At 39.8% G+C, this 243,793-nt stretch overlaps 1 protein-coding gene across 1 annotated transcript; it reads right to left on the bottom strand.

Moving 5' to 3' along the window:
* Positions 1 to 1,704: 1,704 nt before the first annotated feature.
* LOC124158946 (uncharacterized protein DDB_G0283357-like) lies at positions 1,705 to 185,326 on the bottom strand. Its single transcript, XM_046534384.1, has 7 exons — positions 185,042 to 185,326; positions 141,248 to 141,320; positions 82,498 to 82,552; positions 6,922 to 7,010; positions 6,159 to 6,340; positions 5,389 to 5,559; positions 1,705 to 4,539 (listed from the first exon to the last, which is right to left on the bottom strand). The coding sequence occupies exons 4-7, from the start codon at positions 6,941 to 6,943 to the stop codon at positions 2,602 to 2,604; spliced, it is 2,313 nt and encodes a 770-aa protein (XP_046390340.1). The 5' UTR covers positions 6,944 to 7,010; positions 82,498 to 82,552; positions 141,248 to 141,320; positions 185,042 to 185,326; the 3' UTR covers positions 1,705 to 2,601.
* Between the last annotated feature and the right edge of the window lie 58,467 nt (positions 185,327 to 243,793).

Genomic DNA, 243,793 nt, shown 5'->3' with positions numbered 1-243,793 from the left:
AGCTTCCCATTGACTGAACTTCCTTACATCGCGGTCGATTGGAGTAATTGCTGATCTTCTCACTCGTTCCTTCTAGAAATCTGCTTCTTGGGGACAATATGGGAATTGCGTTACTTCCGGGTTATATCGTTCACGGGATTTCGTGATGCCAATGTCAAATCAATATATGAGTGAAAGTCGACGTCAAAGTAAGTCGAGGAAATCACGTCGATATATCCGACGATATTCCTCTTTACCGTTTACCTAAAAAAAAACAATATCTAAAGAATGTGTGCCTGTGTAATAGTTCCTATTTACAGTCACATATTCCGTCAGCGCTGGAGTTGCCGCTCTTCATTCTTCGCTATCTTTTCACATATAGTAGCACATAAGCATTTATTTTCATGAGATGTATCCTGAGTGTCCCTCACTCCTTCCCTCAAAAATATACAATATAGCTAATACCTTTATAATATATTACGGTATATCCCGTAACCTCTCCGCTGAACCTTTATAAGCATTCTCTGCTGAAGCACGCAATTAAAATGTTATTTCACCTTTCTTAATAGTTTTTTCTCTGGATTCGCACGGACGCTTCTGACTCATTCCTTTGTTCATTTGGCGATTCAGGCAAGAGCAGCTTTCAAGCAATCTGTTTGCTCTTTGTTTTGTTTGTGGTCTTTTATTTTACGTTTTCCCTATAAAATCTATTTTCGATATTAATTTTGAAGAATTGTTCGAATGCCCAAGTTTTGTATTTCCCTCTCTGACTGCGGTGAATATTAAACTTTCACGTAGAGTGAGAGGTGAAATCAGTATTAAGTGCTGTAAATACCATCGTCGATTACCTTATGTCTATCCAGATTCTGTAGATTCATGCATGAGGAAGGATTGCCTTGCTATTACGGAATTTTGGTGAAATATTTTCTTTTTCCGGCGCAGAGAATTTAAAATCCATTTACTCAAGAATATCATTTTTTACATTATATCATGCCCTGGCAATCGTAGGTGGGGTGGACAAGCCGAGTCAAGAAAAACAACCCTTTTATGATTAAATCTTGGGAAAAATAAATTGGTTGTCACTTTCTGGGTGAAATAACAATTTGGATACCTTACGTGTCTGAATTCAAGTACAAAAATTAATTGCTATATGCTGACTTCTTGTGACGTAACCCAATTCACTCGAGGTACATAACGTGACTTATCAGAATAATACAATATCCTATAAGTTTTACCATTTACGTAACATTTTTTGCGATGATCAAAGTAAAACCAGTGCCGCCTTTGATTCAAATGAGAGGCAATTTGACAGCAAAAATGACAAACAATCTCATATCCCCATGCCTTTTCCTCATAGGCAATAAGTGAGCTATTAGCATATCAAAAGTCAGTCCGTTGCCCCGAAAAACAATCTCTTATGCGCAAAAGAAACTATACTACGGACGATTTAAAAAATACATATTTAGATAGCTTGGGATATTATTGGCGAATGAAAATCATTAATGTATTCGTATATAATCCGGCTACATGAAGCATAACACATTCTCCATATTTTTCCTATGATATAGCAAGGATATATGTATTGACCTGATAATACCATTTACGATTATTATTGAAGTCATGGTTCTGTGAAAGAAGCCTATTTCAAGCAGAATAATTTTTTTTTAAATTAATCATGGAGAATAAGGAAGTTTTAGTTTTAATTGAAACAAAAGACACAATAGATAATGGTTGGTGACAAATATTTATTAAAAAATGTAAAAAAAACAAATGTTACACCAGCATATGTACATGTTGTAGACTACTTGCTGTTAAGCACACATATAGCGGTACTCTGACAATCACAATGTGTGCCGCCAGACAACTAATAATAACCAACAAAGTTGCCTGGATAATTGTAAAAGAAATCATGAAACACATTCGATAGGATATGCCGAAAATAGTTGAATTTTCATAAATTAAATCAATCACAAATTCAAACATGTCATTGAATTACTTGGTTCTCGTTAGCTCGAAAAGCCACGACGGCATAAATTTTGAGCAATTTTATTTACAAATCAGTTCTTTTATTACTTTCGATAGGTTGCACATGATTGAACTATCAAGAACATTTTCACTGATCTATGACCATCAAAAACATGAATTCTCAGCTGATCACGGTGAATGATAGATCACCGCAATTAAACATATTTTGATATCGAAATCTGATACCTCGGGGTCGAAAGAGATTATTTTTCTGACGCATCAACTCCTAAACTTCAGCGTATAAGATGTTCCAAACAACATTGAATTTGGCACAATTTGGTGTACACAAAGTTGGCATCTCCGAACGTGAAGCATGATCTAATTGGGAAATCCAATAGAGAATTTATCTCCGAACCTGAGGGGAATGCTTGGAATACTCGCTCAACTCACTCCACGTCACTCAATTGAATGTAATTTTGATTAGTGGTACATTATAAGCATGAATAGAGTATGAGATGGGGGAGGGGAAGATGTATTTTTCACTAAACACATTCTCGTTCAACGTAGAGAGGAACCCGACTGCGGTTCCGATCATCGCACATAAGATGAATATGATTCAAAGTCAATCAATCAAGTCTTTTCATTAGATCTCGGCGTTCAATTCCTCTGACCTGACGGTGTCACCTTAGATGCCTTGTTCGTCTTCCCGAAGTGAGTCTCGGCCTCTGCTTCGAAGCCTTCGTAATCGAAATTCTCTCCATCATCGTAGTATGCGTAGTCATAATCGCCTCCCTTCTGTTGCTGTTCGTTCTGCGGGGCCGGAATTTCTGGCTGCTGTTGCTGGTTGTTGTTCCTGGTCGGTGCGTTCGCAACGTTTCCATTGTTCTGCGGCCTGGGAGTGGTCACTGGGATACGGTTAGCGAAACCATTGTTTGACCTGGTGCTAGCTCCTCCTTGTGTTCCGGAGTTGCTGGGGATGGGGTTGGAATAAGTGTTGCCGGATTGATAATTGTTGTTTCCTCTCGTCGTGGGTGGGACTGCAGTGCTGGCGGAGAATCCAGAGTTCGTCTTGTCATTCTGAGGGAACCTGAATGGGGCTCTCGTCGTGATAGGTACTGTGGTCTCGGTGCTCACTTGTGCCCTGTTGTTTCCCCTGTCGATCGTCTGGTAGGATACCGGTGCCTGTGTTGAGCTGACGTAGGTCTTGGTGTAGTTTACCTGAGCCTTGGTGTTGAAGCGACGGAATGAGTTGCCGTTCTGGTACTCGTCGCTGGATCCAAAGTTGGCGCTCTGGGCGGTGTTCAAAGACTCCTTGTCATCATCGGCAGATGCTTGGTACGGGGAGGGAGTCTGGAATGTTCTCCTGTTGTTGAATGGCTGCCTCCTACTGGTGGGGGCGAAAGCTGTGGACTGGAAGGATCTCGGTTCAGCTGTGGTCGAGGGAAAGTTGTTATAGTTGTTGCGCTGATAGTTGTTGGTGCGGAAGGAGTTGAAGTCTGAGCCGGTCTGTGGTGCCAGGGTGGTTGTGCTCGGAGAGTTGTAGTTGTTGTTGAAGTTTGCCGTGTATGGGTTGTAGTTGGTTGACTTAGAAGTGACTGGGGAGTAGGTCGTGGGCACTACATTTCCGTTGTTATTGTAGTTGTTGCTGGCAAAGGAGTTATAGTTGTTGGCCTTTTGGGTGGGTGGGGAGTACGTTGTAGGTGCTGGGTTTCCATTGTCATAGTTTTTGTTGCCGTTCCTGTTGTTGTAGTTATAATTGTTGAAGTTTGTCTGGCCTGCGGGGGAGTAAGTCGTGGGGAGTGGGCCTCTCTCATCTCCACCGAATGTGTTCTGGGGTGCTGCGGTGGAGGACACGATGGGCCTGCTGGGAGTTTTCTGGTAATTCTGGAAGTTCCCTGGTGCTGCGGTGGTGGATGGGTTGTAACTGTAAGTGGTCACAGCTGCGGCGGTGGAGGGACTCTTGTAATCTCTCTGCTGTTGGAAGTTGTAGTTCCCTGGCTGTTGCGTCTGACCGGTTCCCCTGTAGTCGTTGCTAAACTTCTTGATGTTGGCCGTAGGCTCAGGAGCGGCGACCGTGGTGGAAACGTAGTTGTTCCTATTTCCTCCGTTTCTGGAAAACCCGTCGTAATTGTTGGACCCACGGAAGTTGTTGTTGTAGTTGTTCCTGTAGTTTGAGGTTGCAGTGGTGGCCTCGGGCGTGGGGGCGGGAGTGGTGGAGCTAAAGTAGAGCCGGCTGGTGCTGTAGTTGTTCTCGCCCTTAGTCGAGGATCCGCTGTAGGCGTCGTCCTTTCCGCGGTTGCGCTGGAACTTACGGAGCGCAACCTTCTTCTGGTTGTTTCGCCTCTTGGGAACGTCCTCGTAGCTTTCCTGCTCGGTCTCTGGCTCGATGGTCTGGGCGTTGGCGAGCCGGCGGTCTCCAGTGGCGCTGCGGACGAGTGCTTCGTCGTCGGCGGCGTTATTCGTCTCGAAGTTGTTTCTGGGGCCATTCCTTCGGTTGGAGTAGTATCCAGTGCCGGCGGTGCGTGGCTTGTTTGCCAGAGGAGCTCGGGGTGTCGACGGCCCAAGGGCTATGATGGGAGATGGCGACGCTACGATCTGCAATGGACATGAAAGGCGATGTTTATAATCCGTAGTTGAAACAGTTATAGGCGGGAGCGTTATCACAAGAATGAAACGTTAATATGATAGTGTAAATCATCGTGCTCAGTATTGGCATAAGAAAGTTTTCGAAAACAAGGCTGTCATTCATCCGGCTGTCGGATGTTATATTTCCTGAGACTGTGTTATTCTACTTAAACTGTATAAATGTGCACAAAAACAATCACATATAAATTATACGAAATTGATTAGGAACTCAAGATAACAAGTAAAATTAAGTATTAAGTACTACTCTCTTGTACTTAGTGCTGACATTAAGAACTTTCTAGAAGTTTGCTCCTTTCACAAAATGTAATACTCTTCCTTAATATGATCTAGCCTACAAATGAAAGGCACATCTAAATTAACCCTATTTGATTTTGAAAATAAAGATTATTAAAGTAAAACTCTTCCTAACGAACAATGAGGGCTAACATTCAATATTATGCTATGCAATATATCTAAATTTATTGTGGTAAACTAAACCCAAATTATACTTAGTAACAACAAATATCAAACATAGTTCATCAATTTGGTATTTATAATTTATTCGGGGATTCATATTTACCATGTAGCCTAAATATGGCCACTATATTATAATAGTTTCTGTTACTACTGAAGAAATATAATTATCTGCAATATTTGAATTTAAAGCGGTAAATGTTTTATGATTTCTCTCATCATTCAAATATGATTTGGGACACTACTACCATTCCTTCCATTGGAGTAAATGCATCTTGTTTTTAATAGTGAGTATCACCTTTTGATAGGAAACATTCTGTCACACACCGCATAAGTATATCTTACCTCAGTGAGTCTCTGATCGACGTTGCCCGAGCTTCCAATTCTGTAGAGGTCGAAAGAATTTCCGTAATACACGGCGGCTGCCTCACAGTCAATATCGAACCAATTGGCACAAATTCTGTTCTCCTGATCAAACATGGTGTCGTTGGGGCAGAGGAAACGGTAATCTTGAACCTGTAGAGGACAAAAAATAACCATCTGATTATTATCGGTAAAATCAGTTAAAAAATAGTTTTTGTTGCGATAAAAGGGAATTTTTTAACTATCACCACATTATTACATAGATGTAGATATTTTATCGTGAAAAAAATTAATTGCATATAATTTTGAAGCAATATGTATTTCAATTTATTTCTATATGTATCAAAATTTGGGTGAAAAATGCGGAAATACTAAATAAACACAATTCAGGTTTAAGATAATTTTTTAAATACGGTAGAATATAAGTGCCAAGAATGATACTTATCTCTATAGTACTTCAGTTCTAATTCAGATATGTTAGAATTTTGACATTCAATAGGAGGGATGAGGAAAGAAACATCTGTAGCATTCGGCTACAAAGGTAGCTGTTAAGACACAATATTGACGGACGATTGTAAAAATTCCGTATAACATTCCGCATCACCTCTGGATCAATATGTTTAAGGGCCTCATTGTTTTCTTCCAAATCACCTCCATTTGTAAAGACACCCAACTTAAACTCATTTTTATCCTGCAGGTAGTTCATTAAAACACTGAAACACACTGGTCTCGCTGCTGAATAAACCACTTACGTCATTTCCTGGCATTCGCACGCAAACGTGGAACATCTGGCAATCGGCCTCTGGATCAGCATAGTATCCCCCAACTATTTTGTCGCTGCAATCGAAACTGGTCTCCGGCATGTCATCGAGGCTGTAATTTGGAGGCCGTCGCTGAGCTGCCGCGTGGTGGACGAAGAGGACCACTAGGGCAACTGCTGAGAAAAAATTACGAATTACCTTCAAAGATCAGCTTATTTTCACGAGTCTGTTTTTCTTATTTTCTTAATCCCATGGCTTAGAAATAGTTAATTTTTTGGTTCAAGTATTGTATAAATATTAAAAATTCAATAGAGTATTTCGGGTGATTTTAACCATTTTCATTTACAATGGACATATACTCATTTTACGAATTTCCTCAAAACTTTTTTCTATTGGCCCGAGGCTAGACAATTTGAGAGTCAAGGCAAGTGATCGAAATCCATGATATTACAAATTCAATTTCAGTATAACGTTAGTGTGACTACAAATCCAAATGAGTGAAATATAGTTTTTCCAAATCAATGCTGAGATTATGATGAGCACCCTTTTTCGTTTTTGGAAAAAATCAATGTATAGATGTATAATAGAAGAGAATGTGAATAAGAGTGATAACAATAAAAGTAATGGAAAAAAAATTATCCACGTCTTATGTAGCATGCATACTTAGGCTTTAGGAAAATTTTAATCTCGCATAGTGGTCGAGAGTCATGAGAGAAATGCACAGCTTAGAAGAACAGGGTTTAGGAAAACTCACCTAAAAGTTTTGCAGAGGACATGATCAATCCTCGAGAAGGTCTCTTATCTCAGCAAGACTGTCAGTGTTGTAAGTTCGCTGGAACGAACCTGGAAAGATAAAAACAAAAACATTTTTAGAAATTTTAATTTCTAGAAAAATATACCGATTGATTTATTGAATTCACATGTTTGCTACTAAATATTTTTGTCGCTATGTATAAAATTACTGTAAGATAGAGCAAAAAATGGTGAAATGATTGTGAACTGGACAGTTGAGAGTTAACTATAAGACAACATATAAATAAATTATTTTTATCAGCCCTTCAACCCAATTCTCACCATTCCAAAATGACTTTTGGATGGTTAACTTGAAGATAGGGGAATCAATTATATACAGCAAAAACGAGGTAGCTTAATGCATAATACTATAAGAATTTGGTATGTAGCTATGAGTTCAAGTTATTTTTGTTCTTCAAATGAAATTTTATGGAAATTAAGATGCTTAAAACATAGCAATAATAAATTTCTCATAATAGTGGAAATGATGGAAATAACTCGAATTTTAATTTTTTTCAACGCGATAGCCATCGCTTTTGTGAATGCATTTTTTGTTTTGTTAATTCTTTGGGTATCCGTGATGTTATGTTGTGAAAAGGTCTCGTCTCCCATATCTGAATATTATTTTTTCAACTTCATCGATTAAGTTTTATTTTAGATTCAGGGCTAACGAGACTCAGGAGCAAGTAATTTTAAACTGATTAATTTAATTTTACGATTAACTATCTTGTAATTTTTAGTGGAGAATTATCTTTACATGTTTTGCCGCCTTTTAAGTTTGGGAACCACAATTTATTTCCTGTCAACCAACGAGATGCTGCAGCAGAGAAACTAAATAAAAATTTCTCAGCCTTTTAGAGGAGTCAAATATTTAGGAAATTCATATCCATCACCCATGGAATCAACAGCTAGTGCCACGAACACGAAAGTGAAACTTTCCTCGGAGAAAGAGTGAGGTAACCATCCTTCTTCTGGGGATGTATTGACAACGGCACCACGTTCAGCGCTTTTATATCACGGGGAAATGCAGGGCTTTTAGTGAAGATGATAAAACGTTGGAAGATGTTAATCAATGCCACGCGGCGAGAGCCTCGGGGTCAAGACGTTAGAAAATCCAGCACGAGTTAACATACTCGCTGTAGCCGTGACGGGGAGGGTAGAATGAGGACGAGGCAATGAACTGGGAGCAAAAAAGGACGCAGGTATTCAATTTGGGGAAAAAGGACTTCCAGTGATCGCAGTATGTGTACAGTAAATACTTGGCTCACCTTTTTTTATAAAATTTCGAATGTAATAGAGTATAAAAATAAATGGGTGATTTTGATGTCTTTCGAAAAGTTTTTTTACCGCCTGAGCTACTAGCGGCGAAAAATGGACAGCCTTAATCTTTTCGTAAGCAAGTTGTTGACGCCACGAACTCTTCCCCTCTTCACTCCTACTTGATCCTATGCATCGCTCTTACGAGGTTTTATGCTCTTTTTCCGCTTGAGATTAAAATCCGACTGTAGAAAAAATAGCAACTAATCACAGAGAAATGTAATAGAAATCTGATTGACGGAGCGTGTTGCGTGAGATTTCAGTACGTAGACGTCAATGACAGTGTTCATGGAATAAATAGCGACTAGCCTGGTGAAATCAGCGCAAAAGTTGGCGAGGGGTCGATAAATCCCGACTAAAAAAAATTATCGTCGATTGTGAATGAAAGGGAAAATTTGCGTGCAACTTTAGAATGCGCAGTACCGTATTAAATTTTTTCATGGGCTTGGCAACCGCGTTTAGTTAATTATAATCGTGAATGGTGGAAGAAAACCCTTCGGAATGGAAAGCAACGTCGATACAATACGTAATTGAGAAATAAACTCATAGAATGAATCCGAGACAGCTCAACTCAACTCCAATACCTAACATGCGGCAGTTTGCTGCTCTAGTTCAGCAGAAGAATGCTAGATGACAATCAATCCACGCAAATGTTTTTGTACGAACGCCCAGTGGTTTCATGGCGCCGTAACGTTCGGAACGCCGTTCTATTTTAAACTAAAGAGAAAATGGCCGAATGGGGAAAGATTACTTTTTCGCAGTTCCCTTCCTCCTACTGAATTCTTTTGATGAGTTGCGATTTAGGTTTTGAACGAACCGATAAGAGAAAAATCATGAATTTTAAGATTCCTGGGAAGAAAATTTAGTATTTACAGATTAATTGCGTGTCTTTCCGTTATGAAGGGCCCCTAAATGAGAAAATGTTTAGCAGGTAAAGGCGTAAATCGCACGAACGCAATGTGGCATTTTAACCCCTCTGTAAGGGCCTATTCGGAATCATTTCAATAGTTTTCATCACGATTTCATGAAGTTGGCTAGTCCATCAGGCCTTGGTGTGCTTGAAATTTTTTTTCCAACGATGAGGCAAACCTTCGCAATAAGTCAGCAATGCGGTAAAGTCTACACTATATAAAGTTTGCGCGCTCAATTGTGAGATAAATGCAGTTTGAAGCTTTGTGATTTCATGCCTGAGCAGCGGTTGCCAAACTTTTTTCTTTCCGCAACCCATTTTAGCCCATAAGTTTTAGCCGCGACCCCCTAAAAATGGTTGTCTAAGTTTTAGTACATAGATCACAGTATTATTTGTATACATCTCGCGACCCCCAGTTCGGGAACCGCTGGCCTAGAGTAAACCGGCCACAATAGAGTGGTTCTTTATGGTATCCAGAGTCCTCGTTTTACCAAATAATTGCTACGAAGTAATAATTGAGAAAGTAGTTTAAGTGAGCAATAAGCAGACTGTCCCATAGATCGTGTCATTTTTGACCTCTAATTTTAATAACTTCCCATCAAGATATATTCACGAAGATTGGCATACTTATGTGGAAAGGTCCTAAGTTTTGTTTAGTGTAAGCAAAATTTCTTTCCTTACAAAAAAGCCTTTCCCCACAAGTATGCCAATTTTCATGAATATTGCTCTATGCGAAGTTACTAAAATTAGGGGTCAAAAATGACACATGACCTGTAGGACAGTATTTAGATGACTCCGATCTGAATAGTTTAGCATTGGCACGTTATCCATTGAAAACGCTCGGTTTCAATGCATTGACTTTTTTAGCATCGACAAAAACTTTTTCCCTTGGATATAGGGGTGGTGGAATTTTCCCTCTCTCTCCCTCTACATACGCCGCGCCGCTGGGACGAGGAGGAGGTCCTGTGTGAAGATCACTAGACACGAGCGCACCTCTGCGTACGTTGGGAGAGAGTGCCATCTCGCGAGTGGGCCGAGAAGGAGGACCGAGCCGCAAAACAACAATAACAGCTCATCCCACCGTTAAAGGTTCCACCCCACCCTCCCCCCTTCTCTATCCACGCTTCCCCGTCACGTCGCGTCGTCAGTTGCCTAGGTAACCGTGGGGTGGCCCTCCCTCCCGATTTTCCACCCATCCCTATCAAGCCGTCATTTATTGTCGTGCTCTACACTCCCCCTCCTCCTACTCCACCCTCCCAACCCCCAGCGACTTTCTCTTCAGACAACAGCGCACGAGCACCTTAAAGAGGTTTTACAAGGGAGGATGGGGAAGACTAAAAGTTATGTGGAAGGTGAACTAGAACGATGATCCCGTAGGTTCGTTTCCGGAACCTATGGCTGAGAAACACTTGTCATTTTCATCTGGAATGTATGAACTACGTTGGATTTCATGTTTTCTCGGGTTTATGGCTTTCAATTTTTCTCTAATGTCTTCATCTGCATATACATTTTCATGGCCTGGTTATGCATCGTTCTCCGAGAAATGGATGGGATTCCACAGACATATAATGTTGACGTTGCTGAGGAGGCGTCCAAGTTTGAGTTTGTGTAACCATCAGAGTGATCGCATTCATCGAGAAAGATACATGAATCGTACCTAGAAACGCTAGCGGAGATGAATGAACGTGAGTCTGAGAACAGTTCACCCTACTCATTTATCTTCACATTAGATATGTGTCCAGTATCTGTAACAGCTATAAACGAATCGGTACTAGTCTTATGTTTGTAGGCAGATACACGTAGGTATTTCCAAGCTAAAGTATCGAGTACAAATTATTCGAGATAACCGGCTGTATCCTGCCTCTAAGTGAAAAAAAAATTGTGTAAAGCAATCGCTACTCAATATTTCATACTGTAATGCCTCAGTCGCAATTGACACAAGAAGTTAATCTTGTAATTTACCTCTACTTTACGTAGTTCTCATCCTTCTCACCTCACTCTGTTTCAAAATCACGAATAAATAAATGCTAACCGCAAAATTAGTTTTCTAGCAGACAAAGGATTCCAGCCTGATAAACATAGCCGAGTTTTATAGAGCTGGGGCCGAAAAGCTATAATGTATTTCACAGAGAATCTATAGTGACACTCAAGAAAAATTAAATGAAGAAATTGCTGAAAGACCAATGCCGTAGAAGCACCTAAATGCAAAAAGTGACTGAGAATTACTTTGAAGACGAATCATGATGAGAACCCGTGCCGCCAACTGGGTGCAGCTCTTGCTGTAGAAAGGGAAAGCGCCATAAAGAGCATGCTTAGGGACTCATCTTCTCGGCGACCCATCTGCGCGCTTGCCATTTCGACGGAGAGTGCACGCTTCTCGCGCGAGGGACCAACTATCTAAATCCGGACGGTCCTCGAGGCCTCCCCGCGTGGATGAATTTCTGCGGATCTCTCCATCAGCGTCCCTCAAGAGTCCATTCAAGACGGATATACCCTTCTCGATATCCCAGTCAGTTTATTTTGGCATTGCCTTTCTGATGCATTGCCATCCGAATTGTATTTTTAAGCGATTGCGTGCATTCGTGGGTTACTTAGAGATTGTAAACGGTACATGCGTTTGTGGGTCAAAATACCGCTCCCTACATCAACTCTTTCCTGAGGAGTCACGAGCAGCTTCCTCTGGACCACTAGCGTCACAACTCACATTCACATCCACAATTTGAAACAACTAGATAAAAACCATGCCTTGAATAGGAGTGCGTTAGGGCGATTTCACTATCGAGTTTCACGCAGTGATCATTAAAATCCTTGATTTTGTTAGGAAAAAAAAACGAATTCCTAAACCTATCCATTCGCCTGAATATCTCTCTTATTTTCTTATCTTATCGTTTTCCTCGGATCTGCTAGTATTGTGGAGGTCTATGGTGTTGTTCTCCCTTTCAATCTGAAAGGTGTATGTTATTTATATCTGAATTAAGGTAAGGCTACCATTCCGAGTCTTTACCAGCTACCAGTCTAGTTCCTTTAAAAGCTGTATATTGTACTCCATATTTCCCGTAGCAGCTTTAGACGAATAAAGCGGATTTCCTTCGTATTTTCTTTAGGTCACGGATTAAAACCTGACTGGATCCCTAGTGCCTGCCGAATATTAGTAGCTACTCTCATTCATTTTTTCATGCGGAAACCTTCCCGCAAAATACCTGTACAATCAAAGCTTCTTAGGAACTACCAGAAATAGTTCTTATATATGTTCCCCACCACTGGTTTGAAGGTATCGTAACTCTGTCTTTGCCTGTCACTCACTCAGCATTTCAACCTGAAGGTTAGGGCAGAACTCACCTGGAACTAAGCCACAGGCGCATGATTTCACATATTCAGGGGAGGGCAGTTCCTTGATAGGCACCCTCGCATTTTTAGGTTTTCATTAGTGGTTATCGGAAGATTTAACTCAGGATACAATTTGAAATAGAATTGTATTGGCTGTACCATTGTAAAGTTTGTTAGAAAAAGTAAAATAAAGCCTCAATCAATATGGAAAATTTTGCAGTCTTATGAAGCAAGCGCGTGACTGAAAAATCGGCGTGGATGTGGCCCCACCATCTTCCCTCCATTCCAAGCCCATTCCTCCCGCCGGAGACGCCTGCATGTTTTCGGTCTGGCACGAGGACGTTGATGGGACCCATCATCTTGTCCCCATTATGTCCCTAATAAATGTTGATACACCTTTCTGGAGGCCCCTCTACACGCACTCTCTCTCACTCACACTCTGTTCTCGAGACGAGAGGAAATGAGCCCGAGGAAGATGATTTGCGTTGACGAGAGACTGGGGGAGGAGGGGCATGAGGATGTCTCAAGAGACTCGAGGAGTAAAAGTAACTGAGGCTGGTTAAATGCAGAGGAGTGACATCCTGATTTAATATTACTATTTTTTCCTTTTCTTGACCATATATTATATATCCTGATTTAATAAAAAAGAGGGATGGCTATGTTTCAACAAATTTATTTGATAATGTACTATGCGTTTCGACCGTCTGGTCATGTTCAAATACTCATTGTCGTTTTCAACTACTCATTGTCATTTTCAAGTATTCATCGACATTATCAAGTACTCATTATAATCTGTGATAAAAAAGAAAGGGAAGCCGCTCAATTCATCTAAAACTGTTAGGTTCGAATAGAGTACATTAGACATCTTTTTAATGAACTAGGCTGGAAGCTGGTGGAGACTAGGAGTACTGGGCTTAGATTACTTGAGTACTCATTGTACTTGAAAATGGCCCGACGAAACACGTCGTACATAATTAAATGAAAAGGAAAAATTGCCATCTCTCTATTTCATTCAAATTCGTGGAGTAAGTAGGATGTTACTCTTAGCGATATGGTCACAAATCGTCGAAAATAACTGGCTGAATGAACTGTATTGAATCGCGAAATACGAATTGATACGAAAAAAAATGAATAAAGACTGGGTACTTGCATTCGACGATTTATTTGTTTACACCGACCATTTATGTCAATGATTAATTCCAGCAATGCTTTTTGCCCATCATAAGAAATAGTAGACTCAGTTTACATGATCAAACTCTACGCATTGAATGTTCAACTCACGTAAGACCGAGGAAATTTGTCCCTTACCGTTCTCGTGATGAACCTAGAATACCTGCTGTTCTTACAGCTACGGTTTTCCGTCGACCGTGAGTTTTACCTTTAGGTTTGGCTACTGCTCAGATGCTTGAGTTTGGTTGAATACCTAAATGTGCATAGTAATAAATTTGGAAACCTACGGCAGTGTTTTGAGGATTCAGCCTCAATTTGATGCAATGTCGTTACATTCCGTCATAAAATTATTATTGAAATTCGGCAACTTTTGGCAAATTGGCCTCTTTCTATTTTTGTAAGTTTATATCGAATCAGCACTTTGTAATAAAATGCCACACCATTAATTATTATGGATTATGAATACAGTATAAATCTACGCGTTGAAACGCGTTACACCGCAAGTTTTATTTAAGCTTCTAATTCAAGTTTGATAATAAATACCTAATCTCTCAATGAATGCGCTAAGTTATGTCCATGTCAATCTATTCTTTAACGTTTTAAATCTACTCCTCTCTAAAAAAAAATGCACATTCTCGCTATTTTGAAAGTTGTTGGAAGCGAAGAAAATTTTCCTTGGATTTAAATAAAAAATAAGGCACTCAATGGACGGTCAACCAACGTAACCCTTCTGATCACAAAGCAACCCACACACCCCTTGAGAACATAACGCTTTTCTCCATTGATTTTTGTCTCCCATTTCTCTGATTAAAATTTCTATCATCCGCGTTGAAATTTCCGTGGGTGGGGTGCATCATTTATGCTCCGAAAACAAATCCCTCCGCGTGGGAAGCGACGTGCTTTTCCCACATTCCCTGTCGTCGCATCTCGCCGTTATTGATAGTAACAAAGAATGGACGATGCGAGAGGAATATCTTTGTGAACAAATTGAAGCCCCAAAGAGAGCTTGGAGCTATTGGAGACAATACAATCAGATGTGGATCTCCGCACATCATTAAGCGATTAGCTGAAACTTTACCGTGCCTTCTCAATATTGCAGATGGAGTTAATATTTTTATAAAATAATCTTCCTACTCATCATGCACTTGGACAATGGGAGTAGCTCACCAGAAAAGACTTGAAGCCCTCAAGACCTGGTACTGGTGGTGAATATTGAGGATCATATGGATGGATGCATGGGCGTACCCAGAACTAAAACTGGGGAGGGGGAGCAAAATTAGCTGTGGCATTAAAGTTGTAACTTTTTTGCACTGAAAGGGTTAATGAAACCAACATTTTAAGGAAATTATTTAAATATATTTTAGGAAATACAGCAATTTATTAGTTTTTATAACTATTTGCTTGAAGAAATAATGATTTTTATTTTAGTTACATGTCTTGTATTAATATCATTTTCCTTCAAAAGGAAAATTTGTTCATAACTTTTGTTTTGAACTAATTTTTATTTTCGCCCCCCCTCCCCGTCCCCCCCCCCCCCGGCTGGGTACGCCCATAGATGGGTGGTGTGAGAAACGAGGTTTACCGAGGATGAGCTGAAAGGGAATTGTGGAGAAAGCCAGAAATGCTAGAGAAAGACCCAGAGGATAGGTCATGTCACAAGACAAGGCAACGACGAGAGGAATATAATCAAGGGAAAAATTTAAAAAGAAATCTGCGGACAATGGCCCAGAGATAAGTTCTTGGTACAGATAAAGAAGGGCATAAGGAAAAAGAACATCAGTTAACTGGTACTAGCTTTGATAAGGCAGGAATAAAGTGCTGCAGTAGGCCAGCATTATGATTGTATTACAATGCATGTATGTAAGACTATCTTAGAGCATGCATACAGATGATGAGTTGTAGGGCAAAATATTGAATATCATCATCCAAAAGTTTACATGAGGAGACATGAGGAACTTGCCTTGGACAACGTACGTACGTAACATGCCTCGCAAGTATGACTCGAAACGGTTAGCTGAGAAACATGCCATGCATGCCTTTCGATTGAAAATTTAAACAATATGACGTCAGTGTTCCGGGTTGGCACTAACTGTCTTAATGATGAAGCGTATAAAGGGGCATACCTGTTAATGCATAGGATCGAAGAGGGAAATGCGAATATCTGCAGATTTCTCAGAATTTGTTATGGAACCCAGCCATTGATTATCTACATCGTAATCCAATCCAAATTATATTATCCAAGGAAACAAATTTTAGAGTGCCTTTCACTCATTTTTACTTGAAGCGGATTACTCAAAGGTCCTTGCAAGTATTTCTGGATGTGAAACTTCCTATCCTCACTCAATGAGTCGAGTACTCTGTCGGAATCAGGTATCTGCTTGCAGATTTCGTTCTGTATATCGATGTATCGCGCGGCATGGCATCAAGAATAAACCTTTTTGCACAGTTCGAGCAAGAACCATCGCAACTTCATCTCTCGAAGATGCTTTCGTAGGTGATTCGTGAAATTCCCAAAAATCTTATATCTATTCGCAGGGCTGGGGAAATGGTTGATTGTGTGAGCGCACAATAAGATGCGTGGAAAAATAAAATCCGATCGCGAGAAAGAGAACCGCAAATCTCTTTCTTCTTTGGGAAGAGTGGCGCGGAAACCAGGAAAGGGAATGGGAGAAAATAGACTTCCACTTCGCTGATTCCTCCTCGCTTCTCTCAAATCCTCTACCCTGAATCGAAAATCACTTTTCTTGATTTATTCATCACCAAGGTTTTTTTCACATTTTCCTGGTAATTAATTCAAAATATTTTCGATTTTTTCTAAAAAAAGTTCATTTCCTTGCTGAATAGAGTTTTAAATCCGCAGAGTAAAGATCTTGATAGCTGTTAATTTGTGGCTGTAGGTTTGGATTAGCCTCATCAGGAGTGTGATTCAAAGTTATGAAAAAAAAGAGTTAAGTACATATCGCTCTATTTTTATTTTAATATTTTTTTACTAGATCATCAGAAATGCTAAAGCCTTGATAGAAAATTGCGGCCACTGACGTCAGTCATGAGTCGAATCCACCAATGAACTCAGAGGTTCTAATTGAAGTAGAAGGAAGTGGTGGTGGATTGACTTTATAGTGGAATGGGGTACGTGCGAAGATATAGGAGAAGCGTTTTTCATACCACTATAGAAAATATGAAGGCCGGATATCGGTCAGGAAAGGGGAAGAGTGCCAAAGTTAAATATAACAGTGAGAGATAACTGGAGCCATTGCCTAAATAATGCAACTGTCCCTACCCAGACACGCATGTCCATTATTTACGTGACATACTCATCACTATAGGTCGGCATGGAATAGACGTTAAATTTATTTTATTGCCCTCCTTACGCCTATTCCTTGTCTAAAACTCCACACTTTACCGGTCGAACGAAAAATGGGGCACTCAAAATTAAACGCGAAACGTCGTAAATTTCGTCCCTCGAGTTTGTAGGCACCTCCCCTGCACTCCGGCAACTCCTGTGTTCACATCATTTCACCGGGGCGGCGCAAAACACACAAGAAACAGGTGTTCCCTCATAAGTAATCGTTTCCAATTTGGAGGTTTGACAAAAACGACTGTCACTGCCAAACCTCGCCTCCAATAGCTCTCCTTCTTCCCTCCTTCTCCCGCTTCCTTCGTCCAAGGCAAGGGAGCTGGGGGTGCACCGGAGTTTCCGGGCCTCTCTCCTCGCCCGGAGGAAATGACAGGCGGGGGGAGGATTTCGGCAGTCGGGGGTGAGAACAAAGAAAATGGTTCGATTCGGGCCCACTTCAAACACGCAAACCCATAATATACCTCGGGGGGGAAGGCCACCTCTGCGGATCGAAAGGCTCTTGCACGTCACAACTTTGTCTAGGGCAGAATTGACGTAGTGCGGTGAACCGATAGTGTTTCCGTGGAGGTCAGCGCGAGTACGAAACTCTTCAGTATTGATTACCGAAGTGTACACCTGTCCTTCTTCTACCATCCTTTGGGTTTCGCTCTCTCCAAGACTTATTTGTCGCCTTAGCAATACCTCCGCTACTCAAGGTGAATTTATTCCAGAGTATCCAGAAAAGACATTATGAATACTATAAAATTTGTTCATATTAAAACTATCCCATCCCAAAACCATTTGAAAGTAAGTACTTTCTCTACAAAAATATGTTCCTAGAGCTATCGATAAAATTTCGAGACTTTTTACCCGTTGCAATCTTCGTGCTTCTATTTTTCGGCTTAGCGAAAGCATTTCGTCCGCAACTCAGGGTGAATTTATGCAAGAGTTTTCGTGGTACCTAAACAATAAACTGGTGATGAAATTGAAATCCACGTTTTCAATATTACGAAGAAAAATGGGAAAAATTCGTAAATTAAGTAATTGTAAATAGATATTATTAAAATACTGATTTTTCCAGAACTTTGTGAGTATTAAAGTGAATGGAACAAAAGTTCTAAATGAAATTAACAGCATATGAACAAATAGTCTAAATCAAGCAATCAGACCCATCATGCCTAGTGCGTAATCTTGGATATTACCGATTAATATTTGGTCACATGAACGGAAGCCGAAGTCGTTCTTAAAGTCAACTATCTTAGGAGAGATGTCCTGGAACATAACTGATGATATTTATAAACGAATATATCGTATTGTTCACAATTTATTAACCGAGTACTACACGTGTTACGATTGTTATACAATCATCCTCAGGTACGAATAGAAACTGCATATTTCTAAAAAAAAAGTGTCTGCAAGTACATGAGGATGATTTTCAAACTCGAATTACCTGATATCCAGGTCTAGGTAGTGCGCTGTAGTTCGCTCCTAATTTGATGATTGTAGTTCGTCAGTTGGTATATTGACGCTTTAATTACTGTACCGACTTATGGAGGACATAATTAAATATCTTAGAATAATACTATTCCCATACCAACCAAAACGCTCCTTATACAACTTTATGTAGCACAAACTAATGCGATAACGTAATCTTCACCTGAATCACACAGCATCATTCTCATTCATGAATCCCCAAGTTTCTCAGGAAGAAACCTAATTTTGCATAGTTTAAATGATTTTCCTGGCCTTAAATTATGGCACTTGTGACCTCAGTGTGAGTTTATCATTGCCAGCCGCACAATAAATCACCTTTCGTTTCGACGAATGACTTGAATTCAAGAGTACACTGGATTTTTTTAAAAATTCTAATTCCTATCAGTTCCCTTTAACTTTGCTCGACTCGAACAATAAATTACCTTACCCGTTCGGATGTGAATGAGAAATGAATATGAAACGGGTGCTACACGGCGAGTGCCTCTCCGGTTGGAATTTTACGCGATGGAAATTCCTCCCTTAGCATGACTCAAAAGTTGACGGAAGATCCGGAAAATTGAATTACTACACTCCCTTATCGCGAACGTTTCTCAGGAGAATGGGGTTGATGTTCAGAATGTCACACACGGTTATCCGCGATTGATGTGACGCAGCGCATGTTAAAAATAAAAGATGAGAGGGGCAAAGGAGGAATAATACAAAAAAAGAGATGAAAAAATAGGTGGAAGGTGAAAAAATTGCTCGGTGAAAGTCATTTATGACCTAAGATTAGAAAGGTTCCGTCGATGCGTGCTCCGCATACGAGGGGAAGTGAGGAAGAGAAAGCACAAGAAGAGTATTGCGCGCGCGGTGGAAAAAAATAAAGTCTTCGCGCCAAAAATAAAAAAGATGACGGGCGAAATAATAAAATAGGCGGGAGAGGGAAATAATATGGCAGCATCCGTCGATCAGAAAGGAAGGAGAGTCATCGGTAGCGGCATCGTCTCACAGCCTTCCGGCGTCATCGCCGTTAAAATTGCCGTCAAAACGACCGGGTTCATCCCGATTAGGTAAGCCTCGCCGCGGCTCCGCAAATGAAAGCCATAAAATGTGCGTTCGAGAGAGAGAAAGCAGAAGCCTCTATGGAATTAGTGGATGGATGAGGACGTAGCATTAGGAAGCCGAGGGTACTCAAGAGTAGGGAAGCCAATGCAACTTCGTAATCGGCTCTATTTTGTCGACCATTTACGCGATCGATACAAATAAAATGAAGAGATCATCCACCTGGTTGAGGAAAGGCAAAAAGAGTCATACTCGGAGAAATTAATTTTTTACCAAAGATTAATTGTCCTTTTTTCTCCAGCTCTTCCATTATTACTCAAATGTTAGTAATATTTTAACGATGAAACAACTTTCGTTTATTAGCACTGGATCAAAGAGGTAGAATTTAGACTATGAAGAAGAAAGTATGAATAGCTTCGAAATTGGTTCGTCTTTCCTTGGAAAATTGAGTCTTTGGAATTGGTATCAACACTTCCGTCCGTCATTAGCAAATTTGAGAGCACTGATCTGAGTAATTCGGGTCGGTGCGTATTACGGTAATATTAAAACAGATTCGGCATCTCTTGAACATAGACTCTGGCTTGTGAAGCGGCATTCACGATTTGTGAATAGCGTTGCAAAAATGTATGCTAGACAGTGAACATTTTCTGCGTGATTAGGAAGCCAGGAACAACGATATTTTTTAGTCTGCGTAATATAAAGCTACCTCATTTAAAGTAACCTAACACTGCAGAAAATAACAAGGAATTTTTGTCTCTTCCCTCACTGAGCCGACGGACTTCAAACCTAATTTATGGGTGGACACGTTTAGAGCGCTCGTCCCTCACGTTGGTCGGGTCACATTGCGCAATAATGGAGGCTTCACATTCGGCTTCGGAGGACACTCCAGCCTCACTCAATCTATGACGGTCGAGAGAGCTGGACTTTTAGAGTGCTGAGCAAACACACGAAGAGCCAGCCCTACCAGTGCATGGGACGTCGCGTCTCAAGACCACATCTGATGGGCAATCCGGGTCTGCTCTTCGTTTTATTTCTTTCAGCATTCCTGCCCCCCTAATTCTTTCCGCTAGGTATCAGGATTCGTGAGCGAGGGTGGCGTCCGGCAGTCTTTTTGTCCTCCTCGTCCTTTTTTTTAGCCTCCCTCGCTCATAATCTTTCTCCTGCCTCACAGGATTCTCCGCGCTGGGACCCGATCTGATACCTTGACCACCTCCGGTCCCTTTCGAGGCAACGGAAGGCCTTAAACGCCTTGAAGACAATCTCTTTTTTGATCTAAGTGTGACAGGACGAGGGAAATTGGGGAGTGGGGAGGTGGGGGTGGGGGAAGGGAGGATTATTGGCAGGATAATGGAGAGAGTTCGTAAAGCAAAAGTTGCAGATATAGTAGGTGATAAGGAACGTAAAAAAACCACAAGATAATGCATTGACGGATATAAGTGTCATGTATTGGGGCGCGTGATCAGTTTTTAGGTTAGGTTTTTGTTATTCGCATTATGCTTAAAAGAAATTTCAAGGAAAAATTACGTAATTACGCTCGGAAAATTATATTGGAAGTACTATGATTCCTTTAGGCGGTGAACTAATTTCGATTATGGTACCTACTCGATTTTTTTCATATTTTCCTCATTACGTTGGGTGGAGGTGATAGGTCTCCTCTGCCTATATTATCCATTGTGCTAACATCACTACGCTAGTTAATGAGGAAACGATTGAAAAGGTGAATGAATTTGATTATGTGGGAAGAAAAATCACTCAACACGGGCGGAGAAAAGGGGAGATGAAAAATAGATTTGAGAAAGCAAATACAGCTCTTAGCTTGAAAATTTACCAGCTGGCTGGTCAAAATATTTGGTTAGGTAAGAGGAAGAGATAATTAAAAGTGTGCGTAAGGAATGGTGTCCTATAAGGTGTGAAATTCGAGACAATGGGGAGAGAAGAGGATTGAAGGATTGAGCCGTTAGAATACTGGTGCCACAGTAGATTCCTCAAGATCACTCAACAAGATGAAATGGCAAATGAAGAAGCTGATTGGAAAATAAGAGAAAATTCCATTTTAGGAATAGCATTTGGAGGAGGAGAATAGAACAAGTGAGACAAAATAAAAGATACGAGAACCTGACAAAGATATAAGAAGTAATTTTGCAGGCTTCTACAGCGCCTGGTGTTATACTTATAGTCTGTTTGACGGATATCCCGATGCGTAATGTTGGCTAGGGAGACAACAGTTACATCCCAAAGACAGTGGACGAAACTATTCTCATGGTAAAGGTACGTGACGAGACACCCGTAAACTAGAATCTCAAGGATGTATGGCAGATGATCAACTTGACTTGATAACGTTTAGCAGTCATTTGTGGTTGTGAACTGCACTGGTCACCATATTTGCTGGAAACGAGAGTAGATAAGAAATTATACTGTGATACTACCGCAGATCAATCTTTAGATCAAGTAACCAAGAAGGATGGAGTAGGGATATAGAGTCCATCGACGTCACCTCACCCCAGGGAACAAACGAGCATCGTGAACCGCACCCATCGTTCGGAATGCCGTCAGTGGTGTGGTGTCTTCTCTCTCTCACTCCTCCGTACCATTTCCCCAGTTCCACCACCACGAGACCTTTCTGTGATGTTCCCAGCCCTTTTATACGAGTGTCGCCATCACCGGGGAGGGCCCGTATCCCATCGGCCCCCACTCCCGCCATAGAGGGAGCCCGCAGCGTCTGTCGCCCACGCGACGCCTTTGTTCTTAGGGTGGGCTCACGAACCTCCCGCGCTGCACCATAGTCGTCGTTCCTTTGTTTCAAGGCGGGAGTGGGAGGGAACCATCCTCGGTCGCGGGACACCCCCAACGTCATTCGAAACTCCCACGTGGCATGGCGCACCACGAGATCACGACTTACGTTTGTCCCTACAGACGGCCCTGAATGTCCCATCCCCAAGGGAGAGCCGTAAGACGCCAATTAACTGGAAGTATGGATGGTTAGAATAATACTTTCAGGAAACTCACGATTCGCAGAATGCTCCATAAAAATTGTCACTTGATAGACACAAAATTCATTTGCATAAAGGGTAAACTGTGTTTTTATCATCATCCAAGTGATTTTTATTAATTCTGGCGGTGTTTTCAGACTTACATGAGGTGTTAAAGTGGTTTTCTCCTTGGCCAACCACATAAATGAACAACAAATTACGATCAACTACCCCAGGCGAGGGCAATTTGTTTCTTTGGGTGGGAGTGTTTAGGCTAAAATGGCATTAAAACGCGTGTTTAACCATCATGTAATACATTGATGTAAATAGTACTAGCTAAGATGAAATCTGACATTATTTTCTCAGATTGGGTGGATTAGGTCTGAATTATATTTTCTACAACAGAAATTTTTCCTATTTATTGTGTATGGAGTCTAGGTATTTGTCTAGATACAGACGAGCCTTGATTAGCTGTCGATGGATACCCTGCGATAGCTTATTTGAATCATTATACAGAATGTATACAGAATATATATATTTAGAAGCAGCTCACGGTCCTGCATTTTACAGTCTTTTTGCGTTTTTCGACAAATAGACAGAAAGAAGATATATATAATCTAGTCAGACTAAGTTCACAAGTCGCGGTCGGCCCATTAAATCTAGCGGAATTGAGTGTTGTAATTCACAATCATCAGCAGCAATTCACAATTGCTGCGTTTTTACTATATCCCTCCAATAAATTAAACTTAAATTGATGAATACTAGCGCTTTGATGTATTTTCGAGCAGAAATGTATCCGCCGAAAAAAAAATTACACCGTCACACACCCAAATTCATCGAATTAGCTGCTAAAAATGTTGACCCGCTTTTTAACGACGATTTCGAAAATGTCACCGCACTGATATGTGAAGAGTGCCTCTATTGGAGACAATTTTTCTCAACGTAACCCAAAACTCGGGAACCTAGTGCCGCAAACGAACTAACCCAAACCCACCCTCAAACGAAAAAAGGGCGCCCGAACCTTTATCCTTTTATCCCAATACTCCCCTCAATGGGAGACAACCTTCTCCCAGGTGACATTCGGCGTCGGAAAACGGTCTTACCTTCCCCGTGGTTTCCCTTTTCCCACCACCAACCCTTTCTCTATCGCCAACCACACCCGAAGAACTTTCCACCCCTATTCTCCGACACGCGAAATGTATTCTTTCCTCCAAAGGGAAGGGTGGGGATCAAAAAAAGGGGCGAGTTCTATTTTTCTCACGGTGACAATCCACGCTGAGGGAGGATTATGGTGTGAGGCGGAGGGGGAGAGAGAAAGAGCGACGTGTTTCCATGGAGTTAGTGTGTGGTTTCGCAATAGGGTGGCGTTTAATCCATCACGCGATGGGCCGCTCTGTCCCGATAGCCTCCCTTGGAGCAACCTCTCCTCTCCTCCATCACTTCCAGGGTTCTCCTACGTCTACGATGGGGAAATGGTAATTGAAATATAAAAAATTGAGAAGTGTCGATATTTCTTGGCGATGGCGATGAGAATGAATGACGGAGGCATCGATTTAGTACGAGTTCTTGGGAGTTCGCCTTTGAAAAGAAATGTTCTTGCTCGAGTTTTGGAAGACACTTGGGCCTATGCGGTATTTCACGTACGGCACACCTGATATCTTTCCTTTTGATTTATCATCATTTTTTCAACGGTAAAATATTAAAAACAATCAATTTTAGTCAATATTCTTACTACACAGATCTTTGTCTGGACCTAAATTCAACTGGGGAAATGTTAATTGAAAAATAAAATATCGAAAAGTGTCGATATTTCTCGGCGATGGATGAAAATGAAAGACTGATGCATCGATTCAGATCTAGGGAGAGTTCCTGGGAGTTCGCTTTTGAAAAGAAATATTCTTGCCAGAGTTTTGTAAGACACTTGGGCCTTTGCATTATTTCACGTAAGGCACCTATGATATCTTTTCTTTTGATTTACCATTTTGTCACCTCTATTTTGTTAAAAACAATCATTTTTTTATTTGCCTCTTTTCTCTCTTTACTCTTAAATAGCTCTTGGGTTGGGCCGAAAATCAACTCATTCTAGTATAACATATTAATATTAGTACAGGTAACACTCTTGCAATAGTAGATTTACACGGAGAATTTTATTTGTCACCCTGATCTGTAGAATTTTTATTTGTATGGAAATTTTGTGCATATTTTTCATTAAGTTCAATTACCGTCGAATGTCCCATGCATGTATTTATGGAGGGCACTAAGTTTCCTTCAAATACAAGCCTTTTAGAATGAAGTGTCTTTATTTTGCTTTAGTGGAGTAAATTACGAATTTAAATCACGCTATATAGACCAACAACATTCTATCATGGTGAATTCGTCATAAATCAATATAAGCACTGTGCTTTCTCTCGTACACAGACAATGCTACGCTGAATTAAATTATAAAATATAAAATTATTACAACGCATGCAATAATCCATTTAGTTGAATTTCCATTTTCCACGGACGACTCTCCTTGATAAATATTTTGGTAACGTTTATTACTCTGAAACTTCAAGAATAATTTTTTAACTTGCGCCATGTGACAGAAAATGGGAAGTGCCATAATTCACCAGGTATTTCTACAAATTTTCCCCGAGAAATCTCAAATAATTATAGACTAGCAATTTATGACAGCGGAATTCCTCACGAAGCAGAAATTCCGGTTCTCCAACATCCGGAGGTTCAATGCGTTGCGAGCGGGTCTTCTCCGAATTTTTATTTTATTTTATGGCCCGTTTCCCGAAGGAGGAGCGTCTTTCTCTCCGCGATCCCACTATCTAACCCTCACATCGGCCGCCGAAAACACGAGAGGAGAAAATCTGCGGAGCAAATTATTGTTGCGGCAGAAAGTGTGAACCAGCCTATACCGCCAGCAAGTGTCATTCGAGAAAGTCTTCTGACACATCATTTTGGTTAGTCTTTCAACTTTTTTTCCGATGAGCTATCTCGGCAATTTCGATTTCTTCCACTCCTTTCCCTCGATACTCGCAGCTTTTCCATTCTTTTGTTCCCATTTCAAACGTTCAACCCCGTGAACCTTCTTATTCTTTTTAAGGGCAAGGGTTATGCCCAAATATCACTCTGGCCAAAATCTTTCGTGCTTTTCACAGTTCATCCCCCTTTCCCGATTGTGTGTCGCCCTCCTTTTCATTTTGGTCGCATTGAACATAATCTCGTGCAGTCTAGGAAAAAGGTGATAATAAAGAATGAATGGTTATTAACCTCAATTCACTATCTGGTTGTGGAAGGAAATACGGCAGCTATGGTCACGCGACTTCGCTGTCCCTATAAGCGCCCCAAGAAATAAAATCGAGTGTTGTGAATGAACGGTGGTGGTCAGTGGTGTTTTTTCATTCCTCCTGCCGCTGAATTTTTATTTCGGTTCACAATCAGTGGAGGGAGAAGGGGTCTGCATTGATGGATTCTCTGTATGGTTGGAGATCCTTATCTGTCAGCTCCCAAGTTAAAGCAAAAGGGTTTTTTTTGTCATTGTTAGTGATTGAATATAGAAAAGATTGTGGACTCAAGAAACATACATTTACATTATTCTTCACATGAATATTTGAAGGATTTCCTGATTATAGCAAATGTTTAGAGATGAATATCCACATTTTAGTTGAGAGTTAAGTGTCTGCCCAGCTGAAGGTCGCGAAGTCGAAGCTTGCATATTAGGTCAATTCTGTGTGTGTTTTTGTGATCGTTATTATTGCTAACCCCGATGTATAGAGCATGAAGTGCTGTTTTCGTGGTACTTGGAAATAATTAAAATATTATTAATCCTTGCTGAAGTAATATTTTTGCCCCATAGTTTACAAAGTATATGCCTATTTGTTATTGAATTACCTAGACACTCAACTTTGGAAAATCTATGGGGTTGGCTGAGGATAAGAGGAGCCTAATTGAAGCTGTTACTTTTTGAACAAATTTTGATTGTAGTATTTGGTAATTGAGTCGATTGATGAGAAATGATGGAAGGTTTAGGGATCCTGGCTTAATTTTTATCTCAATAATGGAGATATTTTCTCGGAATAGATTTGTTATAACCTGGATAAATCCCTTTAACGCGTGTAATATTGTCGTTCGAGCAAAGAGTAATCGGCGAATACGACATAGAAAACAGGGAAATCATCCACACATCGTGGGGTAGTTACATGCATCATTCATCGCTTCAGGAGTTGAAGGCGGCAGAGAAGGCATTGATGAAAAATCACAAAATAGCGAAAGATCTTGTTTCGGTTGGGGATGCCTCTGGTCAATCAAATGAACTTTTATCAATCAAATAAAAACAATTGTTAAATTTCAATTACTACAAGGTTAAAAAATTCACAACATATTGATCAAACTTCAGTCACTGACTAATTCCTCTCCACAGTTATTATCAATTATTTACGCATTTTGGAGATTGCTTGTGTCCATCTGTACGCTAATTCCCAGAATTATTGATGTGAGATCCAATCCCTTCGGGGTCATTTCAGATGTTGAAAGTTATCACACCGGAACGGTGAAACAAATTGTCCCAGTGTACATCCTCTGTATCCTCTGATTAAATGATTATTTCATCTAACCAATTAATTAATTAATAGAATAGATGCATTTAATGACTTTTAGAGACGAAATAAATTGAACGAAATCAAAATTTTAATAATTTTAGCAATCTTAAGATTGGTTGGACGCAGTTCTCCACAACCCTTTTCATGGTGCCGTATTTCCTCCCATTTATATCTTTCATAGCCAATCCTATTTTACACATTCCAGGCTGTCATTCCTCCTGTCCCTTGGCGGTTGTTTTCATCAGGCCAACATGTCTCTTGATTTCCTTTGATTACTAAGTTTTTCCGTCTTCTCCAGAGAGTTTTAAGAAGACTTCTTTTTTTCTTCACCCCTCTCAGCACTTCCTCGTTACTTATTCCATCGATCGATTTAATGTCATCATTCTTCGGTAGTAAAACATTTCGAATGAAAGGAGGCATAATAAAAGAAACACTGTTGCATGATTCACAGAAATTTACTTAACTGTTAAGTAAATATCTGTGGAACATACAATAGTGTATCTTTGATTATGTTTCCTGTCACCAAGCATCGCCTTATCGCCAGCCTTAAGTTGGAATGAATGCAATATCTCTTTTAAATTGCTATTGAGTCCTATCGTGTCAATTATGCAGACATTATGTCGATGGGAAAAGAGGAAACTCCGAAAATCTTGGTCACTTTCAGGAAAAGGAGCTCTTACTCCCAGGTTGGATGGTGAATACTCTTCGCCGCCACACTAACCCTGTTCCCTATCGATCAAGGGATCGACGGGGGAAAAATCGAAAGGACGCGGACACGGTGGGCTCACCGTCGAATCCGATAACCGCCCAGGCTGTGAGGCATTCGGGTTTTGCTTCCTTGGGGTGGGAAGGAGGGGAGGCTTGGATAAGATCTCCGACACGTTGTAAGTGCCATTCGCCACGGACAAATCGACGGCGAGGCGTGAGAGACTCCCCGGAAAGATATCGAGGTCGGAGCACTGCATCGTGGTTTTACGGCAGAGGCGAGTAACTCGATTAAAGAGGCGGATTGGTGCTTTCTTTGGGGCGGTCCAGAGAAATTGTGCGTCGTGCGGCGGAGGATATGCTTTGTCGGAAAAATATCTCATTGTTATTTGGAGGGGAGAAGGTAATAATAAAAAGAGATTCTGCGGAAGAGAAATTTTGGTTCTCAAGCGACACGAATTAAAACAATATTTACAATACTTATAAGCTTTACTGAAACTTATTTTGTCGTCCATGATCAACACTTATTAAATATGTCATCCCTTGCATTTAAAAGCAACATTTAGCCGGTTAGTCGATGAATGAATGTACCTTTAAATCCAGTATAATTTTGTTTATTTTTTATTTGAATAAGGAATTTTGACTTATGATCACGATATTATTTTTCCAATAGATGAGAAAGTAGGCCAATAATGTGACTAAGCTTGAATGCATCGTAAATATTAGATTCGTTTAGTATTAATTGTATCTTTTTCATGATGATTAAACTATTTTACTGTAATTCACATTCATTCCACGCGTGCCAATCCAATTACCTATATGACTGCAGAAATGCTGCTTTTTTAAAATAAATATTTCAAATAAAGGAAAGTCCAATTATTTTGTACTTTAGTCCGTGGAGCATAAGTTGGAAAAGTCCTGAAAACGTGGAAGCAACGCATCGACGGAAGTCAGGGGAACGAAACGTGAATAAGAGGAGATCTCTTATTATAAGCGGATGAATTCTTTGTTGTGCCATGTACAGCTGCTAGAGGAGTTGAAGTGGAGATGAGGAAAGGACTGAAGCGCCTTCTTGTTCCCTCCTTGTCACTGGGACTTCAGTGGGTATTCTATTTTTTCCCTTTTTCAGTTTCCCGGTCACATACACAGGGGATGCAATTGACCACCTCATGTGCCAAAATGAGCACATAGAAGCACGCGAAATTGTATCTCCACACAGTTAATCTCTACTGAGATCACAGGTCATCCTTCTCTTCGATAATCAACGCTACAGATACCATGCTACCGCCAAGGCCCTTCTACCTACTGGACCTTGTTTTTTACATCAGGCAACTTCTGTGACGTCAACCAGCTATTTTTCATATTTGAGGCACCAGTTTGCCGCTAGAATTCTGTTTGCGGGATAAACTGGACATAGCAAAATGGGACCTTTATTTCTTTTTCGTATTCAATACATTATTCGTCTAAACATTTCATGAGCGTTATAAGTTGATGTAGAATATCCTTCAAAAATATTTTCTTTTTCTTATATGCCGATCCTCCGATGGTCACCGCCTGGATTATTCACCTATATGTGCGACCCTTTTATCACCGAGATATTAGCTGATATCATACGTAAACAGGTTGTGTGATGTAAATTGACCAAGGGAACAACTTATTAATCGACTGAGATATTTGACCATTGATTTCTTTTAGCCACGTAAGATAAACTCATTCGATTTGCTAAACTGATGAAGCCGGGCGTCATCTTGTAGAGTTAAGTTACACAAACCATGTTGATGTATAACTTTAAACACTTCCACGATTTTTATTTCGCAATTTCAATCGATTACAATGATACAACTAGCGTTACACCCCTTGAAAATCATGACATATCGCTATCAACGATTGAGATCGCGGAAGAAAAGAGTGTTGAAGTGTACAAAGCTATTAATTAACGTGGTTATCTTTCAGTTAGCCTAGACTAGAACCAACACCTAGAGTCGTTCTTTCGGCTACGCCAGTTGGTGATGTACTATCTGTATCTATATCTTTCGTCTTCCTCCTAATAGCCCCTGTTAGCATTAATCTCCACGTCCTCACTTTCACTTTCGTACGGCAGTCATCATCATCTGTTCCCTTCTCTCCTCCCTTCGTCATTATCTGCCCCTCTCACGGACCGATGCCTCTCTCTCTCTCCCTCCCTCTTTCGCGAGAACAATTATCCTCACCCATCCAACTCCTCCCTCCCCCTCCCCCCCAATCTGCCCGAAGAGCCTCAGAACTAGCCGCCCTCACTTCCCTTCCTTATCCACGCATCCGTGGTTCCTGTGTCCCACATTGCAGACACCGCCCCCTCCCACCACGTAGGTGTACAGGGAGCGAAGAGAGGATTGTCCTTCGCAGCTCTCGTATTACTATCTGGGAATAAATTCGAATTTGCCAAATATTTTAGGGAGATATTCGAGGGAATAATTGCAGACTCCCTAGAGACGCAGTGAATATACGGAGCCACCCACAATCCAGGGATGCCGACTTACAAAAAAATATTGGGGGGGCCCTAACCGGGGATCTTGCCCCGGGAAATTTTATAAGTAGTGAGTTTTAAGTTTTTTAAGCATTTTATGAAACTCATTTGATCAACATTAGAACCCTTATAACTTGAATCTCGATATCTGGACACCTAGGGGAAAATCGACCTGCCTGACACATTTTTTCCTCACACCCATAACGAATTTTTGAGGGAGCTCGGCCCCCCTCAGGCCCCATGGAGTCGGCGCCACCGCCACAATGCACGAATATTCCGCAGGTGAATAATCATTCTCCCATCCTCGCGATTTGAACCCGGAATTCCCAAAATTCCGGGTGACTTGATTTTTAGGTGTATTAATTACTTGGATACCACCCTTAAGAAAACCTCCCTCCATTTCTTTCTTTGCGGACCGTTTTGGAGAAAGGCCTAATGTGTGTGAAATTTTCAGTTTGTCCTAAATGATAAAACTCAGGTATTGAAATGAGTCAAAATAAAATATAAAATAAAATGGGAGCAACCAACCCATTCTTTCAACCATTTCGATCCAACCTGCATGAATACAATTGACTTTATTCACAGAGAGCAAAAATTGAGGAGTAACTTACATGCGTACTCAAATTGATCGAGAAACTTCTGCATTAGAGACCATAAATAATAATATTGTGATAACTTTCAGTCACAGGTTAGTACTGAAAAACCGAGAAGCCCGTTGCGGAGTTGCTCGTTCTCGAATGTTGGTGATATTTGATAGGATGTGGAATTCAAACGGATATGCTCACTTCATAGATTAGCCGTTGGTTGGAAGAATAATGAAAATATCACTGGATCAAGGAGTAATGGAGCATAAATTATTTCATAGCTTCGACGTCCATATTCTTAGCCTCGTGAACGCTGGTTTGGTGGAATGGAGGGAGGGGAGTGGCATAAGGAATTGAGAAGTGGGGGAGTTTATAAGATTTTAGTGGGTGAGGTCACATGTCTCGAGTGGTTTTCCATCGGCACGCGACACTTGTCGTGTTTGAGGCTATCTCGCTGCTGCTACTGAGCTGGTTCGGACGATAGATTGACTTAAAGAGGGCAAGTGCTATCTCTCCCCTTCACGTGGTGAAGAAGGGGGTGAAAAAACGGGGATAAAATGGTCGGGAAGTGGAAGTGGAAGAAATAACCTCTGGTGTGCCTTGCATTCCCAAGTATAAAAGAAATATTTTAAGAGGGAAAAATATTCACCTCGATATGAACTCGAAAGAGAAACTATTTCATTTGACAAGAAGAAGGACGCCTTCAGGCCTTTATTGATTCGTGAATACCTCTCAATAAGTATAAACAAGAAAAATGGCTTGCTTCTGCTCATGGCAACAACATTAAGATATAAGTATCGAGATCACTTGATTTGTCTGATTGGCCTGGCGTTTGCGAACGATTTTATGTTATTTATATTGATTATAATTTTTATTTCCATTAAATTTACAATTCATGGAAATGGGATGTGGTATTAGGATAATAATTGGCTTTTTTTTAGTACTGTATTGGATAACTTGGCAACATGTTCACTTTAACCTAGGAGTCTTTCCTCTTCGACCCATTCTCTTCTTTCCTTGTCATCATTTCCATCCAACTCATATATCCTACCGTTATGAATCCTAGAAACTTCCTTACCTAAAAAAAAAGTGATATTTTTTTCTCTTAATGTGATCCCCTAGTATCAATTAGGGCGAAACGCGGTTGAATAGGAACATCCAGAAGAGATCGTTATGAAACGACGTGCATTTTCCGTGCGGGTTTTCAGCGCAAGAAAATAATTCATTTCCGTTAATCAGGTAGGAGTAAGAAACATGAAAATCGATTCCCTCTGTAACTCGATTAAAACATTTTATCGCTAAAGGTAAAAATCGAACTGCATGCTAATCCGGTGAACACCTCCCTCGTAATTATTCCTCTCCAGCACTGCTGAGAATGTTTTCGTGAACGTGAGTGAAAAACGAGCGAGGTAAATATTTTTCACATTAGTCCGAGTCTCAGACATTGGCGTCGAGGAAATACGCAAAAATTTCTAAAATTTTGACAATACGACGTAGCGATGCTATAAATAACCAATCGAGTAGGAGCAAAAATTGATTCCAATATGAAATAGAAAGCGGAAATGCGTCAGAATAACGCGAATTTTCTATGCCTAATTTGAAGTCAGTTTGTTGATCTTCTTCAATGAAAGATTTTTCAACAGGACGGAAAAGCAATCAATATGGGTTGATAAATTGTTTCAAAAGTTGATTCACTTTAGGTTGTAAGAATTAGCACGTCCATCGCTGAAAATATTTGTAACCTGCTTCTAAGCCAATGGTGAAGTAATTAAACAAGTCATTAAGAGAAGAATGGTTGAAAGTAACCAACCATTTTGTATTAAAATGCATTCAACCAAGATAGAGTAATTGACTGTTATAAGTAGTTATACCGAAACAAATTCTGGCAATAAACGTAATGAATAATTTTACGCCTGATATCATACTCGGAAACAGAAAATTAACAGATAGAAACTCATCTTTGGAAATCGTGAGTCAGCACTCTCCTAATCCGCAATATTTGTTTGTTTCCATACTCCGAGATGAAAGTACTGAAGGGACGTGTGATGTTTTTCGCTGCTCGACAACAGTCCTCCTAAAATATCACCACATGCTATTTTCACTAAAATGGAGAATGTCCTGGTGTGTCTCTCCCTTTCCTCGAGGGAGAAAAAAACCTTGCTCCACCGTCCCAGGCCCTATCCTTCTTTTCTGTTACCCTGAAATTCCCCTTGGGCGCGTTGTTTTTCTCTCCTAGGGTCGATCCTCACTTCCTCTACCCCCTGCCCTTCACCATTTCCCCTTTGTCATAATTTTCTTCATAGGAGGAGCTGTGTTTCAAGCGGGGCGATGTCTTACTCGCAGCCGACCCGGGGCCCGGGCGATGTATGGCCCTTCGCGTAATTGGGTTGCAGCGCCTTCTATCATTCTTCTATTTTTTTTTCATTTTTTTTTTCGGTCTCCAAGCGAGAGTGGTGGGTTTTGTTAAGGGCTGGTTTCACCTCCTTCCTTTTCGTCGCCTTCATATTTTTCGGACGCCCGGCCTGTCCCATCTCTTTCTCCCGGCAAACAGCCTTTCACCTCACCGCTGCTCATCCCTCACTCTCCGCCGCCCTCTCCTTTGTCCATCCTCTATTTCTCTCTTGAATCCTCTTTTTTATCTCTCCCCTTTCCTCGAGGCTGGCCCTTTCTCCGAGAGTGCTTGCTTGCTCTCGCCTAAAAACAATATCCTTTGTGCACATGACCGCGAGAATGCATTCGACGGGGCCAATTAAGAGCTCGGCTGTAGGCTCGTATTATTCAATGCGAAATAAAAGGCGTGAGAGATACTGAAGGGACGTACGTTTAGTGGGAATTCTGGGTCTTTTTTGGGCCAAAGGGTCAATCTTTTGGCATGCAATGCAAGCGTGAAAACCGATGATGACCAACGAATCACTCCAAAATGATGCTTGAAGAGTCGCAAAGTTTTTTATCATAACCTTTTCTATAAAAGCAAATGGGCGTGAAAATGGTCAATTATAATTATTAAAAAATAATAGTAATCTATGATATTGGCAGCTTTGTTTAGAGCACCATCATTCCTCAACGTAATTAAAGGACTCCAGACATGCTTCTTTTACTTCTTCAAACCCTATTGTATTCTTCCCTATTCTACGGCTGAATGTCATAACCATCTGTCCATCACGATTGCCAACAGCAATTATGCCTTTGATGTGCTCTTTATCCGCACCCGCTACCTCCACGTAAATTCTCCCAGAATTTTTATTCCATCACCTACCATGTCAAGCTTTTCCTCAATATATTTTCCACTTCCTCTATTTCAACATCAGTCTTACGCCACAACCTCGCTTCAAACGCTTGAAGTAAGATTAAATTTTCAGCAAAAGTATAGTCTTAAAAATATATTTCAGAATAATTCAATTCGTTTTGTCAAAGAAACTCTATTTTTTATTCTACGTTGATATATTATATTACTTTATTATTTCCCTGATGGGACCACTTAGCAAGGGCTCAAAATGTTGCGGGAACCTTATGTTTATCTACAATAATGATCTAATAGGAGCGCCAATACCTCAGAAATTTCTAAGAAAACCGTCTTAAGAACTGATATTCCTGGAAGTTGAGATGCCACGCTCGCGTAATTTTCAAGGCAGCACCACTTAAAATTGCTGAATTCCATCCCTCTCATACGTTTCTGAGAAAAAAAGTCGAATTTAATGAGCTACGGGTAAACATGGGAACGTAACAAAAATCGCTCAAGTTATTACAAAACCTTGAATGTCTTTGTGGAGATTGGAAAAAGAGAGGGAAAATAATTAATGAAGAAGCATCACAAACGTGTACATGGAAATCGTGAGGTGAATTCTCGTCAAAAACCTACGCGTACGTTTCACTTTTATTCGCGATAAAAAAATATCGCAAAGCTCTTCACTAGCACGTGCGGCGACGAGGTCAAATGTGTTTCCGCGTGCACTTTCGTCGGCGCATGCGCACACGCTCCGTGACCGACCTCCATTCCTTGAAGCGCATCTTTTTGCCTCCCCCGCCAACAATCCTCCTGAGTAGCTTTCCCTATAGCCGCGGACATACCACCACACACGCGGCGGCCGTTCTCTCCTTATTTTTCTCCACTTCCCTCTCCTTGCATCCCGAAAACACCGCAAAACCCTTTTCGTCGTCCTTACTGGAAAACCAACCCTCTCTCTCCACCCACATCTCGTTCTCTCCCTCTTATCCCGTATCTCACTCAGCCGGGAGCCGCCTCCCAATAACTAACTCCCTTCCCGACACGCTCTCTTCCTCCTTCTCCCACTCTGAAAATTGCAACTCCCGCCAACGGAACCCGCCAGACTCAAACCCAAGGGAAGAATGGTCGTGTTCCTTCCGCTTCTCTTTCAAGACTCAGTACTCTAAATGATTCCGTATCAATTGGCTTCCCCAACCATAGAGGTATTCCCCAACATTCCTAGATACGCTATGGCAACCAGTCACTTTCCCGCGTGTACTTGTTTTTTAATATTTAATGCACTGTCAAATTGGATAATGCTTGCACTCACAAATTTTGGTACGACTTTTGTGTCGGTTCACTGCAACCCTCCCTTTCTTTCTATCCAATGTAAGTTCTACTTCTCTGCAGATCCTTGTAACCGGTTTACTTGACCCAATTATGATTAAATAGAAAACGCAAATATTCGCATTTATCAATTTTTGATCCAATTCTGTCTTTATTACAAATTATTGATGAGGAAATACTGGAGTTATGGGTCATTCAGGGTAGAGAAAATGAAATGGAGTGCTGTTGCAAACTTTTCACGTAAAATAAAAATGTGTGTAGCGCCGTATTCCCTTAATTTTCAGGCGAATAAATCGAGCACTCTATGAAATGACGTGTAGAACTTTTTAGAGTGGACGAGCCTTTGTTGGCAAGGGTATAAAACCATTAGGAATTTCATTTGCCACACGTTATCCTTGAAAATATGAATGAAACAGGAGAAAGCCTAAAAAAACATGGCTTGCCCGGGAAAAATCGTATCATGAGGGCTTAGATCATATGGGCCATGGCCCCTATAAAAATTGTTTTTCCTACAAAATTTATCCTTTAAAAGTCTTTTAACTCCTATTTTACGATGCCGAGAGGTAGCCCTGATTTAAAATAACTATCTCCCACGCTGAAAAAGATCACCCTCGCAAAATCTGTATGAAATCAATTCCCTCCCTAAAACAATGCGGTATGAAACGGTCTTTCTAACTCGAGGTAGTGAATTTCCTTGTAAATATAGTCATGTTTGCTTAACCACAGCAGAATGAGGGAATATTTTCCACCTTGCCGCAGAGTTAAGGAATATCATCGCCCTATTTAATCCAGTAATAAGTAACAATGGACTCGAAGATGATTTTGAGACGATTCCCTCCTTAAGGCCTGTTTACACGTTACATTGACATGTACGGGTTAATGTCAGAATGTGTGAAGGCGAGAATGAACGCCAAAATGCGCCGAGTAACCACCCAACTTGTGCGAATGCATGCACAGAAAATAGAACCTGTTCTAATTTGGTTCATGCATTCGTACATGTTCCGTTCAGCTTCACAAAAATAATTCATGCAAACAGACATTAAACCGTACGGGTTAATGTATCGTGTAAACAGGCCTTGAGAAACCGTGTCCGTATCGTGTTTCGCCACTGGAAGTGATCCCTGCTGGACTGGAAATGAATTTTTACTCGAATTTGATTGGGAAGGGATGCGTGCGATGAGCTGCTCGGAATGAAGCGATCGCTATCGCAAACTGCGGGCGAGAGATGTAAAACGATTTCACCACGATCCATCCCCTAACCACTGGCAGACACATCATCAAAACCACCCACGCTATCCCACGCCGCATATCTAATAAACCACCTTTCTCCTCCCGCGCCACTCGGGCGACCCCCGAAGAATTCCTCCCTCGGCACCAACGCTTGCATTCCAACCTTCTCTTGTTTTTTTAAATTTTATTTCGCTCGTCACTTTTTTCCATCCGCCGCTTTTTTTTACATCCACTCCCCGTCGTGTCTTTTCTGCAGTAGTTCTTCTTCCACTCACATCGTGAGGATGGGGTGTTTTTTAGGCCCATGTAAGTGTGGGAGATAGAGAGAGAGGGACGGCTTCGCTTGCCTGCTTGGGTGGGTGGAAGAAAATTCAATGCTGGCGTAGTTCATGATGACGACGCCGCTGGGAGGCGCGCGAAGGGGTAACCGTGGGAATTCGTTTCACATGTTCTGCTTCTATTTCTTTATTTTTTCCCACCCTACCTCCATCGTTCCCGCCATCCCGTGTTTTTCCTTGGAGAACGGACTAAATATTATTATTGCGCTCCCTTGACGTCAGTCTGAACGCTCGATTCTCATGCCGGGACCGTAATACGATCAACCCATTCAGCAATTTGTTGGCCGCCTCGTGTCGAAATCACTGTCCGACTCCCTAATGGCCTCTTCTTTTTTTATTGGCTGCATGAAGACTCAAATGGCGCCCTTATGAATCCTATCCCATCTCCTCGTTCTTATTTTTTGTCGAATTTTCTCAGAGGGAGTGATTTCGCCATGGTGCAAAGTCAGCGGAAAAGTAAAAAAAAATATCCATCCGTTCCTTTACCAGCAATTAAAAAATATATCTTTTGAGGGCTAATTATTCAAGATAAAAATAATATTTTCTTCATTAAAATATACAAATACTTACATGCATTCAATTTAAAACTAGCACAATTGATTATCAGGGGTAAACATATCCATTGTTTTTTTTAAACTAATGAAAAGGCGCGATTGAAAACTTATGGCCATTTTACGACTACAAATATTTTGAAATATTTTGCACCAAGAACCTCTGTTGTTTAATCATCTGAATCGCGTTCCTTGAAATCTCGCCGCGATCAGTTACTTTTAAACACAACATTTATTTTCTATTCTCGTTTTTAAATATAATTTTCCTTCAAAACTTTGATAGTCGCCTTATTTTTAATAATCAAAAAACGATAAGATATAATGAGAGGTATGGTGATCAAATAATAAATCGATCTGATCACTTTTATTGGAAGCTTATTAGGTATCAGTGGCTGTCGCTACAATTATTTTAATAACTGCAGTCTATTCTGAGATGAATAACATTACCTGCATTTTTTTATACATATGTATAGTTCGTGGATTTTAGTGCCAAATATGACATTATTTTCGTGCTATCCGATTATTTCGAATTGTAATTACTTATATTTTAGACTCTGGAGTTTTCAATTTTAATTCTCAAGGTTTTAGGTGATTTTGGAATAAGAACACTCTTGTGTAACAAAGATTTGTTCCCCGAAGGAAAAGCAGCAAAGTATTTCTCTCAAACTCATCTCATCTCCCTTCTCAACTCCTTCATTTTCCCTCATCAACCGTGAGGCAGAAGGCGAAAGGCGGTCCTGTCTACTGAGGCGCACAGTTTCTTTGACTTACGTCTCACGAATTATCCCAACGGGTGGTGACTTAGGATGTGTGCGTGCGTGTGAATATATGACGTCAAATGTGCCGAAAGTTTAAATATCGTCTCCCTCCATTACAAGGTAGCTAATGGAAGGGGGGTCGCGTACAGAAATTCCAGGGGTTCGCATATCACTCTCTCGCTCCCCCACACCCCTTCCATTCATTGCCAGACGGTGATTGGTGGAAAATCGATCCCGCGCCTTTCCGAAAACCTCTCCTCTTGACTTCCGGCCCCTATCTGACGGCAGGAGATTGGTTGTTATTAAATCCGGGGCCACCTGTGATTTACTATCCTCGCACCCCTATCATCCGTCTCTCTCTCTCTCTCCATACAGACTCGAATCCTTCCCACATCCAACGCTCTCCGTCTTCCTGGAAAAATCCAAGATTCTTCTTTCGCCGTGTTTGGGAACCCAGGCGCATTGAATTACAGAGTAAGAACAAAGCCAGAGATTTTTGACGACTTCTCATGCAAGTTGATTACGTGGCTTTAGTTGATGAAATACGTAGGTGCTGTCACTAAATTTGATGTGCAAGTTACTTATTAATTGCTAAAGGACCTGTATTAAAATCCTGGCGAGGGCGGTATTTCTTTTGGAATTAATCCTGCCCATGCTAGGGTTTAATAAGTTACATTATCTAAGATATCAAGCCTAGGGTCGAAAAAATTAAATTGAGCTAAATGATCAATTAGTAAAATATTGATAGAGCCTCATTCATGGGTTTCGGCGCGATATAGTAGAAATATTGGTTATTGCTTAAATCAGATTGCAAGTAATTTCCACTGAATTTACTTGCGACGCGATTTATTGTGCTTCATTTTACAATTACGAATACTTAGCAATGCTGTGAAAGCGCAACAGATATCGCGCGTGAAACTAATTCAGTGACTGTAATTACAATGCCTTGATGTAACAAATTAATTGAGCCGTTTACGCCTTTGAGTTAAACGTAATCAGCTCATACTTCACGTGACCACAATGAATGTGACCGATGCCTGCCCTCTCCCCTCTTTGACCTCTATCGCATGCTTATTCTGCGCTCTGGTGGCGGAAAAGGGCACGAAAATGTGTGTATCCTGTTGAATAGCACCCGTCGCTGCCAATTTCTCAGGCCCTAACCTTTTCCTTGCACCTCGGTCGTTCCACTAATGCCTGCTCAAAATTTCTCTCCCCAACCAGTCGTCGCAACTGCTAATCTTCTGCGCGAAGGAGCAAAAGGGTAAGGAGAAGTTTCGCGCGGCAGTAATGAACATCCTCTATTATCGTTCATCAAGGAGCAGGAGAGAGAGAGAGAGAAAGTCATAAGTATACGTTGCACGGAGCAGGTGAGTTCGGTTTTGAAATGAAGGATCGAATGAGCTTTGGCAGGTCTGTCAAACTTCGAAATGGGTGAAGATGATTCTTCAAAGGTCAAATGTTTCATCTGATTAAGATTTAATGGCCTGATTGGGATTTTGACAGTCTGGTCGCTTATCTCTCTCGCTAATGATAGAGTGTAATTTCAAAATATTAGCACGGTGAAGGTCATCATTGCGTTCGATTCCTGTAGGAGTATTCGCAATGTTATAATCGCTGGGGATGGGTAGTTGTCGAAACATGCGTCTGTAAATCATGCCTCTTCTTTCCTTTTAACAACTGTTAATTTTGATGGGGGGTCACATATTTTATGGCATGAGAGAGAAAGAAAATATTATCATAAGTAATCTCTAATGTCTTCGGCTCAACTTTGTGGAAGTTTATTCTAACAAATGAAAAGAAAACTATGTATTTATCCACCAATTTATTCTCGCGGTACAACTAGTTTCGACGCAGCGGCATTATCATCAGGTAAGTACATAGTTTTCATTTGTTACTATCATAAGTATTCAAGGTACTTTTCCGCAAGTACGTTGATCTAAAATAAGCATTTTTTAAATTTACAACAATACATGCTTTCTAAGGAAAAGAAAATCAGCGCATCTCATTGTAGACGAATACCGGTTCATTGTTAGGGACCCTTGGCAATTTTACTAGAGGTTGATGGGATTATTTAGGTAGTTATCAGAAGTAACTGAGCAAATAGGTTGATTATTTTTTCGCTGAAATGATACATCAACGCGATACTATTGCAAATACAAGAGCAATAAATAGTCTTTAGCCAGGATTGTCATGATCTGCAGAGTCAGTGCGGGGAAATGGACAATGCCTTTCGTCGGACTTAACCTCTTTATATCCTTCAAACAGTGCTATTTAAGCGTGGTAGTCTCTCGACATTTTTATATGAGATGAGTTATTGCCTTCAACAAACCACCTCAACCATTTGGATGGTACTCTATAACATATCCGCGCTTCTGATGTCGCAATTGTCTCATTACTGTGGCTATAAAATGTCGCTGCCTTACCATAAGCTCAAAATCAGTTTTTCACGGTTCGTGGTCCTCAACAGGATTTATTCACTTAGCAGGAAAATTGAATTTGAAACGATTACAGAAGGAATTATGAGGATGCCAAGTCCTGTGAGGTAAAAATAATTCTTCAGCAACATCCATTTCTTGCAGTGACATTTCCCATACTAACTCCTTTGACCACAAGTTTGTTTTCACTCGATGACCATCAACATTTAATCGAAAAGTCCTCTTCTCTCCCATGCGAGAGTGCATATTTTTTTTGGGGTGGAGGGGGTCTTCGCGTTACTCAACATTCAAAGCACGGCGCACCACCATCGCCGCCACGAGAGGCCGCCTTCGGCGTTTTTCCTTTTTCCCTCAAGATAGCGGTCAGATTGCACCCGCACCAGGGACTTCCTCGGAGATAAACGGCTCCGTCGCCCTCCACTGGCCACCCTCCTCTCTTCCATTAAAACGAGAACTTCCTGCACTCGGGCCAACGAGAAAGGCGCCCTCTTCCCTCCCTTCCAAAGGTCCGCGCCTCACCTCGAGCGTGAAGAGAGTGAGTGACTTGTGTGTGACTCGCGGCCCCGTGCCGAGTGACGAATGTGAGCACTCTGTAATGGACCCCGGGATCTTTCCGTGAAAACCCGCGCGACGCGACTGCGGGCATTAATAAATTCCCTCCGCGTGTGTCGAGGCGCGACTTAACGGTCCGTCCATGCGGGGAAGCGGTGGACGCGTTTACAATATTGTCATGCCGCGTCGCAAGCATGTTTGGAAACGTTTATGCCGAGATGCTTCAACGCCAAGATTTATGGCTTCCCTTTTGAGTAACGTCGGTATTTCAAAGTGACGGAGAAAGTAAAAAAAGCGTGTGGTATTTGGGGAAAACGGCGAGTGGAAATCGCCACGCAGGCTTCCGTGGATGCACTCCTTAATAATTAATTTTTTCGGAATCGATTCCGCTTCTCACAGGCGAATTTGCGAAGGTTTTTTGGAGTAACTCGGTCCGGATTACCTGAGCAAGTCTATGGAAACGCAAGAAAATATTTCTTTTTATTTTAAGAACGTATCACAACTGCTCCACTGGTCGTTTTTGTATTTTTCCGATATATATTTCGTGTTTGAAACTCAAACCACCAGATAGATATTTTTCGGAAGATATGATAAACATCAAACAATTTCCCTCTATCTCTAATGTAAATATTTCACATCTACGAAAATATCTATCACGAGGCGATTGTTTCAAATACGAAATACAGGAAAATGCTGAAAAGAGTCAACGCCATTCACCCCGAAAATTTCAAGATGGTAGCTTAAGTTGTAAACGAGTGTGTTGTACGTCACGGAATATATACCGGCAGTGTAGGAGTGACGCGTTTTATTAATTAAACACTCGTTATGGATCCTGAAAAGAGAATTATGAAAGTTCAAAGTTGGGATTAAGTTCATTCCATGTTTTAGTCCGTACGCGAGTCTAGCTTAATTATTGCTGCAAAATTATCCCTGAAACAGTTTTATTGCGCACGTTATTCAAAGTTCATGGCGTGAATAATCTTGGGCCTGTACACCTTTTGGGTCCTTTTTAAAGCTACTTGTTCATGGTTTTGACAGGAGGTGCGTAACTTTGAAAAGAGGCAAGTCCCCTGCCGTGTGAATAAATAGGCAAAGTGTCACGAGAGCTATGTAGTGTTGTGGTTCTGTCGAAGGTGCTAGTTTGCTATGTGCTCCACGTTCGAGCGAAGAGGACGTGTGAAGTGCATAATAACTCAACTCAGCCATAACTGATGCTGTTCATGAAGTTTTTGCTACACTTACTATTGTATTTATCATGAAAATATTTTTTTCGCAATTTTATTTCTGAATCGTCTACTATGAATTAATGCATTGCTAACTTCGCGGAATTATTTCATGTGAATTCAGAAAGAAGCATCAATTGGCAATATTTGCTAATACTACGTCTAATCCACCTGATCTGTCATTGATGGTATTGATAAAATCACGGTTATTTTTAATAAACATTTCCCCTTGCTGATAACTCCCAAGTTTACCACCGCTGGCTCGAAGTAATGGTTTAAGAAATCGGTAATCAGCGAAACCAAGGATGACAATGTCAGAAAATTGTATGTTTGGTGCGTTATGACTCCAACCTATTTTATACGAAGCCATTTTGAAGGGATACTCGCTGTACTAATTAACGCAACACCGGAGTCCCTCCTCACTAAACGATAGCGTCAATAACCTGTTTCCCAACTAAAAATTCTTGCTTCCCAGTTGCCTCGTTAGTGGAATGATGCCAGTCGCTTATATGCAGCAGATTCCTCTCTACCATCACTCTGCTGCATGTTTCTTACCTGTTGTCTTATTTTTTCGTGATCCTTTCCTTTCGAGCTCATCGTTTCATTGAAATCGATTTCTTGTCGCTGTCTCTTCCCTCTACTTTATCTTTCGATCGTTTACGCCGCGAGCTGTTCCGTATACGGCGAGAACTAGAATACGGGACACGGCGTTCGACTCTCCCACCCGCTTTGCGCCGCCTTACAAGTCTCCTCAGCAACCCCATCCCGCGTCAATCCGTAACGATTTCCCTTCTCCTCCAACCCTCTGCTGCCTCATATTTATAAATCACTCGAAAACTCTTTTACTCCCCGAATGATTTATCTTCTTTCGCCGGTGCATCCTTTTCCATCCATTGTGGTTCCCATCTCTGGCTTGCATCCTCAGTGATTTTTCGTGTTCCCTTTACTTACTCTGCCATACTCTTTTCCTCATCCTTCATTTCTTTTTTCTTTAAAAAATGTTCGCCCCATTCAGGTGAAGTCGCGTCTCTCCAGATTGAATCTCTGGGGCTTTTAAAAAGGGAACTTTTTTTTATTTTTAAAGAGAACATCGAAGTTGCCGGGGAAAACAGCACTCCTGCTCAACAAACACTTGGAGAGCACTTATAAAGGGGGCGGTTGGGAGTCGTGCGCGGAACGAGGTCGATGCCAGCGCCGCGGTGGACGCGAGGCGAATATCCTTAGCGAAGGAGTCGTCTCCGCGGAGTGTAGGTTGCGGGAGGAAGTGGACGGAAGTGAAAACGAAAGGGGAATCCGGTACATTGCATAGCAGAGTGTCTGTCAGTGATGACAATAGTTGGTGGAACGATGAGAAAAAAGAAAGATCGGGAGCGCAGAAATGGAAAACTTGGATGAGGAACGAAGTACCAATCAACGAGGAAGCTGTTTGGAAAACGGAGAGGATGATCTTCGCATTGAGATACATTTAACGGGTCTCGCGGAATATTCGCTTCATTTAATTTAATGTTTTAATGAAGTTATGATTTGTTTTACGTTTTTCTGAATTTATATATTGAAAGCTTTTCTCCACCTTGGAGGTGAATTTAATGTGAATTCACTCCAAACGCTTTCGTGGATTCTCGGCCCAAATTTTGGAATTTTCGATTTTTATTTATATTTTAGATTATGTATCAAGTGATTTGGAATATTTTCTGGCTTGATTTTCTGATTATAAATTGATTGGACTTTCCTATAGACTTAAAATATGGTTATGGTATTTGGTGCAATTTTTCAGTGATTACTCAGTCACCTTTTTTGTAAGTTCTGCTGGATTCGTTTTCAAATAGTAATGTAAAGCATTACATTTTTGATTCAATTCAGTTCTTTATTTATAATGTCAATACCAATTTGAGACATTTCATTCTGTAATTAATTAATTTTTTCAAATGATGCGTTGGTTTGCGAAGGTTTAACTTAGCTGACGAGAATTTTGCTTAGGTAAGGATTTATTGGCGAATTTGACTTATATTTAATTCAAAAAACATTTTATTGAATAATTCCATTTCAAGTCTCAATTTCTTTTACAAAGATTCAGTTGAGTTCGATTCAAATGATAAGTAATACCTGATTCGTAGGGCACTGCTTCCTCGATTCGAATGGCACATAATACTTCAATTTTTGGTCGTATCCCGGAAGACCAACTCAGTTGGGACATGGTAGAGATTTGATGGGAGAAATTGAATTCTCTCGTCCGACGTAAGCTTTCCAATCTAGGAGCAGGCGGAAAAAAATCGTTCACCGGGATGAAAAAATTCTATCGGAGGAAGAGAGGGAGACGGTGGTAGAGTAACCGTCTGTTTTTTTCTCCAACGCTGCATTGCCACCGGACTACAAAGAGGAGGTCCCAGTCCGTCCCGAGTAAGCGTGTTTTATGCTACTAATTCGCTCGTATTTTAACCAATTTTCCAAATTGTCCTCTCTTCAGGGCAATCCACTTATCCACGTATGTTTTCTATAATGGCTAACTCAACCTTCAATCTGTTTTAACTCCTAATATCCACTCATAACGTGTTCCCAATTTTGATCCTTTTATCATCCCTTATCTATCTATCTCGCACCATCTATTTCGTAATTTGCCCCCCTTTTCCTCGCTCCACCCCATAAATACTAGCGTTCTCTGTTCCTTATTAGATAATACTGTTGAATAGTATTTTGTTCGTTGTTGTTTACAATTTTTTACTATTTGTCCTTTTGTTTTGTTGACGATGTTTTTTTCTTGTTTGTTGTTATTGTTTACTATTTTACTAATTGTACTGTTTTCGTTATTATGAGTCCTTTGATGTGGCCTTCTCTGTTTTTGGACTGCACTAAATAAATGAAAAAGACTATTTGCTCTCGCGTGGAATTGCGACGGAAAGTGATGACTTCAATTTTATTTTATAGAATATTAATTTCGGTTAGCAGTTCGCATTAAATAGCTCCTTTCCCCGTATAATTCGGACCGCTCTACCCTCAGCCTCAGCCCAGCGTCGCGAGTGAGATTCGTTAAAAACTGCTCGGAGTGAACGGAGAGCGTCACAGAGATTTGCATCAATCAGGTTGGCCGCCACTAGATACTATGAGGCTACGTGCTAGGCTTAGACTGCTCGAGCAATTAAGGTCATATCATACAGATGGATACGAAAAATATCATCTCAAAACCTCACTATGTTTTTGACCTGACATAAACGACAATAAGACAAGGAAATTGATATCTATGTACCGTCATCATACCTGTTTTTTTTTCGTATGCCTAAAAATACTGCTATTTGACTATGGATTCCAAGTTTCCCACTTCTACGGGTAATATCCTCCCCGAGCAACGCAGGGTGGCCTGCTAATTTCCAATGTATGCTTATTGGTGATATTCTGCGTCTCTCCACTTTATTTTCTCTCTTTTAAATCCTCGCCCTCACCTGTTCCTCTTCCCATTTCACTCTCTCTCTCCCCCTGTCGTCCCATTTTACCTTGAAAACAAGTCGCGGGGACATCCATCAAAGTCTCCCCAAAATCCACCCTCCGCCGCCCCCACGCGAATCAACCTTCACCTCTGCCGTCTCTCTTTCCTCTTCCGACCCCACTCACTCTGAAGCCCGCTGGGCCTTCGACGAGCCCCTTCGCCTGCCCGACTGTGTTTTATGCCGTCTCCTCCACCTCGACCTTCTTCCGGGAATCGAGGTCTCCTCCGGCGCCCCAAACTTCTTGCTCGGCCCTTCTTCTCGCGACCAGTGGCGCAGATACAATGGAGCAGTCGGGGCCACGATTCTGAATTCAGTATAAAGTTACTGAGTAAACAGAGTTACCGCTCCATTCTATTCCTTAATTTAATGCAGAATTAATTCAGTACCTACCGAAAGCAACTCCCCACGGCATAATGCTGAAATTTTTCCCTGACGAAGGAATGAAACATTATAATCTGTATGATTGTCCACAGTTATGACGCATATAAATTTTCAGGTAGTTAAATTCTAATTTTTCTTACTCATATGTATTTGACGATCTGAATATAGATAATCTCAGCGTTAGTAATTTGAGTGGTACATAATTTTGAAGGCATGAAGAAATGAAATATGACGCTGAAATACAGAGAAAAGCCCGCATTTTATTTAGTAAATTCGGGAGTGTTCCTGCAACTATAAGACTACTGAATATATTTAATTGTAATTAAAATTCATCAAAGCTGGTCTCAGCGTATTCAAGGTTTTTCTCAATATTTTCTGCACTATATCAGGGGAATGTTCTCATGTATCCATTGGCATTCATTTTATCTATAGGGTTTGCTCTGAATTTTCAAGAAAAGGAAAAAACTAATCGCGAAAAATCTAAATAGCACAAAATATTTACAATCCACCACGTTGTTCTTCATATAACACTTTACCCAAATTTATATGATATAAATTTAATCGATATTATCTTGTCCCAGCACAGTTACCATCGGTACACTGAAGTATATTATTTGATACTAAATATTTTCTTTGGCCACATGATACCATGTGTTTTTAACTGTATATAATGTACGACTGATCCTGACGAGATGACCCACTAAAGTGAATAATTAGGAGTTGAAAAATTTAGCTTCCTTTTTCCTCTCATACATCCTTCCCTCATCAATGGGTACAATCTCAGGTCTTTGTATTATGTGATGTTGTAACTACGCGACATATCCAAAGAGAATGGTAATGGGATGATATGGAGGTGGTCGCTAATGAACTTATTTTTTTCCCTATACTCTCGCTCTACATCTCCTTCCCTCTCCAGCTCCCACCCTCCCCGGCCTGTCTCCGCTCTTAAATGAGCTACTCCACCTTCCACCAGAGGTCCATTAACGCTTCCCTCTCTTCCCCGTAACCTTCTCCCTCCTCGATCCTTTTCCCTCGCCTCCTCATGTCCTCTGCTGCAAACCCACGCACTTGACACTTAATTCCAGGTTTTCTCGGCGATTGTCGCGAGGGAAGGTATCTCGGGTTTCCAAACATTTAATTTGGTCTATTCCCGACGCGTTTACCGCTTACTTAGCTACCAAATTTTGGGTATGCAGTGACAATGACTGATTATGGACTTAGTCTTAGGCTGGTATTCTCTTCCAGCTTTTTTTTTGTAAGAATTGACTTCTCTTCCTCCTCCACCTTGATTTCACTGTTTATAAGAGAAGTTTTTCACGAGTAATCCATTAATCATTCACATCCAATTACCATGAAATGGGCATTGAGGTAATTTTGAAACACCTAGTATCGACCCCATTGCTTTTTACAGTATATTGCTACATGCAGCCACTCTCGGCCTTACAAAATTTAGTAACTTTTTTTTCATATAAGGCCTTGAAAATTTTCATGAAAAAATTTCGGATTCAAACTTTGAGGGATTAAATGGAAATTATTGATTTTTCATGAGTATCAAAAACCCCAACACATTTTAGCATGTAATTGTGCTTAAAAACTATTATTAAATAAAAACTTAATTATCACATTTCATTGTACAACTTTAGTAGAATAATATTTTAGCCATTCTTCTTTTTTATTGTTGAATATTTGGCATTCTAAATTAGATTGCAAATAGGTTTTGTCTCACAATCATAGGCTGTTATTGGTGGATACAACTCTAGAACATTTTTCTGATAGTGCTTAGCACCGATAGGGCCAATAAATAGCTTGAGAATACCGTCTCCACGTGACTACTTATGCCCCATTAATTTAAGGTACTGCCGTTGAACAGTCCGCTCAGAAAAAAAACTTCTCCTTCTAAAATCCATTTCTCGAACTGCTCCTCGTTGGCGATGACACTTCGCGATAATTCCTTCGGTTTTTCATATTTCAACCTCTTCTCTGAGACGGGAGTCTCCGTGATTTATGGCCACTTGATCCACTCCTTATAATTTATATATTTTTTCCTCGCCCCTTACTTCCGCTCCTCTGTCCTCTTTTTTCCTTTCCTCTCCTTTATCGCGGGATTTTTCGTCTGAATTAATGTCCTGGATGGCTGCGGAGAGGGGTCTTAATGGCACCCCGGTCGAATGATCGTGCCCCTTTTCACCATTCTCCGTCGTCTTACTTTATTTCTCCACCTCATGGAGAAGAAATCGTCCCGAGGAACATCGATATGTATTCGAGGTAACGTGAATGGTGAAATTCTCATAGACATGGCTGGAAAATCTGCACTGTTCTTCAACCTTAAAATAATAGAAAAGCACAGACGACCAGACAATGGCTTGTATAATGATCCAATGATTAGGCTACGCTTACGAATAGGATTATTTTTTTATCATTATAAAAATAATAGTTTGAAATCCCATGGACTGATGAAAGAATTATGTATTTATATATATTATGGTTGATAATTTTTGGCTTTATCTACAGCAACTATATAAACTCGTTGAGAAGTAAAAATCCAACTTATGTGATATCATTTCATTTCGTTCATAATTGGAAAGGGAAATATTGGAAATATTTCGTTCCTATTGCTTCGTTAAAAATTTAAAAAATGCGCCTAGCAATCTGAATGATAATCCAATACAATTTATGATACCTACTTAATGTTAATTTGGATTTTGTGGTGAAAGAGCTCCTTAAAAGCTAAAACAGAAAATACGTTATTTTGTTTGCAGTTCTAAATTTTCCGAGAAAAATTTATTTACTTATTTATTAATCCTAGTTAATGATGTTGTTGACATACTTTGATTTCCTACCACGTAATTTATGATGAATTTATATTTTTTTACCTCGAAAGATGGCATAATTATATTACAAAATGGTAAGAATAGTATCCTTAGCAGGTATCTCTTACATAGATTTGATAAATGAAATTCTTATTTTTTCCCATCACAACGGAATGAGCGATGTACAAGGCTAAGTAATTGTTGATGACCCTAGTGTTCACTTGATTCGCTACACAGGCATACGATATTTCATAAACTTAGCCGCATTTGCCGCAGAGGTGCATGTTTCGCAGTCACGCACAGGACAGCGGGGATTTGGAAAAAAGAAGGAATCATTTCTCTTTTCGACTGCGATGTCTTCTCCGCACGACATTTTGAATTACTGTGAGTCTGATTTTCGTGTACTGGGGAATTTTTTTATAATTCGTTTCATGATATACTTCTCTTGCGGTATTATTAGTGGAATGAATCCCAAACTCTTTTCTCAATTCCCCGCGATTCTCTTCTGTTTCCCTCTCCAGCTTTTTTCATTCGTGACTTTTATAATATCTTTATTGCTTAATTTTTTACACTAGAATAAATTTGCGGCCAAAATTTTACTTGGCATGAATGTCATCTAAAAGATTTTTGTTTAATATTTTATTATGATAAATCCCGGTTTTATAATTGATGAAATATTTAAATTAGTTATTCAGAATATTCGCATAAATAAATCGGCAGTGTCATAATTTTAACAAAGCCCGCAAGTTTAGCCAGCATAAATCGTTCTTAATTTAATTCTTTCCTTGGAAAAAATAGAGTAGATTATTAGCACCACATTAGTTACCCAAAATAATTGTCCACGGAATTCATTCCTATGATAAACTTTTGCCTTCTACGATTTTTACGGATTTAAAATTTTATTTTTAGCATGATAAAGAAATAATATCCTTTTGAGATAGGAGTGGTTTTCATGCAATTTCTGTCGTTTTGACGATAGAAATTCCTCCCAGCCAATATCCTTTCACCTAGGAGGTGATTTCTTTCATGCTGAATATGGATACCATTTAACATAAGTTTATATTTTTCCCTTTTCCTTCCCAAGGACGATTTACGAATAACAACGCTTTCAATCTCACCGTCTCTATTACGGGTCCCTATCCCGCGTCGCGGGTTTTTACGGTCGCCATAAAAATCGCATCTCCGCATTTACGCCTCCGTCGCAATTTAATAATTTCCACGCTTAGGTGTGTGACGCGTGACACTTGACCCTTGTTTGGCTCCTCGCGCTGTCTTGCAATGCATGCAGCATCACAAAAGGATTTCTATTGCCCACTTTCTCTACCCATAGAATTCTCGTCGCAATTTCTATGAGCGATGGTTGGGAAATATGACAATCTTCAGGTGTAGGAAAAATGAGCAATCAGAAATAGACAATGACTCCACGGCAAAGACGGCTGGTCAAGTTATTCATCATTGATGCACGGAAAATTAATTTCGGAAGGCTATGAGCAATTACACTGGGTATTCTTTTTTATGAAAATTTTAATCAAAAGTTGTTTTTCAATGCATCTTCTCTTTTCTCCATAGCTAGAGGAAGAATGAGGCTAGAGTACGATGGCGAGTATTTTTTCAGTTGCCATTAACAGAGGCAATGCTGATGTTAAATTTGTATATAACAAACTTTTCATTTTAAAAAGAGGTGCAGTTATTTTTTCGAAGTTAAATGAAAGGATTTACCTCGTTGAAGAGAACCAAGAATGTCCATTGATGACTAAAGTAAAAGTTATGACTAGTTCTATTCCGCCGTCATTATTGACCGAGAAAATTAAATGAGAGAATTGTATGAGAAGGAGAAACCATCTCAAAAATAGGTAACTTGGACAATAGTTGACATTATGAGAAGTCTCGTGGTAATTGAATAAAAATCCATTCGCGCCATCACCCGCGAAATTAAGGCTTTTTCACGGAAAAAGAATTACGTAGTACATAGTGTTTACGCCGTAAAAATTATGGTCTTTCTATACGTTAACATTACTGACACTGAGAGGCTAGTGGCTCTTATGTCTCTGTGTACGCGAGGATCCAGAGTGTTGAAATGGGACGTTCAAATGCGATTTGGGTGAGTCTGATCGCCAGTGGCGGATCTGACGTAAATGGAGTTACGGCACACGTGGGACTGAACTACAGCGTGTACACTCTCTGTCGGAAGCGATCCTATTTCATGGGCCATATCCCCGGGCGATCGCACATTTTTCTCATCCGAACGGTTAAGTTCCCGGTTAACTTGCCAGTTTTGCCCGAGCAGTCTGGGCTGAGTGTAATCAAGCTATCGTAACTGGGAGTTGAGCCCTTGAACACTTCTACGTAAATTGCACGGGCCTAGTATCAGCTTACAAAAATAGTTACTGTTTGTGTTAGGGAATTATGGTAACCATATTGGAAGAGGTCCCGAGTTTTCGTTATGTACACACAGCAGTTATCAGACGTGGCATATTTTAATATTAAAGCTGTAATGGTGCGTTGTTTTGTAATGTTTTTGTAGATGGTGACTTTAAAGAATAAAATCTAATAATTCATTTTAGGATCGCAATATATTATGAAAATTATTGGTTGATCCTCTCCAATGGTTATCTGAGGAAGTTCACCAATGGAATTATTTAAATTATTAAAATTTAAACTAAGAAACTTTTCCAGTCCTCCGCAACCAGTGTAAAACACCAAAATTAGTATTTTAAGCCTTTGTTTACATCAGTTATGTTGCTAAACACGCATTAGAGCGTATTTCTTGGAACGATATGGCCACCATGCTACGCAATCTCAAAGGCTGACAAAAAATATAAATAAATATTAGGGAAGGGTAGGTTAACTGCATAGCACTCTCTGTTTCTCCCTCTAGACTTATTCTAACTGCGACTCCTTGTAATAAGTGGTGGGGTGGGGCGGAGTGGGTTCAATATTTTGCGCAAGGTGGGAGGACAGAGGGACAGGGTGAAAGAGGGAATTGCAAGGAGGAGGTGGCGTAGGTTTTGCCTGATTTATTACAAAGCTTGGCGTTGGATGCGCACGAACGTAGTGCAGTGGTTGAGGAAATAAACAAGGGGAATAGTTTGCGCGCGATACCTCAGAGGAAATTCAAGAAAAGTGCACAAGCGGCGATGTGAGAAATGCAGTTGAAAATACTGGAAAGCAATACACAGCTCCAGAAGAAGCTACCATTTCCCTTTGCCAAATGCAAATTTGGCTCTATTCAAAAGATCATTCTTTTACTTGAGGCCAAATTCATACCATCAACTGCATGGTAAAAATAGTCTCAAAAATCAATACTTTTCCGAGGAAAATCATGGCCATTCCTTCTAATATCACGAGAGCCGTTTTTTTTTCAAGTCCGGATGGCTCATGAAGAGAAGACGAAGTGCTTGATTTAAAATTATTTCATGGCTAAATATTGAGCACACTTGGTGTACTTTCGACATAATCGCCTCGGTGATTGAGAAATCGCTTTTGCCTGAGGACAAGCTTTAGTATACCTCAATCATAGAATGTTGCCGCCAATGGCTTCCAAAGAATTTTGCCTTTGTCCTGAATCTCATCGCCCATTTGAAAATGCTTCCCTCCTTGCCAAATCTTCATTTCAGCGTAAATATGGAAGTCAGGCGGCACTAGGTCGAGATTTCAAGACCGAAGATCGAAAATGTTCCATTGAAATTGCTCAAGGAACAGCAATCACCATCTAGCCAGGCTGTGTATTGCTTTTCAGTATTTTAAACTGTTGGGCTCCATCAGCTCTGAGATGACGAGCGTTGTCATCGATCAGATCACCGAAGTCTGCATGTCTGAATGGGAATGGGCGTAATGTTTCACGCTGAGCAGCCGCATTAACGCAAAAATTCTCTTATCGGCATAAAGGTGAAGACATGTCGATGTTGAAGCCATTCAGCGAGTTTTCTGGCTGTCTCTCCGCAGTGCTCACTTGGCGGGAGAACCAATTGAGCCAATGTAGTTAATGAGATTGCCACTGACCTTAAACTAGCGACTTACGGTTAAAAATGAATTGAACGTGTGGTGCAGAGGGTGCGCAGTGCCCGGAACCTGCGTGTCGCTTCTATGGTGTTTTAGCCGAGCGATCGAAGGATGGAAAAAAATCGCCCTCGCATAAATATAATTATAAAATAAATGTAAGCGTAACATTAAAATTCAACTAAACCTTGGAATATAATTTTGGTTATGTTTGCGTTTCTATGATTTGACGATACTTTGATACTTTTAATAGGATCAAGAACGACAGTGTGATATGCATAAAAACGATCTGCGCTGTCTTCATAAGAACAGGCTTGTTCACGAATATAATTTATAAGAGGCTTCACCAGCTGCATCTGAATGCCAGCCATATTGAAGAAGCGATTAAAATAACCTCGACTATCATAAAATCTCTATTGTATGAAAAAGTGATATGGACACTGATCTTCACGGTCATTTCAATACTACCCCTTGAATAAGCATAATATTATAAAAAGCGAAGAAGTTATTTTAAAATCAATACATAAATTAGTTATCCGATAATTTAAAAATTAACGATCAAGTGAAGTAAATAACTTATCACCTAGATTATTCTTTTTGATCTTGATTTCTTATGATTCACTATAAAAATTAAGCAATATCTATTGATTTTAGATGAATGAGTACCGAAAAAATGAATAGCCCACGATGTAAATTCACAGAGTTAACCTCGTTTGTGCGTATTTTTGTGACAATACCAGAGAATAAAACGGTCTAATTTGATCTGAGGTTTGATCAGGATTCCCAGGATTTCTTTCCGGGCGCTGCAGAAGATTAAGGTGGCTGAATAATCCTCATATTGACTCATATTTCGGCTTAGGAAAACAAGATACTTTCAAACTATAGAGTGAGTCATACAATGAGAATTTTTTACGCCTTATACACTGAGAATATGATTCCTAATACTTGGTACTTTAATTGGTTATATCGTGGATTTGGGGCTTCTGACGCTAGCTCAGGTTAAAGAAATTCGCGGTGGAATTTTCGCAAGTGAGTTCGATATTAAAAATATCAGAAATTTAAAGTATCCTGGCTAGATTGTGAATGATATCTTGCAAGTCGTACTAAGGATGGCGTTTAATAAGTGACCTCGGGCCTTTTTTCTGTTTCGGTAGTGACGCAAAAGGAGGATTTATTTTATTTTATGCGTCCTGATTCGATTTAAATCCTAGCAAAAGTACCAATGGCATCCGTGACCCTTGTCCAGAAAAAGAGCAGAAAACTGTCACATCCGTATCGAAAAAAATTGAAGGCCTAATATTCTGTCTGTCCGTCTTCTCTATCGCGTGGCTCGCTTGTCTCACGGGCGAAGGGGTCGGCCAGGGCCGGGATCTTTTCCGCCGCGCATCAATCCTTTTCCGGCACGCCGATCACTCCCCGCAAAATTCCACTCGAATACTCCGTCCATTTCTACATCAATTTATATTTTCCATGACAGCCGAGCGAAGAGACTTTTTTCTTAACCTCTTTATAGAATTCCCAGCAACTTCAGGCCCCATGCGAGGAACAGCTATTCTTTCTTTAGCTTTCAGCTAACATTCCTTTAAATCGTGAACACGGTCACTTCTTTGCTTTCAATTGCACCACTTGCATGGAAAAATGTGTTTCTAGGTCTCTATACCTAAAGTGAGAGTTGCCAAAACAGCTTATGGGAACTGCTTCCAATATAATTCATTCGCTTGAGTTAAACTTAAGTGAAATTGCCAAGGTTTCAGCTGCCTGTAGCAGTTATTGCTGAGGGAATGTTATAATAGCGAATTAACTGTGATGTTGTCTTTCAATCTTCCACTTTTATGTTCCAAAATGACCATAACTATTTGGCTTTGTTTTGATGGGCTCAAAATATAATCTTGCCACTAAATAGGGTCTAATAATGCCGTTAAATCAATTTTAATTTTGTGAAATACAATAATAATGATATAATATTGAAACTGAAAAAGTGATTATGATTGCCCTTTGTCTAGCTATGAATATCCGCAGTACTTTGGAAGAGAAATCCTATAAATAAAGTGAGCAGCGCTTCACGTGAAACATGAAGAGCTCTAGTATATTTGCTGACGCTAGGGTTCTCTCACGCGAGTGAAAGGATAAATCTCTTTTATTTTTTATTTTTTCATTGTTTTTTTTTTTTTCGTTTTTTTCTTCATTCAAGGGTTTTGTGGTTTCTTTCCTTACCCTGTATATTCCCTTCGCCCCCCCCTATCCGCGTGAACCCCCCTCCCTCTTCTCCAATCGCCGTCGCTTCATCCCCCTCCCCTCTCCAATTCCGCGCGCAGCCCGATACTTCCAGCCTCTCGCATATGACCCGGATCGCTGCACAAGTGTGACCATGCGCGTGCTCGGGATGCTATATTGAAAATTTCACGCGCGGATCGTCATAAAACCAGAAGAAGACGTAAAGGGAAAGAATACAACATGTTCCCTGCGACCCCTGCGATGGGGCACTTTTAAAGATTGATTCTGCACGGTGATCGTTGTAAAATTTGGCAACAGGGAAATTTCAATAAGACATATAACATTTCATTTTCGCGCGAGGTTCAGTTATATTGAGTCACAAATATTTCGCCATAAATAAAACAATTCCAATCTTTGGCAGACATCGTTAAAACTCATAAATAAATAGAGTAAGTATGTAACAATGAAATTCAGAATAGGGTGGTTTCCCATTTTTTTTAATTGCCTAAAAAGAAAGATTATTACTCCTGGATTACGTACCTATTTTACGCTTTTAGATTTTTAAATGACGATACCTATTTTTCGCGATTAAATGAAAAGTGAAAAATTTCAAGCGCGCGAAAACTCGACGGCTAAGCATGAATGCTGGAAAAAGCCCGTGTGATGTCATTCTGGTTCCAGCTGCTGCCGTTTGAGGCCACTTTGGTACGAGGCTATGAGCGCCGATACAATGCAGGCTGCTAGTAGGTAGCAGAGTACCCTGCTAACAGGTAGCGCTTGGCCTAAATAAGGGTTACTAATATATTTTCAAACGAAGGAAACTTTCCGACCTTTGGCAATTTAAATAGGTAATAAATAAGAAATATTTCCCTGGGCTCTGTGCCGCATGAATGCATTGGTAATATCAGACGATGTGAAACTCCAGACAATTAGTATATCATCCAGGTCTCTGTGACGTCACGTGGAGTGGCATCGCATGGGCGTCAATCTGGCCTTTTTCAAATGAGTTTAAAATTGACCATTGCCATTCATCTAAACTGGGATCTCTAAAACCAAATAATTTGTATATTATGAATACACTAATGGTGGGTAAGGAATCGCAATCAATTTATTTCGTTTTCTTTGATGAAGGAAAGTACCCTATTTCCTGTGGCGGATCTACATTTCCAGTATTTATACAGGAAATATCACAAAATGCCTTATTTACAATAAATATTCGTTTTCACACAAATTTTTTAAACCTCAGCCGTTTTTAATTCTCATGCGCTGTAATAATTAGATTTCGTGGAGGAAATCTAGCGTTAACGCAATATCGTAACTCGTTGATTTAACAGCCCTTTCAATAAATTATTTCAGTTGCCTGTAGGTGTATTTCGTGAAATCGTCACGACATTATGACAGTGAAAAAATGTTGTTGTATTGCAAAAATGCTTTATAAAGTATGTAGAAAATTGCTTTGTGTAATATGTACAGAATTCATTTTAGTTGTCTTAAAACGTTTCCAAAGCTATTGTGAACTGATATTGAACGGAACTATTGTACTCTGTAGATGGCGATATAGACAAGTTAAGTCATTCACAATGATGATATAATGAGAACCTTCGAAGTATTTCAAAGTCTTTAAAAGGTGTAAAATAAATGAATTTAAGCCCCCCAACGTCCAGAGCGCTTAAGATATCAATTAATTGAAGTATCCAAATTATATTAACTTTCAAAAAACCTCCTATAAATTAGGACTTAGTCTTCAGGGCAAAAGGCCACTCATATCAATGATTGGATTGCCTATCATGGACTGCTTTGAATTTAAATCTCAATGAGTAAATATTTCATTGTGCCATCATTACTATCCATCGTATTTATCTCTCTAATAGTGCGGAGGGGAAAATTGAAAGATCTCTTCATTAGTAAAAGATGCAGTTGGAAATTGATTATATGTTGATTACTGAATACTGTTCGTAAATAACATGAGATATTTTCTCAGGAAAAGTAATCGAAATAATTCCACTTACTGTTATTCCTCAGCTTATAAATAATGCAGAAATGTAGCAGATTTGATACCATCCGAAGGTGAACAGGCTTTTTTTCACTACTTGTGTCACATCGCTCCATGTTCCAGTGACATTTGAAGAAGGATGACACGCGAAAATCTTCTCCGTTGCGTGATTGAAACAGACACTGTCACGCCGAATCATTCGGGGAGAAACTGCGTCCATCACGTGATCAGATTTTTTTACGACACCGATAAACATTTGAACCCCAAAAAAGTTGGCCCTTAAAGTCACAGCAATTATTCGCAACGGGGTGGCGAGGATATTGCGCAACTCTGTAAGCACGTTTTAATGACGCTTCAAGCATGATCGTCCCGACCCTTATCGGGAAAAATCTTTCGCGGAGTATAATTGGAATCGAAGGAAGGCGAGGAGAAGAATTTATGACCACATCATCACGGAATATTCGTCCCTACTTTCCTCTTCAGCCAATTACGGGGCTGTTATCCTCTTTACTCGCAGCCGAGTAAAATGGAAGATGCTCGAATAGCCTTTAAAATATTTTCTTATTCGTATTCACTTCAATCTCCGATAGGAATAGAATATTCCAAGGGGATGCAGCTCGTCAATTCCTAAGTCCGAGTTTTGAATTTTTTCACTTATCTCTCAAATATTCAGATATTCATAACTTTCGCAACTTCATGCATAAAAAGATGATATTTCTCGGATAAGTCTCGGTTTTAAAATGGCGAATTTTTATGCTTTGCAAGCCCTATACAAATAGTGGGTAGAGCATTTGTTCTTCTCAATAAACCCTTCAGTATTAGCTCATTCATAGGGCACCTGGAAAGGTTTTTTTTATCTCTATAAATATACGATACGAGTTTACAGGTTTTATATTGTAAATTTACAGTACAAGTATGGTGATTATTTTTGTCAGGAACTTGCTATTCTATTCGTTTGCTCTCATTTTAACATATTTTTCGTTTATGTTTCCCAGTACCCATCATTACCGCGTGGTCCTGTTTTCACGGACATCACTCTACTGTGCTTCGAGCCTAATCTCTTCATGAAACGCGTCATTCATTCATGTAAACGCGTGTCATGATGGCGTTGTGGTTAAAATGCATCGAAATGAAGGTTTAGAAGCGTCACCGAAGGTATTCAGGATGGTTTGCAGAAATATTCTTCCAACTTCCTCGAGCAACAGTGAACGCCGTGACTGCAGGAAGAAAAGCAAAATAAAAGATGCACGAGATTTGGCTGGTAAGCACTTCAAATAAATGAGAGGGAAAAGATGAGTTAAGATTTATAATTTCTTCGTACTTTCCTGTTCTTTGTTAACGGTGAAAAGAAATAAGCCGTTGGAAATTTCTGTCTGTTGGTGTTGTGCTAATTTTCCTCGTTTTTAGATACGAAACGAGTCCGATAAGAAAAAATAAATGCACCAATTTATTCGTTTTCATTATGAAACCAGACCTTTGTGCAATCACCATTAAGAATAACAAAGAATATTCAATTGATTGATTGCCTAACGCAAAAATACCACACAGAGATATTTCTGCTTAACTCCGTCATTGTTAACTCTGTTTCTTAACATCAAATATTCCCAGCCAACTTTCATGAGAATACTTATTCTAATGAGAAATAATTAATTTTAATAAACCTGACTCGGAGAACTAAAAGAAATTTTCCTTCTTTAAATGTATAAGGTATCGCATGACACATCAGATTGCAGATTCGGTCTTGTTTTGGTTAAAAAAATCGCATAATTTATATTTTTACCCGCTCTTTTTTTCATCCCGACAGAAGTAGCTCTAATGAGGGAAGCTAGGAAGCGGTCTTTTACTTATTGGTGCTGAGGACGGAAAATGAAAGGAAGGGAAAGGATCCTCGGCTCGGAGAGCGATCTTTGGGCTCCTGAGGGCGTTGTGCAACCGCTGGCGGCAGATGAAACTCGGCGCTGATGAGCAGGGAGTTAGGGACAGCGACTGCTTTGTCGGAGGCCGCGGCGGTGCCTTTGCGATGAGGACTAACTAAGACGTGCTATGCCGCTGATTGGGGGCTCGGGTCACGCTTCCAGGCCGAGTGTCATTCAAGGAAGAGCGCGCGAGAGTAAAGGGAGCACAATTCCCTTGCGACAAGCAAAGGAGAACGCAGAATACGCTTGCTAGCCACTCATTTGGGTACAGCCTCATTTCCGCTAAGACCGAAGACGGCGAGTTACATACGTTCTTCAGGTATCTTTTGAGATACTTCAAACTTTCCGCGTTTGAGGATTTGAAATTCACTGCTACTGTCGTGAGAAAAATTCCCAGGACAGGGAATCAAACTGTGAACTTACTATTTTCATGTGAATTTATTAACTTGGATAACTTCGGGCTGTGCGCAGTGATTCGTAAAGTCGTAGGTTCGAGGTTTTGATTTCCAGTCCATTTAAATTTTTTCTCGCAGAAGTTAACATGAATTTCATTTTTCTTTCCTCCCTAAACGCCTGTCGTATACGCGACTAGTATAAGGTATTGGATGAAGGAAAATCACTTAGCGTATAAAGCGTTTCATGTGAAGTAGAATCCCGTTTTTCATCAACTAGTTCTCCTCTCAATTAATCAGGTAATTGAATGTTTATTTTCCCATCTGACTTCCACTCCTGATTTTGGAGTTTAGGTAAGCTTCAAAATTCTCTTTCAATTAATGTTGATTCATCCCACAACCACTATTGTAGCATTCTAATTTTGGGAACTTGACAGTTCAGCTGACTGACTTAGCAACCCACCTGACTGCTGACCACGTGAGATAGTTTCCAGCAAAGGTTTTTACGAGTTATGGATTCACGCTAGTGCTTCTTATTTTTCTCGCGACGGGTACAGGAAACATGTCCCCAAAATTTTATTATTATAATTTATATTCCATGGTCAAGGGAATAACAATCACTACCATAAAAACAGTATTTTCAAATTTGTTTTAAATGTAAAGCAAAATAACAAAAGCTGAAAAGATGATGACTTAACATCGTATTTTATAGGTACTTATTATCATTAGCATCAGCTTTTTCCATGAATTTTATCCATAATTCCATGCGTTTTGACAAATATTCGTACTCCCTTAAAACGGCAAAAGTGTTGTGCTTAATAGCAGAAGAATGTCAATTTTTTCCATTAAAATAATGACTGTGATTTATGCATGAAACAATTTTAGCGTGCAAAAGTACTCCAAAATAAGAGGCAAAAATACTGTTTCCACGTATTTCATGAAATTCCATTCAGAGGAAAGCTTGGAAACTTGTATATGTACTTGCTACATTTCAATCCTGTTAAGTTAGTTATTTTAATCCTATTAAGTCTATTCCAAATCCTCCAGAAATTGAGACATTATTACGAATCTTCCTCCTATTCCTATTTTTCAAGGTTTCATTTGGGATATCCCAGAGATAAATGGCTTAAGAATATAAAAAATAATTCGCAGTGGATGGAAGTTTAAAGAATGGCCAGCAGCGGAAAATTCCTGGCCAATTGAGCAATCACATTTACGGATATTAAGGTCACCGACAGCAGTAAGGGAGACTGAATAACGAGACAAAAGTACGATTACGGGATTCTGCGATCCTCTTATAGAGAGAATTTCCCGCGCAAAATTGCCGTGGGAACGGCTCTATTTTATGGATTTTCTCATTTCATTTTATTGTGGTCCTTGAGCAAAAACAAATCCCATTGACGAATCAATGCTTTTAAGGTATTACCCCGTTCTTAAAACTGTTCTGCAAGAGCACTTGCATCTCTTTGTTCAAGTTTTCTTACCTTTTCATAAGGATTTATTGATCCTTATACAACATCTTTTCTCTGAAGAGGAACTTTTCGCCTGGTGCATTCAAATAAAACTTCGCACACCGGATCCGACAACTATTTTTGTAATTTACATCAAATTAACTGCTCTTAAAATTTATTACAACTCATTAATGGAATGGAAAAACCGATGAAAGCCTTTATACCATAACAAAATGACAGTGATATTAATCTAACGCTGTAAGTAATGCATTTTATTCATTATTTCTTTATTGACAGAAATTTAGTTAAAATGAAGCACGGCCAAATATATCTTTTTAGTCTTTATATCAGCTTATTTAAAGTTTGTTAATGATGCAGATGTTTATAATTACTACCACAGGATTAAGGCAGGATAATTAACCGACACAAAATAAAAATCATCAGCATCAAACTTCCTGTTGTCTATTTAGCATTTATTGCTCAAACTTTACTATTAAGAGTTTTAGGTCATATAATCGGATACATGTACAACTATAACGTTTGGAAGTGATTCCATTCATCTAAATCTATAATGTACTTTCAAGTTATTCGCTTCACAGATATAATTCACAATTTCCGCCTAATTCTGGCCGAAGCAGGTTCAGAACGTGACAATGAAAAAGTTTGTTCGACAGTTCCGTTGCGATTAGGGAAGCTCGTTCTCTCAGCAGCAAGTTTTAAACTTTCATGGCCGTGACGACAAATTTCGATGTAACGTAAATCGCATTTCACCCAGTGGGAGGGAAAGAAATTACCCAAAACGCTTGAGACGATATTCGCAATATGAAGTTGTCAGAAAAAAAAAGCTGTGGGAAGACGAATAATGCTTACGCTCAAGCCCGAAGGCAACCTGACTGCAAGCGTGAAAGCCGGAGAGATAAGAATCTCGGCAATTTCAACATCTTGCTTTACTTGCTGAGGGCTGTGGGTGAAGACAAATCTCCCATTTTCACATGGAGGAAAACAAAAAAATATAAAAAAAACTGTGCCGAACAATTAGGTCCACTGAAACGGTCCCACGCTTTGATTTTTAAGGGAAAGGAAATGTTTTTCTTTATTTTTTGCCTTTGAAAACCTTTGGCCAGCTGTAACACGAGATATGACCCATGAGAACGTTCATTGTTACACTCTTGTCTCGACTGCTGACCCACTTGAGCAACGTGCCTGCATCCCGTGTGATCATTGTTGATTCCGGTTACCGGATAGGCTTAATCGTTACTCGAACGGTAAACTTCCTAAAGATGAAGAAGTCCATTGATCGAAGACGTCTTTCCGGGAGGCTCGGCGCCAATGGCCTTCACGAAAAGTAGCTGATAAAGCCTTTTCGTAACGTTTTTTAAATTTAGGTTGACAGGAAAGAATGGTCGAAAATTCACGGTTTGAGTGGTCATTCCATAAAAAAGAAAACAAAATATTCTTCATTGTGGCAGTTTCCTCAAAATCCTACGCAAGACTTTTCAGAAAATGGCGGCAATTTAGATTTCAAAAGATCCGTCTTAATTAAAAATAGGAAAATGGAGTTTTCTGGGACTGTTGCTCACGCGGATATGGACGTCACTATTGTGTCTAAAAAGGAAAAAAAAGGTCACTATTCCGGTGTTATCATTTCCACCGACGCTCCGTCATGCGTGCTTTTTGAATTCGCATAATGCTCCCGAGGATGTGAGGGGAATCCGAAATTCAATTTTGGTTTTATTGTCTATTCGCTGGAGAGAACGTTTTTCTACGCAGTTCGTTTCTGCTCCTTGCCTTTCCATGTGGCCTCGGAAATTTCGCGAAGCAAATAGAAACCGAAAGGAAAAACCTCTCTACGACGTCTTCATATTTCATAATATGAGGGCATAATGATTTGAAATATTATTTTTTTGTTCAACGTCCATCGTCGAGTAAAAATCCAGAATACAAGGGCGGACTGGAAAATTTATTCGGCCACGATGTTGAAATTCACAAAAACTGAATGACTAAAAACTATAATTAATATTACCGTACCTTATTCGGATGAAAATAATATACAATAAGTTCTCCTGCATGAATCTACTCGTTATCTCTCTAAATGAATTGATAATAAACTGCTGATTTATTTTTGTGCGAAGAAAACTATTTTTATAATTTTTTAAATGATCTAAATGAATATTTTCAGCCGTGAGATAAATATTTTCGTATCACTTTCCTTCGGGTTAATATTTGTAACATCCCGAAGAATTGTTTTTCTTGCCTATTGAATTATATTAATAAATTAGATTTCTAATAGAATATATTTTGTTTTTAGGGAAACTTTGAAAGAGAGCTATTTCAAATCGCAGTTAAATAAGAACAACACGAATGAAAGTGCGTATTCGCCGACAGAAATACTATTGTGCTCTGATGCATATTTTCACCCATGTAAAATTTGGATTCCAAATGATATCTGCAGACAATATTTAAACAATTTTGACGCTCACTTAATAACTAGTTCTTTCTTATAGTGCATAAAATATTTGTATAATATAAATGACATATGAAAGTTTCCAATATCAATGCTTAAAACATTGTGAGATGGGAATAGGACGTGACACAATTCAGGATACAAACATGACTTTCATTGTATGCGTGACACAAGGCTGTTGCACTTGGTTGTACTTGGAGATAGCAACAAAAAAACTCGCGACCAGGCCTGCAATAGCTCCGGGTCACGTCCAATTCGATCCAAATTCAAACATTGCTGTCTCCGCGGCTTAGGAGATATCTTTTGAGAGGTCATAAAGGAATGCATTCTCCAACAACCCCCCCAACTGTAATGGACATCGCCGAGGTCGCTGAGAACGCCCGTGAAACTGCATCATATTGCAGCTGATGAGTTTAAGCCTATTAGGCGGGAAAAAAATCCAGATTTCCCAAACGGTCTTCCAGCTACTCATTTCATTTTGGAAGTTTGCCATCATTTATGAAATTGAAATAATAAAATTTAAATATTCAAACCTTAATTAAATCTCATAACAGATTATGGTAACATAAATATGAAGCAAAGCATTTTTTTCCTTTCACGATAAATTTTATCTCTTTTAATATCCTTAATGGAACCAGAAGTCTCAAAAAAATATAATGCTAATTTGTTCGCTATTTTTCATTATTTATGAGGCCTGATACATTAGAATAATGTCCTCAGAAAGTTTACTCTTTTCTTTATTTGCTTTGCATTAATGAAGCGGGCCTTAAGATTAAATCCTATTTCGAGCTAGTGCAGCAGATGGTATATTTTTAATAGGATTTCCCCAACTCTACAGTTGCTGCAACTTACAGAGTGGTAAAGCGATTGGTTGCACACGCTTCTTTTTTTCCAACACTAAACCAGGGCAACCGATGTCAAAAAAAAACACCGTGACGACCTAATTGCATTCCTCATCCCCACTCACTCAATTACGCAAGCAGCCTCATCTTTCCGAACCCTAGCGTTCACGTTCCCTGGAGCAATATGCCTCACGGTTTGAACTCAGCAGAGGAAAGTTTATGGCAAGGTTTCATGAAATGTGGGTCGTGAACCTGGAATTATGGCACGATTTCAGTGATAGCAGTAGGTATGCTTTTTTAATATCGATAAAAAAATATTCCTGATGTAAAGTTGATGAGGTTTTGGCGAAGCCTCGAGAAATTCACTTTAGAGTCGTGAATAAAGATGAGCTCAATAAAAATAAAGCGTTCAAACAAAATATTCAGACTCGAATTGATTTGGAAATTTGACTTGATTTAATGGTTGAATCATTGAGTTTCGTTCCTTTGAGATGCGAAAATCATTGACTCAGAATACTAGTATTATTATTTTTTATTAAATTATTTTGCAATAATCACAATGTGACGACCTAAAGAGAGCAAAAGCAATAATTAAGATAAAATTGAATGCCTCCTGAATTATCTAAATGAATTTCTCGACGCTGAAGTGATTACTGGAGTGAGTTCCCATCTCGCCCGTTTTATATGAGGTGAACTATATTGATTTCGATTGATGCTTCGTCTTACACGTTTCTATACCCCATTAATAGGAAATTATCTCTGATTGAGATATCATTGCAAAAGTAATAGGATTCAATGCCCTAAATGTGTGAATTTTACGTGCCGGGTCAGTTTTGTGGTAAGCGTGGTGTTTTTCCACCCCGAAGTCACGGGATTCGCGGCTGGCGGGAACAGATTTTTCAGGTATTCCGACCCCCGCTTGAGTGCTTTGTCGGTGGCACATCAACCTCAGCACACCTCCAGTCGTATTCGACTTTAGGCCGTGGTCTCCTTGTCTTCTTTCCTTTAGACCAGACCAATGCCGACACCGAGTTCACCCTCACCCTTCCTTCTGGTGAAAATGACTTCAATTATCCGCCTAGGTATCTACCCACCCACCAAAGCAATAAATAAGTGAGGAATACCCTCCTCCTGTATGGGATGTATTCTGTATTTCCGAATAAAAATTATCACATTCGGAGAGCTGCTGGATCTTCAAATAAATAGTTCAATGAGTCATTCATCGAACGAGGCAACAGTAAAGACACGATATAAATGAACCATTCTCGTGGAAGTGAGCCGTTTAAGTGAGCAGCTACTCACTCGCCGTAGGTGGTTACCGATTTAACTTCCAAAAATAACTCGTATCTTGCTAAATTTGTGACGACATCCGAATTTGAGCTCATATCGAATATACAGAATAAGCCCCCTGACTGAGACCTTCTCAGTTCGTACCCGTATCCCAACTTTTTTATGCCATCGGCAACTACAGCCAAAGCTATGTGGTTCGTTACGTATACAATAAAAGTCACATTTATATTCTGACTTGAGACACGTCCTTTTTCCATCTCACCATGTTTTTACGTTAACATCGGAAACTTTCATGTACTATTGAAAACGTTCATAAGTTAAAAGTTTCATGTCTATCATACAAATATTTCATACACTTCGAGAAAGAACTAGTTATTAAATGAGCGGAAAAAGTGTTTAAACATTGTGCAGAACATTTTCTCGGGTTTTCTACCGGTTGATGTTTTCCATGTCTCCCTACGTTTCGAGCAGTGACTTGCTGTTCATCCTCAGGGGATCTTCCGAATGCCGTTCTTCGAAACCGGTGGAAACCGGTGGAAAACCCGAGAAAATTTTCTGCACCTGATACGCCTGGAAAGCCTAAGATCATACATGTTTAAACATTGCCTGCAGATTTCTTCTCGGTATCCATGTATCACGTGGATGACAATTTGCATCCGTCTCAATGTCACGTGTCCTGCCGCCCTCCAACCCTTCCCATTCAATCCCTTCTCCCTCCCTTGGGTATATCGCCAGCAGCATCCCCGCCCAGGGACCTTGCCCCATCCTCCCTCCCTCCCACCCGCACATTCCTCGCCGCTCTCTTGCCGTGCAACCAAATCGTCCTTCCTCCTCAGAAGGAGAGGATCTTCTTCTTGCCTGAGGCGGTGTGTTGTGGGTGAAGGCGAAGCGGGGAATACAGATGGAACAACCGGTTGACCTTTAGAAACGAACGGCGTCACGTCGGGGGAGGGGGAGGGAGGTTGGGGAGGGAGCGTTGGTATTAGATGCTCAGATGAGGGGGAGGATCAATTGGAGATCGTTGTGGGGGAAGGGTAATTTTAGAAAAGAACAGAGAGAATACGAAAAAAAATACAAGCAGGAAACGTCTATGGTTGAGTTGAGTCTATTGAAAACCTACGTCATTCACGCGAAATGATGACGAGGCTGCCGAAAATAAGCGGTTGAAGGACTCACCTCTTCAGTAATTGCTTAATGTCGATGCGATAAAAAGGAAAGCAAATTGTTGGCCATCAAAAACGAATTGTATCCGTGTGCAAAATCATAAATTAACCTTGCTATTTTCCAAATAAGAGACATTAAATGCTCAAATCCGAATTTCATTGGATGAGTGATCTAACGCGAGATGCGAGGATAGAATCTCTTGGAGTTGAATAAAACCTTGTTTGTTCCTTGAGTATATCGTCAGGACATCATATCTATAAAAACATTTCTATGTAGCGGATGAAAAAATTCGGGAAGATATGAAAATGTTATCCTCATTGGGCATATACATTTTACTGAACTTAACTGTTTCGAAGCTAATATTTAGCTTAAATTTTCCAGTTCTTTTCTAATTCTATTCCCTGAAATCACTGTTGAGTATCGACTCTTTTGTATAATCTATGAAATATTCCTATCCGTGAATCTTAGATGGGTACAAAAAAATGTTGGTTATCGGATAAACACTTCCGCCGAGATCCATCAAGCAACAGCAAGCTCAGATGTATTGTGAAAATGGCAGCTCTTTTGAATGGGGGTGCGTCTTGAGTATTTTCTCGGAATAACGGAAAATTGAGGATGAAAGTGGTGACAGAAGTGAGCTCGCAAAGTCGTAAATATACCGCACCTCTCAGCGCATGGACAATCGGATGAGATCATATAGGATTCCTCGTAACGATGGAAGAAGACTTGAATCACCCTTGAGGCGCTCAGTAGGAGTGGCGTTGGAAGGCATTGCAATACTCTTAGGGAATTGTGCTCAATCGCATAATTTCACTTCGGGAAGAGCTGACTGATGTCGCTGAAAAATATTTCCCCCTTTAATGATAAGATGAGCAAATTTCTTATCGGGAAATGGAGACGAAGCGTTCTGGAAGTTGTATCACCGAAATTATTTCTTTCACGGGTGAACAGTTTTAGATAATCAGACGATCTTAGCTTCATGAGACGATTGTATTCTTATGGTATAAGGTAAAGAGAAGTAACTTGAGTTTAAGACTAAGCCATTAAGAAGAGAGACCAAGAGATAAGGAGCAATATAAGGGTGAGGCTATTGGTTACAGAAAGCGCCGTTGTCATGGAAAAAGGAATTAGCATGCAATGACGTAAGAGTGTTTACCAATCACACTAATTCCGCTTTCCAAGAGTAATTATCGAAATAACCTTAATTATGCAGAAATAGTTTGGCCTTATGTCAAATTAACTTTAGCCTCGAACCTAAAGTATACAAATAACAAATAAAATGTAATTCAAAACTAGCAATGTTTTGATTGAGACTGATGATATTCGTTTTTATTTCCACCAATTTCGAACCATTGATCCACCCTAACTTTCTGTTCCTCCATTAGCGGGCTTCGGGAAAATCGTGCATCACGGGGATGTCGCAAATATTTCGTTATCCCCAACAGCAAGAATGCAAGAGACTACGGGATGGGAAGGAGGAGAGCAGGCGCATTACACGAACCTCCAAATAAGGCACAGGGAAAGGGGAACAAGAGAGGGAGGTAGCGACTCGAAAGTCTTTGCACTCAAAACTCGACTCAAAAATTCAGAAATATTATTCCCATGACCCGTCATGATGGCTAAAGAAAATTCTCGACCCCTTTCCGTCAATGTCTTCGCCGATGGTATCTGAGGTAAATCTAAACTAACGCATTAAATTTGAAGTTTAATCGCTATATACACTATATTAAAACTAATTTGCCAAATACAGTGCATTTTTTGGTCTTGATAACATCAAATTATGGGGCTGAACCCTCAAAGTGACTCAGGAAATATGATTAATAACATAGTTGATGATTTTACTATCTGCTTCATCTAAACGAAATTTTACATACAATCGTTTGTAATTCGTGTGAATTACTATTGGACCTGTCATTGAATCTAGCATGGCGTAAGTCATAATTAAATAACTGAAAAAAGTATCCTGCTAGATTAGGTATTAATTGAACCAAATACACGAAGATCATCGTTTAATGCAAGTGATCAGGCCGTGCATGCTGCACGTAGTTTCAGACATCAGGTGGAGAAACCATCCACTTGGACCTTGCCGCAATAGGAAGTGGTAACGTGAGAGATGGAAAACCAATAGATTCCTTCCGTAACTATCCAAAATGGGCTGCTTGGGGACGGAGAAAGTGGAGGAGTAATGGGAGAGAATGGGAGGGTTAGAGGTTTCGCATCTCTTCGTAACTAACCCTTTTGCCATTGAGGGAGCGCGTCGAATGAGCACAAATTCCATCAGCGACTCGGAGACGGGCCGGGAGAAGCTTCATCACCTTCCCTTACGAAACACACCGTCCCATTAGCCTGCGGCAACCACGTCTAACCCGCACCGCGCGCTTAAGCCCGGCGGCACAAACGGTATTCTCCTCAGCACAATCTCCCCTTTCTACTTTCCCATCTCTCCCCATTCCACCTGCATATGCTTCCTTACTCCACGAGGCCGCCGCTAATTTCTCAAGTAACGCACCAGTGGCATTTCCGTAAAATATTGCGGCTATTAGACCCAATGTTTATTTTTACGATTATACCAACAGAATTCGTCAATTTTTAGGTGTAAGGAGACTTCAATTCAGTACTAAAGTGATGCATAATTAACCCATAGATTTTTATTTTTTTAATTAATGTTCTTTTACCCGCTATTTATGTAAACAAAATAATATCTTCCTTTATTTTCGACTTGGCAACTACCGTTACGAGTTTTCAAAATTTAAATAAAAGTAGTTATAATAATACCAAAAATAGAATATAATCGATAATGCGAGTTTTATTCTAAGATTATTTGTGTAGACGATGATTTTTTATGTCCATAATCCTTTCGAAATTTGCGAGCTAGAAATGAAATATGTCAGTCAAATCTCTGAAATATAAGAGTCATATTTTAACTTTCTCTTCATTTTTGAACAGTGAATTTCAAATATTAAAAAAACAGTAAGGAGAGACTCTCGTCGTAGCATTGGTGGACGACTAATTACCACGCACCTCTATATTGTTCATAAATCATGCAGCTATAAATTCTCTGTAAAAATACTTGATAAGACACCTATTTTATGCTATTTTATGATAACATAATAATTTTATGTGGATAATGCGGTAAAAAAGGAAGTGTTTGGACATGAAATGTGGATGAATAAGGAGTAAAATTTGAATTTAAAGCATCGTTTCACGGTATACCGTAATTTCCTCGTCACTCTCACTTCCACAACCTTCCGCTTTTACTTTCTCCACTTCTCCTATCTCCCGCTTACGGGTCCACCCACACCTACCGCCGTCTCCTTCACCTTCGACCCCCTCCTTCCACCCTTCCCATAATGCCCCATCCTCACCCCGGAACAATCTAATCCCGCAACATTACGCATCTTGCGGCTTTCGCTTATTGCGGAGATGGCGTCGGACGGAGGAACGGGAAATTTCAGGAGTGCTGCTACTCGGGGAAGGGGTTGGGGGCGGGGGGGTGAGAGAGGGGATGAGAGCTTAGCGGTGGCGGAGTTAATTAAAGAATTAGGTAAGCGTCAAAAGGAGGCTCGTCTGAATCCGCAGAGAAAATTTGTTACGGGAAGAAAGTAATTGCTTCCGAGGGTTATTATGGGAACTACTATGATGAGAGAGAGAAGAAGGAGTAGGAGCACTTCTAGTCACCTCGCTATCGGGAGATGTCTTAGCACTTGAAGGCTAGTTCGAAGGGGAAAACTCTAATTGGCGTGATGTAAAGCGCTTAACTCCACGTGGTCCTCCTCGACGCAACCTAACTTCGACTCCAAAACCAAGGTAATCTCGTACTCTTATTGAGGAAATGGAGAAGACGACCAATGTGCGAAAATCTGAAGTCTCAGCACGGTGGGAGTGAAGGTGGAATCAGTAAAACAGTATACTTAAGATGAATCACTTGAATCCAACACAAATGTCTATGCAATAAGAAATCAATTTATACCCAGAATACTATGAAGAACTAGGACACAAAAACACAACCGACAAGTGAGGTGAGAAGGTTAATATGAAAGAATTATTTCTAGTTAAGTTGTAGAAAATGCAAGGAAAGAATCAAAGCAGTAAAACTACTATTTCCCATGCATATGTGAAGTTCCATGGGGCTTTTAGATATTTACTATACAGTTCAATGATGGCGAGATAGAATTATGCATGCACAATCTTACAGCTTTGTTATATTTGAGATAATTCTCAAAATCAACTTCAAGAGTTCGTTATTCAACACCTAACGCAAAAAGACCTAACAGAATCGAGTAAACAGTTATGTTGTAATCATATTAATTTCATAACACTTTGGTATATATGGCCGCAAATTTTAAGTCGCCGATTTCATGGACGTTAAAATTCTAGCTATAATTTAGTAAAGTTTAAAGGCGTGGATGAATGAATATTATAAATCTTATTATAGCAATAGAATATTATAGAATGGCGTTATGAATACTTATTTTAGGCGCGCAACAACGGCGTAAATAAAAGAGACTTCGACGTTAATTTTCTGGGGCCTTGTGAATATGCCTTTCTCTCCATGGCATTCCGGAAATCCCTCGACACTTCGCGGCATAATTTAGGTCCCCATCCACAATAACGCAGTTTGATGACGGTGGAGTCACGACATCTTGGTCCACTAGAGAGAGGCAACTAGAGCCGTAAACGATGCGCGCGGATGAGATTTTCGGGAAAAGAGAGGTTCCTTGGAGGCTGGGAGGAGGTTTCAATCGGCGGCCCTGGCGAGAAGCCGCAAGCCATTTAGGCGGAGGCGTCATAGCGTTGATAGCACGCAGCATTCCCGCTTTATTCCTCCTATTTTGTCTTACTTCCTGACGTACGGATAATTAGATGCTTACGTTGCCAGCTTGATATTTTCAGAATGCATGTATTGGACCCTGGTCAAAATTTACGCGTGCCTCAAGTAAAAAAAAGGGATGGACGACATGAAAGCAAAAAGCATATAATGACCAAGAAAGAGCCAGATAATGACCGATATGTGCAAAACTGAGATTTCTGCAAGCAGATGAAACCTTTTTTAGGTCTTGTATTCGAAACTCGTTGTTATTTTCAACAGTGGGTTTCGAATAAGTTCAATAGGCATTGTTGAAATTTGACGTTTCTCTCTCAGAGTGCAATAACCATTATTTTTTATCATTTTTCTCGAAAATTTACCATTGGTTATCACCTGGTTCTGGCAATCATGTTTTTAAATGAACTCGTAGAAAATAATTTGGTGGAATCATCAGATTTGAGATGGCGCAAGACTATGCATTATGCACATTGGAACTCTAAAGTTAAAAAGCCGAGCTTGAACCGGTCATAATTGCGGCGGGAAAATAAACAAAATATGAACGGTCTAGCCGGAGTGATACGCATTAAAAATGAATTTGTGAGCGTCACTTTATTGTGTGTCTGCGATGCGTATGTATTAGATGTTGAGGTAATACGTCGAAACCTAGACCGTGCAGAGGTATTAGATATATGTAGAATTAAAAACTTTGTCACATTTCATTATGTAAAGCCGATTCTACGAAGTCACGCCCGAGACAAGGACAATCAAGTTATTTTTATACGAGTGGTGTGCCACAAAAAAGACAATATGCGACCGTTCAAGTGGGGGAGTGCTGCTTGCTTTTAAGGAATAGAATGGGGAGAAGTGGGTAAGGGTTGTGTGGGAGGGGAGTGGAGGGCCATAGCTCAAAGCTGCAAAGGAATGAGCGAGAGGGCTTTTCCGCCGTCTTCGGTCCGCTTTGGCTCAGAGCGAGGATTCAGGGCGCCGCAGGATTAAGTAAGCTCTTCTCTCTCGCCTTGGGGTGAATTTGCGAGCATATTCGGAAAGACCACTTATTTATTTTGCGCCGCCGACGAATGTTTGAAATTCTTGAGTGCTCTGCTCGTGACGGAATACGAAATATGTTACGTTTTCACAATAAACTCCGAAGTGGCTACGAAGATTATGCGTTTATGTTATTGTTTGAATCGTCTCCAATGAATTTGAAAGTCAAATTTTCCAAAAAAAAAGGCGATTATCACATTACCGAGAACAGAACTTAAGTCACTATCTCAATGCCTTGAAGTCCATAAAAAAATTGTCATTGTTTTGGATTAAATGAAGGGTGAATATTTAAATAAAAGATATTTTTCATAACTTGAAGAATATTTAATATTGATTGAAAACTGAAGAGGGAAGTTACATAGAGTAAGTCCCTCAAATAAATTGAAGACAATCCTAATTCTTCCATTGATGGAAGTGGAAATTTCCTCTCAAAACTAAACAGGGCGAGCTCTTCCAGATATGCACCTTTCTCTTTGTTCATCTCAAGTTCTTTGTGTGCACTCTGCGAGCTATTTCTCATTCTCCTTCCCAAATAATGTGTTTCCCCAAAGTGAAGGAACCCTCCAGCCGAGTCCCGTGTCCCGCCCTTCATCCTTTCACTTTTTTCAACGCATGAGCGCACTACCGAAGTTTAAAATATGCCATTCCGACTAAGTAAGCAGTATCTTAATCAATTAATAATTTCATTTCACTTCAAACGTTTATTGATGAATTGAGCTCTTTCTCCGATGACGAAAAATACTGATTTTTTTGCACTTAATGTCATTTACCTTTGACAACAATTTCTGTTGAAGGCATAACGTGCAATGTAGGAATTTAGAGCCCATGGGTTCAAGTAGTTATTTCAAATGTGAATGTATGACCTTTACAAAGTTAATTTAGGGAATCCTCTTACGTAGAATTATAATTTAAGCACTGATAAAAAGTTGTCTGTCATCCGAAATTAGAACTGGAGGACGGAAAAGGCTTACAAATGCGTTATGCCAAACTGTTTTGCACATATTGGAAGATTTAATGCTATTAAAAACAAAATTTTCAGTCATGTTGAATTAAAACTTTTGGGCTATGTCGCCGCGTCAGATTTTGGGTGGCCCCAACGTTTCCCGATCGATGCTGGTCGCTTTCTCAAGGGAATCTGAAGAGGTGGGATTTAACGAAAAATTTTCAGTGTTGCATTAACCAATTTTTCGCCAAGTGCAGAACTTATATCCTTGAGAAATTAGTTTAGGGTAAGAAAATCAGGAAATTATATCCTCAAACCATTCTTCATGTTTTCCTCCATTGTGTATTGGCTTCTGTTGTTCTCTATACATCAATTTTGATGAGTATTTCCTGCGGTTTTTCTGGTTAGCTGTTGGCTACATTATATGAGTTCTCTTGGATACCGAAGGATGAAATTTTGCTCGCCCGGAATACCTTAAATCATTCTTCACACCGCATCAATAATGATACAATCATTTAAGCTGGATTTACCGAGATCACTATTCACCATGCACAAGACACGATTGAGGAGGGAATAGATGATGATTCAAAATCAGAAGTAGGAAGAGTCACCGGAGCGTTGCCAAAAACAAGTCATTCATGCTACTCAAAGGGCCTTAACCTTCCTCCATATACTGAAAAAAACAGGAAAATTTAGTCTGTTGAATAAAGCGTTTTGTTATACTTGGCATTTGTGTCTGAAAGTAGTATTTGCTTCATTTTGGGCCTAGATATTCAATGGGGACAAAATAAATAATACTACAGGATCGTCTTGATGGATTCGGAGGATGTAGTCAAGGCAGAGGGTCATGGGGAGCTGGGAGTTAGGGGTAAGGAAGAGGGGGAGGGTTGGGGAAGGAGGAGAGGGGCGGGTGTCCCACAGGGTTCGTCTCTCTGTCCCTCTCATTTATTTCTCATGTGAGATGGCGAAGTACGGTCGAGGAAAAGGCAGAGGTCAAAGCGTAGAGGGTGAAGGGAGTACAGGGGTTGGGGCACAGTGTCGTCCTGAAGGGCCGTAAAGGGACAAGGCGAGCCGGGAGGCCGGCTGAAAGGTGGGACTGTGTTTTTAGGGGTTTGGTGTTGCGTTGGGGAAGTGCGGGTGTGGATGGGGAGGGGGGTGGGAGTGGAGAGACCCCAAGGACAGGTTGGCCACATCTGCGCGGAAAAGAAGAACACATTGCTCTCGTCGGCCCTGGTCCACGATCACGAAGTCAGTGGGCCGGAGAGGAGGTGGGTGGGGAGGGGTGGGGCGAGCGATTAGGTGGGGGAAGGAGCGAGAGTTTGGAAGGAGAAGTTGGGAGATGTTAAAGAGGGAGAGAGTTAAGGTGTAATAGGAAGAACGTGAGTTTGGGAACGGCGTGGGAACGCTTAACTACACTCGCTTTCATTGAGTTGCAGAGGTGTATGTGCAGGCAGTGGGCAGAGAGAAGTCATAAGGCTCATTAAATATGGCTCGATGCGACCCCGTGGTAGTGGGAAAAATTGGCGGCATTCAGTTGAAACAGTCGGTCCCGTACGGTGTAATTACGAGCCTTGAGGCAAATAATATTTACGGGCCACGTGCTTCCTTAACCTCAGTCAACCCCACACGGATTTTGGTCCAAAAAAAACTGTAATATACTTTTATTCTCGAATTAAAAATTCAAGAACTAACACGAGATTCATTCTAACTTTTGGGAATGAGAGTGTAATCACGAAAACATTGCATTAAAGCAAAAAGAAAATACAATTAACAAAGGCTGCGGGTCCGAGGCAGGTTTGAACAGACCTCGGGTCCCCTAGGAAATATTTTCTATTTCCCTCGGGCACAGGTTACCTTGGAGCTTAAATGGCCAAAATTTATGAGGATAAGTGGAAAAGTGAACACATAAGATTCTGAAAAAAATGCATAAAAAGTAATGAAAACTTGACTATTTGAGGGGGGGTTACTTTCGCTACTTAAACGTCTGTAGTACTGATATATAAAAAGCAATGGGAAACTACCGCATTAACATCCCGAGGAGTTGCAACTACTCCACTCATTTTTATATTGTGACATGATGGAAATATCTCAGGTAATATATTTCCGTGGTAAATTAGTCCCCCATTTGGATCTTTGGCCGGAATACTCGAGAATGTGCATCTATGAATACATGGAGGTCTATACTGTTTCGTATCTGCGGTAGGCTAGAGAATTTGAAGGTGGAGATGCGAAGAATGAACCTCGACGAATTAAGAACCGACAATACGAAATGTACTCAAACAGGAGACTCTTGGAGCCACAGAATGATACAAACAGAATCGCTAAAGGGGTTACTCTACTGTGGTAGTACTGGAGTAGGTATAATGCCCGTGAAAAAGCGCCGGGATGCGTGTGAAAAGCTACCCGTAGTTAGGATGAAAGGATAATAATGGTGAAGATAGATATACCTCAAATAAAATATATGGAACAAGGAAAGAAGGATGATAAAGAGAAGACATGCTTATATGCGAAAAGATTTGCTGATTAGAGAATTCGATGCAGTGCTACCTCAAACCACTCTTAGGATTGTTGACCAATCACGATGAAAAAACAAAAATGCCTAATAAAAACAACCAATTGGTCAATTCAATTGAAAAGGACAGTTAGCAGACTGACTTGAATCCTGTGTGACATTTGTGCTGATAAATGCAGGGAAGAATAGCAAAAACAAAGTAAATGGAAACAACACGCAATAAAGATATAGGCCTAAGGGAATATTCCAGGGAGAAAATGAGGGCAGATAAAGAGACGCATCGAATTGAAGCAAGTGGGGGAAAATAGAGACTCGAAGCTTTGGAGAGGGCAGAGGAATAGGGTCCTCGATTCGGGTTAATAATGAGGGGAGAAGCCGCTTGACAGGGGAGCAGGTAGGACGAGATAAGGGGAGGGAATCTACGGAAGGAAAACAGGAGGAGTGGATGTGCGAATACGAGGAACAAAAGATCGAAGAGCAAAGCGAAAGAGGAGTTGGGGAAGAGCGCGCAAGGGTTAGGTTGGTGGAGGAGGGAATCAGAGGGAGAGGGAAATTTGTTGCATTGGAGGAGGATAGGAATCGTTTGCTTCGGGGAAAAGAATGGGGCAGTGGGACCATCAAGGTGGAAAAAGAACAATCTACCTCTGAAAATAGAAAAAAGGAGAGAACCTTCCCCTTTTTTTATTTTCGTATTTTTTTCAATCCTCTCCCCTTCTCCCCCTAAAGCTGCAGGCCTTAAATATTTAAAGGCGGTTCGTTCATGGGAATAAAAAAAGAAAGCCCTTTCCCTGGCGTTAAAGTGGAAAAACTCAATCCTTAACAGACTTTTCCTCCTAAAACTGAGGAAGGTTCTCCCAAACCTTTTGCTTTTTTATTTGTTTTCCTTATTTTTTCTCTTTATCCCCCTCCCCACTCTCTTTGTAAAAAAATAAGACGTTAAATGTAAGGTACGAGGGAATGAAAAGTTTCGCTTTAATTGTTTCGGGGAAACTCGATTCGTGAGCAACACGGCGATTTAATGCCTCGGGAACTTTCAAGCGGCATTGATTGTGTTTTCCTTGGCGTGCGGGTGGAGGGTTCGGCGTTGTTGGGGTGCTCAACTGTTGGCTGCAGACCCTTCTTGGAAGAGAGCGAAGGGGATGGAAAGGAGCCACTTGAATTACGGCCAGTTCATCGCGAGTTCTCGAGAAAAAAAAGTAAATTGAAAAAAGCAGCTATGCCAACTTGATTCATCACTGACATTCTTTTGCCGAAATCGGAGATAATGTGAAGATTAAATTTCTCTCAGAAATGAGAATTGATGAGTTAAAACTGAAAATTTGCATGCGTTCTCCGAAAAGAGATTGTTTCTGCTCCTCCCATCGAATGGTAAACACTAAAATTTGGAGCCAAAAATCACTGGATGAAACACTGAAATGATTCGTAGCCAATGATTGATTCGTAATTGAATGAACTTCAAACACATAATAAATAAGCCATTGATTTCACTGGCAAATACATTAGCTAATGAAAATATATATCCATCAAATTTATTAAAAGTGGTGTGCCATGATAATATATTAACAAAAAATGTAATATCCACTCTTTAATATACAACTCCACTACCGACCATGGTTTCGATACTCTACGTCTTTTCAAAGGTGTCGAAACCTTTGAAAAGACGTAGAGTTTCGAAACCATGGTAGGTATTGGAGTTATATATTTAAGGGTGGAAATTACGATTTTTTGTTAATATTTTATCATTGATATATCGCATTTCCACCACGTGAAGCCTGTTACGATTTCATTCGATCAAAAGTGGTAAAAAGGTAAAAAAATTAGCTGAGACAGCTTCATATTCTCACACTGAGTTTTCTTCGGAAGATTATCCAAGCCTTGTAAAGCTATAAACCTACTGTTGCATAAATGTGATTTTTCTTCCACTTTATTAAACCAGTGCAAATTACATGCGGCCCTAAAAATCTGAAAAACACTCCGATCTCATTTCCCCGAATTAATTACGTTAAGTGATGAGGGGCGGTCGGCAAGTATTCAAACGCGCCAGGGAATCCACCGAATAAAAAGGTCTTTTATCGCCCGAGAGGAACAGTACATAAAAAGAAAAACACATAAAAACCTCATTTAACGGTCTTCGATTCTGTTGGCAGGAGTGCATAACGCATTCCCTTCGTGGAAAAGTTTCTACCGACGAGGAGGCTTCCACGTTGTCGGAAAGTCCTCGCCACACTCCCGCGAGGCTCACGCAGGATGCACACCGGAGTGAAAAGGGGCGCGGAAGGGGAACTCTCTCTTTCAATGGGATTACGGTAACGGCCCCATCTGTCACTTGGAGCGGATCACTTGGTCCCGTTTAAGCCGATCAAAGGGATCCATCTCTTTCTCTTGCTCAACGCGTTGCCTCATCACGGCATTTTCTATTAACGCGGGGCTCTCCGTTGTTCTTCTTCGCGAGAGTCACGAAGTTCACGTCTCACGAATCCCTCCTATCCCCAAACGATTAACTGGAGTTAGGGGTGGAGGGAATGAGGAGACATCCCATGTGACCATGGTTGACTGAGTGGATCCGAAGGGGTTGCATCAAAGATGGCCACCACCTTCATTTGGCTAGCTATAGGAATATCGCAGTTGCTTGGGTGCAGAATGTGTTCAACCCATCGCCGATACTCTCCATAACCGTAATGAGATAAAAAAAATCGCTAGCAGCACATGACATAGAAAAACATGCATTCTGTCATGCACACAGGTTCAAAGATAAGTGCACTAAAATGGCATTTGCCATCAAATGTTTTTGAAACCAAATTTTAAAATCTATAATGCTTCGTCGCGCCATTCAGTTGTCAGTAAATAGTACAGAATACCTTGCTACCGTATAGAAAATCTTGTCAAACTTTAAATTGATGTTTAGAGCATGCTAGCCTACAAGTAATTCTACGTTTCTGATAGCGGGAGATAAAAGAAAAAAAATAAATTGGTAAACTGTAAATTTAATTAAGTTTGATTGAAACTCATGCTGATTAAACTTAAATAAATTTATCACAATTATTATGCGGCAAGCAATATCAAGTCATAAGTAATAATTTTTTAAACGAATCATACGAAAATGTGGAACATAGTAAGTATTCTAAAATCGTGTATTAACGGCGGAACCTTTGTAACCTATTGGAGCATGTTTTAACTCCTGCCTTTACATTCAGAAATCACACTTTATCACTTATTATGAGTTTAATCAATTTTTGAAAAAATAAAAAAAGAACTTTTTTCTATCAGAAAGGCATTATATTACAGTCAGAGAAAAAGTTTTCTGCTCTAAAATTCATACATTTGAGTCAGGCGGATCAAAGTCAGGGAGCAATCATGGGCAAGGTAACAGTTAAAAAGATATCCATCGCAGACGACCTCGGCTGTCAGCGTACATCCCGTGATTAGACCAGTTAACGCATACAAGGATACAGGAAGGGGAGAGGGTATGAGACTGAGAGGTGGTGACCTTTGACCCGCGCTAGAGGGGAAGCAGGATAACGAATTATCCCGCTGAATCCAGAGAGAATGAGAGGCTGATGATGCAGGGAAAAATGTAGGTGCGGGATCCAAGTTGCGAGGATGAGCACCTGTTTGGTCACGTTCCATTGCGAAGAAGACACGGCAGAGGGCGCTTGGAGGACACCCGCGATATGCCACCCTCCTCCCCCAACCAATGAAACCATTTCCCTTTCACTTGAGCTCATCTTCCTCCACGTCCACTCCCGACCTACCAAGGTCGCAGTGCTCGAGGCGTTACTCCTTGTATACCTACCCATAAAAACCGCAGGCTGACTGAAGAAGCGACGGAGAGGAGAGAAAAAGACATCTTCTTCCAAAACCTTTTTATTGGTCTTTTATTCATTTTTTCTCTCGCGTTCGACCATGACATTTAACGGATAAAAAAAAGGAGCCACGGCTCTCTTTTTCTTCAATCGCCGCTGGCGGAAGTGGTGGTCCGAGACGGGTGACAAAACGGTCGGGGGTGCTCGGTGGACCGAGCGAATTATGGAGGAGAAAAAAACAAGCAAACAGCTGCAGGTACGACTCACCGCTCCTCTCCTTTACTCATCCGTGGCGGGAATGAACGCGGGGTTTTATTTATAAACCGTGCACTCAGAAGGGACAACGTCATCGCTCGGCCCGTGTCCATTGGAAAGGGGAGGGGGGAAAGAATAGGAGGGGATAATCGATAATAGCAGTCGACCTTCTGAGCTGTTCCGTTCGTATTTGTTTCACTTTATGCCGTCTCTGTATTCTAGGTGAAAGGAGAATCACCGTTGAATTCACTGGATGGAAACGATAATACAATATTAATAGCATCATATCATCTTTGCGTCATCTCATATTTGCATATCATGATGAGTGGCCTAATATATGAATACTTTTGTGATGGTAACATAAATCTGTTAGTTTTTAATTATATATCTATTGAAGCTGCCAATTGCTCTCTATTCTAGGGCTGAAAGGCCCTATTAGAGAATCTCCGTTTGATGTACCGAATATCTTGAATTTTTTGGGCGAAAATGCGAAAGCATAGAGTAAATTAAGCGTTTTACTAGACTTTATATTAATACACCGTACTAATTAAGCGAAAGCAAGATACTACCTAGAATCAACACAAGCTCGCTGTCCTGAATAGGTTAATCAATATTTTCATACAGTTTGGCGAGGACATTCATTGATGGGTCTTTGCTTTAAACTAAAAAGACACCAAATTCTATCTCGAGAGCAATATTTGATGCTGTTTATGCGGCTCAAATTGGTCGCCAAATAATTTTTCTTTGTTAAATTGTTATGATTAATTAATGAATTGTTAATTTATTAACAGCGACTATTAGAGATACGAATACTTCGTTGTTCCCAATGGTGAATATTTACTTAAACTGTACCGGGTGTAATTTTCGGCAGGATTTAAGCAACTTGTAGCCAATTAGCAAGTTAATTAGTTTATTTTGCTATCGCGGGAGGTTCCTGTATTTTCATATTATTTTACTTTTCTGTGTTAAGTTACCGAAACTTAATTCACTTCGTTTACTTAGCTTAAGTAGGAAGCGTCGCCTGGTGGCACTTTGATTCTCCGGGGTCAGTTTTATTTATACCCCTTATGCCGAAAATTATTTTGGCCATACCCAGAACTGAGGACCACCTACGGTAATATAACTTAATTTTGACAAATATTTCTCGGGTTTGCATCCAGGTTAAAGCTTTTTATGAAAGCCGACGTTTCGGAAGACAACTTGTCTTCCATCCTCAATGCTGTGTTACTCTTTCGAAGTTCAATTTCACACTGAACTGGATCGACCGTTTACCGAGGACAACAATACGGCTCAGGTGTCGTCCGATTGGCTATAGGTCTTTTGAAATTCTTCACGTTTAACCCTTATGTTTTTCATACAGCTGATATGTAATACCATGTTGTACCTGTAATCAGCTGTATGAAAAACATAAGGGTTAAACGTGAAGAATTTCAAAAGACCTACAGCCAATCGGACGACACCTGAGCCGTATTGTTGTCCTCGGTAAACGGTCGATCCAGTTCAGTGTGAAATTGAACTTCGATAAAGTAACACAGCCTTGAGGATGGAAGACAAGTCGTCTTCCGAAACGTCGGCTTACATAAAAGCTTTAACCTGGATGCAAACCCGAGAAATATTTGTCAGAAGTATTCACCAGGAAAAACTTAAATCGTTTATTAACTTAATTTTTATTGGTGCAAACACATTTCCCAGAATTAGGGCTATCAAACTCAAATATTGTGCGTTATTGCGTTCGAGCGATGGAAGTTTTTTTTTATCCGGACACGTTGAAATTTAATTGAATACAAATTAGTTACATTGGATCGCTTTACGTGTTTTCATCATCTGAGAGGAGATGAGACGTAATTACAGAGTTCTTGTGAAAGTGCATGCAATATAAATGAGACTAGGTAGCCACGGAAGGCGCTCGTCAAGGAAATAATTATGTACGGGCCGACCCGGATCCAGCGAATGGATTTCAGGACTTATTATTTTCCGCGGATTCCCACGGATTTAACGGGAGGGTCAGGGATCTTCATGCAATTTAGATTAATCTCACTGAAGCCTTCAAAGTTTTAAACACCGTGTTGACGTTGCTTTCATGTTATTAAATGAGCTTGACCTTTCATAATTGGGTTAATAAATAAATTTTAGCTTATGGGAAACTTCATTGGCTAATAATGATTAACAACGTCAATGGTGTACCTACCTTCTGTTCTGCAGTATAGGTGACCGGATGTGGTACCCGTGCACTTCAAATGGACCTGCAAGAAAAGAAATATATGAGTATTCACAATGAAAGACATAAAACCCTCATGTTGACATTCTAGTGGATCTTTATTATTCTGGCTAGAAAATATAATTTTTTAATAATTGCAATAATTTATCATCATGTGCTATAGTGGCTGTGCCCACAACACCGATATTTTCCTCTATAGAACCACCATTTCAAAATACTTCTTTTGAAAGCATATTATTTTTATTTGTCATATCATTTATCATATCGATGCATACTTTTCGGTCTCCTAAAGTGCGCATGATTGATTATGTCGATAATAACATATCGCACTATAAAACTGACGAACTCAAAATTTACAATTTTATATCGTGACGGTCAAACATTCCCCAAAATAGTCTTCAACATGAGTAGTATATGCGATAGTATGAACCATACTCAGTTGTTATTATTCTAAGCATCATCATGTTAAGAAATAGAGCTCTTTACGATCCTCAATTACACGCCGTGGACTCATAGGCTGATTCATAAATACCTATATACATTTTGAACCAGCTGGCCCTTCTATTGAAGAAAGATTTTGTCTTTAGCGGAAGAAATTGCCGCAGGTTTGCCTGGGTAGACTACTTTCATCAAACGAGGGTCGTGTCTGACGCGCGCAAAACCAGTTCCGCGACGAGTTGGAGGAAGATCATCGATTAAGAAAGTTATTGAACACTTTTGATTTGGTATTGTTTTCAGAGGATGAGGGCCCGGCAGTCGTGGAGATGGCTAATTGAGGCATTCAGTCGCAATAGGAAGGAGCGGATCGAGTCGAGAAACGCTCGTGATGAGGGCAAATTGAAAATCTCTGCACTGAAATGTGCAATCACACATGCCTGATTGAGCAAGAAGGAATCAAATCAACCAATCACGCGTGGGTATCCGACCGCCATCGCGTGGGTTTCTGTCGTCTACGGTTGAAGGATACGTTTCTATTTTGACTTCGTTATTTAAATTTTTCATTTAAATTAAACGAATTTAAAATTTAATATTCCAGATTTTAATGGTACAAAAATTATCGTATGTACCGCTCTAGCAAAAAAATAATAGTACGGAACAACTAAATGTAAGTCTAAATGAATTATCATTAATTTTCAAATGGAAACTAAATTATCACTAATTTAATAATCAGAAAAAATATTATTGTCAGCTAAAATACTTCAAATTACTTGCATTCTTGAAATAAGAGGTCATAAATATTGAAACCATTCATTGCCTCGACAGTAACTGGTATAGTCAAATTGATTCATGTGGTGATGATTATCATGTCAAGTAAAAATACTAAAAGCAGTAAGCTCGGCGTTACGGCTCTTCTTTAAGACATTTAACCGCTTTTTTTATTTCTTCCAAGCCTTTTTAATTTCTCTCGCTCATTTCAGCGATTGGTGACATATCATATACCTTCATTTGGGCTCTCAAATTATAATTAAGTTGTTTCCATGCGATATGAAGTCCACTTCGTCATTTATTTTCATATTAAAAGGGAAGCAAATTATAATAATTTATACTTCAGTAGGTTCAAATGCTTTCTGAAATGAAATGGACATCAATGGGAATGCCATCCTCAAACGCTGCGAAAATGAAAGGGTACTCTACCACGTCTCACGAAAAGTAATAGTCTGCTTCTTACGTAAAAAATATGCCTCCAAGACTTGGAAATTCATATAGTCCCGTATTCAAAAACTTTTAGAAGGCAACTTCCGCTTCGGGATACATCCTCTCATTCTTTTTTTTCCAAAGAATTTCCCTAATTGCGTAGAATCTGCGATGCCTTTGTAATCCCGCTCTTTGACCAGCAGGTATTCCTTTGTGTCCATTATTCTTCAATGCATTGAACTTTTAGTGTGCTCGTTAATTATGTATGCCATAAAAAGCGGTCAGAATCTGCGATTTCACTCGCAAGACGACCATCACCTTTCGGCAACCTTGGCCAGCAGGATGTTGTGAGCCGGAGGCCAAATACATTTAGATTGATGTAATATGGCATGAGTGGAATCTTTTAAAATGGGACTTTGATGTCTGGAAAATTTTATTGCACGAAACAAATTATTTTTTGCATCCAAATTCAAAAATAAAAATAATACAGCTTTAAAGGACAAGGAAAATGGAGTTAAAATTTAGCTAGCAACGATTTTCGGTTATTGGAAGGATGAAGGAACCTCAATATATGTACAGTATTATCGATAATTTATAATGTGAGCGATGACAGCTATTAAATTATTGAATTATTGTACGCGATTTCATTTCAACACTTCTGTATTGACGCATTAGAATTAATAATTTTCCATATCACTGCCCTTTTGTATGCCTTAGTATTAAATTTTAGGTTTATAATATTTGATTCATTAGGAATAATTGATGAGAATACATACCTGATTCAAGTGGAAAATACATTTCAATTTATTTTATAATATTTGGAATGTATGGAATCTACAGCATTTTTAAATTGCATTACCAGGTGAAATTTTTCAATCATTGCCTAGTCATATTGGTAAATGTATCTAAATTGAATTTGTGATACACGCAACAACGTAGTGAATAATTTTTCTGGTAACGGTTATAAAGAGGTTTCATTTTAATCAGTGAGTAATTTTGTGTTTACTTGGTTGTCAATATTTTTAAAATATTATCTAGTTAAGGTGTATCTCATAAATCGATGATTATAGACATAGAAGAGGTGGTATCCTAAATTTTCCATTGAATTGTAATTCAATGTATCACCATTGCTAGGAAATTTTAATAGAAAATGTGACAAAACCCACTTACATCATGCAGAGCCTGTTTCAAGGAAGACTTAGAAAATGAAATATGAAGAGCTTTATTATTTTACTTTGAGATTAGGGTAGGAAAATGAAAACACCCAAAGGCTCATCATAAGTGACAATTTACTACTCATTTCCAAATAATATTCCTGAAGAAAGTTTCAGGAATGATCCAGCAGAATTCCAGAAGCCACACCCGGATTCAATATTGAAGTAAAAACTAGTTTTTAAAAATTTTATGACTCGCAACATAATGGGCAGCTCTAAATACGTGATTTACGACGATTCTCTAAATATGGTGTAGTCAGGTGGGGGACAGAACTATTTCTAACCTCTTGGACGCTTAGCCATAGAAATTTTCTGTATACTGAATAATCTCGCAGTCATCGCATGTCTTTCCGTGGCTACCCGTTAATGAATCTGAATAAAATAAGTTATCAGCAGATTTTATATTTTTTAGGTCATTTTCCGGGTTTTGGGAAAGCAGCGGAGCACTAACTGTCAGATTTGGCTTCCTTTTCTCGCAAGAGAAAATGAGAGATATTTACACCAAACCTTCCCATTCCACTCACAAGTAAAACCTCTCTCTTATAAAATTCTCATTCGGGGAAGATTCAAATCCCAAGACATTGTAATGACGGCAGAGCAGAGGGATGTAGCAATCCCGGAACGAAATAGCATGGAGAAACGGAGAGATTACTAAGTGGCATCTCTCGGAATATATCCTGTCTTCCCTCTTCCTTGTCCGTTTCCTCTTCTCGAGAGGTAAACAAGTACTTTCCCGCAAATTCCATCCTTATACATCCCAACTCCTTCTCCTGCGGACGTTTGCCATCCTTTTTGGCTCCGCAATAATTCCCTTACCTTATCCCCTTATGTCCTCATTCAAAAACCTACACCTCCACCCTCAGGGCTTTCTCTCTCGGCTTCCTCCAATTCGGGACCCTCTTTGCTAATCCCTCACCGCGAACGTGGTACAAAAAATCGGAGCAGGAGGGAGGGATGGAGACGCGAATGAAAACCCAGATTTTGCCCCGTTGGGAGCAGAAGCAGCAACCACTGAGCAAAGCCTCCACACCCACCTCCTATGCGACGCCTTATTTCATCTGGGAAGCGCCGGAAGGGGTCCTCTCGCAATGAATTTTTGAGGAAATCCAATTGAGGGTAGCTACTTCACACTACCACCCTCCCTATCTCCCACCGGCATTGCATCGTGATAGCTCCTTGGCTCCTCTCGTACTATTACTTCGCTTTAAAGCTGGATTTAACGTGGCAATTTTCATTGTGCAAGTGACTATGGCAAGGACTTGGGGAAAAAAAGTTTTGTTGGCGAAGCATTTTTTTCGGAAGTCCAATTCCGCCAGTGTGTCTCAGAAAAAAAATCCGCAATTATCGTCTAGAATCACTTAAGTTAGCAGTGAAATTGCCTGTGTAAATCCAGCTTGAAAATCTCATTCGATTGATGGAACATGTCAGGTTTTGTCAAAGCCGTGAGTTTTCAGAGTTTATGCAATTTTTATTTTTATTGCATGTATTCAAGTCTTTGCAACCATCGTGATTTGAAATGGTAAAAATATTAAGTAACTTCTAATTTTGTAAGATTTCGGTGCAAAGAATTGTACTTTTCATTAATGGATGTTCCCTACTGCTTCTCTGCTGCAATAAGATTTGAGTTCTACATCGTCATACATTAAATATGTGATTGATTTCCACCAATTGAAACCATTAGAATATAGTTCAATTAGAAAGCTCCGCATTCGATATGAGATTTTTATCAAGTTTCAATTATTTAGATTTACGGATAAAAAGATACAACACCATATATACAACCGTGATATTTAGTAACAATTCTCTTAAGACTAGCATTTCTAACATTTATGAGACGCCTTATTTCAGCTAGGAAGCGCCAAAATGTCTGCTCGTAATAAATTGTCAAGGAGATCCACTTGGGGCAACTACGTCAGACTATTGCTCTCGGTACGGGTGATATTCGCTAGCTAGTTGCGAGGCCTTGACAACTTAATGTCCTCTTTAAAGTTACTGCACTTGGAGTTGACCTTAAAAGAATACGACAAGCCATTAACCGGACCATTTAGACGCACCAAAAGATGTTGCTCACTGTTATTTCGGTCAATGTTTACATGGTTACCATGATTCTTTGAAAAAAAAACACCTCTTAATTGCATGCATTTATATCTTTAAATTTTAAACTAAAAGCATACGTTAGCTATCATTCGGTTCATGGCTTAATGCTAAGTATTCAAGAAACATAGCAATATATGAAACTTCGAAATTAAAAGGAAATTTTGCTTAATTGCCCACTAACGAGAGAAGAATCCTGCTCCGCATTTGAATAAATTAATTTTAATGATTTTGATGAAAACTCTTTGGTCCAAAGCTGTTTTAATTCCATTTTTATTTTTAATGAGATGGGAGAAGTGCTTTTTTTCCTTTGATTTCTTCCTATGAAATCCACAATAATTGAAATACCGTACTTATTATCTAAATTAATCACGAATGCAGTATCTTATGTGCATGTGCCATATTTTCTGCAATAACGACCTTAATAAGCCATTCGTCGTATAAGCCATTTTTAATTGTTTTTGAAGTATAAAAAATATCTAATGAATGCAGCTAACTCCGAAAATGCTGAAAAACATTCATTTGATATTAAGAGAAAGACGAAAGTCAACTTTATGTCCCTTTATTTCACAATCCCACAATTTCAATTTCGCTTATTTTCCGGGCAAGAACCACCTGCAGCGTGGCTTCTTCTTAAAATATGTGTCGTTCTTGCTTCTCTTTCTGAGGTGTAGTTTTCCTGTGTTCCACCATCGTAATGCCCGCACGATACGCTACCACCTATCCCAGGAATTTTCTTCAGCCTCCTCCCTTTGTCTGCCATCAAAACCCCTGCCCACCTCTTCTGTCAACCCTGCAACCACAACTAAACTGCCGAGATTCCCAGGAGTCAGTGCGCTGAGCGTTCTCTATTCTGCTCGAGACCCCCCGTGGCGCATTCTCCTAGTGAACCTACTGAGGCCTTTTCCCACGCCTCAAACCTCCCTAGAATGAATTTCTATATTGTCATCAAATTATCCTTCTGACCTCAAGTACATAGTTCGTTGACTCCCACAATACGGCGTATCGCTCTAGAGAGCCAAGTTGCTGCGGTATAGATGCTTTTACAGAAGTCTCCGGTTCGCGTCCCATTACTATTTGGTATGGAACATTGATCGTGCGTAAATTGAATATGTTTATTTGTGTGAGTGATTTTGTGCACTTTTTCATCCATAAGGTGCACGAAAACTGATTGGTAGCTAATATACTGTAATAGTGTCAACAATATTTTCTCTACATTTCAGTTTCTATCGAGCACATAAAGCACAGTTCTCCGTCCGTCAAATGGGACGCAACATTTTGGTATTCTCCTAAAGAATAATGCGTGTTTCCTTTTGATTATACAACATTCGTATAGTATCAATTTAAATATAAGCGTACTCAAGCCCTGAAGAAACTAATACAATTTTTGTAAAATGCTGGCTGATGGTGTCTTGCGAATGTAATTTATGGCTGATGCCTTGTGGGAGTGTGGTCCAGACTTCCTCTCAAAATGTGTAGGAAATATATTGTCAGGTATACCCTTCCATTTAAATTTTTCCTGAAATGCATTCACCCCTCAGGGTAAACTCAACCTCAACCCCCTCCCGAAACAATTTTATGGCTACGGCCTTATTTTAGGGTGAAAACATCCCCACATTCTTTTCTTGCCGTACAAGCCCGCCATTATTGACTCAAATGACTCCCGTTGTTAATCGCGTAACTAAATAACCCAAACCACCCCAATTCGATCCCTTACTCCCACCCCTTCCCGGTCTCCCGTTGTCTTAAGACCTCTCAATCCCCGCTGTGCCTTGTGAAACCGCCGGAGACCTCCACACGCGCGCCCGAACCCCAACCCCCACCTAACGACTCCCCGGAATTACCGCTCGCCCCCGACTCTCTTCCCCGCAATATTGCATGTGCTCCCCCGCCACCTTCCCTCCCACCCGCCCCCTCATTCTCCAGATGACGTTGGCGACATGATTGCAAGCCGTTAATCCCAATGTTGCAAATTCTCCGTTGCTCCAACCCTAATTTTCCGTCCCTCCACGTTGGCGTTCCCTCCGCGGCCGTGAATTACCGTTATCGCGTAATGGCTATATGTAAATTTGCGCAGTCTCTCTCTCTCTCTAGGACAACATGTTTCCTCTTTCGATTCGTTCCCGGAGAATCTTCTCGGAGCGCCTCCTAACGTTCGTTTTCTCGACGCGTCTGCGAAGCCCTCTTGATTTATTGAATGTTGAATTCGCTAATGGCGTGCAACCAGCTCTCTCCGTTCTTCTCCGCCTCGTACATACTTCACCGTGCAGTCTCGAAGGTTTTCCCCCTCCCATCCGCTGGCTCTCCTGGGGTATTATCACGGGGAACGCAAGCGGACCGTTTTCCTCTGACGTAAAAAGGGTCGAGTCGATGGCGCATTATTTCAACGGGAATCACTTCTCGTTGCTCCGAGCAGTGCAAAAGCTTTCGCGGTTGAATATCCAGGTGAACACGACTCTTGGGTGAAATTTATCTTCAACTTCAGTTCAAGGAGAAGAGCTCTAATGTTCCCTGGGCACTCGGCTGAATTTACATTCAATTTTCAACCAATAGGTCAGACATGCTAAAGATCAAACGATCCTTTTCTACTGACACCCTAAAGCAATGTAATAAGTTGCAAGTAGGTATTGATTTGTAATTCCTTAACTCCTTAAGTATCCACGGTATTGCACATCTTATATAGTGATCGACGAAAAATTTTCTTTGCCAAAAATGGTTAACTTAATGTTAAAACAAAAAAAGTTTTAATTTTTTTCTATCTTAACAAACCTGAATAAAACCATAGCATTTTTGAAGCGCTTGCTTCAAAGTATAAAGTTATGTAGATCACAACTCAAAAGCAAAATACGTAATTATTATCGGCAAAAGTTCATAGATAGCAGCTAACTCGAAGTATTTCTTAATCTTAGTCTTAGTTCTTAGGGAGTATTAGGAGCGTCTTAATGAGTTTACTATTGAAACCGAACCAAATCCGCTATTAAAATTCTAGAGCATTGACTGTGCCTAATTATACGAGCATATTCACTCGAGTTCAGTATAACAAACAAATATAACCAACCGCTAAAAATATATTTTTTGTCAAATGAAATGACCATGTACGAATTTCTTTCTTATGCAAGAGAATAACATTGTCAAGTCTTACATCGTAGACACAGCAGTACGTCCGCTTTAATCTCGCCTGAGGGTTGAATGATCGACCTCCGTTGGTGTTCCCAAGCTCACCGGAGGTCTATTAGGAACAGGGAATAGTTCGGAATAGTTAATACCTGGAGTGGATCCACGATAAATGCATCAATCCCGTCCTCATTCGCTGCCTCCGAGGCTGCGCTGTCTCCTCGCCTACCCCACTAATAATTCACCCATCCGCCCCTAACTGGCGCACAGCAACCCTTTAACTTCGCTCAAAACAACCCCTCTGCTCCCTAACACCTGAGCTGAGTGCACCCCGAAATAAATCCAACCACACTCCTATAATGCAATCCTCTCTTTAATTCTACCTCCTCCACGTAATGCTAATGCCCGGTTGTTTCTAACTGAGGGTAAAAAGTAGAAACTCATAAATATAGGGCTACTTGTAACTCTCACGTCAGTTAAAATCAATAATTCACTATACCCTTAAATCCGAGACGTGTAGTAATTCGGGTTGCATGATTCGGATTTTATTTTTTTTCAAAAGGGCGGATATCATTCGTGAATGACAACTTTTTTTTGTTATTTCCATCCTTTTAGAGGAAGCGGATCCTTCTATCGGTGCAAGTGGAATGCATTAAGAATGTGATGCGCCTTTATTACGGGTGGCAAAAGCTCTCTCCGTCCCTAGAAAAATTTTCCTCAGTTATGTACGAGAGATAACATCAATGTATTATTTTCTCAATGCATCAAGTGTTTAGTGCATAAATAAACAGTTAAATGTAAAAAAAACCATGCTAGTCCGCAATACATGACGGAGAGCTAACGTAAAATATATAAGTAATCATTCAAAATTATAATTATAATAATTATATAATATAAAATTTTAAAAATTCAACCTTTTTTTGTTTACCTATAAATGAGGATAGATTGACATTGACTGAAATAAGTAGATGAAATCTTTTTGAGGAGGAATTCATGGGTTATTTAAAGGTATTTTGGGACGAATTTATCATCTTAAATTATATGTGCTGAAGGCAACAACATCATAAATACCCTCATTTTGGGTTGTTACCAAGCTCGAATCACTATCCTGACCTCTCCGCGCCCCCTCACGCGAGTGCCTCCGACAGTCTTTTCCCGCTGGGAAAAATTTTCCCGCTTGCGGCTTCCAAAAGCTCCCGCCGTGTTCTCACAATACACCTCGGTGTGGAGGAAGGCAGGCTAATGCAAGAAGAGAAAAAAAGGAATGGGAAGAAAGCCCTCCTTTTGCTCAGGTATGAAGGGAGGAAGTGCGACGCGGGGCACTTAGGGGCAGGCGGCCATATTCCCTTAACTTCTACAGAACGTGCGGGTCGATTCAAAGAGCTCTCCTCAGAATTTTTTTATTTCTTTTTTCCCTCCATATTTCCTCCGAGTAGACCTCACGTTGGGTCACTCCACTGCCGAGGATTTGATGAAAAAACACTCTTTATCTGGAGATTAAGATCCGCACAGGTTCCTTTTTTTGGAGATTTTTTTTCAAGTGGCAAATGGGTTCGTTATGGAGTAGGTATAAGCCTTGCTGGTCTTTCCGTTCCGGAAGTCTATTTATTTTTTTTACAAGACTCCGTAGAAAATTCTTTTTTGCGGCTTATCCGCGTATGAAATTAAGTTGAATATGTGGCTGATACCGTACCGCGAATTTTTTTTTCACTCGTGCGTCTTGGATGATACGGAGGTTTAAAAGATTACTGCGCTGATGATAGTGCAAAAAAACCATGCCACATCTTTCCAATTTTCGTGTAGCTGTGCGAGTAATTTCACCATTCTTAAGAAAGATTTCATTAGTTTCCATAACATTTCTTAGCTCGGATGAAAAAGTCGGTTAAGCATTTTGACCACGAGTTGTTTCACACTACTTAATGAATTCGGTGGAATTACTCCATCAGCTTTCATTTTCGAAGTTGTGGCGCTGCAGTAGTTTGCGAGTTAAAATTTTCACATTTTTCATTAAATGAAAGTAAGGGCATCGATTGAAAATTGAATCGGATCGTTTTTTGCTCAGCAAATATTGCATTACAGTTTTACTTAGTCTTAATTTATCTCTTAAAGTATGAACAGTGGTGACTTCCAAAACTTTTTTTTATAATCAATTGACCAACACTCACTGGAATCTCACTTATTTGAATAAGTCATCCTTTCTATATTCATGCATGACTGCAGTATTCAAGTGACTACAGTCATGCATGATTATGAATGCATGACTGTTGACGGATATGTTATACAATAATTTGTAACTAACTTAATTTAAATGAGTACAAAGTGGATTAAAAATCGTTCTAGGATATAATATTGATGCTGAAAAAACCATCAAGAAATCAACGGATTCCTTTCTTTTTTTCATTATTAATTAAATTTCATTAAAAAAAATTTCATTAAAAATTTTTCATTATTAATCTTTGCATCATTTTTATTTCATGATCGTTTCGCTTTATTCAAGTAAATTGAATTTTTATCCTATAAAGAATATCAAAAAATTTAATCATTAAAGGAAGTACCAATTCATAAAATTTAAACTGCATTATCAGTTGTGATAAGAAAGATAATCCTTTAGATTTTAAAGGCTCGACGTGCGTAGCTTCTAGCAATTTTGGGAATTTTATTTGTCCTTTAATATGTCCATGCCCTTTTCTCGTCTCTAGAAAACCTCTCGAAGAAAGTATCCCCAAAAAATCATATCTACTTTAGATACTACTCAGAACTTATTGGTTGGAAAATTAATGTCCCTGGATGATTGCAGCATCAGAAATGACAGATAATTTCATCCCATATGGATAGAATAAGAAGAAAAGGAACACGCCAATTAAATATACTTACATTAAAATAGGAAGAAAAAAGTTTCTTTGGATACCGGCTTATAAACAGCTATTTGACGTGAATATGATGAAAAAAATTCACCGATGAGGGTCTGATGGAGATGAAATATTGCCACCAATAGTGTGGGACGCATTTAAATAGAGAAATATGGAGACGTATGAAGAATTTAAATGTTGAGTGAAATATTTGGTGGATAAAGTTTAGGGTTTCAACCCTTAGATAAAATTTTATAAGAGCCTATTGTCTCTTCATATTTGCATCCATTATCGGGAAAATGGAAAGCATTCCTCGACGGCGATGGAACTCGCTCGCTCACTCGGATGTCAGCCGTCTGAATGTGCCCGTAAAACATTCATCCCGTCGCCCAAAGTTGTTCCGCGGCATTCGCGCACAATTCGATTTCCTCGCCGCGCGGGAGGGAGCAGCTGACATTTGCATTCCGCGGCTGCCTCTTTATCCGCCGCTGCGTCCCCTCTGGGACCTCACAACGGGGAGCGGCACATGACACCGCTCCCTCTCACCGATCCACTCCCCCGAGACCGCAGGCGGGAGGAGCGGCGGCATCCCCCGTACGTCAAACAGTGCCGTTCTTCTCGTTTGTGACGAGGAGGAAAATGCGCGAGATGAAATTAAGCCATAAGGGCGTTAAATGCGGAAAAGAGGGCCTTGGAGTTCATGGGACGAAGTGGCACGCTGCTTTTTACACTCTGATCTATGATTTTTATCACGATCGTCGCCAAAAAGAAAAGATTTTGAGGGTCGATTTGTTCTGAGAGTTTCGGCATGACTAATGTGATGGTATGCGTGGGAGGAAAGGGAGGTTATTTTTTTATGTGTATCGGTATTTGATGAAATAAACAACGCCGAATGAACGGTTGCAAAACTATTTTTTCTGATAGTATCCTCCAGTATACGACACTAATGGTTTACGGAAGACCCAATGATGAACAGGCGTTTTATGCGTTTTTAACCATTTGCGTCCTACGGGTCATGAGTTTACCTTATTTTTTTATTCTCCTCCGCAGCAATATTATAAAAAAGATTAATACCAAATTTATACGCTTTTTAAAGTTTTTAACCATATTATTTTATATCTGGATAATCTATAGCGATTTTTAAGCAGATTTTTTCCGGTAACCAAAGTTGATTCAGGCCAACATTTAGGCAAATATTAAAATAGCCATCGATCGTTAGGTTAAGTGCCTAGTTAAACGCATTCATAAATTTGTATTATGAATACAGAGTAGGCCGAATTTATATCGCTAACTAGTATTGAAAATTTTTTTTTATAGTTACAAGGAATTGTATTTCCCTCATCAATTTAATAAGTTAATGTCTTATTTAAGTAAAGATACAAGAAACAATTTAGTCCCTACAATTTAGTCATCGCTCTTTACTTTAGTTACTTTAGTTTAGTTACTTTAGTTAAGTCTTTAGTTACCGCTCTCCTCTAATTAATCCATGGTAACGTCGTTATCATTTCACTATCATTAAAACTTACAAATCATCGTTAATTGTAAATATTACTACATATGTTTATTGGTACCATCGATACCATTCTGTCATACATTGATTCATTCATAATACTCAATACTAAGAATGGTTTACTGTAACCCTACGTGTATCCCTTTCCTAAGCTAGTTCCTTCAGTTTCCTCATTCTTTTCCTTTCGTCCATCTTTCTCGACCACAAATACTTATCTCTTAGTCCTCCTTGAAGGCCTTTACTTTAAAACTTTCCATTGTATTTCCGGCGGAATTACTTCCTCTCACGGCATGCCCTACCCACCGGGTCCTTCTCCGACGTGAGGATCCCATTCTTACCCGCCTCTTGGGTAATTCTCGTTCGTCTCCCATAAAATAGGTGGTTCAAGGATTTTACGCTGATATTTAAAGACAGAGACATATTTAAAGCAAAAATACTGCATTAATTTGCAGTGTTCAGTCAACGAAAGTATTATTTTTCGGAATTATGCCTCTTTAAACTGTTTTGCACAAGATTGGCGGACACAGGATGGTACGGCTTGCTTAAATATCCTAAATTATACGCACCAAAATAGACTCCAAAACGTACGTTATTATTTAACAACATAACCGCGAACTGTTCTCATAGCAACTGTAGAACGGAGGCGCTTGTTATCATTTTGTTTGGGAGATGAATCCCGCGGCTATCGACTGATTGAGGCGGTGGGCTATAACGGGAGGCGACCCATCTCTTCCTCCCTCGTGCCGGTGATTAGTTTTGGCTGTGCAAACTGCTCCCGACTCGAGGGCACGTGATTTAATATGGGCGTAGGCGTGGGACGTGTGATGGAACTCACCGCCTCCCACATCCCCCGCCCCCCCTCAACCGAGGAAAACCTCCGTGCCGCCTTGATCCACCGCTGCTGGCAGCGAGAAACTTTGAGGTCATGGCCCGAAATTTTAATGATGAGGCGATATCATCCGATTTAAGTCTTAACCCGTGTTTCTCGGAGCTTTTCCCAAGCGACGCGTGGGCGTGAAGCGACAATGCTTCATTAAATTTTCAGCGATCAATCAGCAAAGTTCTCTTCCGAAAGTAATATTTCCGGGAATTAAACTCTTCTTTAAACGGTTGTTCACAAGATTGTGGGATATCGAATGAGCGGGGTTGGAATGGTCGCTAAATCTACTCAATGTCACACACCAAAATAGTCGCTGAGACAGCTGAAAATCCTTCCAGAATCACTAAAGACTAGTTCGCTTGAGTCCAATTTAAATTATCCAGGTTTCAATACATCTTGCTTCAAAATTTGCTCACCCTTGAATGAGCTTGAAATGCTTAAGTGCGCACTTTCCAAAGCAAAGTATTAGGGAAAATTTTCAATTTCACATCCAATCGCGATGAAATTAATCAGTTTCTTCGTAGTTAATCACTGTGGAAAGTTAGTTTCGCTGAGCTAAATTGAAATCATTTAAGTTTTGCAATCGGAGGCAGCTTAATTAACCTGGGTAACAGAGCAAATTTAGAGTGTATAACTTTGAAGAATTCTTTGTTGCCAGTGCCCTTACAGCCTTCCCCAAGTGATAATAAGCCACAAGTTCCATTTTGGGGATATGCGACTTTTTATGCTCATTGCCCGCCGACAAAATGTCAAACATACTGCAAAATTTTACATGAGAAAGACTATCCGTCGAATTTACGCTTGACATTTTTCTGAAATATTCTATTCAGGCAATCGAAAAATATTTTTGATTTAAATTTACATTTAATGAGAAAAATTTGTAATTACTTGTCACACCCCCTACGTTACCCATCCAAATAAGTCGCAAAAAAACTTACGGTTGCGAAAAATACTGAAATATTCAACAAAGGACCAAAAACGTCACCGTAAAAGGCTTAAAGCAGTTCATGCATGGGCTCTTAATGGGTATGGCTATTCAGCAAAAATGCCCTCTGCGCAGTACGTTCACCAGAGAATACGTTCATTGTTGAGCGCAATTAATGCTTTATGTCATAATGAGGTGAGACAATACAGAGACGTAATGCGCGTTTCCTTTGTTTCATCAAAGCATTATGGAAGTGGCGTAATCGTCGGATGGGGAAGGGGGCAGAAAGATCGCAAATGAGCGAGGACGCTAGAGGTGGTTCCAGGGCCAAGGCGAGATCGTGATTTCGTGACCCCATTTTTCACCGTGAATCCTCTCCGCCACTCACACCCTTGGCGCTTGGGAAATCGGCGGAAATTGACCCGAACCCGAGCTGGGTGGTGATATAAAAAAAATTAGGATTTATTGCCATCGCACCACTTCACAAGGAATTCCATTCCTCGCCGTGGACTCACTTCATGTAACACTCAAATTATGGAAACCGTGGGATAAATATGACGAAAACCTGTTCTTCCTGCTATTAAACTGTTCTGGAAGACTCCATGAGTTTCGATTTCCTGCTGAATATGTATGGGAAGTGGAGGATGACAACTGTAATTTATTTTTCATCGCGATAGTAAAAGGTCTCGGCCATAGGGTGAGGCAGTCAAAAAAATAAATATACCAAAAAGGTAATTTCTCAATACGTTTGAGCTCGTTTTTGGCGAGAGTAATAATTCTAAAATTATTTTTATGAGATTCTGATGCAATATGGAAAAATTTCCATGCCATTCGTGAGGTTTTTAGGGATGTATGGTATTGTAAAAATTGGATTCACCATTATTCATTGAATGTGGTTTTATTATGCTTTTATATGGACTTATATATTATATATATATGTGTGTGATGCGTTTTGTATTTCAATATGAATGCGTTGTTTTTTATTTTATTCATTTCTTCACTATGGAAAAATAACTCGCAGCCGTATTTTACTAGAGTTATAGTTCTATTTCACGCTAACAAAAATAACGCCTGTTCGAGGAAGGGAATACATTTTTTGCACACAATTTTTGGAATGAATTATAAACTAATAAGTGCTGCCATCGTTTCAGGCATTCTTCTGAAAGCGAAATTTTCCTAAATGGGGTCGCATTCCTCATTCCCAATAGCATCCGTCGATCAAAACGTGATATCAAGTCTATATCCCCAAACTTCGGCACTTTTACGGTTGGTTGAACCCAGAATTTATTTCCCTCAGGTTCCACTGTAAAAAATAAATAAAACCTGCTCTGCTTAAAAATCGCGGTCAATTTCCTCTCTCTAAGTGAGCCTAATAGATCCCCATCGGAATCGCTTGTGTCATCGTTGACGACAGTAATTTCCAGCCCCTCTCCTGCGCAAGCGAAAAACCCATCGTTAAAGAGAGGAAAAAAAACGAAAAGGAGAGTTTAGGGATGACCTCTTTGATGGATCGCGCTGCGGATCTCTAGACGATCATCATCCTTGAGTTTGACGTGATAGGTTCGTGGGTTCACACGGCTGTGCAGCAAAAATGGTCACGAACGGAGTTTGCTGTGGAATCATCCGTTTTGCAGTCACTTTTGCGAGGCTCTCCATAGAGTCACGTGTGATGCTGTCACGAGTCACCTCATCCCGCTTCTCCGCATCCAAGCCCGCAAGGGCAATACACTTTAAACAGGTGACTGCGTAGCGGAGGAACAGTCGCAAGGATGGAAGCACCAGCATAGTTCTCTTGCATCGCATTGATAAATAATTCAAACGAACTGAATCACGGGCTTTGAATACACTATCCACCTCGCAGTCCAAGTTCCTCTTACGATTCGATGGGAGAGGATTATCGACTTTCGCACTTTTAGCTTATTGTTATTCTATCATTGAAGTACCATATCAAGTTCTAATGGAACCAATATTTTAAAGTTGCAACTTAAGGAAGGTAAATTATTATAATTGTTCAGTTTCAACGTTTGAGTGATAAAAACAATGTTTACCAATAGAGTTTCCGGCCTTTGCGCTAGCGAGGAATAGTCATATTAATTCTGAATTCCCGCATGGGCGAGTTGTTCATTAATCCGGGCTTGAATAAGAGAAGTTCTGCTGGTCCAGTCTCAGGAAAACCTAAGCGTTGCACAGTGGGCTAGAATCGAAAAAAGCTGGCCAAAACCTCAAAAACGATTTTTTTGAGCCAGGAAGTTGAAACTTCGCATTCATATTCTCAAATAAATTGTACATAGCCAACGTGTTGGCTCAAACTTCTGGGATTCCTAGGGAAAAATGGCCTGACAGAATCATCTGACAAGGTACAGAAGTTGCTACTAAGGCTACAACTCGGTGATACAGCCCTAAGTTTGGTTTTGATTGGTGTGAGTAGACATTACCCTATTCTATGGCTCAAGTATGTGAATTTCACACATTCAGGATATGAGGGCCAGTTCCTTTACACCAATTTCGAGAATTTTGTTCGTGGTGTCCGGAAGCATCAACCGGAATTTGAGCCTAAGATTCTTCCATCAGTAGCCCAACGATGTAACCACACTCCCCCCCTCACCCCCTCACATGGTAGTTAGGTCCACCTGAGCATCAAAACAAATAAATGCCATTGAAATTTAGAGAAGAGTGATTATTATCAATTCTACAAAATAGGTAGGTTCAGAAACTAATATGAATTGTCTAAGGATACGCGTTGTAACTGGGTGCGTGAAAGGTATCCTGCGGCGCAATTGGTTAGGGGGGGGGGGCGTAGTGTGATTTGGCAATCGTCAGCAGCTATCCCACTCACATTTCTCCTCTCTAAATTTTGACACCCACCGGAGTTGATTTCCAATTATCCTCCCTGACGCCCGCTTCACTATTTTATTCCACGAGAGAAATAAAACACGAGCGGCGGGCGGATTAGGCTCTCACAGAATTCGCCTTCACTCGCCGCCCCCTCAATGCGATTAATTACACGACCCGTTCGCAGTTCCCATCCTTGTCTTTCGCTGCTCTCTAACTCTTAGGGCAGACCGTGTGAGAATTGGCCAACATGTTTCCGAATAATATTAATGAGCTTGGCGGGTCCTTTCGCGAGAACGGATGGTGGTTTTGAGCAGTGTGGGCATGGGATGCCAAGATTGATCGCAAGTGAAGGGGAAAGGAGCAGCTTCTCAAGCATTTGGAGATAATTCAAGGGTGATGCCTTGCGGCGTAACAGCTTGTGTGCGGGAAAACGTAGTCCCACACACATGCTGGCAGTATGGTACTAAAAGAACCAACTTTTTCTCATTTTTTCCATTATATTAACCAACAGAAGAATGGCAAACATCAAATTGATCGACTGAGTGAATAGCTATAAAAACGAGATTACTGGGCGTAAAACTATTCTGAAAATTTAGAGATGAAAACCAGAAACGCTGATTACATGGCCGCATCATGAGCTGTATTGGTCAAATCAAAAGTAAGAGAACCAGAAAATTTCAGTGGAAGGAAGTCCTCATATGGGATACCTACATAGCAAAAGTTACTTCGGACGTAAATGAGAGGATTAACATGAATTTAAAAATCTGACTACTCAAGAGTATTGCCCAATAGATCCATACTCCTAATTTAAATGATTTTATTTTACAATTTTTTTAAATTTATAGCTGCCTCTTTTGTTTCACGAGGTATTTTTGTCATGAACACAATTGATGACAAATTTTCTGACTCTTATAATAACGTACTGCTGTTGTAACTGTTTGTAATCATCAGGCAGTTAAATTTTGGCAGTTGGCAACCCCGCAGATCGTACTTTTTTATTCCGCATAGTTGCCTATAATCTTATATTCTATTATTAAAAACAGCATTTTATATACGGTTGTACTGAAGTTTTACTATTATGATACAAGTTAAATTCACCTTTAGAATTTTAATTTCACCAATGAAAATACGTTAGTGCATCATTGGGATGACACGGTAGGAGTACTTTCAGATATAATTACAATTAATCCCATCACATTTTTTCACAACTAATCTTTCCGCTTCATTTCATTTCGAGCAGTATGTTGTGTAGCAACATGTTCACCCGCACACACATCCCAAAAATGGCAATCTTGAACTCGGTCACCTTTCACCCGTCCGATTGGCCGACTTGTGTTGCCCAACGCGCTCCCGAACGGAATTGATGACCCCTTCCTCTCTCGGTTAAAATCGAAACGATTCGCCGTGTGTGTGTGCGAGGAATGCGTCCGAACGAGAGAAAAAACCCCTCGTGGAAGGAGAACAAGGATGATCCGGGAGAGCGTCCGTCCTTGGGACCTTTCGGGAGAGCGCGGGAATGCACGCGTGTGCGTGCGTTCGCGTGAATAGAAGGGCGATTGCCCTTCGACCGGTTGACACTGCTGGCACGCGAGATAAGCTCCAGAGGACACAGCGTTGTTGCATCCATTCCCTTGTTCCACTCACTTAGGTGACCATCCCTGCAGTTCCGGTTGCGCGTACAGGAGCGCGGAATAAATAGAAAGAGAGAGAGATACATCTCCAGCCGGATCGTCATCCTTTCCTATTCCAATCGACGTCCACGATCGTGATTGTCTACTGTTACGTTTTTTTGTGTGTGCAACGGAGTCAATTCGTTTTGTTCCTTTCTCATCGCCAGATTCCCAACTCCCCCTCATCATCCTTCCCCTCCCTCTCTCAAGGACTTCAGCATTGTGCCTTTTGTGTGGTGATCCTCCGTTGAAGATCTGGGATGTTTCATTTCGCAACTGCAACTCGTCGTCAAGAGAGGACTAGCTCAGTGGAGTAGCCACAGAGGGCACGCTTTTATTGTTGTAAATATTACGGGTAGACAAAAAAGTTAGCGTCGATTAATAGAATAAAAACACGTTCTCCAAAACCAAATTACTTATGGCAGAAAAATATTAACCTATGAAACAATTTTATTCTACTCCATCAATATGTTTTGGCAAAACAACTTCCCGACGACCCATCAATTGTACAATTTTAAGTGCCAAAAAAAACGTAAAATGTGATTTCTGGAGATAAAATTGATCATATTTTCCCCATAGGTAGATTTCACCCCCCCTCCCCACACCCCCTGATGGACCGGGTATTCAATAAAACATCGTAATGGCTAATCCCCTGAAATATCTGGTAGCGAATGACGTTTTCTAACCGAAACTATACGTCACTTAAGGGATCAATGTCAATGATGGTCTGATTCACATTGATTTAATAAGCTTATTGCATTTAAAATCTACTCATAACGAGCTTAGCAATGAGTGTATGAAGAAAAATAGCTACAAAAGCTACAAAAGTGTCTCTGACTGGTGATTTAAACATACCATTCAGACACACGCCCCTTAAGTTTTTGCTTTTGGCTTTCACTTGATACCAGGAATTAATTAATCAGCCAATCTATGGAAAAATGCCCTGCTGAATGCATTGACTAGCATTTGTCTAGCAAACAAGCTCTCATTCCTAAATAATATGCCATTATCAAAGGTAGATTTCATTTTGGTTGATTTTAAAATTTTGACGTTTTTAGGAATTTGATTGGCTGTTGATTAATTTAAGCGAAGTCAATTAAATGTTATTCATCCAAACACTATGGTAAAAAGTAGAGCAATGGTGCCAGTGCTGATTCAATAAATACGATAAGCAAATATAGAATATAGTTCATCAACTTGAAATAATACTTATAAGTGGCAATAATTAATTGAAAAAAAGCAGTGCTGTTCGTTCTTTTTATCGAAAATTAACAATCTGCGAAATAATTTATTGAACGTTTGTGAAGCAGGGAAAATTGTTTGCTCTCAGTATTATTACGATTTAAATCGTATGACGCGCGAATTACAGAGAGATAAAATGTAATATCAACTAATCTACTAAAAACACGTTTACTCTATATTTACACAGCTAATTGCTAATCACTCCAAATAAGTAGGTTTTGAGAAAGAAAATAAAGGCTTGAATAATAAAGAAATTTTAGAGCGCAAAAGAACCGCGCCATGAATATAAATTTAGATTTATAGTGGATGGCACATCAAGAACGCTACCAGCATCCCAATATAATGCCGTTCACATTATTTTCAGGCATTTTGATGAACAAGAAAGAGCAAAAAAAAATCCATCCCACCAATATATTAACTCTTCGCCGCACCTTCCTTTCATCATTCGGTAATTGTACCCATCCCGGAGTCTATTAGGGTAGTTTCAAAATTGCCTCGTTTCACGAAACAATCGAGGGTTCTCAAGGAATAGGGAGGAAGGGAAGAGAGGAAAAACCATCTCCGTGGAAACCGAACCTGTCCGCCCACTCGGGCAGACGTCGGCTGGGCAACTTCCGGCCAACCGCCCGGTGGGAAGGGAGCAAGATGAGACCCTAAGACTAGAGGGAGAGCATAATTTCTCTTAACCCCTATTAAGGACGTTCTGCCGTGACTGGAAAATTTGAAAATTATCTTTTTGCATATTTTGTGCAAGATGGTTTTGTTTTCATAAGCGGCATACATCGATGAGAAATACCAAAATACTAGTTTGGTACCAGATTAGTAATGAGCAACAAAAGAAGAACGATCCATAGGGAGCGATGCGTCTTTGTTTTTAGAGGACGACTTGTTATCTTTAGTCTTTTTGGTGACATTTTTCTTGCATTATCTTCTCGAAATTTTAAGAGGATGTAAAGTGATTACTTTATCGCGTCATCTCAAATTTAAAATAAAAATCCTAAGTAAAAATTTCACTCTAGGGGCACTGGAAATTATTGATAATAGTGTACTGTATGAGCCTACCCTGAAAAATTCAATGTCAAGGCATTATGAGTTAATAACAAGTAATATATTATTATTTAGACATGATGGCCCGATGAAAACAGTCGTACTATTACAGATGGAAGGGAAGAAGGGCATGGGACGGCCTCGAAAAAGTTTCATAGGACAGGTCATTAAGAATGTAAAATAGAATAAATACGTAGCTATAAAAAGGCTAGCGGATGGGAGAGAGGAATGGAGAGCTGCGACAAACCAATCTTAGGATCGTTGGCTAATTATGATGAACTAGTAATATGTGAGGGAAAAAGACAAGTCAAACGGGAATGACGCGTCCTTTAGGAGGTCGGCCAATTCTATTGAGATTCGCGATCCCTGTCCGGCGACTCCCACGTGGAGACCACCGCGAGCGAGTGCCTGTATGGAGGGATTAGTTCCCGTCTCATACACACGTGTCGGTAAGATCCCCTTAAATGACCGGCGACCTTGAGAAGGCGTGCATCCGGGCGGCGAAACTCCCCCGCGTCCGTCCGCCGTAATCCTCCTCACTCACACGGTTCGCAGGACAGCCGCACCACCCTACTCATCCCTCCACCCACCCACAACTTCCCCGCCCCCTCCCGCTTCCGACCCTCCGACCGTGACGGCGACGCTATCTTCAAAATTCCATCTCCCACTCCCCTCGCACGTTTCTCTCTTTTTTTACTAATCCTTTCCTATTTTTCCCTCACCATTGATAGATCCCGATAGTGACGCATACAGAGGTATCCCCCCTTTCCTGAGAGTATTATAAGGTAAATAAAAGGGCCCAATAAGTGTGTCCAAATTATTCCAGGAGGGTTCTCTGACGTTATAACCTGAAACCTTACAAGATCGCTCTTTAATTTTTATCCTATAGATAGCGTGATTTTAATCGTGTTTTTTTCGGAATTGACAAGGTTATCTTGAGGATAACTATGATGTTGTTATCATCATTAAAGGGCTGTAACCACAGTGGCATTGTGACACCTTACTCAAGAAATGATCATAAATTTCACCCAGTGGTTTATTCAGTCTGTACAACTGTATCAAATATCCAGAATACCTACTCCATACGATTTTCATGATTTTCCATTTGCTGCATATCTATTCCATTGGCTATTGTATGGCTACTGCCTACATTGTTCGGAAACTTTGGCGGCGATCAGTATGTTCCATTACAATCATTTTTCAAGATTTTGATGTTATGATAGGTGACAATGAATCTTGTGAAATTAGCATTTCGTAATTTTCTTGCTGTATTTCGGAATATTTACGTGGTACTTTCAATCTGCATGTAATATTTCAGACTATCAAATTACACTGTTCCACTTTTGGAGTAATATTGTGATGAAATATGCAGTGATCACACATTTAAATAGCTCGAGATGATTATTTAAATTTAACACCATGAATTAATATCTGAATTTGGAAGAAACGATGCAGTAATCTAAATTTTTATTCTCAGAAATAATACTAATCTTGTATGCAAAAACTGAAATGAAATAACTTCAATTATAAAAGAAATTTTTTAATCCGTTGTTATCACACCGAATATCAATTATTTTATGGTTAAAATTGTATCACAATAAAAGAATAAAATTTTGACTCTGAGCTAAATTTACGTAAAGCTATTGGTTTTACTCTTCAGGTAAGGTATTTTACGCATGATAGACGGTTGCTATTTTTAGCAATACCGATAAATATGAGAAGCTTTCCTGTGAGGTCAATAAAGGATAAATTTTTATTTTGCTAACAGAATTCTTGCGACTTGACTGATGGCACATAGAGAAAGAAAGAGAAAAACTATGTATTATTTGCATTATTTTGACTTTTTTAACTCTCTCACTTCCTCATCTGCCCACTGCTAGTTCCCACTCTCCTTACCCTCATCCCATGGCGTCTAACAGCTCCAGTAAACTTGGGTCTCATACGCTCAAACTGCCGCTGTTCATTCCACGTCCTAGCTTAAGTGCTTCATTCCAAGACAAACATCCAGGTCTCTCCTACTTTAGCTCCTGAATTTCATGGTTTGCTCGCAGCTAGCTAGTTACCTCCCATACTACTGCGGTCAGCATCACGGGTCAGTTATCCACTCCTTGTGTTTACACACATAACGCTCTTTAAGTTTTTACTGTAATGATAAGTTATGCAAAGTGAAATGAAATGCAACGAGTGCCAAGAATTGCAGAGAATCATACGCAATTCCACATTTCCATTAGTTCAAGATTTCCATTTTTGGTATGTGTGCGGGTGAACATATTGCTACACAACGTACTGCTCGAAACGAAACGAGCAGAAAGAATAGTTGTAAAAAAGTATGATGGGATTCATAGTAATTAAATGTGAAAGTATTCTTACCGTGTCATCCCAATGATGCACTAACGTATCTGCATTGATGAAATTAAAATTCAAACGGCGAATTAAACTTGAGTCATGATAGTAAAACTTCAATACTACCCTACATAAAATTCTGTGTTTAATCAAATAGAACATAGGAATACAGACAGCCCTGCGGAATAAAAAAAGTACCATTGGCCGCGTTGCTAACTGGAAAAATTGAACTGCCTAATGACGGCACATAGCTGTAACAGCAGTACGTTATTATGAAAGTCATAAAATTTGACGACAATTATGTGTTCATGTAAAACATGCTCGAATGTACTTGTAGAGACATGACGGAACAATGTATCAAAAATATAGGCAAAATATTGTAATAACAACTTAACCTCCATTCTCGAGATTCCAATTTTGTTTTCTTAGTCATTTCCGAGCCAATTTGTCACCTTAAATAGTTTTTTAAGTGCAAAAACAAGGCAAAAACATCATTTTACGATGCTGCAATGTTAAGAAAAGACATTACGCTATTTATTCAGCTGACTTCGGATCCTCATGTACCAGCTAGAAAATAGCGGATTTGAATCCTATTTAAGTCCTAATGCAGTGCGAGTGTGTTGTTATCTATTACCTATTTCGGTACATGAAGCTTTTAAATACAGATATAGTGTGCACAATGAAAGGAAAATAATAAACCGATAAAAAGGAAGCATAAAGAATAGTTTTCTATATTTTACTTTTAGGTTTCTTCCCATAATGGAGATAATTCGGAGATACAATGAGCGTAAGAATTAAATGGGTGAATTGATACGTTTTCCTGGGTGGACTTGATGACAGAGATAAAGAAGTTGAATGGGGACCTGATCGCTACGTTTTTTCCATTCTTCCCTTCCTGTCGCATACGCAACCCGTACGGCACAGTCGGTTGCCTACGCGACAAGGCGCCCACTGCGCCCTTCCCCACCCCACTCCACCCCTACCCTCTCCTCCTCCTCCTCCCCCTCCTCTTCTGAGCTGAACGATGAGACCACCACTCACTTTTCCCCTGGGGGTACCCCCCCTTCCACTCTTGTCCCCCCACTCCTCCCTCCCCTCACCTTTCCCCCTCCTCGACTCATCGCCGAACGGTGGGAAGTGGGTCAAATTATTCCTCCTCTGCACGCGCTCACTCTCTCTTTCTATCTCATCTTCGCCTCTCGTCCCGCATAAACTCATTCTCAGTAGGTTTTCGCAGATTTTTTTGCACTCTTCTTCATCTTGTGTAAACGTTTTCCGGAGGTGGTTTTTATTAAAAAAGTATTATAGCTTCAATCGTTTCCCATTGATAAAATTTCGTGCTTTCGAAAAGTTTTTCCGACAAATGTGCCCAAATTCCTTTTTCAATTTTCCATTTTATTTTAAAGTATTTATTTATTCATTTATCTCCACCCCTCCGAAAACAGTACCATTCGGCCTTAACATCGGGTTTTTTACAACAGTTATCAATCAAAGCTGCACAAGCATCCATGCAATGGATAAGGGTAACTTACCCAGGCGGGATTCGAACCCGCGATCTTTGATGTGGCGGGCGAGGACTTTATCCTGCCACCACCGAGGCTATTGCTAAATTTACGATTATTCGTGTTTTTCTAATTTACTATTTATTAGTATATTTTACATTTTTGGGAATCCCGCAAAATTGTTTTGGGTTGTACAACTTTTTTTGTTTATTTTTTTTCATTTTAGTAAAATTTAGTGATTAATTTTTGGATTGGCGATGTATTCATAGGTCTGTTTTCATCTTTTTTTTTAATATTGCATGAAGTATTTAAAAGTTCTTTGAAGCAACATATCTTTCATTCGTTTTCTTTTTGTATTCTATTTTGGGATGATTCCAAGTTTAAAAAAATTAATTAACGACGTGTTCCTTGTACATACTTCATATTTACTTACTCGTATACATATTCATCAAAATACAAGGGTTTGCATAGAAGAAAGAATTTCACAGTCTTACTCCCGCTCCAACAAAGGAGTTCATTAATATACCAGTAGATGACTGCCCCTTCACTATGGCAAAGGAACACCGGAACCCACATGCAGGAGTCTTAGGCTGATAGAAGTAAAAGGAGGCAGGCCCATCGTTGCGTCTGTGCACGCGCTTCATTCACGAGATGATCGATTGCAAAGCAGCAGCGGCTGCAGATTCGCTCCTTTTTCTTTCCCTTTTGTTTCGTCAGTCTAGAGCTAGAGGGACTGAGATGAGTGCAGGGCTATGTCAATGGATGGCCCTCGGGGAATGTGCTCTATACAGCCTGTGCCATACTCAGTATCTTATTCTCCCCCCTTTCCTACGGATCAAAGCATCTCCTTGCTCTTTAACTCTCTTTTGATATCGCATATGGACATTGGCCGCCCAAAAACAAATAAATGGACAAGTCCTGTGATGCATATACTCATCCGTGTGCTCACGAGATGATACTTTAGTGAAATATTAGTTTCTCTATCCACATGTTATAGTGAATGGTGCCGAGTAAAAGGTTAGAATCACTAATGCTGGTAATCTTCTGTGTAAACCACAATCGGAACTGCAAAATGCTAAGGGTTTTAGTAAGTTCTCAGGAAGGGAATGACATCGAACACTTCTAATTACGTCGTCCAATACGACAAGAGTAACAGAAAGCTAAGATACACAGTATGTGTTGGCAGAGAATTTTTAAAACAGGCTATTGGCTTCGGGTCACAACTATTAACGCGCATTTATAAATTTATTATAAATTGTTAAGCGGGGGGGAATAAATTAAATCAAAAAATTATTAATTAATGATTAATGATCATGGGCAATTATTTAAAATGTATGAGGATTATTGAAAAGCAATGATTTACGAATTTACGTATTTAACGGAAACATTTGTTCGGCAACTCATAGTTTATGCCAATAACTTACTTCAGAATCATTTCATTTTCACCGCAAAACTATTTTTCATTTAATTTAATGACGCAATTTACAAATGCAATATTGTATTTTTATTAGGAACAGATGAACATTACGAATTTTAGTTTAAAAGAGTGCCGCTATGAAATTGGTCAGCATTTAAATGAAGGATAAAAGTCCTCAAGATCACCGACCATTCAATAACGGTAATTAATTTCTCTGTGCGAGGTGGATGTTACTTCATTAGGGTAACCATATCACGGCATTTGTCGACATCAATGTTCCTGTCTACACAAAACCATAAGCATAACATCACGACGTGAATGCATTGATCGCACAAACGCACGTACGAGCATGCTATGTATAGCAATATGGCGCGCACACACACACACGCACCTACTTTATGGGGGCCGTGCTCACAAGAGCGTGTGTTGCGATCGAAAGTGCGCATTCAAGCGGAGAGGGAGCACGCGAGTTGCGATTCGGCGCCTTTGAGGGAGAGAGAGAGAGGAGCGTATGCTGACGATGTGTACGATCCCATATCTCGATGCAACCGCGTCTTCGGCCGGCCGTTGTTTCCCGGCATCCTCGCTGAAACCAACGATGTGGAAGGTTTGCATGAAGAAGACCAGTAGTTGAGCTGTAATGCGTATTTGAGGGTTCAGAAGATTCGGGAAGGGAAAGGATCCGCAGTCAGGCACTGCGTTTAACTTTTTGGGAGGGTAAAAAAATATTGTGGCATGAATTAACTTAAATGAAAGGTTAAATGCCAGTGTGGAAAAGAATACTTATCTTCATCAACAATCAGATGAGCGGTAAGCATTTTACGAAAGGCTGTATGTTGATGATGTCACCTTTAATGCAATAACTTTTCTGAATTGAAGAAGACAATGTATTTTTAGATTGACCACCGTCGCTTGTGTACCTTCAGGAGCACAGAATTACTTAAAACTCAGTGGAGATATTTTTATCATGCAGATATGTGATTAACGTTTAATAATTAATGAAATTAATGTTTAAATAATTAATATGCAGCTTAAATGTAATCTAATACACCTGAACAGTATATAGTGCAGTGTCGTGTGAGAAGTGAATTGAAACTTCTTTAGTTACTGAAATATCCAGGAGTTTAAATAAACTATTGATAGCATAAGAAGCACAATAGCCAAAATAAATTATTCTTACTAATATTATCAATAATGTTCTAATTAATCTTTCCTATAAATAATCAGAGCGAGCATCATCTTAAATATACGTATGTAGGCTTAATACGATTAAAGTCACATATCAGCGATATAGTGAAATACCTGAAAAAAATTATACGGGATCGTTCAAAGAGTTTTTTTGTTGCAATATTCCATCCCTAATGGCTTTGGCCTACTGGTCCAGGTCTCCCCCATATGAAAAAAGTAACCTCCAAAAGCGTGGACCAAAACTGGGCCCTCGAGCGAGGAAGATAGTGATTACTCGGGCGGGAACATCAAGTCGTCCGCTCCCTTGTACTCGAATGAAAATGCGGACCCAGGCGTGCACGAGACGCTTCTTGTCGCTCGATTACTCGTGTTATGTTGTGAGCGAGTTTCGAGTAATTCGGCTGTTTTGAAAGGGGGGGGGGACCAGCAGAGTGGGCTTTATGATTGCTGGCTGCCTCCTCTGGCTCGCCGACCCGATTTCCACCATCCATGCGATACGCGCGCACTTTTGCAGCCACTGGCCATCATCTCTTCATCTCAGCATCCGACGCCACATCAAAGGAACGTGAAACGGACCGCCTCGTCCGCACTTTATTTCGACTCCGATGATTACTATTTCTCCTCGCGGCAAGATCGGAGTAAGCAAGGGAGATTTTCGGATTCTGCGCATGTGGACGCAAGATTGAAAATTTCTGGAAACCACGTGACCTATCACAAGCCTTCAACCTTTCTTTGACGGTGAAGACAGCTGACCGGATGGCTATTACACCATCGGTAGTTAAATCATGATGGCTATTTGGTTTATTTCGAGTAATCATTACGTATCTATTTAACTTAAAACTAACGAGGGAGAATTACAATCGGGATATGATTTTTTAATCGATGCGAGAATTCTATCTGATTTTCTCCTATTTCATTGATAAATTATAATTTCATCTCAGTCATTGGTTTCAATATTGGCCTCAGATTTTAGTTTCAATGCGGCCAAGGAGAGCGCTCTGTTTTTTTCTATTTTTCTAGGATGGCAGTAAAAGAGTACGTACGTTTGCATTGCGGACGACGCTTCCCAGTCAAATATAAATAGATGGGATTGATTTCCGGTACCTCCGCATACGTCTAAGCTAGGAAAAAAGGATTCACAAAACCTACCCACAATCTAACATTCCACGGAAGGAGAGACTGCCATTCCACCGATATCAGGGATCGTAATGTTTTCATACCATCGCAGAGAGCCAAAAGTAAGAAATACGTGGATAAAATGTAATCAAATGATATTATTTTAAAAGATATATCCATGAGCCTGCTGAATCTGCGAGATGCACATCCTTAATAGGCACTGTTATTTTCTGAAGTATTCACATTATTTCATAGTTAAGTTTGATGGTAATTTGTCCTTCAAACCACAGATCTTTGATGCACAGAAGTAAATTTGTTTCTTTCGAGTGAGTGTGTTGTTTCCATCAAATTTAAAACTCAATTTTTAAAGGCAGCATAGAGTTAAGAGCGAAGTTTGCATTTTTCTTAAGTCATTATCATCACGTCTTTCGCCAGTTATCACTAAAATATCAGCATTATGGTGAATTCAGCGTATGTATTGGTCTCGGCTTTCAGAAGCATCGCATTTACGCATATATCCTTCTTATGCTTAGGTTGAGGCCCTCCAAGCATCTTCATGTTCTCTACCCTCGCACGCCATTGTTGTGGTAGCAGTCATGGTTAAATTGATGATATTTTGCACGAGGATGGGACGGTAAGCTTAACTGCCCGTCGTTGGAATAAGAGGGTGCATAAAATGTGAGTTAAAGCATGCCCTGCGAGTACCAACTGCGCGAGCAACTCGTTAACTTTTTTATGCACGGCAGTAACTGAGATGTTCGCCATACCGGTAGCCAAAGCCATTAAATGAAAGCCAAAGAAATTTCATAGTCAGGAATTTAGCTGGATCGGTCCGCTCTTGTAAAACGAATACATTTTTGTAAAGCTTTTGCATCGTCAAAAATACTTGTAGGCCGAGTAATTTTGAAAAATATAAATGCAGGGGTAGCTTCCCTGTCGTTTTATCTGTTTCAACTTTATGGTACCAATATTTGAGCTCACTACAGAGTCTTTAACACCGGGAAATACGATTTTACTATTAGTTAAAAATTGCCTTTAAATATATGGATTTCGTTATCCCCAGCAAGGGCACAACTTTATCATGCGTGTTCATATTCGCAAGCTTTAAATCTTGCCAAAGGGAAATACTAATTGACCATTTAAATTTTTGGCACTATTAATAATATAAGCTTTTATGAATTAGCACGCGTTAATAAACGGAGCAATTGAGCAAAAAGTTATGAATATAAAAAAATGAGCAGAAAATATTTTATTGCTTAATTACCACGCACAAGTAGCATTATTAGGACTTATGTTTCAGAGTTATATAAGTTACATAGAGTTAAGTCTCAAGACAGTTTTCACATGCCAAATGATTTTTAAAAACGGAGGACTACATGGTGAGATATTTTCTTCCATTCAGAGTGCGTCGTTATGAAGAGTCTCAAAACGGACGCAGAGGGAATCCGTGGGATATCTCCCCGTGTGACTGACTCTATTCAAGGTTTCGTCGCACGTGAACACGTGACTCACATCCATGATCGCTCAACGTTGCTTTCACGATGCCCTGTGGCTATGCGATTCAAGACACACTCCTACACACCCTGAAAATCGTCGCTTAATTTACGATATTATTCATGAAAATAAACATGAATTATCAGGTATGGCAAAGTTCTCCGATTACCCCCTTCCCTCGAGGCATTCCTGCGAATAATGGTCGAATACAATGGTCACAGAAACCGCGACCGCAGGCCGAGTTCAAACGTCCAATTGTTTTCGACACGGCTCGCCTGCTATTCCTGGAAGGAAGCCCCGAAGGCGATACACTCCAAACGGCCAAATCCGTCTTTATCACCGTAATCTCCCATTCATTTCCGATACATCGCATCACCACCTCCCAAATCCCCATTCATCGGGACCAATTTCGTTTTCTGCACCGCAAAAAATTCTCGAAATCATCGCTTTTTTACTCGGCCCGTTGAAAGCCGCTCTTTTTCCTTCCGACCGCAAGACAAAAGACGGGTGTCCATAATCCGTGGGTACGAGGAAATTCGCGCCGAAAGGATAAGAATACGGCAGGCGTTGGAGGGATGACGAGAAAGGTCTGAACATGGGGGTGGAGGTAGCAATTTGCGCTGCCGAAGGAGAAATAATAAAAAGAGTTGGCTGTCGGGTCTTGCTACCCTTCCAAGGGTCAGCCGGATCCGAAGGTGACCTCGCTCACACAGATTGGCCCGGGGAAAATAAAAAAGACTAGGTAGCACAGAACGTCAGATGTGGAAATTTCATTCTTTAAAGAAGGACATGGTATACACCATACATGGTTTTTCAAAGTTTCCGTTGTCCATAAAAAAATAGCATACGAAGGGTTAAAAATTTAAAAGTATATCGTTCGTTTTGAAATATTTAGAATCGATGCATAGTTAAGTGAAAGAAATGCAACTAATGCAGTCTCTAACATTTATTTGAAAGCCTTCATAGCATTACTTTACGCATTATCTCGCCTTCCTACTAACTCGTTAAAACAAAGATAAAATAATGGTTTTTGAGGATTTAAAACACGATTTCTGAAAAACAAAATAATCATTTAGAAATTGAATGATTCTCTCAGCCTCAAGATGTCTAACATTTAAACTTGTTCCCAGTGTTTTGACTGATTTTGAAAATTAATTTATTAACTACAAGCAGAAAAATCCTCAACTGGGAAAATACTTCAGCGAGAGGAAAGTTAAACGTAGTAGAATCATTTAAATATTTAATGGTGAAACATAACCCAGTACTGCTCCACAAACTTTTTATTATTAGCTGTCAACTAGTTTCGACGTCTATAATGTCATTATCAAAGCTAACAGAGCCCTGTAAGTCTTGACAATGACGTTATAGACGTTGAAACTGGTTGACAGCTAATAATGAAAAGTTTGCGGAGCAGTACTGGGTTTTGTTTCACCATGAACATTTCATCGTTCCACCAAGTAACGCCCAAATCAGTTGATTTTACTTAATGTTTTTATTACAAATTATTTTCTAAGCATGCAATTTCTTCATAGAAAGAATATATACTTAACATTTAACGATTCTGTAACCAATGTTTTGGTCTATACATTGAAGTTAAAAGCGAAAGCATTTGAAATATGATAATACCAAAGAATGATGAATATAAAATGGATCAACCTAATATGTAATGAGTAAGTGCTAAGACATGTAGGAGAAAAGAGAAGTCTTCTAAAAATCCTAAGGTGAAGACAGAACTAATAAGTTGGCCAAATTATGAGACACTGGTCTGTTGTAAACAATTATAGCTTTATAAAGCCAATCGTAGGATTATTCACTTATGATTATGACCTAATGAATCACAAGTATGTGTTCACAGCGTTTTTATTTTTCTGCGCGAACTTGCTTTTGTTATCCGAGCTAAAAAAAATCTAGGTGCGTCGCAAAAAGTCTTCTCTTCAAGAGGTTCTCTCTTTCTTCCTGAACTTGTTACCCTTCCACGGGTCAACCGGATACGAAGCTGACCTCACCCACTCAGAATACCCCGACTAAACGAAAATAAAAAAAAGAATAGGAAAGGGGAAGAATCGTCCGTGATTGGAGGTGAACGCAGGGATGATGAGCTCTGCTGTTAAGTAGGATGTTGGGTTTGTCCTTCAGAACTGGATCCGGTACGGCTCGAGAGGGCGAACGAAAGCTAAAAAAAAAATAGGATGGAGTCTTCGGCTGTGCAAACGTGCTCCCATAATAATTCCGCATCACTTGGTGGGTCTTCGGTTATTTATGGGCGCATGCGAAATGAGACAGACGGTCGGTCGCTCCGAGGATAGCATGCGTAGTGTGGCGCGCTCTCCCTCCACTCACCTGTGCTGGAAAAGGGCAAGATGGCCTGCCACGTACCTGTCGCGCACGACTTGAACGAAACAAGGCACGAGAGAGACGCGAGTATTTTCGCGGAGCAGATTCAACACACCTACACTCTTAAGGGGGCGCATCGCTCCCGTCTCTTCTTTCATGAACTACTACTTGTTTTAAATACCTTTCTGATCAATGTTCTCAATATTAATCTATAATTTTCTGCTAACACGTACAAAAAACTACTCACACAAAACAAAAAAGCACGCTCCAAAATTTTATAAAGGCGAATGGCTGGCTGGGGTGAACATGGTTTATCGGTACAGCTCTAACGTATCTGCGACGTGCCAAATATGTAATGTGGTTGGACTTAATCCATCATTATAAATTATTTATTTTTGTGGGAGGATTCTACGTGATTTCTATAAAGTTTACTGACGCTTCTTCTCTCTTGCTTGAGGCTACTATAGAGTGTAACGGTTCATTCCATTGTTGACCACAACATCGGTTATTTGAATTGTTAGCAAAACAATAGAATTAACCGTCACACTCTAAAGAAGCCTCAAGCAAGAGAAGAGAAACGTCTGTGAAAGTTATAACAATATAGGCAGAATTTATCCGCAAAAAGAAGTTAATTTGGAACCGATGGTCCGCGAAAACTTTGATTATTTAGCTTTATATCTTAATCAGGATTTTACCTTAAATTTTCTCTCGAATGAAAACTTTTCATCTATGAGACACATACAATTTTTGACAAGTAACTTAGCTAAATCCGCTACGCCTGCAAATATCAAGGTGATAGCTTAAGCAATGATTCGTAAAAACAGAAATAATTGTGACCAGTAGAACGGGAATAATGCGCCCTACTTCGCTATCCATAGTAGTTAAAGATAGTCTTTCACATTTTTTTCGTGTGGGTGGATCAGCATAATGGATTTTAAAAATTCAGGCATGCACGAACTTTTATTCCCTCGTACAATCCATTCAAGACGTCTCTCCTTCAATTTTAAGTGCACAAAATCGGCTTTCATCGCGTGCCGCAACGACCGCAACAAAGCAGTACACGTTTCCTCCGAAGGTTATTCACGGCCTTGTGGTTTTTGCGGTACAGAGAAAACCATTCTTAATAATTCTATATCATGAACCGTTCAGAATTCACGCAGAAAATCTACACCTTAAACTTAATCAATGAAATCCTTATGCATCAAAATTTAAAGCAATGGTTCTAGTGACACAGTAACGCTGTGGCAATTATTTTCTACCTCTGATAATTATGCGGAATTTATAGTTATCATAGCAAATTAAGTAAGAGCGATAAAAGGGTCTGAAATTTTTAAGTCATGCTAAAATTACTTTTTTTTAAATTTCAGCATCACTTAATGATTCATATCTCATGATATTATGAAGGTATTCTCAGTTAATTGGTCCTGGTGCATACAATATTCGCTATCAATTTCATTTAAATTTCTTGCCCTAGTGATATTCACAAATAAAATAAATACATTTTGGTGTTATTATGGCTTGAAATGGTTTAATCCCCAATAGCAAACACAACCCAAGTATTCATCAACGATGCGTTTCCAGAGACTCTGAAAAAATACATTTCTGGTAATTGGACGAAAGAATAAAAGCTGTTTTCAGTCAGCGGGATACAGGAAGGTTCTTGCAAAGTTCCTCCATTCCACAGAGCTGCAAAGGGGGTAGGAAAATCACAAAAACTGCAAGGAAGATTTTTTAAACGAGCTCAGGGGTGATTGATTACGGCGCACAGCCATTAGGCCTCCACGAAAAAATTCAGCTGATATTTCACGAAAATTACGCGCGCAATTTTTTTTTTCGCTCCGGCGTAAAACTTTCCTCCGAGAGTGAGACTCGGAAGGAAAAAACGGGCGCTATATATTCGTCGGAGGGTCTAAAATGTTCCTTTAATAACATGCAAACCTTCCTTATCCCCACTTTTATTTGCTAACTACTTGAACGTTTGAAATACGAGGCCAGAATTTTTGTACTAAGATGAGCTTTAATAAATGTTTTTTTTTTTAGGAAGCAATAAATCTCACACCCGCAGCACGATAATACTCACTTGCCGACAACGGATGTCACACGCCTGTACAAAAAGGCACACCTCCGGCTCGTTAATCGCGTTTATTGCGGGCGCGAAACCGTCTGAGCCCACAATGTTTATTGTCCATCAGACGCGCAGAAAAAAATTTCTGTCCCGCCTTCAAGTCATCCGCAGGGAATATCCCACGATTTCACCCAGCCGAAGGAGGAGCCGCCCCGAGTCTCTCTCGTTTCATTGAATAGTTTTACATTCCATTCCCATTCTCCGATAAAAGCATTACGTCAGGATAGAGAGAGAGAGAGACTCCAAGGTGGGGAAAAAACAGGACTGACAACCAGGAAGCCCCTTCGCTAGGGAGTCACACCATGCAAACGGAGCCTTGGAAGGGATCCGAAATAATGCATTTTACGACAACTCGATATTTTACGAGACAGAAGAAAGCAGCCGAGAGGATGAGAGGCAGTTTGACACGGAGCTCTCAAGAGTTTCCGAAAATATGCGCCCTTGTGTTCTCTTATCTTACTTCTTTTTATTCGCCGAACATCCTTCTCCTCTCTCCAACACCTTCTCGAGTCTATTTCTCTCGTACACAAAGGAGTTCCCATAAAAAATGAAATGTAACAATGTGTGTGTCAAAAAAGCTAAGGTTTCACGTCTTTCGGAGGATATTTATAAAGTCCGTTTTCATAAAAAGGTAAGGTTAACGCTCAACGTGAAAATGACAAACGCATAACAACTTGTTTACTCATGAATGAATGACAAAAGACATGAAAAATTTTCTTTTAATATTTACCTAGAGAAATGCGACAAATATCATATATCTTATAAGAAGACCTAAAAAGTTACCTAAAATATAGTTGTGATTTTTTGTGGTCTGCTTCATTACATTAAGACTTATTTTTATCAGTCATACTGTCCTTAGAATAAATTTCAGGTAATGATAATGAAAATGTGGAAAGAACCATCGATAACCTCACTACTGTCCTTTTTGTCCTACATTTCATGTTTGCGTATTTGAAACACACTCTTATTGCTTTTGTAATTAATTTCCTGCTTTTATGTCCTGGAGGCCGATTTACTTAAAACAACACAACGATTCATGAAAATTAACGGATAAATGGAACGGAGAGAGTTTTCACCGGCACACGAAGTGCTGTAAAAATTTTACCCTAACACATAATCACGCATAAAGCATCACTCAATCTGCAACACACCTTCAACACGAAGACCTGTGAACATCATACCGAATGTATCTGGGGTCAATTGATTGGGTCAATGAGGAACGCGTTATGGCTCTCTTTGCATACAGGTGTGAGATGAAGCTCACGAAGATCTCGGAAGAGATTGAAGATTAGGGAATTCGCTTTACACGCTCGCAGCATCGCACTCCATCACGGAAGTAGATAAGAGAGCAGGCTTCGGTCTACAAGGTACTGGGTACAAGGGAGGCAACGTCGTTTCACTGATGGGAATTAAAAAGCAGTAATATTACAGGCCCAATCTTCGAACAGTGTAGACTTGACGGAAAAATGCCTTCGTGTACCAATTGTATTAAACTTCAACCGATGGCAAAACTGTACCAATAAAACACCTAAAATGATTATAGAATAATTATAAATTCTAAGGTATTTGGTAAAATCTAAACGCTGAATAAGTTTTTATCGAATAACTTTAAAAAAACAATGGTCTGTTAACTTGGTTACCAATTTCCGAATATTTCACATCACTAAATATTTCAGCAAAAAATTATTTAGGGTATTTTTCCGAATACAAACCCCGAGTATTTACCCTATCGTATTTATATCCGATAATTGTACACCACTAAATGCGCACGTCTCAGAATCTTCACCCTTAGTCAAGGTAATCAAAATTTAAAGGCTTTAGACTCAAGGCGTAAACCTCCATGGAAATAAACAAAAATTTCAGAACCCCACCATCTCGTCTCATTCCGTCGCGTTCCATCTCAAGTTCCAAGCTCTTTTGCCTTCAAGCGTGCCATCCAACAACCTCCTCGTTGTCCCTCCTCTCTCGCCATAACCTTTAGCCCCCCCCCACCCATTTGCCAGGAGAGGACGGATTCCCTTCCCAAGACGTCTCCAGCCTCCCTTGTCTCCCACGCGAGCGCTGAGAATGGCATCGTACCTTACCGCCGCTGGATCCGTCACGACTCGACCCAGAAAAACGGTGGCATCGGAATGAGAAGAAGAAAACCCGCTTTCCTTGCCTCCACCTCCTCCACCTCCTCCTCCTCCTCCTCACCTCAAGATGCGAGCCTAATAATCCACCCCTCCGCTGTCATCCTCTCCTCCCCACTCACTCGAAACTACCTACCTCATCGCGCTCTGCGAGTCTGTCGGCGAGCCATTACACTCCACTGCACCACCGCACGTACCTACTCTTATGAGACTCATCACTATAACCGTACACAATACTGAGGTCGTTCCCACGGCGATATTACCTGCAGAATCATCGCTCGTACAAGGCGGTACACGAGGGGTCGAAAGGAGAGAAAAACGTCAGATTGTTTACACGATCAACATGGATTTCTTATGCTCGTGAGTGTGAATTGACTTCGATTCAGCGCCGTGGGAATCAACAGCTGAGACGGTGGGACAGCATATTTCGTGAGCAAAAAAATTGCATTTGAAAACGAACAAGTGGTGCATTATTGATAGGATATCCTTAAATCTTGAGCCTTAGCCAATCCAATCGTATCCAAACCAATCTTAAAACTTTGCCGACCTACAGCTATTGAAACTATGTTCGGTTCCATCCGGAGAATGTCCATGAGTTTGAATTGTCTACTGAACGAAATGATTGCGACAATTGCATGAAAATATATCATAATATTAGCTCTAATAGTAGCTTAAAACAAAAATATTCTAATTATTCGAGTGAAGTTTTATTCTTGCTTGAATGCTTTGTAAGGGGCACTTTAAGTGCAGTACTCCGTCCGTCGTATGGGAGGTTAAGCCCTAGTCCTCTTGGCGCCTTTCGCTAAGGCCGTTTTACCCGGGGCACGTCATTGCGCAATCTGACGTACATAGGAACGCGCAATCAAAATTCCGTTGTGTAAAGCGGTGAATTGCTAGAACGCATGCGTATATGCGAGACGGCAAAATAACCCCTTCTCTAATACCAAGCTCGCATTCTTGCAATTTCAATATGTTTTCAGAGCCAACCTATGGAATAACGTGTCCCGTGTAAAACGGCCTTTAATAGCAGGTTAACGCCTTCGTCGGATTGTGCTCCACCCTTCCTCTACCATCCATCCCTCATTGCGTAAATGACCTCAGATGTCGTATCGTCCAAATACCAGGTGTGTGACCTCACGGGACGTAACTCTATATCGCCCCTCACGCATGAAAGGGGGAATAATATTAATTCCACGACATCTGTCCCCATCTCGAGCTGCCGCTGAGCGTTACCTTCTCGTGGCGTCACAACGGTTCTTGAGCGAAAATGTTTTCTCGGAGTTACCCACGCCGCTGTTGCAAGTGGCCCGAGCACTTTCTCCGGTCAATTGAAGACCGAGCACTGAGTCGCCGCAACTTTTCTCAGGCTCTCTTCCTCACTCGCAAACACAACGCTCCACTCCCTGCCCCCCCCCCCCCAGTTTTTATCCGCGACCATCGGCGCAAGTTTATGGCCTCTCCTCCCTTCGGAATTGAATAACCTCTATCAATTTGCGGGAAGTACGCGACTGACATATCCACCGGCTTTAAACTCGGCGATTTCGGTCGGGACCCGTTAAGTTTTGTCGCACGATTTCAATTTATCTCCCTGGCGTATTTTCTTCGTACAACGGATGACCTTCCAGCTCAATCAATCATTATTTGCTTTTCTCAAACTAAAATACCTCATTGCTCGAAATAATTTTCAGGGGTGGCTATCTTGACAGGTTCATGATAATGTAGCCAAAATTTTACCTTGATGCAATGATTGTGCATTTTTTATTAATGTATCCAACTTGGAATGTTTCAAAGGTACTCTTTATTGCTTATGCAATTATTTATAGTATGAGGGATATTTTTTACTGAATATAACAAGCGATGGTAAATTTAAAAATTGTTGAAGATACATAGTTTTCATGAAATATAATAACTTTAAAAGACGTCTATTTAATAAAATAAAATGGGTATTGCACCGTTTATATGTGATAAACATCTTCCCATTGGATATATATATTTCAATGAATCTACTATGCATAGAGTAACTTACACAGCGGGTATTAGTTGCCAAGACTTGTTGTATTTTAATAGATATATATTGTATCAAAAGTTAATGTATTACTGATGCCAAGATTTGTACTTAAATGATTTTAATAGATTGATTTTTGAAAGAGTTCAATAATATTAAAAATTATTTCTCTGGAAAGCCGCGATAAAAAGAAGTTGCTATCTCAAGATTTGCGCACTCTGCCTAAGCGTACTCCTGGCAGAATGATGCTAAATCAATGCCAATTTTTGCGTCAAAAACAATATTTCCCTCCTCTAAACATCTAATTCCAAATAAGCAGCAGCATTACTTCAGAAAGTCAATTTTTCAAAAAAATACTTTCTTTTAGACCGTTCTGTCTCCGGGACCTCGGAAATATTTCCCTTCCCGAGCCACGAGTTCACCTCCATTAATCATCCCCCTTAAGTTTTCCTTCCGACCACGTGCTAGTCAAATGTCTGAGGTAAACAAAAAACCTCCCCTTGAACCCCAATCGCACACGGAGAGCGAGCGATATGCCATCTAACCCTGAAGTAGGGTGGATCTCATTTCCAATGATCATGAATGGGCCATTTGGTCGCGTTATTTACGACCTGGACTTTAACCCTCCAATGCAAATATCACGAGTGTGCCCTCCGCCATTTTGCGACCATATTCTGCTCTATTGGGGGCATCTTCTTACCTTTTTCCTCCTCTCAAAGTGTGCTTCACATTTGGGTCGCAACGGAAATGACTGCTCATCCTCTCCGCTGAAAGTATGAATTTTTATGTTGCTTTCCTTATCGCTGCGAAATTATAGACAAGCAAAATTGTTGCTGCCATCATCGCTATTTCAATAGGCTTTGTCGTTAATTAGACCTGATTTTATTATACGAATAAGATGGGTGGCAAAGAGCCTGACGAGATTATGAACCGTCTACTTTAATGTGTCAAGGGTTAAACGAATTTATTTTTATGTCCCACTGCGAGGTATTAGTACAGAAGAACGGAATTCATTACCAGAAAATGCGAACAAACTGCCGCTTTCACAGGGCTTAGGGTGGAAATTACGGCGTGAAAGCTATTTTGTTTTCCCAGGATTCAATTTGAATCGCTCTCCCAATTACCAATCGCGAGTGCTAATGCAATAACAATCGCTGCGAGAAATAGTGACAGCCGTGCAGAAGACCGCTTTCAAAGGAATGTTGCATATTTCGCACAAACACGAGAAATAGAATGCGAAAAAATTGAAGAAATAAGCCTTCTACATAAACTAAGGTCACAATTTCTCTAAGGTGTACTTTAAATACCATCCATATTCAGATCAATTGTCAAGTATTCGACGTTAAAATTTCTCTTGTTTCATACGGAAGTTTTATTATTCCACAAGGTAGGAGTGCTCGTACGCCGGGATAATATTTTGCACTAGGATACTTTCATTAACACTGCGAATATTTACATTGTGGGCATGATAATTGACGGGTAAAAATCCAGTATTTCAGCCAGAGTGCTCGATGCCATTATGTGCGAATGCTTTCGTAAAACAGACCATTAAAGTGACCGTGGTTTCACAAATTTTGAAATGAGTCCTTTGCCTACAGACCAGCTCCATGCAGGGAAGTCTGGTTGTCCACGCACTTGAACAATGGAGTATCTGAGGTCTTAGAACTTCCTCAACCAACTTCAAAACGCAATCTTACGTAGCCTGATGAACTGAAGCATTTTTAATTACATCGTTCCTATCTGCACTAATTATATCACATGTTCCACTAATATAACACTAATAGAGCAGTATTAGTGCTGTTTAACATAATTAATTACACTTTTCCTAAGCTGTAAGTGCTAAGCTTTGACTTCTCATGGAATTAATGTATCCAGAAAAATTTTCCCATCAGCGCATATACAAATTGGTTTGATGGGCGAACATTCCCAGTATTCTGAAGGCGAATAAATTTTTATTACTCATGAAACATTGTTTTAACATGTTTATTGATATCTCTTTACTATAAATTTAAAAAAATCCGTTCAAGTGGCCTACAGATTTGTCATAACGGCCACTTTCTTCTGATACACGGTACTAAACCATTTCCTATGATTGTGGAAGAAGGCAAATCGCATCCTTCTATCCTATAAATACGCCGCTGACACGATACACAACTTATGTTTGTCTACTGAAATTCGTCCTTACTTATGAACGAACATTCAGACTATACTTTAACGATAAAACGATGCGATTACTGAACGATACTATGTGCATAAAATACCCGGCAAATTTCCATAAATGAATATAACGCTCGAATTCACCTGCTCGGCATACTGCTTCGCACATTCAGGTGCCATTAAGTTCAGTAACCTCTATACAAGATCCTATCTTTGAAATAGCTGAGCTACCGTGGCCAACACGTAACCGGAAATGGCGACACTCCGGTCTGAGTGCTGGTCAAGGTGAATTTCCACGCATGGGTGCCGTTGGCGCATTGCAACTAATGGGAGCCACATAAGATTCGGTACCCACGCATGGAATGAGATTCTACAACATGGATGACTCAACAGCTGAAAATACACATCCGGTTCTTTTGTCAAGTATCTGAAGTTATTATCACTAGACACTTTGATAGTTATTGGCGGGAGCAAAGGCAGTTTTTTTCGTACTTCACCAAATTTTGCAAATGACTTTTTATGGTAAAATTATGAAAAATGAAGTATCTAACAAACCGTGCAAAACCTCAATTTTTCAGCAATTCTTAACAACTATATACTTAAATAATATGTTTTATTTACATATGTATATCTCCAGATTTTAATGGAATATTTGAAGCCATTGACACGAAGAAAAATTTCTGAATATTTTAAGAAAATATTTTCATAACTACATGAACATATTAAGTTTTCAATATAATTTAGTGTCTATTTATCAAATTTCAATCCGTATTATACACTCTAGGAGCACTGTACTAAAAAAATATGGAATTCGATGGGAAAAAATCATTGGACATGACCACGATTGAAATCTGGACCTCAAAGTTACCGAATATGTGTGCGACCAATTATAGAAATAACTTGCTGCCAAAACCATTGTAATTTCCTTACGCATCGCAGCTAAAATAAAGGATTTTGTCATTTATTGGTAATAGTTATCGTATTAAATATAACAATCTAGACATATATTAATATTTCGTGTCAAACAGGGTAACTTGAACAAAAGGAGATGCACCAACGCAAATCCGTAAACAACTATCATTACTTTACGTCTCGCAGCATAAATGAAGGATCTAGTCGATTACTGGTAATTATTAGCTTCTAATTAATACTTTTCTAAACATATTTAAGTCTTTCGTGTTAAACAGGGTGACTTTAGCGAGCAAAAATGAGATGCACCAACGCAAATCCCGTTTCTCCAGCGCTGGATGATGATAACGATAATGAGAAGAGAAAAAGCAGCGGCAGCATCCGGAAGCAGCGTCTCAAAGAGCCGCTCAGACTCCTAATGTTGTCCTCAAGACGCTAATCACTTCCTACTCCCACCACTTCTATCCTCCCCCTCACTCTCTCAAAGTCGCACAAAAACGCTCGCAAACACTCCGGCACTACACACACATACAACCACTCTCTCTTTCCACCCGCTTCTCTCTCTCTCATCCACCCGAAAGAGAGTCCTTTCTCCTACCACAAATCCTCCCCCCCCCAAAAAAACCCCCTTCTAAATGCCCCCCACCCCCCCGAATCGTCTCCCACGACTCTCGTAATTGCCTTCACCCGCAGAGGGATCATCGGAGGAATCCGCCGGGTCATCAGCTGAAACCCCCCCTCTCTCTCTCCCATCTTTTCTCCCCTGCGAGGTTGGCCCGCTAAAAACTTTCTCCTTTCTTCTTCCTCCACCTCGTGCTTTCCTCCTCGGCGACCTCCCAACCCGTCGTCGACAGTCAGCCCTTTAACCTCCCGCGACCCGCCTCCTCATCCCCTCCGAACCTTAAAAAAAATAAAGGCTTCCTCAAGCAACCAACCCTCTCTCTCTCTCTCTTTGCGGTGTCTGCGAGAAAGTCTTTCCCTCCTCCGCCTTGAGGCGAGAATCGGAAGGACAAACAAAGGGATCTGGCGGCACAATGACGATGAGATTGGGTGCGTCCGAAAAGGTTTGCCAACCCACTTCCTCGTTCGTTCGGAATTTTTATTTGTTTATCGCAGGTAGCCTTTCCCTCTCTCTGTCTATTAAGGGGACTCTCTGACTCAAGACACTCCCCGAATAAAAATTGAGAAAACAGGGTTTTATTAACGTTCACTTCCTCTCAATTCTCATCCGAGATTGTGCTAACGACTGACATAAGCAATAAAACGGTAGATATCTGTGGGTGGGGTCCTTAGGATAGTTGAACCCCTTACCCCAAGCAAAGAAATGTCAATATGGTCTGATTCTAAAATCTACACCTTCTTGCTTATGAAGACTCCTCTTATGCACCATACAGTAGCCTTACGTTACTGGGATAATGAATTGCAGCTCAATACCAGGGTAATCTTGGAAAGTTCTCGATTATCACACGAAAACCTTTTCACTCCCCCTCTGCAAAGAAGGGCAGCAAAGGCAGCTTCTATATATGCATCGCACTCGCAGGGAGTATGAGAAAGAGACCTGCTTGATATTTTTTCGTGTTGAGATTGCTCAATTAATAGTGGAGAAAATCACATTCCCGTTGGACATTTACGTCCAAGAATTAGTAGGTACAATAACAGAAGACATTTGTTAAACAGTCTCTGATAGGTAAACAGGAAATACTCAACATTTATTGGCATTATTCTACGAAACGGTGCATATTTTCGAAGCTTATTACCCTGATAAAACTTTATTACTTCGACAGGTTTTATGAGTATTTATTCCTGTTAATTCTGTGTGATAAGAAATGGGAGGACATTAAAACTGATTGAATCTCCGCTGTAAATCAGCGAATATTTTCTGTTATAACAGAATATGATATTGCTATTCTAGCGAAGAATTTTATAGTAATTAGGTTGAAATGAATGGAAGTATATTTTGCTATGAATATTAAATTCTAATAATGTCGACAATTTTAATAGTTAATTTTTTAAAGTGAATAATTCTGTTTGCTAATTCCATTCAAGGACAGATTAACGTGGTTCCCCACTAAGAGATTGATGGTTCATCAAATGGAGAAATATGGGTACAGCAGTTCATGGATCATAAGCACGTCATTCAATTTAAGCTTGGGTGAGTGTTTTGAAAAGCGGCTTAATTTTTATTAGAATAAAATTAGACATTTTATGTTTTTATTGTGAATGATGTGGTAACTATAGTATTACATAGTATACAATAATTATAGTATTATATATTATATAGTATATGATGTAGTTTTATCGGTAAAAATGCTTTTATTTTTTGCACTTAAATGCAATAAATTCCCTCCAAAATACTTTTTGCTAAATATTCGACTATGTTTACTTTTTTACAAATATTCAGTTAATATTCCCGATAGACGATGCGAGTCGCGCGGTCCAACTTTTTCTCATATCTTATGTTAAGATGCCCCTGGTCGAGGGTACCCTAGGTACGTAAAGATCTCCGAGGGGGTTGACAACCGCCATTGCTTCATAACCCAACACACCACGTTTTTGAAGGAGTCGAATGAGTCTTATGGGAGTGTACGTGAAGTACGGAGGATAGTGGTGTAAGCGGGGGCGGTATGGTGCCGTTCTATCACCGAGAAAAAGGCGTGGGTGGTTGAGCGATCCTCCACGAAGTAAAAGAGGAGGCTAGTTGAAAATGCGACGATTACAACGGGAAGCGTGAACCCTCTCGATATGCCTCCATCCAACTCTTTTAAATCGAGGAAAGTGAACTGATATCGGGAAATAGAAAGAAAGGTAGTTGCGCTCTTCTTGAGTTATTTTATTGCTTGCGACGTTTTTTAGCTCACAGCTGCACATCATATAGTGCAAGACAAGTACCAGATTTTTGTCTTAATGGTGGGTCTGCGAGCCGAAACGCATCTTACGCATTTAAATACTCGTGGAAAGTGCAACTGACTTTCATTTCAATACGTCAAACTTCAATTAAATCACACCTGTATCGGTTGAACTTAATATCGAAAATTTAACAGCTGAAAGATTCAGCAAAGAAGGAGCTTTTCCAAGGTAGCATTATTCTTTAAATTATTTTTTTTTATATTGTTTACAGAGAAATATTTTAGAGAGCATTGTTCGACGATGTTTCTACCGATAGCAGGCAAATATGTATCGGAACACATGAACACCATTACAATTTGAAGGTAGTCTATTACTCAAGAAGTTCCTTTAAACGCGCATGGAGATTTGAACGAATATCGTATTTTGATATTTAGACCAAATAAGGGTTGCCGACTTATGCTATCAAGCCCTTTAAATTTCAATGTACTGACGATAATTCCTCGGAATTTGTTCCATATAATTTACATTCTCATTGCTCCTTATATTGTATCATATTAAACATAAATAATCTTTGTGCCACTTTTGTTCAATATGCTACAAAGAAATGTCAAAATCTCTATTATTCACCTTGCCAGCGATTCTTAATTGACAATGAGTAGATTTTTTTTAGACTTACGGCAGAAGAAAATGATACTTAATGAAAATATTTGCGAAGCAAATACAAGTCTCGCAAAAAAAAACAAATTAAGAGTAATGACTGCTCTTCCTTGGCATTTAGAATGTACCGCGCATGTCGCTCTACAGTAAGCATTCCCAATTTTCCTATAATGAAGGTATGCAGTCTTAACTCTCTTGACCTTTTACATTTCTAATGACAAGAGGTCCACATGAAAGATGGTGGAGGATGAAGAGTTTGTTGGTGAGGTTGCGAAAGCCCGAGGCGAGAGAATCGCACACTGTGTATACCCGAGGAAGGACAAGGGAGAGTGGATAATTTGATTTCGCGCCTCCGACCCTTATCTCCAGCTAACTTCCTCCCCTCCTCCCAAATGCAAGGCTATATTTAATCCGGCATCGTGATTCCCCGATGCTTCGGGGCGTCGATCGTTTGGAGAGAGAGGGATAGGAAAAAGAAGCGAGGGAGGCGACGACGGAGTTGGTGTTTTGTCGCCAATTAGCGAGATTCTTGCGTGGCGCTGCAGTCGTGCGACCCCCAACTCTCCCCATCTCAGCTGACCTCTAAACAGAAGCTCCAACGGCGCTTGTTAGGGAGTTATCTTTCGAGCTTGGAAAATTGCCTCCCAATCATTAAAAAAATAAAAGAGGTGGCTTCATTACAAATCCTTCCTCATCGTTTCCTTCCTAAACGTGAAAAAAATGCCGACTTAAGTTCATATTCACAGCTTTCTTGCGTCAGGAAAGCTTAATCTATGTTTCTCTCCGCTGTTACCTGCATGCATATGTAAAAAAACTCCAAACACGAAAATTGTGAGTTAAATTTTTTGAAGTGAAAACTTCTTTAGCGGCGTTAAGCACTTTTGCGGGATGGGGAAAAAGCATAGAATTCGCGTGAGCGTCACCGACCCGACACCGCGATCGCTACAGCGAGATATTTCCGTCTTAAAATTCGTCTCATAGTATCACATCCTTAGTAGTATAGTGGTCAGTTTCCCCGCCTGTCACGCGGGAGACCGGGGTTCGATTCCCCGCCGGTGTGGATTTTTTTCTCAATCTCATACAATTTAAAAAATTTTACAATGGATATTTCAACTACGCAGGCTGACTAGGTATAGTAAATAAACTTTGTTAATATATAGACTGTTAAAGTCTTTTTGTTTTAAAAATATTAAAATTGAAAATAAATATCTATAGTGTATATTGTATAAGTTCATTAAATATAAAGAGCTCGTGCATGAACGTGCAAAAGAGTGTACACGCTATAAAAATACAGGTCAGTACAATTTAAGGCAGTTTCTTTTATGTGGATAGTGAACAATTATAGGTTTAAAGTATATTAAATAAAAGAAATAAAATCATATTATAATTTAATATATAAATGATGTTACTTTCTACTCATACACATCGTATTTTTAATATATATTTAATAATGAACAGTTTGCTGAAAAAAATAATTTCAATTTTTGTTGAAAAATAAGTATTAATGGAAAAATTAGTTCTTTAATAATATTAAATCTATATAAAAAATAAATGTATAATAATTATTTCAGTTTTCACTTCTGTCGGCCAGTCCCACGACTGCCCCGTTTTTTTTACTTTGAATTTTATGGAGAGGAGGAGATAACCGTAATTTTTTTCCCGTTTTGGAATGGAATTAATACGAGTTTGGACGATTCCTGGACACGTGCCTATAGTCTTTTTTTTTGCTTTCTAACTAAAAATACGGCCGCGTGGAAAAAAACTGAGGTAATGCTGATAATTATTTAACTCGGAAAGTTTATTGAGTAATTTTCACCGCCTCGTAGTTATTTAGATTCCTGTTCGACAACCTTGGTGGTAAAATTATCACAAATAGCACCTTTGAGTCAGATTTGATAATTTCAGTTCTGCAGAAAAAAAGAGTAATAAAAATGTCCAAAATGTTTAACTGAAATTGCTAATCATCTGCATTACTAGCCGTCTCATGCACTGGTCACAAATTTCAATTGTAACAATATCGAAGTTTAGCTGAATAAAATTTCTCACATTGCATTTAAATAAGAGATACTACTGAAATTTGAATCTTTGACTGCTTGAGCCTATGACATGAAAATGTTACCGTCCTAATGGATCAGAATATTTCAAAGAAATCGAGCTCGAGTATAAAAAATAAAGATAGTGCTGAAATCAGTTTTGAAGTTAAAGAAAAACTCTTCTTTTAATAATTATCGCAACAGGAGATTTTGATGCAGGGAAATCAAATCCGATATTGTGCGCAGGCAGTGGTGTAGCCAGTTACCCGAAATATAAAAGCACAATTATTTTCCTCAATGAAAGAAAACAAATAATTGAAAAAGCATGAATTTACAAAGTATTTTTTTAACAAATGAAGTTTTTTCGATCGTGAAAAATGTTAAAATTAGTTTAAAACCCATTACTTAGTACCCTATTTTTAAAAAATTCTCCCCCCTGGTTTTGGAGCCCCCCCCCCCCCCCCGAACGAAATTCCTGGCTACCCCACTGTGCGCAGTTCATTGTACTCTGAAGATGTTCTAAAGTGTGATATTCCGTGTAAAATAGGGGAAAAGCAACCGTTCGTGAGTCTTATAAAAGAATTCCGATGGGATAAGGCTTTCTCAGAGAGAGAGAAAAAAAAAGTGAAACCGTAGGGCGTGCAAGGTTCGAGTGATTTTACCCACGAAACCACCCTCGTTGCTTTTCCAAGGGGGAGAACAATGCGCGGGAATCGGGAGCGCTGAGAACGCGTGTTCTTTGGCGCGGCGGTGGGAATCCCTTGCAATGATGTGCAAGCAAATTGCGCATGCGGAAGTGTTGCGTCGTGGGCGCTCTCGATTTCACGACCCCACGCGGGACACGCCCGAGACGCGAAAGAAAGAAGAGCGGAGCACGTTAACACAGTGGAGACGCATTTAAAATCAAGTGCAGCAATTAGTAATGATATTCACTTTACTGTTCTGCAGTCATTCGTCTATATAACTTGATAGAGTGGGTCCGATGTTGCGATTTCGAAGGAGCATTCACCAAGCGATGAGAAAGGAAGTGATGATAATTTTCTTAAACATGAGATTTTTTTCTAATTACTCGCCGCATTACAGTTCGCTACCTTAGGTGGCAAGAGAATTCACTTCATGAAAGCGATAGTCGAGAATCCCTTTCATGTGTGCTTAAATGTTGTAGGTAGAGTTACGACGCGAGTTCAGTTATGTTTAGTGTTAAACCACTGCGTAAGAATATGTCAAAAATGTATTTTTTTAAATTGAAATCACTCTGAAACCCGTACATAAAATGCAGATTTCTTCCACCGATTGAACATTTATGCATAAAAATATTGTTTTGTAACAATATAATAATTATTTATCATAGAATTTCGTTCCGTTAAAATTTCGGTTGGTCACTGACAATTAAATATAATGATGGAAACGACTTTCTGTATTATTCCAATCAATTATTCAAAGTTTCACACTCCTGGGGGAATTCTTGCTTTTTGTTAAGCTAACATTCCCGCAATAATGTACAGCTGCTGGTCAAAGTGAAGGATACAACGTTTCCTATGCCATTCAGTAGGTATCTATCAACAGGGCGGTGCGTTACCTATTGATCCACGAGACATCGACTGAGAACGTGAAGATCGACACTGCTATGTAGGCACTGTTATCATCGTCCGCCACACGCAGACAATAAAACAGCGGAGCAAGGCTGGAGGGTCAACTTTCCACGCATCGTTCACGCGCAAATATTCGTCGCTTAACTTCACTTTGTATCCACAAAACCGGCACCAACACACCGTGCTAGGGATATTTCGGAGATCCAACCCTTGACCCGCGAGCCAAGATTCAATTAGTGATACATCGCGACGGCGGCATTCCGTTTTTGTGGCCATAACTTAGTCACACTCCCCTGCGCGGTTGGTTCCGTGGCTTATGGCAGTCATCCGAAACACGAGAAGAAGGCAGCCAGTTCTCTCAATCTCTCTCGTGAGCGCGCCATTGAAGGCGAAAGTGTTTGACCTCGAATGCGAGAGTGTTGTGTATGTGTGTTCGATCGGGTTGAAACTTGCCTCTCCACCGCTCTTCCTTCCTTTCTTCTGCGTCGAGAGGGGTCGCTTCATAGCAACTCTCACATCACTGGTTGCTAACACAATCCCCACTCGGAAACGACACGGAATTCCTGATGACGAGGATTGTTTGTCACACAATTCCTCGCGGTATGCGAGATATGGAGAAATGTGACGCCGTTTGGTATGGCTGGAAGTGCAGGAAAACGATGGATAAGCGCGGTGACTGGTGTATTTCCTTACCCTGAGGCTGGTATCACCGGAAACCACATTATACAGCGCATCATAGCGCCGTTTGTTTTCTATTGATTTATATACGGCTTACTTAAAGTATTAGGAACCTCTTCGGTAAGTGGGAGAACATTTTTCATCATGATTAAGATTTCTGTTTGCGCGTTTCGAGTAAGGTAACACGATTAATGACAACATTTAGTAGTGTACTCCATCTGTCAGCTGGGACTTTAAAATTTGGTCCCCTTGTCCTTGATAACCGCAGATCACATTGAATAAGTGGCATGGGCTAGAGTTAATTCTGTCTTTTTTCTCTCCTTCTCTGCGGAATTTTCAAACTACCCACAGTTCGCAATAAGTCATAATAATTCCATTATGGGTTGATAGGGAAATATTTCGACAGTAGCTACTAGTGTAATATCAGTGGTACCTAGCTTAAATGCCAAGAATTTTTTTTTTTCAGTTCTTTATGTTTTAGAATTTTGGAACAATTTGAGTGGATTTCTTACTTTGCTAATAAAATTCATTACTTTGAAAATTTATCAACTTTCAAATTTTTCTCGCATATCTGTAATGAGAAAATGCATAAAATACTGATTAGATACCATTTGTTGATACCATACCTGGTTTGGACAACTCAAATCATAAGAGCCTCAAATCGACTGTGGAATCTACTCAGGGAATTTTTATTTTCAATCATTAACACAGGAAAAGGTATTATCTTTTGTTTTAAACCTTAGGTAACGTCGCATTTAGTTTAGATCAAGCAAATCCCTACGGTTGCGATCTTTTATACTTTCTTTCACCTTCGCTTCCCGGGCCAATAGCTAATTATCTGTAATAGCACTATCTGTAGTACATACGGGTTCAAGTTTTAATCCCATTAACAGCGCTAGAAAGGCTTTTCAACTTCGATCTAGGTAGTCACTTCGATGCTCGATCAAGTAAAAAGAAAGAGGTCCGAAATTTGAAACCGCAACATTATATTGAATATTTTCAGTCAATATCATTCATTTCACCATGCAAGGAAACTAAAATTCATGAGTTACTTTTGAAGTGCAGGGGGTATAATAGAAGAATTTTTTCAACCCACCCTCATGGAGTGGCTGAGTTCATGGCTAATACCCATCCTCCCGGTCCGAAGCACCGATTCACGTGGGACAGGTTTGGAATACATTGATGCTGGGATGAGGGAGAGGTATTGAGCATGGGCCGTGATGACTGGGATTTTGGGGGTCCTCCTCCAAACCGTCAGACGAGAACCAGGATTGTATGACGCTGTCGGGACTCCAGGCGTGCCTCGCACCGAGTGCATGAGTCTAGCCTCCATTCACCACATCAATCTTGCCTCCGAGAGATGTTTGCTCTTTGACCTCCCCCCTGGGTGATAAACCGCTCCTCGCCAATTCTGATTCCTCCCCACCACTCACCTCCAAAATGATCCTACTTCCAGGAGAACTGAGCAGGAGACGAGAATTCCTTTCAAGCGAGTTTCATTCCAGCATACTCGTCAACCTATTTTTCATCCCGAAAGAAAGCTATCTAAATATTTCTATGATCGACGCGATGCATTAATTTTAGCGTATACCACATGCCTTCCAAAAAATTCTCCATTTCTGATACAAAATCGTACGCTGTTCAAGCCTAAAGTCAAGGCAAAAATTATGCTCTAATCCGAATCACTTTTACAATCAGTGGCGAATCTATGAGGGGGGGCTAAAGGGGCTATAGCCCCCCCTTGGAAGTCCAATTTACACCAGATAGAATGGTAATTTTTTTCGGACCCGCGATACTTCTGGGAGTTTACCCCAAACTTAGCCCTCCCCCCCCCCCTTGTCCCTATCCTGGATCCGCTACTGATTACAGGTGACTACATTTTCTATTACTGCTTTCTTCCACCATTAGCCTTAGCTCAAGGCTAGATTCTCACGGATGTTTATTCAAAATATACGTGTATTCCATTTATCTATTCTGGGCACTTAATATAAATACAGAAAATAGTCCATATAATCCGGAGTAGATATACTACAGGCATGAGAAGAAAGGGAAGCCACGTTAAAAGTTAGGCATTCTATTATAGAATTATTTCTCCGAAAATTTTGAAAATAAGTAGGTAGTACCAATTAGGTTCTAACTGATGGTTATTTCCATATTAAACGAAAATTTTATCGCTTGATAAAAATTATTTTTTTATGCTTAGATTGGTTAAACACCAAAGAAACCAATGAATATTCTCATTATCAATAGAATATTAGCACAATTCCAATGTTTCTCAAGTTATTCTTTCAAATTCTATAGCTGCTTTGTATATGTTTAAAAGTGATTTTACGTGTATTAATTCATGCATTTACGTGAAATAATTTAAGCCACCCTTAAAATTCTACATGATACTGATCATGTGTATCATATGCTAAAATTTTGAATATCGTCACAGCATTAAATTTCACCGCCATTGACCTCACGGTTTCCCTCGACTCTTTCCATCCACTCGTTCCCCGTTCACTTTCATTTTCCCACATTACTCTGAGGGAGAGAAACTTTATTTTCTCCGACCAAAGTCATGAGATTGCATTATAGTCCATAAAGTCGACGACTGCTTTGACTCAGCAATACCATTCATGCGTTTGTTTTCCATTATCTTCATTATTTATTTATATATATACGCAACCCGATTCTCCTTCCCATCGCCCTTTGACATCGTGGTTGTCTGGGCACTCAATTACGAGTGAGGGTGGGCTGGATTCCTCTTGAAATTTATATTCTAAACGTTGGCCATGATCTCTCATTATGGGCGTGCCTCGTTTAGTCTCGTCTCACTCCTCCTGCTCTTTCACAATCCTCGGGAACCTCTCCCTTGCGTATTAACAGAGACGAGGTTGGATACCAGGTGAAAAATAAAATATACATAAACGCCACCAGTGTGGTGTACAACAATCCGCGTGCGTCTTCCCCCGCCGTCCACTTGATCAAACAGATTCTCTCCACAAGGGCTCCAAGAGATCCCAGTTTCACTTTTCAACGGGAATCCCCATCCCACCATCATCATCTCCCCTCTCCCCGGTCTCATCCCAATCTCACAGAGAACCGCAGAGCTCTCTTGACCCCAATACCTCCGAAGGATACCCTCTCCACACTACATCTTCTTATTTCCCGGTATGCCTCCCACGCCTGACAACGCCGCGCCGTGAGGTGAAAAATTGTTGAAGGGATTGAGTACCACAGTGAAATTGAAGGTAATAGATGTACAGGATGCACCTACTGATGAAGCGTCTTCTTTCTAAGTGCTGTTCCGTGTAAAAGCCTCATCTACCAGTGAGCTGTGTTACATAGTGTAAACTATCGTAACATATGCTCTTTCTTTCATAAAATTTTGCATGGGTCCCCATACCGCTACGTACGTACCGTTTGCTAAAACATTAATTTGTAATTTATTTTGAATGTTATTCATGCAGTTTCACAGACAACTTAAATGGTGTGATTTACATTTAATATGTACATAAAATATTTGGCCCATATATTTGTTGCATACAATTATGCTCGACGTTTTACTACTATAAAGTCATTATAATTTATGCATCTATTCCTTTCATGTAATTTCATAGATAATTTCAATAACATATCCAATATTGAAAATGCAAAAGGTATTTTTCGGCCTTCTTTTTGTTGTATACAGGTATACAAGTTTTGCAATGCCAAGAAGCCAAGTTTTTCGACTACGTAGGTAGCTTGCACAAGAATGTACTCGGAAAATAATTTTGAACTGCATATAATTTTTATACCAAATTTTTCACGTGGTCTGAGGAGATTCTGCCTCGGGAAATAGGGGAACCTCTCCTAACGGCACTGAACTTTCTGGCTTTCTGCGCGGTTCTTGAAGCATCGCGACTGAATTTTCGGAAGGGCACGAGATGGAAGGGAGAGAGAGGGTAGAGTTGGCTGACGGGTCGCAGCCCTGGGTCAATCCAAAACGAGAAAAACCTCCAGCTGGGCCACTTGCGCCTCTGTTTTATTTTTCCTATATTTTATTTTTGAGAGATTGGAATTCACCCACGCCGCCGCACCTCGAGGGAGCGGTCTTAAGGTCCTCAATTTCGGAAGAGTATGCCGGACGGGTTTCCCTTTTCAAGGTGCTTGACCCATAAGCGTCCATTAAAGTACTGGTGAGCGTGCCGAATATGGCTCCTCGCTCTCCATAAATGTCTTAGTAACGGCATTTATCTCCATTCAGCAATCATTGTGCTGCTGCCATAAAATGTCTGCTGTCAGACAAATCGGGTGCTATTCGTTGGGATAACATTATTATAAAAACATGAAAAAAGCTATAATACGCTTTTGGCCTCATTTATTCAATTATTGAATAATATCTCACTTTATGGGTGGTTGTTTGGGATGGTTTTGAAGGGTAAAGAGAATTTATTCAAAGCCGTTTCCTTTTTATATTAATATTAGATCAGTCCTGCGTGAATAGTAGTTACTCTTTTCAAAACTTTATCCGCTCCATACTGCTTTGAATTTTTGCTATCTCGCACTTGATTTGGTGATGAGACTATTTACCTGACAGTATAGTGATGTTAGTGCTGGAATTGATCTATACCCTTCTTAGTATTTGTTCATTCACAAGCCATATCTTCTTAGATTTAAATGAGGTACCAAAGAGTTACAACATTGGGCGTAGATTGTACATAAAGAAGAGGGTGTCATATTTTTTCATAATTACCATTCGATTTTGGTTTGAAATTAAAGAACTGTTACTCCCGCATATTCCACGCTCTCTTCTTCCTAATCTTTAAATTATTTTCGGCGTGGAGAAAAAACGAGTTCACCTTTGCCACGATGCGTATTTTCCAATCACCTGGATATAACTCACAGTGCATGACTATGGGGTTAGTTTTTTTTTAATCCGTGTAGTAAAGGTTAACCTGGATTGAACCCAGCGCGCCCTCTCTTGGGAGACATTTTGACGTTCCACGGACTAACTCACCGGCAATCCAATCAAACCCGACCACGGCCAATTTCTCCCGCGGATTGGACTCGCAACAGCGCCACCACTCTCGATGCTAATTACAGTCATTTCCCACACATATCACCACACTGCAGGTAGGCAGAGGTACTTACAAGGCTATAGGAAGGCGAACACAGCACGCGGTTTCAAACACGTTGGGCAATAACGAGACCCACAGCGATTTTTTTCATTTTTGTGTTAGTGTATATGGAATTCCTCTGACGCCCCCCATCGAGATAAATCACACGGTTTCCGTGCGCGCATATAACCTTTTGATGTTTTCGGGTAAAATCTCAAAACTCGATCTCCTCCTTACGCCACGTGAGGATAGATAACCATGGGAGGAGGTTGCGATTATCCGAGTTAATGATCTAGTCACGTCCTGAAGGTGTTCTCTAGTATTTTCAGAACAGCGATTTTTGCGGCGAGTGGCTGCACCTTGGTTGGTCAATTTAGAGAGAAAAACCTGACGAAGACTCCGATTGGAATGTGACGATGTAAGGAGGATTTTTCTCCCTCACCTTTCGGATAACCTCTCGACTCCCCATCGCCTATCTCATTTCTTTCACTTTCTTAGATGGTTATCACGACATCGCCGCACCTCCGGGCGCTTTCTAGCGGTTAAAAAAATGTGGATACAAATATATATAACCGACGCCTCCGAATTTTTCCCTCTCGATACATCATCATCGAAATTTTTCGAGGCTCTGAATACATATATTTTCTTCTCCACGCCAAAAATGAGCCTCAGGGGAAAAGTAGGAGCCCTTTATCCGCTCGGCGGTGCGTAATTTCATGTGTCAACATCGCACAAGGAGCGTCATGCTTCCTCGCCCATTGCTATTTTTCTCCGCTGACATAAGAAATTACTAGTCTCGGATAGCTTGGGGGCACATGGTTGATGATTCATCTCACAAGTGCATCCTACACAGGTAGGGACTGGTTTAAATGTTATTCATGCCTTAGGCAAAATGAAAGCTTTTTTCCCGCTACTTAATGGTTAGGCAACGTAGAAAAGTCATAGTGAAATAGTGAAGGGTTTTTTTTATGACCAAAATTATGTAAGGTTTAGCGGATATTCGGAGTGTAGCACATGGCACACGATGAATAATGGAGCGTTTTCGATGCGATCAATAACTAATATCACCCAGGATCATGAAGCGTATTCCCTCTGATTTATCGGAAGTGTGTAAATTGCAATTATAGGAACCCAAGCTTCAAAGGATAGCATTGAGAAAGGTAGGGCTTTATTGCAACGAGCAATATTTCATGAAGGGGGATGAGGTCGCCAGGTTCTCAGCCCTTTACCCAGTACCGATATTTTTCGCATAATAATTTCATACCTCCCGCTGTTTCCTTCATCGTTCGCCGTGCATTAATGGGAAAAGAGCGAATTCGCCCTCTATGCGGGTCATTCCCGTGGAATACTCGAGGGTCATCGTTAGGTATATGCAAATGTGGACGCATAACGGGTTTCCTCTCTTGCCTTCCATTCTCTTAGCCACCATCCCCGTATATCTTACTTCTCATTGCCCTCATCTCTCACTTCCAAAAGGGCTCTTAGTAGACCAGAGTTTTTTATCCTTCTGCTTTCCAAAACCAGCCACTCCTCTCTTTAAAAAAAAAAACCACCGACGCACTGCGACAACGCATTTAACCAAACTACCTTCTTGTTTCACAGTTTTCATTTATAATGTTATCATAACTACTGTCATTCAAATTATACATTCAACTATAATAGGGATCAGGTCGCGGATGTGCCTTATATTCAAACTGATATTTGCACTGCGAGAAGAGTTTTCGGAATCGCCGCCGGGTCAGGAACTACATTACTTCCGACGTTTAGACGTCCGATTCGGCCATCGTCCTCAGGGCTAGTGGCGCAGTGAGTGGGGTTTTGGGGGATAAAAAACCCCTCCATAACACAGAGAAATTTGGGTTTAAATGTTGTTGGTACTGAGGGTTATTATTTGTAGTGTTGTACAAAATTTATATTTGCATGCAACCTATTTTACCGCACAGCGGCTACTTCAGTTACGATATAATTGGAAAGCAAACTAACATTATACTGTACCAGGAGATGCCGCAACTCAGAGATATATCAGCACATAAATATTATTGAGTCCTCATAGCGCTAAAAATTCTTGTCGATGGAAACTTGTAAGGTTAAAATGAAAAATTAGGGTACATAATATGCAGTCACGATGATGCAATGTGTATAAACTTTATTTAAAGAGTTTCCAGGAGTTTGAGTATCCTGAGAAGTCGTTTACATTTAACTGATATATTTTTTTCTTCAATTGCATTACTACGTGGTAGCACCAAGCTTCATGCTGTTCATTTTTTCATTGAGAGTTATATGCTACGTGTTGCGTGATTTTTAGTTTTCTTGGCTTAGGGAGATCTGTATAATTTAGATCATACGCATTTACATTCAAGCAAAACATAAGTACGCTTAACCTTAAATGTGCTTTTCTTTTTTATAACTATGATTTTATTATAACTGATAAATATCGGTTATGAATAACTGATAAGTGAAAATTCTCTCAACTTAAAAATTTCAGAATGGTTTGCGACTTTTGCTTAGTTTACTATTTATTATAAAATTGTTTTCTGTAGTTTTTAAGCGTTTTGTACAACCTGTTCTTCTCTAAGAATTGCTGACCAATCTGTCAAGTCCTCTCAGATATACCGTGTGCTCCACAAAATTCGCCATAGCCTCAGGCGCGGGTAGGGGCCTGGGGTACGGATAAAATAATTATGAATGCATCGTGAGGCGAGTTAACAGATTCCGTGGGCTGTGCTCTCGACCTAAAGCGGTCCTCCTTTGAGGGCGAAAGGGAGATGATTCGTCCTCGTAAAGGGAATGACGGAGAGGCGGTCGACTACGTGAAACCTTTTGGACGACGACAACGTCAGCGGCGGGCTTTCCGAACAAAGAGAGGGGATGATTCACCCTTCTAAGAGAGACGCCGGGGAGAGATGAGAAAATTGTGGTAACCGGCAAGAAAAGAGCGTCGGGAATAAGAAGAAGAAAAAAGTCTCTCAGAGAGCCACGCCGGCGAAATCCCGTTACCGACTCTTAACCCACGGAAATGCCTTCTCGAGCAAATTAAACCGTTTGCATCCACCTTAACCTCCCTCAATCTTTTTTTCCCTTTACACCCGTTCTCCCCCATCCTCGGAGTCCTGCCTTGTGATGACCCTTGATCCGACCTCATCCGCGGCACGAATCGCCTAGTAATGCCTTCATCCTTCTCCCCTCGCCCACGGCTTTAATGTTCCGAGGGCGAGGTTCCATTTAGATGATGCTCCAGATCTGCCATCATCAAAAGAAAGTCCCGAGTATCTCTGATGGCGTTCGACGCGGTCCTTTCTTTGGTGTGAGAGGGAAAACCTTACTGCACCCCGATCCGATAAGGTTCATATCGCTCTCTCATTTTATTGTCAAGAGAAAACCATATTCTGCCTTTAACTAGACGCGGTGAATTATTTATCATCATAGATTTAATTAATATTTATGAATATAATCTACGAAGATCCACACATATATTTTACAAAAATTTAAGAACATTGTTGTGCGGCAAAAAAATTGTTACGGTATAGAGACTGCCTTAAACCAACAATACTGCTTGTATATTTCAATTTTATGAATATAAGATGTACGAGATTATTGCAGATTATGCAGATATGTATTGCATTTTCCACGAAAACTTTTTATGGGAAATTTCGAGTTTCAAAAAACTATACTTTAAATTTCTTTAACTAGTGTTTGTTAAATGTAAATGGAAGTATTTTCCTAAGTCGAATCTTTGACTCAATGAACCCCTGATTCAAATATTTTGCCTTTGACGGAAAACCTGAGCCTCTAATTTGCCCTACGCCTTACATCAGTGCATTTAGATCTAAATTTATCGCAGGCATTGAAAAAAATGATGAGTTTGAAGAACAAATTTAACATTGTTATACGAAATTTAATCGAGTAAAATGCTTAACTTTGAGAAATATTGTATTTCACTGAGTGAAAAAGGGCAATCTATCAATAGAGCTACTGCAAGTATGACGTTTTTATGAAGTTTTACGCGACGGTGAGATTAGCGCCCATGTTTAGAAACTCGATTTATGGAACATTTAAATATAGGATTCTGTCAAATGTAATTAAATCACTTACCGTTAGCCAGCAGCGTCAGACTCTGGGAAGATTCTCACAGTGATGCTGAGGAGCGTAAAGCTTTTGTGGAAATCTGGAATATTTGTAAAAAAATTAAGGTATTAGAAATTCGCTCGAAATGGATCTCTTTAAAGCTAGTGATACAATTTTTACATATTTCTAAAATATGAAGATAAATTACTTGGGTATTCACTGGGATAGATAATTAAAGGTAAAGGAAACCCACCAGATATAAGTCCGTTTAATGTAGTGGTTGGAAGTAAAAATATACCGGTTTCTTTCGTGAAATAATTATTTAGGTGGATGCAATTTATGAATTATATATATGCAATTTAAAGAATCGGATACCCCCTTATTGAAAGAACCTGAGGTCCACTCTATGTTTTTTGTTGAATTGTTTTTCCAATGAACAATGCATCCAAACCTTTCAATAATTGCTACCAAATCTCATAAAAGCATGACTTTCCTAATAATTCGAGTATTTATTGAGGCTACGAGTATGATCGTTGATAGATTCGTATTTATAAACTTTGTTTACCATGGTAAGCTTTAATCAACTATATCAACGCCAATGCTTTAGCTCATGAAATATTCCCTGGATGGTTATTTAAAATTGGTTGTGTACTTTAGAAATAAAACTGTGAATAATGCTTAAATCACAGTTGTTCCTGAATACACGTGGAGTTCAGATTCTCAAGTTCGACCCCCAAACAATTCGCGTATTTGCAATACTTGGCATCACCGGTCGGAGATTGCAATCACATCACGCTCTAAGGAGGTACCTTTTACGCGATAAATGATCGACGCTGCCAAGAAAAAATAATAATAAAGCATTCTCGCGACCCCAACATAGATTTCTCCTCCGAGGAGGGACTGGAGCGAATTGGACGGAGGGAATTGTTGAGGAGCGGAGTTGGAAAGATCACACGCTGGCACAAAAAATGCGATTAAAGGGCCCGGAAGGGGTCGAGAACGAGGGACCCCCCACTAGACGATTAAAACCAATAAATGGATCCCGAAGCAAAAAGGGACAGAGGGAGGGAGATATAGGGAGAGAATGAGATGGAGAAAAACCCTTTTTTGACGAATAAAAGACGAACAGCGAGGGTCGTGGGAGATAGGAGAGAAGGGGCCGCGTGTGAACTGGTCCACAGGAGAATAAGAAAAAATCGCAGGAAAGAAGAAAATAGGGATTCCTTCTGGCAAGAGGAGATCCAGCACCACCCTTCTCTCCCCCCCCCCCCTCTCAATAGAACGAATTCTGTCCCGAAAAAGGGAAAAGAAAAAAATACCCTATTTTCGAGAACCCTTCTATCCCCTGAACCTTATCCTCCCCTTCACTCTGCCCTCCGATTTACCCCCCCCCCCTCTCCTTCTTGGCCTTCTCCCAGTGAGTGGTGTCAGCACGGAGAAGCGCTGACACCTCACTCACACAGTGATTCCACCCGACGGTTGGTGTGGATAGGTTAGGATAGAGTTCACTCCAGTCTAAGCCACAGGGGTGTGAAATTTACACGATTAGGCTAAGCAGAGGACAGTTCCTTTCTTCGGGCAAACTCCAACTTCCAGGATTTTGTTTGAGTGATACCATGGCATGCATATTTTTATTATTCTCCACAATCATATCCCACTCTTACGAATTATTTGCTAGGGATTTTTTTTATCCCATGCAGAGGATTTCATGATTAAAATATAAAAGTTTCTCTTGCAATAAAAAATTTCTTGCCGTTTGTTCAAACACAAAGCATAGGTTTGGAATATCATTTTCTTTCATTAAACTGATATTAGATCGTTTATTAAAAATCATTCTCGTTCAAAAATCCCAAACCTAGTCCTAGGTTTGTCTTCCTTAAAAGTAACGCCATTTGCACTGATGAAGTGGCTAGGCGCAAATTAGGCGTATCGGAAATTCTAAATGTTTGAAAAAATCGAGCAGCTCGCCTTTTGTAACAATATAAAGCGCAAAATTACGTACATATTCGGCGAATGAGGAAATATTTGAACACAATAAAATGGACATATAACGTCGGACGCTATGCTTAAATGGTGTTTGAAATGAAAGGAGTGACAAATTTTTGATATATTCTCTATCAGCTTTGTATCTTTATAAAGAACGAACCTTACTTTAAAAAACAACCTTCATGAATATCCACGAATAATAATTCCTCATTGATTGAATGGTGAAAATCGGGATCTTTATGCGTTTGCGGCCATTGAATGGGTCGCCATTAGTAACGAAGTCTGGTGCTGATTTCTAATCAGGGGAATAAAAAAATATTGATAAAACCCTGTTATTATAGTGATAATCGACACGGATACATCGTATAAAGATGTTTGAAGACGAAAAAGTGACAATTTTAAATAAATTCTCCCTTAGTTGCTTTTTATTAAAAATGGAACCTTAGTAATAAACTCTGTATAAATGCATTGTTTTGAGGTTGACTTGATAGAACTCCTTCATGAGTTTCAGGGATGGATTATACTTTTCTGTTTCCATAATAATTTTATCACTCACAACCTATTTCGATACAGTGTATCTTCTAGCACAGTTAACAAAATACTCTCATGTTATACAGTGGGTATGGACGAGGAGTATTCTTTGTAATAACCTCTGTATATTTATCCGCGCAAAATAGGTAATATCTCCACATAGTTTATCTTGTAATCCGTGAGTAACCGTATCGAGTGACACTCAAGTGTCGTCATAGCCTTCCTAGAGGTTAAAGGACGTGGACGTAGTCGTGTGACTCTCTATAGCCCTTCGCCTCGGATCCCACGCGACACACGCGCCACGAGGCGGCGGCGATGCCCCGTGGGAATCTGGCATTTTGGGAGGCATTCGAGATGGGGTCGCCCCGGGAGAGGGAGGGCCATTCGCCGAGGGTCAAAAAGAGAGAGAAACGGAGGAGCTGCGAGGGTTAGAACAAAGGGAAGGGAGACGACACGAGATAAGGGCAGGGAGGATGTTTAGGGTGACACGCGGGGGTGGCGGAGATTGGCAGCCAACCCCCCAGGCGGCGTCTCAAACCTCCTTGCCCTTCTCCACCCCTGTCGCACTCCTCCCACTTCACCGCCTCCATCAACTATTGGGCTATTATTTAGCCAGGAGTTGGCACCATACCCAGCATCCTACCACAAGGCTCATTATCCTACGGAGGGAAGGTGATTACCCTTCATTTCCGATCCCTATCCCAATTATAGGTAGAATACAACGCAGTACAGAGCACTGTTTTTTTATCTGTCTGTACCGAGCATTTCTGGAAATCTAGGATATCTACCGAAGGAAATTAGATAGGATACCCATGCTTAAGTAGCTCCACCGCAGTTAGGGAAAATAAATTAAATGGGAGTGTTGAACGACGAACTTGTAACATAACTTTGTGCAAAGATTAAGCAACGAATTCAATGCAATACTATGGGGATGAATTTAATCCTGTTTGACCCTTAGGAATAATGACCAGAGTGTTTACCCGCGTCAGCATTCAAAGCTTATAACCGATTGCAGTTGTATTGATTTAAAAGAGCGCCGCGAAAATGAGACATATGATATCAGACAGCATGCCATAACCGCACCTCGTTAATTTCAGATGTACATTCCCCTAAATGTACATAATATGGACACAGAACCAACAAATAGGTACTATTGTTGAATGTGAGCAAACAGTATCCAGGCGAAGAGAGGCAGCTTTTTGATGACATGCGGTGGAGACAGAAGGCATGGATGGGAGGAGTATTTAGCGGGGAACGGATGTTGAAAATGGTGTTAGATGGTAGAATGTTAGGGAAACGAGGGAGGGGAAGGAAGAGAGTAGGATTTTTAGATAGAATGAAAGGGTGTAGGCCTTACAGTGATTTAAAGAAAGAAGTGCTGGAAGCTAAGGGAGTCTCCCAGATCACTTCTTTAGTACTCCATGGAAACCTAACTTAATCGGTAGAATACAATAACAATAATAATGGCATGTATCACGCGGGAGATTATCCTCGTACCTTCTATGATCAGAGTGAGGTCGCACCTCCGGGCATTTATGGTGATTATGTTTCGGCTCAAATTAGCGGTTATCATATCATTGCAGGATTACCATCCACGCATCCCCCGAGGAAAGCACGTCGTCGCTGATTACAAGTGCTACACTCTCACTGGTACCATTCGCTCGAATGCAAACGTGAGCCTATCCAAAGGTCATTGCGCCAAAAAAGTCACAATGAACGTTCTGTAATGCAATCCATTGCAATAGAGAATGAAAGAATAAGAGAAGATGTGTCTTTCATCAATGAATAGTCATACTTCAGCGGCTTTCATCAAAAAATAATATTTGGGACCACTTAAATGCTTTTTCTTCATGCTATTTGATCCATTACTTGACGTAAAAATGGGATTTTTAGCGGGAATGGTAAATTGTTCGCTTTTTTGGAAGATTAATGGCTCCATCCACTTCCATATGATATGATATCTACTCAGAAAGCGTTAGAATATTCTACTGAAATCATTTATTCGAGCTTCACCACTTAAGAGTGCTTCGAGCCATTACGGTCATACCGGCATCATATTACACACAACGGTGCGATATAATATTTCAACGTCGGCAACAGCGTCAGCGTTACATATTGACGACATTTCACGGGACATATTTCATGTACTTTGACGCCCTGTTTTTAAAAGCTACATTCTCTTTGTGATGCACAGGTGACGTAAAAAGCTATTAAATTGAGTTCCAATTGTTGATTGGGCATTACGTCGGCAAAACGGGACTGGACGAGAATGAATCAAGTGACCCTAGGGAAAGGCTTTTGAGTGTTGGAAGAGGCTTAATTAAGCATTGATGGTTGGAGAGCGTGGTTTTTTATTCGTCGGGAAACAGTTGCTTTGCTAATGGAACAAACTTTCGCTGCAGCAGGAGTAGCAGCACCCGCGGATTTCTTAAAAAGTGAAAGCGCTCCGCAGCAGCCTCTTGGACTTCTTCCGAGGATTTCCGTGGAAAGGATGAGAGAAGAGGTAGAGGGATGAGTCATTTCTTCGCTGACACACTTGAAACTTTAAATATTTGAGCTCTCTTCTCCGGAGTGTAACTTGATCTCTAATGAAAGTTTTCCCTTTCTGGTTACGCGATATTACGAAACTTTCTTTCTTAATTTTCATCTCGCTGTGAATGTGGAGAAATTTGGATATTGCCTTACCTCTGCACAATTCGTGCTTTTCTAATTAGGAAAAATCATGTTTAGAGATAGGGATAAAATAAAAAAAGAAAATGGAATTTAACACAGGTAAGCGCAAGAAATAAAATGGATGGAACTAACAACAAATCAACAATTGATTGTTTAAAATAAATGAAAGGGCACAGTAATGAACACCAGTGCGGAGGAGTTACTGCGGAAATAAAGAAAAATTTAATGTAATAATGAATTAAAACAAATAATTTAAAGGATAAAAAAGAAATGAAGATGAATTCAAAGCCTAGATAGCCGATCAGTGAAAGGACGATGAATGAATTTTCTGCCGAGAGTTTTAGTCTGAATCAAGTAGTTTGAAAAAAATTGTCATTTTTCCTTTGATCATGTATTTGAAATAAGCTGATTTCATAGAATTTTCTCCAGCTTAGCGATCAAAATGACAATCGATCTCGTGAAAATGAAATTTAAAATCTCAAGAATAAATTGTTAAGATGAGTTAATAGTATAAAAATGGAGAAGCGGATGGAATCGAAATGTAAAATTATTCGAGTTCTATCTCTTTATCAAACCTCCGTTTTGCGAATAAATGCAGACGGGGCACATCAATGAATAGCTGGATGGATGGATGGCTATTAACGACGTCTCTCTGATAAAAGACCACGCCTTCATCAATTATTCACTCTCTGCGACGTGCACAAAGATTGATCCTCCCTTGCCCTGATTAGACATTTAATCATGTGAAATATCTCCTGCATCTCCGTCATAATTTCACGAATCCGTCACTTTCGGAACGAATGCGAGAGATCAGGCCGAGAAATTATCTCACAATGATGTTTCTCTAGCTATTTTCAAGCGGCCTTTTGTTATTAATACTCTAATGCATTCTAGGCTCATTGATTTAATTTCCTCGACAGCGTCCAACGCAACAAAAGGTGACGGCGGCGGATTCAGCAGTTCGGCCCATCATAGATCGAGCCCCCATTGTCCTACATAATCGACTCTTAGACTTTCCCATCAATCAACCCTACGAAAGCGTCACGCTGCCCCGAAAGGTTGAGGCTTAGAAGAAGAGAACTAACCATTTATACCCTTCATGATTTTTTTATCATCATGAAAAGCGAAGTTTTTTTCTCCCCCTCGACTTCCACGAGATTAATTCTGCGAACCGTCTTCGTCATCTTCTTTTTTTTTCTTCGCGTAACTTTTAATTGACGATTCCCGGAATACACATACGCATGGGACCAGGTGAAATTTCTTTTTTCCCCCCTCAGACCCTGCTCATCAGCCGGCTGCCCCGCGGTTCTCATCTTAACCCCGAAAGTACCCGGATGAGGAGAATATATTTATGAGTGACAGTTGGTACGAGGAGCACAGGGCAGGTTGAGTGGGAGGAGGGGCTAGTTATGAAGGAGGGAATCTGAATAGCGCGAAAAGATCCCGGGGGGTGATATATCCCTTTCAATAAGGAGGAAGGTATGAATAATGCAATAGGTAAGGTAACGGGCCAGGAATAGGGGATGAGCAACCAGAAGGAGAGAGTTTAAGGGGAGGTCGGGGGTTGACGCGTAGAGCAGGGGTAGGGAAGGAGCGGAGGCACCCCCTTACCCCAAGGAGGAACTTTGCTAAGGGTGGAAAAATCACGGTCAAAATCCCTTGTTTTCATTCATTATATAAATAATTTATTATATCGAATTGACGCTAAATAATATATTCTTCGTTGAAATAAATAACTGAGTTAAATATGGGATTATTTTAATATTCATAAGGAACAATTTCCAAGGGGCAAAATTTTTTCTCATTTATAATATTGTTATATCTAATAATTCATTCTTTGGATTCAAAATAACCTCATAATATGAAATGTTATTTTTTTGGAGACTTGACTTGCAAAAATCTCACTTATCTGACAAAAAATATTTTCTTCGGGAAACGAAAACTTTATCATTGTAAAATTATTATAAAAAAAGATCTCCATAATGTTTCCACAGTTAAGTTTTTTGCTTAATCTTGCAAAAAAAGTATAGCTCTTGGTCTCTAAATCACTTTGCAGATAAATATTCTACTCGGGCAATAAAAAAAAAATTTCTTTTTGTTGTAATACTACATTTTGTGGAGAAGGGATGGGATATTATGTACCTACCCAGGGCAACGAAAACCTAAGCAACGTCGCTGGTTGGCTGGTAGGGGGTTGGACGTTAAAATGGGGGGTGGCGTGAGATGGTGAACTGGCGGCAGGGCCAAGGTGAATATCTTCTGGAGCCGTAAATGAGGAAGGAGTGAGCGCTGGAGATCGAGGAAGGATGTATCTGGGGGCTAGAGTGTTAAAGGGCTGGCTTCCCTCGACAGTCGAAGGGCGAAGAAGTCCACGGGATGCATGGGGGCGTGCCAACGGGCTTTGCTCCCTATCTCCCTCATTCTCCGCACCCGGCTTTCCCCCGAGAGATTCTGTCTCCTCTCGTCCACTCTCTCATATCCGGTGTCTCCATCTACCTCTCCGTCTATTCCCGCCTTAATAACCTCCTAACCCCCTAAGCCATTCGGCTAAAGAGGTCTTTTCCCTTTACATTAGCTCCCGTTTCTGTCCCGAATATCTAATTTTTCCTCAACGATCTATCCATTCACAATGGGAATGAGCACTTGGCTTCAAAATTAAAATTTTCCTTCGCGTAGCTAAATGCGTAGCAATGTGAAGCAAAATTATGGTCAAAATGCAAAATTTTGGTCTAGTCCATTTTTAAGTCTACTATTATTCACTTTTCAATTTATTCTCACTTTCTTATTTCGTTGCCTTTCCCACGTTTGCCTGAGTTACGTACGTTCTGAGCTTTAGTTCCACGATCCTCCACATTAATTTTTGTCACATAAGCCTAATATTTTTCTTGACCTTGCAATTGCCCACCAATGGGAGGAATAAGGAAAATATTACTTTTTTATATTAGAGAGAAATCATTAGATAGAACTACCATCTCCATACTTCAGTCTAGTCATAGGTAGTACCTCTTCCGCCATCTATTCTCAATGTCCCCATTCTATCTCTCTCACCCATCCGTATTAAGCTCCCTCAACACTAGTGTACGTGCATTTCTCAAAATTATTTTTTCTTCTACTCTTGCATTCTAGTCGGTAGAATTAGTGTCGAACATTTTTCTTCACGATGTAGATTCAGATTTGAGGGAAAAACTATGATGAAACTACTGTTTACTCCTTTTAGATTCATCCTCTATGTCTATTACCACCCCAAAATGTTTCCCCCATGGTATTATTCTGCATATTATTTTCTCTCTCAACTTTAATTATTTACTGTCTGCGAGGATTAAACCTCTGGCTTTAAAACGTGGATACTTCGAGGAAAGCCAGCAAGGAAACAGCTTATTAATATATTTAATCTAGCCACGATTGGATACAGAATACATTTTTTTCACGAAGTCCGAAGTAAGGGTCTTAACTTTAAGTCTCATTAAGCGTACAGGGTTAAACCTGAGCAGAGTTACACCCTAGGTGGGGAATCTCCCTAATCCACAGCAATCCCAGTCCTTTGATGAATAAATTCTCCTGCCCTTAGGACTAAAACCGTGTAAGCTTCACTTTTCTTCACGGAATACACTGAATGGCAAGCAGTGGTAATATACCGAAAGGAAATCAATCTCAACCACCGACGCAAACTCAATTGCTTACCTCCAAACCCAAAAGGAAGGCTTTTCTTCCAAACTACTGTTACAGCGTGGCTCATGGGCCTTCTTATTCTTTCGCAGAACCCATTTTATGTTTTTTCCCGGTCATGTTCACAGCCGCACACATTTTTCCTTCCCCATGAAGTTTGCCAGTCGTCTCACCAGAAAGTTTTTCGAATCGAGAAAAAGCAAAAAGTGGGACGAAATTTATATTCCGGCTCGGGACGTCTATAAATGTAAAAATCGTTCCTCATTTGCATTTATTGAGTCATTTTTGGGAACAAAAGACGAATTCTTCGCGAAAGGCTCACCCGTGAAACACCATAAGCTCACTTACGCTGGTATCATTTTTTTTATCGCGAAGCTCCCGCACCACGAATGCGTTTAGGAAACTTTCAATAAAAATGAGAAGTTAAAAACAATATTTGATAAGGTAAGTGAAAGACGAAAACGTACCAAATTATACGATTGACGTTTAAAATTTCATCAATTTCCTCTTTGAAGGTCTTTCTTTCTCAGTAACTGTTGAAATGAATGATCATGATGAATTCTTTGCACTAAAAGGTAGAGAATATTCTAAACTCGCAATTGGTTGAAGTAAATAACTATAAAAATTACTTTTACCAGCACTTCCAATGTCTTATTAGCTGTTAATTTTCAGCATGCTTTGCTCAGTGAAATAACATAAAATGCCCTTTTGACATCATTTTAAACACCCTTGGTTCAAATATTTGTTCATCAGCGAAATTCCTACTAGTGTAATATTTTTTGCAATCAGTACAGGATTTTCTCTTAAATTTTTATCTGTGATAGCTAGAAACCAAGATTCTATTTTCAAATCTTTCTTCAAGAAGTGCTATATTCCAAGATATTTCATCCGACAAGCTTCTAACAAAAGGAGATTGTTTCCCCATTTTCTTTCAAGTTCATTAACTTTTGGGTAGCAGAGCTCATTTCAGGCTACAAGTAGATTCTAACATTTACCCTTTGTTAGCAACAACTTACGTGGACGTGGACAACTTTAGTGGACGTACTAATGGAGATAAAAACACAAAAGCGTGTACTGGTTTTCATCATCTAAAAACGGCATAACTCTGCTTATCATAGTCATTATATGAGAAAAACTATAGTTTAACTTGAAATTAACCAAGAACAAGGAAGATTTCATTTTCTATCGAGGGCCAATGAACCTACGAAAGTCCACGGTTGACGAATGCCACGATTTAGAGATTATTTTATTTCTTGACCTGGGTCAGAATGAGTGAAGTTACGCCAAGTTAAGTTTCTGTGAACGAATCCTTACGAATCCGAATTAATTCTTTCCACTACGCCAGCTAAAACACCGTCAAAAATAAATTGCATTCAACACAAAGAGGCAGCAAAGTGTTGCGTGTCCCTCGGAAAAGAGCCATGGAGAGAGGAAAAAAAGTTACCAAACAAGCGGGCAAAAAAAATCATTCTGGATTTTTTGAGAGCGAAAGTTATTTCACGGCTGTGATGTGTGCTCTCTAAAAGAAAAAAAAGAAAACATTTCACTCCACTCAATTTCTCCGGTTTATGACGGGGACTCAGGGCATTATTACAGTGCTTTGCACCCACAATCCATGATGTTTGTATAACCTGAACGCGCGGAAAGGGGGGGAAATCGTCCGGGGATTAAAATGGGGATTTTTGGCAGGCAGCGAGATGATGAAGAAAGAGCGAGTCAGTCTATGTGTGTGTGTGTGAACGAGTCGAGATTCTCTCGAGTGTGCGAACGGATGAGAGAGAGAGAGGTTCTTTTTCCAATTAAATAAATGACTTTCGCTTCCCGAAATCTTCCGTTGGAAAGGAAGATCGAGCTAGGCGCCGTCCTCATTCGGGATATTCCGCCATTGCTGAGATCGACTGGCCGGGAATCTGGAGGAGCGAGGGTGGGGAGACGTTCGCCTTTTCCGTGGCTATACTCATACGCCCTGAACTCCTGCGACTGTTTCTCTCTTTGACGCCCGGTTTTCTTTACAATCAACCAGATTCCTTTCACAAACTCCCAGTTTATAGCGTCAAATGGGGCTAAAGGAATGACAGAGAAAAGTTGGGAGAAAACTTGCCTTGAGTAATTGAAACAAATCCTATAATCCTCTTTGAATTTTACGTGTAGCTCAGTCAATGAACCTGATTCAAGGCTAAGTACACACAAGAATAGCTTTAATCGACGTAAGAACACGACCTTAAATAAAACCGGTACTTTATGATTGGAAACGGTACTGCGTCGCGAGGCAGTGACAAAATTCACGAGTGGCAATGTAAAAAATCGCGGTTGGTAAAATTGACCAGGTGGCTTATTATTATGATCATATTAAATACTTCAGAGGTTCTGGAGCGGAATAATACTCTCGGTTTCCCCGTCCTATTTTCCGGGATGTTATATTTTGTACATATTGTATTTTTTTAAAATAATTTCAATGCTTTTTCAATTTTATAAAAAACATAAATTTGTATTATTATAATATATTTTAGCAGCTGCTCTTTAATAAAGCTAATTGTAAATCTTTTGCGTTACTTTTAACATCAATTTTAAATGGAAAAATGGCTTTTTAATTATGATTTGTATTTTTTTTAAATTTTGTGTTTATGATCGTGAAATCAGCATGTGAAAACAGACACTCGAGACACGAACCGAAATTAATATGAACTTTTTATTTCTCTGTATGATGTCCCCAGATTGGCCGGATCTCTCTCTCTCTCTCTCTCTCTCTCTCTCTCTCTCTCTCTCTCCACTGGCGTTTTTATTCAGACTCTTCCTATAGTCGTCACCTTTCCCTACTTCTCCATCTGCTCTTGGGGTGGGATACTTTTATGTAACCTTTCCACTCCATTCAAGAGAGAGATATTTGGGCAGGTGGGCAAGAGGATGAGGTGTGGGAGAGAAGAGATAGATGTACGCGGAGACAAGGGTTCATTGGAAGGTCGCAGAAAACGCTCCCAAAACTCTCGCGTGGGCGGAAAGGAATTCTGAATAGGGATCTCTCGAGGCGAGAAAATAATAAATTGAAAGAAAAAAATCAGACGCGACACCGCCCGCGCTTCGTTCTTCTCTTTCGCATTTCGTAATTTTTCGGCGTTTCTACGAGTGTTTCGACCAAGGGAACTGGATAAAGGAGATCCAATGCCATCCCATGGAAGGCTGATTTCTGTTGCTACTTCGGTCGCATTCTGCCGCTACTTCGGCTTTCAAAAATGTCCGCGGCGCAGTTGTGAGTGCAATGCGATCCACTTTTTTCAAATAATTCGTAGGATAATGTTTTTCATTGCGATAAGTAGCATTGAAAAGTAATTTATTTGATAGATCACGTCATCATGTGTGTACAATTCGGTTAATAATCCGAATTATGCCTTTTTTCTCCGTGAGACTCGGATCAATTTATCCGTCAGCGACACGAGAGGCGATTTTTGTAAACCTATTTGAATGCGCGGTGGGTGACAACACATTTAAACGCCGACTTGAGGATTCTCTTTTTTAATATTCGTGGTTTCTACGAGTGTTTCAACAGTTGCGCTAAATCGCGGCACTCCGTTCACTTGTTTCTCTCAGTTGGCATCGCCCTAGCACTCTCGTTTTACCTCCCCCCCCCCGCCAAATCTTCTCAAAAATTCTCCCCGCATCCCCTTTATGTGAACTTCACGCATTCTTTCACTCGCCCTTGCCACTTCCCGTGATTTGCTCTCCCATTTCGCAAAAAGCTAATTTCTGGATGCCGAAGACTTCTTTATCACTTTATTTCTTTCGTTTAAAGTACGTGGAATGGACTTCAGCATCGACGGTCAAAAAGGCTGCTGGCTTTAATAGACTTCTGGTCATACAAAAATGTGTGAAAAGTTTTGAATTGGGGACAGATAGGTGAGGGTTTGTACTCATTGCCTGGCTGGACGCAGTTACTTTACGCGGCGTTGTCAATTATATCTTTGTTCGCCGCCATTCGTTAGCATTAGAATACCATTGAATGAGTTTGTGAGGATTCTTTTTACATGGTAATTCACCAGTATATTTCCTGTATTAAAATCTCAAGTTTAATGAAATAAATTATTGCGTTACTATTGAACACATATTGCAATTCGCATGATGAAGGATTAATATCCATTTAAAATAGGAATTTTCTTCGGCGGATAATGTAATAGCATTCCAAAGATTTGATGAAGTGAATTTATTGGCTGAAAAAGCCACATTTAACTACATATTTTTTAAATTTCACACTTCCTTCCGATGCTTGCGACGTGATTTTTAGTATAAAATAATTTCGTGTCATTTACGCATAAAAAAAATATTCCACCTTTCTACAAATGCTGATACATTTGTCAGCGTTATTCCCCGCAAGCATTTTCGCGTTGGGAGCCAAATAATGGCTGCAATGAAAAATTATACATTTTTTTGTCTTGGAATAAAATTTTCCTGTAACATAATCTTCCAACCATAATACTTGGCAGCAGCATTTCACTTTTACTTGTGCTGGATTATGCGTACGCATTCGTGCTTCACACTATTACATTATTTCTTTGTAAAGTATACCTAACCATCAGAGCTGCTACAAAAATATTGCCCAATGAAACATTTTAATATGATTAAAATATTTCTTCAATTTGATTCGCAAAATGAAATTCCCTGAATTTTAAGGCACGATTTTTTTAATGTACGAACACGGTTATTCGTTAATTAATTAAATATATCTATGCAAAAAATTGATTTAAATTACGTGCACTATATTGAAATCATGATTTATTTTTTAAATTGAAGATAGCCCCTAAATGGTTATTGCTCGTTATGGTATTGTGGGAGATATCAGAGAAGTTAGAGCAAGAATTTCGGGGCTGAGCAGGAGTTGAGGGTGGCATAATCGTTAATTGCTGCCGACAGGTATGGAAGTGCCCTCGGGCGCTTGGGAAACAAATTTCAATTCGCCTGCAGAGGAGAGGAGCTCGGTCAAAACCGAAGCGGTACGTAATCTTGCGGAAAATTGGTTCTGTTCCCCGCGAGCGAAGCAATCGGAGTGCCTATGCTTTCACATTTCCTATGAAGGGGCCGAGGGGGGAGTGTGAGCTCTAGGAACAGCGAACGCTCCCGGGAGTCTTTAGGGCCCCTGCCGCAGGGATGAAGGCGCATCCGCCGCCGCAGTCGCTCAGGATCCTCCCGGGGCCTTCCCGATTGAACTGGATGCCTTTGGGAGTCAGAGAGACTACGCAGAAGCAGATTCCTCTAAAATGCTGGCGACGGCCTTTTTTTAAACCACTCTGAGTATTCATTTGCGGCAAACCATAATTATAGCGATGTTGCAATAAAAATCACGCCATTTTCATTTAGCTGAGTTTACACTGACGATATATTTGTTCAAAATGGTAAACGACTTCCAATGTAACTTCGGAATTAAAAGAAATTATTCCTACAACTCGCTTCAGTCAATCAATTCTTGCTGGTAAATACCGATCAAGTATCACTGACTTATAAAATATCTCCTATCAAGTAATGGTAATATTCTCTGGAAAAGTTTCATCGTTAATTTTTTTAAGCACAGCTGGCGATGGCCTTCTTTTAAAACACTTTGAGTATTCATTTGCGGCAAGCCATAATTATGGCGATGTTGCAATCAAAATCACGCCATTTTCATTTAGCTGAATTTATACTGACAATATATTTGTTCAAAATGGTAAAAGACTTCCGAAGTAAGTTCAGAATTAACAAAAATTATTCCTACAACTCGCTTCAGTCAATCAGTTCTTGATGGTAAATAGCAATCAAGTATCACTGCCTTTTAAAATATCTCCTATCAAGTAATGGCTATGGTGATATTCACTGGAAAAGTTTCATCGTTAATGTAGCTTTTCTTCATAAAAAGAAGTGGCAAAAAAGAGGGTTCGCTGGATACGTGGAGAACCCTACTCAGGCGACACGTAGTCGTGAATGCGTGTAACATAAAAAAAAGCGTGTTTTCACTTAAATATGAACAGATAAATCGGATAGATTAGCTGAAATACATGGCTTCTGAGAGTCAAATAATGGGATAAGTTTTAATGTTACATCCTTAAAATCCATCCATCCCTAAAAAGGCAGGAATTTCGTCAGTGAGCGTTATAATCGGAATTAAATTTGCTAATTCCTTCGCTTGATTAATCTAAATTCGTGGAGAGATATCCAGCCATTCGTGGATTACCCTTCACTCATCAGAAATAACTCACCAAGTACGATTAGAATTTAAACTTAAGTTAGCATACAAATATTTCTCACAAGGTTTCTTAATTTCGTAAAAAGAAAAAAAACTTAAAGCACGAGCACCGCCGACCGGTATTGATAAAGTATCAATCATCCTCAGATAATCACAGAAACAAATTAAGGGTGATGCAAACTGTATTGAAACCAGTCGACAGTGAAACAATTTTGTAAAAAATGAACAGTTTTTATTTCTTTGAATGCCTTAAATTTTATGTCGGATCAAGGGTAAAAAAATCACTCCCTTCACCCGGGTTTCTTTTTATATTGCCTTGTGCCGAGAAAAGAACTAGCTAAACACCACGTAATAGATGGCAAACGTTTACTTTGCAGCAGAACAAAGAGGTGGTGGGCTCTTAAAGGATACACTTGGAAAAATACGGCCGCAAGAAGAAGAAGCATCGCGTACGTAGCGGAAGAACTGCTTCCACCCATCTCTACCATCTACCCATCCCATGGCAACGCTTTCACTCCATTTCTCCCCCTCCCCCTTCCTCTCTCTCTCTCCCTCAGCCTCTTCACTCATCCGCTGCGCCCGCTTCAGCACGAGAAGTGCATCCGCACTCTCAAAGGAAAGGATGAAGGGTATATAGAGAGAGAGACTGTGCGTGTCACTGAGTCTCCTCGGAATGAGACGGCGACGGCGGCGGCGGTTTCAAATGGGAGCAGTTCCTTCCCTCGACTTTCTTGAGTGCGTTCTCGAGTCATGCCCTCCCCCCTCTCCCTCCTCCACGAGGCCTCCTCGCCTCGATGACTTCTTATTAATTTGATGAAACCCTCTTTCGAGACCAATGAATCGTCGCCAGATTGCGAGACATTCAGCCACATTTTATATTTAAGTTTAGAGTAAATACGACCAAATTAGGAATAAAAAAAGGGAAGAAATTTTGCGGATTAAACCGGATCTCTCGTCTTCGGGTATTAATTAGAGAACGGTAGAAGGATATTTATTTTATTTTTTCATTTAATGAGGATAAACATCGGATGAATCCTTCCTGGATGATTTCATTGGATATCCATACATATATAACTCGGATTATTTACTATTGCAGAGTTTAAAATGTAAGTTATTACTCAGTGATATGTATACAGGAGGCAGGATACTATGTGAGGAAAGGTAAAAACTTTTGTGTGTTTGCATATTTCAATTTTATATGTTGTTTAACACGTAGCATATTAACTTTTTATTACTATTGCGCTGAGGCTGAGTAGATTATTTTAACTTTAATGCTAATCTATTCGTTTCACGTAAAATATTACTCCAACTTTGCAAACAGGCAGATCTTAGCCGGTCACGATGGTGGCGGGGTAAAGCCCTTGACTGCCACACAAGAGGTCATGAGTTCAAGTCCCGCCTGAGTAGTATACCCCTATCGAGGGCGTGGATATTCCTGTACGTTCGATTGCTGAGTGAAAAACCTCGATGTAAATGGCCAATGGTGCTGTTTTCGGTGGAACACGAATAAAAATATATTGTTCCCGTAATTTTAAGTATTAAATTATACTAAAATCCCTTGACCTGTTGAAGGTGTAGCCTACCTCGAGCTTCTCGTAAAAATAAGTATTTTTAATATACATTTTTTATTTTTATATGTATTCCGTAGGGCAATCACGAGGATAAATTCACTGTTGATTTGGGTGAAAAAAATTCTTCTCTGACTTAGCTATGGAGTGGCTTAGTCGTCCCCGGCTTCCCTACTTATCCTTAGACCCCCTTTTTTGCCAGCCTGCCGAGGGAATATGAGGTGACGTCCTTCTCCCGGCATCCTTTGCGACGTGTACTCCCTTGATCGAGGCCCCTTTTTCGATACCGTCTCTCTCGCTGTGAAAGCCTTCGCCGGCACAACCCAAAGAGGGTGGGTTGGAAATTTTCAAACGGGCCTGGATAGAAACGCCCCTCTTTTAATCCGCTTCTCTCGCGAAATTTTCGAAGAGATGACGGAATCAAGAGGAAAAGTTCGAAGGAGCGAATGTTGACAGTGTACAAACAAAACAGGCCTATCCGTAATGAGATTCCGGAAGAAAATGAATCAAAAATTATTTTGTTGTGCTTTCGTTTCCCTAGTTTTTCTCATCCTTTGACTTTCGCTTCCAATTGAGAAAATTTACATCCATTAGTGTTTCGTAGCAGTTAAGGTACAAATAAAGGAGAGAAGTTCTAATTTTAGCAGTGTTTTTTAGACATTAGCGCCCAAGTATCAGTCATGAGTTTCACCACTTATCCAAAACAATTTTTAAACATTTTCGGGAAACTACCACACTTATTCCAATTTTGTTCTACCTCGACTAACGTACTTGCTCATAATCATTTCCTTTTTTTTCATAGCCTAAGTCTCTCTGTGTATCACCTTGGCATCACTTTAACATGGGTGAATGATTAAATATGCTCAATTCTTATGGCAGATGTGAAGCTCAAGACCAGAATAAATATAATCATTAATAAAGGAACATTTATGCACCCAGGAAACTGTTTAGTGAGAATATAAAATAGAGATAATAACAATCAGCCATAAAAAATGCACAAATTCTTTGCATGATAAAACATGCATGCCCACGAGTCAGTTGGAAGCAATCGCTTTATAGATACATAGATATTGATGAGTTAAGACATGTTTGGTTTTAATTAGGTACGAAAAAACGGAAAAGCCGGCTAAGAAATTTTCCAATAATTAAAAGTAAACACCCAAGGCTAAATCAATTACATCAATCGTAACTCTTTTAAAAAATAGAAAGTCCGCATTTATCCCAGAAACGCGCGATGGAGGTTACACTGCGGAAGAGGTAATTTTGAGAGATTCAGTGATGATATACAGGACAGTAAACTTGTTCCGAGAACTTCGATTCATTTTCTTCTCCTCAGTTCGACGCCAAAATCCCTAATCATCTCTTTTTATTTAGCCTAGTGAGCCAGTAAACATCCAAGTTGCTATCCCAATTGAGTGAATGTCCGTTTTCACACCCAATTCACCTTAGGAAAGGGACAGTTTTCGGGGATCCAAGGGTATAGAAGGGTAAATAAGCCACGGGTCCCAATTATTATTCGAAGAAAGGTAAAGCTTGTGTCGTTGGAGGGACTTCGTTGCTCAACTGTGTGTATAAAAAAGGCTGCTGCGAAATTAGAATGAAGGAAGAGGTGAGACGTGCAACTGAGGAAGGAATAGGCGCACAAACTGGAAAGGATAAGGCGATGGAAAATAAAGGACTCTCGACGAGCGTGGCGCGAGATAAAAGACCCTCGTCAGGCACGCAGTCGAAGGAGAAAGAAGATGTTAGTGTGACGGGCGGCAGGCAATTACTTACTCTCGTGAGGGTGAAATGCCATAGTGAAAAACAATCCCATTTACATTTCGTCTACGAAACCGCGCAGTTAATTTGATTCGTTTTAAATTAACTGAGTGCACAATACTTCTCGCCAAGTGAATCTATTTTACATTGTGGTTCACGTGCAGGTTTGTCGCAGAGGAGTGGAATCCACATGTAATTCCAACTTTTCTTAGTGCCTGTTCATTTGGTTTTGAAGAAAAATGCAAGCGGTATTTAAATTTGACTAACTTAATCAGGTATCTATCATAATAATGCCACTAAGATGCAGAAAACTCGGTCAGTTTAATCGAATTACTGAGAAAATTTACAAAGGTTTTCATGTGATTCCCTAGCTTATAAAATACCCACATTGACTCCATAATGAATAAAAAAATTTAACTCCATTTTCTCTTGTGTGATAAATCACGTGTTATGTTACGAAAGGTGAGGGCATTTTTTGTGTTGATATTTTAAACCACAGTTTGTCTTTGTTTATATCATCAATTTGTCTGAAAGCTGTGATATTTATTCATTTTTTTCCTATGAATATCTTTTGAACATTAAATATATTGTTACGACTATCAACGTTTAACAATAGAAGGCGCTGACGCGAAAGTTGACGGAAAGTGATTCGAGCCCTGGGATTGAGAAGGGGCAAGTTCCAGACAGGATGAAGACTTAAAAAGGAAGAAAAGAGATTTTAATTATCAGATTAGAAAGTTCTAGAAGGTCTCTTTTTTATTTCCGTTGACAAATACGAAGATTGATTTCGGGTAGCTCGAGGGAAAATCTTAAATTTTTTTCCACCCAATACGGGTCGCATGGTATCTGAAACTTTTCCCCTGCGACTAAAACAACTATCATAATATAGGCAGGGACTGCCACGACAATCGATATTCTCGTTTTAATTAAAAATGGAGTATTGGTTCTCTGCCCTGCTTTTCGCTGGATGAGTGGCCTCGCCGAGGTTTCGTGGAAGTCGTGAATGAGAATAGGACATTTAAGTAGGTAGACGGCAAAATGCAGTGCATCCAATATCATTCGCCGGGACGTGATATTGCATATTCATAAACGCGCATTCAATGATGTGAATTTCAATAGTCCCTGTGATTACGTTTTCTTTAGTTCATGAGATCAATTATTTTCGCCGCATAATTACAGCCCATATGCGATGCCCATCCTGAAGTAGGAACAATTCAACCAGGAAACGATGAACACATTTAAACTGAGTATTGAACGTATCGATATTGATGTGTGGTTCCATGAAGCATGTGATCAAATTCGTTCTCCCATGAAAACAGCAATTTTTTTTATCAACTGGGATATATTTAACCACCACGAACGCTGAGTACACTGAGACCTCCATCATCGACACAGAAATAAACTCGAGCATCCTCGAAACTGTTGATTCAGTCGAATAAGTCTCTCGGCGGAGAGTTGACAGAGAGAGGACGATTCGACTGCATAAAAGTCGGCGGATATTCTGAGCGAGACGAGAGTTGGAGAAGTAGATCAAGGGGGAAGAGTAGGAGTGGGGCGGCGCGCGGAGGGTTTGACGTCGGTAGATAGGTGGAAGTGGAGGTTTCGAAAAGGATGGAGAGGTTGGATGTCGAGACAATCAAAGAGAAGAGACTCCAAAGTTCCGTGAATCGGGGAGAGTGGAAGTTAAATACCAAGAAGTGAACGGATACGAGTTCATATACGCTATGGGAGAAGCGAATCAGGTCGGCTGAAAAGCGACACTGGTTGAGTTCATTTTTTTTTTTAAAGTATAGTGAGGAATAGAATAAAGTACGGGAACTAGGCTAAGAGTTGGACGGGGAAAGCAGACTGAGAGAGGTGAACCAGCTGTTGTGACCTCAGGATTGAGATTGGAAAGAGCTATTATTGGCCTGAGCACATTCAGCCAAGATTGAAAATCCGGAACCAAGTGACCTATACCATCCTCTCTTCCCTGATGACGATGGACAACTCGTTCATCGAAACATCGGCCGATATGGAGTTGGAGAACATGACCCGGTGGAAATCCCGAGTAACCTTCCACAATCATCCCCTCTGCCTTCCCGTGCTGCGGTCAGTGGCCTAGCCAGGCGGAGGAGGTCCGGGGGGGTCCGGACCACCCCGGCGAAATATGAAAACACATTTATTTTCCCTAAAAAAAATATTTTAAAATCATGAATTCACAAAATATTTATTCAACGTGTGAAGTTTTTTCGGTTATGAAAAATGTTGGAATTAGTTTAAAATGCTCTGCTTAGTACCCTGTTTTTCAAAAGTTTCCCCCCCTGGTTTTGGACCCCCCTTGAACGAAAATCCTGGCTACGCCACTGGCTGTGGCGGTCCACTCCTTGTATGATTCCATAAATACAATTACTTGATTCACATATATGTGTGCGGGTGTTTGTATCGATTCCATATGTATAGGTTTAATTTCCATTAAAATAACTCACATTGGTAAGTAGGAACTTATCACGGTAGAGTTTCAAATGTTTTCATCGAAATTTTCACTGATCCTTTAAGTTTACAATTCGATGATAATATCGGCATTTTTCTGAAGACCTCTAGTTTTACTGTTTGACCTCTGGTCTTCTTCCCTTTTTACCCATACCTAGGTCTTTTCATCTTCATACAATAATTACTGGATCGGGCAAAACCTTTTTTTATTTTTTTAAGCGTATAGTATAAGAGTTAGACGAATAAAGTAATGCGTGGAAACTACAGGCTGAGACATTGTCGAGAAAAATGACAGGGAGAGAGAGATGAACTCAAACCTGTGACTTCAGAGGAGGGACAGGAAAGTGTGATTATTGGCTTTGGTACTTAAGGCCAAGATTGTTATATTCCAAACACATTTACCTTTATCCTACTCTTCAGTTCTCTGTCGTTGGCTAAACCCAAAACCGCTAGTTAGATTTAGCGGATCGTAGTCGTAAGTTAATTTTTACCAAGTCAGGATATTATTTTATTAAAATATAGCTCATGATATTGAGTGCACATGAGGATGTGATCCGGAATCTTTCGCTAACATCTTTATTATTTTTTCAGTTCAATTAAAACATCGGCATTTTCACAAAGCCGTGTTGTTTCAATGTTTGACCACAGCTTTTGGCTACTACGCCGCCTTCTCGAGCGTCCTTTGAGGTCGGAACAATGTGTCACCGGTTGAATTCCTTTTAAATCTCTATAGTCATTATGAATTTATTTCATAGATTTTTATGGATTTCTTCTTAACATTCATATTTTTTATATTCACAATTTCATAAGCATAGAGAGAAGCATATCGAGGAAACAAGGCATAGGGTTGGGATGGAAAACCAACTGAAATTGACGGAGGAATATCCGTGGTTGTGACTGGCCAAAGTTAGACATTTCTCCTTCCCGAGGAGAAACGAGAGCGAAAGCGTAGAGATGAGGGTGAGGAACGCCCAAGAGACGGGAGAAGACGAGCACGAGGCGTGATGAATGCATGTTGTGTGTGCGTGTGGCAAAAAGGTGAGGCGAAATAGGAAGGAGATCGTTGGGGTAAGGGTCCGCTCTCGAGAGATAGAGGAACGCGGAATGTAAGGGTTAAATGATGGAAGGGCTGTAAGGGGGGACGCTGTGTATGGGGGAGGGAAGGGGTTTAGGGTTCGTTTTGAGCACTTTAAGGCCATTTGCCGCGGCAGCAGGACCCGTGGGATGGACCCCACGTGCTGCTGTGTGCTAAGTCTCTCTCTCTCCCAGCTTCTTCCAGAGCCGCGGCACCTGGCAGGGGGATTGCCGATTCCTCTCCCACGATCCTCACTTTCCCTGGCCCCTTCTTACCTTTCCCTCGCTCCCTCTGACCCTTCACCCATTTCTCCAACTCTCCTCCCTATTACTGCCTCTCCATTACATCCAAATTATCATCCCATCCCCCGACTCCCTACCCACACTGCCCCTCTTCTCCCTGTCAAACAATGGGTTATTCCCTTCTCTGGATTCGTCGCTCTTCCGATGTGTCTTACTCACATCTGTGTAAAATTAGCTCGAACGATTCAATTTCGTCATTGCTTGCGGGATGTTTCTTTTGCTCTAGCTATGAGCAACTAGTCGATGCTGAGTTAAAGTGGATTTGATAGCTATTTAATGAAGATAACGCTGGGAAGCGTACACGCAGTTTTACAATCTACGGCCTTCTATTTTCTTAGTCAGAAATTGAAAATTTTATGCACTTAAGTCAGCTGTGCCATTAATAATTATGATTTATAGACTGATATGAAGGTTAATTTAAAACACTATCATAGCCATAGTATTCCATTAAACATACATTTTTAATAATAGCCAAATTAAAAACATTTGGTGTATAAGGTTATCAAGGTAAGATTATGCCACTTTGTTTTTAGTAACCCCGACATCAATAAATCCATACGCAATACTTTAAATCTTTACACTATCGTTTTTTTTAATTCTCTACATTTTTATTAGCCTATGTAATGAGTTATTGTCGATAAAGCCCAATGCATTCCAATTGTATGATCTGGAAATTAAAATCTCTTTCATTTTCTAAAATTTTACTTCTATCAGTTTAAGTTGATTATAGGGCTGAACTACAGTAATTGACATGTTCTTAAAAGTCCACCATTACCATAGGTGCAACTTTGCTATATTTCCGCGATGGCTTCTTCACTAACGGTGATTCATCAGTACGAGCCATCACTATTCCTTACTACCTTACCCTTACAGGCTTAGAACGAAGCAGTTAATGGAAACCCTCTAATTGCGACAACTACCTTAAGGTAGCGCTAAAAATATCGCAGTTCATTTAAAAGATTTCATTTTGAGGAGCAGACTCCTCCAACGATGCTTCCCTAATTATATTTTCCATCGTTGGTGCGGTCATAAGGCAAATAAGAGTACAAAATTATAATTATTTCGAAAAAAGACAGAGTTCAGTTACATTGTGGAGAGGAACGTTTGTTTTTTTGCGTTCTCATATGTTTATGACGGACGCTCAGAGATATCACTTGAGATACATGGTAGCAGAATACAAAATCGCCTTAAGCGCTCATCTCTTGGAAAGCTTGGCGCGATGGGATACGAAGCTATACTATTCGAGGGCAAAAGCTTGATTATTCCACCCTCCCTCCGGTCCAGAAATTCGAAATTTGATCGTGATGTCTTAATTTTCCCAATTACGTCCCTAACAATGGCAGCAAATGAGCTCGACTAGGATATGCTTCGTGGCCCCGGGGGGAGGGTTGTCCTTTCCCTTTTCCCTATGAGGTGGGTGAGTTCGCAAGGGAAAAAAAGGATCTGCGATAGGGGTTTTGAGAGGGGGGAAAGTTATGGACTAGAGAAAGAAAAGACCACACGAATCGATCACCACAAACAATGAAGGCGGATAAAAAAAAGAAAATTCGCTAGGCAGTGTTTTTCTCTCGAGGTTTCTTTTGTCCACGGTAAAATGGAAACATTATCGCTCCCGGCAGAAAATGGGGGACTCGGGAGGTCGGAGTTTGTTGCGGAAATTACGCCGGAGTAATCTCATTTGTCCGTCCGCTATCCTTTCCCTCGCGCCAACTCCCTTCCTCATCTACCACTCCTATCCGTTCGTCCTTCATCCCAAGTCATTATCCCCTTCGCAAATTTTTCCTCTTCGCTTTTCCGCCCTCCTCTGGACCCTACCTCGCTTCTCACGTTTCTAGCCTCTTTGCCTTCTACCCTCCTCGCGGCCTATAATTATGAATTTAGGATATGAAATTACATACCTCTTGCATCATTTGATACGCCCATTTTTTTCTGGAAAAACGCGGGCTCATGTGCGTTTCTGCCACGTAAAATACTAAGTACAATTATAATAAGGATAGGTACCACCTATTGGCTCACGACCCATTTCAGACCTATGAGATATAAATAAATTAAAGTTACACTCACCTACCTCGAATATTCGGCCAGAGCAATTCATACGACCCGACATTACCAAATATTTTTATCAAGAATTTATGCTACCCCAACGATTTCTAGAACTTAGTCATTTTCAATAATCGTAGAGCATTGTTATTTTTTATCAACTCTCAGTCATCATCTTTAATGGATGTAATTTTTAGCAGCTGGCACATTCATAATAATATAAAAAATGAGTTGATCAGGATTTTTGCGTAGCAAATCGATGTATTGAAAAATGCATGCGTTCACCTCTATGTTAAAACGTAGCAATTGTGGCAGGGGTCTAGACGAGCCCTTCATTTGCGCCATATGCAGGACGAGCGGCGTAAATTCCATAGCATTTCAAGTTAACATGAACGCCATAATGCGACACAGATAGCAATCAAGTATATTGATTTATGATCGCACAAATATCAGCATCATACTAATCGGTCAAGGACAATTCCTCAACAACCTAAATAATGGAATATCGTAATTTCTTTAAAAAAAAAGCATTCATAATCAAGGATGTGTGGTTCAACACTGCGGTTTCAACGAGAAGCAATTGCGAGGCTTGAGCTTCTCGAGGCCTTCCTTTGCTCCCATTTTCTTAAATATAGTGGTGGAAGGTAAATTAATACGCATTGCGTGTTTATTTTCAGTTATAACCACGAGTGACATTTTATTCCAGATAAGAAAAGCAGCATTCCTCTAGAAACAATGTTTGTAATGCAAACGTCTACTTGTGATCACTATGCTATCTAAACATAAAAGAGCATTGATTGGTGCTCACAAAAATCATAAATCATAAAAAAACAGAAATATTTACCTATTTTTAATTTATTTATTTTACAAATGTCAGGTTTTTACCCAGGTTAATAGAAGTTACTAGTGGTTATTCCTACGTATAAATATACATATTACAATTATGGGGGCGTGGTATTCTAGTGGATAGAACGCTTGGATGCTTACTGAAGTGTTCCGGGATCAGATCCTCAGTGAAGCCTTTGGAAATCTCAAAAAATATCCTCGAAATGGGGCTCAAGCTGATCGCGGTGGCCTAGGGAAAGAAACTGCCCCCTTTACCCTGAATGTGCGTCATTCAGACGCTTGATGCTTAGTCCGTGGTGAGTTCTACCTTCACCTATCCACAACAACCATTAGATTGAATTAGTTAGCGTTTATGAGTGATACATCAAACCATCTGTAGTACTCTTCCGTGGCAGTGTCCTAGCCTTCTAGTTATAGTTTTCTCTCTTCGTTTCCTCTCTATTTTCCCTTGGACTGGTCCTCACTCCCATTCCTCATATATCCTCTCTGTCTCTCCTCGTCTCTTCTCCACGGGCGAGATGTTCCGAAGGAGAAAGTGAAGTAGGGGGAAGGGGGGTGCGACAATAAGGGGAGGAGAGGCGTTCGAAGGCCGAAGGGACGCCGCAGTGGACGTGAGACTGAGAAGCCGTCTGTGTGTGTGTTTGTTGTGTGCGGTGGATGGGCTGAATAGGGGCAAGGAGGCTAGACCACATGACCAAGCGAGCATGCCGTGAAGATGTTGGTGGAGGTTGCGATGGAAGCGTGATTAGCGAGAACAATAAATGAATAGGATAGCATTGCTCAAAAATCTTCCTTAATATGTCCACAAATGTGTATGAACGAAATTGTTTCCTTTATCAGAACCAGTGATCGTTTCTAAAACTCATTTTAGCATCATATCATGTGGGAAAGAAAAACATAGGTATTTTAACATACTACACCAAACATTAAGCCAATGCAATGAACCACTAAAGTCAAATTACGTACTTATAAATATATAATCAACATACCTCTACATAACGCATTCTACATATTTTGAATAACTGCAAAGCAAGGGTTAATTGGAAAATATGAATTAACGAAGCTCCAAATATTTAGATTTAAATTAATTAAACAAAATTTAGTCTAATAATTGCTGCATGAATTAATGTTTCTCTCATTTCATAAGGGCCTCTAACCTAAAATTAATCAGTAACGAGTGTATTTTTAATATAATTACTTTTAAATATATAATTTCAAATCAATTAACATAAAATGGAAATTTTACGTCTTAAAAATGAATTAACATCTCATTGCCATAAAAATTGGCCCCATTCTAATTTTCCCGAAACATTTTTTTCAGAAAACTCTTTTTCGTATAGAAAGCTAATATCATAGAAAGCATACTCCCGAAAGTACATACATGGTACTTCCTCAAGCCATACTTCCGAAATCATGATAATCCAGCCTTTCATTCACTAAAAGCTTATACGATCGACTACACTGGAAAAAAAATTGAATCGAAAGATCGAACTTTTTTTTGAGTTTCATAATAGAATAAAAGATCCTCTCTGCGATTAGTAGAACAAATACAGAATGAAATAATCTAACCTTCAACTTAAAAACCGACGCCCTTGAGAGGAATGGAGGCTTTGATGGCGGAAAGCAAGGTCACCCTAGCCGCTCCTCATAATTGAAAGTACTCTGCCACCCCCATTACTCTTTGCTTAGACTGTCTCCTCTTTCTGGCGAATTCTTGTAGATATACGCTTCTCCCCCACCCACCCAACCATTTCCTTGAGAACTTCGATGGCCTCTCCTTCTCCCCTTTGAGTGCTCCGACTTCTCGACTGAGAGAGGAATGGTCCATCTTCCCTCTTCAAGTGAGACTCCTCCTTATGGATGAAAAAAAAACTCCCTTTATCCCCGCCCCTTATAAGAAACTACGAACTTGAAGATGGCTGTATTATTCCTCAAAGACCACTTTTCTTGACATCGAAATGGAAACAATCGATCTTGCCGGATATTCAACCCATGATGGTTTTCTCTCCAGATTAAATGCCTTTTTAATTACATTGATCATCATTGCACTTCATCGCAATTCGTTTAGTACTATCAGATTGCTTTTAGAGTAATACATTCAAGAAAATTCAAGCTGCAGATTTTCACGTTAGCGGAACTAGTGTATTCTGACTGAAAGCATTTGGCCCAATGATATTTTCAATTTTGGAATGGGGAAGGTGTATTCAAGGTACGTGATAAAGATCTGTCGAGCAAGAGAAGATAATCAGCCGCAGAAGTTTCTTCTTTCAAATTTCTGGCAAGCTAATAAAAGTCAAAAGTCGGTTTTTACTAGTGTTTAAATTTCATATTTGAAATGCTACTTTTTATTTTAATCATTTGAAATGCTAAGAAAAATATCTGTTCTTCTGTTTTCTTCCCGCAGAGCTTGACAAAATACAAATCACCACGCATAGAATCCATACCAAACCTTATCATGAGATATTAAAGCATAATTCGGTGCCTTTTCGACTCTACCAAAGAATTATTGAAACGGGACCGGAGTATTGATACTATGTCCATTAATTAGCCCGAAATGCTATAGCTTTCCGAAGTCTCGGAGGAGAGATTTTAGCGGTTCGCCGTGTTTTGGAGGACCATCCAACGCCTTGCGCAGGTCATATATCACACCGTTTTCTCTCCAAGTGGTCGTAAATGCGAGGATGCGGACTTGACATTAAGGCGGAGACTGTGCGAGCATTTCGGCGGCATCTGTTTCGGAAAGGGGAGCGGGGGGGAGGAAGTGACCGGCGCCGCGGCGCTAACAAGTTGTCATCCCGCGACAGCCCCAGCACATTTCCCTCTCTCTCACCCTCCCTCAGCTTCGCTTCCTCTCGTTTTCCCGTTACATTGTTTCGACGACTCCTGCGGTAAGATCTTTGCCCCCTCTTCTACGCTAGTCTCTCCACCCCTCCATCGTCTCCGCTACTGCTCCTTCCTCCTTTTTTTTCTTTTGGCATTGTTATGAGCGCACTATAAAGTGGCAACATTGTTGCATGAGTGTCACTTATAAAATACAAAATAAGAATATATCAAAGTGATTATCATTACTACTGCTCCTGCTCCACTGGTCTTTTTTCGTGGCTTATTACTTCCTTGAACTTTGTGTGAGTGACATTGTTATGAGTGCACAATTAATTGTTAATTGGAAACGTTGCTATATTTTAGTAAATAAAAAAAATAAAATACAAAAATAAAAATTCAATTAATATTAGAACTATTCCTACTCCAACGGTCTTTTTTCGATGTTAATAACTCGTTAAATTTTGAGTAATCACTTTGAGCATTTCAGAGCCAATAGAGTAGATTCTTTTATTTATTTATTCCTATACCACCGAAAACAGCACCATTGGTATTTTACTACGGGGTTCGTAACTTAGTGATTAGAGGCACAGGAAAACCATGCCTCGGATACGGGAAACCTACTCGGGCGGGATTCGAACTCACGATCTCTTGTGTGGTAGGCGAGGTCGGAAAAAGTTCACATGAAGTGTATCAAATTTAAAAATTTTACCTCGGTATTTTCTCAGACGCTTAGGTGCAATTGTGATGATTGAAATTATATTCCAATTACCTAATTGTCAGATTCTTTCAGTTGTTATTCCACCAAGCCATATTTATTTTGAGGAAGATAGTGAGATCAATAATTGGTACCATACTCATACGGTATTTTGGAGATCCTGTTTCAGAAATATTCACATCAAATGAAATTGAAATTCAAATGAAAAATTTTCGCGACGAATATCGTGTTATCTTTGGACTATTGTGCGTGATTGCATGAAAGTAAAATTAAGCAGGGTAACCTAAAAATAAAATAGGAGAACTGGCAGATAAGCCCCTCTCCCCCAGTCTTTTTTTTACCTCAATTCGCTTCCTTCGTGCATCCCCATTTCCCCGCCACCACCCTCTCCTAGGTCCTCCAGCATACAAGAGGGAGGCGGCGGGTTCCACCCGCAAGCGCTTTCTCTCTTGCAGAGTTGGGGTTAAGTCGCCTTTAATAATCCCTGGTTTTGCGCTAACGCGAAACTCACGGGTCGTTTGCCTAATGCGATGGTAACTGGGGGGGAGGGTCTTTCTTCTCCTAGCCCACCCACCCCCCAACCCACGCTCTCTCTCCCGCTTTCTCCCACTCTTTTGTTTTTTCTCCTTCTGAGGTCAGCTGACGCAATCCGTGTTTAACCAGCCGTCCGTGGAGCCGAAGCGCACCTCATGCAACCAACTTCATCCGCAAGAGAGCTCTCTCTCCCTTCCGAAGTTCCTTAAACTCCTTCGTTGAAAATAAACTCCGCGTTTTTCCAGAATTCGGAGAGGGGTCCGAAGGCTGATCCGCAATGTGTGGAAACAAGGCCTTTTTAATGCATCTCATTTTCATTCCACTCCTCCCGAGTAAATTCACCCCTTTCACTCTCACGAAAACCTCTTTAAGCCGTGCGAGTAGCTCAGCAATTAATTATTTTGATGTATTCCTATTTTTCTTTTTTTAATCTCCTTTGACTCGCGATGCGTTCACGCAGCCAACGCTAAATTGTGCCCGAGACCGGAATAAAATTTGGCTCAACCCCCTACCCCCCCCCCCCCCCCAAAAAAAATGCAAAAATAAAAACTCATTCGTTCACAGCGGCGCGTCAGGTGAAATATATATTTTTTTATTTTTCCTTATTCTTCTTAAGAAGCGAAAAAGGATTTTTAGGGATTGCGTTGTGGTGATGGCTGTGTTGAAAGCTTTCTCCTTCCTTCCGTGAGCTTAATTCGGGGCTCCACAACTCCCGCCCGCTAGAACAACACGGCGCCGTTCATTTGCATGTCTCTCACGCAGTTTACCCTCCTCATTACCAACCATATCCAAGATTCGGCTCCCGTGGATATATGTGTATATAGGAGTCTGAGCGTGTGCTGGTTCACTTTGATTCCTAACCAGGCGTGCCAACACACACCCACTTCACTCCCACGCAATATCTCGATTGTTGCCCCGACAGGCGAGCCGTGTGTCTCTCTTCCATCCATGCCGAAACCTTACCCCACCCCCACTTTCCTCCATCCTTCAATTTCCTCACGCCTCGCAAAATTCCCTGCGCCCCTATCTTTCTCCAGGGCCCCAGCCAACATTTCATCCGGTTATGATGTTTGTCTAAACGCTACGCTTCACTCTCTCTATCTCTCTCTTTCTCCTTCTGCATTCTCATACACTCTCACAAAAATCTTTCGTATTATCTTTGTCTTTATTTGCCGTTAAGAGTACGTAGGTTTTCTGTGGTCAACATGGTCGTGATGTAGTCACCGAGTGACTTTGGATGCTAATTGAAACCCTCCTCGGAGCCGGAATCGAGCCCAAAAAAATTAGGAATAAAATCAAAAATGTATATTTCTAAAGAAAATGTGCCTAATTATTCATTATTTTACGCCATTATGTCACAGCTTCCGTTTTTATCCAACTGTGATGTTTTTCCTGACACTTTATTCTATCTCTCTGCATTTTTTATTCTCACAGTGCACATTAGTTTTTTGCTATGCATCATCACTTTTTTCCGATGAACCTTTATCATTCTTAATTCAATTTTCCGTGTAGATGTGATCATTATGGCAGTCTCAGTGAGAGATTTTCGGAGCTAATTAACTCCATCTAAAAAGCTGTATCCGTAGAAACATGCTTCATAGAGCTAAATTCAAAAATATGTATGCAAAAAGGGTGTGAAATTACTCATGGCAATTATGGAGGTATCGGGTTTTTGTGGACGTAATAAATTTAAATTGTAAGGTGGATGATTATGAATCCAAATACCTTCTTTACCTTCCTTCTTTCTTTTTAAAAATTGTTATCTGTTTTCCAACATGTATTATTAAATTAGTTTTTTCACCATATTTCCTCATTTTACTATCATATTTTTGTAAATGAAAACATTTAAGTCCAGGGATGGTGAGAGAAAGACTTTTTTATAGCTCACCGTAGTCCGCCCCCTTCAAATACCCTCCGGGATTTCTGGGAACGCCAGTTATATTATTAGTTCCTGGCATCACATTCATAGGGCCTGATTAAGTAATTTACATTGGTGGAATTTTTTTTAAATATTCGTACTAGTTTGAAGGCTTGATAAAGCGCTTCACTTTAATTTAGTGCTTGAGATGCGCATGAGGAGGAGAATTAATTAGGGGATCCTGGTCTCTGAATCTCTGGTCGAGCGAGGACTCTGAATGCCTGACAGAACAAAGAAACCGCTGGTGGAGATATTTATTAGACAGATCTGGTGGTAGGAGAAAGTATGTGGTGTTTCGGTTAAAGTGTGTGGTGAAGATGAATTCAGTAACAAGAGGAAGAACATTGTGAAGGCATGCATTGAGTACAGTTCCTGGATGGTATGAAAACTAAAGTAAATTTATTGCCTTCGAAAACGTTAAAAAAATTGACTAGAAAGAAAGAAACAGATAAAAATGAAGAAAGCTGGCTTACTTCCAACGAGAACCTTGTCTGAGGCAAAGAAAGAGGTAGCACGTGCGCCGATTTGATTTGTAATTGTTGAAACAAAAACTTAAAAATTTCGATGATTACAAAAATTTATTACGACCCAGATTTCAATGTTACTACGTCACCTTCACCTTTAAGATGTGGTGGTGCGGTAGCATTGAAACCTGGGTCGTAATTAATTCTGTAATCGTGGAAAATTGATAGTATTTATTTCTATATGGAAACATACCACTACACAACGCTTTAATCTTCGGATTTCATTTGATTTACATTGAGTTTAAGTTGAACTCGCCGCAAAAAAAAAGTTGCGTTTGAAGTTAACGCGCGAAGTGAATAAAATATTAATTGGAAGATCGCCGTGTCTCTACTTTGATTGATATTTGATATCAGTCACTCTTTCTTTTACCACACCCCCTTTCATGCTGTCCCATCCTCGCTCTCAATATTCAGCCCCACTCCCCGCATGCATTCGTCCAGCCCTCCACCGCGTGGCGGCAACCGACCCGCAAGGACGCCGAGGCACTGGAAGGACGCTCCCTCACCTCCCTCCGAATGCGTGTGTGTGCCTAAGCATCCAATGACACGGCTGCGGTCGCAGGAATGCACCCGACTCGGGTGCCACCGCTCTCGTGGCCGCTTCAAAGCCGCCCTCGCCGTGCCGATACTCAAGAGGACTCGCTGATACACGACTTACTCGAGATTGCTTGAGCAATTCTGAACAGACGTGCTAAAAGCGATACAAAGGGAATATCATCTAACGCTAATAGGCTGAGATATTTCTCCTTATTGTACGTTTTGTACATAGTATATCTTCTTTATTTTCACTAATTGGAAATTAATTTGCTCATAAAACATAGGGTACGCGTCTGCTTATTGTTTTATTTTGTTAAATTTATTTAATTCCACTTTTTTACTAAAAAATCTTTCCTCTCAGCTAAATACTTAGGGAAGACTTTTTATATTTATGTATTTGTTTTCTCTAAGGTATCATGATTTCTACTAATTGAACATGATAATCAAATTCATGGTGAACTATCGTAAGAAATATATGTTAAGAAGTATTTCACTTGTGGATCTCAAGCTCAGAAACGAGATGACTCTCTGAGATTTTTGTAGACACACAAATTAAAAGTCAATGTAGATTCTACTAGCAAAAAGAGCCAGGGAAATCGTGAAGAAACCCTAATTTCATTGCTGCGTTGTCAGGCAGGACATAGACACTCAATATGGATGTAGGTAATATTGGCATAAAAAGATATTTTGATACTTCCATGGGCAGTTAAGGACCGTATTTGGGAATACTAACGCACTGCAAACACTACTTTTCAGATCCAATTTTCTTCCCTTCACACTGCAAGTAGGTATGGGCACACATCCTTCTCCACGTGCCCCTGAGACGGCTTGCGGTTTAGTATGCGTCAAATGTGGGTAAAGGGCGGAGTACGGTAGAGGGACAATGTGGAGGTCTCCGCTGGTGGAGAGACAAGGGGGGATTAGGGTGTCCAGTGTTTGGCCTTACGCAGCATCCTCGCGTCCGTCCACTGGATACATGTTGTCCTCCCACCCCTCGCGAACCGCATAAAAAACGCCCTTCCCCGGGGACGAAGCCTTGCGAAGGCTTTAGCGAGACGCTCTCCTGACAGAATTCCACGAGCTTTTCTCGCGTCGGGGCGAACATCATTCCTCTCGCCGTGCGACGTGTCGCACTTCTGTATCGCGTCCTCAGCACAGCCATGGAATCCAGTTGCGATTAAAAAGGAAACATACGCCTCCCATATTTCTTTAGGCAGAAGCCATAAACTAAATGAGACAATGATCTGTTGCAATGGTTTTTACCGTGTATGAGGAAACAACTCGGCTATTTTTTTTTCAAAGAATATAATTTCGAAATTCCAGCGACGTATTATGCTTTCATTTTGTTTTTTTTCTTAATTTTAGTGATTAATTTTATTTTCTAGGCTTAACACTCAACAAAATACGACCAATTTTCCGAGAAAAATCATATTCAACCTCGATTCTCATTAAGATGCATATGTAAGTGTAAGGTTTTTAAAATTTACAGTGAGAGAGCTGAAAATGGGTGTGTCCACCAGTGTACCTACTCCACAAGGGACCGCATTCTTTCATGCTTCAACGTGAAGCGCATTTAGTACGCGAGAGTCAAACCAAAAATTGACCCATGATGTTATAATATTCCAAAGAGGTATGAATAATGAGTTGGCTTTAAAAAAAATAATAAAATTTAAAAATGAGTTTGACCTTCTTTTTTCACACTCATCCCCTCCTAGATTTTACGAGAATCATAAATTACACGCATCGTCATGCGCACTGCTCACTTTGCATCCCTTCGAATTAATATTGATGAGGTTGAATTAAACTGAGTCTGCAATGGCAGATCTAACGTCTCTCGAAATAATGGAGGCATTTATCTTCCTTCCTCGATCTCTCTCTCTCTCTCACTCACTCTTCGCGGTCGCCCGCGGCGGTGAAGTCTTTTGAAAAGGAAGAGTCGAAGTAGCCTCCGACGAGTGAGAGGGAGAGTGAGTGAGATCTTCTTTTCTGCCTCCAGACCTTTCCCCTCCTTCCTCTTCCCATTGCATCCTCCGACCCGCGGCAGACAACTCTATACACTTTCGATTGCGTAAACAACTCGAGAACGCCTCGGGGAAAAAACAGCACCGAGCCCTCTCGAGCGCTTATATCGCTCTGGCTTTATGTGTATTTTTTTATTATTTCATCTCTCCGAGCAGGTATGGTGGCATCGTCGCGGCGCGAGATAATCATTACAGCCCGTAGAAAGTTTTCTTCTCGGTTACGTCCCCCCACACAAGCAGCGAGCGATCTCTACGGGTGTCGAGCGATAGGAGTTGCCGTCAGGAAGGGGGTGCGGTATTGTTCGGCCCACAGTAAAGTTGCCTGAAAGGAATTCTCCTGAGAGGATATCGACGTGTCCCTTTCGGATGAAAAACGAGGCAAAGATCTCCATCGGAAACGCGACGGGAGAGATTTCTTTTTATTTATCCGAAATGAATGAGTGGGTGGCGAGAATTCCAACTCGGCAGGTAGGAAGGTATTTGTTACCTCGGCGGCAATCACTGGAAAGTCTCCCGCCACTTTCTCGCTTCCCCTAGCCTTGAGATCTTAAGAGGGTAATCGCTAGGTCTCTTCACTTGGGTGAGATTTGAATCTATGTCATACTGGAATGTCTTTTGGATTCTCCACATGGTTGATGCCAGACGCCAAGTATGGATGAGTTAAGCTGGATAGTTTATATAGCATTTTCCTGTCTGAGCATTAGAAAGTACACTAAATCAGGAAATTTTCTTTTCTACGTAATGGTGGTAATTAAATAATCGCATGAAGGCTTTTTCCATCCAAGTAATTCCTGCGATAATTAGAGACATCTGAGAAATATGAACCAGTAAATAGCTATTATCATTTCATAATGCTAGTATTAAAATTCTTATTATACTGTAAATTATTATTGTTTTTAAAATATTTTTTATAGCCGCTGGATAAAAAAGGCAAACTATTTGATCGTTTGCCAGCATCAAAAGCATGCAAACTTTTAGGTTTGAGAAATTAACTGTTTCCTACATCATTAAAGAACAAATAATAATCTCCAGATGGAGGTCTTGTATAAAATTTTGGAATCTCTCACATTTCTGACATGAAAAATATTTTTTAAATTCCTGCATGCCAGTTAAAAAGTACACATATTTGTGAACAGTATTTCTTCCTCGCCGATAACAATGGCTTTTGTGCCCAGAGAAATTTTTTTCCACCCTAGTGAAGAGAAATCGCTTCATTAATTTATCGCACACGTGCCAATTAGCAGTGAAAAATACGAGTGAGTACATAACTAAACAAGGCAGGAATCAACCAGCATTCGACATTTAGACTCTTCCACACAACCTACGATAAGAATAGTACCAAATGTAATGCATGCGTCGCTAGTCGGCACTCAATTTCAATTAGATCTCGTATGCGCAAAAAAAGCTTTCGAAGACGATAAGATAACAGATGAAGAGCACTGTGCTCTATTGCATGCTCACAAAAATTATTGATGAAGACCATAATATCCGGTATCACGTATTCAATGATGCAGATGCTTCAACTACACCGAAAAAGGAAAAGAAGCTATTAGCGCCTGTGATGCGGAAGTAGACTAGAATGAATTAGGTGAAACCAGCTAGACGTATCTCCGCAGAAGGAATCCGACCTGGTTTCTGAAACAAGGAAACTTTTGATAGAGATAAAAAAGACACCTGGTGATACGAGAGTGTATTGAGGCTTGAAAAGGTGCTACTTTGCATACGAGGAAGGATATTGAAGAATTGTAAGAAGAAGTGTACGAGGAAGGGTATTGTGCAAGCAGGATGAATTGAATGGACTTAATAGATTGGATGAAAAGTGGCAGGACGCGAGTCAATTTGAAATATTAATTGCATCAAAAAATTTTAAAGCTACAATAATAATGACTCGGGTATATTTATGCGCTTCAAGTTCATGTGTTACTAGATAAAACGTGCGTAACTGGTATTTATGTCAAGTTGTATAAATTTTCTTTCTTAATTTTCACGTAGTGAGGCCACATTCAGCATTCGAGCATATTCAAATGATTGCTTGGGATACGAAACCTTTATATATATTCGTAGCGCTATCGGTATGATAGTGGCTTAATGCGATGGTGGAAATCCATGAAACATTATGTAAAATGATTTAAATAAGCAAAAAATTATAGAAATCGTTGCTTAGAGAAAAATGGCCATTCATTGTCAGCCGACGCTAACGGACAACAATCCATCCTGAATTCAATTCCCTTCAATGAAAATATCAATTCGTGGCTTTTAGATGCGATGGTAAAATCAAAAATCAAAGTCCTTAAGGTGGCATCTAGTGACTATAAGGTATAAGAATTCTTTTTCCCTCTGGCAATAACGGATTTAACTAACTCAAAGCCATGGTAAAATTTCTCTCACCGCACATAAAGTTCTCATGCGTATTTAACTGCTAGTGCCCTATCACTCCCACCCAATACACCTATCAATGTAGTTACCCCATTGTGGGGTAGTTTACGTAGGTTTATTTTTACTCCCATTCCTCCCTCCCCCTAGCTAAAGGATGAAGCATATCGCGGTGGCTTCAGGTACCGTGGGTTCAGCTGAGGGCTTTTCCCGCACTCGCGAGCACCGACACAAAGGGATGATAGGAACGAACTCACGTAGAGGATGTCTGTCTAGAGCGGTGCGTGGATACTTTTCCCTTTCCTCTGAATCGAAAAGTCGCGTGATTCAGATAGTGAAGGCTCTCTCTCTCCAACATTCCCTCCGTCTATTCACTCCGGCAGACGCCTCTCGGGGTGGGAGGGTCAGGTGCTCTGACTGCGTTAGGGTGGATCTCCCTCCCTTCACCTTCCTTGTACCCTTCCCTATCCTCTCCACTTCTACCCTTTCCTCTTGTCATCTTCTCTCTATTTCCTTTCGCCCCTTCGCTGGTTCCGACCTCAGAGGAAATGTACACGCTAGAGCGCGCACGATGGCTGAATGGTACGCAAAAGCGGAGGGCCAACACTGAAACTCATCTTCCGCATTACAGCGGGGAATGGAGACGGTGAGAAAAGTACAACGTTGAATAAAGTTCTCTAGGGTTTCCAACCTGGTGAGTGAGTCAATGGTGTCAGCAAAGTCACGTTCCTCGAAACTTCGGTCAAAAATGACTCTCCCACCCAGGTAGATGCCCGAGAGAACTTTGTACATTTATAATTGATAACTTCAGGCTTGACTCTGTGAAACATATTCCAATATTGGAAATAAAAGAATGAAACTTGTAAGGTTCACTTGTGTATTTAAGTAGGCACCAACTGGGTTTCGTGACGTAGATTACAACTGAAGATGTAACTACGTTACAAAACCCGGATCGTTCCTATTTAAATACACAAGTGAACCTTACAAAGTTTTTATTTTATTTTATACATTTAATTCACCTAGAAATCACCATATCATTCTTAAAGGTACATATAATATTAGCGAACAGATTGAATTGAATTTCTGACACATTTCCTTTTTCATGAGTGTGAAATTTACGTGATATGAAAGCAAACGCTGTCGTTGTAGTCAGACAATCAGATCTATCACACGGTCTACTTTTTGGCCGTTTTAATCTTCGTCCCATCCACAGATACCGACAGTAGCTCTTGTATACATTTCCTCCGAGGCTCGGATGCATGGCCTAAACTTTCTTTCCCTCGCGTACCACCTTTTTTCCTGAACGCGAGACTCCTCTTCGTTACCCGGGCTGACCCCGCTAGGGATGACCGCGCAAACCCTCCTCTTCCCCCTATCACAGGGCCGGTCACCCATCCCGAAGGCCAGGGGCGGCAGAGAGAACTTTGGAAGCGAGTGGAATAGAGAAGGGGGAGAGAAAATAATTTCGCGTGGGAGAAATTAGGACCATCAAGTCTCTCCAGTGAATAGACTCACATAACGTAAATCAAAAGGATTCAGAGGACGAGATTTTTTCCATCTATGTGGACAAAGATGTTTACGCAGCCACTGTAAATAATATATACAGGTTTATATTAGCGTCTACCCGGCCTGAAGAGAAAAAATAAACACGTTTCTCTCGGCCAAATTTGCATCGCTGACCAAGTTCAGAGAAGTTTGCTCTCATGATCAAAGTAATCGTAGTCCCAGGACTCGAGTTCTATAATAATGATAAAAAATAATTCTCGGAACTCTGTTTGCCATTTTCACCGCTACGAAAGCACAAATAATAATATATTACAGACATTTTTTATTCAGCAGGTAAATTTCCTTGTTTGCATCAAAATTTTCCAGGATTTAAAATGAAACTTGAAACTTGGCTGCGTTGAAACATACGATGCAAAGTTGAAATTCATTAGATGAATCCAAAATGTACTTTTTATCGTAGCAAGTGAAATAATTATGCATTCATTTGTGCGTAGAGTATTTTCACGAAATATGCATGATTTTTTTGTTTTTAAATTGTGGTCGGCTATAAAAGCGATTGATTACAAATTTAAAAAAACGTTTTACATTAAAACAGAAATCGGTGAGGAATACCAGTACGTATAAAGTGTGCCAGCGTTGACGCAATTGTAAGAGCGCAGGTAAAATCCGTAAAGGAGTTTTTTATGGCCTCCACAAATAGTGGAGATAATAAAAAAAAGACCTCTTAGGAACTAGGATTTTAAACAATCAAAAGCTTCCCTGGGTGTGCCTACTGAGTATCGACATGCATAATGAGTAAAATGTTGTTGTAATTTGGCAAAAGAATCCCTCGTAAAAGTCACCTGTTGATATTCATAGAAAGACACACTGTAAGTTATCTCTAGGAAAGCTGTTCAGTATGAGCGAAAATAGTGTGCAAAGAAAAGCAATGAGGCATATCGGTAAATAGGTGTTACGCAAAAAACTGAAGTCCTTCCTATTGTTCATGATACAGTATCCTACTATGCGCCGGGCACCCCTGGTCAGTCTAACAGAGTCAACTCTATCACATGCGCATCTTAGAGCGGTAGACATCAGAAACTCGGAATAATTGGATCTATGCCAACTATTTATAAAATGACAGCATTCAGTTTAGGTATTCCAACTCCACCATTTTTTTAGTACCATTCATATGAGCTTTTACTGTATTTTCCTTATGATATGACGCAGTGCTGAATATATTTCTGACTTTTTTTATAACCAAATGCAAAATTTTACGATACGGTGTTCTTGATGAATACAGTCATGGAAATAAAGAAACATTCAGAGGGCGAATGATATTTTGATTTAATTTGCGCGCAAACGCTGTCGAAGAAATCTCAAAGAGACGAAATAGAACTTTTCCGCTCCTTTTACCCACGACAAACACATTTTATCTGCTACCATCACGTTCATAAATAAAAATCCATGGTTCCCTTTGATAACCCTCCGCTATATCACGCAGGAGTTAGTAATTGCTTTCACAGTTAGGGAAGTAAAAGGAAAAAAATAGGAGAGTCTATTGAATTGGCGAACAAAAAGCTTATTCCCTCGGCACAGTTAGATAAAGCTAGGCCAGTTCAGTGTAAAGTTTGGAATAGGGTACCGTGTTCCTCCATTGACGAGCCGCCGCAAAAGCCTACTACTTCGCTGCTGTCGTCCATTGTTCGCGCACCGCGCATGCAGAAAGGGAGTGTCGGAGACAGGTGTTCTCTCCGCCACCGCGACGCATCAAACGTGCACCACGGGACGTGCACCACCACGTTGGTGCTCGAGCATGCCACGATGAGGGTGTGGAGCCACATGTAACACCAACGCACCCCCCACCACCCTTCTATTGTGAAAACCACAGCAACGAAGGACCCGAGCCGACGACGACACCGGCAAAGCACAAACCTCTGCCCCCCAACAACCACCGTGCGCTGAAAGGTAGTGTTTTTTTTGTCCTCTCTCTATCCAGTCAGTTGGCGAACTCGCATTTCACCTCAACCCCCGCCGTTCGTCCGCCCTCTGGCCGAAGTCCGAGAGTTGGTTGACATCGGAACATGCTCGTTATCGTCCCCAACTTCCGTTACCATTGCCGACATTCCTATAGTGAGCCGACTTAGGGGGCGGAGAGGTGTGATGTCATTGTAGAAGGATAACATCAGTCGCGTTTTTGAATTCCGACAGGGTCTCTATCAACTCCTTTCGGACGTGAAAATTTATGAATTTACAACTGATAATGGTGGGGTAAATAACTCTCCGTTCCTAAAGTTTTCAATCAAATAGCTTGGCATACATTTCCCCGTAGTAAAAATTTACCATAACATTGTTTAACTAGCACACCAAAAGAAGAAAACAAGGGAAAACACCTTTTAGCGTGGTTGATCCACCGTCGTAATTTCTGGACCCAGCTATTTTTGGCGGTAACTATACCAGTCAGTCAAACTCTTTGTACCATGAAATCAAGGGGGTACATTTCATCAATGTAAGGACTTACGTATTGCACATGTATGACTACGGATTTCCTCAATAGGGTTTACCATAAGTAAAAATTCTGAAAACATTATAGAGCAACATTTTTCATTAAATAAAACGCGGCTGACATAAGCTACTCTACTGGGAAAGTGTCGATCCAGCTAATAAAATTTAATCATAGTTTTATATACATATTCTGGGTTAAGTTACTTGTTCAATGACTGATGATTCCTAGTAACTGTATTTCAAGCTAGAATTGTGGAGTAAAAGTATTTTTTACGCATTATGTGAATGTAAAATTCCTCACACTGTGCATTTTCAAAATCTCATTCGACTAAAATTACATACTGTCAAAAGTGATTGGGGTGAAGTGTCAGAGAGGATTTTTTTCTCACTAAAACGCAGGCTGGAGACGACAAAGGCAGTTATTACGGTAGAGTTCAAGGGATGAAAACGAGGTTTCTAAAGGCCGACGCTACCCGTCCAACACGATGTGCGCTACACTAGCAAGTTGTTGACCAGCTGCGATTGTCACGAGAGCGTTAAGTCTCTCAACTAGCGTGCATTGTGAGTGTCCGTCCACCCTGGCTGCAGCCGCCCGGGGCAAGAAAGCGCGCATCCCGAAACTTTCCTCGCTCCATCGGCGAATTTTCAGATAATTGGCGCGAGAGGGAGGGAGCGGGGAGAAATGCAGGCAACAACGGGTGGTTTTGATGTGTTTACTACGATAGACGGTCATGTAGGCATGCGTACCCGCTGAAGGGGAGGAAAATTTTAGTTTTCGCTAACTCCCGGAATATCAGTATAAAAAGCGGATGTTGCCGGAGTTTCCGTCTCGTTCGTTCGTTCATTCAGCAGCACGCGGCACTCGTGAGCGATGAAAAAAACACAAACGCCTCATTAATGACAATGCGACCGAGGCTTCGCGCTATTCAGGTAATCCGTTCAATAAATCTTTTTTATTAGATCCAGTCGTACTTCCTAGTCCAGCCGAGGGAAATACACTGTAATGATGTTAACTTGAGTGGGTTAAGAGGTGGAAATAAAATTCCCGCCGTGTTCGACTTTTTTGTCTCTCCTCAATTCCCTTGATGTAACATTGTCCTAGCATTTCACTTATACCTGGAGTTTTACTCGCGTCTGGGTGGAATATCCCGCATGCGTTATTTGATTTTTCAACATTAACCCTGAATCGAATTGAGTTCATTATTCAAAGATAGTTTCCACGTCGCTCCATCGTTTCTAATTAATATTTTTGAAAAATCGTCAAACATCATAATTTTGAATTTCTCTCAGCAGGTTGTGGTGCACTACATGTATTCGATTGAAAATATAAACTCATCCACTGTTTCGAAAACTCGATATATATTTTAAAAAAACTACCGAAGCGAATACGTTTGCGGATTGGAAAATAATTAATGGGGAACGCTGAGCTCTACACATATTTCGAGAAAATAACTTAAAAATTAGCTCTTGGTATATGATGACATGCAAATTTATTTTGAAACGAAGCTGCATAATTATTGGTGAGATGAAGAGTTCAGCTTATAAAATCATGTATATAAAAATATGAAAATGTATATATAGTTAAAAATATGAAACTTCACCTAAATATCCATTTTTATTACGTTACATGCATCAAATTTAGCGCAGTAAAAACAATAACATGCACGTTAAAATGCAATTCTTCAATTCAATTCGCATTAAATGTCCATCACAGTGTTCATTGGTGAATACCTCTTTTAAAACATGGTTAATATTTTCCGCAATGACAAGGATAAGCTTAGCTAAAAACTAAAACGCCATAGAACTGCCACATTGGAAAAGTTGAATTCCTGGATATAGAATATTGAATAATTTTATAATTAAAAGAAAAATTCCTATACCTATAACATATCCTAACCTTTATCCATACATATACATTGCTCTATAATAAATCATTTGCAAAATTCCTTGTAATGTTGTTTTATTTACGTACTTATTTGTATACTTTAAGCCTATCGTATAGTTTGTTAATACACATTATTTTAACTCTTAATGATTTATAAAAAAATATCCCACGCGACCAGATACACAATAATGTAACAAAAACAAATACTCTGTAATTTAAATGTTTCTGATGATGCCACTCAGCGGTGATACATGCTGTACCAATATTAAAGTTTAGTGTAAAAGCGCTAATATAATTATGAAAGTTCCAGGAATAATCATTAAATTAATTAATGAATCCCGGAATGATATTTAGAGGCAAAGGAAGATGATTTTCCTTTTAATTACATTAACCGTACCAAAATCAAGTCCGGATAATGAAGAGCGAAAGAAAAAAAAGATTTTCTCAACAAAATTTTCTCGTTGACACAACTTTTTGATATTTCATTAGTTTTTCCTCCATAACTGGATCACATCGGCTCTCATGAGAATTAAAACCTATGAATTAAGAGGGAATGAGTGATATGATCCCGAAGAAATATTCATTTGGTTTATTTTTTCAGCATCCCAGTATGGCCACAATACCGCGCGATGTAAGCTAACTCTCCCGATGGGATCAAGGATGATAACAATAAAAAAAAACTCCCCCGAAGTCCTTCCGAGACAGCGGATATACTCTCCAACGGATAAGGATGGCAAAAAACAAATAACTCTCGGATTCGACACCAATTAAAACTTTTATCGAAACGAAGGGCAAAAAAATCACTTGTTCAGGCACATCCTCGGACCCTTCGGCGCTATGTTTCTTTTTTTTCTTTTCATACTTCCGATTCGCCACTTACAGAGGGTTGATGGGCAAAAATATTGTAGTCGTACTCACTTTGCAGGCCGATATTTGGTAGATTTCCATAGTCTCACATTAATAAATACGTGGTAATATTCCACATTTTTTTATCATAGGAAAAGTTAAAACCAATAAATAGCTGAAGCCGTCAGGTTTAAAGTAAAAGTTGTGGTACCAAGCCTGTAATTATTGTACTAAACAATCTTAATTCATTCAACAAACTTTTATAACTTTGTCTCCACGGGTTTCATTCGTTCCTTGCTATCAAAGGTTTAAAACAGTCGATCAAAGTTTTAAAACTCTTGAAACAAACTAAGTTTTTCGATGTAGCCATAATTTAGAATTCCTAAAAGTTATGCTGTCGTCGCGTTTATCCGGCACTTGCTTATTGGACGTGGTTTTTACTAACGAATCAACTCATTTAGACGTAGACACGGTACTAATAAAAACCTGCGCGCAAAGATGACGGGATTGAATGATATTATGGGACTCACCGAGAGCACAGCGGCCAAAAACTTGTTGTTTCTTTCCGGGGATGAAACTCTTCCCGCGAGGAAAGGCGGCAGGGGAAAGCGGGAACACACAGTCCCACAGTCGGGAGGGAAGACTTCGCACCTTCCTCGACTTCGAAGTTCCACACTGCGATGCGTTCTCCTTCTTCTCGTAATGAGTCGGTGGCGTATATCAAAAGAGTGCGCTTCCTGATGCTTCGGAGCTGTGATCTCGTCGGGTCCTTGCGAATGACTGTGAAAGCGAGGAGCCGAGCCGGAGATAGATAAGGTCGCAGGGGTAAGAGGAGAGTCCCGTCCCCCTATTGCCGCTCTCGACACAGAGAGAGGGAAACTGCGGAAGGAGGGGGGGGGAAGTTTTAAGTTTCGGTGGAGGGGAGGGAGCGGAGGAGAGGGATGCACGGGAGAAGTCAGCCAGCCTCCCGAAAGGGTGAGGGGGAGGGGATGGCGGGGGTGCCCTTCCCCTCAAGGTGGGAAGGAGTGGGAGGGGTAGAGGACGGTGGATGTGTGTTGGACCGGGGGATGCTGGGGAGGGATGCTCAGTGGAGGATTGGAGGATTCCTCATGGTTTACTATTCCTTTTTTAAAAACAGGTGCATCTTTACTCACAATCAGTTAATACTAAAGCATTTAAGTTATTGAAGCGTTTTTTCTTCACGCATATTAAAAAATTACAGTTTTTAACTCGGTGCAGTGACGGATCTATGGGGGGGGGGTGGCTAAGGGGGCTACACCCCCCCCCTTGGGTATCCAATTTACACTAGATAGATTGGTAATTTTTTCCGACCCCCACTACTGCTGGAATTTCAACCCCCACTTAGCCCCCCCTTGTCCTTATCCTGGATCCACCACTGACTCGGTGGATATGTGTTGGACCGGGGATGCTGGGGAGGGATGCTCAGTGGATAGGAGGATTCTTCAGGGTTTCCTATTTCTTTGTGAAATACAGGTGCAACTGGACTGAGTTATTACTCATCCACTAACTTATTGAAGCGTTTTTACACGCATATTGAAGATTACACTTTTATTTACTCCATTTGAAATCATTAGCTTAATTTTTTCACTATGACTTGATTCGATGAAGTTACGCTTGGAACAATAAATGCTACATACCATATCGTAGGTACGTGGTGATAGCTCGCAGCGAAACAAATTGGTGGTGTCAGATGTTACTATGTCTAAAATTATAGTATTCTTGTAAATAAAAATAAATTTCACGTAAATACACTGTTAAGCATGCATTTCATACCTCGGTTGTTTACAATATTTTTTGGTTTAGGATTTCTTGATTCTGCCACTAGTTCCAGGTCGAATCGTATTTTCTGAGGTTGTTATTAAAAATTAATTCATCATTCCAGGGGTACCCTATCGAGAAAAACCTGAAATTCTAGGATTTAATTTTTTGTCGCCTAACATAATAATAATGATCAAGGTCCAAGGTTTTTTATACATACTTCATTTAAGTTTTTTAAATTTGAGCAATGATTCACACTATAAACAATTCATGCAGGTGTCGTTTTTTCCTATTTTCACTGAAACACTTGTATTTTATATGACCCTAAAATTTACAACATTCAAAATTTCACATCCACTCTCCATGTCCAATCGAAGTGGAATCACTGTTCACAAGGTACAATGATTTTTGTACACCATTGACCATCTAAGATAACCATTTATCAGAGACAAAGGGAGCCGATGACACTTTACTATCGAAGAAACCTTAGCTATCTATAAATGGTTAACATCACTTTAAGGAAATATATTGTTGTTTATAGACCATCGATGGTATTTCATCTTCACCAATGTATATCCGACGTCGATAACAACGTCGATTATTAGCTGTCGAATTTCTTTGGCTAAACCTTCCACTGCTTAAGCATGGCTCGTGGTCCACAAATTCAAAATAATGCAAACTCTCCCATTAATCGTGTGTCATTTTATTCTGTAGTGTAAGGCACCTTAAGTTGTACAATTTTGATGAAGTTTGGTACGAAAACCAGAGAAGACGGTAGGTTTTATTTTAAGTAAACCGAATTTAATTTTTTTAAACTTCTGGCCTGATAATGTGATTACAAACGCAAGATTTTATTTCACCTTATGGGGTTTCATTCTTTAAAAGTTTCTGATGGTAGAAAGGGTGATTTCCACAGCGAAAATAGGAATATAAGGGTTGGATGGAATACGGCTGGAGAGAATTCGGGGGCTGTTTTTTGGGAATGGAGAATTGTGTTAGTTAGGGGGAGAGGATCCAAGGCCAACTCCAGAAATAAAGAATGCCTTCCGGTGTATTTTACTCCTTGACAACTTTCATTGAGGGATGACCACGATTGATGATGCGCACCTTTGCAAATGTAAGGGAACGAAGTGACACAAGGTTACTTTTTTCCTGAGAGAAAATGAGCTTACATTCGATGCGTAAGTTCTTGCAGGGAGTTGCGAGAGTCCAAAACTACAAGGAAGGTAGCCAAATCGCAGGGGTGAAAAACATTCTATTCTCTCTCTTTCTCTCCCTCGTTTACCCAACGTTTTACCATGTAACATTGTTTTTAAAATCCCCTTCCCGCTAAATATTAGTTCCATCTATACCTTCTGTCTCCTCCGTATCTCATGTAGAAGCTGTCTCTCCTCACCCACCATGTCCAGCACTTCGTCGTTCCTTCTCCTCTCCGTCCACTTCACATTCTCGATTATTTCCTCATCCACATCTTGAACACCTCCAGTATTTGCTTGTCCTCCTCCCTAAGTTTCCAAATAGCAAGTAATAGGTGCCATACATTCTCATTAACTATTGATGTGCAATTAAAATGTGACCTGCTATTTAAAAAAATAATGGATTGTCGTAATTTCATTAGTTAGCTTGATTTTTGAGAATGAGGTATTTTCAAGGACGGCAATGTGGTATGGTTATGGATTAACAATGGTTATTATTTCTCTGGGTAATAATACCCCCTCGGAGCGCCAATTATGTATATTCAAAAGTGGTAGTAGTGAACTAATGAAAAAAAACATTGAACGAACCAAAAGTTGAATATTTGTGGAGGCGATGCGCAGCAAAATGATTTACTGACATAAATTCATATTTAAAAATAGCAAAACAAACTATTTTTTGGTGATAAAATGAAAAAGAGCAATGCAAAAAAGGAAATTCTCAAAATAAAAAATTACTGGAAGAACTACGAATGCAGGTGTAGATCACATCCAGGTCATCCGGCATCAAGATTAGCAAACACCCTTAAGGAAAAATGACTCGAAGAAATGGTGTAACGCTTCATTCAATGGACGCAGCACGGCGGTAAGGTTAAAAGATAACTGGGCATTGGGAATGGTAGGTGGATTAGTAAAAAAATCCGATATCGATCATGAGCTGGCTATGAACGAATGGTTCTAATAGGATTTTTAAAGGCTCCATGGAAACTTTTAACCATGTCATCCGATCGACGGAGTGTACTTTTCCGTTTGAAGTGCTTTCCACACACTATCCAAGCGGGCCACTAGATACGTATAAAAATATCTCCGTTTGAAAGGAAATCCAACGTAATCCGGTGGTCCTTGACTTATCAGCCACGAAAACTGGGGAAAAGTTTATCCTCAGAATTAAAAAAAAACTACTACTAGACGATCACGCATATAAAATGATAAAATTTGTTTTTCCAATGGTATGTAAAGTATTTGCCATTACCAACGACGTGGTAACAGAAAAGTGTGTAACATACCTCTTCGTTGAGCTAAAATATGCTTACACAAAAGGTACAAAGCAAAATAATATAATTTTGTGATTCCCAACGCCTATTCATTTTCGCGCGAAGAATATTTGTCAGAAGCGGCCTCTGAAAAGCAATTTAAGATGGACTAAGTGAAGTGCGTGTATCATTTACTTAGTCCATCTTGGATTTATAATATGTATTCCACGATTTATTTGAATGCATATTGGACGCAAATAACTCAGTTCATAAGGCGTTGATTATTATTATTTCGGCAATACTTTTCAATAAAAATTTGTTTGTGGGGAGTGTGACAGATACTGTTGGGTAGAACGTTTGGGAGCTGATCAAGTGTCCCCGGGAAGTTTTGAGAGAAGCAATGTAAAAATATGAATTGAAAATGAATGAATATGAATGAAAAATGAAACATTTTATAAATATATATAAAATGCTATTTAATCGTATTTTAATATGATTGTTTTTCTTGAATAAAATAGTTAGGTCAGCGAAACAATGTCAGCTATTATTTTGCTTTACTAGATGTTTTACAGTAATTTAGCGGGTCTAGAAGCTTAATTTGTGATTCAAAGAATTACAGTCTCTAAAAATGATATGAAATTAAGGGTTGTATTCATATGTAAGGGGGCTTGTTAGCTCAGTGGGCAGAGCGCTTAGCTGCTGATCGAGAGGTCCTGGGTTCAAATTCGAGGTGGTGCCCTAAACAAAATCCTCGTAGTGCGCGATAGCCCAGGGGAAGGAGCTGTCCTCCCTACCCTGAGTTTGCTACATTCATCCCCCTGTGGCTTAGCCTGGAGTAAGCTCTATCATCACCTATGAAAATCAACCTTTTGTGAGTCGCTGAGTTAGTGATTCATTTGCAGCTGTTACTAGAATGTCCATCATTTCCCTAGGGAAAGAAATTCCCCTCCTATCCTATTATGTGAAATTCACACGTCCTTTGTTAAGTTCGAGGTGAGCTCTATCCTCACCTATCCAAACCTACCTTCGGGTTGAATCACTGAGTGAGTGAGTGATGGTGTCTTGCATCACAATAAAATATTTTCTATGATCTCACAAACTACTTACTCGCGGCTTATAAGGAATAATTCCAGTTCCTCATTGGAAAATTTCTACGTTGTTTTATCGATAGTTGCGGTAGCCGCTAGATTCTTCATTTTCTCTTACGTTACTTTAATTGTGCTTCAAGGAAATTTCAACCATTCTTTCATACTTTCCATAACCTTAATCCAACACCTCTCTTTAACCATACATATCTTCTCATCCTTTGAATCAACCAACCTGAATATTGGCTGGATCGGTTTTTAATTGCGCCACTGACCATTCATTTGTTTTTACTTTTATTCATTTCCCAAGTCTCCCGCCGCTCATGAATTTATTAGCGGGAGACCATTCTTCATTATTCCTATTCCTCTTCCATTCATTTAATTTATTTCCTGACTTGCGTTCATTTTTGCACCTCTGTGGGTTAATTTGCGACGGATAAAGCGTCGATCGATTCGCAATCGTTAATCCCAGAGTCCATGCCTCCGATGTGCGCCAAACGAGATAATCGACCGATTAATTGACACCGGGAAATCCATTGACCTGATTAATTGACCCGAGACCTCTCCATTGACATTTGTAACCGTCAGTGTGACACTGAAAATAATGAAATAAATTTCCGTGGACTCGCGTTCGTTTTCGCATTGCGAACTCGCCCGCTTGACCTGAGGAAAAGTAACGGATGCCAATTCTCGAATAGTGCGGGTGCCTTTTATCCTTTTGCCTATTCCGTTGATTAATTGGTGGGTCTTAGAAAGATGCATAATTTTAATTTCGCTCAGCAGCTCTGCAGCACATTGTGCATGCCTTCAGTGGTGAACGTGGCGGTTAATAGGTAGTCAAAAATTTAATTAAGGTTGGAAGGAATTTCCGGTATGAAGCTGGATGAAAAAATGGTTCTTTTTATGGCAATGAAAATTATTATTTTTATGTGCAGCCGAAGAATATGGAAATTAAATTAGGTGGAGAACCAATGAAAACTATCTTCAAGAGTTCAAGTTGGAATGCACCCGTAAAATTCAGCTCTTTTATAATGCTTTATTAAAAATCCTCTTTTTGCGCAGTTTTTCTTTTCGATTCAAATTTTAGATGTATCTCAAGTTTTTCTTTGTTGGCGGTCGAGTCAATATGAACCTACGTTTTTTCTATAACCATACACCAAGCAAAGCTTCATATCTAAATTAATTGAATATCAGTCATCTCATTTACGTGTCAGCCCTACGCATTAGGCTGTAAGTCCAAGCATGTTACTACCTTTCAGAGAAAATTCTTTTTCAGTTCATTTTAAGTTAAAGATACTTTCTGTGTATCGCAGAGAAGAAATTATTTTATTTAGCTTCTCATTCTCCATTTTCTAAATTTAAGTCCAAGCTACTCGTAATTCGACTATCTTTTAAAATATGCTGTGGAGCAATGAAGTTTTCAGGAGAAATAAAAATAAAAAACCTTCTCTAGTCATCGATTGTAGCCAAAAATCTTAAATGACCATATCGCATTCATTTTGCTGTAAAATCTCTAAAAACTCTGAATTTTCTGGTTTTCTTCTACCTCAAACCCAATAGTCTTGCTCAGTGATATCCCCTCACTACTAAGCTCTGTAGCAAAATGACAAAGTTACTAGCAGCATATATGACCGCTTGACATCTTGCTAAGAATAATTTTTATTGCAAATTTTATCTTTGGATGTGAACTAGATAAAAATATTTAGTTAAAGAATGGAAAATTGTGTTAACGTTGAATTGCGAAACGTAAGTTTAAGAATAAGAACGGAGAAGATGAAAACAAAAGAATTATTTCATCTTCCATTTAGATCCATTCCAAAAGCAGTATCGACGACAGAATTTTGGGTCCAACAGCGTAATCTCATACAAAACGAGGCAAAAAAATGTATAAGCGCAACCTATTTTGCATGTATAACATATGCTTTACCGCCCCTTGCTTAATATTAAATTTCAGATCAGATCAGAAAATGATGAAACCACCCTCAATTGCACGGTAGGACATTATCTGCTACCTCACTGGCTTAAAGCATGACATTGCTTCTGATCGTCATCTGCTTCATATCGAAACGGATTTTAATTAATTTTATTTCTCATTATATCCTTAATGAATGGAATTCTTGATCTTCGTAAAAAAAAGAATACATTCATTAAGCCTTCATCTAATATTTTTTTACTGTAGGTATCCGCTTAAGAATTCTTCATTTTTGATCCTTTTTGTCCCCTTCTGTGTTAGTCGTCTCCATAATCTTAAAATCGTCAAATTTGTTCACTCATAATTTTTCTTATTTAACTCTGGCATTCAATTATAATCATTATTTTAGTTAACTTGGTGATCACTTTCGCTTCACTTCCGTCATGATTTTTGAATGCCTTATATGAGCGTGTGCAATCAAAATGATTTTTTTACGAAGAGTTAGTGAGTGATGTTGAGGATGCGGAGTCTTCATCGGATCAAATAGCTTCTCAATAATTCTATACATAATAATTTTAAAGGGCGTTGATTAAGCATTTTTATGCATCAATATTTCTGGATGGTAAATAGCATAGCATTTGGTGCAATTCAGAAATACTATTTAATTTCACAAAATCCTTCGTGAAATGTGTAAGTTTACCGTAGATGTTCGTTTGACACCGCCTCAAGCTCGCATGCAAAAGTACACGAAAAGAAGTTCTAGTATTAAATTTTTTGGCTGGAAAATGTATAACAGAGTGAGATGAGGACTCGATGGCGAGAATGGATGGCATAATTTGTTTCGCCTCCTATCGGATTTGTTCGTAAGCCACTACGGGGAATGCCGTGAAGTACTGTGGATCACGAGCTTCCACAGCAATGTTTCCACAAGCTTAAATCCACCTTGAGTTTGGAAGACTTGTCGACGTTACACCAGATCACCATTATCGACTGCGGGAAGAACATCTCAGCTAACATGGGTGACGGCGAATCAGACTACCAGGTATTTCAAACTAGGCCACATCAAAGGCCTATTTTTAAAAGCTTCCTGCACTTGGATTTTTTGGGCTATGTTTTCTTAGATGAGCTAGTCGTCAAAACAGTCAAGTTTTATATCCTTTAACGCATGAAAAGGTGAGAATTAGAGTAAAGCTGTAAAAGGAATGGAGAAGACAAAAGGATATACAAGATTGATATGAGGAGGTGGAGAGAGATAAGAGTCCGATCGATTGTTGACGAGTTCATTTTGTGAAAAATTCATCGTAAGTGATGATACGAGAGATATCTCTTAATGATACGAGCAGCTATAGTAATTTTTCTTCTGTATTTCAGAGGCTATTGAGAGAGGTAAATTTCCAAAAAAGGGCAATGAAACAAATGAAATAGAGGGACGAAATTTTTTTTATGCTTTATGATACAGGATGTTTTGAAGAAACTTGGTATCAGAGACGATGTGTGTGAAGGATCAATTAACATTATACACGGCCGGTGGAGTATTTGTTCGATTAATATGAAATTATTCCTAAACAATAATCTCCTACACTGGTAGGAAATCGTTCGGGATTTTCCATGTTAATTAACAGAAAAGGAGTATCACAAACAGAAATTTCATATCTCGAGTACAAAATTGGCTGGATAATTGTGCGTTATTAGAGCTAATTACAAGGCGACAAAGTAAATAAACCAATTCGTGAATGGAATGGATTTGGATTTGTATTTGAGTGGCGCTCAAATTATTTTCAGGAGCCATACGGCTCGGGAAACTCATTAGAGCGCCTTGTGAGCTTAATCTCCCCTAATCCAACTCCTCCGAGTATCATGCTTAATTCATTTTGATCGTTGATTCCGTTTACTAATTTATTCACGCCATCATCAACAAATGTTACTTGAGTCGTCTGCGTTACTCAAGGAACAAAAGGAATAAAAAGGAAACGAATAGTCGAAATTATCCTTACATTATAAACATAATATCACACATTTATTTTACTTGTACTACTTTTACTTCAGACTAAATATTTGTATTTCAGTAAAAGGAATAACGAGAAACCAGCAGCAAAAGGAGCCTTAATAGCTTATGGTACTCCCTCTTTAAAATATCAATCGTAACATCTCACGCTCTTCGATTCAATAAATTTGCAAAATATTTTAACATGCTTAAATCATAGATTAGTAAGTGAATGCTGCGAATAATTAAAGTGACCTCAATAAACAATTCCCTGACAACAATCAATGATTTCACTAGACAACGCAATCCTTCTTAGTGTACAATCTCGAATAGGCCCAATAAACAAATTTAGAGCGTGGAAAAAAATTGAAACTTGTGTCTTTCAACTCCCCTCATTATACATATTACATGTACATTACACATGTATTTATGGAATATAAATTGCTACTTCATGCATAGGGCCACCAAAATTGTATCAATGATATGAAATTCTCTCAGCCTAAAGTGTGTGTGCTTTCATGAAAATGCGCGAAAAACAATGGATGAGATACTACAATGCATGAGATACTAATGATGCCTTAACTTCATAAGCAATTTAAAAGGTACTCATTTGGTAAAATTGATACGAGACTATAGATTGATAATAAGAAATTAAACTGTCTCGAGTATTCCAAAATATCATTAATTTTCTGTAGCCTTTTCGGGACAACGTAGCTGCAGTCTTACGTGTCTTTTTCCTCTTTGCCCATGTTTATGTACGCCACTTCCTGTGACCGCAGCTCGAACAAAGACTCATGAGATACGAGTACCTACTATTAAAAGTAATTGAATATCGAGGAGAAGTATGAAGTAGGACCAATAAAAAATTTAGGCTCCCCCTGTAGGAGTTCTCTTGCGGTCATTTATACAATCGTGGTTATCAAACAAAATTAATGACTTTCAATATTCCCTGTCAGGCTTGCGGCAAAGCGGCAAACCCTATTCATGGCTTTTCGAGCTCCGCCTTTGACTGCGGCGGTTGCAAAAGTTAGGGTGTGGGGTATCTGGAGGGGGAGAGAGAAATTTCCGTCCCCTATTTTTTTTTATCAAAATTTATACTGCACATAAAAGGTTTTCCGACGCTCAAGATTTAAGGACGCGCCCTCTATCAACTCAGGAATCCTCCAATACCTACCTTCCTTCCACCGCCGATGCCCTAAAGAATGAATCGGGGTCTATGGCCGATATGAATGCTGGACAGGGGGGCATTTTAGGAGCAAACCCATTACATCGCACAGGGTGTGTGATCGCAATTTTCTTTTTTATTAGATTGCACAATCTTGCGTTTGCAATTAATAAGGCGCTGGATAATGTGAAGAGCTCCCTTAATTTCTCTAGATTTCAGTACATAAATGCCAGAAATCGTTCGAAAGACTGGTACCAACTCATTGGCAGACACTAATAAAGTTTATTACTATGCTCTACAATGCTTCCCTTGTTTGAAATTTTACCCATGTTTTTGTGAGATAGTTACAGCTAAACAGTAACCAGATACATGGACTAAAAATTAGAATAAAATATCCTGGAGTTTTATTTCGATAAATATCCCGTCAATATATATTCGAAATTAAAAATTAATCACTTTTTGAAATTGAATGATTTCTTGAGATCATCATGAGTCGGTTTCTCAGATTCAATACGAAACGATTTGTCTACTACCCGTCATTGATAAGCTTACCGTTTGTAAAAAAAATTATTATTTCTTAATATAAATAAGGTAATAAAAAGCATCAGGGCATGTTTTTTGTAAAATTTACGCATCATAATTTGGAGACAATGAAGCGCTGTAAAATAATCTTAATAACTATGAGCAAAAAAAAAAAAGGATTAAAATCGCTAAATAATGAAAGGAATAATTTTTCTTCCCATGATAATTCTTTTCCATTAGAGCAGCATTAATCCTTTCACATATTGGTGCTGTTATGGGTATAATTTAACACATAGCACAATAAGAGGAGCGAGCCTACTATAAATAAATAAGCAAAAGGCAATCAGAAATAAATGCAGAAAGTATGTGCGAGGAAATATTAATGCTTAAAAAGGCCACAATAAATCTGCAGTAAAATTTTTTAATCATGATTCATTCATAATTTTCCTTGGAGATTATTGAAGAACTTGACATTGAAAATTTTTCTGTACTTCAAAGATTAAAAAAAATTTCCTTTTGATTTTTGGTTTTGATTCTTCACCTAAAATTAAAGGTGAAAAATATGAGGTTTTATCTCCCTTTTTTTCTTTCTCGCTGTAAGTGTTTTTCCACGGTCTTTACAGGGCCACATGTAGCTGGTGTTTGTGCCCCCTAATACCTCTGAAACAATTGAAATAAAATCGGCACAACAATAGGAGAGTGAAGTCTTGTTGATGAGAAGAGATGAGCATTACCGCCTGCTCTTTGGGAAAGGAGGCTAGGAGACGTCGTATAAGGAAGAAACATATGAGGTAAGTCTTTGCTCAAAGCAATCCACGGGAAGTTTCATATCCACATATTTCTCTCTGGATGAAATTTAAACCCTGACTCTGAGAACGGGATTAATTATGCTACGTCACATGACTTTTTCCAAATAAATTTCTAATTGATTCTTTTATAAACTGTGATAACACGTTACTTGTCTGCAGAAAAGTTTCTCGGGTTTTCCACCGGTTGATGTCCATGTCTCCCGACGTTTCTATCCGCGACTTGCTGATCATCCTCAGGGGATCTTTCGAATGCATTCGAGACGACATCAACCGGTGGAAAACCCAAGAAACTTTTCTGCAACTGATACGCCGGGAAAACCTTAGATCATACGTTACTTGTCTGCAGAAACTTTGATTTCGGGCTCATAACAACGAAAAAGTAAAATATAGCGTGCTTTTATTGAGAAAATTTAAAAATATTTGGTTTTTAATTCTTTAAAGACAATAAGTGAGCACTACATTTCAAATCATTTCTATAATTCAGCCAAAATTCTACAAATTGATAGCATAGAACAGAGTAATGTGTAATTTTGCGAGATTGAATTTGGGTACCTTAAAAATTGAAATGAAATCCTAATTAGTTTCAAAATTATGAAATAGAGTGTAATTTTCATCCAAATAAGACTTTTCGATCATCATCAAAAGTCAATATTCCTACGATTGGTTTCACACAGCTCTCCATTCCTCTCTCCTTTCTGCTAACCTTTCCTTAGCGATATGAATCTTTTCATTTATATCCTTTATAACCTCTCCTATGTAACTCATTAGGGGCCTTCCTTTGTTCCTTTTCCCGCCCACCTGCCCTCCCAGTGGCGCCGACTCCATGGGGCCTGAGGGGTCCCGAGCCCCCCAAAAATTCGTTATGGGTGTGATGAAAAAATGTGCCAAGCTTGTGGATTTTCCCCGGAGTGTTCAGATCTCGATATTCGAGTCAACAGAGTTCTAATGTTGATCATATGACTCTTCTAAAATGCTTAAAAAACTTAAAACTCACTACTTATAAAATTTCCCAGGGCAAGATCCCCGGCTTGGGCCCCCGCAATATTTTTTGTAAGCCCTGTGCCCTCCTACGACTGTTTTTATAATGCCTCATAATGTGGCCAACTAAGTTGTCCCGTCTTCTGCTTAAGGTTTTTAGAAGGCTTCTCTTTTCTCCCACTCTTCTTAGCTCTCCCTTATTACTCACTCGATCGATCCATTTCATCTTCATCATTAATTGAATGACTTTTCGAAGAGTATGTTCCAATAGACATATTTTTTTTCCAGTAGAGAAAAAAGTTTTTCCAGCTGGAAATGTTAATACCACTAGCACAACGGAAAAAGTGACATTTCAGGCGTAAAAATACTTTTCTACATGCTTAATACATAAAATAGTTACATAAAATAGTAAAAAAAATAACTTCCAACCGGAAACAGAGCAACTTTTGAAATTTTTTTGCGTGGCAATGTTAATCGAAACCCTCTCTAAAATCACCTCAGGGTTCATTATATTTATCGATACAAAAAATTTAACTGAATGAGCATTTAATTTTCATGCTCAAAATTCAATTTTCAGATTAATTGGCTGCGTGATGATCAATAGTGTATTTTTTTTCACCGAGTACATGCTTCAGTAAAGATTTGAAAGTATTGCCGTTTTACTTCAGGGCCAAAAGCTCGATACGCTGATCAATACCCAATAACGTAAAGCGTTTTTAAATCCACTGGCAAAGGATCAAGTTAGACTGGCAGAGTGGAGCGCTTCATGTGACAGGGGGTTACTCATTAAGCTCAATTGAAGCTCCTCGCAGACCCTCCCAGCAAAAAAACAAGCCGTGAGATTTTACCCGTGCTGTTTCTTCCTGGGAAATTACACTCGGCCAAGAGAAAGGATTTTTGTGCCCAGTTTCCTGAATATGCGATTTTCAAAAACCGTAAGCTTTAAAACAAGGTGAGTTTTCCCTCACTCATCGCATTCTGGACTCGGGGCCAAGATGCGGCTGATGCTCCTTCATCCGAATACGAATTTTAGTAATCAATAGATTTTCGTACGTCCAAAATCAGATAACATTGCTTCACTTTCTTCCTTCAATGTGCTTCTTGGTCAAAAATATGAGAAAGGAAAGTACGCATGAATACTTGATGAGGTTTTTTGAGACAAAACGATTACTTTCAAAATAAACTCATTTTCCCCTCAACCCTGACCGTGTAGGATTTGTAACCATCATTTTCGATTCCCTCCTTGTAATGCGTAATCAGCTAAAATCAGCTAACATTCATCAAGAAATTGTGGCCGCAGATCATGTTTCTCTTCAAATTAGTCTGGTGCTGCCTGAGGGAGCATTTTTCGCATTGACTAATAGGACCCGAGGGTCCTGGCTTCATATCTTGGTGAAGCCGTAGGACCTCTAAATTCGAATACCTTTGTGTTGGATTAGTCTGCATCACGAATTTTCACGGAATGTCACAGGTAGCCCTGGGTACTGCACTCGAACCCAAACTTCGATGTATGTAATATAAACGCCCGATACAAAAATGATTGCCAGTCAGTCTGAGCTCATCCCTTGCATCTCCTATGGATTCTTCGGTATAAATTACGGATTAGGTAAATTGTGGAGTGCAATTTTTTTACTAGCCTAAAAAGAAAAGAATTGAAAAGGCAAATAATAAGGTGAGAGCTAGCTGTATTTCACATTTCCAGCTAGAACTTAAAGTACTTCTTGAAACAAATATACCACCAAGCCATCTTCAGAGGCGAATCTGAGACTGGGTTTCACCGAACAAGGCGTTGACGTCTCACTGAAACAAGTCCGCACTGTGACACAGGAGATGCAGGTCGGGCTTACGAAGTCACTGTCGGAGAAATAAACCCTATTTTGTTTCTGTTCCGCGAAGGACGTTTTTCAAGGGCAGCATGAAAGAAGTAACTCTGTACACAGTCCAGTGGCGTCATGGTGCCAAAACGCCATTCCGGCACTTGTTAACAAAGGACATAATAGTCAAATAACACTTTAATCAATTTTTTTGCCTCAAAACTTATAATATATACATATAATAATATATACTTCTAATATATTCGTTGCCAAAACTAAAAATGTAAATAATTACTTGAAATAAAAAGAAACAGGCAGAGTAATATTTCACTTCTAAAAAAAAATTAAGGAAAGTGCGTTCCGGCGCAGTCAGGCGCATAAGTGCAAAGTTATTTATACCATGGCTAGAATTTGCCATGAAAAAGTCATTTGGCTTACCCAGGATTCGAGCCCGGTTCTACCGACTGCCGGTAAGGTCAGAAATGATTGTTAAATAACAATGACCACACCTTGTGAGAACTGTCGTCTAATCGAATGTCAAAGCAAATCTCTTGGTAATATTTATTTCGGATGGACAAAATGTCGTATTCTTTCGTACTTTTAATGCTCCTATAATTAATTCGCCGTTCTAAAATCTTTGCTAATCATCATTTTATGTCCAAAAATAAAATTCCAATAACTTCCAAATCGTTTCATTGGAACGATATGAGAGTTATTGACAAAAACACAATTAATAAATTCTCTATATAAATGGCCTTACCAAAGAAGTAAGAGGTAACGAGTAATAAGGAAAGAAATATCAACCAAAATGTCGATGACTGCGCTAAAAAGGGATGACGTTAGCCATTGAGCGTCTTTCCGATCGTGATGCCGTCTCTTCTAATGGGTTTTCACGTGGCCATCCATTGCCGTTCTTTAGTGAAAAGGTTGAGGCCGTGCAATCTCGCTGGAGATTAAGACGGCAAAAATAACTCCCTCGATTCGGGTAATGAGTATCTCGTTCGCGGGATCTAAAAATTGAGACCGCGTTTTTTATTCGTCGATCAGCGTCCAACGGAACGGATATCCGGCATAGAATCGTTGCCGAGCCAACGAGTATCTGCACCAGTAAGGAATCGCTCCCCTATACGCACACATACCTAATTTGCAGGCAGTCGAAAACAAAATAATCACGTTCACTTCATATACTCGTCCTTCTATCTGTTAGTGTCATTTGACGGCTCCGAAGTTTTTACCTTTATTCCGCATTAAGGTTATTTTTATTTTCCCATATCTCACCCTATTTGGATGAAAATTTTCCATATGCTAAAAATTAGCTACGAAGTGTATACATATTAATTAAAAATACGCCTAAAATACAATCATATAAAGTATTAACATATCTACACATCATATGCGTGGTAACTCGTCGAATAGAAAAAGGTAACACTTCCTTATAGGAAGCCTTATACTATGAGGTTTTCAGAAGCCGTTTCGTAGGATATTCCTGACTCTTTTTCACATACTGGGGAGTATCTAAAAGTTATAAATACATCAAATGTATAGAAGTAGCAATATATTAATAGACAGTTTTTTCTGCTACTGTATTTGATACTATTGGAAATAATCAACAACTTCAGAGTCAATGATTTTGATTGGTTCTCCCATTAAGATAACTCTCTTGCTTCGGTTCTGGAGTCCTTTGAAGTGAATAATTGATAAAAAGCTTCATTATCTTGGCAAAGAATTCGGATACTTCCCAAATTTTGTAATGGAAAGGAAGTTATTTTAACATTTTAGATAAGGATTGAAAAACTTTACTTGCAACAACAATCACCGTTTTTAGGAAATGCGATACGTTTCAGAAATTGCAACAATATTATATAGAGTAAAAAAATTACTTTCGATTGCCCAAAAAGTTTTCTATCTTCCATAGATAAATATAGGATTAAGCTAAGTATCTACCTGTTTTGTTAGAAAGTATGTAACATGTCGAGATACTTGATATCGTCAGAGAGAAATTCTTGAATAATGTTTTTGGTCGGAAGCTTTAAGACGTTCCCCCGCCCCACGGAGGCCAGCATCAGCTTCAGCGACCTCCTGATCCAACCCGATCGACCATTCGCAGCCGGGCTGGTAACGGAAAAAGAAGTTCAGGGAGAAAGAATTTCTGGGAATCCACTCAGCGGATAGGTACCTACGATTCGGAGGTAACGTAATCCAGAAACGCGAGAGGGCCTTTTCATGGGAAACCGTCAATTTCGTACCGCCGCGGAATTGCTTAATCCACCCAGCGAACGACAGTTCACCTGGGAATCTCAAGAGGCCTCTACCCTACCTTCGCCCGAATACCGATCCCCGCGATTCAAACCGTTCATCTCTGCATATGCATGAATATTTTTTTTACACATTTCTCCCTTTCAAACCCATGCAAATTTGGGTGATGCTCGCATGTGAAAGATGTTTTTTGAGTCGAGGATATGCCCGATATACTCTTGGATGTGTGTGTGCAGGTGAAATTGCTCCGTTTATAGCTTGAGAAATTGCGCGACGGATCAATAATTCATCTCAATAATTCATGGCAATTCCCAGTATAACTAATCGTGCTGGTATGATAACTAACTAATGTGATGAGGAAATTAATATAAATTTTTATTTTTTTGACATAGTTTTTATGTATTTACTCTTAGTATTACATTTTACTGTTTACCTTAAATTTATGTTAAAATAAATAGTTCTATTATGAATACATATAAATATTGTTTAAATAAAAATAATTTAAATAAATAATAATAATAAAAAACATTTCTAATATGTTTCACAAGTGTGGACATTTTGGACAGCTAAATTCCCAGGTATCCACTTTTGGGGTACAAATGTATATATGATTTATATAGGTATATATATTTTTTCTTTGATTTTCCTTTTTTTGTATTTGGACTTATTGCACCATGTTGCTATAATTTTTATACCTCTATTAATTGATTTTTCGGCGCTGTAATATGATTGTAAAATATCTCATGGGCCAGATAAAAAACGAATCTAATTGAATTTTAGGGAGCACGAGGAAATCCATTCATTCATCTCCATCCATCTCTTAAGGCCGTTTTACACGGGGCATGGAATTGCGCAGGTTATAGCTGTATTCATTTCTAAAATTGCGTGCAATTGCGCGAATGCATGAACGAAATTAGAACAGGGGCTATTTGGCCATCTTACGTCCTCGCATTCTCGCATGTGTTCAAGCAATTCACCGCTTTACATGACGCAATTTTGATTGCGCCTTCGTACGTACGTCAGATTGAGCAATTCCGTGTACCGTGTAAAACACGGCCTTTATAGCTGCTCGCGTATGTGCATGAAGAAATATGCAAGTGCATGCTTGTGTAAAAGTCTTTCATTTTCATGTTCATTTTTAAGACTTACACGAGAAATTGCCTCGCACATTATAACTAATTGAAAATTGTGATTTTTAACTTACAATTGTTATTAAATTCATTGCTAGCATATGTCTCATTTGGGGTTAGGGAAGACAAATTCTGAGGTAGAGGATAGGGGTGGTGAAGCATTGGCACTGAGGTATCCACGAGACAAGCTGCCAGCTATCGATAAGTCAATTCAAGCAAAACGCAAATTAATGGTGCATTTCATGCAGGTTGCGAGGAGGGGCGTTGGGCGAGTTATAGGAGGTGACTCAATTAATCTCTTTGATGACGAGGAACAAGCATTAACGTTGAATGGTGAAAAACATGATCATTTACCAATTTTTTTGTTTGGAGCATTGTCAATTTCAAGGAAGTTCAATTATGATCCATTATATCCAGAATGAAGAATGTAAATCTATGAAGTTGAGATATGTTTTGAGTTACTTTCAAGGTATCGATTACATCACGTTTTGTCGCTATGAATAAAATCACTTACAAAATTGCAAATTGTACACTCGTCTACATCTACATATACATCTGTGAGGTGCCGATCAAGCCAACACGAAGGTACGTGGCAGGAGGTGATTCAACCCCAGGCATGCAGTAGGTACTCAACCCAGCCTTAATCAGACAGGCGATCGCTTGCAGGACACAGACCAAGGACATAGGACAACGACGCACGGTCAGACCAGAAATTAGGAGAGTGTTAAGGACACCAACAAGCTACCATTAAAATAAAATTAGAATATGAGAACTAAAACTAATGGATCTCAGAGTGTATGATCAGCAAATGGCAAAGAGGGTCAGAAACATGACCACACTGAATTTGGCGAAGAGAAAACCCAGATCCAAATGTAGTGCATGACAAATTTTCGTGGTTAACAATTTTCATAGTGTTTTTGGCATGGTAAAGCTTGGAACGTAAGCCGAACTAGACCGCACTAGCTTGTTTCTTACCAAGTAGATTCCTAGTTTGATTCGGCCATATTATTTTTTTCTAGCTTACATTTTACGATATCTGACGCTTTTTTGTAGTCAGTTGAACTTTTGCCGACATTGCTGACAGTCTGTTCATTATTCTTAGATGCATGGCTCCATCACCAAACTATGTTATTAGCAAGTTTATGCTGCTTTTAATGTCAGGGAAAGAAATAGACGTTATTGACGTTTAAGAGATCAAAAAACGCATCCTACAGTGGATATTTAACTGTTACATGAAGCAAGTGCTTATTCCTCTCTTGATATTACATCATATTTTCTAGAGAACGAATTAAATTAAAAACCCTTTCTCTTATTCAAGGCTTATTTTAGAAATTTAACCAGTGGAGCTTGCCTAAAGGGAATGACCATGTCAACAAATGTCTGTACCCTTATTCTAATCATACTTCAAAACATGAGTTAGCTGTTATTAGCGTCATATATAAAACCATTCAATGTACATTGGCTAATAGGCGCGAGTAAAATCATCATTTTTTACGACCCTATGCTAATAATAACTGAGGGTCCGTGTAAATTTACCCTCTTACGCTAACCGAGAAATTTTCCGAGAAATGAAAATTAACGGACATTGTGTAAATCGTACACTCCGCTGGAAACCGAACGCCCAAAATAAAAAAATGTACATCAGCGCTCCTCTTTTAAATTGAAATGGCCTTTGAGTGCCCGCGCCTTTTGTGGAAAAGAAGCGCATAACAGATACACGTCATCGCGTGCTTTGATGCCATAATTATTTTTTCCGTAATCGTAGCTAATGCAAAACAAAGGGTAGGCGAGGAAGTAGAGTTAGTCAGCACCGTTGACCCATGAGGCGGAGGGGGAGGGAAACTTTGGGATAGGAGGCGAGGAAGCACCCTTGAGATGCCGTTCGGAAATCCTTTCTAAAACAGTTTTTCGGATGCTCGTATGAACATGCGGGTCAAGGTAGGACGACTCCGGGCGGCGACGGCTCCCATATTTTTCCTCGCATTACGCGCACAATTCCAGAGACGCAGAAGAGAGGGCTCATTGAAATATTGAAGCGGAGGGAAGCGAAGTTAAACGAGAGAGAGAGAGCGCGTGAGAGGGAAAATAAAAGAAGTTTTTCGGCAATAATTACCATCCCTTCCCGCTATCCTTTTACCCACTACCACTCGGCGAAAGAATTTTCTTTCGAGCGGTATAAAAAATCGGGTATACACGCATATTATATAACCGGATTGTGAATCTGCTTTCAGCCCTTCGCACAAAAAGGGTAGGAAGCGAAAACGATATGGTCACATATGTATTGAATGAGGAGGTAAGGCAGATCGTTTTGAATTCGAAGATAAAAACCCCGTTTTTTGCCATTATTATTATCCTTATTCGGCCTTTCCTATTGCCCTCCTTTCGTCCTCCTTTAATTCACCTTCGCATCGTAGTTAGCAGCAAATGAGATATTAAAGGATATCGCTCTTACCAGTTTTTTCTTTCCCCTCTGTTTGAATTATCATTTCCAAGGCTCAGATTACACTGATAGCCAATCTTTGAAGAACGTCAATATATTCACTGATCCTAAAATATATTACCATTTAGTTTGAGTGAACAGTTATTCATAATAAAATACCCGCTTTTAATCATTTTGTTCGATTTTTTATGTTTTTGATGAGTTTTTCATTTATAATTTTTTATCGAATGTAATAATTAGAGTATATTACGACATTGAAGTACATAACATTAGTAGCGGAAAAAATTCAACGTATACTCGGAGAGGGCTTTAATGCCATCAAGGGCACTCCTCTAGTACAATTCCTTGCTCGTTTGATGGGGCTTAAAACTACGGCGCCTTCTGATTACAGATGACTCACCATTTCGTGATTCTATCCAAGATTCCTTTTTACACCTATATAAATTCAATCCATAGTACCTTGGCTAGGATGTCCGCGGCTATCGTATACAACGCTACGGAGGCAAAGTCACATTCCTATCTATACGCGTTTCCACTGACAATGGAATAGATTTTCTTTCCATTCTTATTCTGACAAGAATTTAACCTTGCCTTTCCTGCCTCAATTTTACGGTTTTCATTGTTTTTTATCCTATTCTTCTTCCATTTAAGTGTTCCGTTCACCATACCAATTTTCATCACAAAAGGTATGTGAACGGTCGAAGGTAGGAAATACGTAGTTTTGCTACTTATGCATGAATTCACGAGCTAAGGTTATTCACTCTATGAAGACTTTAAGGTCAGATTTGAGTAAAAATGACATTCTATAGAACTAAATTTTTACTGTCTAAAAATTTCATACAGCATCCCAGAAGCTCAGGATTACTCATCCCGAACGCAACTAATGATAAACCGGTTAGTAATGCACCGAATGATACCGATGGGTGGAGACCATCAGTGATTTTAAGAAATTAAAACGGATTGATCCGTCAGATTAAATGCTAAAACCAGCATAGCATTCAATCATTATTTTTGCGCGTGAATAAAAAATTACAATTAGCTCTTGACAACTTTGACCAGTAACTGATTGTAAGCTACTTGACTTAGACACAATTAGATTTCATTACACCATGGATTTATTTGTGGAAATCATGTGGAAAATTGTGTATGTAGGTTTTATTCTCTCGTAGCATCAACTAAAGTGCCATCAACTTAAGTAAAATTCATCTATCGATCCATCTATTCACACATATATGCCCATCGGAATGACGGCCTGTTCCTCCATTTCCCCGTCTTTCTATTAATGTCTCCCTCGCTATCATTAAAACCACGCTCAAATTTTTCCTCTCCTCGTGCTAATGGATTCAACCACTATTTCCTCCAATGCTCCATCATCTTTCTCACGCATTTATCACCTTCATTTTTTTTTGTTCCATCTATTTTGCCTTGTGCTCTCGTTATGAAAAATTGAGCGACGTCAGAGGTGCCTGGCGCCGCTCTCACCGTTTAAAAGGCAGTTTATGAGGGGAAAAGATAAAACGGATGTGATGTAAAAGGGAAAGAGAAAGGTTTAAGCGAAAGAGTGAGTGAATAGAAAGAGAGGAGACGAAGAAGAGCGAAGAGAGAGAGAGAGAGATTGAAAAGGCAGGGAGAGTGTGGAGAGCGAGTAGAACGTAAAACGTTTGAAATATTAAAATGCTCTTTGTCAAGGTTTATTATAATTTTTTTCCTCCGTGAGATTTTTGCAGATTTTACTCTCGTGTGAGCGCCAGGCCTCTTCTGAAGGCCGAGGGAGAAATAATGCGGAGAAGGCAGGCGAGAGGCATGTGAGAAGGGTTGGTGTACTGGATTGACGCGCTATTGCTTCCATACCCGGAGAGCAGGGTTTCGACAACGGATTCGGGGTGGATTTCGTTTTTCCATGTTCAATATAATTGCACCATGGCTTTGCGTGAAGGCAAGGGTGGGGTTTTTATTCTCTCCTAGGAAAGGGCGAAGATAGAATAGACTTGGATACAGCCAGAAAAATTTTGGAGTAATGAAATCTAGAAGTACTCAAGAATGACGTCTTAGCGTCGAAACGCGTCGTACTAAATAAAAATTCTGTGAAAATTTACAAAGGTTGTGTATCTTCATTTTGTTTTGAGTGACTTCATGAGTGTAGTAATTATTGGAGGAAGTCCATTTGGGGGACCGAACTCTAGCCCAAATGTTAGGAATAAATAATATATTTTTTATTTGTAAATGACATCAAATTTATAGTCCAGAATGACCATATATTAATGGAAGGGCACCTTGACTGTATAGCAAAAATCTTTTGAAGAATTTGGACCTTTTGACCCGTTAGTTAGAGCCTTGGACAAAGGATTCAATGGCGAATCAGAGGGAATTGTTAACAATTACACGCTTAAGGCCTTCCCGACGCATCGTCTGTAGGAAAAGCTTTCGAGATTCCTTCCAGACTTCCATTCAGCTTCACTCCAGTATGTAATGGAGTTAAATGTATTTGCCACTGTAAAAATCCGAGAGATTTACCAGCATAGCATAACTTGTTTTTTTTTTTTTTTGGCGTTATGGTCAGTTTTCTATTGGATCCCTTGGATTTTCACGTAATTCTTCTGTATTTGGAGTTCGATTTCCATAGAAAGTGAAGAGGCATCTAGCTGTGAATGATGGTAGGTAAAGACGAGGTAAAAGGCGCGTCACGACACCTTATAACTGTAGGCAGCGCTGGGAGAGCCAGTGTAGAGGTCGGCTGAAAGGCCACCCGCACGCATGGAACCCGAAAGAATGCGGAGATCGTCATTCCAATGCAGAGGAAAGCTAGAAGCGAACATGAATTACGCATATTCGTTGTAACCTCTTTGTGAGGGAGCTATTCTCATTCCAGCTGTACTCCTGAGGTGACTACATGGGATTTCAAAGCTTAACCAGCTGTAATAAAAAACTTACGGGTAATTTTTCATTATTCCCCAATCCCCGAAATAAAAACTTCCACAGTGATGATTGGTGGGTATACTGAGGAAATAATTATTTTCTTCGTTTAATCAGATGAAAAGTGCCATGAAAAAGTCATTTGAAGTAGCTGAAATTCGAACCCGGATGTCTCTATTAGCGATCAGGTACTCCACCAGTTACGCCTCCGAGTCATCTTCCTTCAAGGTGCATTTGAGACTCACAACGAATTTAATCCTAAGTGTAAATAATATCCACCCACGCGCGCGACTGAACAACGTCACTTGTTACATGCATTGCTTACATGAGGAAGACTGAGTGTAGATATTATGAGGAATTGCGACAAACTAGCTAGCTGAATCATCCGCACAGTTGCTAAATGAGATTTTGCAAACGGCATGCAGCTGTAGACAAAGTAATCGCCTTATTAATGGCATAATTAATTACGTTTCTCCATCATATTTCAAATTCTTACCTTATTTCGTTTTTAATTTTTTCGTCTAATGTACTATCCCATTATCTTGTTGCTCTTCCGTTGATAGTTATTCATACTCCAAGGTGTACTCTCGGATTTTCTTCTTTACATTGTATTAAGTATTAATGCACTCCCTTTCAATGGAATGGATATCATCATAAGTAACCACGGCTTAACGTTAAATCTTCAATGGTTTCTGTCGACGCTCATAGTTGTTTATCCCTATCGAGTCAACTCTCTGGTAGATGTACTGGGTGATTGAGAGTGACTCTATCGTGCGCCACTAAATTCTCTGGCGTTGACGTAATGAAACCAGGGTAATAAAACCACTCCCAAGACCCGTAATAAGGTAGCCCACTGCCTGCACGGGTGGAATTCACTCTGCGACCGACCCTCGCGAATGGATTAATATCGTAATGGGAGATCTATCGTGCATACTTAACTCTGCTGAAAGGTGCAAATGACCTCAAAGTTCTCCGTTGACTCCCCCAAATGACCAACCAAGCACGAAATAATGACAGAGGGGGGGGGGAGAATTTAGAAGCGGGATGGGAGGGGGAGGAGGGGCGGATGAAATAAATACGGCGAGGAGAGTCACGGATGAAGAAGCCTTCCCCTCCCCTCCACCCCCTCCCATACCACCCCCACCTCTCCATTTCCCCTCCCACGCCGGCGTGAACCACGGAGGATGCCTTGCGTCGGGGTCATGGAAGAAGGATGCTGGGAAGGTTATAGTGTGTGGGAGAAAGTGTCTTCCCTCCCTCTGCTGCCTTCATGACACACTGTGCTCGGAGGAGAGGTAACGGATGGGTTTGGGACGGAGGAATTTACAGTGTGGAGGGGGGGACGCCTCTGACGTATGTACACACTCGTGCTGTGTTGAGGTTGGCATCGGAATAGGGGCAGTGGACTTACGGCCACCATTGAGTTATGGCTTGTTTCCTATGCAAAACCATTTGCGCCGGTTTCCAACGACCATTGTCTATTTTTCGCAAATATGGAAACAGTAGATAGCGCCAAATGCGGTGAGATTTCACTGGCTGACGCGGGATAGCCAGTTAAGCAGACGTAAAAACGCAAGTTGTTTGTTTGTCGCCGCTCAAATAATGGCTCAAGCTTTTGCTATTGCTTAAATAATTTAGTTTCAATACTTAAGCTCAATCCATTCATCATTACTTCGTTTCATCTTTTTTAATGAGTTCATCTATTTCGCTCTATGTCACTGAAAGTGAGGGAAAGTATAGCTATGTTGGTTTAAAAAACAAATACAATAAAAATAAATATCGGTGACCTTAGTATAACAATAGATTTGAATTGGTTGCTATAATACCGAGTTTTCGGTAACTTTTAAAAGGAGCTAGATTTTTTCCCATAATTTTGGCTACAATGAGCCCTAGATTAAAAAAACTATTCTCTGTGGAACCCCAATTCCCATATCTTGGTATACGGATTGGTATATCGATGGCTAAGTTCTAACAACACGTATCTCAAAAATAGCAACTTTTCAGGAGAGCAAAAAACGATAAATTTTTTATGTGTATATAATTTTAATTGAAATTAAAAATCAAAAATACATAAAAATGAAAAAGAAGCATACATTTGCAAACAAATTGATGTTTTTTGCTTAAATTTTATTGTTTATTAACAGTATTTGCAGTATTAAGACAGACCGGCCAAATTTTGAGATACGTGTTGTTAGAACTTAGCCATGGATATGGGTATTGGGTATTTTATTTTCATTTATTACCATACCACCGAGCTTTATACGGCCTTTTACATTTGGGTGATTAATATGTTAACAGTTTAACGTACACAAACAACTATGCCCTGGAGAGGGGTAACTTACCCAGGCGAGACTTGAACCCGCGACCTCCTGTTTGGCAGGCGAGGACTTTACTTCGCCGCCACCGAGGCCGGCAGAAAATGGGGAGGGGGGCAGGGCATATGAGTATAGACAGAAGGAATAAGAATACCTCTCCTTCTTGAGATTACATATTTTTGGCCATAAGGTACTCAAAAAATCCAATGCCAGTGGGCTTATGCTTTGCAGGAACAGCGCACTTTATAAATCTTTATCCATCATATTCCCACTCTCCAGCTCTGCGCTGCGCAGGTGTATGCTTTGAGATGAGGAGACCTTTTTCTCCTTCCTCTTACCCCACGGGGACGGTCGGCCCTCAGATATTTCGCTTTTAGCGCTTGGGAGTCGTTTTTTCCCCCTTTTTTTCTATTTTCCCTCGTCACTGGCCACTACATACTTGTCTCACTAATGAGCTAATGAGCTTCGTTTGCTTGCGGACATGGAAGAGTTCAAAGAATATACATGCTTCCAAAACATTCTCGACCTAAACCGGTGCCTATCGAGCATTTTGAAGGCATGTCGCAGGATCCAAATCTCGCATGCGTACATGAGTACTGTATAATAGTGCATGAAAGTGCAACCTAAATAACTTATCCTATGTATGAGTGAATTAATTGCACAAATTTTAGTGCAGTTAAAATGTTTAATCAATACGGCGATTGTAAAAAATACTTATTTATCATAGACTTTTTACTTGTTTGTCGGGGTGTTTTAATCCAAATGGTAGTAAAAATATGTGCTGATGTCATTATTGCCCTTGTGAGCTTGAAATATCTCGGTAAAGAAATTTTGATTTTCATGCTACGATTCTAAACCTCATGGCTTAAAAATATCTTACCTCAGCGGCCTCCCAGCTACCTCCCATATCTCGCTATGGTGTCCCTGAGATGTGAGTTACAAATTCGGAACATAAAGGTAAAATTTATGACATTTCAATTTGTCTCAGGAAATTCTAAACATATATCTGGATGCCAGTGCAAATTGTGATAGAGACCATTTTGGTGACTCAGGTATTCTTTATTTGTGGTAAGGAATAGCGAGGACCATCTTTACTGGAGACAAAGTTATTGAAATTGCTGTTATGTCCTTTTTCAGATATTAAGATTTCCTATATTAATTGAAATAATTGCTCTTATGTCTTTCGCTGATTTCTATCCAGTATGGAATCGCTTTAGAATTCTATGTTCGTATTTTGATGGTTTCACTCGTTGCCTTTGTTATGAAGTTAAACGCTCTTTCGAGTTTGAAGTATCGTGACGGACCGGAAGGAATAGGTATTGTAATGCACCTAAATATGAAAAAAAAATATGGTTATGGGTGCTATTTGAGCTCAATTTTTTCACATTCTTTACCCTTACTCATGTTTTCCTCGCGCCCGTATTTTATGAAAAAGCATTACCTCCACTCTTTTAATGTGTTTCTTTCCTTTTGCGTGTTGTATTATTCGTTTAAAACATACAATTATATTTTGAAATTTTTGGGGTGATATTTTGACCTTTTCCAGCATTAGCTAGTATCTCAAAATTTGAAATCTTTCATCTGAAAAATGCTGATGTAAAATTTTCGCTTTGAAATTTATGATAGAGCTGAAAAGTGTGTACATTACTCACGCTGAAAATTTTAAATTGATGGCTTAAGTTTCAAAACAGTAATTCGTCAGGAAAAAATACCAAGCGAACAGGACTGATACGTCACTTAACGGGATTAACTAACGATTTCTTGTAGTGAGTGCAAAAAACTATAGGTATTTGTTTTCATCTTTGACGATTCTGCTGCCGAGGAATCCTGGGTCATTAAAAAGTACAGCCTTGCTTTAGGTTTCCCAGAGACCTGTCCAACAAAAGGTAACATTCACCTACGAACAGAATCTTTAAATAAAAAAAGCACTCAGCTAGATCTGAAACCCGTGACCCAGGACACTTGGCTGGAAAATTGACAATTCCAATTGCATGTAATGAGCGAAACGTGTTCTCAGAGGTAGTGAGCAAATTTCCAACAACACTGTCACCTTTCTAATGCAATTGCCTTGCAGCAAGTTCCTATTGGAAGCGACCCGATGACAAGTGAGAGAGTAACTTCACATGGCATATCGGACGATCCACTCAAAGAGAGGACCTTGGGTATTGGCGTTGCGTTAATGAATGGCCAACTACATAAATAACCTACATTCGAATTCGAACAGCAATTAATACTTAAAACGTGACCCTGATCCGCAAGGATGTTACGCGGAAGCAGGTTAAACAAATTTCTGTCGCCAAAAATGCAAGACAGCATCTAAAAATTGAGCTCATTCTTAATGACTATGGTCTATTGTCTAAAAATGAATATTTAAAAACATGCCTACTATTTACCCTTCCTTCTTTCGATAAGGTGAAAATATATTGAACGATATTTTTTTCATAGAGGCCTGTAATAGACGATAACTATCCTCTTATTGGGCCCGATAAAATATAAATAGAAATAACAGGTAGAATGTTATGGTACATACCGTGATAAAAATCGCTACCCGATAAAATGCAATAATAAATCCGATTATATCGTGTGATATAATCGGAAGCGACATATTGAAATGGACAGGGATTTTTTCAGGGTGTAGCTTGATATTTTTATTGGGCCCGATATTCTGATTTGTGTCACCAAGCCAATGAATGTATTACGATCATTTTCCGGGCAGCAAGTCCTCAAAAATCACTGCCGCATTCCCGATGTGCACATAAATGTCGTGATTATTTCCGATATTTCAATTCATCGACGAGGTCTAGACTCTACTTTCCAACTGGGCAGATGCGTCTTCAGCTGAAGCAAGGGAAAAGATATCCAGCAGTGGGAAAGGTAGGCCGTCATCACACACCCCGGCGTCTAGCGAAAACTTTCGCCTTCGTTCGGAATCAACACACTTCCGTCTGCCGGATACCAGCGAGGAATTTCATTCTCCTCCTGCCGAATTTTCCCGCATCATTTGCGTGACTGCCGGGCTCGTCGTCTCCGCTTCCAAATCTAGCGCTCGCTTGGCGGACATTGAAGAGGACGCCTTTCCACGCTCGGCTCCTTTGTCTTACCGAGGGAGAAAAACCACCGTCGTTAAGGGAGATGCTTTCCCCCCGATTGCCTGGCGTGATGAAACAGTCGCATTTCCCCCCTATAGGACGGGATTCCACAGCTAAAATTGGATGCATTGTGGTTCCATTATAATTATCGAGAGTTTCGAAATGGTAATTGGATAATATCGCGGCGATAGCTTTGCGTAGTTACAATATTTGGAGGAGTTGTCGGGGAAATTTTTCCTGTCTCAGCAAACTCATATGACGACTCAGCCGTATTAACTTCGTAAATTACTGCTTTTCGTAATAGAAATATGATTCCATGTTAAGGAAGTGCTGTTTCCCATAGTACGATCCTTTCTATCAGCCTTTTATCCTTTTCTTTTTGCCAAAAGTCTACTATTAAAAGTTTTATCTCCTTCTATGCACATATATGGACAAATTATTAGCGTTCTCACTTCGCATAGACATCTTTAAGATTCCAAGTAACTTCAAAAAACAATTGCTATGTCCATAACCCTCTTGTTTCCATGACCCTAACTGTCACATTACTGCATAAAAAAGTCAACGCTTTCTCAAAAACCGTAGGAGCTAACCTATTTCTTAGTAGCTCTAAGTATTCGAATCGCACGATTAAAAATATGACGGGGAAATACAGTGGCTAGTGCGTGAGTTATGGTAGTCATGTAGTATTTATCCTTCTGTTTCTGAACATTTTTATAAGTCACTAATATTTGGGGTTCAAATACAGTGATTCCCACAATTCCCATATTTTTTCTTTTTTTCCTTGTTTATATAGCTCATCTCAGTAACATGATATTTAAAGAAGTTGTTTTAGCAGTAAAAAAGTCGTGTAATCCGATGATCATATTTATGATTCGATGTAATTTGTTTTAGTAGGCTCACGACACTACTAATATATTGAGCTAGCTGCATTTTCTCCCGATGCACCTCGTTTGGTTGCACCGAGCTGGTTGCATTGCAATAATTTTCATAATCGTGCAAAAACTGGTGAGCCTCTGGACTATTTGGTCCCTGCATTCACTCATCTATTCATGAGTTATTTTCCTGGTCCATTTGATTATTTTTATTTCCGCTATAAATTTTTCCATCATAAAAATTCTGCGAAAGAGATGCAGTAACTGAATTTGCATCCGTAGGCTGACCCGAATGTTAACGAAAACCTTTGAGTGTCCCTTTACGTGTTTCAAAGTCCCGTGAGAACCCTTTGGCCATTTTTCGTGGACGTTCAATTGTGCCCGAATACTGATCGTGTGTGTTTATCGGATCGATGGACCGAAAAAATATTAAAATTTCACAAAAATATTCAACCTTTTGCCCCAGGGTTTTTTGTTCGATAAGTCCTTTGTTTTGTCCGCGTTATAGAAAGAAAATTGTTTTGTTTTTTCCAATAACTTTCTGCAAATAATTAACTCCTAACCAATCCCCTAGGGAATTATAAAAAAAGTTTCGTTTTTTCTTTGCAATATGCTGATCAATTTTCATCACGTTCACGTGAAAAGTATAAAAAGAATTTTGAATGGATGTAAAAATTTTAATTAATTCAAATTGAATTGTAAATATTTTAAATTGAGGTTAATAATTTCCAAGGCGTAAATGAAAAAGGAGATTCTGCTGAAATGTACAAGCTTGCGAAAAAATCAACTTGAGTAAGTAATTTCTTTTTTGTGCGAAACTACATTGGAATTCTCTGGGGACTCGAAACACCTTGTTAATATGTTATGAAAAATGTCTTCAAGCTTTAATGTAGATGGATACAGATCTCACTCAATAATTTTAACTATTGGCAGAAATTTAAAGTGGAGCCCTCGAAAGTGTAGTTAATGAGTACTAAGTAATGAGTAATAAGTTAGTTAAGGTGCATAATTTGTCCATTATCCGGTGTGAAAATAGAAAATAAAGACGAATAAAATGTATTTGAGTAATTTAGACCGATTGAGCCACTAAAGACGATGCAAAATACTTTTTATATGCCTATTTCAAATACAAAGTTTTACATTTCCTAGATAATGTTTATTTATTTTAAATTTAAAAATAATTCGCTGAGGACTTGACTGGTACCAGAATTCACAAAATCAACTAATTCGTGGATTTTGAAAATTCTTGCTCGAACTCAGAGCAAAGAGAAAGGTGTTTTACCTATAGATAATGTTTGAAGGTTGCATTTAGGTGTTTAATTCATTAATTTATCCATGAAATTTGCGCTCAGTCTTATTCTGATTTGAAATAGAATAGTGTGATATAAATTAAATGGTTTTATAGTCAAGTAAATTTTCGATGAATTTACTCAGTGGTAACTAATTGTAATAAGATGTTATCGGCCGTAGTAATTTTCCAAATTCACTTATTAACTCAATCGGTCGCTGTCGCAAAGAGTTGTCTTGAGAATGACGTGTAATCATTGACACCGGTTGGGGTGATAAATAAGTGTGAAAGCTGTTTCTATTTTTATACTTAAAGAAGCTATTATCTCCCATAGTGAAATGTTTTACCACTAGGGCCCGCCGTAGCATGTGATTACTTAGAGCCTACGATATGATACGATAATTCCAGTCAAGTCTGTAAATAGTTCTGGACATGTATAGAAGATATATTCAAGGTCATTCCGAGTTACTAAATCAATTTATTCATGCTCTCTCTTGGCAATTTTGATCCGGATTAGCGGCGAATTTGTCGATAGCGCTTGGAAATTTAAAAAATTCTAGGATACTACTTATTATTCTTCCCGTTGACGGGCTTTTTTCTCCTTTTATTCGCGGTGAAGACTTGGAGAGTAAGAGGAGATCAAAAGGTTGCATCGATCATGGGCAGAAACAGAAGATGTGTGATCAACATGCGCTACCACTCCCGCGGACTCTCCGTCTACCCCAGCCCTCTTCGACGTCATCGGCAAACGATCCTCTCATCGCCAACCCCGTTCACTCACTCCCCCTCTTTCGGCATTTAAAATCGAAATATCTCACCCCTTCCATCATCTCCACGCTACCAGGACCTTCTCCGTTTTTTATGAGCTTACCCGACCTCGCAACCTTCCCCCCCTCGCCTCATTTTTATTATTATTATTTTTCGGTCCACGTACCCTTCCCATGATCCTCCACACCACATTCCGGAGCCGGAGGTGACCTTCTCCTCCCCCATCCTCTTCCCTTCATCTGCCTCCTCCTCATAGTCGGATCATCCAACGGTGAGTCGGGACGCTATATATATAAAAAAAAGGCCATCAGACGTTCGTTCAATAAATTACGCGATCAACAGTGCCGCGAGGGCAACGGGAGTTTCGCAACGGAATAACTCACGAAACCGCGCGTTCGTCACAGTTGAAATTTTTAATAACACTCGCCGCTCACTGCTCGCTCCGCCGTTGGGGCATGCCGTGAGAGCAGGTGATCCGACCCGGATGACACTTCTGGCTCACCGGCAGGGATACGGGAATTAGGGAATAGGATTGACGGCTATATAGGCTCACGTCAGCGTACGTTTTTCTCCTTCTCCACGATTGCAAAAAAGTGTTTTTGCTTCATCTCGTCCGCGTTCCGTCGTTCAAATCCGTTCGTGTCGTGACTTAATGAAGCCGCTGCCTCATGTGATCAAGTTTGCGAGCTTGTGTCCACTCAACAAAAAAATGTGTGAGACTTTTTTTTCGCAATATTGAGTATTTCAGAGGTAGGAAATAATTTAAATCTCTCAAAATCGAGGTGAAGTACAAAAAACGATGGAATTCGGGAAAGTTTGTATTCGGTTTTAAACCATGACACGTCTCTATACTAAGCCTTGACTCATTTTCCAAGAGGTAAACCCCGTGCGTTATCTGTTATTTCAGTTCGACGGATAGAACGCAAAAGATAATGTATCAGCGGCAAATAACATGAGAAATGAAACCATATCCCATAAAACCCAATGAATAGGCAATTTTTCCGGCCTCGGTGGCGGCGGTGTAAAGTCCTCGGCTACCAAATAATAGGTTGCGGGTTCGGATCCCGCCTGGGTAGGTTGCCTCTATCCAGGGTATGGTTGTTCTTGCAAGTGCAATAGTTGAAATGTGCAATAATTCTTTATGAAAAGGCCATTATGTGCTGTTTTCGGTGGTATGGAAATAAATAAAAAATAAAATAAAAGTCGGAATGATTAAATATGAGTATTATTAGAAGGTCATGTTCTCATAATTGACTGGGTCCATTGAATGGCATTGGTTACCTCTTTCTTCATTAGCTTTTAAGTTTTTACTTCTAAAAAGATTGTAAGATTATTTCCACTTCCTTGCAAATATATGCAATGGGTTAGTATTGGTACTTATCATTTTGAAAATTATCAGTTTTTCTCAATCTCAATATTATTGCGATTACGTACGTTCCCCAAATGTACCTTAACCAAGAGGCAGAGAGAGATATAATAATAAGAAGAATAACCATACACTAAGTAGGCAAGGGCATGCCAAATGATAATTTCTGCAGCTAAAACGAAACTGGATTCATACTTCAAAGAATTTTCCTCGGATAATTATGCTTTTCATAAAAATTTTTATTATGTTACCGTATTATTGGAAATCATTTTTCATTGTAGCAACTATCACTAACAAAGAATCGCTCATCATAGTTATTTTAATCTTGTTTTCAATAATTCCAAGGTATATAATTAAATTAATACCTAAGGTCAACAGCATTTCTCAAACATGGGAGCCTAATTAGTAGCCACTCTCCTTTAATGCACTTTAACTTATAAAGTGATTGCGCTACTTAGGAATCAATTTTTTCGACGCTTTGAAATATAGTAATTTTCATGATAGGGCAAAATTTCCATGGAGTAAAAATAATTCAGTAACTCAATCTGGGCTCCTGGCGAAAGATCTCCGGAATTTTCGCCGTGTGATTTCACCAATAAAGCCAAGAAAATACTACTTTTTAAATTTTTTATTAGTTCAATCAAGGCGAAAATTTATGCTCAAGTCTAGGTCAAGGAAAATTATTTTTCATCCGTAAAATTTCCGCGTTTTTGTTCATTTTTTGATGATGCAGTAATTAAATGCAGAAATAGAGGAAAAATGATACAGAAATATTGAAAGTGCCAAAAATTAATGCAGAAGTCAAATACAGAGTATTTAAGATTGAAAAACAACATTTTTTATGCTGTGGTATTTTAACATTGAATGAAATCTATTTAATTAATTTAACATCATGGTCCTACTAAGCCACCGACGGCTTATCAGCAGGTATCTTTATTATTGATCACTAGAGTTTTCACACATCTTTGTCAGCATTATTAAGTCGATAGCAACCATTTCTTGGTCATTCTTTTAACTTCTCTTGTACATTCCATATTTTTTCAAGTCATCTCTCATCTTATTGAATAGCTTTGGAACATAAACACGCAATTGTCCGCAATCCTTATGCGCGTAATATTTTGGGAATACATATTCATTAACTTTCCTAAGTTCTATATTTTGGTGGTACACTCTTCTCTTTTTGTATTTATCACTGACATAATTTTCAGTGATTACGTTTAACTGTAATAACTTTTCAACAGGTCAAAGGTTGAACCCGTAATTCTCACATCTGGATTTCCTGTGGTTGCTTCCAATAAAACTTGTTTGAAATGACCGTCACCATGGTTTGAATCGAGATTGACTGATTGCTCAAACGATCCTTTTGCTCATTTTTGGGGTAAATATCCTTGAGCCGGGCACTCGTCCCCCGTAAAAACCTTCGTAAAAGGGTCGGAATTGGCCGTGGACCGAAATCAGATCAAAAGCCGTCGTTCAGTTCATTTCCCCCGTCGGCGGAGACAGGGTCCAAAGCATCTAAATCACCATTCACCGAGTGCACTTCCCATTAGGTCGAGTGACCCGGTCCGCTCCTCGCGATTCGAGTTTCTCTTTTCAAGCTCTTTTGCAACCATCGAGCCGCTCAATCAGCAGGCTCATCACGCTAATCACCGATCGCGAGCGATTAGACTACGGGACGCAAGCGGCGAATTAGCACAAACCGTTAGTGAGGGAGCGTGTGAGTCACTTCGGGAAAAAAAACAGCGTTCAAGCGAAAAAAAAGGTTGAAAAGCCATAGGTATAATACCAATAAGTTGAATTCATTGAGGATTCTTCCGTAGTACATACCATCGGCCATCGATTACAATGGCATCCTTTAAAAAGATCTTCGCAAACCATTACGATGCACATTCATGCATATCCTCAATTGCGCAACTCCGTTTTCATGTATCTTAAAATACAGCGCAGCGTTTCGAAAATCTATCCAGTTGTCATGGAACCCCATGCGAAAAGTATTTGGAATCAATCGAGAACTTGTGCTTCTGAATGTTCAAACAATGCATTTCAGCAAAACATTTCCTAATACGTTGTTTCTTGTGTTTGAAAATTTTGTATGAAGTTGCTCTTTTATGGGCACAGATAGAACTCTTGGTAGTGTGATAAGCTGGGACGCAGATATAGAGGGTCCCATACGATTTATACAAAAAATATTAAGTAAACTTTTGGGTGAAATTTGTAATTTTCCTTGCGTGTGTTTCGGGAAATAAATTCTGTTGACGAAGCATTATTCAATTATTACGGCGACGTTTTCGCATTTCATTCAGACGCCTAATCATTATTTTAAATTGGTAGTAATCTCAAGTCGAAAATGGTGTGGGATGACTTAAAAAGGTGAAAATCAGCAAGGCGCTGTTCAATTTAGAGAATTTACCGAGATAAAAGCGACTAAAACACTGGAATGAAAACCGGTTAACATAAAAAATTAATCCAATCAATGCGAAGAAAGTATTCCACTAGACGTGAATAGGGAAACTTATCGCCTGAAATTGTAGATATATCCAAGAGGAAAGCTTCACACGGACTTAAATTATGTTTTTAACTTTTTTGAGTGATTTTTGCTACAATACCTTGGGAAAATTATGCTTGACTTTATGTGCAAGGATTGAGTACATTCACTCAATTGAATTGTCTTATGGCTTATTTCCATTACTTTTTAAATGGAAAACGGGAAAATTGATCTCTACTCAGAGATACAATATGGTCTGAAAACAATCAATTGGAAGTATAATATCTCCCAATGCTCGTCCACCTTGTAAAAATTAAACACCGTTTGCCTGTGGGAAAGGGGAGAGAATTTCGCCTCAGGGACCAAATCCCAGCCTTCAACCTGAACAGCCAAACTCACTTATAAACTCACACACACGCTTATGGATAAAAGCAACGCGCAAAAGATCGTTTGTGAAGGCTGTAGGGACCCAAACTAAGGCTTCTTAAAAAAACGGAATTCTTCAAAAGACTGGAGAGACCCTTCCCGGTTTTTGGAAGATAGACGTACAAGCACTCGATGAACATTTTCAAAAAACCAGGCATCCTCAGTAGGGCTTTGGTGGATTATATGTGTGTGTACAAATGTTTGCTATTCCCGTTTAGAGGATGGGGTTTGGTCCCCTACACAGTGATTAATTTTTGCATGGTGGACGAGCATTGGAAGATATTATACGGCCAATTGAGTGCTTTCATTCCAAAGGTTTCTTGGATAGCTCGATTTTACTTACATCAGTACTTTTTAAAGTATTTGTATAAGTAAAAGAGAACTACTCAAGAAACCTTATAATGTAATGCCACCCAGGTAAAAATGAGATAGTGTCTTTTGTTTTCAATCCAGATTGCATCGATAAGGTACCTTTTGTCACCATTTAAGAATTTAATATGTGGGTACTCCTTAGCCGGGTATTCTCATTCTAAAACATTTTATCCATATGAGTAAGAGCAGATATACAATCCAGATAGTAGCCACAGTCAAAATTAAGACCTTATAGTAAGGACAGAACGGACATATTTTTTTCGAAGTTTATACTGAGACAAAAAACAGAGCTGACTCGTTAGAGCGCAGATACCCAGAATAACCTTTTCTCCGTTCTAAAAAGTTAATTCTGACAGATTTTTGGTCTTTAGTCTCCGTCTTTATGTTGACCTGGTGACCGGCTGCAATCGAAGGCAAAAAGTGGAGACACCACTTGCTCCGGGATGCGGCTTCACAGGGATACTTGCAGTGCAAAAAGTGCTCATCCCCTACCATGCGCTGGCTCCACCCTAATTAGTCATTCGTCTCAAGGTCAAAAAAATCGTTTGTTAGCTCTTCCTTCCTTCCCCCAAGCTACTATTTGGCCCAAAATATCAAGGCGCTTACGGTGGTCACAAAGGCTATCAATCGTGGATGTTCTCGAAGGTATTACGAATAGTGGGAAGTCCGTTTTGTTCTTATCATTTTCTTTAACCGTGCAAGAAACGTAATCGAAAAAAAATCTCCCGGAAAACTCTGAAAGTACGCCTATAACATTACAAAGAACTGTTTCTTTTTTGCACCGTCATTCAAGAAGCCCCATAAAGGGCTAAAGAGATACATTTCGAATTGCAATCGTCATTTTTCTAATATAGGTTAAAGTAAGATGAAAGAAGAATGAATTGAGAAAATTAAGCATTCAATGAACCGTTCATTTAGTTAAGTATCATACTTGACATTTCTTTTCGAGCTGTTCAATTCCAGTTTCTTATGAATAACTTATCTCCAAAAGGATGTATGCACTAAAGGAAAAATGTCCCTCAAGTTATGATGCGATGATTCCAACGTATTCTTTTAGTTCATGAGACAGAAACCACGTTGAAATTCAAGTCCTCTAAAGTAATATGAATATACAATAAGCATTCTAATTAATTGCCTAGTATACAAATTGATCGCCTATGAATCACGCTTATTTATTCTTTATTCCAGTATCTACGGTATTATCTCAAACTTTAATGAGATACGTTCTGGGATTATTTAAGTTTTGCGTACCAATTTAGTAATTAAAATACGCCAAGAATTCATGCGTACCTACTTGAGATCCGATGATATGGAGATCAGGGGATATTTTAAGCTAATATATAACGACTTTTCGGAATGCCTCAAGTATTTAAGGATTTTTTGCTTCCTGAGAGATCTTTGCTGTAATAGCGACTAGCAATGGGAGAAGAAATTAATTTATATAGAACTTTTATCTTAAGATAGATTTTATTACAATTTCCCAATGATTTCAATGTGTATAGGCGTCATAATTTATGATTTAAAAAATCCCCATTTTTCAATAACGTTGATGAAGGATATTAATTATAACCATTTCTGGCTTAATAAAAGAGCCAGTCATTCAGGGTTGTTAAATGGTACAGCATTTTGACCACAAAACTGACTGTCGCCATCTTATTACAGCCGAGATTGTTGCTTTTATTGGTGTTTGTCTTGGACATACCTATAGACGTCCACGTAAGCCATTCGATCGGGAAAAAGATTTCCCTTCACTGTGCATCGCTTCATCATCACCTTATCGATTTCCGCTCCGAATGAGAAACTTACCCGGCTTTATCAGATAATAGAAACGTCCCGGACGTTGTATCTAAGGCATCAGAGGGGAAAGAAAGTTTACGAAGCCATAGATGTGGATGTGATTATTTTCTTGAGTCATTCTTCTTACGAAGCTCAGCGGGATATTTTACAATATTTCAGTCAACCTAAATGAAGACGCTAGATGAATAGTCCATTCGTTTTTTTTTTAATTTGAGGTTTGCGGACTGATAGTTCTATGTGATTCAATCATATATGTATGTCTCTGACCCCGAGGATACACATAGTCAACTTGCTACACTTGGTACACTTCAAATCTCTTGTTTACTTCATTCAATGCCTAGTCTTCTGCTGATTTTTTCCACACTACACTACAAGTGTCACTTGCATAAAAATATCTTCCCCAATACATGCAAGTCTTATTCATTGTGCCAGCTACTGATTGACTTCAGCAGACTCTTGAAATGTCAGCTCTTCCAACACTCAGATAGATGAGTTAAATTCATTCTTTTTCATTCACCAATTCCTTAGCCGGGTGTGGAGGCTTAAGAGAAAAATGTGTTTGTGAAACTTAACCTAAATCAAAAAATTACACGTGCCACTCTGCTCAGCTGCCTACGTTTCCTGCCGTACGTCGAGGAGTAATCTTGAGCCCTTGGCATTTGTCTTCAGGTGATGATGGAAAGATTTTGTGAAATGTTAAGATTTCCAATGAGATTTGAAGCTCTTTCGCGTATTCATCGGTTTCAAATGTTATTGTGAGTTTGAGATTCCCTATTGAGAAATTCAATCGAGGGGAAATTGGAAAGCGGCTTAGATATATGTCCTTCTCGTAACGTGAAATAAGCACGTAAGTGTCTTCTGGCAACGGATCAGAAGCAGAGATGACGTGATTCAGTTTATGAGAGGAGATGACGTAACTTTGGCACATCCTTGTGCTATCAAAGGATCATCTTCGTGCAACGTTGTGTCCAAAAATACATATGAATCAGAAGTGTGTATTTTCTTTCAAATGAATCTCCGCATAGCTTTCTCAGTAGTTAAGGTAACATATAAATATAGTGTGTCTTTTCCGTATTAAATAATGCCAGATTTAAATATCAACGCCATAAAGGATTACTTTTTCTTTTTTCTCGATTTTAATAATCTCTTTCACGGTTTGATATTTTGTTCGTAACGCTTTTGACCACCTTTAAATCTCACCGCTGAATGATTACGTACTGGCAACACTGTAACAGATAAAGTTATGCGTTTCTACAATTTTCTTAGGGTTTAGAAGGTTTTTTTTGTGTTGTGTTTCGTCTTGGTCAAACCATACATGTGTATGAGTGAGTCAGTCAGTCGGTGAACGAAAGTGTGTTGTATAGTATCTAGGCGAGTCATTTTCACACGAGTACAATGCAGAATTTCAAGTCATAATTAGGAATCCGTAATACGGACAATTTTTGTAGAAAAATATTAATGCACAAGAGTAATAGGATGCTGAGTATCGTATGCATCACCGGCACGCGTCCTGCTTTTTGTGAAGATAGTATGAAATATCTCATGATAAAATATATTAGGTTACTTCCTACTCAATTGCTATGATACCATACTATCGGGTTCCGATGTCGCAATATTTTCATGTTATATTTTATGTAAAACTACTTGAGTGAGCGCGATTCAGTCCCCAAATTCATGCAGACTGTTATCAAGAATTTTTTAAATTACTTATTTCATGTGATTGGCGATCGTCAAGTTTCCCGAGTATTCTTTATGTTACCCTCTATTGCTAAAAGTTGCCGGCTCACAGAATGGTATTTAAATCAATAACTGTCATTGAATCCCTTCACTTGTTTATTAGCTATCGAATGCATTACTGATTTACAATGATAGTTCATCATAATACATACTTTCATAACAAATTTTAGGCTTCCGTAACATTAACCGCTAACGGTGACTCATCTCCGGCAACAGGGAATTTTCTGTATGCTTACTTAGGCGTTTGTCCTATAATATCTGTCTTTATTAGTTTCATGTATTTCCCAACGAATATTACAATAGAGTATTCTTCACTCGACATCTAGATCTGTGGTCACCCGTCACTCATTTAGTTGGGTTTACAGAAGCCACTACACACGTCGCTGATGGCCAGGGTGAACCGAATTCCATAAGCTATAATTAGGGCCGCATAATAAAATTTTCCTGATGACGTGGTCTATTATATTCATAACTTTTCAGTGCCAATCCCCGAAATTGCAATTACTTTATTGCAAAATATAGAAAAATTTGGATCGCTTAGCACTTATCAGTGCGGACATTTTTGAAAACCGACCGCAGTGGGAGAAGGAATCAACCTTCTATGGGGTGGAATGGGGCCACCTTTATGTAGTGTAGTACACTTGTGTTTTCCTGTAACAGAAAAACCACTCCCTATCAGAAGTCGGTCTGATAGTTTAGACTATGAAGGTGGGTCAAATTTGGTGTGGAATTCTCTGGGGTTCCTATGTTTTATGAGACAACCTTTGGCCCATCCTCACTCTGTCCTTGACATTTTCCTGACCTTTCAATAGCCTAATGCTACGCACCTTTGACCACTTCGACTGTTAATTTTGACCTTGTTCTCGCATCCATACCGAAAATAGAGGTCAAATTTTATTTGCACGCATGATGTGGGCTGCTGTAGGAGGCATTTGGAGTGATGACTCCTAAATCATCAGCAGTAATTTCTTGAATTTCTCAGGAGTAATTTCTTTCGTAAGGGTACATATTAAGGATACAAATTTTCATATTGTTAACAAATTCGGGAGTAACCAATCCAAGTTTATTTGTAAAAAAATAATTGTGTCGTTGTTTTTCTTATCAATTGCCTAAGAAGACGATATTTGGTAGGATACTAGTTTACTAATGATTACGACCTGTATATGAGTTATTTTGAGGTAAAGTAAGACAGTTGACACCGCATAGAGGTAGTGACGGTCATGGATTGGATAATAGGGGAGTGAGAAATAAACCAGGCGTTGGGATGTCGTATTCTTAACAGAGAATTATAAGCTGAGTACGAGTCTATTGTTTCAATTATTTTATTTTAGGATGAATGTATTCAGATGGAAGCTTTTCCATGATTATTGGAATTTATTTTGAAATCCATTCGGTCCATGTCGGTCGGTCGGTAAATGTGTTCGGTCAATCAAGAAAAACCAGTATCTGAAAAACAAATTTCCACATTTCTTGGCTGATTTTTTATAAATCACGGATGAAATTTGCCATGAAAAAAAAAATTTGGCTTTTCCAGGATAGCCAAAGTGACTGCGTACAAAGTTACTTATTTCATGCAGTATTTATGTTTTTCAGCATTTATATTTTATTTTTAACTTAATGTCAATAAAAACAGACCGTTCTCCACTCTCGCTGACCTAATTTCAGCTGTTTCATAAGTAAATACGGGTAGAAATGGATTTTTTAGGTGATTTATTTGGCATGTGTAACTTTTTAAATATTCATTAGGTTCATTTAAAATGCTATGAGATTAATTTTGGCTTAAATTTTTATTTCTTCCGAAGTGTATTTAACTTTTAAAACCGTATAGACTGTTATAATTAGCATATTTCCGAAATTAAATTATCCATTCAGATATAATGGATAACATTTGGGAAAATGTTATTCGGTTGATTTATTACAAAAGAAGTACTCAGAGATTTCAGGTAAAGCTTCACACACCTTAACCACGAATTAAATTACACGATCGTGACCAACGGCCACTTCTTAGACGACCCGATCTCTCGAAGTTGATTTTAATATCCAAGTAAGGAGTTCCACTTTCGCTTATGAAGTCAGACGTGTATACAAAGAAGATGATAGCATGCTGATATTTCTGTCACGCTAAAGATGTTTAAAGGATCAATTTTCAAACGTCGAGAGGGTGAGTGTATATTTCAGGCGCAGGGTGCTCAATATAATAAAGATTTGAACACCCATCCAATGGTGGGAGTAAAAGGGGAAATTCCCCTGGACTCCAGACTCAATGATGAACCGGCCAAGGCCTGATTCCCCTATGTTTAGCTCATTCTTCTCACTATAACATAAATCATACTTAGCAATTTTAATAAAGCTTACGCCACAACGCTTGCTTGTAGCACTCGTCAGGATTTTTCTCAAACACGCGGCTAGCAAAGGAGTTCCAGTGGAGAAATATTTTTTATGTGAAATGAATATAATACATAAAAAAGGAGCATGGTTCATCAAACAACGATACGATTGAACAAAGAGCGTTCTATTTATTGCCGATGATACACTATTTAGTTGACCAACTCTGTTTGCACGGATTGGGTTAGTATCCACTAAAGACTGGGATATAGTATGCCAGCTTTAGGTTTCTTGAGCAATTACGAGCAAAGATATTTCAGAATAACATGGATGACATCACATTAGAACCGCACAACATTTCCACGTTCAAAAGTAAGGATGAAAGAGAGAGACTTTTCCAGATGAACAAAAAAAAGAATTTGTTTTTTTTTTCAAAATTAAGATTTTTTCAAAAATAAGATCCCTGCGGATAACAAAGAACTTTTACAAAAATTAAGCCGTGATCCAAACACCTCAACGCACACTTCATAGGATGGGTTTCAAACTAGCACCCCTCGCCACACGACTTTGAGGCGAATAGTATGGTAATATTAAGATGTCTGAATGTAAATGAAATATTCCAGATACCTTGAACCCACCAGTCGATTCGAGTGAATTGAGGGGTGAAGCCACGTAGGGTATCTTGGGCAAGTCAATCTTATCTTCCATATATCTCATTACACTGTAATGCTTAAAATTTTCAAGGGAAATCTGGGCATACCACATAAAATTCCAGATTATGTCGATATATATCTTTTGCAAATAAAGCATATTTGCCCTTAAAAATTCTCAGTACATACTTCCAAATTTAAGGACTAAAATCGATGCGAGGAATAATTATTTATCTCTAATCGCCAACTGAAGCGCACAATTTTGCTGAGATGATTTACTGAAAACGATTGGCGGCAGGCAAATGAACCTGTAGTGAAAATTCGAAGCTGCAGTCCCTTGAAAATAAATCCTCGCTGAGCATCAGGCGTATTTCGACTCGGGCCCAGCATGAGATAAGAAAGTTGAGGCGACATTATTGTTCAGTTTGATACTTTGAACTTCATTTTTCAGACATTGTTAATGAGTAATATGATTGTTGATGGGTTGAATTCTGGCTTTATTTTAAAAAGTGCATCAGTTTGCCTAAATCAGTTACATCCACTGACTTCGCTTTTGCATGAGGTGATATCATTTGATCGCATAATATTTCGTATTTTAGCTTCTGGCACCTAAAAATGGCTGCCACGAGAGAGCCAAAATCACCGACTTCAAACATTTTACGCGATATCAAACAGCTAAAATACGAATTGCACTGTAATTGCATTCGGGTTTCACATGGAACATTCTCATTTATTTCAGCTTCCGCTTTTGATATAATAAAAGAAACATTTCTCCTAATTTGAGCCAGTAATTTTTTTCGATTACGGCTCACTGTGCATCATCTCCACCTGGCAGCTACAAAAGCTGATGCTACAAAATCCGAATTCAATTCCTCCCGATAGAGGAAGATGGACGAAATAAAATCACGGGAATAAAATGAACACGGTGACCTATAACGTGGGTTACGGCGACTTCTCTGAATTCTTTGGACCGAAGAAGAAGACACCTTGGCCCAATCGGAATTATTGAAAAAAATAATAATAAATCGTTCCACTCGATCGCTCCGATAATCTCTTCCCATGCCTCGCTTTGGACCAACCTCAGTTTCCCAGGCGCCGCCGGAGGATATATTTATATATTTTTTTTCTTTTATTTCTCCGTCGGCCTTGCGCTTCCAGCACGCCACGTCGCCTCATCGTCCATTTCGCGGGAACCGATCATCCTTCACCTCTGCCATTTGCAATACGGCCCTCCCATCGTCACTCACACAAAGAGAAGACAAGGCACAGTGGGCCATAATCGAAAAAAGCTGGACGAAATCTAAGGAATATATATATATTATTTTAATGGTGCAAGCTGAAATTAAGTAAAAGCATTATCAATTGAAGCGAGAATCCAATGCCTTCCGTCATCTACCGTAATCATCTCGTGTTAACAGCGTCAATGAGGCCGAAATACGACTATCTTGCAAAAAAAACCTCCATATTCAATTCTCCTTCGAAGCTTAATTCATTAAAACTTCCTTCAGAATTTCTTAACGTCGAAATTGAGCTTCTATCAAGGAAATAAGAATTAGTATATAGCGCAAATAATTATATCATTTTGTTAAGTTCGCAGGTTTAGTACATTCCCGTAATATATATTGCATAAAATGGTGGCACAAGCACACCCGGTGACCGGCTAGCGGGCCCATATGGGTACACCAGAATGTTATCACAAAAATCATCCTCCCTCCAAAAGCTATTTCAACAAAGAATGAACACCGTATATGTGAGAATATTCAAATTACGGATAAGCAGTAGCTCATTGTAAATTACTGATTATAAATAGGAAATAATTATAACCTTTTCAAGACACTTCGCTTGGGCAGAATAAATGACGTCAAATAGCGCTATACTGTTGACTAGAAGTCTAATCATCAGTGGCCACAGAAAGAGGAAATAGAACATTCTGTGAACATTTTCACAGATTCGACATCCGTTTCGGTTGATGATTGCAGCTGTGCCCTCACGGGCACGCTATCACTTAAAGGGCTAATATTCAGAGTATTTACATTACAACAACGGTGGTTTAAAGGGGGAGGAGGGTGGCGACCTCCTCCTGCTAATACAAAGGAAACATTTTTTTAACACTTCTGGTTTTCCAATGGAAGGAACTAATGTACGATACTTTTCGTATACCTTCAAGGCGCCTCATAAAGCCATGAACGGTATAATCGACTTTAATCCGAAGCTGCATATCGACTGCATAAAAATAGGTGATGGCTCCTTAAATCATTACGAATGGCATTATGTAGGAAGACACTGAAGGCTCTGCTAATTCAATCCGAAGATAAATTTAGCGACCGACTGAAACGTCGTTCGTAACGTGAGTTTTCCGATCGCACGGTCGAGTCTGATTCTGACCGTCGCGGAGGTCGGAAATGAATTAGGGACCCAATCTGGAAATCTTGGCTGGACACAACTTCCTTCCGACTCGCTCGGCAGCCATCACACGGGACGCGACTTCAAATTCCTGCCACCCACCCCCGAACCAGACCCCATCGCACCCTCCTCCTCCTGCGCCGAAGAAATAGCTAGATTGTGGCGGAGACATTTCCGGAAGGAGGCTCGCGGTGTTGCGTGAGCCGTCCTGGATTGTTCGCGCAGGGAGGGGGCGTGGGAAAGAGAACTGGAATTTTGGCGGCGAGAGGGGAGTGGGTGGGGAAGGGTGAGGGAGGGGGTGGAGTTGGGGAGGACACGGCTAGGTGATCGGGAGGGGAAAGGGAGATTTTTCGGCGATGATGGGACACTGGAAATCAGTGAGTAATAAAATACCTCGGTAACCTCCGGATCCAGGATAGGGACAAGGGGGTCAAAGGGGCTCTCCTCCCCTATGTATATTCGACAGCTGAACAAAATTACCATTTTTATTCCGTGAAAATTGGATACCTAAGAGACCCCTCGCCTATAGCCCCCTCTAGCCCCCCTCTGGATCCTCCACTGATAACCTCCACAGCAAGAAGAGAGATATTTGCATAGCGAATTTTTAATAGACTCGTTCTTCGATTTCATCTTATTTTCTGCAGTGACAGAGTTCGGAAAATAATAAAGAGACCCCTATTTTTCCGTTTTTCAGTCCGTTGCCTCTTTCTCTAGCTATTCGCGGCAAAAACTCGAGGGCCTAAACCCTTTCACATGTAAGTTGATAACGTCACGAGCTCATGCCGAGCATGTATCAGCTTCTCAATCACTCCTCGGTCTTCTTCATGGGTTCCTTGGGATTTGTCTTTGGTAGCTCGCTAGTGAGCGATGTCTTGCGATTACATTTGTGGAAAGGGGAGATAGGCTTGGGTGAAAAATGGATCTTCTCGATTCAGCTATTTTTTTACGCTAAAAATATGGAAAGGCGAAATTTCTGCCCACTTTTCATGAGCTCTTGACGTCATAGAGTCCTGGCTCATTTTACTCGCTCAAGGTTAACCTAACATTGAGGGGAGGTACCACTCCTAAGATTTCAAACAACAACGAACAACGCGAAGCCCATGCACGAGGCCGAGGATTTGATACGATAGACGTGAGTACTAGACGTCATCAACTCAACTGCGAATGGTTGAAGACCATCGATTTTTCACCGCCAATATCTCCGGGAGGAGGAAAAAAAACGAAAACGAAAAACGGGGAAATATGGGTCTCACTGTTATTCATGCTCTATCATAATCGAAAATTATGAATAATCTTGAGTGAGTCCATTATTCCGATTTTGTTGCCATCACGTACGGTTGATTCCGTGCGATTGGCAATGCTGTCGAAATATTTATACTTGATTTAAAATGTTCATTTTAATGTCTCATTCTGAGGGCTCTACTCGTCTTCGGAATGAAAAATTTCCAGCAGAAATAAAGCCGACAGTGCTGCCAACTACTCGGAATCAATTACTCGCAAAGGGAACCAATCGAAACGATTCCGTTCAGCGTCAAACACCTTCCTCCCATTTCCGGCTATGATGAGGGGTGTTTCTAAGTTAATATCGAGGATACTACAACTCATTAAATCCTTGACGGATTTCTCTAAGTATTATGACTCATTGCAAGAATTTGACCAAATTTTCTATGGGTAATAACTGAATTTGAGTACAGTTATAGGCATTGTAATCTAGACTAAGGCGAGATATTGGATCTTGCTGATGAGCAGTAATCTCAACTGTGTGATTTGCTTATTCCTGTGTTGATTTTTTATACTCCCTTTCAGGCTATCGGCAGCGATGGAAATTATAAATCTTAGGTGATTAATAGGCCCATAATATGCGCATTAAATGCAAAATCGTTGCTTAGGCCATAGTGATTGTTAAAATGACTCTCCATAGCATAATGAAAGGGCATACGAAATTCACAAAGATAACTCAGTAATAGAATTAGACCAGGAAGAAAAACGACAAATCAGTGAAGATAATTGATTGGTTAAACACATTTGAGAATATTAAAAACAATAATTTGGCACATTAATCAAGTGATGTAAGGGACAATAATTTGGCATTAATATGAAAGCTGCTGATTTCGAGAGAAAGGAAGCAAAGGTGCTGAAGAATGGATGGGGAAAAGTGTTAAAACTTATGAGCAAAGCATTCTACTTGGCCTTCTTTCCAAAACGTTAGGTTTTGGCCTTGAGGAGCCAAATTTAATTAATGCAGCTCCCCGGTGAACTTCTTGTTCACGCACTGCTTATCTGGTCTATCAGCGCCGTTTCCATAAGTATAACGGCAGGTGCCCGCGGGAACTCAATCATGGAAAGAAAATTGGCGGAGTTAATTCATTCTGTGAATGCAGTCGCTCGGCCAAGGGAAATAGACGCAAACTTGCCTAAGTACCCGTGAAATTCAGCTTTAAGTACTTAATTTAATATATATATTAGAAGTACGTAATGAATTGTATACATGCGTAAACTTTCTCGTGAATTGAGTCATAATTCGATGAAAAAATCAGGGCTCGAGAAATAAAATGAAAACTTTGATTCTGTCATGTTATCAACCAGCATTCATATTAATCATGAATTAAGAATTCGGCGAAGTAGTTATGCAATGCAATAAATCTAAACTTTGGATTCATTCGCACAGCTTATTGAACTAATAATCCCCACCAATGCGGGAATTATAGTGTTATTTTCAAAGGTACGCCGTCGAGGTAAAGGCACCAGAGCCAGTAAGCTTTAGAGCTTCAATAACTTTAGCGGAAAATTATATCGGTCACATTTATTTAACCTATTTCCGTCCAGACAACTTTCTTCTGGCGATTGTGTAGATATTTGGGTACGTTGCTTCGATGGCCGTCTTTAGTAATCCAGTGAAATATTTTGGTAATACATCATCTTATTTCTCCGGCATTACCCGTAGCCTAACAGCTACACTGTGAGGTAACAAGGTCAGAAGGTAATGTTGTTCAATTTCTGAGAGTGATCTTGACAGAAAAGATGAATCTTCAAGGTAAGCATATTCTTGGGTGAAAAAAAGTTTAAATTATCTATAAAATGGCTCCTCCTGTTTACATTTTATGACACTTGCATGTAATTTACAGACAGAAAGTGTCCATATTGAATTTTCGTTTCGTACTCGTCTCTTTTTCTCACATTGTCAGTGGGCTTATGTCGACTGGCTTCAAAAATAAACTTATACGTGGATTAAGTCGTTGTAAGCTTGCAGGCAAAAGCATATTTGTTGAGTTTATACAGCAAAAAGGATTGCGTGTTTACTTCAAGAGCCTAATATGCTCAGAATGGTAGATTGTAGCCTTATGGCTACGGTGGACGGAAATGGGTTAAGTATACTCAACGGTCGCTGATTGTGACTTTTTCAATCCTATTTTTAAAGCAATGGTAGTATAAATTAACTTGGAAACGTTAAAATATTGACCCAATCAATGGGACAATAGTTTTCGTTCAGCTTCGTTAGTCAGTTCACGAGGATATATGCATTTGGTTTTCCTTCATACTGTAGTTGCTATAGCTGAAATCTATTGGGAACGGAAACAAAATCTGCGGAGAGATGCAATGTGTTTTTGTCACCCAATTCGGGGAAGAATCCATTCAAAGCCATTACTTCTTCGCCTGACGACGCCGGTGATGTGCCTACGCCGTCGTTGGCACCGCGACGCGACGTGGGCGTCGCCTCGCAAGGGAAACGTTTTCCATATCGCTCCTCCACCGTCCCTAATGTGGGCTGTTTAAGCGGGGGCACTCTCGTGGTCTTAAACTGAGATGTAGGCTAATGAGAATTCAGGATTTCCTCCCTCCCTCCATTCTTGGTCCGCCTCATTACTCCTCCCTTGGCCTAATTACAACAATCCACGGAGCTGCTGCCGGCGAATAGTGCCGGATTGCCGAGTACTTTCAAGTTATGCTCGCTCGCTCCATGAATTCTAGCATATGCATTCGCTTTACGTATGCAAGAGTCACATTCTACGTTTATGCTTTGTATTTATACAAGTAAACGGCCACAGTGAGGTCCCAGCAGCGGCGTATCCTGGAATTTCCATTTTCTCCATAATCTTCGTAAGCATGGCAGAGGCAAAAAATAGAATCTAGGAATTAGCGCTGTCCGCAAGTACAGGGAAACTTCTCTCGTCTATGTTCTTTGGAAACACACTTTCAAATTCTAAATTTTTGCTTCGATATTTGCGTTTCTATAAATGACTCAAAATTATTTGCAACCCTAACATTGAGAGTAGTAACTCACGTTACATTCTGTAGGCAACTAAATATTTGCTCGCATTGATTGCTGTGAGAAAAATTTCCATGCACTAAGAATCGAACCACGGACAATAGGCTACGGCTGGATGTTTGATCCATTTTCCGAATTGTTTTTCCCATTTAAATTACGTGAATTAAACCGCCATTTGTCCTTTACTCAACAGTTTTTAAATAGATCACGTTTGCCGTTGCTTATGAAAAAGTATGACTTTCCCAACGGGTTGTAGTATCTTGAAAATCCATTCACCTTGCGTTTCCGTCTTGTAATTGCAAAAAGGGTCGAACAGTTGAGAATTAAGGAACCTGGGTGGAATAGAGGTGTACGCAGTAACCGTGGTAGCTACATGTCCGTGGTATGCTTCTCTGTCCGGAGCAATTTTACTCCAAATTTACTAAAACGTATTTCACTTCCATTCACGAGGCAGGTTTGAAATATACCATAACCATTTTCTTTTTATCTTATTCTGGGGAGTGGTATTGGTCCAATTCATACCCCTCTTAAAACATACACTGAGCATGTACTATGAAGAGATTTTTTTCAATCATCCTTGCGTCAACACAAGTGTACTGCAAACGCTATCCTTTTCATAATGCACATTTGAGAGCTTATCAGGGACAATTGTTAATTCAACGATGAACGCGATACAATTAGGTACTCTGATATGATTCATTATCTTTAGCATACTTATGGTTAACAGAGAAATACTATTCCCTAATTAACTAATTTATCTGCAACAATGCTAAAATCGTCGTGTTGGAGGTAACCGGTCTGATTAGAAATAAAGAAGTGAAATTATGCCATTTCTTGTGCGTGATCCTTTTATAATAAATAAGTCAGTCTTGGAATCAAATTTTCAATATTGGTTCATAGCGGGTTAAATTGCAAAATTTTTAATTGTTTCGACATTACTATGCTTATTTCTATTATACTGATTTTCCTTTACCTCATTGTTTCCGTGCATCGTATGTTAATGAAAAAATCAGTATTGAGTCCCGTGGTGACAAATATTAGCGGCAGCTATCACTAGACTTTGCCAATTTGCCACTTTACCGGAAATAGAAATGAGATCTAGATAAGATTCAACGAAGGATCGTGGAGATTTCTGAAGAGAAATTACTAATCCCAACACATTGACAAAGAAATTAATCAATAATCCAAAATAATAATTCTTTTACACTGAGAAAGAGATGGCAACGACAAATTTTGGCTATGCTATGTTTATATCGAAAACTCATTCTTTTCCTTTGAGGGCCAAAAGTTGTTGCCCTATCAGAGATGTCAGAGTGTTAAACGCCTTGCTTTCTACTATGCATTTACTTACAGATGAGAAATATTGTTTCATTGATTCTGTATCAGAAAATTTTGCAGTAACTTTAAGCTCGGTATGTTGGTGTAAACGGGTTATTTATATCACAGTCGATGACGTGGTAAACATAAGTAGTAATTTTAAGAATTGTTAAAGCTAATTCGCATGAGTGTGCCTATTGGTGGATGTAGATCAGTTTCAGTTCCTCTCGCCTTTTACACGAAAAGTGTGTTAATGGGTACGTTGTGCTCCACAGCTAATCACCGTTAAATTGCTTAATAGATCCAGCTCATTCAATTGTTCTTATAAAATCACAAACATACGGGACGATTTCTAGAGAAGTTCTTCTAATATCGTCCAATTAACTAAAGGTTAATAGGTATGATTAAAGTTGGAGAACAAGTTAGTAAAAATACAAAATGAACATAGGGTTTTACTTGAGAAAACGATCCGATATTTGCAGCATTACGATTTTGAATCTCAATGCCTCGACTACACACTTCATCCAAGTTTCTGGAGTGTCCCAGGTATCTCTGGGAAGATGATTATCCTCATGGGCGGTGCGACTAAAGCAAGTTATGCACGTGTGAATAGGAGGCTGAGAGTGAAAGGTGATCCCCAGGGGAAAAAAGAGGGACATTGAAAAGCTGTGAGTCGAGAGAGCGCATATAAACGTTAGATGAGATGTTTGATGCTAGAATAGATGCCCCTGAGAAAGTGGTAGGCTCATCTGGCTAGGCCCGGAAGGATGACAATGGTGAAAATTTGATGCTGATGGAGAAGATAGTTAGTTGCTAATGCATGTCAGAGACAAAAAAACGCTGTCATTTATACCAGAGGAAAATTTGTGGTTGTTGGTGAATGGTTCATTTTCATCGCATGTGATGATGATTGATTGAAGCTGTAGGCAAGAGGATGGAGGATTCTTCATGTAGCCCAAGCATTAAATAATTGTGGTTTTTAGGGATTTAATGATAGGGAAAACAGTGACAAAGGAGAAAGTATCACTAAGGAACAACTAATAAAAGCTGATAAGTGAACTTGTTATAAAGTGAGGTTGGAAAGCCTGTATGGGATGTGGCGTATTATCTCTGTAGCATTGGAGTCATAAGGAATATCTTCAAAGGAAATGATAACGTAAGTTGGCGAAACTCTAGAACAGCGGTTCCCAACTGGTGGTACGCGACGAACCAGTCGGGAGTTTGCCGAAAATAATCGGTAATGACGGACGCCACGTTCCCTAGTAGTGGCCTGGCAACAGTAAGTCTTCACCAGGAAATTGATATGCATATTATATGGAGTATTTAAAACAAATTTTCTATTTATACAATTATTTATAGCTAAAAGTTTCATCTACCCGTAGTGAAATTATGTAATACAATGTGCACGTTACATATTTGGGGGTATAATATTAGTTATGGAGGGGTGCGGGAGGAAAAAATGGCTGGTAACCGCTGCTCAAGGAGAATGAATGCGAATGAATCTCAACACGTCTAATCGATATCTGCGTAATAAACTTTTAGACGAATGGAGTAGATTATTCGGTGATTTTGAAGGTAAAATATATATTTATACATTCATTCCTCCCATTATTGACTCAGGATCAGTGGTGTCATGTTGCCGAACGCACTGGTTAACAAAAGACATAATAGTCAAATAACAATTTTATCAATTTTGTCGCCTCAAAATTTCTAATTCATTAATTCGTAACCAAACCAAAAAAATTGTAATAAAATGTTAGTAATAACTTGAAATTAAAAAAAATACACAGAGATATATATTTAACTTCTAAAAAATTTTTAGGACAGTTCGTTCCGGCACTGCTAATTTTGCCATGACGTCACTGCCCAGGACTAGTGGATAAGAACCTCATTATCAGGCTCATGTCTCAGGAAATAGGTTTATGTTAACGATACGATGTAAAACTGTTCAATGGTATCATAGGTATGATATTTGTCTTAGTTGCATTCCTTATATAGTATCTCAAAACCGAGTAAATTCACCATTAAATCGTCGTAAGTGAAAATTAGTTCTCTTTCACAGTACATAAGTGACTTAATTAAATGGATACAAACAACACCACCGTCTCGACACTATGATATAATCAGAACATCTGTTTGCAGTTTATAGGGTCACATCATGCGCAGTAAAAAACTGTCTAGTTGTACGTAAAGTGTAAACTGCTGTCACACCAAACCTCGCCTGAACACGATTATTTCCCATTCGTGAAACCGATTTCAGTAACATACGCATTTCAGAAAATATGGTATGGCGACCAACAGCTCAGGTTATCCGTGCCATAAGGAAGGATAGGGAGGTAATGATGGAGCGTCGGCATCAACCTGCTGTCACAGAAGGCACCTAGGGGACCATATCTTAAAGTCGCATCCGACGGGTGGTGTGCTAAGGTTGACTCGTCCTCCAAAAAGTTCTCGATCAATGCTCAGATAGTCCCTGAAAAATCACCACCCCCGACGGGGTTGGAACCCGAACCCACAGGGCGTGAAGGCGACAATCGAGTTACCACACTGACCTTATTCTCCACATTGAAGAGATGAATCGAATTCTTCCGAGCAAAAAAGAAAAGGAATTAATTGAAATCGCGCGCCGATTACAAAAAAATACCTTCACTCTTCGTTCACTGTCGAAATTCCAAAATAGGCCGGCAAAAAAAAAGGAACTAATGCATTGGCATGGGATGAACACCGCTTTCGGGGAGACCCTTCACCTGCGCGTCGACCTTCTCAATAATAATCGAGAGTTTCCCGCATTTCGGGACCTCACCCGACTCGCTCATTATGTATTTTCTCTCCCTTTCACCGCCGCTCGAGACGAAAAGTTTCCGTGTTTTTGAAGCCGCCCTGAGAGAGGCAGGCAGGCAGGCGGAGGAAGATGGCCCGCGCATCCCATGCCACCATTGTCTCTCGCCCAGTGAAAGCTCAAGCCCGCATTCATCACCTCTCGCGAGAATTTAGCATTCGTCTTCTCCGGCGACCTCCGCCGAACCCCTACCGCCTCTGCGTCCGTCTCTACCCACCCCCTTCCTCCCCGGAAACCGGAAAGCGATTTGACGCGGTCCATCTTATTAACCCCTTTACTGGGGAGCGCGTCTCTAGACGCGCACCGAGGACGTTCATGAAACGGGGAGCGCGTCTAGAGACGCGCTATAGAAAAAGAATTTTCCTTCACTGGGCAGAGCGTCTAGAAACGCAATTCTTTCTCCTCTATACCCTGCATGGGTCTGACATCTAGCGTGATTTTTTTTAACTCGGTGTTCACATCTGCAGGGGCACAAACATGCTTTATTTGGGTAAAGGTTTTATGGTATTTTTGGGTCCAAAGAACCCCTAACGGTTCTTTTTATTGCACTTACCCCTTGTCACATTTCTTACAGAGAAGTTTAGTTTTAGCACGCATGTTTTTGTGGATAGACGTGTTTCATTTAGAAGTGCTTTTTTTTTATTTTTGTCGTGCGCAGTTACGAGGAAATTTTGAACATTTGAAATTTCTTTGAATATCGCTTGTTTTGTGAGTGGTAATTCAGTTACAATTTGCTACAGTGTTTTTGGTGCTTCATAAGTTTCTATATTCAGTTTTATTTCTTTTGCACAGCTTTCAAACGTGTTTTATCTATTATTTGACAATCCCATCGAGTACTTTCCTCCTCAGGAATTTTTCATCTTGCGTGTGCTCCCATTCTCGGCGTTTGTTTTTTGGCATTTTTATATAATATTTCATCAGTGTCTAGTTTATAATCGTTTTGGTAATTTGCCTTAGTTATTGCCATAATGGCTAAGAGACCACCTACTCTGCCTGAAGATATCATAAATGAAATGTTGGAGCTTAGTGAAGAAGAAGAGAGTACGAGTGACAGTAGCGCGGAGGAAGAATATTCAAATGTGTCAGTGGGAACGACCGCTGGCACTAGTGGCACATCTACAGGGTTTCCTCACAGAATCCAAGAACTGCATGTTGATTCTGATAGTGAAATAGATAGTGAAGCTGAGGAAGGTGATGAGGAAGACCAAAATTTTCCGCTACATTCTAGTGTGTGGGTTGAAAGCGGACTTCCTCGGCCTAGGTTCCCGGCTAGATTTGAGGCTGGTGTAAAAGGAAACTTGATTGGCAAGGATGACTCTCTCGAAATTTTCGAACATTTTATTGATGAAGAGATCTGCAATTATATAGCAGAGCAGACAAATTTGTATGCCCTGCAAATGATAAATGAGAAAGTTCTGCATAAGAAAATGAAAAGGAGAAGCCGTGATAAGGATTGGGTTGATACCAATAAGGAGGAAATAAAGTTGTTTCTTGGAGTGTTGCTTTTGCAGGGAGTTATCCAGAAGCCCACACTATCAAGTTATTACTCCCGCAACCGACTTTTAGCAACCCCCATCTTTTATGAGATAATGAGTGAGAAGAGATTTTTTCTCCTTTTGAGATTTCTGCATTTTGCAGATAATGAGCTATACAGTGACGCCGAACGAGTTTCTCCTAAACTCTACAAAATCAAGCCTTTTTTTGACCATTGCATCAGGAAATTTGCTGAAAGTTATATTCCAGAGGGAGAACTGTCGATTGATGAAAGTTTACTGCTGTGGAAAGGCCGTCTAGGATGGAAGGTATATATTCCAAAAAAAAGGTCACGTTTTGGGATGGAATCCTATAAACTTTGTGAGGCAAAAAGTGGGTATGTGTGGAACATGATGATGTACACTGGAAAGGACACAGAACTTGTGAAGGATGTCGGAGGAGTTGATGTGAGTAGTTTTACGAAACCATCACGGGTAGTTCTAACCCTTGCAGAGAGGCTACTGAACCAGGGTTATCTCTTAGGGCTTGACAATTATTATAGCAGTCCTGAGCTCTTTGATTTTTTGAATTCGCTGGGAACTGACGCAGTAGGAACCGTGAGAGTAAATAGAAAGGACTTGCCAAAAACGGTAATGAATAAAAAATTGAAATCGGGTGAAATTGCCGCTGCTTTTAGAAATAAGTTGATGGCACTGAAGTGGAAAGATAAGAGAGATGTATGTATATTGAGCAGTGTTCACGACGCAAGTACAAAGACTGTGCGAGACAGGAAAGGAAACTCAAAACAGAAACCTCTCGCTGTTATTGGTTACAATGAGTCAATGGGAGGAGTTGATCTCTCAGATCAGTATATGGTCAACTATAGTACAGCGCGGAAAAGAATGAAGAAATATTATCAAAAGATATTCAGACATCTTCTTGATTTATGCGTCTTCAACTCTTATGTAATATACAGGAAGAATGGAGGAAAAGAAACTCATCTCCAATTCAGATTAGATCTTATTCATAAGATTTTACACAAATACGGAGGAGCAACATCAAAGGCGTCTGGAAGCCGCTCAAAAATTGACCCGCCCTTACGGTTATCAGGAAGGCATTTCCCTCACCTAAATTCCCCAACAGCAACGAAAAAGCATGCCCATAAGAGATGTGTGGTGTGTTTGTCACACAAGCAAAGAAGGGAAACAATATACAGCTGCAAGGACTGCAATGTACCTCTCTGTGCCGCGCCGTGTTTCCAAACGTACCACACGAAAATGGAGTATTGAGTGAAAAAAAATGTGTATATATATATAGTGTAAATAGTAAAACTAAAAACCAGTGTGAATGTGTAAAAAAATGAAGCATCCTGGTCGGTAAGTGATTTTTTTTTCTATAAAAAATTGCATGAAAAAAAGGAATTTGTTATAAACAAAAAAATTGTTTAAACTTTTTTTTGTTGTTGAAAAAATTTTTTTTTTCAATATTTGTACTCTAAATGCAAAAAGGTATTATTGTAGAAAATTTCAAATATTTCTATCGAAAGGTAAATAACCCCCACCAGGTAGGTGACTACTAAAAAATTGGTCCCCATTAAAGGGGTTAATAAGGAGGAGAAGAAGGAAAGGCAAACACGCACTCCTGTTTTCACCGATGCGTGCAATCCCTCTCTCTCTCTCTCCTTCTTCCTTTCCTCCAGGTCGAGTGGCTTAAACTTGAAGAACAAAAAGTGTGTATCTGATGTAGAAAAAGAAGAAATAAATGATAAGTGTGTATCTAAATGTAATTTGTATATGTGTATGGGTGTGGCCAGTAGCGGATCTATGGGGGGTATTCAATTTACACCAGATAGAAAGATAATTTTTTCCGACCCCCACAACTGCTGGAATTTTAACCTCCACCCCCCCCCCCCATTCGTCCCTATCCTGGATCCGGCACTGGATGTGGCGACAGAATATGTGTGTAAAAAATGTATTATGTCTATGTTCAATCTTGCGTGAATAATAATGCATTTCGGCCCATCTTATGAATAAGGAGGAGAAGCAAACACGCACTCCTGTTTTCACCCATGTGTGTAGTCCCTCTCTCTATATTACCAACGCTTCGTTGATTCCACAATTTATTTGAATATTACTACCGGTTTCGGCTATCACGCCATTATCAAGTACATAAATGAAAAAGATTTAAAGTGATCTCTTTTCTTTTTGCTCGAAAGAATTCGATTCCTCTCTTCAATATAGAGGATAGGATTGGTGTGCTAACTTGAGTGTTGCTTTTACACTTTGTGGGTTTGATTTTTAATCCCGGCGGAGGCGGTGATTTTTTAGGGACTACCCAGGCATTGCTTGAGTGATTTTTGGTATGCACATCAACCTCTTTTGTATTTATGTGCTTGATAATCGCCTGACAGCTGAAATCAGTAGTATTTTTCAACTAAATTGTGGAAGTAACGAAGTGTTGCTAAAATGGAGCCCTATCACCACGCACAAGCTTCAAGTTCCGATTTAATCCCTCTCTATACATATATATTTCTCTCCTTCCCCCCTTCCTCCAGATGGAATGGCTAAAACTTAAAGAACGGAAAGTGTGTATCTGATAAGAAGAAGAAAGATATAATAAGTGTGTACCTAAATGTATTTTGCATGTGTGTATGGATGTAAATTCAGAATATGTGTATGAAAAATGTATCATGTCTATGTTTATAATTATTTACTCTGGCAAGGATACGAATGAATTTCGGCCCACCTTATTAATAAGGAGGAGGATAAGGAAACGTAAGCACATTCCTATTTTCACCAATGCGTGCAGTCTCCTCTATCTCTCTCCTTCCTCCCTTCCTGCAGATCGAGTGGCTAAAACTCTTGAAGAACGAAAAAAATAGCAATGCTCTATTTTTTTGCAAAATTAATTGTTAATTAAGTCTCCTGAATATTTGTATCATAGATAACGGTCAACATTGGCAATTATGGCAGGGTCGCTAGGGCGCGGAGACGTTTGAAAATACCGAAATGCAGAAAAAAACTCGTTCCTGTGATTCCCCCAAAATATCTCAAAGAGGCTATGGAATGATATCGCTGAATATCCCTGATTTATTGTTAATGTGAATAATATTAACCATTTTAAATGGCTTACGGCAGCTCACCCACATCAAACTTTCTGTTTAAACATACATGAAAAGCGATTAGGCTTTTTGTCGATTGCAAAATAATAAGTATGTAGCTAAATGTACTTTTGTCTATGCATTTAGTTTCAGAATATCTGTATAAAAATATATTATGCCCATTGTTACATTTTTTTACTCTTCATAGATATGAATACATTTCTCTATTGACATGTAATATGCACGAACGTAATTCAAATACTTTTTTCTGCTTGCCGCACCAAAATCTGGAAAGAAATTTTTTTTATCCTGTTTCATAGGTTACTACTCTTCGATAAATAAAATTCTGTCCCGTTCTATTCCTCCACTCATCACATGGGTATATGCTTAACTCTGATTGGAATTATCGATCGGTTTTAATTCGGAACGGTCGCTTCCGATTGGTTGCAACGCGATCACAATTTGTTGAATTTTGAGATTTTCACTTTGAGGGCTCATTTGATAATAATTCTGGAATTTGATTTGTAGTTTGATGCATGTGTGCGGCATATAATTATTCTTTCCGATCTGATTGGAAATACTTGTGGTATAATTACAATGATATGAATTCCGAAATTTTATTTATAGTTTAATGCACGTGTGCGGCATATTCATAGGCTGCGCTTGTCAGAAACCCGGTAAATTAACGGTTCTATCGCTAAATAAACAGCCATAGTCAAATGGTGGTTGATAGTTCAATACAAATAAGCGGTTAATAGTTTTTCCTTTCAATCTGCGCAATACCTTCGCATGCATTTAAATTCTGTTAGGAAGACAGACAATCAACAATTTCGCATTGTTTCGATAAATAGGAATGGGCATAGTTAAATTAAATGCCATGATATGAACATTAATAGAATATGTGAATATGAATGTGTAACCGACCTACCCGACGCGGCATCCAACTTCCTTCAATCCCCATTCCTGTCTGCACGTGCTCCCATCTCCGCGGAAAGTAGTAAGACATCTTGGTAATAAGCAGGGGTAAAAAAGATCACACTCACCTCTGTTTTCACCAATAAATTCGCCCTCCTCATTATCTCTGCCCATGCCAGGGCACCGGCCGAAGGCTGCAAGGGGCCCTAAACCCCTCCAATCTTTTAATTTTTCGATGGCTACCT

The sequence above is a fragment of the Ischnura elegans genome, chromosome 1 (assembly GCF_921293095.1).
Source record: "Ischnura elegans chromosome 1, ioIscEleg1.1, whole genome shotgun sequence".
Classification (NCBI taxonomy): Eukaryota; Metazoa; Arthropoda; class Insecta; order Odonata; family Coenagrionidae; genus Ischnura; species Ischnura elegans.
This window is presented reverse-complemented; position numbering and strand designations above follow the sequence as displayed.

Excerpts from the sequence above, each read along its gene's own strand:
- LOC124158946 (XM_046534384.1), bottom strand. The coding sequence starts at position 6,943 with ATGTCCTCTGCAAAACTTTTAG. Across the intron at positions 6,341-6,921 it reads GTCCTCTGCAAAACTTTTAG|TTGCCCTAGTGGTCCTCTTC; the intron begins GTGAGTTTTCCT and ends TTTTCTCAGCAG. Across the intron at positions 4,540-5,388 it reads TCGATCAGAGACTCACTGAG|ATCGTAGCGTCGCCATCTCC; the intron begins GTAAGATATACT and ends TGTCCATTGCAG.